The 283,298-nt window shown below is 49.8% G+C and overlaps 7 protein-coding genes and 1 long non-coding RNA gene across 19 annotated transcripts; 6 read left to right on the top strand and 2 right to left on the bottom strand.

Moving 5' to 3' along the window:
* The first annotated feature begins 111,988 nt into the window (after nt 1–111,988).
* On the top strand, nt 111,989–112,499 carry LOC136406179 (ubiquitin-ribosomal protein eS31 fusion protein-like). Its single transcript, XM_066386058.1, has one exon. It carries the CDS (start codon nt 112,007–112,009, stop codon nt 112,475–112,477), a length of 471 nt encoding a protein of 156 aa, XP_066242155.1. The 5' UTR covers nt 111,989–112,006; the 3' UTR covers nt 112,478–112,499.
* A 12,284-nt stretch (nt 112,500–124,783) lies between these two features.
* Nucleotides 124,784–128,620, top strand: SRSF6 (serine and arginine rich splicing factor 6). The gene is made up of 6 exons (XM_066387747.1): nt 124,784–125,045; nt 125,275–125,423; nt 126,722–126,846; nt 126,953–127,161; nt 127,389–127,472; nt 127,574–128,620. Exons 1-6 carry the CDS (start codon nt 124,939–124,941, stop codon nt 127,935–127,937), a joined length of 1,038 nt encoding a protein of 345 aa, XP_066243844.1. The 5' UTR covers nt 124,784–124,938; the 3' UTR covers nt 127,938–128,620.
* An 11,133-nt stretch (nt 128,621–139,753) lies between these two features.
* On the top strand, nt 139,754–166,954 carry L3MBTL1 (L3MBTL histone methyl-lysine binding protein 1). The gene is made up of 22 exons (XM_066387746.1): nt 139,754–139,939; nt 143,878–144,023; nt 144,195–144,421; nt 144,853–144,994; nt 145,291–145,441; nt 145,582–145,717; nt 146,390–146,474; nt 146,944–147,032; nt 147,861–147,965; nt 148,866–149,001; nt 149,335–149,426; nt 151,345–151,496; nt 151,916–151,992; nt 152,592–152,677; nt 152,862–152,972; nt 153,463–153,577; nt 154,463–154,562; nt 154,803–155,000; nt 155,091–155,140; nt 158,843–159,000; nt 159,359–159,421; nt 164,249–166,954. The coding sequence occupies exons 2-22, from the start codon at nt 143,888–143,890 to the stop codon at nt 164,381–164,383; spliced, it is 2,544 nt and encodes an 847-aa protein (XP_066243843.1). The 5' UTR covers nt 139,754–139,939; nt 143,878–143,887; the 3' UTR covers nt 164,384–166,954.
* A 4,962-nt stretch (nt 166,955–171,916) lies between these two features.
* SGK2 (serum/glucocorticoid regulated kinase 2) lies at nt 171,917–194,329 on the top strand. Of its 8 annotated transcripts, none has more exons than XM_066387755.1 (15): nt 171,917–172,091; nt 176,023–176,212; nt 177,359–177,401; nt 177,959–178,008; nt 178,530–178,587; nt 178,754–178,837; nt 179,719–179,850; nt 180,878–180,990; nt 181,283–181,319; nt 182,255–182,341; nt 184,964–185,059; nt 185,968–186,123; nt 189,467–189,556; nt 191,436–191,640; nt 194,024–194,329. In XM_066387755.1, exons 3-14 carry the CDS (start codon nt 177,360–177,362, stop codon nt 191,598–191,600), a joined length of 1,110 nt encoding a protein of 369 aa, XP_066243852.1. In that variant the 5' UTR covers nt 171,917–172,091; nt 176,023–176,212; nt 177,359; the 3' UTR covers nt 191,601–191,640; nt 194,024–194,329. The 8 variants fall into 8 exon arrangements, with proteins under 8 accessions (XP_066243852.1, XP_066243854.1, XP_066243856.1 ...); XM_066387757.1 differs by lacking the exon at nt 194,024–194,329 and adding an exon at nt 193,515–193,908 and having other exon boundaries at nt 176,052–176,212; XM_066387759.1 differs by lacking the exon at nt 194,024–194,329 and adding an exon at nt 193,515–193,908 and having other exon boundaries at nt 179,722–179,850.
* A 581-nt stretch (nt 194,330–194,910) lies between these two features.
* IFT52 (intraflagellar transport 52) lies at nt 194,911–224,339 on the top strand. Of its 3 annotated transcripts, none has more exons than XM_066387752.1 (14): nt 194,911–195,300; nt 198,770–198,894; nt 200,246–200,333; nt 201,650–201,779; nt 202,395–202,470; nt 203,842–203,910; nt 205,336–205,462; nt 209,909–209,995; nt 211,969–212,037; nt 215,082–215,236; nt 216,576–216,663; nt 217,657–217,765; nt 221,047–221,192; nt 223,895–224,338. In XM_066387752.1, the coding sequence occupies exons 2-14, from the start codon at nt 198,776–198,778 to the stop codon at nt 223,940–223,942; spliced, it is 1,311 nt and encodes a 436-aa protein (XP_066243849.1). In that variant the 5' UTR covers nt 194,911–195,300; nt 198,770–198,775; the 3' UTR covers nt 223,943–224,338. The 3 variants fall into 3 exon arrangements, with proteins under 3 accessions (XP_066243849.1, XP_066243848.1, XP_066243850.1); XM_066387751.1 differs by having other exon boundaries at nt 194,911–195,327; nt 223,895–224,337; XM_066387753.1 differs by lacking the exon at nt 203,842–203,910 and having other exon boundaries at nt 194,911–195,327; nt 223,895–224,339.
* On the bottom strand, nt 209,997–225,778 carry LOC136407131 (uncharacterized). 2 transcript variants are annotated; one of them, XR_010751774.1, is made up of 3 exons: nt 225,660–225,778; nt 224,364–224,554; nt 209,997–210,157 (listed from the first exon to the last, which is right to left on the bottom strand). It is a non-coding gene; the product is annotated as an uncharacterized lncRNA (long non-coding RNA). The 2 variants fall into 2 exon arrangements; XR_010751773.1 differs by having other exon boundaries at nt 224,364–224,444.
* A 3,906-nt stretch (nt 225,779–229,684) lies between these two features.
* Nucleotides 229,685–257,880, top strand: MYBL2 (MYB proto-oncogene like 2). Of its 2 annotated transcripts, none has more exons than XM_066386054.1 (14): nt 229,685–229,905; nt 233,525–233,618; nt 240,204–240,275; nt 241,076–241,168; nt 241,404–241,624; nt 242,811–242,973; nt 244,767–245,054; nt 246,912–247,325; nt 249,004–249,143; nt 252,668–252,767; nt 254,058–254,171; nt 255,438–255,542; nt 256,688–256,837; nt 257,390–257,880. In XM_066386054.1, exons 1-14 carry the CDS (start codon nt 229,886–229,888, stop codon nt 257,516–257,518), a joined length of 2,103 nt encoding a protein of 700 aa, XP_066242151.1. In that variant the 5' UTR covers nt 229,685–229,885; the 3' UTR covers nt 257,519–257,880. The 2 variants fall into 2 exon arrangements, with proteins under 2 accessions (XP_066242151.1, XP_066242150.1); XM_066386053.1 differs by having other exon boundaries at nt 244,764–245,054.
* A 5,394-nt stretch (nt 257,881–263,274) lies between these two features.
* GTSF1L (gametocyte specific factor 1 like) lies at nt 263,275–280,067 on the bottom strand. Its single transcript, XM_066386609.1, is given in 5 exon segments — nt 263,275–263,282; nt 263,720–264,043; nt 264,046–264,096; nt 275,645–275,780; nt 279,972–280,067. Coding segments are annotated over 5 exon segments (615 nt in total).
* Between the last annotated feature and the right edge of the window lie 3,231 nt (nt 280,068–283,298).

Here is a 283,298-nt window from a genome sequence, read left to right as displayed (position 1 = left end):
TTGCATTTCTCTAATAACTAATGAAGCTGAGCATCTTTTCATATATCTGTTGGCCATTTGTATTTCTTCCTGGGAGAAGTGTCTGTTCATGTCCTCTTCCCATTTTTTTATTGATTTGTTTGTTTGTTTGTTGTTGAGTTTTATGAGTTCTTTGTAAATTTTGGATATTATCCCTTATCTGAGCTGTTGTTTGAAAATATCAGTTCCCAATTAGTTGGCTGTCTGTTTATTTTGATATCAGTTTCTCTTGCTGAGCAAAAACTTTTTATTCTGATGTAGTCCCATTCATTTATCTTTGCCTTCACTTCTCTTGCCATTGGAGTCAAGTTCATAAAATTCAACCAACGTTTTTTAAAGCACGTACTAGGCACAAGGCAGCGTGGTAGACAACTGGAATATGTAGATGGGTCCTAGTGCCAGGACAAGGACAGACAGACAAACAAAAGTGTGTCCTGCAGGGTGGCAGGGTGTGAGGAGGGTGGGAGGTTGGGGGAGGGCGGAGCACTGGTGGGGGACAATACAAGCTAGATGGGTGCTAAATACTGGAAGAAATAGCGCTGGGTGTGAAGCTCAGAACTATCACAATAATTTTATTCCCTCTAAATCTATCCCAGGTCACAACTTACTGAGCTAGCGGGAAGTTCATACTTGGGGATCTCTTCTTGTCCCCCAGGATCTGTTAAGGTCTTAAAGGTCTTTTCAATATGATCCTTAATCATACTGGAAGCAGGGCAGAGTGGCTTCTACAAACCCTGTAGAGAAAATGCAAAGGCAGCACAAACTAGTTGGTCAGAGGAGATCATAAAAGAGCCAATTGTAGGGTGTCCACTGGTTGCAGGTCCCCACTTGGTTGCCTTTTATAAGCCCTGGGAATCCTCGTTGGCAGGTACCAATGCTGCCTCCACGCCATAATGGGCTCAGAAAACTTTGCCCTGACTGAGATCCCGAACACGGGGAACCAGCCTCCTTAGGACCCCCTCAGGACCCCCTCATAGTTATCCCCTCTGGACCCTGATACCTTCAGGAATTCCCTTCTTCCAGAACCCCAACAACATGTCCTTCCTGGTCTTTGGGAGTTCTCTCCCTCGCTTTCTTTCTCTCTCTCTGCCGTTCCCCACTCTCTTCCTCACATTGCATTTCTTCCCTCCACATCCAGTGAGTCTAGGTTCGCAAAAAAACAACAAACAGGCAAACAAACAAACAAAGTCAGAGAGGAGCTCTCTCTTCAGGAAGCTTCTCTTTTTCACCCTACAACACAAGCCTCCCCTTAGACAAACGCTCTCCCCTTAGACTAGGCAGTGCAAGAACACTACACAAATTAGTGTACTCAGTTATCCCATCTGTCAAAGGCAGACTCAGAAACAGAAGTATTTAGAAAGGAAAAGATGATTTCACTTGCAAAGGGTGCAAGGGAGTCAGGCTTCCGAAGGACTGGCTCACCAGATGCAAAGCACAGCAATTATTTAAAGGAAAACAATTGCAAAGTCACCCAGCTCGACGTGTTTACATTAATCTGCTCACGGAGTGAAAATAGCAACTTCCTTGCATGCTTATCACATTCACAAAGGTGTCTTCAGAGATCGTTACTACAAGGACCAAGGATACAATGAAATTGTCTTTGTCAGGTGGTCTAGGTTTAAGGGAAATTCTCCAGGATGTATTATTTTAGGGACCCTGCTAGTTTGGGTTTGTCTCAGGGTTTGTGAGCCTATAGCTTCGTCCGTTCCCTGTCTCTCTTTCCCTGATATGCCATGTGACGTCCTTGATCATATTGGAAGCAGGGCCAAGTGGCCATTTTGGCTTCTACAAACCCTAGTCTGTAGAGAAAATGCAAAGGGAACCCAAACTCGTTGGTCAGGGGAGATCATAAAAGAATCAGCATGGAAGCTTAAAAGCTAGGGCAGTTTGGGCACATGGGTGGGGGAGGTCACAGACAGAGGGTCACAGTCACCCAGAGGGGCGGCTGCATTGAAGCAGGGGGTATCGGAGGGGAAGTAGGAAGACCTTCCTGAAGGCCAGGCTGAGGGCCATGGGTGCGTTTCTCCGATAGGTCAGCTGTGCAGATAGATGTGCAAGGACGGCAGCTCTGTGCCAGTGGCCTTGGAACCCTAACCATTCGCCAGACCCTGAGGCCATTTAACCCAACCCCTTCCAACACAGATGGGGAAACAGAGGCCAGAGAGCTTGGATACGTCCCTGCAATACCTTCAGTGATAGCATTGTTGACCTTTGGGACAGAGGGTTGGCACAGGGGGATGGGAGGTGGGTTTCTGAAAATAGTAAAAAGACATTCACAGTTAGATATGATTAATCAGGCAATGACCAAGGTGGGCAATGCCACTTCCTGTTAACATTTTTGTAAGAGTTGGCCTTGGGTGCTGGGAATGGCTCCATGGCCTCACCTCAGGCGCTAAAAATAGCTTGGCTGCCGAGCAATGGAGCAGTGGCCCCAGATGGGCAGAGCACTGCCCCCTAGTGGACTTGCCAGGTGGATCCCAGTCCGGGCAAATGCAGGAGTCTGTCTCTCTGCCTCTCCTCCTCTCACTGAATGAAAAAATCAGAATGATGAGATAAAATTTCTTATGCTGTTAACTGCCACTAAAGGCCATACCCAGGGGAGCCCAAACACTATGAACGGCTTGATTGGAACAGGGACCTGACCACCCAAAGGGGTCAATACTCATGTTGGCGGTTACATTCTGGGGTATTTTCTCTCTTCTTATGTATTGCTCATTTTAATTAAAAATATATAATAATCCATGCTACCGTTGAACCTTTCAGTAATCAAGAAGGAAACAGTAACAACTGAGGGCACCCCTGAATAGCTGTCCTCAATCTCACTCTTCTCTCGGAAGATAGTCTTAGCAATTACAGTCTCAGCAATTTAGTGTCTACCTTCCCAGATGTTTACACTTACTCATCAATTTGTACGCATGTAAATGCACTTAATGAAGGGTTTTCCCACTTAAAGGGCATTATACAACAAATTCCGCAGTGTTGCTTGCTTTTACTGAGCTTTGCATCACAAACATCTTTTCATGTGGTATATAGCTTGACCTTTTTCGTTTGAACAGCTGCAAATTACATCATGTGGGTGCTCCATGATTGATGTCAGTGTTCCTGATTCATGCACATGTAGGTTATTTCCAAGTCCCTTCCTCATAAAATAATGGTTCCCTGAACATAACACGTTTTTGTTCTTTTTTTTTTTTTTTTTTTTTTTCATTTTTCTGAAGCTGGAAACAGGGAGAGACAGTCAGACAGACTCCCGCATGCGCCCGACCGGGATCCACCCGGCACACCCACCAGGGGTGGTGCTCTGCCCATCCTGGGCATCGCCATGTTGCGACCAGAGCCACTCTAGCGCCTGAGGCAGAGGCCACAGAGCCATCCCCAGCACCCGGGCCATGTTTGCTCCAATGGAGCCTTGGCTGCGGGAGGGGAAGAGAGAGATAGAGAGGAAAGCGCGGCGGAGGGGTGGAGAAGCAAATGGGCGCTTCTGTGTGCCCTGGCCGGGAATCGAACCCGGGTCCTCCACACGCTAGGCCGACGCTCTACCGCTGAGTCAACCGGCCAGGGCCATAACACGTTTTTGTACATATATGTGCATATTCTATAGAAGAGGCTCCTGGGAGTGAAATGCTGATTCAATAAATATGCATATTTTATACTCTCGACATCAGATGCACAATATGGAGAACAGATTCATTTCACACCCCGTCATGAACCAGATATCAACGACTGTTTAAAAACCTTTGTCAATTCAATGTGTGGAAAATAGTATTACATTTTAATCTGCACTCCCTTAATTATGAGTAAGGCTGAATAGCTTTTTATGTGCCACAGGACATTTCTGAGACAGCCTTGACCAGACCGGTGGGGAGTTTCCAAGGTGACCTGGTTCAAGGACCCCACCGTGCTCAGTCATTGACTGGGAACAGCCACGGGGAAGCATGGCCTGGCCTGACCACCACAGTGGATCCAAAGACGTTCAAGCTTTCGGCTGTCAATCAGCTCTTATCCCCATGGGAGGCTCTCTGGAAGGGAAGTCTAGCACTGCCTGGCCACAACCTTTGCCTACTTTTTTACTGTGTTCTTGTCTTTTTGTTACACATCTGCAGAAACTCTTCATATATTTGGTACTCTGGCTTTTTGTTGTACATGTGGCAACTATGTTGCATACGTGTATGTTGTATACACGAGAACTTTCTCCCAATTTATGCTTCCCTTTAACTTCGGCTCTGTGTTTCAAATGTATAAAAGTTTTTAAAGTTTTTAAAAATCTTTTCTATAGTAAAATATGTTAATTTTTCTTTAAGCCTTCTGTGTCTTATTGAAGAATGTTGTCTCCTTTTAATAGAAAGAAAAAATGGGAAGAGGGTTCGATTACTTTATCTCCTACCTTCCCTGGCTGCACAGTACATTAGGGACATAAATTCAGTATTATACACCAACGAGGGCTTGACTGGGTTTTCTCCTCATCATTTCCAGTTTTTCTGCCATCTAATTATTACAAAATATGTCACTTCTTGACATCGGTGGCCCTCTTCATTCACGACAAAGCCCATAATTTCTCCCACATTGCCACCAATCGCTTTGTGCAGCAAAGACAAAATCTTTGCAGCAGAAGACATGGGCAAGACTCAGCATTTGAGAGGTGAGTACGGTGTAGCTTTCGTGGTGGGCCAGGCCCGGAGGGGGAGACCCCAGAGGCAGCAAGGTGGGGAAGGGAGGAAGAGGACCACGTGATCTGAGCATCGCTCCGCCCCCAAGCGCCACCGCCGAGACAGTCCTGAGGACGGTGCTCCATCCGCACACGCCTGGAACATCGCCGCTGCCACCGAGACAGTCCTGAGGACGGTGCTCCATCCACACACGCCTGGAACATCATCGCCGCTACCGAGACTGTCCTGAGGACGGTGCTCCATCCCGCACACGCCTGGAACATCGCCACCGCCGAGACAGTCCTGAGGACGGTGCTCCATCCCGCACACACCTGGAACATCGCCGCCGAGACAGTCCTGAGGACGGTGCTCCATCCGCACACGCCTGGAACATCGCCGCCACCGCCGAGACAGTCCTGAGGACGGTGCTCCATCCCGCACACACCTGGAACATCGCCGCCGAGACAGTCCTGAGGATGGTGCTCCATCCGCACACGCCTGGAACATCATCGCCGCCGCCGAGACAGTCCTGAGGACGGTGCTCCATCCGCACACGCCTGGAACATCATCGCCGCGGCCGAGACAGTCCTGAGGACGGTGCTCCATCCGCACACGCCTGGAACATCGCCGCCGAGACAGTCCTGAGGACGGTGCTCCATCCTGCACACGCCTGGAACATCACCGCCCCCGACACAGTCCTGAGGACGGTGCTCCATCCGCACACGCCTGGAACATCGCAGAGACAGTCCTGAGGACGGTGCTCCATCCCTCCATCCGCACACGCCTGGAACATCATCGCCGCCGCCGAGACAGTCCTGAGGACGGTGCTCCATTCGCACACGCCTGGAACGTCGCAGCCGGGCGCAGCCTCCTTTCAGTACTCTCTCCATAGCAGCTGTCGCAGGCTCTAATTGTTACAGTGATGGCTTGGAAGCTGGAGTTCCCTGGCACCTTCAGGACTCACTATTATTAGGCAAGTGGCTGCGGGCACCTGCCGCTCACTACGTCCCCTTGGAGAAGGATTTGGGGGAGGTCCACCTTGCAGCGGATGGGCCAGCCACAGGAGGCAGGACTTTCTCCCCCTACTCAACACTTAACCTTGTTCTAGCTTGTCCTCCAATGTCACTACTGTCAGCTCCTTCCAGAGACTCCGCAGGGGACAGCCCGGCATGGCCCTGGATGCCATCTGCCACACGCCCCCTCCCGCGCCACTCCTGAACCCTCCCGAGACCACGGCAATTAGCCCAGGCAGTTACCAGTGATGCGGGAATGTCTTGAGCACACATTCCTCCGTCAGGATGAATTTGGATTCTGAAGCTGATCTCCTGGTTGTGAGGGCTTTAGGAGGGCAAGATTAAATCCTCCCTGCCTGTGTGCGTCATTAGGCCCCAAATCCTTGAAGAGTCGTTAGAGCACCTTCTCATTGAAATGCTCTCGATCTCAGCTTGACGGGTATCAGCAGGAATAATCCCTCCGTGATTCCGGAGCTGAACTATCTGGGAAACTCGGAGGTCCTTTGCGCCTGGCCCTCCTGCCGCTCCTGACTCTCAAAGCCCACGAGTTACACAACCAGCGGCTGATCCTGCTCTGTTTTTCTGAGGAAAACACATCCCGGGCCCTCCCCTAGGGGGACAGGTTTGCGCTTGGGTCAGGGACCACCAGCCCACAGCTGCAGGTCCAGTCTGTGACCTGGGCAGGGCTTAGTCCAGGGCCAGCGCACAGGCTGGGCCCAGTCTGTGACCTCGTTTATAGCTCAGTCTGTGCCCGAGGATTCACTGACGGATCCTGGCCTGACATCCCTACCTGAGCTCAGGGTGCCAGGATCTGACACCTGTCTGGGTGCTCCCAATCTCAAACGTGAGACATGAGACAGACCTGTTCCCGGCCAGGCTGTGCCAATGGCCACTGAGAGACTCGAGCTCTTTTAGGTGAGAGGGAGCGGACAGGAGTGCAGGGAGCGCTGTGGCAGAGGGGACAGGGGCTGTGGCAGAGGGGGCAGGGGCTGTGGCAGAGGGGCAGGGGCTGTGGCAGAGGGGGCAGGGGCTGTGGCAGAGGGGACAGGGGCTGTGGCAGAGGGGGCAGGGGCTGTAGCAGAGGGGCAGGGGCTGTGGCAGAGGGGCAGGGGCTGTGGCAGAGGGGCAGGGGCTGTGGCAGAGGGGACAGGGGCTGTGGCAGAGGGGGCAGGGGCTGTGGCAGAGGGGGCAGGGGCTGTGGCAGAGGGGACAGGGGCTGTGGGAGAGGGGGCAGGGGCTGTGGGAGAGGGGGCAGGGGCTGTGGCAGAGGGGACAGGGGCTGTGGCAGAGGGGGCAGGGGCTGTGGCAGAGGGGACAGGGGCCGTGGCAGAGGGGGCAGGGGCCGTGGCAGAGGGGGCAGGGGCTGTGGCAGAGGGGCAGGGGCCGTGGCAGAGGGGGCAGGGGCCGTGGCAGAGGGGGCAGGGGCCGTGGCAGAGGGGGCAGGGGCCGTGGCAGAGAGGCAGGGGCTGTGGCAGAGAGGCAGGGGCCGTGGCAGAGGGGCAGGGGCTGTGGCAGAAGGGGCAGGGGCTGTGGCAGAGGGACAGGGGCTGTGGCAGAGGGACAGGGGCCGTGGCAGAGGGGCAGGGGCCGTGGCAGAGGGGGCAGGGGCCGTGGCAGAGGGGGCAGGGGCCGTGGCAGAAGGGGCAGGGGCCGTGGCAGAGGGGCAGGGGCCGTGGCAGAGGGGGCAGGGGCCGTGGCAGAGGGGGCAGGGGCCGTGGCAGAGGGGCAGGGGCTGTGGCAGAGGGGGCAGGGGCTGTGGCAGAGGGGGCAGGGGCCGTGGCAGAAGGGGCAGGGGCCGTGGCAGAGGGGCAGGGGCCGTGGCAGAGGGGGCAGGGGCCGTGGCAGAAGGGGCAGGGGCCGTGGCAGAAGGGGCAGGGGCCGTGGCAGAGGGGGCAGGGGCCGTGGCAGAGGGGGCAGGGGCCGTGGCAGAGGGGCAGGGGCTGTGGCAGAGGGGGCAGGGGCTGTGGCAGAGGGGGCAGGGGCTGTGGCGGAGGGGAAGCTGAGGCAGAGGGGGCAGGGGCTGTGGCAGAGGGGGCAGGGGCCGTGGCAGAGGGGGCAGGGGCTGTGGCAGAGGGGGCAGGGGCTGTGGCAGAGGGGCAGGGGCTGTGGCAGAGGGGCAGGGGCCGTGGCAGAGGGACCGGGGGCCGTGGCAGAGGGGGCGGGGGCTGTGGCAGAGGGGCAGGGGCTGTGGCAGAGGGGGCGGGGGCTGTGGCAGAGGGGCAGGGGCTGTGGCAGAGGGGCAGGGGCTGTGGCGGAGGGGCAGGGCTGTGGCAGAGGGGGCAGGGGCTGTGGCAGAGGGGGCAGGGGCTGTGGCAGAGGGGGCGGGGCCGTGGCAGAGGGGGCGGGGCCGTGGCAGAGGGGGCAGGGGCTGTGGCAGAGGGGGCAGGGCTGTGGCGGAGGGGCAGGGGCCGTGGCAGAGGGGCAATGGCCGAGGCAGAGGGGGCGGGGCAGTGGCAGAGGGGGCAGGGGCTGTGGCAGAGAGGCAGGGGAAGCTGAGGCAGACCTGGAGGGGTCTGCAATGATGGCGGGAGAGGCCAGGGTGTCGCCAGGGCCTCAGCCTCAGAACTGCAAGGCAAAGACAAAGGGACACTCCGCATTCACTTCCAGCCCCTTCCCGGCAAAACTGACCATTAGCTCATTTTCTGATTTCAGCAGCAAAAAGAGCCTGAATCTCTGGGGAAGGGTCCAAGCCGATGCCAATTTTCTTCCCATGTTGGCTGAGGAGATGGCTTAGTATGGAGCACACTGGCTTGCTGGGGGACCTTCGGTAGGTCACCCTTTCTCTCTGGACTTCAGGGGATTCGTCTACAAGACCTGTGGGAGCAGCTGGCCTGCTGTGCCCCGGAAGGGCAGCCAGCGGGGAAGGGAATGAGGAGAGAGCACCCGTCGGGGGAAGGGCATTGGAAAGGCCCCAGGTGAGAGAGCTCGGCAGGTCCGAGGACCTGGACTGAGCCTCGTGTGACAGATGAGCCACGGAGGCAGGAAAACAGGTCAGGACCAAGCCCGTGGGGCCTGAGGCAGTGGAAAGGTCTGGTTTTCATCCTGCCGGCCAGGAAGAGCCTTGAAGGGTTTCAAACAGGAGCGTGAACACTGTCGATTTGCAATTTAGGATGATAAGTTGTCTGATTGCGGAGGGATGGAGACAAAGCTGGAGACAGGAAGGGGACTGTGCAATTGTCCAGGCACAGTGCTAGAGGCCTGGACGAGGGAGAGGGACAGAGGACCTGGAGAAAGAGAGACAAATCGAAGAGCAAGTAGTGTTGACAGGACTTGATGACCAGCAGATATGAGGGGGGGTGAGGAAGGGCCAAGGAGAACTGGTGAATTCCAAGGTCTGGTTTGTACAACAGGTGGACAGAAAGGAAACTGAGACGGCGAGAGTAGCTAGGCAGGACTGGTGGGGGAAGATGGTGGTGGGTGCCGGTCTGTAACTGCTGCGTTTAAGACGACCATGGGATTTTCAGGTGGAGGTGTCCAAGAAGGAACTGAGAACATGGGCCAGGAGTTCAGGTGAACAAACTGGGCTAGGGATCTAAATGATGGAGACTAGAGCCATTTTCCCAGGGAAAATGTATAGGGAGAAAAGAGAAGGGAGCCCAGGATGGAATGCTGGGACACTCAACATTGAGAACCAACAGAAGAGAAGTCAGCAAAGGAGACCAAGAAAGAGTAAGCAGACAGGTGGGGGGAAGAGGTAGTATAGTGGGAATTAGAGAGAGAACGATACTGAACGCGGCCAAGATACAGGATGTGAGAACTCAAAGGGTTCAGAGACCATGAAGGCCATGGGTGACGTCATAAAAAACAATTTCTGGGACTCTTCTCGGGGCAGAAACAAAAGTGAAATGAGTCGAGAAAGGAACTGGGGAAGCGGAAGTGGAGATAAGTGTAGACAAGTCTTCAGAAAAGTTTTCTTGGAGTGAGACAAGGCAGGATCACGGCCGGACGGAGGCATGAGGTGTGTCCCAAGCAGAGCGAGACCGGAACATGAATAAATGCTGGTGGGAAGGATCCACTAGAGGAAGAAACTCAAGATACAGGAAAGAGAGCTACTGGGGGAAAGAATGGGTCGTGGGCTGCCTGCCACTTATCATACAAGGTATGTCTCATACGTTTAATATTTCATTCTCCCCGCCTGCCTGAGGTTTCGCATGACCGTGCCTACTTCCTCCACATCACTTACCGCCACCAGGAAATCAATTACTTAGGTGTCTTCATTGATTCCCTTTGCCACTGATCTCTGAGCTCCAGGGAATCCCCAGTCTCTGTTTTCTCTTGCTTGGTTTTTCCATCATGGCACTTAGTACTCCCTGATATTATATTACTTGCTTGTTGCTTGCTTTTTATCTGTCTCCCTCAAATGGAAACCCAGGGGAGATGGGACTAAGCCTGACTTGTTCTCCACGAGCCCAGCCCCTAGCGCTACACTACACCCAGCGCGTGCCAGGCACACGATAAATGCGTGCAGTGAATGGATCAATCAAAATGTTCTAAGAAAAGGTTCTCAGAACTGCACAGTGCTGTTCAAAAGTGAAGGATAGGGAGAAGAGGCTGACATTTATCAAGTGTATACCATCGACCACACACACTGTTTCATCTAAACTGCATGGCAACTTTTGGAGATAAGAATTGTTACCTCCTGTTCAGAAATGAAGAAACTGGGCCCCAAAGAGATTTGGAATTCTGTTCTGACAGAAATCACACACAGCTAATACACGGTAGCGCCAAAACTGAAGGCCAGGATGTTCTGTTTTCTTTGGTTGTTTGTTTTTCTCAAAACCCTGGGCTCACTTCCCGCCCTGCTCCATCCCCCTGCCAGGCTCTGGGGAAGATCCCGGATTCTGGGATTCTGCCCCCCGCCTGCCCTCAGGATTGCAGGCCTGGGAGCAGAGCTGACACCGTCTGGCGTGTGACACAGAACTGCCCCCTGCTTGCAGCCACGTGGAGGGAGGGGGAGCCTTCCCCAGAGTGGCAGTGACAGGGCCTGAGTGCAGGACAGTCCGGAGGGAGACTTGAGAGAGGACACGGACAGGACCTGAGAATGTTGGGATGTGGAGTGGAAAAGAGCGAGACCCAGGATGGACCCCCAGGATTCAGGCTCTGGGAACAGGCTGAGAGCCTGGGAGTAGAAGGAGCAGGAGTGGGCAGTGGGTGCCACCTTGGACAGGCCGAGCAGGCAGGGCCTGCGGACATCCAGGTGGTGGTGTCAGCAGGTCAGTCGGTCACGGTGGATGCTCTCGCTGAGAGGAGCCTGGGCAGAGGGAGGGCCCAGGCCAGCCCCAGCATTCCGGGGTGGGGGGTGGGCAGATGGGGGTCCGCGAGCAATGCTCGGAGGAACAAGAAGTGGGTAAGACAGGAGGAGAGAGTCCCTTCTGAACTATGAGGTTGTGGAGACAAAAGACAAGACAAACGAGCTTTTCTGTGTGTTCGCGCGCGACAGAATATCTCACAGCCTCCCTGGGTAAACAAGCTGTCATCTCTCACCCAGCCCTTTGTCAGCCGAAGCGGCTTGGGGAAAAGATAGCACTGGGGATCTGGATACTCGCCGCTGCTGGTGCCCAATTACTACACAAGGAAATAGACCTGGAGCGCTGCAGACAGGGGGGGCTTGCCGGCTGCCTAGGAAGAGGAGCCCCTTCTCCATTCCCGGGGAGGGAGGCAAGACAAGCACTGACAAACACTGCGCTCCTACTATGCGCCAGACACTTGGTACACACTATCTTACTAACACGATGTAAGGAGTATCATCCCCATTTCGCAGATGGGGAAACAGAGGCTCAGAGGGGCCCGACAACCTGCCCAAGTTAAAGGAGAAGGTCCAGGTTTGGTGTCCACCTTCTTCTCCAGTCCTGCAGTCAAGTCCAAATGCCATGCTCATGATTTTGCTGCTCTGTTAACCGTTGTTTTCCTGAGATATCCATTTGTACTGTTGGGCTCTGAAGCAGGGCCATCGCTTTCAAGAAAACTGCCATTAGGAGCATGGATGAAATTAGTGTCCAAGTCCCCTGCTGAGATCTCAACTCAAATGTCACCTCCTCTGAGAGGCCTTCCCTGACTCCCTCAGGTAACTACACTGTCACTCCCCATAACAATGGCTCTCAAACTTGAGCATGTGTCAGATTTACATAGAGGGCTTAAAATACAGATTGCTGCCCCCCACCCCCCGAGTTTCTAATTCACTAGGCCTAGAAGAATCCTGAGAATTTAGATTTCTCCTAAGTTCCCAAGTTGTACTCATGCTACCAGCACAGGAATGCTGCGAGAGCCATGCTCTCTATGGCCTTATAGTATTTATCACAGTCTGAAATCACCTTGGCAATCTCTTCTGTTACTGTACTATGGTCTCCCTTTCACACTGACTGGATGTTTCTGACAGCAGGGTATCTGTCTGCATCGCTGATCGCAATATCCCCAGGACTCAGAACCTGACAAGTACATGATAGATGCTCAATGAATACTTGTTGAATAGATAAATTAGCAAGTGGGTGGATGAATGAATGGATGAATGGATAGATGATATACAGATGATGGATGATGGATGGAGGGAGGATGGATGCATGGATGGATGGATGGATGGATGCATGCATGCATGCATGCATAGATGGATGGATGCATGGATGCATGGATGGATGGATGGATGGATGCATGGATGGATGGATGGATGCATGCATGGATGGATGGATGGATGGATGGATGGATGGATGGATGGATGCATGGATGGATGGATGCATGGATGGATGGATGGATGGATGCATGGATGGATGGATGGATGGATGGATGCATGGATGGATGGATGCATGGATGCATGGATGGATGGATGCATGCATGCATGCATGCATGGATGCATGGATGCATGGATGGATGATGGATGGATGCATGGATGGATGGATGCATGGATGGATGGATGCATGCATGGATGGATGCATGGATGCATGGATGCATGGATGGATGGATGGATGGATGGATGCATGGATGCATGGATGGATGGATGGATGGATGGATGGATGGATGGATGCATGGATGGATGGATGCATGGATGGATGGATGGATGGATGGATGCATGGATGGATGGATGGATGGATGCATGGATGGATGGATGCATGGATGCATGGATGGATGGATGCATGGATGGATGGATGGATGGATGCATGGATGCATGGATGCATGGATGCATGGATGCTCGCTCACCTCAACCTCTGGATTCCTGCCACCATACAGTCCACCTTTGTTCCACATCAAGTTGATCCACAGCTAAAACCAATCCCATCTTTGATTTCCAAAAACTGATAAAAAGCAGATATATGGAACAAAAAAAATAATACAGAACGTTCTGCCAAAGATGTTAAAAGGACATGGCCAAGAGACACGTTACAAAATGACAAATGACTTTAAAATGCACATAGCCATCACTACTCTTAAGGTCATTCTAGCCATCCTATCACCCCAGTTGGTCCCCAGCCTCCTGCCATCTTGAAGGCTCCTCTCTCCTCCTCCTCTTCTGCCTTCTCCTCCTGCCTTCTCTTTTCTTCCTTAAAGATCTAAAAAATAATCTTTCTCGTTTTCCAATTTGGGCAGCCTAACCATCATTTTTCACTGTTTAAGGGTCCCAGGCAGACCAGTACACCTCCTCTGTCTTTCAAATCTCCTACATCTTCAAGACTCGATGAATCGCAGCTTCCCCTCCCCACGGTTCTACAATCTCCTGGGAACCAGGCCTCATTCAATGAGGTCTTCAGCCGCTGCTCACTGACTCCATCCTGAATAACTTCAGGAGGCAGGTCAACTGCAGATAGCCAGGTAGGAGGAAGAAGTAAGAGGTGCGATGAGAGAGGGGGAAGCTCTGAATAACTTCTATGAACGGTGGAGGTGTGAGCTAGGTAGAGAAACACAAGTCTTACTCTGGAAACTCCAGTTGGAGTTAGTTGGAGCAGAGTCGGTCAAGAAATAGAGAGCCCAAGATATGAAGAGTCATCAAAATGCTTCTTTCCCCATTTTCTTAGTCACTCTGTCAGTTTCCAAGACTACCGTGACAAATGTAGCGACTTAAAATGCCACAAATATGGTTTGTAGTTCTGGAGGTCCGAAGTCCAGAGGACTGTGTTCCTTCAGAATCGTTCCCACGCCTTTCCCAGCTTCTGGACGTTACCTGCATCCCATGGCTCGTGGCCCCTGCCTCCATCTTCAACCACGCCTTTCCCAGCTTCTGGAAGTCACCTGCATCCCATGGCTCGTGGCCCCTGCCTCCATCTTCAACCACGCCTTTCCCAGCTTCTGGAAGTCACCTGCATTCCATGGCTCGTGGCCCCTGCCTCCATCTTCAACCACGCCTTTCCCAGCTTCTGGAAGTCACCTGCATCCCATGGCTCGTGGCCCCTTCCTCCATCTTCAACCACGCCTTTCCCAGCTTCTGGACGTTACCTGCATCCCATGGCTCATGGCCCCTGCCTCCATCTTCAAGGCCAACAGTGAGTGTTCTCTCGTTCCCCGCCCTTCTCTCTATCAAGCTTGAAGAATTGGAATACGGACATCTTTGGGGGAGAGGTCATTATTCTACCAGCCACCCACTGGGAGGGTCACTCCCTGAACTTTTAGCAGCATCGGAAACTGCCTCTTTGAAAACCACTAATCAACACTCTTGCCCTGCAAGCTCCTCCCCATCCCTCCCGTGAGCCCAGGCATCCCATGGCAGCCGTTCTGCAGCATCAGGACCTCCAGCCCATCCACCTCTTCTCTGACTCCCATCCGGGAACCTCTCCTGCCCCCACCCCCCCACACACACACCTTTGTCACTTGGCTCCTATGATCTCATTACTAGATTGCCTCGCCCCTCCACCTTCCTGTCGCATCCACTGGCCATAGCCCAATCCTGAATAAATCAACCCTCTTCCTCCTCCATGCTGTCTTTGGGGAGACACCGCTGGACAAAACCACACAACCATAACAATGGAAATCTTCGGTGTCCAACACCACCTTCCCATGGAGGCAAAGCGAAGCCCGTGGAGGATTTTAAGCTTGAAAGTAATCCAATCGGACTTATACGGTAGGAGGATAATTGCTGCAACGGTGTGAAGGATTAGAGGAAGGAGGCAGAGAGATGGAAGCGTGTGCTCTCTTCACACCAACACCACACCTTATTCTCGAGGCTGTCTGGTTAGTTCACAGTCCGCACCCTCCCTCCTCTTCTTTAGTATTCCTAATAGCCCAACACATCACTTGCATATATTGATATATCTGTCTCCTTGGCTGGCTAGGCAAGAAGTTTAGAGACTCCAACTTCAAGGTTGGTCTCTTCACTGACAAGCTGTGTGAACTTGGACAAGTTACTTAACCTCTCTGAGCTTCCACTTCCTGGTGCACTCAAGACACTCAACAAAAACAGTACTGCATGAATAATACCCGTGATCAATAGCATTACAATATTCACAAAAGGCGCCTTGCACACTGTAAAGCGACCTATAAATATTACCTGTAGTCATTATCCCTAGTTTATTACTCCTGTGAGAATAGGGCTCGTGCCTTAATTGGTTTTGCGTCCCTCCCTCCCAGTGCCTCGCACATTGGAAATACTCTATAAATGCCTTAAGAGATGAATAAAGCCATTGGATATCACACTAATGAACATTTAAAGAGGGAATAAAGCATTACCAAGACTTCCCTTTTAAAACCTCCTCCTTCTCCCTCCCATGGCGATCTTTGCTGTGATTTGATTATCTCTTCTGAAAGATCCTTCTCCCCTTCCCTCCCACGGTGATCTTTGCTGTGATTTGATTTTCTCTTCTGATGGATCCATCCTTACCCACATGCAGAAATCAGTGTGTTTACAGAGAGGTGCCTGCCTCCTGATGCCACAGCCCAGGAGACCAGAGAGCGTTGTAGGCCCTGATTACGGTCTTGAGAATTTCTTTTTGATGCATTCAACGGGCTAATCTAGTGCCTCTCTGTCCAGGGAATGTGTTTTAAGCTGCTCTTCTGAAATTATTATCTCTACAGTATTCCCCTCTAATCTGCAGGGATACATTTCAAGACCCCCAGCAAATGCCTGGCACCACAGATAGTACTGAAAACCCTAGATAGACCACTGGGGAACAAAATTTTTGTTGCATCCACAAAAACACTGGTTCTTACCTAATTCGAGTGTGCTGATCTCAAATCTGACATTAGTTTTTCTCTATAAGCTACAGGTTTTTTTGCAATTCAAGATTTTAGGTTTTCATCTTATTGTAAAATTTTCAACATTTAGTTTAACATAATGAAGTAGAATGTCTTCTTGGGCATCATCTTTGTGAAAATATAATAACATATCAATAAAATGCAGTAAATACACTAATATACTAAAAGATATGATTGCATCAGAATTTGTCTACAATTTTGAAATAGAACATATTAAAACACTTATTTTAATCATAAAATTTGCGCCAAACTTATTTAAATTCTAGTCAGGCAAAAATTTGCGTTTGTGCCTGACCTGTGGTGGCGCAGTAGATCAAGCGTTGACCTGGAACGCTGAGGTCGCCGGTTCAAAAACCTGGGCTTGCCTGGTCAAAGCACATATGGGAGTTGATGCTTTCTGCTCCTCCCCCCCCCCCCATCTCTCTTCTCTAAAGTGAATAAATAAATAAAAATAATTTTTTAAAAAATTTGCATTTGTAGCTCTTGCGTTTGTGTACTTGTTGAGGACAATCTCGTTTGATGCTCCAGCAGTAGTCTGCTCATCACTAACAGCTCCAAGATTTTCGGGAAACTTATCAAGGTGACTTTTTAGGAAGTGAATCTTAATGCTCATGTTACAACCAATGTCGCGGAAAGCCAACAGCATCCTTTCAACCAAAAGTTCATAGTTTTCTGCTTTTTTGTTGCCAAGGAAGTTCTTTGTAACTGCCACAAAAGACTGCCATGCTGCTTTCTCCTCCTTATTCATCTTCCTGGCAAATTCTTTGTCACATATGAGGGTTCAAATTTGAGGTCCATCAAATACACCTGCTTTTATCTTCTTGAAAGACAAGGCAGGAAAAGCAGAAATAATATGTTGAAAGCATTCACTTTCTCTATTCAAAGCCTGAACAACCTGCTCCATTAAGCCAAGTTTGATGTGAAGTGGGGGGAAAATGATCCTGTCTTGATTAACTACAGGTTCATTCACAATATTTTGCATCCCTACTTCCAGAGCTTCACGTTTCGGCCACTCCTTCTGTGTCCAGTGTTTCTCCTGAGCTCGGCTGTCCAACAAACACAGAAAGCAAGGATACTCCGTGAAATCTCTCTGTTGTCCTAGCAGGAAATTTACCATTTTAAGATCCACACAAATAATCCAGTTATGCTCCTCATACTTCAGTAAGTCGAGGACAATTTTTATGTCATTATAATCTTCTCGCAGATAAATTGAATAACCAATCGGAACTGCTGCATAAACATTACTGTTGTGTAGGAGAACACATTTCAGACTCCATTTAGAGCTGTCAAGAAATAGCCACCATTCTGTTGGACTGTAAGTGGTAATACCTAGCTGGCTGAGAAGACTACTGATATCATGATAGTAAACAAAGTGTTTGTCTTCAGGAAAAAAAGTCCACAGAAATTTGTTCATGCTTCCTGAAATGGGATATTATAGCTGATTGGTGACATACATTCTTTTTCTTGAAGCCTGGAGGCTAATAACTCAGCTGCTTTCTTTGATAGGCCCAAATCTCTTACTAAGTCATTCAATTCAGGTTGGCTAAACTGCTGAGAGGTTAATGACTGCTTGGCATCAGAAGAAGACCCTTCAACTTCTACAACCATTTCCTCATGCATCTTATTAAAATACACTTGATTACCATGTTCACTTTTTTCGTCCTTAGAAGAAATAAAACCATTGAAAACTGGAACCAGGAGTGTCTCAGAGTGTGGGATAGGTCGTATTGCTGAAGGATTATTAGGATAGGCGATCATATGCCATTTTTTCTTGCTGATGCCCTTTGTATGGATCAGACAGAAATAACAGTCACTGCTGTGGTCCTTAGGTTCACGCCGAACAATGAGAATACCATTTTGTTTTCCTTTTGTCCAGTCACGAAGCATTTCCTCACAATTATGACACATAATATGAGGACCCCAATTCCTCTCTTGATCGCCAAGGGGAACTTGAAAATAGGCAATATATGCACGTGTCACAAATGATGAAATATTGCACCTTTGTCATTGAAGTGTGTAACAGCCACATATATAACAGAAGGTGTCAGGACTATTCTTACATTTAAGCCTACTTGAAGAAGCCATGATTCAATCTTAAAACAAAATAAGAGGGTGTTTTTATCAGATAATAATTTTTTACATTTAAAAACAACTATAATTATGTAAAAGTGATGTTTTTAAAACATTAATTGCCTTGTGGTTATTATGTTCAATCCAAGAGTCGTTGCCCTTTAATTCCAATTTAAAAACCAATGCATGCCATTAACTGTAACAAAAAGGAATTAAAATTGCATTAAAAACTAGAGCATGCACCAAAAAATGGATTTCAGACTTGGAATCAGTGATGCAGAACTATATAGAAACCGTTCTAAAACCTCATGCAACAGAAAATGAAAAAAAAATTGTTCCCCAGTGCTGTTTCTTCCTATGTGTATGTACATACCTTTCCACTTAAAAGCAGCACTTTAAGGGTTCTCTTGGGCATATCCACATTGCCAGCATCGCTCCTCCTGTGCTTTGGGGCCGTTATTAAGTAAAATAAGGGTGACTGGAACACAAGCCCTGTGACACCCTGACAGCTGATCTGATAACCAAGATGGCTGCTGAGTGACTAACGGGGAGGTAGAGTATGCAGCGTGCACACGCTGGACAAAGGGATGATTCATGTCCTGGATGGGACAGCACCAGATTTCATCATGCTGCTCAGAATGGCACACAATTTAAAACTCACAAATGTTTTATTTCTGAAATTTTCCACTTAATATTTTCAGGCCACAGTTGTCTGTGGGCACCTGAAACCACAGAAAGCAAAACCATGCATAAGGGGGAGGGTACTCTACTTGGAGATCCCAGAAATGGGGCTCCTTCTCAGAACCATCTGGTCACCCACGTCCCTGCAAACACCCCCTTCCCCAGTGTAAGCAGGAGCAACCATGGTCCGCACCACTCACACATCCAGGCTCAAACACTGCCTTGGGATTGATTACTTGTTAATTTTAAAAGACACTGAGGCGCCAGGCCAACGAGCTGTCACAGTCAGTAACAAAAAGGCACTGAAGTATGGACTATTAGGAAAAAATAGAAGCTGTTAGGACCCGTCAAACCTTACCCCAGAAACAGACTGCAGGCAGTTTTGACGCTTGGGCCCGCTGAGTGATGCTATTGTATATCTAGCAAATTTACCTCGAGTCTCCCGGGGCCACAGTCATTGCTCAGGGGGCAATACAGCTAGATTTTACTGCTTAGTTGCCGGAGTGTCCAGAACAGCTGGGGGAGAGCGGCACCCAGAGAGTAAGACAACCTTCACGAGAATGACAAAGGTGGCCTCTCTCACCCAGCAGTGGCATCAGCAAGAACTGAACACCCCCATGGGAAACTTTGGGGGTCCTCAAAGCCTGTACATCTCTTTGGGAATACCCTGCAATGTTTCATGCTTTGTAGAACCAGCTTCGCTCACTGAAAGATAAGTCTTGTTCAGAAGGACACAGAAACTACCAAAATAGGGGGGTCTATCCCATCACACACTGTCCCTCTTCCTATCCTCAGGACCTGCCTTGAATCTTTTTCTTTTCTGAAGTGAGAAGCGGGGAGGCAGAGAGACAGACTCCCACATGCACCCAAATAGGATCCACCGGGCATGCCCACCAGGGGGTGATGCTCTGCCCATCTGGGGCACTGCTCTGTTGCAACCGGAGCCATTCTAGTGCCTGAGACGAAGCCATGGAGCCATCCTCAGTGCCCGGGCCAACTTTGCTCCAGCGGAGACTTGGCTGTGGGAGGAGAAGAGAGAGATAGAGAGAAAGGAAAGGGGGAAGGGTGGAGAAGCAAATGGGCGCCTCTCCTGTGTGCTCTGGCTGGAAATTGAACCCAGGACATTCAAATGCCGGGCCAACGCTCTACCACTGAGCCAACCAGCCAGGGCTGGACCTGCCTTGATTTTTACACCCTGTTCTCCAGCCCTCCTCCATTTGAAGGGTTCCGACAGCCTCCACTTTATGAAAGTTAGCCATCGTTGGTTTCTGAACTTTGTAATCCAATCCTCGGGGAACACGTAGATGCTATAAACAGCCAGCAAAGAGGCTGACTCCTTAAATACATTTGACCCAAATGATGTAGGACCAAACGGCTTCCCCTTTTCTACTGTAGCAGATATGCACTGAGTGGAGAACACACACTCTATCCCAGGTCCCTGGGGGCAGGAGAGAAGTTTCTAGTGGAGCCTCAAGCTACAGTGACCTTTGGCTGCCTTGTGAAGTTCAGTCCTACTGTCAACTGCTCACAGAGCAAGCAAGAAAAGTGACTCTCAGAAGTAGACCCGTTTGCCAAGAGCAACTCTTGGTCTTTCACTCTCCCTGAGGAGTAGAGTCAACCCTACACCACTGAGATAGATCACACTGAGAATTCCTGCAGGATAAAAAAAGCAACTTCCTCCTACAATTTGGGACAATTATTCTTGCCTGAAGTTCTTTCTATCCACCTCGAGGGACACTGCAAAACCCATTTAACTGGGTTTAACTTGATACATGTAGAAGCGTACCGGCCCAAATCCCCAGCTCCCACTTCCCTCGCCATGGTAGAGAGAGCCTACAACTTCCTAACGAGCTCTGAGTCAAAGTCCAGGCCTTCCCCCCGCAGAGAGCCTTCCTCGGAGGAGGCCCGGTGTTGCCGAGGCGTTCTGCAGGACACTTCCCCTTAGGGCCCAGTGTCAGACAGAGTAGGCAAACTGGTGTAAAAAACAACCCCAACATCCCACTGGCATAGCACAATAGTGTTTGTTTTTTACATCACAGTACAACACAGCTCATTTGGAGATATGGAAATTTCTCCTCTGCGCAGTCATTCAGGGACCCAACCTCTTTCCATCTTCTGGTGACACCCTAATCTCAGTGTTTGGAGTTCTGTCCTTTTATCCGGTGCATGGTAAAAGAAGAGTGTTGAGAATTGTACAGATTTTTATGGGCCATGCTAGACATTGGTCTACATTGCTTCTGCCCACATTCTGTTGGTCAGAACTCAGTCATGTGATGTCACCTAACTGCAAGGGAATCTGGGAAATGTAGTCCTAGTTGCATGCCCAGAAAAAAAGAGGAATAGGGGTTGGTTAACAAAAGAAGGCCGCTGACCCTCTGTATTTGTGTTGTCATGGAGTAGGGTCTGCCTCTCCCAGGTGGTGAGTGCCCCAAAAGTAGAAAATGATTTTATATTTTCTTCTCAGACTCGTGAACTTCAAGCTGCAACCCCAGGCTGAGTGTTGCAGAAGGTGGCATGCCAGAAGTAGAAGTCACAGCTGAGCATACCACCCACCAAGCCACCAGGCAAACTATGACAAAGGCCACCAGATCACCTGACCACCACAGCAGATCCAGAGGGCTTCCGGTAGGGATGGGAAGAGAACCTAGAACAACCCTAAGCCAAGGAGACAACCTTCAGTTGGAGCTGAGAGTTCTGGGAAGGGTGCCAGCCCAGCTTGGACTTAGAGGTTATAAAGGATTGTTCCGTCGTATTAACCAAGTATTAACCCTGGCCACAAAAGAAGTCAGGCCTTCTGTACCTACCTCGTAGATATGGGAACAAAGGAATTCTCCCCCTAGTCAGCCAGCACTAGAACCCAAGTCTCCTGCCTAAGGAACTACATGAACCTACCAGACTGTACGTCACTAATCCATGAACATTCAAGAACACATCCCTGCGGGGATTTCGAGGGACCTAGGAAGCCCCTGCCTCCCTAGAAGCGGTCTGTGCTGTCCCCCGCTCCATGTAAGTAGATGACCGCATATGCCTGGCAATGAGTTACATCACCAGGATGCGTTTGAGGGGGCTGTCTCTCGTTTTCAAAAATACTTGAAGTCATTTGCCACATTTAAAAATCAACAGATTTCACATAAAAATCTAAAGTCTTGGCTTTCCTTTTTTTTTTTTTAAGTTCAAGAAGTCCAGCCATCATGGGTCCAATTCGTTCAAGGTGACAGCCATTAGGGATGGAACAGCTGTTCCCATAGTCGAGGCATGTGTCCTCCAAGTCCCCACCACGTCCACCTTCCTATCACCTTCTTCCTCCTGAACCACGTCACTCATTTAACCCTCCCCCTGGCTCCTGTAGGCATTTGAGTTTGCGATCTCTATCCTGTTCGCTGTCAAGCTTCGATGACTTGTTTTCTCAGTTGGCCAGTCGGTCCACCAGCAGGTGTTTCCCGAGTGATTGTTCTGGTCCTGGTTTGTGTGGGACAAGTGGGGCTAAAACAAGACACAGTTCTGCCCTCAGAGAGCTCAGAGTCCAGAGAGAAATTCATCAAATACAGAAATTCATCATTGCAAACATGGGATGTTCTGTAGATCCCAGATTTTTAAGTTGGTGCAGGTACCGCTGGTGCCCGCCCCAAATACCCTTGGCACTCACCATTCCTGTGCAAGGTGACGGCTTCCCACTGTTGGCACCTACCAGTCTCCTTTGAGTGTGCCTGTGTGCAGGTGGAAATGCAAAGGAATAAATGCCCCCAGGCTTCAGCCAACACCTGGCCAAAGCTGCTGGACAGGTTCCTCCCCCTACCTCTCCCTCAGGTGGGATAACCATGATGGGCGTTCTGTAAGGTCTACCAGAAGCTCCCCAGTGGCCAATAGCAGTGACCTGCTCAATAAGGTACCCTGTACTGTCCCTTCGCTGTCACCTTCCCTGTCCCCCACTCCCCTACCACCGCGCCCTCGGACTACCTTCCAGGGAAACCACTTGCACGCACACCTGTCTGCTCTGGGGGACCCAATCCGAGCCACGCACCAATAAATAAATGGGGTGCAAAGCCCGTCCAGTCCTTCAGAGTCTGTTTGGTTCAAATGGAATGTTACTGTCAATTATCCTGGAATGGGTCAGGGCATAAGCCCAAACAATTCATTAGCTTTCCTTAAAAAAAAAAAAAGGTCACCATAATAATCAGACTTAAATGAGATTATAGGATATCAAACGTATTAATATAAAATAAGGAATAAATGAAATGATAAACATGATCATGGAAATGCTTTCCGAGCGAGTGCAGCTTCCGCACTCGGGGCTGCTGCTCTTTGTGTCTCTCCTGCTGCACATGGCGTCGGCTCATTCAGTCCCTGTGCCGAGAGGCTGGGCCCACAGCTGCAGGACTTTCCTCTCAAGGAACCCCTTCCCTGGCTCTTTCTGAAACAGAAGTAAGGCCCACGCACGTGATGGGGCAGATCAGGACCCAGGAGTGACTGGTGTTGGGGAATTTCATTCCAGAAACCTCTTGCGTGTTACTTCATCGAGTCCTCCCAACTGGCTTGTGACAGAGACAGTATCATCTCCCCTCTCCCAGAGGGCAACAGGGACTCAGGAGAGTCAGGGGACCTGTCGTGACCACAGGTCCCCAACCCAGGGGATGTGAACCCCTCCCTGTTGCCCTCCCCTCACGCTGTATGTGTGTCAGCAGACTGGACTCAGGAAGGAGGAGTACGAGGCCGAACCCTGGGTCTTAGAGAAGGAGCCGCGGCAGGAATGGCCACTCAGCCTGCCGGCTGCGCTCCCCTTTGGTCTGGAAGGTGCCCGGGGAACATGAAAGGCTGAGTAGGCAGCAAGCTGACGCGACAGAAATTTGAAGCAGAAGAAACAAAGAGAAATCCTTTTTTTTTTTCCTTTTGAGATGATGAGCGAGGGTTCAAGAATACTCAGAAACGTCTGCAATAGTCTGGACAGAGATGCAAAATCTTTTCATTTGACCTCATTGTGTGCTCACAAGTAGGTGAGGCCCAAAACACAGGGGTCCCACCTTTTTTGGGTGATGTGTAAGAACTCAGTGGCAACGTATATGTATAAAGGGTCGGTCAGCACAGGGCCTGGCACTTCAGAACGGCTCAATGAACGTCTGCTCCCTCCTTCTCACCCCCTTTCCCAGTTCTGCCAAATGAGAGGCTCCTCCCAACCCTGCATTGATTTTTCATTGCTAAAGTCTGCCTGCCAGGATCCCACACCGCCTGCTCTCAAGAAGCTAAACCAATATTTCCAACCCATCAACACTTAAACACGAGGCCAATTTGCCCAATACACTGTCTATTTATTTTCTAGGCTGCAATCTTTATGATGCATATTCCTGAGGCAGTTAATTTGCTCTTGAATACGTCTCTTTGTGTATTGGTTACCCATTTCATTAGCTGTGAGATTGAGACTGGCTGGGACATGTAGGGGATTTTTCACCGAGTGAAAGAAGGTTTTTAATAAGCCCCATCATCACTGGCTTTATGGTGCTATTTGATGAGCAACAAATGTATTCATTTGGCAGCTGCATCTCTTAATCAGGTATTCACTGGGTAACAGCACATATAAATATGGAGAAACAGAATTTGGGGAGCTGAGTGCAGTCATTTTCCACAGGGATTAGAGCATTGTCTGTTTTCACCATCCATTTTCAGGCAAGAGCCTCTTCTTGCTGTCTGTGGGATTCTGTGTATAGGCATGCAATGCCCAGATATGTCATTAGCATCATCTGTCAGGAGCAGTCCACCTCCACTGAGGAGTCAGACCCTCCAGAGGACACTTGTCCCCTCCTCCGTATCAAACAAATCCCCGGCATTCCGGTTTCACCCTTTCCTGTGATCCTTACTCCATTTGCCTCCGTTTAGTAATAAATATTACTAAAATAGGTTCACTCTTTTTAACAGTTTTATTGCAGTATAAGTGACAATTTTACAATTGCGTATGTTTAAGGTGTACAATTTGATGTCTTGATATATGTGTATACTGTGAAGTGATCGCCATAATCAAGCTACTTAATGTGTCCATAACCTCACATCATCTTCTTTCTTCTTCTTCTTCTTCTCCTTCTTCTCCTTCTTCTCCTTCTTCTCCTTCTTCTTCTTCTTCTTCTTCTTCTTCTTCTTCTTCTTCTTCTTCTTCTTCCTCTTCCTCTTCCTCTTCCTCTTCCTCTTCTTCTTCTTCTTCTTCTCCTCCTCCTCCTCCTCCTCCTCCTCCTCCTCCTTCTTCTTCTTCTCCTCCTCCTCCTCCTCTTCCTCCTTCTTCTTCTTCTTCTTTGTGGGGTGTGTGTGTGTGTGTGTGTGTGTGTGTGTGTGTGTGTGGTGCAAACACTTAAGGTCTACCCTGTAGATGAATTTCAAGTACACAATGCAGTATTGCTAACTATCGTCATATTGTTTTTATAATATTACATCTCCAGAACTTAGTCATCTTGCATAACTGAAACTTTGTACCCTTTGGCCATCTCCTCATTTTTCCCTTTCCCCAGCCCTTGGCAACCACCACTCTATTCTCTGCTTCTGAGTCTGGCTATTTGAGATTCCACACATAAGTGAGATCATGCAGTTCTTGTCTTTCTCTGTTTGGCTTAGTTCACTTAGCATAATGTCCTCCAGGTTCATCCATGTTGTTATAAACGGCAGGATTTCCTGCTTTATCAAGGCTGTGTAATATTCCATTGTGTATATATATACCACATCTTCTTTACCCATTCATCCTCTGGCATGCACGCAGGTTGTTTCCACATCTTGGCTGTTGTAAATAATCACACCCGATGAACCCGGGAGGGCACATCCCTCTTCCATATCCTGATTTCTGAGCCTCCGGAGATGTAGCCAAAAGTAGAATTGCTGGATCATGTGGTAGTTCTATTTTTAGTTTTTTAAAATTTTGAGGAGCCTCCATACTACTTTCCATAGTGGCTCTACTAATTTACATTCCCACTGACAGTGTACATCCTTGTCAAGATTTGTTATTTCTTGTTTTTTGTTTTGTTTTCCTTTTTAACAGAGACAGAGAGAGAGTCAGAGAGAGGGATAGACAGGGACAGACAGACAGGAACGGAGAGAGATGAGAAGCATCAATCATTAGTTTTTCATTGCAACACCTTAGTCGTTCATTGATTGCTTTCTCATATGTGCCTTGACCGCGGGCCTTCAGCAGACTGAGTAACTCCTTGCTCGAGCCAGCGACCTTGGGTCCAAGCTGGTGAGCTTTGCTCACACCAGATGAGCCCGCGCTCAAGCTGGCGACCTCGGGGTCTCGAACCTGGATCCTCCGCATCCCAGTCCGACACTCTATCCACTCGCCACCGCCTGGTCAGGTGTTATTTCTTCTTTTTTGATTAAAGCCATTCTAACAGGTGTGAGGTATATGTTTCTAGGAACTGCTGATGTTTTCCTTAGGCGTGGGGCAGAGGCCATTCCCCTGAAGACAGTGAGATTGGGTCACTCAAGAGATTGAAGAACAGAGTGCCTGTGTGTGCATGTGCACGTGTGTGTGTGCATGTGCGTGTGTGTGTGTCTGTGTGTGTGTGTGCATGTGCGTGTGTGTGTGTGTGCGTGTGTGTGTGTGCATGTGTGTGTGTGTGTGTGTGTGTGTGTGTTATGAAAGAGTAATGCACCCAGCTGGACTGGGTAGGAAACTTGTTTGTTCACTGTCACATCCAGGAACCTAGAGCAGTGCCTGACACACCTGGATTCTCAGCATTGTTTAAAGAAAGGATCAATCAATCCATCAAGGGCCTCTTCCCTGTCCAGTTCCTTCTAAGCCATAAGTGCAAACCCCTAGATATGCCAATGTAGGACAGTTTAGCAATGCCCAGGAGACCTCCCTACACCAATCAGGTCCACAGTGGCTGTTCTGGGACAATGCCGCCACTCTGTGAACCCCGAGGGACGAGGAGGAACAAAGAAAGGAGAACAGCAGAGTAAGGAACAAGCAGATAAGAGGAGCCGCCCAGCCGCTGTAGCCATGAACAAGGAAAACCAGTCTCAGCTGGGAAAGGAGAACGTCTGTAAGGACTTGGCCAGTATTATAACTAAAGGAGAAAATACGCTAAGTGTTGTAGAAAGAACATCATTTTCCCCCCTCATATCTGGAACTACTTGAACCTCTCTTTACGGTCACTGTCGAAACAGGCCCTGGATCAGGGAGAGGTAAGCTGGCACCTCTAATACGTAGGGAGCTGGAAGGCCAAAGGGACATGGTGGGCTCAGGTGTACCTAGTTTTGTCCAGAAGGGAGGGCACCCAGACCAGAGTCCAGACAACAGGAGATGGCACAGCAACCCTGGGTTTCTAGATGGGTCCTCGTTTCAAGGAGCAGGAGACACCCACGCAGAGTGACAGACTGACAGCCCACCTCCTCCAAGGCGACTTCCCCGACTTCCTTTCCAAGAGCAAGGGCCCCTCACTAGCCTCCGACATCTCCTCCAGTCAGCTCCACTTACCACACACACTCTACAGCTGACAGCTTTCCTGGCCGCCCCGACCACTGAGCTCTCCTCGCTGGCGGGAACCGCATCTCGCTGGCTGTGAAGAACCAGAAAGGGAAGCGCCTGCCAGTCAGGTCGGCTGAGCGGGAGGGAAAGAAATCACTCTGGAACAAAAGACCGACTGGATCCGAGGAGCTCAGAGTTCTGCTGTTCCAAGGACCAGCAGCAGGGACAGCCACTTGGAGCTCAACTACAAAGGCGGCACACTGGGCCCCACCCAGACCTCCTGAATCAGAGCCTGCGTGTTAACAAGACCCCCAGGTGACATACAGGATCATTATAACTTGAGAAGCAACGAGCTAGAGAGTTGAACTTGGATCTTTGGGACTCTAGACTCACCGCTCTTTGAATTCGCACATTTCCACGGTCCTTTGAAAGTCATGCAGGGCTCTGATACCTTTTCCCTTTTTGCTTCCCCAGGCTGAACTGACTCGAGCAAGGGGGGAAGGAAATGCTGTAAAAAGAAACCAGAAGTCATTAACAGAGTGCCTGCTCTAAGCCAGTCACGGTGCTGGAAGCTGTCACATGCATTCTCTGATTAAGTCACCGAAGCGAGCCCCGAAGTTGAGAGAATAATGAGCTCCATTTTCCAGATGGAGTGAAACTGAGAGTAGTTGAGTAACTTTACTGAATTCAGACAACTCGGACTTATCGGGCTGCGAGAAACAGAAAAGACCTCATGTGAACGCAATCAAAGAGGGGCCATTGTCAAGGAAACAGATTACTAGGATTTCTCGGACAGGAAACACAAGATCAAATCTTGGGGAGCCTGAAAGTGAACTTCAGTTGCAAGTCGAGGTGTCTGTCTCTGTTTCCCAGACATCCACCTTGTCCTTGAGTTGGGGATTCTCGGGCAAGTGATTTATCAAGGGAAGCCCTCAACAAAAAAGGGGGAGAGGGCAACAGGGCAGGGGGGGGACAGTGAGGGAGAAGAAAGCTTACAAGGATGTTCTCTCAGGAGGAGAAGGAGAACATGTACAGGAAGGAACATAATGAGTCGTACAAACACTGGAGTCAGACTTCCTGGGTTCGCGCACCTGTGACCTTGGGAAAATTCTGTAATCTCTCAATACTCAGCTTCCTCATTTAAAAAATAAGGGTTCTAAAAGTGACCACCTCATGAAGATAAGAATTAAGTGAGCTGATATAAATAAAGTCTTTAGCACTTAACTTATAGGAAATGTTCACAAACGATTAGCTGTGACTTTTTATTCTTTCTAAGAATTATTTATGACATTTGCTTTGTATTCAAAAATAGAGTTAGATTTATGCTAGGTTTACACTATTTCTTACTGCCCACCACTGGTATCCTGAATTTTCCATCCTTAAATGGTTTGTTTCATACCTTGATATGTTAAAATGTATTTTCCTTTCTTTTCAGAAAAAAAGGTGTATGCGTAGTATCGTCACTGTCTTTGCATCCCTGAGAATGTTTTAAAGTTGTCTTCCAGTATTAATGACTTTTTGCTTGGGTACAGAATTTGGGGGTACTTTTGCTTCAAAGCTTTGACTCTTGATTCTTTTCTTCTGCATTTAACATTGTGGAGAAGTTTACTGTCAAGTCAGCCTGATTTTCCTCCCTTTCTTTTTCAAATGTTTACCTTCAAGTGTACTTACGGGATCGTTTCTTTATCCTTGAAATTCAGAATCTTCCCAGCAGTGACTACAGAGGGAGAGAGATGAGAAGCATCAGTTCTTTCTTGCAACTCCTTAGTTGTTTACTGATTGCTTTCTTGTATGTGCCTTGACAGAGGGAGGGGGCTACAGCAGAGCCAGTGACCCCTTGCTCAAGCCAGTGACCTTGGATTCAAGCCAGCAACATTGGGCTTCAAGCCAGTGACCATGGGGTCATTCTTATGATCCCATGCTCAAGCCAGTGACCCCACGCTCAAGCTGGTGATCCCAGACTCAAGCCAAGGACCTCAGGGTTTTGAACCTGGGTCCTCATCATCCTAGTCTGATGCTCTATCCACTGAGCCACCGCCTGGTCAGGCTCTTTATTATTCTTATAGGAAGACTTTCCATCTGCAGATTCAAGCCTTTCTCTAGCTCAGTCAAGTTTCCTATGATGCGCCTTTAGCTACTGCTGCTTCCACAGCTGGGATGCTGCTATTGTCACTTGCTGAAGGAGAACAATGTTTCAGGTTTCGATTCTCCATGTCCTTCATCCTCCCACCGCCATCACTTTCAGCTCTTTGTGCTCCTTGAGAACTTCCTGGTCATTGAGTCTCATTGATTTTCTCCCCTAAATATTCCTTAAATTTGTCTACCTGTCTCCATCCCAACTACCCTCATGCTAACAGGTCTTCTGTTTCTAGTTCCTGCACCTCTGCAATTCACCTCCACTGATGGGGGGGGGCACCTCTTTTAATATAAGTGGTAACATCCTTCAGTGGTTTCTGGTTGCACTAAGAATAAAATCTAGTCACTTCATGGCCTCCAACAAACTACATGGGTTGGTCCTGTGGGTCCTACGAGATGTCCACCAGCCTATCCCCCTAGGGCCTGTTGGGGTTGACAGCATTCTAGGATGGAGCTTGGAGTAGGAAATGCTAAGAAGGTGGAACTTCTCTTCTAGAATGTGCCCCAGGCACAGATATCAGGATCATGATAATAAGTCGAAGGAGGAAAAAGTGGTCACAGTCTTGAGGGGTCAGTAGGTTCCAGGTTCTAAAAATATTTGTAGATCAGATCAGGAAGAAAACAAGATCATATTTATTGAGCACCTACTATAGGCAAATATTCTTCTATACAGTGTGTCTGTAAAGTCATGGTGCACTTTTGACGGGTCACAGGAAAGCAACAAAAGACGATAGAAATGTGAAATCTGCACCAAATAAAAGGAAAACTCTCCCAGTTTCATACCTATTCAGTGCAGTTCGAAGTGGGCTCATGCATAGATTTTTTTAGGGCTCCTTAGGTAGCTGTCCCATATAGCCTCTACAGACTTGTCTCTGACTGATGGCCTACCAGAACAGGGTTTCTCCACCAAACTGCCAGTTTCCTTCAACTGCTTATCCCACTGAGTCATGTTATTCCTATGTGGTAGCACTTTGTTATAAACGCGCCAATATTCACGTTGCACTTTGGTCACGGATTTGAATTTAGCAAGCCACAGAACACACTGAACTTTCCTCTGTACCGTCCATATCTCAACTGGCACGGCCATGGGCTGCTCCACTGTATACATGATGTTACATCATCATCTGCGCATGCACACATGCTGCCACATCATCCTACAGAAACTGGGAGGGTTTTCCTTTTATTTGGTGCAGATTTCACATTTCTATCATCTTTTGTTGCTTCACGTGACCAGTCAAAAGTGCACCATGACTTTATGGACACGCTGTATATAGCTCATTTAATCTTTGCATCTTTACTAGTCATCCATCCCTATTTTTTTTTTTTAATAAAGAAACTCTGAGAAGATAAGTGACTTGCCCAAGATCTCAGGCTAACAAGACATGGGAACAAAGATAAAATTTGAGCTTGCCTAATTTCAAACTTTCTCATCTTTCCCTAAAAGATGAGTTCCAACACGGCAGCTGGAGACAGAGCCTGGTGGGAGAGGAAGGCTTTAATAGGTCCCCAACATGAGTGTCACTTCCTTTCTCTGCTCCAGAGACCTTCAACCTTTATATTCAAGTAGGCTAAGTTTAGCTAAAGTAATAAATAAATACAAAAATGTAGCAATCCACACCAATACTCCTGGCTGGAGGACAACTTTGTTCCATGTTCCCTCCTTGAGACAGACAGATCCATCATCCTTGTCATATGTGTGTCCATCTAGCAGAAGAAAGTCCTTTGTCATCTGTTCTTCAAGACCCTTTGATGGGCAGAGCCAGGAGATGAAAGGAGCCTGGGTTCCCAAGTCATCACATGGAAAGTCATCCACCCAGTGACCCATCATACTGTGTCATAAGCGAAAAACAAAACTTTCATTGGTGAAAAGCCACTGAGATTTTGGAGTTGTTTGTTACAGCAACTAACATTAATTATGTTGACTAATACAAGTCATAATCATGAGTTTAAAAACAGAGGCTTCAAGAGCCAAGGTTCATATTGCAGTGTCCTATGTCAAATTCAGGGCTCCGTCCCTCATGGTACGCTGAAGCTCATCTCAGTTCAGGCTCTCACTCTCTCTGGAACTCAGGGGAAGTCACTTCCCCTCTCTGGGCCTCAGTTTTCCCATCTGCAGAATGAGCACTTTGTCCTGGATGGTGGTGTAGGGCACTTTGTAGGCAAGTCTTCTGCTGCCTGCAGCCCAAATGTATCGTTCCTTAGTGACCTCATGCAGGGTCACCACCAACAGTCCTTGGGTCATTGGCTAGTAGTTCATTGCAAGAAGAGGGTCAAAACTTTTTTTTTTCTGCAAAAGACTCATTCCAGTTGATTATGTAATCATCTACATTTAGAATGCCTTTACAGTAACCATGGCAACCACAGCACATATATATGCAGCTCAAACTTTGTTCTAAATCTGCTGATGAGGATTTTTTAAATGGCTGCTTGTGTGGACCTTGAAGAGCCTGGCATGGTTCTGTTCAATCCTCTGGGGCTCAGCTTGGCCGATGGCCATGAGGAGGCAAGCCCAGAAAGGGAAGGGCTTTCCTGATAGAGGTGACCAATATCGGAGCTGAATTTTGCCTAATGAATTAGGGCTTCCCGGACATAGAGACGAAAAAGGAACTCTTGTGGGAGACGGAGTGTGTGCAATGGCCTAGAGGGCTGAAAGAGCTTGCTGTGTCCAGGAGACACGCAGATGGGCATTTCTAGGTACAAGTGTGGGAAGGGGGGCAATGGCAGATGAGGAGGCTGGGGAGGTGAGGGAGAGGTAACTGACGTGAGTGTAAAAGAGCAACTCTCCCTTGGTTGGGTAGCTCAGTTAGTTGGAGCATTGTCCTGATGCACCAAGGTTGTGGGTTCGATTCCCATTTGGAGCTCATGCAAGCCTCAACCAGTTAATGCATAAATAAGTGAACATCAAGTTGATGTTTCCTCTCTCTCTCTCTTTTTCTTTCTCTCCCTTCCCCTCTCTGTCTAGAATCAATACATTTTTTTAAATTGTTTAAAATGGGGACGATGTACAAAGATGTGCAGGGTGAAGGAAACACAAAGGGCTTCGGAACCAGAAACAGTGGGCCCATTAACTACGCCGTGGCCCAGGGGTCAGGAGCTGAACCAGAGCCGGAGAGCTGGGTGGAGGGCGTGGCCTTCAGTAAGGTCACAGGCAGCAACCAGTGACCGAGGGGAAGACAGACTCCAGCTGCACCTTCCCCCTCCCTCTGTCCTCCAGCCTGAGGGACAGAGCAGAAGAGCTATTCAGTGAGGTCTGTAGTGATCAGCCTCCCGGCCCGGGGAAGGATGGAGGAAGGGAGAGTGTGGATCTGCAGAGGTAAACAGCAGGTGTTCAGCACACCTGCAAAGCACTGGCTCCACCTTGTAATTAAGGGGATATGTAAGTCTGTGTGATTATTTAAAGCCTGCCTGTCCCATTTGACCTTGAACTCCATGAGGGTGGGGACGGGGTCAGCACTTTATTCCTAGCAACTAGCATAGCACCTGCACGTAGAAGGCACCCACTAAATACTTACTGTGGCATTTGGGGGAATAAAAAAATATATTGTGGCCTGACCTGTGGTGGCGCAGTGGGATAAAGCGTCAACCTGGAACACTTGAGGTTGCCGGTTTGAAACCCTGGGCTTGCCTGGTCAAGGCACATATGGGAGTTGATGCTTCCTGCTCCTCCCCTTTCTCTCTCTCTCTCTCTCTCTCTTCCCTCTCTCTAAAAATCAATAAATAAAATATTTAAAATATATATATTGTGAATAGTGAATGGCATGAATGGATGGATAAAAGATACCAGTGTTTGCATGAACGAAGGTACTCCTCAGTGTCAACAGCAGACACTCACAGAAGGAAGGCCTCGGAACCATTCAGGACTAGCCATTCCCCTGCAGACCCAGAAAGCTGAAGAAAGGTCATCACAGAGCTTCAGCCATGACCTTCAGCCCCCTGTCGCCCAGCGTGGGGCTCAGCCCTGTCCGGGCCAGGGCGTGGATAGATGCCCTGACATACCCTTATCTTCCCCACTGACCCAGAGCTGGACCTCACTGTGCATATCCCCGAGACTCAGTGTGGACCCCCGGGAACCCCAGCCCTGCGGCCCACTAGCTCCTCTGGTCAGTCCTGCCCAACCCTCACCACCTCTAATCTCTGCATAGGAACACCAGCCTGCCTGTCCTCAGAGCACCACGCCTCCTCCACTGACGTGGTCAGCATCATGCACTGCCCACCTCTCAGTCCTGCGGCCAGAGTGCACCCCACCTCACCTGGCCACGCCTAGCCCGGTCCCATTATCTTCCCTCTCAGCTACTGCCGGAGTCCCAGCGTTCCAGCTAGCAATTGCTGCATAACATCCTACCGCTCACGGGGACTTCGGTAGCAGGGCGACGCCCAGGATCTGTAGACTTTGAACCTGAGATGAGGTTCAGGCCAATCGAGCCTGGCCCTGCCTTCCTGTCACCTCCCTCTATGTGGGAAAGGGTACCGAGTCAGCATGATATGAAAACTGTTCGCTGCACAAAGGGTGCCCGGCTGGGTCGAACAGAGAGGGTTGAAATGTGGCCCGTGCTCCACTGGCCAAGCTCTGCACCTGGCATGTGCTGGGGCTGCCCCAAGGAGGGAGGGCCTTTCTCTAATTGGAACAAAGATGCTATGGGCTAGGAGGCTACCCTGAAAGAGATCCTCACAAAATCTGGGCAAAAGAGCTATAACCAACACAAGCGGGGCCTGGAACATTCTCTTTCTATCTCTGAATTCCAGGAAATCAGATGGCTTCGAGACCATTCCTTCCTGTGGAAATTCATTACACACACAAAAAAGACCTTCTGGAGTAACAAAAGATACCACTGCAATTACATTTATCAAAAAAGCGTGGCAATCAATGTCTCATGCATAGACCGCGTTTCAAATGCCCTTAATCAATGGCTGTGCTAATCACACATTTATTGCAATTAATTTCACTTCAATTATGCCTTAATTACTAACCTTGAGTGAGATTGGGCAGCTCAGAGAATCCATGTCACCGCACAGCGAGGACCCAGAGATAAGTTGCAGTCCTTCGATTGAAAGATGCGGCGGCTCCATTAAAAGTTGGTTTATTGGATCGGGGCCTCTTTTTGGAGAGGAGGGAGTTGGTTTCTCCAGGGAGGCAATTCATAATGTGAGTCTGAAATTGAATGCAGAAAAGCAGGCAGCTGTGCTTACTGATTAACTGGAGCGGGTATTTCATTTGCTTCTTATTGATGCCGACTCCTCGCTCGTTCATTAGCCATGGCCAGAGTCTAAATGCCTTCAGAGTTCATGCTTTTGTGATGTCCAGAGCCCTTGGCTCGGTCCCACTTGCTCCTTATCTTCCCTGCAAAGGAGGGCTACCTTAGCCCCTCCTCACGTCTGAAAGGTCCAGATCTGCAATCGTCCAGAAGGGCATGGGACCCTCGGCATCAATGGCCTGCCCATCGAGACTCCAGAGGGGCACGCCAGTAACAACCCCAGTGAAGCCATTAGGGCAGTGTGCCCTGTGGCAAAGCAAGGGCAGCGTGTACAATAGACAAACTGAGGCTCTGGAATCCCACAGTCCTGGGTTCAAGTCCCAGTTTGGATACTTCCTAGCTCTGCGGTCTTTGGGCAGGCCATTTAATCTCCCTGCGTCAAGTAAATGGAAAACAAAAGTGCCCAATCCTGGCAGGAGATCCAAAAAAAAGGACAAGCACTTTCTACAACAAACCATTCTCTGTGGTTTATAGCAAGCCTTCCTTTGGGAGGTGTCCTTATTTCTAGGAGAACAGATCTTAATACCAAGGATCTCTATAACCAGCTCAGGAGAAAGAACTATAGAAGGTCCAGGCCTTCATCTTAAAGACGGGGAAGCTGAGGCCAAGAAAGGGGAAGCCTGAAGTCACATTGCGCATTGGGGCCAGAATTAGACTAGAACCGAGTCCCCTGAGTCCCAACTCTAGAACTTTCCTGCCACATCACAAGGCAGCCCCTTCGGAAAGCCATTGGTCAATCTCTGAGAAAGATTAAAGATAGAGAAATAGCCCGTGTATGGGCTCAAGGAGAGATCTTTACTGCAGAACCACTTATCAGAAGAAAGGTGTTAACGACTCTCACTCGAGAAACACACAGGCCGACTGTGATGGACATTGAGGCTGGAATACTATACAGCAGTTAAAATGGATGCGCCTAATCAATAGTATCAGCATGGATAAATTTTTTTTATTTATTCATTTTAGAGAGGAGAGGGAGAGACAGAGAGAGAGAGAGAGAGAGAGAGAGAGAGAATGGGGAGGAGCTGGAAGCATCAACTCCCATATGTGCCTTGACCAGGCAAGCCCAGGGTTTCGAACCGGCAACCTCAGCATTTCCAGGTCGATGCTTTATCCACTGCGCCACCACAGGTCAGGCTCAGCATGGATAAATTTATGAAATACACTGTTGGAATTTTTAAGAGCAAGTTGCAGAGCCAGACCTGTGGTGGCACAGTTGATAAAGTGTCAACCTGGAATGCTGAGGTGGCCGGTTTGAAACCCCAGCCTTGCCTGGTCAAGGCACATAACAAGAAGCAACTACTGTGAATTGATGCTCCCCACTCCTCCCCTGCCTTCTCTATCTGTCTCTTCTCTCTCTAAAATCAATAAATAAAATCTTTTAAAAAATTAAAAATATATAAAAGCAACTTGCAGAATATTTACAGCATGATATCACTTATGTTAATGTTTTTAAATTCAGATAGGCAAAGAGAGAGATTATAAATACATCCACATGTAAATGAGGTATTAGAACATGAGCAGGAAGAATATATCAATGGAGTGACTACCTGGAGGAAGAGAGACTAGGATTGAGGAGAGGTATGGAGAAGCACTTCTAGTAGAAAGCATAGCATCTTATTTTTTTAAAAGAACTATTTAAAGCAAAGATGATTAAATATTTGCATGTTTGTTTTTGGTGGTAGATCCTTCGCGTTCTGATTTTCCAAATTTCTTGTCCTGTTTTAAAATATTTCATCATAACAATGAAAAAGTATGACAGTTACTCTTGATAATCATCATTTACTAAGAACAGAGACACTTAACTTAGAGATCATTCCAGGTTAACACTCAGTGCCACCAGAAACTATGCCACCCAGGTTACCAGACCTAAAGCAGAGCTTGCAAGACATTAGTAGATACTCAATAAATATTTACTAAATAAGTTGATTAATTAAACAATTAAAATATAGTGGATACCCAATAAATGCTTTGCTTCCCTTTGCTTATGCTCGCAGGAAAGTCAATGAAATGGAGCGGAGTGAGACACAGAGATCAGCCACAAGCTCATTGTAGTTGTCAAGGTCCTAGACCAGGGGTCGGGAACCTATGGCTCCTGAGCCAGATGTGGCTCTTTTGATGGCTGCATCTGGTTCACAGACAAATCTTTAATAAAAATAATAATAACGTTAAAAATATAAAACATTCTCATGTACTACAATCCATTCATTTCCTACTGCTCATGTTCATGGTTGCGGGTGGCTGGAGCCAATCACAGCTGTCCTCCGGGACAACACCAAATTTTTATTGGATAATGCATAATGTACATGGGTCATTGTATGGCTCTCAGGGAATTACATTTTAAAATATGCGGCGTTCATGGCTCTGTCAGCCAAAAAGTTTCCCGACCCCTGTCCTAGATGCTTGAAGAAGGATGGTGGTGGCTGAGACCAGAGAAATTGTAGTAGAAATGGAGAGAAGTGGACATTATCTCAAAGATAATTAGGAGATGAAATCAGTTGGATGTGCCAGTCTGGGAACTGAGGAAGAAGATCACATCTAAGATCCTGGCTTCACTACTCCCTGGAAGAAAACCAGGCTAGAGAAGAGATCTGGAGTTCCATCTTAGACACAAGGCATCTAAGGTACAACCCAACCTTCAAAGGGGAGCAAGCACCCCTCAGTGCCCCTCCAATGCCAATAATAGCTCTTCCTGGGGCTCTGTGTGATGGGCTCAACCCTACACCATGGCAGTGTGCCTCAGAGGGCTCCCCGCTTCCATTCCCTGGGTTTCAGGGAGGCTCCAGTGATTTCGCTGTTAGTTTGCGGGCTGTCGGGTGGGCTCGGAGCAGCAGTTCGGCCAGAGCCCAGCAAGGCAGCCTTTCCCTCTTACCTCTGCATTGTCAAACTTCTGACGATCAAAATGATCCAGGTAAGAGTGTCCCCAACCCCACCACTAGGCTTCCATACCAACTGGATGCCAAAGGTGACCCATGCCTAGAGCCTGTCCATCAACCTGGGGAACAGGAGCTGGGTAGTTACATAGAAATATGGAAAGGTTCCTGGCCCCCCGAGTTCCTGGGGAAATGTTTTGCTTTGATAAAGCGTGGGCATGCATCCAACAGTCAAACGTCTGCCTTCATATCCCTTAAAAGGAAACAGAGGAAAATCATTCTGTGAGTGGAAGATTTTACAGTGCCAGTGAAAATCATGCAAAAAAACAAAACAAGCCTGACCAGACGGTGGCGCAGTGGATAGAGCGTTGGACTGGGATGCAGAGGACCCAGGTTCGAGACCCTGAGGTCGCCAGCTTGAGCACGGGCTCCTCTGGTTTGAGCAAAAGCCCACCAGCTTGAAACCAAGGTCGCTGCCTCCAGCAAGGGGTTACTCAGTCTGCTGAAGGCCCACGGTCAAGGCACATATGAGAAAGCAATCAATGAACAACTAAGGTGTCGCAATGCAAAACTAATGATTGGCCCTGGCCGGTTGGCTCAGTGGTAAAGCGTCGGCCTGGCATGTGGAAATCCCAGGTTCGAATCCAGGCCAGGGCACACAGGAGAGGCACCCATCTGCTTCTCCACCACTCCCCCTCTCCTTCCGCTCTGTCTCTCTCTTCCCCTCCCGCAGCCGAGGCTCCATTGGAGCAAAAGATGGCCCAGGTGCTGGGGATGGCTCCTTGGCCTCTGCCCCAGGCACTAGAGTGGCTCTGGTCATGACAGAGCGACACCCTGGATGGGCAGAGCATCGCCCCCTGGTGGGTGTGTCGGGTGGATCCCGGTTGGGTGCATGCGGGAGTCTGTTTGACTGCCTCCCGGTTTCCAGCTTCAGAAAAATACAAAAAAAAACAACAAAAAACAAAACAAAAACTAATGATTGATGCTTCTCATCTCTCTCCGTTCTTGTCTGTCTGTCCCTGTATATCCCTCTCTCTGACTCACTCTCTGTCTCTGTAAAAACAAACAAACAAACAAACAAACAAAAAACCCATAAACCTAATCAAAATCTTTGTGGGTCATGCTGAAAATGCCTTTTCTTAAAACATTAGTCTAGGCCCTGGCCGTTTGGCTCAGCAGTAGAGCGTCGCCCTGGCATGCAGGGGACCCGGGTTCGATTCCTGGCCAGGGTACATAGGAGAAGCGCCCATTTGCTTCTCCACCCCCCCCCTTCCTCTCTGTCTCTCTCTTCCCCTCCCGCAGCCAAGGCTCCATTGGAGCAAAGATGGCCCGGGCGCTGGGGATGGCTCCTTGGCCTCTGCCCCAGGCGCTAGAGTGGCTCTGGTCGAGGCAGAGCGACGCCCCGGAGGGGCAGAGCGATGCCCCGGAGGGGCAGAGCATCGCCCCCTGGTGGGCAGAGCATCGCCCCTGGTGGGCGTGCCAGGTGGATCCCGGTCAGGCGCATGCGGGAGTCTGTCTGACTGTCTCTCCGTTTCCAGCTTCAGAAAAATAAAAAAATTTAAAAATTTAAAAAAAATAAAAAAACATTAGTCTTGCTCTCGGGTCTCGTTCAGTTTTTCTGCCCTGAATAATGTGGACACTTTGGCTTTTTCCAGATGGACTCACCGACTCTGGGTGGCTGAAAACGGATTTCCCAAAGGCTGTGCACAGTCGGTTTTCTTTCAGCTTTTCTTAATTTCCATTTGTTTTTCTTCCACCCTCACCGTGGCCTTGGGCCAGTGCTTTTGTGTTGAATAAATTTAAATGTCACACTGATCATGGGAAAAGCCAAGTTCACCTTTGAGCCGTCTCATACAATGTAACTTTTTCAAAGAAGGGGCGAGGGGGGAGGCGATGATTAAAGGCTATCAATTGCCCCACTCACTGGTATCCAACAATCCTTCAGGTGCCAGGGCATCAAGTCCCAGTTCAAGTTCAAGTTCTGTGCAACTCTAGGGTGCCTCCAATTATCTCAATGACTCTTGCAAACTTCTCAAAAATTTCTCAAAATGAATTGAATTTTCATTCAGTGTCCAATTAAAGATAAGTACATATCGTGCAAGTCTTTGAAGCAGGACTTCTTAACCTGGGTTCTGCAAGTCCATGGATAGACTTCAGTCATCTATTAACTGGAGCAGGAAAAAAAGTTACATCTTTTTTTTTTTTTTTTTTCACTGATCTCTGACGGAAATTTAGCATTTTCTTCCATTATGAATACAGGCAACAAATTATAGTAACATCAGCGGGACCTTAGCTTTTACCAATAAAATCTGTGGATATTTTCATTATCACCTAACAGGTGCTATATGTGTCAGATATTTTGAAATATTTATATTGAACACGACTGAAATCACATCATTGATAAAAGCCTCCACTAGGTTGATAAAGTGTTAACAAAGAAGTGTATTTATCACAGTATCATAAAATTGTATTCTTAACATTTGAATAACTGTATTTCAATATAATTTGATTTCCTTTGGAATCCTTTATATGTTATGCACTTAAAAATTTTATACTGAGCCCTGGCTGGTGGTACAGTGGACAGAGTATCACCCTGGGGCACTGAAGTCACTGGCTCATTTCCGAGGGCACCAGCTCAACCCCAAAGTGGCTAGTTCGAGCCCCGGTCAGGGCACATTGATGCTTCTCTCTCCCTCTCTCTCTCTCTTTCAAAGAATAAAATAAAAATTTTATACTGAGCAGAGGTCTATATAGGCCTCGCCAGACTGATGGGAGGGGGTCCATGCAGAAGAAAAACGCTAGGAACTCCGTTTTAGAGGGGGACTAAAAGAGGCAGGAGGGAAGAAATTAAACATCCATGGATGCACAGCCTCTTAGTGTGCCATTCTGTTCTGAGCTCATCAAGGGGAAGAGGTGTCTGAGAGTGAGAGCAACAAGATTCTACCTCTCCTGCGCCCTCTTCCTAAGTCAACACTTCGTAAGTTTTAATTTCGTGTAGTAAAGCATTTGGTTGTGCCCAAGATAGGTCTGGCCTTTATTTCCAGCTCCTGGAAGAAACTTCTAAAGAACTTCTGAATAGGAGTGAGAATTTCAAGGTGGTTTGTTATACAGCAATAGCTGACTGATCACCCCACTTGACTGAACTTCCTGTTTCACAATATTCTCTAAGTTCATTACCCCAGAACCCAGCCCATGTCAGGGGCAAACATTGTAACAGTTACCAACTCTCCCACCTCTATCTTCTCTGTTCCTATTTTTCTTCTCATTAGCCTTGTGGTCTTAAGGGGAAAATATTTAACTTCTCTGAGACTTACTTCTTTTTTGTTGTTGTTGTTGTTTTTGTATTTTTCTGAAGCTGGAAACGGGGAGAGACAGACTCCCGCATGCGCCCGACCGGGATCCACCTGGCACGCCCACCAGGGGCACGCTCTGCCCACCAGGGGGCGATGCTCTGCCCCTCCAGGGTGTCGCTCTGCCGTGACCAGAGCCACTCTAGCGCCTGGGGCAGAGGCCAAGGAGCCATCCCCAGCGCCCAGGCCATCTTTGCTCCAATGGAGCCTTGGCTGCGGGAGGGGAAGAGAGAGACAGAAAGGAAGGAGGGGGGGGTGGAGAAGCAAATGGGCGATTCTCCTATGTGCCCTGGCCGGGAATCAAACCCGGGTCCCCCGCACGCCAAGCCAACGCTCTACCGCTGAGCCAACCGGCCAGGGCTTGAGACTTACTTCTTTAGGGTTGATGATAATATTGGATTTTTGTATATGTTGCTGTTTATAAATTATTTAGGACAATTCTAGGCATATGAAAGATGTTCAATAAATGGTAATAAATCAGCCATTCCAGAATAATTCCTGAGAAATAATATGGACATTACTCCATTGAGGTGTAAGAAAAAGAACCAAAAGCTAAGATAGATGAATGGATGATGGATGGATGGATGGATGGATGGATGGATGGATGGATGGATGGATGGATGGATGGGTGGGTGAATGGGTAAGTGGATGGATGGGTGGATGGGTGGGTGGATGGATGGATGGACAGATGGATGGATGGACAGATGGATGGATGGGTGGATGGATGGATGGATGGGTGGATAAATGGATGGATGGATGGATGGATGGATGGATGGATGGGAGGATGGATGGGTGGATGGATGGGTGGATGGATAGATGATGTACAAGAATTTGTGTAAATGAATGGATGAGTAGATAAAGGGATGAATGCAGGTGTCTTTACCTTTGGGAGGATAGAAAAACAGATGGTTGAGTCATTTATAAATAGATAAATAAAGCCCCTCATCCCTGGGGAGTCCTAACTGCCTCATACTTGCTTCTTTTCCTCTATCTCTAGCACCCACTCATTCCTCTCCTTCATAATCAACTCCTGGGTTTATTTTAAGTGTCCTTTTAAACAAATTACAAAACTCAAATTGGCTGGTTTGAGAGTTTCTAGCATTCTAATTGTGAAGCCTGCTCTGAATGACTTAGGAGCTGATGGGATCTTGAAAAGAGCCCAAGATGCTGAGAGAAAATGAGAAACATGACATTTTGAAAAGGAAGCCTATTTTCTTTAAAACTATTGCCTCTGTAAACCGTATCATAAATCCAATAAATTCACATAATGCGACAGCAAGTCCCTCAAAAAGAAAGAGGGGAGGGGAGAGGAAGAAAAAGAAAAAACAGATGAGAAAAATCTTGCAGAGACTTCCAAAATCATTCCTCCAAAACAATTTCTCTGATCCTCCTGACAGTTATTAAAAGCATGACTACCTGGATTCATCACAGGCTCCACCACTTCCAAGTAGAGTAACCTTGGGCAAATCTTTTAACCTTTCCATGCCTCAATTCCTTCTCTTTAAAATGAAGGTGTTGGCCCTGGCCAGTTGGCTCAGCGGTAGAGCCTCGGCCTGGTGTGTGGAAGTCCCGGGTTCGATTCCTGACCAGGGCACACAGGAGAAGCAGCCATCTGCTTCTCCACCCTTCCTCCTCTCCTTTCTCTCTGTCTCTCTCTTCTCCTCCCACAGCCAAGGCGCCATTGGAGCAAAGTTGGCCCAGGCACTGAGGATGGCTCTATGGCCTCTGCCTCAGGCACTAGAATGGCTCTGGATGCAACAGAGCGATGCCCCAGAGGGGCAGAGCATCGCCCCCTGTGGGCATGCCGGGTGAATCCCAGTCAGGTGCATACGGGAGTCTGACTGCCTCCCCGCTTCTAACATTGGAAAAATACAGAAAAAAAAAAGAAAAAAAAAAAAGAAGGTGTTAATAATACCTACTTCATGGGGTAGTTGTAAGGATTACTAATATTGGTAAAGCTCTTAGAAATCTCCCAGGCACGTGGTAAGTGCATGGTAAACATGAGCAAACATTATTACCATCATCACTCACACACACTCACTCACCGCCAGGGCCAGGGTGACCTGAGGGAGCACAAACAGGCTTAGCACTGCTCGGAAGACTCTCCTCACCCTCTACAGCCTCACATACTGGTATTCTCTCCCCTGGTTACTATCAGTGATGCTGACACTGACAGCTCACAAATTCCACCCCAAACTTCACGTAACCCAAGTATGGAGGTAGACCGCATGGTCCAGTCTCAACCCAGTGCAATACAGTCCAGCAGCCAAAAAGTAATTTAAAGTACTCCAAATATTTACTCAGCTCTCAATTTCAAAGAGAAAAGTATGTTCTTAATACACAACAAACATCTTTAAAAATCTCCCTATCGCTTCTGCTTCTAATATCCTACACATAGTGTTAACCTAAAACTCTCTCTCTCCTTCACTCATTCTCAACCTCCAAGGCCATGAAGCTCTTCTTTTCTTTATTTTTTTAATGTTTATTTTATTGATTTTAGAGAGAGGAAAGGAAAGAGCAGGAGGGAGACAGAAACATCTGTTCCTGTATGTGCCCTGACCGGGGATTGAATTTGTAACCTCTGTGCTTCAGGACAATGCTCTAACCACCTGAGCTGTCCAGCCAGGGCCCATGAGGCTTTTCTATTCCTCACCCCCTCTGTATGTCTCCACCTTAGTTCTTCACTGGCCAGGTCAACTTAACCTTCTGCCAGTTTCTGTGCTTTCTCTCCGTTTCATATTTTACCTGGATTGCGTACAAGGAAGGTGAACTTAGGAGGTGACCAAGTAGGCGGGACTTCCTTTCTGTAGAATCAGGCAGAAAGTTAAAACTACTCGTTCACAACGGTTGTCCCTGCTGTACCAAGCCCTCTGACAGCGCCACGCCTTTGCACAAGCTATGTCCTCTGCCTAGGCACTTCCAGTGTTCTGAGCAGCTCTTGGCTGGCCTGGCATCCCTGTTCTGAGAGTTAGAGTGAAGCTGGGAGAGGAAAGAGGGTAGAGGGCTAGAAAAGGGAGGTCTAGTGCAGGCAGTTGGACTCACCTCCGGTCTGGTTTGGAGACGCAGAAATGTGTTCCCACATAGACTGCATTACCACTGGCCTAGTACGGGGCCTGGGGGCCATGATGGCTAGTAAATAGTTGGATTAGCTGACCCAAAAAACTCAGATTCTGAGGCATTTAGAACAAAAGAACCCCATGGGGGCAGGGGAACAGGCCAATGTTCACCTTGAATAGCCACAGCCACGAACTGCCACCCACTGGTCCCTATGAAGCAAAACCTCGGCCTTGGAAGGCAGTACAAGGTCGTCCAGAGAAGCAGGTCCATCGGGACCTTCTGCATCTTTCTTCCACCCTCCATTGTGAAGCCCAGAACCCCTAGACCAGACCTTTCGGGAAATACCTGAGAAATTTTATCTTTTACCAAACAGTTTACAGTTTTCAATGGACTTTCACCCATGTCCTCACAATCCCATGAGACCGACAAGAGGTGAATTCCAACTCTAACTATAATTTCGCGTGACTTTGAGCACGGCACTTACCCTCCCTGGGGCTCAGTTTCCTTACCTGCAAACTGGGAGTGTACTAGTCAGGATAAGCGAAGCTATGTTACGTAACAAACAAGCTCCCACTCAATGCCTTTAAGCCATAAAAATGCATTTCTTGCTCATAGTAAATACCCAATAGCCCCTGTGGGGCTACACAGTCACCCTCGCCTTGTAGCTGCACCACCTGGAAATAAAGCCTCCGCATCCACATGGCAAGGGAAGAACTAAACTCAGAAGTGGCACACATGACTCCCACTCACGTTTTATTGGCCAGAAACAGACACCTGGCCCCGCCTAACTCCAAGGGAGCCAATAAATATAAGAAAACAAATGGAGTGTTTGGTGAGTAATACTGCCTCTAACACAAGATGTGATCATAATCCCTCCCTTACTAGGTGACTATAAGGATTAGGTGAACAATTATATTTCAAGAAGACCTAACATTCAAACCTCAGTAAAACATAAATAAGACTTCTCCGAGGAGGTCACTCCTGAGTTAAAATCTGAAGGGTGAGCAGCCGTTAAGTAAATGAGCATTAGCGAGAAAGTGGTACAAAGACCATTGTTAGCAAAGGAAACAGTATAGACCTTTTTCTGGCCCAGGGGCAGAAAAACCCCAGTGTATTTGAGGAACTGAGAAAAAGTTCAAGAGGCTCAAATACTGAGACCGAAGGGCAGCTGGGAGTGAAAGGGGTCGTCGAGTTCAACAGGGGACAAATCTCACAGGCTGCAACAAGAATTTATCTGTCCTTTATCACCAGAATGAACCAATGTAACAGTTCTTGTGGCCACCACTCCCACTTTGTAGGAGTAGAAACTGAGGCTCAAGGCGGCCAGGAGACCCCTTAGAGTCCCGCAGCCATCAGAGGAGAAGCTGGGACCATGATTCAAGCCCTAACCACTGTGTGGTCACCCTCAAAAGCCACAGGGATATTCAGGACTGAAAAATAAAAGTCTTCCCCAACATGAGAAGAAGAACCATTTCCTTCCTGGGACACATTCCACCTCCCAGCCTGTGATGCGTGCAGACAGTACAGGCTTGCCCCGGCGGGGCCAGCCCCATGGGTTGGAGGTAGGCAGACTGAAGTCAAGAGCCAGGGAAAGAGATTCCAGAGACCCCACACACTTCCTCCCCATCTCAGCTGAGCCATTGTCTCAGCATGTAACACTGAGCTAGCAACGGCCTCTTCCAGCCCTCAGTGTCCCCATCCTTGGCATGCAAGCATTTGAACCAGTGATCTCTTCAAGTGTCGACCTGGAAATGCTGAGGTCGCCGGTTCAAAACCCTGGGCTTGCCTGGTCAAGGCACATATGGGAGTTGATGCTTCCAGCTCCTCCCCCCTTCTCTGTCTCTGTCTCTCTCTTTCCCTCTCTCTCTCTCCTCTCTAAAAATGAATAAATAAAATAAAAACGAACCAGTGATCTCTGAGGTCCCTTCAACAACAGGACTCTTAGGTGTGTTTTCCGGCTGAGTAACGAAGGGGGAGAGGACGGAGACGCCAAACCAGTCTTTATCTGGAGAACTGCAATTTGGCAAACAAGAAAATCAAAGGGAAATTGCAAAGATGATGAGGGATGGACCTTTTTTAGGAACAACAACCTAATCACAAGTCACTGCTGGGGAAGAAATGTCACAAAAACCTTGATTTGCAGCTTTAGGAAGAAACGTGCCAGGGAAGACAGGCAATTAACAACGCAAGAAGCTTTGCGGAGACACAGATGAATCATGGGTCGCAGCACCCATAGGCTGGGAAGGATGCCAGATAGCACATGATCAAAATTCAAGTCCGACTCACAAGGTCCTCGTGGAGCTGCCCCCCCCCGAGAACTCAGTCTGCCCTTTCCTGGACCCCTCTGGTGGTACGGGGCTTTGTACCTGTCCCCCTTTGGAGTGACCAGCAGGGCATGGCACATAGCAAGAGTTCGACACTTATTTTTGAATGAATGAATGAATGAAGGGCTCTGGTGCTGCTCCAAAACCTCTCCTGACATTTTCCCCATAGGTCCTCATGCTACCCTCTGGAGCACCCTTGCTCTGGATGGCCTGTCACAGGACGGGATCCCCGAGAGCAGACCCTGATCTGGGGGGTGCTTTTAGGAAGTCTTAGTTAGGGAACAAGGAATTGAGACGGGGGGGGGGGGGGCGGGGGTAGTGCATTGATGAGCACGTTACCATGGTGAGCAATTGTCGCTTAATCCCTCTGTGGAACCCCTGGGAGAGAACATAGAACTGTGCTGGCCAATACAGCAGCCACGAGCCACCTGGGGCTACCGAGTCCTCGATCTGTGGCTGGTACGAACTGAGATGTAACGTAACGGCCAAAGACACTCCAGATTTTGCAGACTTCATATTTTAAAAAAAGAAAAAGCAAACCACCTCATTAATGATAATGACTTTTATATAGATTATGTATGAAAATGACAATATTTTTTATATATTGGGTTAAAATACAGTATAAAAATTGATTTCACCTGTTTCTTTTTAACTTCCATTTTACAGTACGTAGGTGCAATCGTCTCTCGACCTTTCGGCTACGATCAGGTGCAGAAAAGTACACGTGTGGCTCACAGTCACGGCTCACATTCCACTTCTGTTGTTCGATGCTGATACAGGACATTCCTTAGGGTAGCCCACCAAGGGGGGAGGCTCTACCCACCATTCCCACAGATCGTTGGTTGAGCGTGAACCCCAGGGGTGTCAATGTCCCAGAATTTCCACCTGCCATGCACCAGTGAGCTTCTGCAGCGGCGTCGTGGGAACTGGCCAGAGGAAGCCTTCAGCGCGCTCGAGAGCCTCAAGTGTCAGGTACGTGGGCAGAGCGCCAGCAGCACCTGCCACCCTGCCCACGGCAGTCTGATAGCCATGTTTGTGGGCCACCACGTTACCCCAAGCTCTCCCCCCGAACCAAACAGCCCAACTTCCCTCTGCATGTGCTCCCTGTCCCCTCTGCTTCTGCATGGTCTTCTCCAAACATACACCAGGTGGTCACTGTCCTTTTTATAGGATGTTGCTTGAGATTGTCTGTCTTTCACAAGCCTCTTAGCCTTCCTTCATCAAAGACCTCTTTGAGATTCTGGTAACTTGACAGAATTTCTTCCCTGGAGGGTGTGTGCCACACTCACAAACTCTTGCATTGCACTTCCAAGACGTGCACAACCCCAGTGCCCAGACACAGGTCCTTCCAAAGGTCTGTGGACCCAAGGCTAAAAACCCCAGCTCGAACGCCTGCCTGACCAACCCTCTTTTCCTCACTATGTATATTCAAATCTAAGTCCTTTTCATTTTCTCACCAGACCAGGAGGGAAAATCCTAGAGCTGTGGGTGGAGGCAGGCCCCACCAGAGGGTCTGCTGCCTGCAGAGCGCTGAGCACTTACGTTACCCCCATCTCGGCCCCCAGGGATTCCTAGTGAACAGCTGATGATTTTGTGAAGAGGGGCATTGCGGCAACCGTGGCATCAAGGCAAGGCCCCCTGCCCTCAGGGCACAGAGTGGTAAGGACGAGGACATAGGCATGTTTTCTGCATGCCGGCAATTTAGGGTTTACATGCCATCTATACCGTCTCACTCTGATCCTCAGGACGACTCAGTGAGCTAGCCGGGGCTGTGGTCTTGATTCTGCAGATGGAGAAGAGGAAGCTCAGAGTGGAAAAGGGCCTGCCCAATAGCTAGTGGAGGGGGGTGGGGGGGAGTGGACTTGAACCAGTATCTTCGGACTCCCAGCCTTATGTCCCTTCATCTCGATCAGGTTGCTCCTTGTGGGGGAGACTGCTAGCTGTCCACCCAAGTCTATTCTCCCTTTGTCCCCTAGTTGTTGTGACTGGGACATGGCCATTGGCTGGGGACTGCATTTCCCAGCATCCCTGGAGGCTGGGGATAGCCGTGTGCCCATTCCAGTCAGAGCATGCAAGTGAGCATGACATGCTATTGCTGTCTCACTTGTTTACAAAGAATTCGTGGCCCTGTTGGTTCTGGATTTGCACATTTTTCCTTTCCTACTGGCTGGGTAGCAATAGCCAAAGTGACCTCGGAAGCCACAAGAAGATGGCAGAGGCATAATCTGTCTGGATTCCTGAATAACTGTATGGAGCAGAGTGACCTGCCCTGGAATGTCATCTCTGACTATTGTATGAGAGACAAACAACGTCTTTCTTCTGTATTATTTGGAGTCTGTTGTTGTAGCAGCTGTGTCTTTTATTTTAACTAATGCACAGCCCTAGGGAACATCAAGCCAAACTCCCTTATTATACAGAGTCAATTCTCTCTCTTGCTCATTAATTCATTCATTCATATAGGAAGAAAGCATCTGATCTCTGGGAATGTTGGCACACCGAGACAGTCACAGGGTCTTATTTTATCAATGCCTCCAAGGAGAAAGAGGAGGAGGACCTGTAGGTTACCAGCAATGCTCATAAGGGGCTGGGCCTCGTACCCTGGATGGCAAATATACAACACCCGACACTGGAAAGATAACATTGATGGCACTTTGCCACTCTCACACACACTCACAGCCTGGGTGCAAAGAACACTGCAGGTCACGTCAGGCCACATGGGCACTGTACCCCAGAACCGAGTAAGAACCCAGGGCTGTGGGAGACAGGCCTGGTAGTCAAGAGGGTGCCCATGAGAGGAAGTGACTGGCTTATCTGAATGATGCCACCATCTGGCCGGGATCTGAACCTATTCCTCAGTGATCAGGGGGAGCTGTGCCTGGTCCCCTTGATGAGCAGGCTGCTTGCGGGAGCACAGTGGAGAGGGGAACCTGCACTTGGGCCACTCAAGGCCTCGTAGTGTCACCCGACATCAAACTGTGCCTCCATGTTGAAACTTACACTGCAGAGTGCTCCCCGGGGAGGGACCACACCAGCGGCCACAGAACGTGTCCCGTCAGCAACACCAGCTCAGAGAGTCTCAACATGTGCAGCATCTCAGCCCAGAGATTCTAGAATCTCAGAACCCGACTCACTAGCACTCACTGCTGCCCAGAGTGGGCTCGGAGCGGAGCTTCAGCCTGAGAGGTGCACGGGGTAGCGACACTCCCTTCCTCCCTCCTGCCCGTTAAACCGCCCCGCCTCGGCGAGGTCAAAAATCCCTGCCACGGCTGTCTGGATCCTGGCTTTCCTTCACAGCTCCTACATTTGACACACGCAGACATTAATACATCTGCCCTTTGCTCCTGGAAGAGAACGGGCTCCGTAACCAAGACAACTAGTTTTGGCCTCTAGCACAGAAAACAGAAGGCAGCTAGCTGTCGGTGATAAGGGTCCACCCTGGGACCCTCGCTTCGAGACCCCCGCCTCCTGTCCTTCTGTCTTGTTTGTTCCTGATGACCTGGCTCAGCCAATGAGAGGGCTGTGTTTGCTTTCAGCTCTGGCCTCTCTCAACCTGTATAATCAATTCCTGGCTTGAGACACCATCCAGGCTGAACCCACAGAAAGGGATGAACTCTGTTCGGCTTTTAATGGAGCTCAGGGGTCCAGCTAATAATGAGCTGCAGAACCCTGCACCCTGCAGAAATGGTCCCCGGGAAGGCACGGGAGACTCTGTGGGGCCCCTCTGCTAGGGTGGGGGCTTCAAGAGAACACTGGGGGGTTAGGACTTCAACATAAAAACTGGGGACAGTCAGAGTTCGGCTGACAATAGATTCCCTCCCTTTCAAAGAGGAGCAGCGGCGTGCCTCTAGGGCGGAGCTTTCTTTCCCTAGGACACCCACAAAACACCCCCCCCAGGAGTCAGAAGGACTTCCGTGTGAGATGACCTAAGGAAGGAGGGGCAGCACCAGCACCCTGAGAAGACGGGTGGAGGGCAAGAGGGGGGCATGGGTACAGGGCAGGGGGGCGGAGAACACTGCTCACCAGGATGGAACAGGGATGTGAATAAATCCACTGTCCCCAGGGAGGGTGGAAGGCCTATGAAGAAGCTTACAAAATAATGGGAACATTTAGTTTTAAGAAGTGACAGTGGCCCTGGCCAGTTGGCTCAGTGGTGGAGCCTCGGCCTGGCATGTGGAAGTCCTGAGTTTGATTCCCGGCCAGGGCACACAGGAGAGGTGCCCATCTGCTTCTCCACCCTTTCCCCTCTCCTTTCTCTCTGTCTCTCTCTTCCCCTCCCACAGCCAAGGCTCCATTGGAGTAGAGTTGGCCCAGGCACTGAGGATGGCTCCATGGCCTCCTCCTCAGGTGCTAGAATGGCTCCAGTTGCAACGGAGCAATGCCCCAGATGGGCGAAGCATCACCCCATGCTGGGCGTGCCGGGTGGATCTATCTTATCTGTCTGCCTCCCTGCTTCTCACTTCAGAAAAATACAAAAAAAAAAAAAAAGAAGTGACCGTATCTCTGTTTTCACCTCCCTGCTGAAGGGTGACCAGTGTGCCCCGGAGGACAGAACCAAGACCTGAGTGTGCTTTAAAGCAAAGGCAGCCTGACCAGGCCGTGGCGCAGTGGATAGAGCATCGGACTGGGATGCAGAAGACCCAGGTTCAAGACCCCGAAGTCGCCAGCCTGAGCGTGGGCTCATCTGGTTTGAGCAAAAGCTCACCAGCTACCCAAGGTCGCTGGCTCGAGCAAGGGGTTACTCGGTCTGCTGAAGGCCCGTGGTCAAGGCACATATGAGAAAGCAGTCAATGAACAACTAAGGCAGGGGTCCCCAAACTTTTTACACAGGGGCCAGTTTACTTGTCCCTCAGACCATTGGAGGGCTGGACTATAAAAAAAACTATGAACAAATCCCTATGCACACTGCACATATCTTATTTTAAAGTAAAAAAACAAAACAGGAACAAAGACAATATTTAAAATAAAGAACAAGTAAATTTAAATCAACAAACTGACCAGTATTTCAATGGGAACTATGCTCTTCTCACTGACCACCAATGAAAGAGGTGCCCCTTCCGGAAGTGCGGCGGGGGCCGGATAAATGGCCTCAGGGGGCTGCATGCAGCCTGCGGACCGTAGTTTGGGGACCCCTGAACTAAGGTGCCACAACGAAAAACTGATGATTGATGCTTCTCATCTCTCTCCGTTCCTGTCTGTCTGTCTCTATCTATCCCTCTCTCTGACTCTCTGTCTCTGTTAAAAAAAAAAAAAAAAAAAAAAGCAAAGGCAGGCACTTTTTAACTGCAGGAAAATAAAAACACGCCAGGTGTTGGAATATTCAACCTTGGGGTCACCTGCTCTGACAAGTACAGTAGTGAGCTCCTCTCCTTTCACTGGAGGTAGTTGTCAGGATGGAAGATCATCAGGGTACTTAGAGGAGTTTCCCTGCAATTCTCAGATTTCTACGATGTACTAAGTAAGAGAGTTGGACTAAATAATTGAGCTTGAAGCCGGCCCCTGTGGTCCGTTGCGGTTCTATAACACTTGCGGCCTCTCTGCCCCCAGGCTGGATGGATCATAGAGAGAGTAGCCAATGACACAGAATTCTGACACGGAACCTGTGACATCCATCCAACCATCCAAGCTACTTCGTATTTATAGTAGCTGCTACTATAAATCCACAGTTCTTTCTAACCACACTCAATGGCAGGAAGATAGCTTACCTAAAAAGCATAAAAGGACTTCTGGAGACATAGGTACTCAACTCATGGACCTGGGTTTTAAAGAGCATTTTATGAATTTGACTCCAATGGCAAGAGAAGTGAAGGCAAAAATTAATGAATGGGACTACATCAGACTAAGAAGTTTTTGCTCAGCAAGAGAAACTGGAAACAAAATAAACAGACAGCCAACTAAATGGGAAATTATATTTTCAAACAACTGCTCAGATAAGGGCCTAATATCCAAAATATACAAAGAACTCATAAAACTCAACAATAAACAAACAATCCAATAAAAAAAATGGGAAGAGGACATGAACAGACACTTCTCCCAGGAAGAAATACAAATGGCCAACAGATATATGAAAAGATGCTCATCTTCTTTAGTTACTAGAGAAATGCAAATTAAAACTGCAATGAGATACCACCTCACACCTGTTAGATTAGCTATTATTAACAAGACAGGTAATAACAAATGTTGGAGAGGCTGTGGAGAAAAAGGAACCCTCATTCACTGTTGGTGGGAATGTAAAGTAGTACAACCATTATGGAAGAAAGTATGGTGGTTCCTCAAAAAACTGAAAATAGAACTACCTTATTACCCAGCAGTCCCTGTACTGGGTATATACCCCAAAAACTCAGAAACATTGATATGTAAAGACACATGCAGCCCCATGTTCATTGCAACATTGTTCACAGTGGCCAGGACATGGAAACAACCAAAAAGCCCATCAATAGATGACTGGATAAAGAAGATGTGGCACGTATACACTATGGAATACTACTCAGCCATAAGAAATGATGACATCAGATCATTTACAGCAAAATAGTGGGATCTTGATAACATTATACGGAGTGAAATAAGTAAATCAGAAAAAAACAGAAACTGCATTATTCCATACGTAGGTGGGACATAAAAGTGAGACTAAGAGACATTGATAAGAGTGTGGTGGTTAGGGGGGGGGGAGGGAGAGGGAGAAGGAAAGGGGGAGGGGCACAAAGAAAACTAGATAGAAGGTGACAGAGGACAATCTGACTTTGGGTGATGGGTATGCAACATAATTGAACGACAAGATAACCTGGACATGTTTTCTTTGAATATATGTATCCTGATTTATTGATGTCACCCCATTAAAAAAATAAAATTATAAAAAAAAAAAAAAAAGGACTTCTGGACCCTGTCAATAAACTAAGCCTTTTAAAAGAATTTGGCTGGCTCTGCATCTGTTGAGCTGGGAATTCAACATCATTCTAGAAGGCTACAGAAGGCAGAATAATGCTTTCCCTGGGAATGACGGTCCCATTCTATTCCCCAACACCTGTGTATATGTTTCTTTTTAATTGAGGTAAAATACAGATAACACAAAATTAACCATTTTAAAGTGTACCATTCAGTGGCACTTAGTGCACTCACGATCTTGTGTGACCACCACCTCCATCTAGTTCCAAAACCAAAGCCCACACCCACGAAGCAGCCGCTCCCCTTCCCTCCCTCCCTGTGCCCAGGCCACAGCAACCACCGGTCTACTTCCTGTCTTTATGCATTTACCTGTTCCGGATCGTTTATCTAATGGAATCATACAACATGTGATATTTTGGGTCTGGCTTCTTTCACTTGGCATGTTTTTGAGGCCATCCGTGTTGCTGCAAGGGGCAGTACCTCAATTCTTTATATAGCTGAAAACTAGTCCATTGTACTTAAATTCTGAATAAGATGCTCCTTGTTTTCATGCTGCTCTGGGCTCTGAAGTCAGGAAGCGGGTCTGAGCTGGCTCTGATGGGGTGTGGCAGCTGTGTCCACAGCCGGTTGCCTGCTTCTCCTCCCTCCCTGCGCCCTCTGCCACGCCCCGCAGCCAAATGACCTTCCTCGGGGGAAGCTGGACCACATCGGCCTGCATCAAGTCCTCCCCTGACTAGCACTCATCCGCCCCCCACACCCGTCCCAGCCAGGCCTTCGTCCCCAGGCTGCAGGCTCGGGCTCTCCGAAGGGGCCCAGCCCTGGTGACTCTCCATCGGTTCATCCCGGCTCCCTCTCTGCCAGAAAGGTCCCCTCTCTCCGCTGCTCTCTCAAATTGATTCAAATACTGTAACTCTGATTCTAAGGTCCTCATGTTTCAAGATGAGGTGAAAGTGGGGGGCGGGGAGTGACATCGGTGGCGACAAAGACGCAGTTTGCTTCAAGACTGACCTTCCAGAAAGATGGGCTGAGAAACTGGTGGGTCCGTTTAAGCTTTCATACGGACACTTCTGGAAATCGTAGAGCTTCCTTACCAGGGAACTTATGTAACCAGTGAGATATAAATAAGTACATTAAAGTATTCCTGCTCCAGTCCAGCTTGATGGCCAAGAAACTAATTGTCAGAAATTGGAAAGGATCTGAAGTAAATACGGCTGGAGCGGCGCTTGATACCGCGGAAGGAGCTTGGCCGAACGAGCCAGAACAGAGGCAGAGACACCGAGCAGAGGCTTCCAGGCTTGCCGGGCGCGGTTTTCCATCTTAGTCATTACATTTCCCCTTTCTCGCATCAACCATCATTCAGCAGTAACCAGCACCACCTTGATTCTACTTCATTCCAGCAACGAGGAGGGTGAGTTGACGGAGACGCACCAGAAATGCGGGGGTCCCGAGATTACCCACCTGGCTTGTCCTCTCGGTGGCCAGTGCCTTTGTGGTCAGGGACCTCTGACACCAGAACCTGCACAGCGAACAGGGATGTCACAGGTCGGCCTTGGTGACTGGGCTCGCACTGCAAGCTGGGACCCCTGCTGTCAAAGCCCACACACCTGCCACTTCCATCCTCCCTTTCTCCCTGACCTGGCCCTGGGTTACCATCTCCAATGGCTCCCTGCTTGGGACAACCTTGTCCTATCTCTGGTCTCCCCCATGCACACACACATTCCTTCTTGCCACCCTTTGGATGTACGCATCTCCCCATCTGGACAAAAGGCCCCTGCCTTGCCTGACCAGGCGGTGGCACAGTAGCTGGAACATTGGCCTGGGCTGCTGAGGACCCAGGTTTGAAACCCTGAGGTTGCCAGCTTGAGCACAGGCTTATCTGTCTTGAGTGTGGACTCACCAGCTTGAGCGCAGGGTCACCAGCATAAGCATGGGATCATAGCTATAACCTCATGGTTTTGGGCTTGAAGTCCAAGGTCACTGGCTTGGCTGCAGCCCTTGTGTCAAGGCACATATGAGAAGCAATCAATGAACAACTAAGCTGCCACAACTATGAGTTGATGCTTCTCATCTCTCTCCCTTCCTGTCTGTCCCTGTTTGTCTCTTGCTCGCTAAAAAAAATAAATAAAATAAAAAAGGCGGCCCCTGCCTTGGCTCTGACTCTCTCCCCTGCCTCCTCTCGCGCCTTCTACCCGCCACCAAACATCCACGTCTGCTGTCTGCCACTCCGCACCTCCCGGGTCTCCCCGCCTCCAGCAGAAAGACACCCCATGTCCCTCCTCCACAGAAAGATCTTTCTGAAGCATAATGGAAGCCAACCTTCACCCCTTCCAGTGGATTTTAACCCCAAGAGGCAGCCAAGTCTTAATCTGGGCATTCATTTCTCATCCATTGCATATCTACAGACCCTCCTCCTGTCCACCCCCCCCCCCTCCAGGCCCGCTCACCCTCCCCAGAACGCCTCTCTCTCTCTCTCTCTCTCGTTCCTGTGCCTCTCTCAGTCTCAGTTTCTCCATCTGTAAAGGGATATATTTTGACCAGCTAACCCCTGAGGCTCCTCCCTCCTGATGCTAAGAGGAAAATGCAGCATACGAACCCCTGCTTCTGGGCGTCTGAGTGCTTTCCTGCTTTCCGCGGGAAACTCGCGAACCACCGGCGAGGATCCCAGTGGAAGCAGCAGGTGTATTTTCTTGCGCGCGTTTTCTTCCCCCTCGCTGCTTTCGATGTATTTCAGTATCTCGTGAACAAAAATAGCCAGGTCTGACTCCCCAAGGAAAAATAGAAAGGAAGCTGAGAGTCAAATTAGTGTCCACTCTCAGAAAATCAAAGGCCAGAGTCAAGGCGGGTGGGAGAGAACATGAGAGGCATCAGATACAGATGGACCAGATAACTTACCTCCCCACAGCTGGTGACCCATAGGGACAGAGACTGGGGAAGTTGAGGCACCTCCCCACAGCTGGTGACCCATAGGGACAGAGAGACTGGGGAAGTTGAGGCACCTCCCCACAGCTGGTGACCCATAAGGGACAGAGAGACTGGGGAAGTTGAGGCAAGAAGAGAGGTTTGCCTGAGGGTCCCCTTTAGGCTCCTGTCCTCAGGTGTCAAGAACCAGGTACTTTTCAGAGCGACACTGACACGTGTCAGTTCAGACATGCCGCCATCCCCTTCTGCCTTGCTTCATCAGTTAAGAGCAAGAATTGACCCGCAGCAAGTGGGATGACCCTCAACATGGAAAGTGTATAATTCTGGATATCTGGGGAAATGATCAGTTTATCTTTGTTTCTTGCTCGGTCCTCATAGCGGGACTGACATCTGCCTGGCCTCCTTGGCAGGAAGAAGAGGGATGCAGACACATGTCCTGGGATCCCTGAGGACAGGGACTCCCGCTGTCACCTCTGGGTTGTGGTGAAGGCTGAGCAATGAGAAAAGGGACTTTCTCTTTTGTCCCATCCTAATTTTTTTTTATTTCTTTTTCAATCAACACCCACTGTAGTTGACTTGGGTGTTTGTTTTGGTCTGGTTGGTTTTTTTTTTTAATTCTTTTTTATTTTTTTATTTTTTAAAGAGACAGAGAGTGAGTCAGAGAGAGGGATAGACAGGGACAGACAGGCCCTGGCCAGTTGGCTCAGCGGTAGAGCGTCAGCCTGGCGTGCGGGGGATCCGAGTTCGATTCCCGACCAGGGCACACAGGAGAAGCGCCCATTTGCTTCTCCACCCCCCCCTCCTTCCTCTCTGTCTCTCTCTTCCCCTCCCGCAGCCAAGGCTACATTGGAGCAAAGATGGCCCGGGTGCTGGGGATGGCTCCTTGGCCTCTGCCCCAGGCGCTGGGGTAGCTCTGGTCGCAACAGAGCGATGCCCCGGAGGGGCAGAGCATTGCCCCCTGGTGGGCAGAGCGTCGCCCCCTGGTGGGCGTGCCGGGTGGATCCCGGTCGGGCGCATGCGGGAGTCTGTCTGACTGTCTCTCCCCGTTTCCAGCTTCAGAAAAATACAAAAAAAAAAAAGACAGGGACAGACAGACAGGAATGGAGAGATGAGAAGCATCAATTATCAGTTTTTCATTGCAACACCTTAGTTGTTCATTGATTGCTTTCTCATATGTGCCTTGACCGCGGGCCTTCAGCAGACCGAGTAACCCCTTGCTGGAGCCAGCGACCTTGGGTTCAAGCTGGTGGGCTTTTCCTCAAACCAGATGAGCCCGCACTCAAGCTGGCGACCTCGGGGTCTCGAACCCGGGTCTTCTGCATCCCAGTCCGACACTCTATCTACTGCGCCACTGCCTGGTCAGGCTGGTGTGGTTATTTTGACATGCACAGAAGCTTTATTCCCCGGGTTGTTCAGGAAAACAAATCAACCCTGGCTGGCCAAAGTCCCTTATTGGTCTTCTCCAGTTTGTTAAATAATCATCTATAACATGGTCTGCAAACTATAACACGCAAGCCAAAGAGAACCATTTATTTTTGTAAGGCCCACAGGTTTAGAGAGCTTTTTATATTTTGCAATGATTTTTTTAAAATCAGAAAAAGACTATTTAATAGCATGTGAAAATTATATAAAATTCAAATGTCAGTGTCCATAAAGTTTTATTGGAACACCGCCATGCACAGTCATTTACATATTGCCTATGGCTGCTCTCGCACCTAATGGCCCGCAAAGCGATAAACGTTCACTCCCTGGCCCTTTATAGAGTCTGTCAACCCTGCTCTGAACTACCATGTCCTATGGTTTTCAGTATCAAAGAGTTAAGAATATATTGAAAAGCTAAATTTTAATCAAACATCATGGAAACTTGAGTATATTCTTGAGGAACACTAACAATACTCAAGGACTTTGTTAGGTAATGTGGGGTTTTCTTTTTCCTTTTTCTCTTTAAATTTTTCACTATAGAAAATTATAAAACCTATTCAATAGTACACACGACGATATAATGAGCCCCCACGTACCCACCACCCAGCTCAACAACTATGTATTTATGGTCGATCTGATTTCAAACATGCCCACCCACTTCCTCCTCCTGTGTTCTTTTGAGGCAAATCCCAGAGCATATATTTTCATCTGTAAGTATTTCATACCATACACTGTTTTAAAATAAAATTTTACAACTGGGGGAGACTGACAAGCTGTGTGTGATGAAGAGATTGCTTCTGAAGAATCGTAAGCCTGTGGGGGTTGGGGAAACATTTTAAAACTGATTAAGGAACGCATGCCACCACTTCGTCTTCCAACTAGAACCGCAGGCTGGGTGACAGTCACCAGCCATTGGGATAAGGCAGCCCCTCCATCCCCCACCTACTGTGATCAAGGAAAAGAAATTGGACAGAGCAAGGGACAAGGAAAGGGGGCTTCACATAATTCAAGACTGGGAAGGGGACAGACATACTTTCAGCTTCATAAGTTTCCGAAAGCTGCGTGAGTACTGGCGTGAGGTTCACCGTGGCAGTGGGTGAGGGGTGAGTCTTCTTCCTCCAGAACAGCCAGGGTCAGTGGGAAGGAAGGAGAAGCAAGCTGCTTCCATGTGTCCGGCCCTTTCTCTGTCTTCCTCCCCTCTGCCACCCACAGAACCCAAAAGACTCCCCCATTCCCCTACCTACAGGAGAAGTAAGCAAGACAGAGAATAGCCACAGCAGAGGTCAGGAATGGAGGGGCAGGGTGACTTAAGAGGACAGACAGGCATGTGAGAAGACCAAGGAAGCTTCCCCGGAGGGCAGACCCAGCTGGACAGTGCAGCTCTGACGGCCGGCTTTCTATGCCAGCTTGGCCTGGCTGCAGGACCCAGTTTATTCAATAAGCACTAATCTGGGTGTTGCTGGGAGGTATTCCGTAGCTGTGCTAAACAGCTACAGTCAGTTGACTTTAACTAAAGGAGACTAGCCTCTGTGTTGTGACTGGGCCTCCTCCAATCAATGGAAAGGACACAAGAGCAACACTGAGGTGTCCCTGAGGAAGACGAAATCCTGCCTTAAGAACACAGCATCGGCCCGCCCGAGAGTCCCCGACTGCCGGCCCACTCCTCAGATCTCTGGCTTGCCAGCCGCCACAACTGCATGAGCCAATTCCTTGAGATATATTTACGTATATAAATAGAGATGGAGAGGGATAGAGAGATAAAGATAGAGAAAGACAGGATAGATATATAGATATACTGATATGGTTATGGATATAGATATAGATACAGATATCCACAGAGACAGATATTGAGACAGATATAGAAAATATATAGATTATATAAGTATCAATATAGATGTCAACACATAGATAGATGTAGCTAGAGATATAGATGATAAGAGATACAGATCAGAGACAGAGACAAAAATAGAGATCCCACCTGACCAGGCGGTGGCGCAGTGGATAGAGCCTCAGACTGGGATGCAGAGGACCCAGGTTCGAGACCCCGAGGTCGCCAGCTTGAGCATGGGCTCATCTGGTTTGAGCAAAGCTCACCAGCTTGGATCCAAGGTCGTTGGCTCGAGCAAGGGGTTACTTGGTCTGCTGAAGGCCCACGGTCAAGGCACATATGAGAAAGCAATCAATGAACAACTAAGGTGTTGCAATGAAAAACTGATAATTGATGCTTCTCATCTGTCTCCAATCCTGTCTGTCCTTATCTCTCTCTCTCTCTAAAAAAAAAAAAAAAAAAAGGCCCTGGCCGGTTGGCTCAGTGGTAGAGCGTCAGCCTGGCGTGCAGGAGTCCGGGGTTCGATTCCTGGCCAGGGCACACAGGAGAAGTGCCCATCTGCTTCTCCACCCCTCCCCCTCTCCTTCTTCTCTGTCTCTCTCTTCCCCTCCCACAGCCGAGGCTCCATTGGAGCAAAGATGGCCCGGGTGCTGAGGATGTCTCTGTGGCCTCTGCTTCAGGCGCTAGGATGGCTCTGGTTGCATCAGAGTGACGCCCCAGATGGGCAGAACATCGCCCCCTGGTGGGCGGGCCGGGTGGATCCCGGTCGGGCACATGCGGGAATCTATCTGACTGCCTCCCCGTTTCCAGCTTCGGAAAAATGAAAAAAAAAAAAAGAAAAGTAAAGGAGATCCTACTGGTTCTGTTTCTCCGGAGAAAATTCGCTGATACTTACACTGATTATTTCTTTCCCCCAACTCTATTATATACTAATAATTAATGATGATGATGCCTAGCATTTACTGAGTGCTTACGACATGTCAGGCACTGTTTTAAGTGCTTAACCTACAGTAACTCACTCACTCCTCACAACAGCTCCCTGAAGGCAGGTCTAACTGATGTCCCCATTTTACAGCTGAGGAAGCTGAGGCACAGAGAGACTGGGATGCTGTGAGCCTGAGGCAGGGAGCTGACGGAGCCCGGGTGGAATGCATCCGTCCTTTCATTGTAGGAGGAGCTCAGAAACAGAGTCCAGTTCGCTCTGTGGGAGGCAAGAAGGCCCCTCCTCCGAGAGATCGCGGAGAGAGCGTGGAGAGATCGCGGAGACAGCGCAGACAGGAAGACGGACACTGAAAGCCAAAGCGGGTGGTGCTCCGTCTTCCCGATTCCGCTGTCGCAGCGTCAACAGAGCACAGAGCAATCTCCCTAAATCAGCCGATTGCATTTCTGCGCCACCACGGTGAACATTTTAATAAAGTAAATCTCCCCATCTTCTCATTTGCACTTTCCCTCTGATTTTATCTCATTTATGCTGTGATAGAGGAGTTACTAATTCAATCAAGGACACCTGAGTCAAGCCCCGCCCCTGGGGACAAGGAGGAGGAAGAGGCGGAGGGCTTCGGCAGGAGCGGATGGGGCGGGCTCCCCGCAGTGCCAAGGGGCCCTGACTTGAGGGGCCCCTGTCCGGCAGGGCCCTGAGCACCGTGGCCTCTCAGCAGCGCAGTACCCGGACTGGTGCCCAGGTCCAGCTCCCGCCTGGATGGAGGCCGGGCCCGGGGTGCCTGTGGATGTCTCCCAGGAAGGCTCTGGAAGGGTAGGGGTGGGATTGCTTTCCCCTCTCCTCTCCCTTAAAAACCGTCTGTGACTGCTTGTGGTTTAAACTCAGTAGCCCCGCAAGGTGCTGGAGTGCCCTGGGGCGTGGGGAGATGAGTCCCGGAGAGATGCAGAGGCAGGCTCCTTCAGCGATGCCGGGCCACATTGGGGAGGCCACCGGCGTCTCTAACCCGGCCCGCTGCTGGAAACCTGCGGAGTAAATACTAGCTCTGCAGAAACTAGAAGAGCTGGACACCTTGAGAGAAAAAGAACCTGTTTCCCAAAGGGGAAGGCTCACGTGCTGCTGGTGGCCGGACAGAGAAAATGGCAGGGGACAGGGTGGGGGGTGGGGGGGTCAGGGGAACAGCAAGTTAGGAGCTCCCGCCGGAGTGCAGGGAGACGGCGGGGGCTTGGGCTGCAGTGAAGGCTCTTACATGGACAGAAAGGACGGACTGAGAGGAACGCGGAATGTAGGCCCTGCTGGAGACAAAACTAACTGTGGGTTTGCTACGTAATCAGACACCACAGTCTGGGTGGTTCAAACCACGGAAGTTCGTTGCCTCACGGTTCTCGAGACTGGAAGCCTGAAACCGAGGTGGTGGCGGGTTGGTTGCCTCTGAGGCCAGGCAGAAGGGACCTGCCCCAGGCTTTTCCTGAACATGGCCGTCTTCACAGTCACATGGCTTCCTCCCTGTACCTGTATGCATGTCTGTCTCTAAATGTCCCCTTTTTTGTAAGGACACCAGTCATACTGAATTAGGGCCCACCTTTTAAAGACCTCATTTTAACTTAATTACATCCATAAAAACTCTATCTTCTAATGAGGTCACATTCTGCCATGCTGAGGGTTAGGACTTCAACATGAATTGTAGGAAGACACAATTCAGCCCACAGCACTGACTAAGAAACATCTGATGTTTTTCAAGAGACTCAGCTTAAAGCAACTCTTCAGTATCTCTCTCAACTGACTAGACTTCGTCTGATTGTTTGTTTTGCTTAGCTGAGACCAGGCCTTACAGAGAGGGCCATGTTGGTCTGAGACCCCCATTTCCAGGATTAAAATCCCACCCTACAGACATTCCTGCCGGGCGCTTCAGCTGGGGGGGGGGGGGACCAAGGCCTGGGCAGCTGCAAAGCCGGATCTGGGACCTCTAAGTAGGGCCCTGGGGAAGGCCGAGAACGGAGCACGGGAGGTTGTCCGTTTTCCCATCGCTTTCCAAAAAAATGTCTGGAACTTTATGTACAGGGTGGCTGTCTCTTCTCAGAGGTCCCCAGATCTGACTCGCAGTCACCTGGGGTGTTGGTAAGCAACCCCACCCTTGGAGATTCTGCCGTGAGACCCCAGACCCGGGTCTTCATCCTGTGTCCCAGGTGATTCTGGGCTCCAGTGGCATTTGGAAGAGGCCACTCCAGGGGCCTTTCTTCCCGGAGCCTAAAGATAAACACGAGCTCAGGGGCTCAGGGCTCTCTGGAGCCCCAGCGGTTTTGATCTGTGGGGAACTGGCACAATTCCTAGCCCGTGATTATCCCCACGAAATTGTCTCCAGGCAGATTCTAATTTCCATTTCTATTCCTGCCTCTCAACTCTGATTACTTCAAGCAAGTGCATTTCAATTGCCCCATTCTTTTCTTTCTCAGAGAACAGCCTCAACTTTAATTTTTAAAAATATAGATATCAGCGATGTCCTAGGTTCTGGAAGCTTTGTACTTCCAACCTCAGGGAGAGGATCAGGAAAAGATCTTATTTCTCCTACTTTTAATTCCTTTAAGTCAACAGAGACAGCCTTACATGACCAAGCCTTTTAAAGGCAGCTGGAGATGGCCCCTGGTGGCTTACTCCGTTCTCAGTCTGGACTGGCCCCGTGGCTGCTGCTGGCACGCTGAGGCTGCTTAGGGCGAACCTCACAGCTCCCCGCCTGTGGCTCTGGGCACAGCAAGGCCACATGCAGGGCAAGCCCCCAGAAGCAGCCCTTAGGGCGAACCTCACAGCTCCCCGCCTGTGGCTCTGGGCACAGCAAGGCCACATGCGGGGCAAGCCCCCAGAAGCAGCCCTCAAACAGCTGACAGACCAGGAATGAGTGGATAAATGCTCCAGCCTCTCTCTCTCCACTGGGATGATTCCAAGGCCTGGCCTGCACTGGATCCCGGAATCCCCTCACTGAATTGAGCTCCCTTTGCCCACGCCCACAGTGGTGCACTGCTTGCTAACACACCCTCCTTGGCCTCCTTCCCTTCCCTGTCTCATTTCCTCCATCCTTTAACAGGTGTTTCCTGGGATCCCCTCCCACAGAGACGACTTGTCCTCAAATCCCTGTCTCGGTGTCTCATTAAAAGGAACTCCAAGCCTGACCAGGTGGTTGCATGGTGGATAGAGCATCGGACTGGGACGCGGAGGACCCAGGTTTGAAACCCCGAGGTTGCCAGCTTGAGTGCGGGCCCATCTGGTTTGAGCAAGGTGACAGCTTGAGCCCAAGATCATTGGCTTGAGCAAGGAGTCACTATCTCTGCTGGTGGCCCACGGTCAAGGCACAGATGAGAAAGCAATCAATGACCAACTAAGATACCGCAACGAAGAATTGATGCTTCTCATCTCTCTCCTTTCCCGTCTGTCTGTCCCTATCTCTCCCTCTCTCTGACTCTCTCTCTGTCACAAAAAAAAGAAAAAAAAAGGAACTCTAAGCAAGACAGGCACCATTCTAAAACTGTTCTTCATCCTACTCAAAAACTCAACTCCAAGACCGCAGTCTATATTTTACTACAGGACATTTAGGGTACAACATCATAGACTATGGAAGGTCTTTTCTGGACATGCTAAATCCAATCCTTCACTTCGAATGTCCCTCTGAGACCTTAAACCAAAATCAGGCTTGAAGCTCATATATATTGTCAGCATCTGCAAACCCATTTCAACCAACAGAAACCAGATAAGGGTTTCCAGAGGTGGGAGTGTAAAAGGTGCAGCCACTTTGGAAAACAGTCTCCCAGCTCCTCTGAATGTTAAACAGGGTCATCATAAGATCCAGCAGTCCCATTCCTAGATCAATACTGAAGAGAACTGAAAATATATGCCCATCCAAAATCTTCTACGTGAACGTTCGCAGCAGCAGTATTCATACCAGCTGAAAAGCAGAAACACGCACACGTCCACCATCTCGCCTGATGAATAGGTGGCATGTGGTGTAGCCATACAATGGGATATTATCTGACCGTGAAAGAAATGAAATACTGATCCACGTACAACATGGGTGAACTTTGAAAACATTATGCCAGGTGAAAGAAGCCAGGCACAAAAGGCTACATATTGTATGCTTCCATTTATACAAAACGTCCAGAATCGGCGAATCACAGAGACAGACAGTAAATTAGTGGTTGCCAGAGATGTCTGAGAAGTGACTGCTAACAGGTACGGGTTTTCTCTGGGAGGTGATGAAAATGTTCCCAAATTAGATAGTGCGATCACTTCCCGGCCCTCCGGCTTAAGATCAAGTATAAAATTAGACAGTGGTGATAGGTACACAACAACTCTGTGAATGAACTAAAAACCCCTGAATTGTATTCTTTTACAAGGTGAATTTTATTGCAGGTGAATTACATCACAATAAAGCTGTTTTTTGAGAGAGTGTGTATATGTCTCTGGAGTCCCCTGTGAGCACATACCTCTCGATTTTTTTTATAACTTTCTAATTCTCCTGAAATAACTTTCAATGCCATACTTCAACCTCAGAAGAAAGTGACACTAAAAGTCTGGCTGTGGGTCGTGGGGATGGCAGAGCTGAAATCCAAGCAGAGCGTGGGCCTGTGAGTGGGCACAGCAGGAAGGACGCAGGGGTACCTGGCCCCGGAGCCCAGCGCGGCCACCTGCAGGCTCCGGGGCTTCAGCACGTTGCACCTAGATGTGGGGTTTTTTAAACAGTAAGTGAGATATAGCTACATGAAAATCTGTCTCAACCAGGCAGAAGTCAGTCTTCTTAAAGCCAACATGTGAGGGAGGTTGTTCATCCACTTGCTTATTTGAAACACCCCCAAAGTAGTTGTTTCTGAACCAGCAACTTGTTTGTTTTTAGCTCGAAAGAGGAAATAAAACTGATGCCATTGAGCTGATTGACACAAAGCACCTAGGGGTAGCCTCAGTGTGGACTCCCTTCCCTCACCAAGGCGGCTGAGGGTCTGGGCCCACAGCCTGCTCCTCAGAGTTGAGGCAGGTGCACAGCAATAGAGCACATGAAAAGGCAGGTGCACAGCAATAGAGCACAGAATGACAAGATGGGGCAGGCAGGGCCTTGAGGAACATCTCGCCCTCCCCAGTAGATGACAGCTTGAGAAACTGAGGCGCAGAGAGAAGCAGCAACCTTCCCAGGGTCATCCACGCAGGTGGATGGGTCACTCAAAGAGAGCGCCATTCCCTACTCCCAGGTGTTTTCCCTCAACGCCGAGGAGCAAGAATGCCCCTCCGGTGGTCCTTGGTGACTCTTAATAAAGACACTTCCCTGGCATCAAGGCTGAAATTGCCTAAATATGGCTAACTCTTGGATAATGCGAGTTAATCCCTGCTAGTGTTTGATTCTCTACAGCACCTTCTCCCATCACTAAACTCTTTTTGTGTGAAGCGCTCATTTGCCTTGTGTTTCTTATGGAAATGTGATTTGTTCATACATCCTCCCTGCATAAATATTTAGCTCATCACGGTGGTGCACAAATTCCCTGCAAATTAGGTGGAAATCAAACTCCGTTGACACAAGCATCTATCCTCCTCCTCATCCGGGGGGAAATCATTATTATTTAGGACTTATTAAGCCCCGACCGTAAGTACTGGATAGGGCCTGGGAACCTCAATAAGCGCGGATGCAAATGTGAGCCAGACACTTGAGCTAAAATTGTCTCTTCCAATTTCTACCTGTCAGGCGGCAGCAAAAAGGTGGAAGAAAGAAAATGGACTGCAATTGGGCTCTGCCCTTTGCAAACTGGTGCGACAAGAGCAAACCAGCCAGAAAATGGGCCTAGCCATCCCTCATAGGGCTTTTTTGTTACAACGATTAAATGAGATAGTATGTGTAAGGTACCCAGTGTGGGGCCTGGCACATAACAGATGCTCAGTAAACGTTCATTGCTCTCAGAGTAATGAATATCAAGGGGTGAGACGTGGACTTGTTAGTTCACAGGTTGGTTATGGGTGTAGCCCCTGTGCTACAAATGTAATCTGCTCCTATCTCAACTGGGTTTAGTTGAAGATTGTGGTGAACTCTGCTTATATGACATAACACTGAACAGAGGATCAGTTTTATCTAGCTGGAAATACAGATCTACATATTTAGACAAATGGCCTTCTCTGACATGGGAGCCATCACTGTCTGTTGTCCCGCCCATACCCCCGTGGGCGGGCGTTTCACCGGGTGCTGGGGACTTCTGCCTGTCGGCATCTGTATCTCTGGGCCTGAGGGCTCTCGTTCCAGGAACTGGGGAAAGCTGCTCTGCCAGCACATGCCAGGCCAGGTGTGCCAGGGAACAAAGGCTCCCAGGAACTGCCCCTTGACCAGTGGCCAGAGGATCAGTGTATAAATACCCCGCTCCCTCGCCTCCCGGGGGCTGGTGTCATTCTGAGGCACGTGCTTCTCCACATCAACCGTCCCGGCTACTTGCTCGGTCCCACGCCTCGTTGGCTCCTCTCCTTCTGTTTCCCTTCCCCACTTGTGCGACCTCCACTTTCAAACTAAAGTCTCTTCACTTGGATCTGGTCTCAGAGTCTGGGAGGACTCTGAAGGAGTTCAGGAGGTGCCACCCCAAAATATGTCACTTTGTCATATTGATTCAAAATCATATTGATTCTTTTTGAGCTGAAGTCATGTGAGAAACTGCAGGTGCAGGAAGGGCTCTCTGACTTTCCCTTTGCCACCTAAAAACAGGCCATAAAATTTCCCATGAGAGAGGCACCCTCCCTGTGCCAGGATGGAAAGAACACCTTTGTCACTAGAGGTTTGGAATCCCTGCTGAACTGAGTCTGTACAAACAAACTTCTTAAAATAACCCTTTATCATCCACTGGTGCCCAGCCCCCGATATTACTCCCAGTCATTTCCCCACAATTTACTGCCCTTCGTCCAAACCCCTTGGTCTTATCATCCCTTCACAAATGTATCACTTCTCCGTCTAAAAGTTGTCCCAGCTCCTCCTTGGCTTCCCACTGTCCTCTCGCCATACCACAGCCAGAGGGACTGTTCTTTTGAACTGCAAATAATGACAGCAACGATCGACATGTAGGGGATGCTTACTCTGTGCGAGGCACAGCTCTGATCCCATGACTTCCGGCTTAAAATCTCCCACTTCCTGTGGCCCTTGGCGTAAAGGCTCCGACTCCTCACCTGGGCCGCAAGGTTCCGTGTGATCTAGCTCCCCCTCTTCCCCACGGCTCCTTTTCTCACTATTTCTGCTGCTGGATCGAATCCCAGTGGGTCTCCTTTTGAACAATGGTGTGAGTCAGTGTTCCCCTTTTGTTTTTCCACAGAGGACTGATAACACAGATAAACACAGACGGACATTCGTTAAAGCAGCGGAGACAGATTCTGTTCAGTGACCAGTGACAGCAGGGGAAAGCAATAAGCCCCGTTCTGACTTGTGCTGAGGTGATAGGGAGTCTTAAAGGGACAGGGCGGGAGGAGGGGAAGGGAATGGCGAGGGCTTGAACAGTGTCAGGGAGGTGAAAAATTACAACAGCGGGAAGGGGATGTTGGTCCGTGGAAAGCCCATCTGAGTTTGCTACTGACACCTACTGAAGTTAAGGTCCTACAGCTCCAGAGAGACTGGGAGACGGGCTCTGTCCTCAGAGGTCGGCTGGGACAGTTCATTTTTGGCAGCCTTGCATTTTTTCAGGCAGGTGCTTTAAAGGGGTCTAGGGTCATCTTATGGATGGGGCCTTGAGCCATTAGAGACTATGGTAGTGTTTGCTCAAGTCTTTATAGCCCAAGGTTGAGGCCTAGCCAAGAAGAGGAGGGCTCAGCGGGCCAGGCAGATTTTGGTCAAGGGGAGAATCTTTGCCACTGACTTTGAATGTCAGGGCCAATTCACCTCACCCCAGTCCCACTCATATCGTCCTATGTTGAAGCCTCCACCACCAGGAGGAAGCCTTTTCTCCTTGGGACTGTCCCTGGGGCACCAGGGATGAACATGAGGTTAAGGGATATTCTGTTTATCCCCTCTAACCATCCATAGGTTCTTCTTTTTTTTTTTTTTCATAGATTCTTTAGAGCAGGGGTCTGCAACCCCCGGGCCGCAGACCGGTACCGGTCCATGGGCCATTTGGTACACAGGTCCACAGAGGAGGAATAAATAACTTACATTATTTCCGTTTTATTTATATTTAAGTCTGAATGATGTTTTATTTTTAAAAAAATGAACAGATTCTCTCTGTTACATCTGTCTAAGACTCACTCTTGATGCTTGTCTCGGTCACGTGATACATTTATCCGTCCCACCCTAAAGGCCGGTCTGTGAAAATATTTTCTGACATTAAACCAGTCCGTGGCCCAAAAAAGGTTGGGGACCACTGCTTTAGAGCTAAACCTATCCCCCTTTCCTGCAAGGCCTGACACAGGACCCAACATACAGTAGGTGCTCAATGAATGTTTGTTGAGTCAATTAATGAAGCCATCTGGTCTCAGTCACAAATGTTTGGGATGCTTCCTCCACAATCGCCTTTCCTGGGACCCACGGGTTGATTAGACAATTACTCTAGCGCTGGAACAAATCACCCTCAGTCGCTCGATAAAACTATTCAATGAACGCTTCTGACAAAGGAGCTGATTGCAAAGCTTTGACCCTGAAAATAATTACATGCACCAGCATCCATCTGCCGGTGGGGTGGCCTGGAAGGGGGCCCTCCCCTCCACGCAGCTCTGTCTTCTAAAAAAACTCAAAAGAGCAAACGTGGTCGTCGCTTCCCCCCAGGGTTTACTGTCCCTTGTTAGAAATCAAACAGAGGGCAAGGTAAGAGGAGTAATCTGCACGTCCAAGCACCTCCCCAGGCTCCAGGCTTGCTCCCTTAATCATCTCCATCTCAGACACCAAGCACCGTCAGCCCCCTGCTCTACTAAGAAGTCAGCAAGGGCCCTGGCCGTTTGGCTCAGCGGTAGAGCGTCGGCCTGGCATGTGGGGGAACCGGGTTCAATTCCCGGCCAGGGCACACAGGAGAAGCGCCCATTTGCTTCTCCACCCCCACCCCCCTCCTTCCTCTCTGTCTCTCTCTTCCCCTCCCGCAGCCAAGGCTCCATTGGAGCAAAGATGGCCCGGGCGCTGGGGATGGCTCCTTGGCCTCTGCCCTAGGCGCTAGAGTAGCTCTGGTCACGGCAGAGCAATGCCCCCTGGTGGGCAGAGCATCGCCCCCTGGTGGGCGTGCCGGGTGGATCCCGGTCGGGCGCATGTGGGAGTCTGTCTGACTGTCTCTCCCCGTTTCCAGCTTCAGAAAAATACAAAAAAAAAAAAAAAAAAAAAAAAAGAAGTCAGCAGGACAGCCGCAAATCAAATGACTGTCTGCTCTGCCATCAGCCCATCACTGTCCCGTCCACCCAGCAGCCACCACTCACCCCCTCACCTCCTTTCTCCGCGCTGGAAAGCAGGAAGTCATCCCTGCGCTTCTGTCTCTCCATCCATCCATCCATCCTCTCATCCACTGGTCTCACAAGCACTTACTAAGCACCTATTAGAAGCAAGCAGACAGTGCTGGGTTTATATATACTAATGAATGCGATGGCGATGGCCGTGACCTCTGCCCTCATGGAGCTCATATAGTTAAGAGAGGAAAATGGAGATTAACCACGTGGTCATACAAATGTTAATTTTCAATTAAACACACCTATTGTTAGCTGGGGGTTTTTGCCAGGTTGCCTAGGGAGAAATACAGTACAGAGTAAGAGGTCATTGACTAACATGGTCTTAACATTCCCTTTACCTTGACTCAACTTTAGACAGTTTCTTCCTGACTATAGTCTCCTGAACTCTCTTTTCTTAGAGCATTTACTTGAGGGGGAAAAAAAAAAACTTATAATTTTTTCCCTGTCCCTTTCAGATTGTAAACCTTCTTCCAGCCTCTTGCCAGTTTTATAATCCAGGAATGTCCTTCTCAAGGACCTGGAAGCCATCCCCTGGAAATGTAATCCAAAGCAAAGAGAGCATCCCGGTCCCCCAGTCTCTGTGGGAGGGGAGGAGCCCAACTTGGATAAGCAGGGATGAGCAAACACAAATGGCCTCATCATGTGGACAGAGGTCCTCCACTAAGTTTTCCATCAGCCCGCCCCAGAGTATAGAAGCCCTTTGGCCTCCTGTGGAGTTCAGTTCAAGCTCTCTCCCCTATCCAACAGTCTTAAAGGAAGTCCTCCCTGCCTGTTTCACTGTCCAGTGCAATTTTATTTTATTTGACATCATACAGAAATGAATAGAACATGCATCCTGCCCTTAAAGAATTTAAAGTTGGAAAAATAAAAAAAGAATTTAAAGTCTGATTAGGAAGACAAATTAAAACTTCCAAAATCGTAACAAATGTATTGGTCAAGAGTTTGCTTAAAGGCTTTAATCACTGTAAAAAAAAAAAATAGAAGACTGGATAAAGAAGATGTGGCACATATACACCATGGTATACTATTCAGCCATAAGAAATGATGACATCGGATCACTTACAACAAAATGGTGGGATCTTGATAACATTATACAGAGTGAAATAAGTAAATCAGAAAAAAACAAGAACTGCAGGATTCCATACATTGGTGGGACATAAAAACGAGACTAAGAGACATGGACAAGAGTGTGGTGGTTATGGGGGGCGAGTGGGGAGGAGGAAGGGAGGGGGAGGGACACAAAGAAAACTAGATAGAAGGTGACGAAGGACAATCTGACTTTGGGTGATGGATATGCAACAGAATTGAATGACAAGATAACCTGGACATGTTTTCTTTGAATATATGTACCCTGATTTATTGATGTCACCCCATTAAAATTAATAAAAATTTATTTATTAAAAAAAATCGTAACAAACACTATGATAGAAAACGGGAGGAAGCCATGGAGGCCAATGAGAGAAACATATCTAGATAAGACTCAGACCAAGGAAGAGCTCTCTGAGAAGTGACCCTTACACTGGAATAAATGCTCTAGGCAGAGGGACCAGGACCCATTTAAGGCCTTTAGGTCAAACACTCAGTTTTGGATGTATTAAGTCCCCACACCAGGCCCTGTTATGTTTGCACATGTGTCTCTTACTTCCCAAGACAAAGCTCTGACTATGCGCTCCTTCAGCTCAATAACCTCCCACGAGTCCCAGGCACCCCCAGCATGAAGCCCGTAGTTCTTAACTTCCTCAACCTTAGGTCAGACTGTGTCCAATCTGGCCCCTTTTACGTCTCCGCCCACCCCCGCCCACACAGGTCCTGGGGGTGTGACAGAGGACAGAGCGTCTTGCAGAAGCAACTAGAAGACAACCCAGGGAGCATGAGTGCAAAGTGCTCACATGACTGAGTTCACATCATAGAAGTACTAGCAAGAGAAAAATAATAATAACTGTTCTTTCCACATGGACCAAAAGTCCAGTTATTTCGCTTTAGTCTGTGACACAAGGACCTGAAGCAACCAGGAAACACGAGACCAGTCTTTGGGTACTTTCCTTCCCAAATGAAAGACATGCCTGCTGCCTGGCCGTCCCTGGGAGCCCCTAGCCCTGGAGCCCGCACTGTCCCCAACAGACCCCTCCCCGCAGCTGCCACCGTTCCTTCCACTCTTCTCAGGGGGAAGCAGCATCCAGGCCACCCTCGGGCTGGGACAGAAGTGGGGTCTTGAGGCTATTACGCTTGGACATCCAAGAATGGCTGGATTCTGTCTCCCTGTAGGATTCCTCAGGGAGCCCTCACCGGAGAAGAGTCCCCACACGGGAGGCTCCGTGCTGCTGCAGTGAGCTGGGCACAGGCCTAGGCCCCAGGGCAGGAGCTCCGAGGGCCCAAGGCCGGAGCTCCCCTTCAGTCCCAGCGACACAGCTGGCAGCGAGGGCTTTCTGAGGCACCTTCCTCGGGTGGAAGGAGTGACTTCCATGCACTGCCCACTGCAGCCTCGCCCATAGCTCCCTGGTGTCCGGTCACTGCCCTGCCCTGTGATGTCAGACAGTGAGCTCCTCCTCCTCCCTGGGGGTGGGGGGGCGCACAGCGCCCCAGCACCTCTGATCAGTCCTCTCCCGCTGTCTGGGCCTGCTGGCCCCGAGCACAGGGTCGTCTTACTCAGACCTTCTTTCTGGGTCATGCTCCCCATCCTAGAGCTAAATCTTCCTCTTCTCATCCCCACACACCCTCTTTTCTTCACCCTGGGCCTGGGGCCTGCTGAGCCTCTGCACTCTGGCAGGGTTGCTCAAACACTTAGCTTCCTCCCTCTCAGGGTCCAGGGCTCCTGAGAGCGAAGCCTGCAGCCCAACAACCCCCTCGGCCTTGACTCTTGCCTCCGCCTGCCTCCGTGATGAGCTCCATCTGCATCCCGTCAAGGGCAGTGAGTGACTGCGGAGAGAGGAGCGGGACTTCTTCTCTTTAATTCAATTAAGCCACATGCTGACTGTGATACTTTCTCCACTATCTAAGGCAGCAGGTACCTTTGCAATTACTTCCCCTCTGCTGAGGCTGCACATGGGGGGGAGGGGGGGCTCCAGGAAATAAAGACGAGGTTGTGGAAGCCCAAGGGCAATGTGACGGGGAAGGGGACAGGCCAGGGAGACTGGGGGACTGGCCAGAGGGCTCCTGAGAAAAACATCAGCCAGGAAGGAGGCAGCACGAGGTGGCCCTGAGCAAACCTCATCTGGGAACCAGCTGAGATGTGACGTCAGCTATTTGCCAGAAGGGAGAGGGCATGTCTGAACCTGGTTCCCCCAGAGGCAGACCCAGAGATAAGGAAAGGATGTGGGCACAGGCAGTCTGTTTGGGAGGTGACCTCAGGAAGCACTGTGAAGGAATGGGGAGCGAGATGGGGGAGCGAAGATGGTCGGGAAGTGCTGCACTCACGAGCCGGCTGGTGACTGGGCAGGCGGCGCTCAGTCCCACTTGGAGACACTTAGAAGAGTCCCCGTGGAGAAAGAGGAACCCTCATCCACTGTTGGTGGGAATGCAAAGTATTAATAGTACAATCATTATGGAAGAAAGTATGGTAGTTCCTCAAAAAACTAAAAATAGAACTACCATATGACCCAGCAATCCCTCTACTGGGTATATACCCCCAAAACTCAGAAACATTGGTACGTAAGGACACATGCAGCCCCATGTTCATTGCAGCATTGTTCACACTGGCGAAGACATGGGAACAGCCAAAAAGCCCTTCAATAGAAGACTGGATAAAGAAGATGTGGCACATATACACTATGGAATACTACTCAGCCATAAGAAATGATGACATCGGATCATTTACAATAACATGGATGGACCTTGATAACATTATACTGAGTGAAATAAGTAAATCAGAAAAAACTAAGAACTATATGAATCCATACATAGGTAGGACATAAAAACGAAATTCAGGGACATGGACAAGAGTGTGGTGGTTACAAGGTGGGGGGGAGGAGAGGGAGGGAGAAGGTGAAGGGGAGGGGCACAAAGAAAACCAGATAGAAAGTGACAGAAGACAATTTGACTCTGGGTGATGGGTATGCAACATAAGTAAATGTCAAAATAACCTGGAGATGTTTTATCTGAACATATGTACCCTGATTTATTAATGTCACTCCATTAAAATTAATAAAAATAATAATAAATAAATAAAAATAAATTTAAAAAAAGAAGTATCCCCAAGAGGTGAGGAAGCCAGGTGTTCATTCACTGTGGTGAGTTGAATGGTGGCCCTCAAAAGCTTATAGGCACATCCTGCCTGGCCTGCGATGGCACAGTGGAGAAAGCATTGACCTGGAACACTGAGCTCACCAGTTCAAAACCCTGGGCTTGCCCTGGCTGGTTGGTTCAGTGGTAGAGCGTCGGCCTGGCATGCAGGAGTCCCAGTGTTCGATTCCCGGCACACAGGAGAAGCGCCCATCTGCTTCTCTACCCCTCCCCCTCTCCTTCCTCTCTGTCTCACTCTTCCCCTCCCACAGCCGAGGCTCCACTGGAGCAAAGTTGGCCCGGGCACTGGGGACGGGTCCGTGGCCTCTGCCTCAGGCGCTAGAATGGTTCTGGTTGCAACAGAGCGACGCCCCAGATGGGCAGAGCATTGCCCCCTGGTGGGCATGCCGGATGGATCCCGTCGGGCGCATGTGGGAGTCTGTCTGACTGCATCCTGGTTTCCAACTTCAGAAAAATACAAAAAAAAAACAACAAAAAAAAAACAACCCTGGGCTTGCCGGTTAAGACACATACGAGAAGCAACTACTATGAATTGATGCTTCCTGCTCCTCTACCCCCCTTTCTCTCTCTCTCCTCTCTTTAAAATCAATAAGTAAAATCTTTAAAAAAAAAAAAAAAAAAAAAAAGTATATCCACATCTAGAACCTGTAACTATGACCTTCATTGGAAGAAAGGTCTTTGCATATAATTAAGGATTTTGTGATGAGATCATTCTGGATTACCTAGGTGAGCCCTAAATCCAGTGACAAGTGTCCCCCTAAGAGGCTCACGGAGAGAAAATGAGAAGGCCGTGTGAAGCCAGAGGCCGAGATGGGAGTGGTGCAGCCACAGGCAAAGGAACACCAGGAGCCGCTGGGAGCCACCGGGAGCCGCCAGGAGCCGCCGGGAGCCGCCAGGAGCCGCTGGGAGCCACCGGAGCCGCAGAGTCAAGGGAGCACCCTCCCTGGGGCCTGCAGTGGGGCGAGGGCTGCCAACACTGGCCTCGAGAACTGAGAGAGCAGAAATGCCTGCTGTTTTCAGCCACCTGGTTTACGGTGATTTGATGCTGCAGCCGCAGGGCAACTCCTATCCCTTCCTGGTTAAGGATCACACCCGTGGCGGCCCCCGCATTTCCACCTGCGCCCCCAAAGGCTGAGCTCACTCCTGCAGCCAGAGAAAGACGTCAGGCGGGGAGATACCTGTGCGTGTGGTGGGAAGGCATTCGCTGGAGAGGAACTGCCCACAGAAACTGCAGGTGACCTCTGTGGGAGAGAGAGGGCTGGGGAGGACAGGGGGCGGGCACTGCAGCCCCCCCCCTACAGCGTGGCTGGAACTGGGGCACCTTCTGGTCCCCCTGACTGTGTTTCCCAAAGGGATGCCGTCAGGAAGCAGGCTCCTCCTCAGAATCAGGTAAGAAAAGAAACCCACGTTAGGGAGTGCCAGCTGTGTGCCCACATGCTCAGCCCCCCCACACACACACACAGCCTTCCAAGCCCCCTGTGCGATATGAAGAATGTAGCGGACAGAATAATGGTCCTCTCCAGAGATGCCCATGTCCTAGTCCCCAGAACCTGTGACTATGTGACCTTATCTGGCAAGGTGGGCTTTCCAGATGTGATTAAGTTCAGGACTGTGGGATGGGAGAAGTACCTTGGATTGCCCAGGTGGGTCCTTATAAGTAGAAGAAGGAGACAGCAGGGCTGGGGTCCCAATCAGAGAGCAGGAGAGGACAGGCTAGCCCTCGGCCTCTGCAGAGAGAGGAAGCGGCCCGGCGCCCAGGGATGCGGGCGCCTTCGACGTTGGAGCAGGTCGGAGAAGACACGCTCCTCCAGAACCCCCAGGAGGGACGCAGCCCAGCTGACTCCTTGGTTTTAGCCCAATGAGACCCGCGTCCCTTCAGACGTCCGGCTCCAGAACTGTAAGAGAATAACTCTGCATTGCTTTAATGCGGTGAGTTTGGGGCGATTTGTTAGAGCGGTCCTAGGACACTACTAAATTTTATAGACTTGGAACATTAGCTGAGACTGGCCCGGGGGCTGAGGAACGGGATGGAGGCTGTCAGGAGAAGCTTCTCCAACTCCGTAGGACAGCGGGTCTGAGATTTTAATGTCTGTGCCACTGATGCCGGAACTCCTTCCTTCCTTCCTTCGGGGGAGACCATGCCTACTTCAAAAAGTAAAACTTTACACGTATTAACTCGTTCAATTCTCAATACAAGTGATTATCGGTGGTTCCTGTCATTACCCCCACTTTACAGGGGAGGACGGTGACGCACCCCGAGGCTTAGATACAGCTTGTGGGAGCCCTCTGTACGTCGTAGGTGGGGCACGAATGTTACTCGGCTCGGCAGTCACGATAGAGGAGATTCCATGTGTTTGGGCAGGACCACGAACCAGAAATATGAGCGAGGAAAAGGAGGGTAGACGTTTATGAGACTGTTAACAACCTGGACAAAACAGCAGAGCCAAGTTCAACAGCGCCAGCATTCTGTTACTGAAATGGAGCCTGTGAAGACAGCTGAATGCTGTAACCGCTTTTTCTGACGCCAAGCAGCCCGCTGCCAGGGAAGTGTTTCTGCTCACAATCACAGATGTGTGGTCACAGGGAAGCGTGGAACCTCCGTGTTCTCCCGTCCCCTGGAAACCCGGCAGCCCCCACCCAGCGCAGAGCCAGCTTACACAAGGACTGCCGGCCCTGTGGCATATCCAGAGGAGAGAACTGTGAGGGGCCAGTGACCACACAGCTGCCCACGGAGATGCCCCCTGAGATCCCTGGGCTAACAGTGAAGTGATCCGGAAAACCCACAAACCCCTCAACGGAGGCAGATAAACAGGGAGACAAAAGCACAGTTAGTGAACATGTGGGTTTGGGGCTGGATGCTTCCACCTTTTCCCGGGCTGTCTTGAACTGACTGAATGCATGGCCCCTCAAGCCGCTCTTTCCTGCCCACTGGTGGGAAATGTGTGGCTGGACAGTTACTGCCTTGGAATGGGCTGCAGAGAGAGGCTGTCACAGAGGGAACCAAAGCTAGAGGCCCCAGGCCACCCACAGCTGACCCTCAGAGTAGCTTCACCCTACTAAAAGACACCCACCTTGGAAGGTCATGCAGGCCACACTTTCGTCCTGTGCGAGAATGGTCTTGTAGGCTCTACTTGTATGCTTCCAAGGATGGGGCACTCACTGCTGCTTATAACAATGTGTGGGCATCTCAGATGGTGCGAAAAGGCAGACACTGCCCAAGCACGCCATGCTGCCTCTGTCTCTAATGCAAGCCACACCTGTGCTGGGAAGGTCTTCAAAGACTCCCCAGTGAAGCACTGTGCCACCCACCATGACGCATCCTCCCCAGTCCACACGAACGCCCCCCGCCTGTGTAGTCTGGCCCTTAATCACAGCATGCACTGCTGTGTCTGTTTCAGCCTGTTTTATAACCATCTGCCTCCCTCCCCCATTTCACTGGGAGCAACTGGAAGACGTAAACTGAGTTTCCTCCTTGATACCTAACCCATGTAGATGCTTTAAAGTCCTTTTGTTAAAAATGTAATTCTTTAACAACATTCATCAAGCTTGCTCTCTCGCACATGCTCTCTCTCTCTCTCTCTCTCAATCTCTCTCAGCCATATGTGGAAACCAGAAAGAAAACACTCACGTCTGTGCTTGCATATGCCCACGGAGCATCCATCTCCTCTCCCTTCCCATACCCTGACCCCAGACACAACTCCCAGCTTCACTCCACCCCTAGAGGAGATCGGCTCAAAGCAGTGGTTCTGGGAGCTCAGGTCAGTTTTCTAATTCAATCCTTCGTTCCTGTGGTTCAAACTTGGGTCACGCGTCACAATCTCTGGAGGGCTTGTTAAGGCACACAGCTGCCACTCAGCGGGTCTGGGGTGGGACTGAGGGTTTGCGCTTCCAACAGGTTCCCAGAAGGGGTTGCTGCTGCTGCTGGTCCGGGAACCACACTTTGAAAACCAGGGAGGCTGAGTGCTTCACCGAGGACAGTCCTAGAAGGGCCATCCCAGCCAGGAAATGGCTTGCACACTGGGCATGGGAGACGTGGAGGGCTTGGGCACTATCCTGCCTTTTCTCACTGTCCAAAGCAGCCCTAAGCTGTTCCAAGCCGCACTGAGCACCTGGGAGGCATGCAAGCAGAGGGTACAAGACTATATCACACACACATAGCACATCCACTCATGTTTTACCTCACCTCTGCTTGTATACTTTAAGCAACAAGAAGCTCACTGCTTGTCAAGGTAGACTATCCTATCTTTAGCTATTTCTGACGTTGAGTGACTTGTCACCTCCTACCTAAGGTTGCCAAATAAAATAAAGGACACCCAGTTAAATTTAAATTTCTGATACACAGTGAATAGCTTTTTACTTTAAGCGTGTCCCGTGCGAACACAGTTATTTTTATTTGCTAAATCTGGCAACCCTGCACCCCTTCCCTCAGGGTCTCCAGGCGTCTGAGCCACATTCCCGCCAACCCTGAAGCAGGCAGGTGAACTCAATCTCAGGTGCAGCTACATCTGCTGCTTCACCAAAACCATGTACGCCAACGCCAAGGGCAATCAGTGTCGGCCTCGGGGAAGGCACTTGGAGCCCGGGTCTGACAGCGAGTCCAGGGTTTGGCTGCTGTCAGGAAAGTGACCTGCCACCTGGACTCCCTGTCAACAGGGAGACTGTCAACAGCAGACTGTCCACACCTGGTCATCCATCCACAACTACACAAGTAAATGTGAGAGCCCAGACTAAAACCTGCCTCCTCTGCCTCCCATGCCGTAGCCTTTACAACTAATACAAGAATCATTGACTAACAGGTGACCCCAGGATCTCACACAGGTGCTAAGTGGTAGAGGAACCTTCCCATGAAAGACTTATCATTGCAAAACTCCAAACCCCCAGAGTCGGGAGAGTCCTGCCCACGGTGTGCTGTCCCCCTTAGAGATCATCCAGCCCAACCACCTCATAGAAGACCAGAGAGGGAAGGGATCTGCCCAAGTTCAAGTTCAAGTTGACAGCAGAGCTGAATAAGAATCTAAATCTACTGACCTCAGCTTGGACCTCATCCCACCCTACCGGGGCCTCTTTCAACCCAAAGGGAACTACTGGCAAGATAAAACAGCAGAGGCGGCCCTGGCCGGTTGGCTCAGCGGTAGAGCGTCGGCCTGGCGTGCGGGGGACCCGGGTTCGATTCCCGGCCAGGGCACATAGGAGAAGCGCCCATTTGCTTCTCTACCCCCACCCTCTCCTTCCTCTCTGTCTCTCTCTTCCCCTCCCGCAGCGAGGCTCCATTGGAGCAAAGATGGCCCGGGTGCTGGGGATGGCTCCTCGGCCTCTGCCCCAGGCACTAGAGTGGCTCTGGTCGCAACAGAGCGATGCCCCGGAGGGGCAGAGCATCGCCCCCTGGTGGGCAGAGCTTCGCCCCCTGGTGGGCGTGCCGGGTGGATCCCGGTCGGGCACATGCGGGAGTCTGTCTGACTGTCTCTCCCCGTTTCCAGCTTCAGAAAAATACAAAAAAAAAAAAAAAAGAACAACAACAACAACAAAACAGCAGAGGCATTCATGGGTCTACCGTAGATAATTTGCAACGATAAAAAATCCTGACAATATCAAGCATTGACGAGGATGTGGATAAAACCGTCCTCTCCTACACTGCCGTTTAAAATGTAAAGTTAGAGCGACTTTGGAGAGCAGTCGGTAATTCCTAGTGAAATTAAAGCGCATGCACGTTTTGTACGATGGCGCCATGCCCCCACAAAAACGCCCGCCTGTGTCCAGTGAGATCCAGGGCTAGGATGCTTATTGCAGCATTGTTTGTTACGGTGAAAAATTGGAAGCAATCTCAATATGCAGCTAGACGGAAATGAGAAGCAAACATGGCTTATCGACATGACAGAATATCTTGCAGTAGTTAGAATGAATGGATTAGAGCTGAATTTATCAACCAGAACAGAGGTCAAACGTGGCCCTAGGTGAAAAAGCAAATTTATATAAATAATAAGATATTACATACATTTGTATAAATCTTGAAACATTTTCACAAAACAATACCATGTTAACTATCATTTATAATCTATTACATATGTATATAAAAAAACAAAGGTTTCAAAACATTTTTTTTTAAGTCTTGCCCAGAAAGAAACACAGCTATTCGTGAAAGTCATGATAGTGGTTGATTCTGGGGAAAGGGTAACATTTAAAATTTAAGGGTGTCGATTGAGGGTGCTTCAACTTTGTAATGTTTTATCTTTTATTAAAAATCTGCTTGAAGTAAATATAACAAGATGTTCACAGTTATCCCAGGGGCGGGCATGCCAATTCATTACTTTGTGTTTTTCTTTTGTTCTAACTTCTCAAAGCAGAATAAATAGGCTATTCAGAGGCGCTGCTCTCTGGGGCCCCATCCGAGGGCTACGTAACTGACCAAATACACGTTTCTCGGATTTCAATAATTCATCACCTGAGCGGGGGCATGAGTGCAGGAAAGGCTCCCTCCTTCAGGGAGTAAGAAAGAATGCATCAGTCCAGGCTAAAATCTCCCTCCCCCCACCCTGACTAGAGATGACCTTGGGTTCGAATGGAAAGGGAGAGCGCTTAATGCACTGGACGCTTCTCCCAATCTACTTTAGGGAGATGGAAGAGAACTCTCGCCTGGCTCAATAATTTATGAGAACCTACGCATGACTAGATGGAGAACCTTCCCACAGCATGGGCCCTGAGTCCAACCAACACCACCCCGTGGCCGTCTGGAGGGTGTGAGGTGAGGGGCTCATCCTAGTTCAAGGATGGTAAGGAGGGCTTGATAACCTTTAATGGGAGGGGTAGAACCCTAATGTGGACCCAGATCACATGGAGATCCTGACTGAGTAGATCCGGGCGGGAGTGCTGGGATGCTGCATTTCTATCAAGAGCCCAGCTGTTGGTGCAGCTGGTCCAATGACCGCCCTCTGAGTAGCAAGTCTCTACACTGTCTGCGGTCACCTGCCACCTGATGCTTCAGCCTCATCATCCTACTGGACAATAAAAGCTGACCTCAGCTTGGACCTGTCAATAAATCTGACCTCAGCTGGGAATGTCTGATGGTACTGGGCTCAGGAGAACCAAGAACACCTAACTCCTGCTTGTTGGTCCCCATGAGAGATGGCAGCACAGGGGACCTTGTTAGAGCCCACAGGTCCTGTGAAGCAGACAGGGACGGCGGGAAAAGCACACGTTTGTCTGGGGTGACACATGGTCCCGGTTGGCCTGGGACACATGATTTTCAGTGCTACGACCAGAAAAGTCCCAGGCAGACTGAAACATGTTGGTCACCCTAACAAAACCCAGCTGAAAAGACTAATTCATGGTGATAGAAATGAGAGAGTGGTTTTCTCCGAGAAGGGGAAGAGGCATTGACTGGAAAGGAAAGTGGGGGAACTTTCTGGATTGATGGAAACATCTTATATCGTGGTACACAATTGTCAAAACTTATATCGAAGTTGCCTGACCAGGCGGTGGCACAGTGGATAGAGCGTTGGACTGGGATGCAGAGGACCCAGGTTCGAGACCCCGAGGTCGCCAGCTTGAGCACGGGCTCATCTGGTTTGAGCAAAAGCTCCCCGGCTTGGACCCAAGGTCACTGGCTCGAGCAAGGGGTCACTCGGTCTGCTGAAGGCAGATATGAGAAGGCACATATGAGAAGTCAATCAATGAACAACTAAGGTGCCACAACAAAGAATTGATGCTTCGCATCTCTCTCCCTTCCTGTCTGTCTGTCCCTATCTGTCCCTCTCTCTGACTCTCTCTATCTCTCCCACAAGAAAAAAAAACAACTTATATCGAAGTTAAGAGCTGTTCATTTTGTTGTATGTAAATTATATCCCAATAAATATATCTAAAACAAAACAAAAGCAGCCTGCTCCACCAACAGCCCCTAAACCGTCATCTAAATCTTGGCATCTTGCTGCCCACCAGCTGGCCTGGGAGAGACAGCCCGCTGACCCAGCCGCCGTAGAGGAAGAGGCTGAACCTGAAACCAGGCCTAGGCGTGCACCCTTTCCCAGTCAGGGACCCCCTACTTACTAGTGAACATGGCCCCTGCACGGACACCGAATTTGTCCCAGTTAATGACCCTTCGTTGCAGGAGGAATCTAGAAATGAGGTCATCTTAAAAGGTCAGGGTAGCCACTGAGAGGCTGTGTGGCCCAGGGAAGTGTCACCGAAGTCTGTCCTTGTTAATGTCCCCTTCCTGCTTTTCCAGTGCCCCTGCCCGAGCTCAGCCTCAGCCTCTACCCGCTCGGGTCTTCACACAACTCAAATCCAAGGCAGCTGCACACGGGCTGCCTCTCCCCAGCTCCGCCTCCTCTCTGGGCTGCTTCCCCAGTCCTCCCCAAACAGTGGACCAGCTGCTTTCAAACGTCCCCGTGCAAGGCAGCCACCTGGAGGCCTCGTTAAGGCAGGAGGGCTGGGCCCCACCCCCGGGGGTTTCTCACTCTGAAGGTCTAGGGGGCCTGAGAATCTGCATTTCTAACAACTTCCCAGGTGCTGCTGATGCTGCGCCTGAGAACCATGGTGTCAGACTTTGGACATCTGCTAACCGGGTGAGCAACCGGCCCTGGGAGACTCGCCCGGGCCTCCCTCCCCGCTTCCGCCGCTCTCCCCGTGGGAGGGGCTCTGCAGGCAAATCTGTCTTCCTTCCTAAGACCCGGCTTACCCATTTGTGAAATAGGGATAATAAAGCCGCCTTCACAGAATCGTGGTGTGGAGCCAGCAAGATGACACAAGCTTTCCTGAGAACTCACTGGACTCTGCCTCTGCCTGGGGGTCCTCCTTGATCCCCCAAACCCATGCAGGTTTATTTAGTTCCTCTGGACTCCTCCAGCCATAACCACTCCCGGGACACTTACAGCATACTGCCTGTATGGGAAGATACACACATTATACCTTCTGTGTTCAGACCTTGGGCAACATTCTAGGGCTACAGAGATGGGGAGGCGGTAGCTCCAGGCTGGTGAGAGACAGATGTAGAAGGACGCATTTAACAAACTCATGGCTAATGCAGGGACAGAGCACAATGCAAAGCCTGGCCAAAGCTTGGAGTCCAGGGTCACCATCTCTGCTGGAGAAGAGCCCAGAAAGGCTTACTGCTGGAGATGACGCCTGAGCCAAGGACTGAAGGATGAGCAGAGGTCTGTCTGCCCGTTTCCTCAAGTGGCTCATAAGCAACTCGGCTGAGGGACTTGCCCTGACTCTCAGAGCACAGATCTGTGCACACAGCATGTGCTCAAAGCTGTACCATCTTTGGGTTGAGAGTCCCGGCTCTTGCCATGCCTCCCGGGAACAATGCCTTGTCTGGCCCACGGCCTGGGAAACCAAAGAGACCAACAGACTGCCTTGCTCTGATGAAACTAATGCAGGCAAACAGTGAGTCCTCCAGTTACAACAAATCTAAAGAGAAAAGGGCTCCCCTGTTCACACCCACGCTTTGCCGCTAGCGTGGCCACCAACTGGCTACCACCTGTCCCCACTTAGGTTACCCGTGGGCCTTTGGGCCACAATCATTGGCTCCTTGAGGCCTGGGTCCCAAACAGCTCTTCTGTTATTCCTAACTAAAAAACAAAACAAAAAACACCTCCTAGCCCCTTCTCAGCCCCCAGTTCCTGAAGGAAGCCGGGGAGATTTGAGAGAAAGAATCTTTCCTGGAATAGGGCAGACCGTGTGACCTGAGGCCAGTTAATTCACCCGCTGGGTATCAGCTTCTTCATCTGTGAAATGGGGATGAAAATGCCCACCCTCCAGAGAGTGGTGAAGACTAAAGGAGACCAGAGGAGTGAGAAGCCTGGCTCCTAAGTGGACAGCACAGAGTCACCGCATCCCAACGCCCCGCCCCACGGGACTCGGCTGGCACGGAGGGAGCCGTGTGTGAGCGAGAACAGAGCTCAGCGGGACTCTCCCTCCCGCTGCCACTGGGCAGAGTTTCTGGAAGTCTAAGCGTCAGGGCCCCAGGCCTCCCAGCTGTTCTCTTCGGGACTTTGTGACTCAGCCCCGGGAGGGAAGTGTGGAAATAGCACAGGCAGAGCCTGTTCTGGTGACATTTCAAAACCAGAGTGTCTTTCACATCCCCCTCCCCGGTTGTGTGGTCAGCGTCCACTGCTCAAAATCTTCATAGAGCATCTCTGTCTCCTTTTCAAGGGCCCTTGTTTACTCCACTTCACATGGAGACAGCACTTTACAATTTACGGACCACCGTCACACACCTAATTCTACTTCCGCCTCCCAGCAACACTGCCAAGGAGGAAACTAATGCCCCAAGAGGCCCACTCACCGGCCCAGGATCGCCCAGCTGGTTTGTGGCAGAGTCAGGAGTTGAACCAGGATCGCCTGGCTCACGAGCCTTGTCTTTTATACTAATGAGAACAGGAACAAGGTAACCGCTGTTTCTCTTGGTCTTCAGACCTGTCCACGGCACCAGATAAGAGCTGGACCAGACACCGGACAAGGACCTGGAACTCCACGGCACCCCCTCACCTGCGCACAGATATGCAGTCCAGCCAGTGAGTCCAGAAGCCTGAGGACAGCCCGCCTAGAGCCCCTCCCCGGGAAAGGCAGCTGGGACTTCCTTCCACAAGCTCCCCGCAGGGCCTGACATCAGGCCCCGGGCCGCCCACAGTACAGACGTGCTGGTCACTGTCCCCTCCGATACCTACCATCCCACCAGGCTCAGCCTCAGACAGACAGCCCGACTATTTTTTTTTTTTTTGTATTTTTCTGAAGCTGGAAATGGGGAGGCAGTCAGACAGATTCCCGCGTGCGCCCGACTGGGATCCACCCGGCACGCCCACCAGGGGGTGATGCTCTGCCCATCCGGGGCATCACTCTGTTGCAGCCAGAGCCATTCTAGCGCCCGAGGCAGAGGCCATGGAGCCATCCCCAGCACCCAGGCCATCTTTGCTCCAATGGAGCCTCGGCTGCGGGGAGGGGAAGAGAGAGACAGAGAGGAAGGAGAGGGGGAGGGATGGAGAAGCAGATGGGCGCCTCTCCTGTGTGCCCTGGCCAGGAATTGAACCCAGGACTTCCGCACGCCAGGCCGATGCTCTACCACTGAGCCAACCGGCCAGGGCCCTGACTTCTAACATAAGAGATCCTGCGAAAAGGGCCAAGAATTTAACTGACCACACCTGCCCCTGCCCCTGCCCCCATGGTCACCCCCATGATGCTCCTGGCTTTCTTTAGCCTGACGCACCTTCCGTTGCACCCCTCCCTACCAACCTTCTTCCTATGCCCTCAGGAACACCCCTTCCAAGTAAACAAACTCACCCCCACGCTTAACCACTTCACCAAATGCTCAGCAACTGCACCTTCTCTCTCCGCCGGAGCTCTGGCCCCCCTGGGCCCCTTCCCGGAAGCCCTCTCCAGCTGGAGGTGCTCCTTCCACCCTCCCGCGCGTACACACAACGTCAGGTCCAGTTTGCAGGAAGCATGCGCACTGCTCCTCACTGCCACGCCCTGGCCATGGCTTTCCCCTACAGCTGCCTCTTCAAGCTCTCTTCTCCCCTCCTCATGGTCATCCCTCCTCCTAAAGACCCTCCATGACCCCGGCTCAGCCTCCCCTCTCCACCCTACGAGCAGGGCTCCTCAACCTCAGCACTGTTGACATTCTGAGCCAGAGCATTCTCTGTGTGGGTCTGTCCCGGGCACTGTACGGGTTTAGCAGCATCCCTGGCTTCTACCCACTAGATGCCAGTAGCATATCCTCCCAAGTCATGAAAACCAAAAATGTCCCCAGACACTGTGCAATGATCGCCAGGGGGACAAAATCAGCCCTGAGTAAGAACCACTGGTCCAGAGCCACGTCAGCATCTGGACCCCAAGTCCAGTGCCCCTGGCCACTCCAAACCCAGTGCATGTCACTTCATTCTGCATCATCGCTCTCCCCTGGCAGCCACCTGCCTTCTGCACCACCCAGAACCCCTAGGAAGCAGGTGGGGGAGTGAGGACTGAATCCATCCAGACCAACTCCAGGGTCCAAGTTGCATCGATCGGTCAGGCTGCCTGCTTCAGAGCACTTCCCTTGGTCTTTTCTGCCTCCTCCACTCAGGACGTAAACTCCTTGACAGTAGGACCTTAGTGATGTTCTTCACTGTTCTGGCTCTTACACTAGCAGAGTGCCTGGCACAAAGGACAGTTATAGAAGGAGGGAGGAATAGGAGGGAAGAAGGGGAGAAAGGAGAGAAGGAAAAATTGATGGAAGGTGAGAACTCTGCAGAAGAGGGGAGGAACTGATCGGGTGGAGCAGCAAGACTCAAACATCCTGTTGCACTTTGAGATGATCTGCATCTAATAAAAGGAACAATGTATCTCCATATTCACTGACAGGCAAGTATCCCTAATAAAGCCAACTATTTCTGTGCCCACCTGTGCGTTCATGCCCAGAGAACTGGGGGAAAACATGCTCACCAAGAGATTGAAGATTTTTATCTCTGAGGGGTGAGATTTTAGGAGGAACGTTGCTTTCTCCTTAACTTCAATTTCCCATCATAGGGCTAGATTATCCTTCCAAGCAGAAAACTTTATAAATCATGTTTTCAAAGCATGTATTTTATTTTTTGTTTTGTTTTGTTTATATTTTTCTGAAGTTGGAAACGGGGAGGTAGTCAGACATACTCCCGCATGCGCCCGACCGGGATCCACCTGGCACGCCCACCAGGGGGCAATGCTCTGCCCATCTGGGGCATTGCTCTGTTGCAACCAGAGCCATTCTAGCACCTGAGGCAGAGGCCATGGAGCCTTCCTTCCTCAGTGCCCAGGCCAACTTTGCTCCAATGGAGCCTTGGCTGCAGGAGAGGAAGAGACAGAGAGGAAGGAGAGGGGGAGAAGTGGAGAAGCAGATGGGCACTTCTCCTGTGTGCCCTGGCCGGGAATCAAACCCGGGACTCCTACATGCCAGGCTGACGCTCTACCACTGAGCCAACCGGCCAGGGCTCAAAGCATGTATTTTAAAAATGGATAAAGTATTGTGATAAAAGGTTAGGTGGACAGTATGATATACAGAGAAGATGCTTCCTATACATAACCTATAGCCACATTAAAACAACTTTTTGGAAAGTGCTAGAAAAAAAGACCAGGAGAAAATCTACTACCTTTCCACAGCAGTGATTCTGATGGGTGGGAGGAAAGAATAAGACCCCTTTCTCATTCCTTCTTTGACAGAGGACCTGTAATTTTTTATTCGATTTTATTAATCGAAATTGAAATTGAAATAACTTCACATGCCTAGAGGCTACTACTGTATTTGAAAGCAGAGCTCTAGTGTGAATACATATTTTTTATACTTAGAAAAGGAACACTAGATGTGATTTTTAAATTAATAAATAAAAAACTCAAAAACAGCAAATCCTCAAATGCTGCCCCGGTGTCTGGCCCAGTTCCAGCCTCATGTGGTGCTCCACATCCCTTTATTATGGGACCTGAATGCCCCATCCAAACTTGCTTGGCAGATGTATCATTCTTTCTACTCTTATTTAAAGAGAAAAAAAAAAACCTAGAAGATGATTTCTTCATGCCTATTCAGCTTTTGAAAGTGAGGCAGAGTCAATGAACTCACACGTTATCCCAGAAACTGACTTCCTCAGACCTTAGCAGACGGCACTTAAGTGCACAGATGTTGGCTGGTTTCAAAAGGAGGCCTTGCTGTGTACGGAGAAAAAAAAAATTCCCCCTTAATTTTTTTTTGCTCAATTTGTTTTAAGTCGGTAATGAAATCTGTGAATCTGCGCTCCCTTTCTTTGGGAAAAAATGGAATTCTGATCTCTTTTAAAAATCGGAGCGCAATCGGGAAAAATGGAGAAATCAGCCTGAATAGCACATTTCCTGTCCGTTTCAGAGCCCCGCTGTAAACACGATGAGGCTCCGCCTTGGGGGTCCTTGAGATTCTTGCCACGAGCGCAGCAAGCAGCTCAGGTGCGTTGCTGCCTAACGGGTGTTTCTGTGGATGATTTTTTTTTTTTGTCAACAAATTGCGCGTCTGCTTGTTTGAAATGAAAGCATGAAGCTGTTAAGGTCTCTGCACAAAGACCGCTCCGTTCTGTCTGCCCTGAGGAAGAAGACTTTGTGCTAATCACCTCCCTTCTCTCCCAGAGCACAGCTTCAGCAGGAACGGAAACCCACACAGACTGCGCCCTTTCCACTTGCCAACTAGTCACACACGAAAGAGGTTTGAAGACGTCCGTAGTTCCTCATAGGGGCCAGAGGAGAGAACAGAAGGGGCGCTGCTTGGCCTCTGGTTTCACAAAAGGTAATAAGGTAACACACTGAAAATCTGTGTCTTATTCACCACCTGAATGCATGCACTTTGTAGATTCTGCATTCAAAAATGTAGAACAGACTAATGGGGGGGGGGTAGTTTCCCCCAAATCACGCCACCTAGAGACAAACATCATCCTCTGTTGGAGAGCATTTTCCAAGTCTCTCTATTCCAGTGGTTCTCACTTAGGGCAGTGTTGTCCCCCAGGGGACACTTAGCAATGCCTAGAGTTATAATTGATTGTCACAGTGGTGGTTTGATATCCGGCAAGACCACATGGATTGCTTGCAGTCAAGCACTGCCCATTTCCTAGAAAGGGCCTCATTTAATTTCTAACCAAACACTGTGAGAGGAGGAAATATTACAGGTTTTATAGCTAGAGAGATGGAGGCTCAGAGAGGCAAAGTGTCTTGCCCAAGGTTGCACAGCAGTTAATCATGGCGCCGAGTCTGAAGTCCGGGTCTGCAGGATCCCAAACCCCAACTTTCCCACCATCTGCCAATTTGCTCCTCTCATCCCAGGGCGCAGTTTATGAAAGACAATTATGGACCTGGGAGTAAAGACCCCTGACTCCAGAGAGCTCCCCCACCCCTTCCACCACATAAGGATACACAAGAAATTGGCAGTCTGTGACCCTGGAGGGTGCCTTTTCCGGAACCTGACCACGCTGGCACCCCGATCTTGGACTTTGGCCTCCCAAACCGTGGGACATAAACGTCTGCTCTTTATAAGCCGAGGAGTCGGTGGTATTTGTTATGCAGCACGAACAGACTAAGGCACGAACTCTCTTGTATTCCCTACCTTCTGCTAACTCGTTAAACAGAATGCTATCAAGTTCAGAAATTAAAAAGCAGCAGTTGACTCCCCTTATGACAGATAAAGGGGAGTCTTTATCTGTCTTCTCACCCTCTTCTTCTTCCTCACCCTCTACTCACCCCAGTTTCTGGTTGTTATTGGTATGCTCCGGGAATTTTTGTCTCAGTCTTTTATAGTAAAATCACAGGGATATGCAGATAGATAGGTAGATAGATAGATAGATAGATAGATACTTTAGAATAATAACCATGCCCTGGTCAGTGGTGCAGTGAATAGAGTATCGCCCCAGAGCCCAAGGCTGCCGGCCGGACCCCAAGGTTGCCAGTTCAAGCACATCTGAGAAGAAATTGATGGGTGCACAACTAAGTGGAACAAGTTGATGCTTCTCTTTCTCGCTCTTTCCCTCCCTCTCTCTCTCCCCTTTTCATTCTCAGGGAAAAAAAAGAAAGAGAAAAGAATTATAACACAACCTTCTGCTTTATCATTTTTCCATGGTTAATTATATTTAATTTTAGGCATGAATTGTTTCAAAGCACGCCACCATGCAGCAACTGCCCTTTCCAGGAAGGCTAGATACTACCCTCGTGAGTTCTTTGTGGACTGAAGCGCATTCTCCAGTGTCTCCGCCCCGCCCCCTTGCCCTCAGGAAGGGTATGTGAATGACACGCTTGCTAAATCCCGACCTATTTGAGTCACACGTAAATATATCAACTTTGGGCATGAAATTCTCTATCCCATCCTTTTTCCTTCCGTTTCCCTCATGGTTTCATTTGCTTCTGGAATCTACAGTCAGAGTTGAAAAGCCAAGGCTGTTTAAATTTTATTTTCTTTGAAAACAACAACCCCCTTCTCCTTCCTCTGTTGTCATCAGCCTTTCTTTATTTTTGCCCTGTAACAGTTTCATCAGAGTCTGTGTCCCACTGTTAGTTTAATTTTCTTTTTTTTTTTAATTCCCACTAAATTTACTCGGTAACCCTTTAGACCAGAGGTAGTCAACCTTTTCATACCTACCGCCCACTTTTGTATCTCTGTTAGTAGTAAAATTTTCTAACCACCCACCGGTTCCACAGTCATGGTGATTTATAAAGTAGGGAAGCAACTTTACTTTATAAAATTTATAAAGCAGAGTTACAGCAAGTTAAAGCATATAATAATAATTACTTACCAAAAGCACTTTATGTCGGATTTTCGCTAAGTTTGGCAGAATAAATCTTTATAAAACAACTTACTATAGTTAAATCTATCTTTTTATTTATACTTTGGTTGCTCTGCTACCACCCACCATGAAAGCTGGAACGCCCACTAGTGGGCGGTAGGGACCAGGTTGACTACTGCTGCTTTAGAGCCAGAAATGCCTAACCTACCTTCACGTTGGGAATGTCTTCCTCCATTTCCTCTTTGGATATTGTTCTGTTACATTTGCTCCATTTCTTACGTCCAAGGGCACAAACTCTCCGTACATCAGTTCCGGGTTTCCCTCTTCTGCGTATCTCAGTGTATCGGTCTGGATCTGGTCAGGAGACAAAAACCACACCAGTTATCTTAATAGAAATAATTTAAAGTAAATAACTGTTAACTGGAGATAAAAGTGTTACCTAGGTACTGAAAAGGCAAAAAGAGAACCCTAAGAGTATCAAAGTAGCAACTTCAAGGAATAGCTACCACCAGAGAGCAGAGACAACAAAGAAAAGAAGCTTTTAAGGAGGGTTAGAAGCTTGGGGAAAGGGTTCTGAGAAGCTGAAAATCAGACCTCGGGGTGTTCTGGTGTCACTGAGCTCAGAAGGGGGGGCTCCTGGAGGCTGGGACAAGCCTTTATAACTCCTGTGCTCTGAGCCAGGCATTTAACCTCCCCCTGCCAAAGCCTGGAACAGTGAGTGACAGGTCCCTTGGAAAGAGACTTCTAGGCCAGTGGTTCCCAACCTTGGCTATACACTGTAATCACCCTGAGCATATTAACAAGTACCGATGCCTGGATCTCATCCCTTGAGATTCTGAGCTAACTGGTCTGGGTTGCTGCCTGAGCATTGAGTTTTACTCCCCAGGTAAATCTAATGTGCAGTCAAGGTTGAGGACCACTGGCCTAGAATTACCTCCGCATGGGACCTGTTACCACTTCTGGGAAGAAGGAAAAGATTAGTGCTCACAGCCCTGGCTGTATAGGATCATGATAATCACCTAAGAAACCTCTTTTGAACTAGTGATGCTCCCCCCCACACACACACACCAGGTCCTGATTTAATTCATTTCAGTTGGGGTGGACATTGGGATTTTTAAATCCCAGGGAGTTCTAATATGCAAGCCAGGGTTTAGGTAGGGGAAAGGCCCATAGTGCATATTTCTCCTATCAGGGAGTTTTGATGACAATATTTCTAACATTATTTCAGCATGAAGATACTGGGTTGGTGGAAGAAGTCTGACAATCAGATAATCTGAATAGGGAGCCCCTTCACTGTGGGACGTCAAAAGCTAAGATGAGCCCTGGCCAGTTGGCTCAGTGGTAGAGCGTCGGCCTGGCGTGCAAGGGGTCCCAGGTTCAATTCCCGGCCAGGGCACACAGGAGAAGCGCCCATCTGCTTCTCCACCCCTCCCCCTCTCCTTCCTCTCTGTCTCTCTCTTCCCCTCCTGCAGCGAGGCTCCGTTGGAGCAAAGATGGCCGGGGCGCTGGGGATGGCTCCTTGGCCTCTGCCCCAGGCGCTAGAGTGGCTCTGGTCGCAACAGAGCGATGCCCCGGAGGGGCAGAGCATCGCCCCCTGGTGGGCGTGCCGGGTGGATCCCGGTCGGGCGCATGCAGGAGTCTGTCTGACTGTCTCTCCCTGTTTCCAGCTTCGGAAAAATACAAAAAAAAAAAAGAAAAAAGCTAAGATGAACTCAGAAGCCCACACACATGCTCATTCATTTGATCCACAGCGGAAAAAATCATGAACATGAGTGGGAGAGATACGGTTCCGTTTCCTTGACTCTAAGGGCAAGCCAGCCCTGGTTCTCCTTGCCCGGGGCAGTGGCTCCTGAACCGGCAGCAGCCGCATCGCCTGGTTGCATCTTGTTAGAAATGCACGTTCTCGGGCCCCGCCCAGACCTACTGAGTCAGAGACTCTGGAGGCAGGATGCAGCCACCAGGGTTGTAACAAGTCTTCCGGGTCTGATCCACGCTCGCATCTGAGATCCACTTCCCCAAGCAGTGACATCTGGAAAAGTCACTCCAGGAAAAAAAAAATCTAAAAGGCCTGTGTCCCTCTCTGTTCCAGGAACCCCGTCAGTAGACAACTGCAGAGAGTAGCACCCCCCACCCTGTTTTCCAACGGCATCACCATAGCAACGTGGATGCTCTTGGTGGGTCTCAGACATTCACCATGACATCTTTCCGTAATAAGCCGAAGCATTTGCGTGTCAAGTCAGACTCCCATGCCCTCTGTCTCTTGCCCTGCTTGTGACAACCAGTGCCATCTCTTTGCCTCTTCCTCTGGCATGCCGAGAGCTTATTTTCATCCCATCCTACTTTATCTTCTCAACTCAGTGTGAAGTCCTCCAGATTTTGACAGCAGATCCTCTGATGGTCCTGCATTTTGCCTGCTGTAGTGAGTCTTGTCCTTTAGCGAAGCTTTCATTGCTGCCTCCACTGCGTTTGCTTTCGGGAGGGTCACGCCGAACTCCGGCCACTACGGAGCTCAGAATAAACAAAAGTCCCAATCTCTTTTCCGTGAGCGATGCTAAGCCACATCTTCTCCATCCTGTGTGCCAGCTGTTGGTACACTGGACCCGGTACACAATCTCACCTTGTGAGATGGTAGCATGCCATTGTTTCTGGAGTCCGTTGTGCCCGGGTAGCAGGCTTCGTTCATGCCGGGGCGCCAACTGTTTGGGTTTGCTAAGGACTATGGGGTTTCCCAGGAAACAGAACTTTTGGGACTAAAACCAAGAAAGAAAGTCCCTTGGGAGCAGCTTTTAACCAGCAGAAATGGGATCTGGTGGATGAACCAGCAACCTTGTTCCGTGGTGGGCGTGACAGGCAGCCTCCCAGACAGCTTCCAGAGATCTCACCCCTGGATAAGCACACCATTATTCTCCTGTCCTTGAGGACGGGCTGGCCCTAGTGACTCAGTTGTAACACAGTAAAGGGATGAGATATCACTTCTGAGATCCGGTTCGAAGAAGACCGAGCCTTCCAGTTTGTAGGCTTCCTCTCTTTCTCCCTTGCTGGCTTGAAGCCAGCTGCCATGTTGAGAAGTCGTGGCAAGGAACTTATGTCTCCAGACAACTGTTATTGGTTGAATTGTGTCCCCCAAAAATATATGTTAAAGTCCTAGCCCCATAGGCTCTGGCCGGTTGGCTCAATGGATAGAGTCATCCCAGCATGCAGACGTCCCAGGTTCAATCCCCAGCCAGGGCACACGAGAAGCAACCATCTGTTTCTCTTCTCTTCCCTCTTCCCCTTCTCTCTCTCTTCCCCTCTTGATTGGTCCAAGAGTCAGCCTTAGGCTCTGAAGATAGCTTGGTTGATTCAATCATCGGTCCTAGACAGGGGTTGCCGGGAGGATCCTGGTCGGGGTACATGCAGAAATGTGTCTATCTCCCCTTCTCTCACTTAAAAAAAAAGGTCCTAACCCCCTATACCAACCTAGCTGCCCTCTTTTCTGGGACCTTCCCCACCATTCCCATGGTTACTACCAAAGCCATCATTTCATATACTATAACCTCACTCCCTGGCCACAGCTGGTGGGTTTGGAGTGGGCACCTAAGTTGAACCCTTCCTTGGGATTTGTATTGAGACAAACAGAGTTACGTAAACCTGCCCCTCCTTAGGGGTTGAAACTGCGATGTTTCAAATTCTGGAGCTGTTGGCCTCCATGCTGTTCTGTCTCTACTATCACCAATATGTAAGTTTCCTTCACTTATAACCAAAAAGACCTAACTCAAACAAACGAGTCCCAAATAAGAAAAAGTCCCTTTTACCACCATAACCAACCCGGAGGTGAAAGTAACATTTTCCATAACATTCAGGAGATGAGAGGGAATGTAAGACTACAACCCTCGCCTGTAACTCAGACAGGTTTGTTCTGAGAAGTTCCCTCCAATCTTCTCCACGGCCTGTGGCCTCTGAATGTAATTCTGATCTTCCCCAAAAACCAGAGCTATACCAGACCCCTGGCCTCAAAAGTTATCCCTGGATCTCCCTGTCACGCCCAGCAACAATGCCTCAGACAGGCGGCCAACTTCTACGTGGGAAAGAGAAGAAAAAAATATTTTATACAATAGTATGAAGCAAAGAGACTGCAAGTTACTGAAGGATGGAAATTGGTTCAATAAGTGAGAAAATGCAGGAGTTATGGAGAAATCAGAGGAGAAATATCTACTAGAACAGCTGTGACTCCAGACCCTCCCTGCTTACATGGGGGGCCCAAATTCACCCCTACAGTGTTCACCTTTGTACAGGCAACACGGAAAGGGCCTGAGGCAAATGTGCATCAATGCTTTTGGATGGATGGAGAGAAGGGGGAGGAAGGGAAGGAAGGAAGGAGGGAGGGGGAGGGAGGGAGGGGAGGGGAGGGGAGGGGAGGGGAGGGGAGGGGATGGAGGGAGGGAGGGAGGGAAGGAAGGAAGGAAAGATAGAAGGATGGATGGATAGGGGGTGGGGATGGGGGGATGGAAGGGTTGGATGAATAAATATCAAAGGAGAACACAGCGTTCTCTACAGGCAGAATTAGGGGCACCCAGCTAGGGTAATGGTGAGGGCTTGTGATTGATCCTGGCGACACCGTTTGGCCGGCAGACCTCTTAGGTGAGTGGGACAAGTGGCTGTGAGGGGTGTGGAGAGAACGCTGGCCAGGAGACACAGCCTGCCTTTCCACTGACCTGCCGTGTGACTCTGAGCCACTCCCTTCACTCTCTGAGTCTGCTTCCCCAGCTACACAAATACAGGGCTGTCCTAGCTCCCTCCCTCTCTCTGGTCTCTTCCATCTTCCAGACCCAAGGAAACTTCATGGGGTTGGGGTGTTCCCAAGCTGTTTGTTAAAGCAGAGCCATGTTCCAGGTCCTCCAGAGTGGGTCGCACTGCCCATCTGCCAGTTCTGTTTACAGAACGACACCGGGGCGGGTGGGCAGTCGGGAGGTCTCCAACTTCTCTGAGAGCATCTCTGCAGATGCTTCTGAAAAGGGTGAGACGTGGGCCTCGCGGCGAGTGAGAAGTCTGGGCAGCTGCCACTCGGTCACGCCTGGACCCCGCTCACCAGGCTGGCACCAGCCCCGGATGCAAGGCACTGACAACTCCCCATGGGGCTCTGTGTCCTTCCGTGAGATGACAGGGGCTCTATCAGAGATGGTGCCCTCCTCTGCCCTGCCCAGGCGTCAAAGGATAAACTCCCGGACCGCGGGGATGAGGGCAGTGATAGGAATGATGCCACGCTCCAGCCTACGAGAACACACAGAGCCACACTCGGGAGTCCCCCGATGTCCCAGTTTAGTCCGCTCTCTGCTCCTCGCCGCCCAGGGCACTGTCAAGTCTCTTGTACGGAGATGTTCCTCAGCCTCCAGGTAACTGGTCAGTGTCAACATACAAGGGGGCTCTCAATTCTCCAGACCCAAACTTCTCTTAAATCCAGCCAGGACATCTTGGTGCAAATCGCTAACACGGAATTTCCTTCTATGGGCACTCATCATGTCCCAGGGGCTGCGCTGGGCTTCTGTTATGTCATCCTCAATACGACTCTCTGCAAGAAGTAATCGACCCCCAATATAAGACTGATAAGTAAACGGAGGCTCAGAGAGACTGTTAACTTGCCCAAGGTCACACAGTGACCCCAGTCAGTGGCAGAACTGAGAAGAAAATGTGGGTCGGTCCACAGGCAGAGCTTGTGCCCAACCACTGGGTGGCACTGCTTCCCAGCACAGCCCGGAGCTTAAAACTAGAGCCTCTTCCAGCCTGGACCACCGGCCCCGCGCTCCCTCGCACCCGGCTGCCCCGCCCACACCGCTGCAGCTCCCAGTCCAGCCAGTCGTACCTCACCTCCGCTCCTGCTCCTCGCTCCCCCTGAAACGCCACAGGCGCTGCTCACGGGTCCCCTCCTCCAGAACGATTTTCTGACCTTTCCAAACCTCCAAGGGGAAGGAATCTCCTCTCCTCCAGGCCCTCACCGACTCTGTAGATATATCTGCCCCAGGAAACATTTACACCATTGTTTATACAGGATCTCCGGGCTTTTGGGAAATGCAGTTCTTGCCGTATCACTGACCTGCTTATCCAGACACCTATGCCCAAGGTCTAGCACGGTGCTAGGAACACCGGGGCTCTCAGGAAATACCTGATGAAGAACCGAGTGAACTGTATGTACCCTCATCAGAAATCCAATTCTGAGCCCCCAGGACAGCAAGCTCACGGGGCAGCTGCCTGGCAAACAGCACATGCTTGCTTGATAAAAACCTAGTTCATGAATGAATGATGAACACGCTAGGCATTTACACCCTTATTTCTATTCACTCTCCAGGTGACCTAGAGAGCTGGTTCCAGATGTAATCTTAGGTTATAGAAATGGAAACGTCAGGTTCTTTCTAGTACATTGACCATTGACTCTAAGCTTCCTGTTATGGACTGATTGTCCTCCTCTCTCCCCCCCCCCCCAAAAAAAATTCATATGTTGAAACCCTAGTCCCAATGTGATGCCATTTGGAAATGGAGCCTTTGGGAGGTAATCAGGTCATAAGAGTGGAGCCCTCATGAAAGGGATTAGTGTCATGTTAAGAAGAGGCCAGATTGCTAGCTAAGTTCTTTCTCCACCATGTGAGGATACAAGAAATTGGCAGTCTGCAGCCCAGAAGCGGGTCCTCGGCAGACCTGAGCCATGCTGGCACAGTGCCCTCAGAACTCCAGCCTCCAGACCAGAGGAAATAAGTCTCTGTTGTTTATCAGCTGCTCAGTCTATGGTACTTTGTTATAGCAGCCTGAACTGACTGAACAGTCTCAAAGCAACTTTCCAAGCCCAAAACCATCCTTCTGAGACAGCAGACCTTCAGATTTCTGTAAGAAAAGAAACCCTCAATTCAAAGCCATGACAGTCAAGGGATATTCGTCACCCTACATTGCAAACAGGCTTAGCCTAATTCTGAAGGGCTAACGAAATCCTCAAAATAAATGTATCAATATATAAAGCCTCTTTAGAATTGGGTTTTCACCGAAACAGACCCAAGGCAAGGGTCTGAGAGCAAGTCCTTTATTTGGGAGGGGACCCCAGGAAGCACCAGCAGGAACGAGGGGAGGAGGGACAGAGGAATAGAAACGAATCCAGCGCATGTCGTCAGTTCCATTAGCACTGTGGGCAGCTAGAGCTCCACCCCACCTGGGACTTGGGGGAGATGTCTCAGAAGTGACCACCCAAGGGGGAAGGGAGCTGGGAAGGGGCTCTCCAGGCTCCCAGGGCGGTGGGGCAGGGGGTGGGGTGGGGGGTGGGGGTGGGGGGGTGTTAATGGCCCAGGATTTCCCGCCTGCCCACACCCCGAGCAGGACACCCTCAGCACAATCAGGAACATCATCAGCAGTGCCTGCACCAAAGCCCAAGGGGAAAACCAAGTATGACATGAACATTTGTTGCCAACAAACTAACCGGTATCAAAACCTAATGTCAACTCAGCAAGGAAGTGGGGGGGTTCTGGGCAGAGGAGAAGCTAGAACTTCCATCTGCCTCTCCTCTCTTTCCTGCAGAGGGTGCGTCCGCCCTTTGCCCTCTCTCCCTCCCCGCCCCGGACTCTGTATTCCTCTCAGTCTGAGTCTTTCTCCCTCTCCCCCTCAGTCCTTCCAACCACCCCTCCTCCTGTCCTTATTCTCCCGTCTCTTAAGAGCCCATAACACAAAAGCGAAGGATCTTGCTTCATATTTGTTTACTTAGGAACAGTGAGTTTTATGTACACTGATCTTAATTAAAATCTCAGTGAGTTTCTATTTGTGGAGGGAGAGGCATTCTGCCCAAGAAGGGGGCCTCGAAAATCTTGGCGCCTTCTCATCGATGCGCCCCAGCACTTGGAAGGAACGCTGGGATTCGGTCTGCCATTTGGGGCCCAGGAAGCTATTCATGTTCTCAGCAGCACCGATTATTGGCAATTTCACTCTGAGGGAAGTGGATTTCCTTCCAGACGCGCTGGACTGGCGCCTCGGGAGTGCGGCCGGCTTATCAGTGTGGGCGGCCCGATGGTGTCAGGCAGGGTGTCTGCAGCGAGGCGCTTGGTGGCACCCAAATCACAGTCTACAGTAATTCCTCTCCCCTGCCACTTTGGGGGAAAGGGGATCCCTTCTAAATGACTGCAAAAAAAAAAAAAAAAAAGGCGGCTTCTCAATGCCTTCCAGGCCCTTCTTTCCTTTTCTCATTCTCAACATGGCTTTCCTCAAGACCATTCAAATGCCACCTCCTTTGAAAAGCCCTTCCCTGGCTGCCTCAAGCTGGCCGGCAGCCTCTCCTCTGTGCTCCCTGAACTTGGACTCAACTGCTTGTACAGTATGCCCCCCATTGTGTTGTTGGCTCACCTGTCTGTGGACCCGTAGATGACTGAGTCCCTAATGCTGATTAACTTGTCTCACTGGGGTTCAGCATAGAGCACAAGCTTGGTAAATGTTATATGAATGAATGAATGAATGAATGAATGAATGAATGAATGCCAGGACTCACTAGACTAGAGCTTCTGAACAACTTGTAAGAACTCCAGGACTGACAGCGAGAAATATAAAAAAAAAAAACCCAGAGGTGCCTGACCAGGCGGTGGCGCAGTAAATAGAGCGTCAAATTGGGATGCAGAGGACCCAGGTTCGAGACCCCAAGGTCGCCAGCTTGAGGGCGGGCTCATCTGGTTTGAGCAAAGCTCACCAGCTTGGACCCAAGGTCGCTGGCTCAAGCAAGGGGTTACTCGGTCTGCTGAAGGCCTGCGGTCAAGGCACATATGAGAAAGCAATCAATGAACAACTAAGGTGTCGCAACACGCAACGAAAAACTAATGATTGATGCTTCTCATCTCTCTCCGTTCCTGTCTCTCTGACTCTCTGTGTCTGTAAAAAAAAATTTTTTTAATTTTTTTTAAATTTAAAAAAAAACCAGAGGTCAGGAAGCCCTGTGTTTTTCACCCAGAAGAGGCCCAGGTGACGGAACCTCTCCCACATGGAACCTGGGTGCTCCACTCCTGATTTTACATGTTGGATTTCTGGAATGAAGTTCTACTTCTTTATAAAGTTAGGAACCAGTGCCCTGGCTGGTGGTGCAGTGGATAGAGTATCAACCCAGAGCACCAAGGCACTGGTTCCATCTGGGGTTGCCGGCTCAATCCCCAGGGCCCCAGCTCCACCCTCAGGTTGCTTGTTCGAGCCCTGGTCAGGGCATGTATGAGATCCCTTACTATCTCCCTCTCCCCTTCTCCCCCTCTCAAAATTAATGGGGGCAGGGGGGGGGCAGTTAGAAAACCAAAACCACTGTTAAAGCTGCTGCTATACATACATTTCCAACTAGGAAACACAGCTTACTCAATAGTGGCTTCACTGGGATCTAGATGCACTGACTCCTGGTCTGGTGCTCACTCGGCACAATACCACAGCCAAGCAGGCCCAGAGACGTGGTCTTCCCCCAGATGAGGGCCTTGAACCTGGAGACCCAAACTAAAAGGGAGTCGGGCGGGCAGAGAAATGGGGCGGCGAGGCTAACACCCCTGACCTGCAGCAGAAGCAGGAGCTTGACCTCCCTGTGTGGGGAGCAGCCAAAGGAGATGGGATGGACACCCCCAAAATGAAGATGGAGTTTAGGTGCCTAGACTGGTTCAGAGAGGCAGGGCTCAAGGCCAAGACAAGGCCCCTTCCGCAGCCTGGCAGATAGGAGGGGTGGGGGGGGCAGACGTGAAGGCTGAGGTCAGGAACAGCCTGGAACACGTACTGGAAAGGGCAAATCCCTGATGGCCCTAGGATTCCTCTCCACACAACCTACCTTGCAAAGCAGAAAGCCCTGAGCCTCTGGGAGGCTGGGGATGTGCCGGGCTTCTCAGGAGCTTGGCACCCTCTTGAGCAGCAGCTAGCAGAGAGGCGGCGGCGCCACCTCCTGGCACCTTTGGGGAGTGCAGCTCACGCCCAGCCAGCCTCAGGCTGCAGGTAATGGGGGAGCTGGGCTCAGAAGAGCCTTTTTCTACATGTTTTGGTGGAAAACTTTAAACGTATCAAAGCAGCAAGAACTGTAGTCATAAACTCCCGTATACCCATCCCTCTCCAGTCATTAGTCCATGGCTAATCTTGCTTCCTCTTCCCACCTTGCCCCCTCCCCACTCACCCCATCAAATTATTTCAATGCACATCCCAGACATCTTATCATTTTACTTCTAAATGTTTGCTTTGTGTCTCTAAAATTAATATTTTTACAATGTAACTGTAATATCATTATCTCAGCAAAAATAAATAATTCCTTAATATCATCAAATATCCATCTCATGAATTCGTAAATGCTTTTCTACTGTTTGTTCATGAGAACATGTGATTACTGAACACCTGAAGAGTAGCTCGTCTGAATTTGAGATGTGCTATAAATGTAGAATGCTTTTCCAATTTCAGACTTAATATGAAAAAGTAATGTTGCCTGACCAGGCGGTGGCACAGTGGGTGGAGTGTCAGACTGGGATGCAGAAGACCCAGGTTCGAGACCCCGAGGTCTCCGGCTTGAGCGCGGGCTCACCAGCTTCAGCATGGGGTTGCTGGCTTGAGTGTGGGATCATGGACATGACCCCATGGTCGCTGGCTTGAGCTCAAAGGTTGCTGGCTTGAAGCCCGAGGTTGCTGGCTTGAGCCCAAGGTTGCTGGCTTGAGCAACGGGGTCACTCTGTCTGTTGTAGCCCCCCAATCCCCCAGGCAAGGCACATATGAGAAAGCAATCAATGAACAACTAAGGTGCCACAACAAAGAATTGATGCTTCTCATCTCTCTCCCTTCCTGTCTGTCCCTATCTGTCCCTCTTTCTGTCTTTCTCACTTAAAAGAAAAAAAAAAGTAATGTTAACTATCTCGTTAATAATGTTTCCATCATTTGCATGTTGAAATATTTTGAATAGATTGAGTTAAAGGAAATACAATATTAAAATTTTAATTTTAATTTTTTTTTTTTTTTTTTGCTTTTTGAATGTGGCTACTAGAAAATTTTAAATTGTATGTATATATATATGCAGCTTACGTTTGTGGCTCACATTCTGTTTCTGTTGACAGTTCTGGTCTAGGACCTAGTTATCTCAACGGATTACCTTTTCCGTGAGCTCTACCAGTGCGTCAGGCACTGTTCAAAGAACGTGGCTTAAACAAAGTAGACAAAGCCCCTGCCCTCCTAGGGCCACATACAGACAAGTAGCAAATCGCGAGTGCACCCGGGGCTGATGAAGTGTGGGGAGGGGGCAGGGTGAGGGAAGACCCCTCTGCTTAGGAGGCCTTTCTGATCAGGAATTTGAAAGAGGGAACGAGTGAGTTCTGTGCGTATCCCGGTGAAGGATAAGGCTGTATGCAACAAAATCAACAAAGGTAACTGACAGATTCTCTTGTATCTGGAGACCAAGTAATATACTACTAACCTACAGATTATAAGAAACTACAGGAACTACACAATTGAGCCTGCATGTCAAAGCTCGGGAGCACGGCAAAGCAATACCTGGAGGAAAATGTATCGTTTAAACAGTATTTCTCATAAAACCAGGGAGAAAATGATTGATTGATTTTAAAGGGACAGAAGGGGGTGGGGAGAAGAGAGAGAGAGAGAGAGAGAGAGAGAGAGAGAAGCATTTATTTGTTGTTCCACTTAGTTGTGTGTCCATGGGTCATTTCCCGTATGGGCCCTGACTGGGGATCAAACCTGCAGTCTTGGTGTTCTGGCACGATGATCTAACCAACTGAGTTAGCCGGCCAAGGCTAAACCAGAAAAATTTAACAAGCTATATGTTCTATTAAGAAGTGGAAAAAGGGCCCTGGCCGGTTGGCTCAGCAGTAGAGCGTCGGCCTGGCATGCGGGAGACCCAGGTTCGATTCCCGGCCAGGGCACATAGGAGAAGCGCCCATTTGCTTCTCCACCCCCCCTCCTTCCTCTCTGTCTCTCTCTTCCCCTCCCGCAGCCAAGGCTCCATTGGAGCAAGGATGGCCCGGGTGCTGGGGATGGCTCCTTGGCCTCTGCCCCAGGCACTAGAGTGGCTCTGGTCGCAGCAGAGCGACGCCCCGGAGGGGCAGAGCATCACCCCCTGGTGGGCAGAGCGTAGCCCCTGGTGGGCGTGCCGGGTGGATCCCGGTCGGGCGCATGCGGGAGTCTGTCTGACTGTCTCTCCCCGTTTCCAGTTTCAGAAAAATACAAAAAAAGAAAAAAAAAAAAAAAAGAAGTGGAAAAAGAACAGGAGAGATGACAGCTTGAACTATAACAGAGGAGATGGAGAAAGAGATCTGGGGTATTTTTTTGAAGATTGAGTCAATAGGATAAATGATATGTCTAGAACTCAGTGGGAAGGTCAGAACTAGAGATATAAACCTTGAGGTCGTCAGCATGTAAGTAGTATTTCAAGCCACAGCCGGTTAGAAAGCAAGTGTAGATAGAGACGATTACAGGACCTAGGGGCGCTCACCAGAGCCTTAATTCTGAGCCTACACTGGTTGAATGTTGTTGGGGGTCCCAGGATAGGTTAGGTGCAGAGATGCTGCCTCAGACCAACAAAGCACACCACAGCCTGGTGTTTAAACCAGAACATGCAACAAGGAACATATCTGTCAGGTACACCAGATGTCATCCTCATCGTCACCAACATCTTCACCATCACCATCACCATCATTATCATCCATTCATTCAGTATCTCACACAGAGAGTGTTATTACCACTGCTATATGAAAGGGGAACTTGAGGGTCAGCAAGCTTTAGTAACTCTGTCCACACAGTGGTGGGATTCTGTCCCAGACCCAGAGCACTGACTGCATTGCTAGAACAGGGGTGCTCACTGCCACATGGTTTATGACAGCAAAAAGCTGGACACAACCCAAACTGCCATCATTAGGGGAGTGTTCAAACAATTGTAGGTATGAGTGATAAGACTGATACATTTAAGATCTAACCTGAAATTCAGTGATAGGTGCAGCAGCAGGAGCACCGTATATGGAATCCACCACTGATAGGTGTGTGACCTGTGACAAGTCACAACCCCCCTCCCCTGAGCCTCAGCTTCCCCATCTGTTCAGTGGGGGATAAGACCCCCTTTCCTAGAACCACACAGGTCTGCAGTAAGAGCCAGATAGAAACAAACATGAAAGATTTTTGTTTCCATAGATGGCTGTGCGGTGGGGGGTGGGCAGTGGGGGGTACTGCTTCCAGAAGTGCAAACGGGCCTGGCCCCACCCAGGTGACTGTGGAGACTTGGGGAGGCCCAGTCCTGCCAGCAGTGGGACAGGGTCAGACTCTGAGGCCCCATGCCTCTCTAGCTTTGCACACACACAGAGAAATCACCTTTAGACTCCAGCAACCAGGGCCTCCCTGCCTTGTGCCCCCAAGTTAGAGGGATCTCTCTACCCTCCCAGTGGGCAGTGCCCCTCCCCATAGGGCAAGGAGTCTGAAGGACCAAAAGGGTGTGCCCACCTTTGGCCCTTAGTTCCCCAAACCCCAGAATTCCCTGACTAAATGCCTGCTTCCAGGCCCTACATCAACCCTTCTTTGGGTCCTTCCTCCCACGGTGGGCTGTCCCCAGTGTATGCTGCCTCAAAGGGCTAAAAGCAGGTCATCTTCAGGGGGCTTAAGGAGGCGCAGAGGGCTGGAAACTTGTCAGGGAGTGACCACATGCACGGAGGGAGACCCTCGTGCTGCAGGACACAGCTGGGGACGGGAGGAGAAAAGGATGGGCGCCGGACCAGAGCCTCATTCGTATACTTGCTCCAGACCTCCCGAATGTTGGGGTGACACGCAAACACCCTAACACTGGCCACACCCCTCCCTTGCCCCGTGAGGCTGGTGATAAAACAGGGGGAGCCAGAACCATCGCCGCTGGAGGCCTAGTCACAGCGAGCTGCCTGGCAGCGCTGTCACAGACCCTGTTCTGGGGGAGATGTGCTGATTTATGCAGTTCCCAGCATTTCAAGGTAGAGACCAGACTGTGGCTGAGTCAGATGAGACCGTTCTCCGGGACAAACTGCAGTCCTGAGCTGCCGAACAAACTCTGTAAAGGAGTGCCTGTCCCTTTTCCCCTGACCCGCTCCTAGCTTCACCTTGGGTTCTCTGGCCATTCCTGTGATCCAAAGGCTCAAGTTGACCCCGTGGCCATTGGAGAAGAAGTAGTAATTACTGACAAGATGTCCACTGAAACCTTCAGTCTGCCTCTTCTCCAGCCTGAACATAATTCTGAAGTGATCTGACTGATGCAGAACGGGAAAGGTCGGCACTTAACTTCATTCCCCAAACCAAACGCGTATCGATGTAGCCGAAATACCTTTAGTGGCAACTCCATCAACGGGCTGGGACATCAGTCCCACCCCGATTACCTTGAGGATCCCTTCTCTGGGCGAGATGGTGTTTTGTACATCCTGCTGTTATAACTGAATTGCAATTTTTCCCCCCTATGTGAAAAATAAAGGCCTAGAGCGAATTCATCTTTGTCCCTTACCAACCCCAGCATAGGAAGGTCTGGCATAGTGTAGCGCCTCATTAAATATCTATTGAGGCCCTGGCCAGTTGGCTCAGTGGCAGAGCATTGGCCTAGCGTGTGGATGTCCCAGGTTCAATTCCTGGTCAGGGCACACAGGAGAAGGGACCATCTGCTTCTCCTTCCATCCCCCTCCCCCTTCTTTCTCTCATCTTCTGTTCTCCTGCAGCCATGGCTTGATTGGTTCGAGCACATTGGCTCTGGGCACTGAGGATGGCTCCACCTCATGTACTAAAAACAGCTCAGTTGCAAGCATGGCCCCAGATGGGTAGAGCATTGGCCCCAGACGAGCAGAGCATTGGCCCTAGATGGGAGTGTCTGGGTGGATCTTGGTCAGGATGCATGTGGGAGTCTGTCTCTCTATCTTCTCTCCTCTCACTTGGAAAAGAAGAAAAATAAATAAATTAATTTTTTTTAAAAAAAAGTCTGTTGAATGAATGAACCTCGTTCCTAAAAGAATAATGGTCATTGGATGGGACATACTAAGCAAAACAGCCTACTACCAAGTTATGGGCTCAGAAGCTAGAGTGCTTGGGTTCAAGCCCCTGTTCTCACTAACCCCTACCCTTAGGCCCACGGTCCCCAAACTGTGGGCCAAGACGCCACTAGGCACTGTAGTGAAAATACATGGGGTACCGCAGGCTACCACAGAATGCCCAAGAGAAACACGGCGATTTCTGTTGGGCACTAGAGCTCCTGGCAGACAGTTTCAACATTAATTTGTGCTACATTCCCTCTGATGACGTCTTATCTTTGCAAAGCTGGGTTTTCAGCAGTTACAGTGATAAAAAGCAAGAAATGTGTGAAAAATCACTGATTTAGAATGAGAACTCATGGCAGCATCCCAGCTGATTCTAAGTTTTGAGAAGTTGTGCAGTGCCCATCCGACGCATACATCCCATTACTACATAATTCGGGTTATTTAAGATGGAACAATTATTTTTCTTTTAATTTATGAGTTGTTTTTTTTTTAAATGACTACTGAGTTAGAACATAAAATCAAGTTTCTTGGACTAACTACATCATAAACAAAACTGCTAGGTCTTTCTTTTGGCCTTCGGGCATTGTGGGAAAGAAATCCTGAGAGAGTAAGAGGGCTGGGAACACAGAAACTGCGGGAGTCTCTGTTTTAGGTATTTTAGTTCACCTCCCTGGGATTCAGTTTCACTAAGGATAAATTGGCTATGACAATATAGGCTAAGGCTGTTGACAGGATTAATCAAATGAGGCTATATGCAGTATTTAGGATTGTACTCGGTAACTAGTAACTACCGTTTATATGCTATTATTACATAGAGGTCAAATCAAAAGTTGGCAGAATTATAGGGGAAATGTCTACGACACAGCAGAGAACAATTCTCTAACATTCCCTTCTTTCATTAGCTTGCCTGCCATTTACCAAGTGGTCTGACATACATTACAAAGAGCCTGGGAGGCATTAGGGGGTGTGTCCTCCTCACGGCTCAGCTTTGACACCCTGAGCAAGGCACCCACCACATACCCCATCTCCCCACCACACACCCCATCATACATGCTATTGTGACCGTGGAGTGGGGAGGGGAGGAGGGAGTTAAGACTTTTCAGATGTGCAGACACCAACAGGGACCCGACCACAGATGGGATAGTGCCTCCTACACCATGAACAGCGCAAACATCAGGAAGCAGAGATTAATATTGTGCAATTGAGGTGCTAATTACAAACCATCTTTACCGGCTTGTTGCTTCTGAGTTCCCCAAGCTCTGGAGGCCACAGGCTGAAAGAATGAGTTCCTCAGCTCAGTCTGAGCTGAAGGTAATTAAGTACGTCAGAGTGACACAGCCACACGCCTCAAACTGATTCAGACCCTTTCGCTAAATTAGAGCATCTCAGAATGTGTCAGAATAGCGAGGTTTTGCCAGCTGTATAATCACTTCCATAGTCAAGTCCTTAAATAGAGATTTGTTGATAAACCAACAGACTGTTTTAAAAACGTAGTTTGTCTTCGAAAGGAAAATAATAAAGCTCTCCTTTAAGAAGATCTCAGTTTTCATCAGACCGAATTTCCTTTGCCTTTTGCCTCTAGGGTTCCTAGGGACTCTGATTTTTTTTTAATGCTGAGTTATTCCTTTATTAGATAGTCATTGAAATCGACCTTATTCCCATAGAGGGGTGATTACGGGCACAGAAAATGCATTCATTCCTTTTACAAGGCCGATGGCTAACAGAAGTGATTCTGCCAGCAGCGTCAATGGAAATGTGGCGTTTTATAAAATGAACACTGAGGTTGTTATAAAGCTGATTTTGGCCTGTTTTCCTAAATGTAAAAATAAATACATAAATAAAGGAAAACGGAGAAATTGTATCTCTCAGATGAAGGGCTCCCCCACTCCGCCCCTCACCAACTAACGAGAGAAGACAGATGTCACTTCCTGCCCTCACCCTCCTGCTCCCCAGACACCAGGTCTGTCTGCGAGCCCGGAGCAGACACAGGCCTCGCCACGGTGCCCTGATCCTCCCTGTGGGCACAGGGCATATAGCCACTGTGACTTAAGAATGCTCTGACTGAACAAAATAATTATCTTTTTGGCTTTTAAGAATCATCATACCCCAGCCTGAGCTGTGGCGGCACAGTGGATAAAGCATTCATGGGCAGAGGACAACATTCAGGAAAACTGGCCAATGGGACAAAGAAATTACTGTGTTCCTTCAGTGTTGGGTGTTGCCAAGCACCCATGATCTGATTCCCTAGGAACTGTGCTGTCCGGTCCGGCGGCCGGCGGCCTCGCGTGGCTGCTGTGCCCTCGAAAGGTGGCTAGTCTGGACTGAGATGTGCTGTTAAGTGTAAAACACGTACTGGACGTCAAGGATGCAGTAAGGAAATAAGAATGTCAAATCACTCTTTAATAACGTTTACATTACACGTGACTGGTGGTGGCACAGTGGAGAGAGCGTCAACCTGGGAACCCCCAAGTTTGGCAGCTTGAACGTGGGCTCATCCGGCTTGAATGTGGGCTCATCCGGCTTGAGCGCAGGCTCTCCGGCTTGAGCACAGGGTCACTGGCTTGAGCGTGGGATCATCGGCGTAATCCCATGGTCGCTGGCTTCAACAAGGGGGTCACTGACTCAGCTTAAGCTCCCTCCCCTCCCTGTCAAGGAACGTATGAGAAGCAACTAATGAACAACTAAAGTGATACAACTACGAGTTGATGTTTCTCATCTCTCTCCCTCTTTCTCGCATGTGCAAAAATAAATAAACAATGTTTTACATGACATGGTGTATTGGGTTTCCTAGGGCTACCACAAATTGGGTGCCTTAAAACAATAGCAATTCATTGTCTCACAGTCCTAGAGCTTAGAAGTGCAAAAGCAAGCTGTCAGCAGAACTGTGCTCCTTCTGAAACCCACAGGAGAACCCATGACTATCCAGCTTAGGGAGGTGGCTGTCAACCCTTAACATTCCAGTCTGCCCTGTAGTGACACGGCATTCTCCTCTCTTATAAGGACACAAGCCATGTTTAATTAAGGGCCCACCTACATCATTATGACCTCATTTTAACTAATTACATCTGCAAGGAACCTATTTCCAAATAAGGTCACAGACTGAAGTCCTGGGGGGTTAGAACTTTAACTTGTCATTTGGGAGGGGAATACAATTCAACCCATAACACATGTTTAAATAATACTATTTTTAGTACATTGAGTTAAATGTAAATAAAATGAGTAATTACATATGTGGCTTACTTTGGGGGCTCACATTGTATTTCTATGACTCTAGGGGTATGCACTGTATTTACTTTTGTGTGTGTGTGTGACAGAGACAGAGAGAGGGACAGATAGGGACAGACAGACAGGAAGGAAGAAAGATGAGAAGCATTAATTCTTTGTTGAGGCATCTTAGTTGTTCATCAATTGCTTTCTCATATGTGCCTTGACTAGGGGGCTACAGCAGAGGGAGTAACCCCTTGCTCAAGCCAGCAACCTTAAGCTCAAGACAGTGACCAGGGGTCATGTTTATGATCCCACACTCAAGCCAGTGAGCCTGCACTCAAGCCAGTAACCCTGAGCTCAAGCTGGTGAGCCCGTGCTCAAGCAGGATGAGCCCACACTCAAGCTGGCGACCTTAGGGTTTTGAACCTGGGTCCTCTGCATCCCAGTCTGATGCTCTATCCACTGAGCCACTTCCTGGTCAGGCACACTGTATTTACTATTGATTAGGTAACTTTACAAGTCTGAAAGCATAGATATTAACTTTAGAAAACCAATAGTGATCAATGAATTTCATTATATAGAGATGTAAATAAAAAGATTATAATACAAAGCTTATAGATTTATTTTATATGTTCTTTAGCAATCCTGTTCCAAGATTATTCTTTTAAGTGTCCATAAATATTTCTGTCTCTCTAAAACTTTTTAAAACTCTCCTTACCATCTTGCTGGTTTCCTCATGAAGGAGTTAATAGAGTCTTGGACACATGCTCACTTTATGGAAAGTTAAGTTTTCAATATTCTGGAAATTATGCTTTGTCATGGGGACTCTGAAGACAATGGAGCCTGAACAGACTCCTTTTTCTTCCCATCCCCATTTCAGGCCATTGCCTTTTCTGAGCAAGAGCTGGTTCCCGAAGAAATCACCGCTGTGGGGTTCCCTCACTCCTGGACAATTAACTAGCAGGCAGTGCCAAGGTAAGAGCCAAAAGTGGCCATTCCAGAAACGCTGGGCTTTCAGGACCCATAGCCCTTGCATAAGCCGCTGAGCCTTCCTGGCCTTTAAAAGACCAGGAGATTGTCGACATGGGCTGTTACCCACCACAAGAATGGGAGAGTTCAGAGGGACCAGGGAGCAGAGAAGCCTCTTTTAGACGCCTTGGCAAGGGCCTGACAACCTCCCATGAACCAGACACTTCTGGTCAGGAACCCCATCCTCTGCCCATCATTATGGACACTTCTCTGCCACATCTAAACCCTGAGTAGTGCCCTGGCCGGTTGGCTCAGTGGTAGAGCATCGGCCTGGTGTGCAGAAGTCCCGGGTTCGATTCCCGGCCAGGGCACACAGGAGAAGCGCCCATCTGCTTCTCCACCCCTCCCCCTCTCCTTCCTCTCTGTCTCTCTTCCCCTCCTGCAGCCGAGGCTCCACTGGAGCAAAGATGGCCCGGGCTCTGGGGATGGCTCCTCAGCCTCTGCCCCAGGCGCTAGAGTGGCTCTCCTTGCAACAGAGCGACGCCCCGGAGGGGCAGAGCATCGCCCCCTGGTGGGCAGAGCGTCACTCCCTGGTGGGCGTGCCGGGTGGATCTCGGTTGGGCGCATGTGGGAGTCTGTCTGTCTCTCCCCGTTTCCGGCTTCAGAAAAATACAGGAAAAAAAAAAAAAAAAAAAAACCCTGAGTAGTAGACAGCAGAAGATAACAGCCCGACAGAGGGACATCAGAGGAGGATGAGGTGGAACAGTCAGACCACATGGTCACTGAATAGAACTGCCGCTGGAAGAGACCAATTAACACATGAATTTAAAAAATGACAGAGGGCTTTGAGACAAGCCAAACCCATCACAAAAAGAATCTCTGAAACTTAAAAACAAGAACTTTGAGCTTAAAAAAAAAAATACAGTAGATGAATTAAAAGAAAGGATGACATTGTTGAGCCCTGAATCAGAAACCTGGAAGATCAAGTATAAGAAATATCTTAAAGCTTGGAGAAGAAAGACAACGAGATAAAAGTCATGGGGAAAAGATAAAAGATTGAGAAGAAAGATCCAGGAATCCCAACATGCACAGAATAGAAGTTCCAGAAGGAGACAAGTAAGAGTAGGAAGAGAGGCAATAGTTAAACTCATACCAGAAGAAAATTTCCCTGAACTGAGGAAAGATCTGAATAGCCTATTCAAGTCCACAGAGACAAAAGGACTGCCGGGCTAAGAAATTATTCATGTGATAGGATGGAAGAAAGACACTCAAGGATATTCGAGAACTCAAAGGTAAGCCAGCAGGCAGACAACAATGTACCAGAGCTTCAAAATGGCTGCTTCTTCACTTCTGCACCCCCTCCCCCAATCTCCCAAAAGAATCTCTCTTTTGTGACTCACCTTAACAAGAGATACATAGGTAAGAGAATTTGTGGAATGCAGTTCAGCCTAGCCAAGACCATATACTGCAAAGCCACCAGATCCAGCCAAGGCTAGAAGAACTGAACAGATATAATGAGCCCCATCTTGTCTGGGTGGCTTCCAGTCGATGAATGAGTAGGCAAGGCAGTGGTAAAGGGCCTATCCATTTCTGCCCAGTGGGGGATTCCTGTAACAGGCGATTGTTGCTGCTGAGCTCCCGTCAAGCTGACAAAGACTGGACTGGGTATACATCCTGAAGTGATGGACCCACCTGGCCAGCCCTGCTCCCGCCCACAGGTGTTACTCCACAATGTATCTTTTGGACTGCTAACTGTGTCTCAGGATCTGCATCTTAAAAATTCCAACCCACATACAATAATCTTAAAGCAGGTATTATTGATATATGCTTCAAAAAAATGAACAAATCAAAATTTTCAACAGATTAAGTTAAAACAACAGAAAAGAACCAAATGAACATTCTAGAACTGAAAAATAAAAGTATCTGGAATTTTCCTTGAAAGTTCACTGAGTGGATTTAACAAGAGACTATTGACAGAAAAATCAATAAACTTAAGTTATCACATCTGAAGAACAGAAAGAAAAAGACTGAAACAAAATTTAACAATATCTCAGTGATCCAGGAAGCAATATGAAAAGGCTTAGCAGATGTAGAAGTGGCGCCCCAGAAAGCAAGGAGACAATGGGACCAAAAAAGTTTTTTGAAGAAACAGTGGCCTTTTCCCCATTTCGGTGAAAGTTAAATAAATTTACAATTTCAAGAAGCTTAACAAACCCCAAGCAGGAAAGAAAAAAATACAAAGAAAACCACCTATCGATACATCATACCAAACTCCTGAAAACCAAAGATAAAGAAAATATGTGAAAGCAGCCAAAGAAAAATTACACATTGCAAACCACAGAGCAATGATTTGAATGACTTCTGACATCGCATCAGAAATCATGGAGGGCAAAAGACAATAGAACAACATCTTTAGACTGGTGAAAGAATGTCAATGCAGAATTCTAAAGCCACTAAAATATACTTTAAAAATACATAAGAAGTTACCATAAACTTGATATCTTTAAAAACACACACACTGGATATACACCATGGTATACTAGTCAGCTAGAAGAAATGATGACATCAGATCACTTACAGCAGATTGGTGGAATCTTGATAACATTATGCGGAGCGAAATAAGCGAATCAGAAAAAAACAAGAACTGCAGGATTCCATACATTGGTGGGACATAAAAGTGAGACTAAGAGACATGGACAGGAGTGTGGTAGTTACAGGGGGTGGGGGAAGGGAAGGAGGGAGGGGGGAGGGGGAGGGGTACAAAGAAAACTGGATAGAGGGTGACGGAGGACTATCTCTCTTTGGGTGATGGGTATGCAACAGAACTAAATGACAAAATAACCTGGAAATGTTTTCTTTGAATATATGTACCCTGATTTATTGATGTCACCCCATTTAAATAAAAATTTATTTATAAAAAAAAAATAAATGTGGTCCACCATCTGCGGTGGAGTTGCTGCCAGGATGCAGATTTTTGTGAAAACCCTGACGGGGAAGACCATCACTCTTGAGGTCGAACCCTCAGATACAATAGAAAATGTAAAGGCCAAGATCCAGGATAAGGAAGGAATTCCTCCTGATCAGCAAAGACTGATCTTTGCTGGCAAGCAACTAGAAGATGGGCGTCCTTTATCTGACTACAACATTCAAAAGGAGTCCACTCTTCATCTTGTGCTGAGACTTCGTAGTGGTGCTAAGAAAAGGAAGAAGAAGTCTTATACCACTCCCAAGAAGAATAAGCATAAGAAAAATAAGGTTAAGCTGGCTGTCCTGAAATATTACAAAGTGGATGAGAATGGTAAAATCAGTCGCCTTCGCCGGGAGTGCCCTTCAGATGAATGTGGTGCTGGAGTTTTTATGGCCAGCCACTTTGACAGACATTACTGTGGCAAATGTTGTCTGACCTATTGTTTCAACAAACCAGAAGACAAGTAATTGTGTGGGCTAATAAAAGATATGTACTAACGTTTAAAAAAAAATTATAAAAATAAAAAAAATTAAAACACACACACACACACACCGGGCCCTGGCCGGTTGGCTCAGTGGTAGAGCGTCAGCCTGGCGTGCAGGAGTCCCGGGTTCGATTCCCAGCCAGGGCACACAGGAGAAGCGCCCATCTGCTTCTCCACCCCTCCCCCTCTCCTTCCTCTCTGTCTCTCTCTTCCCCTCCCACAGCCAAGGCTCCATTGGAGCAAAGTTGGCCCGGGCGCTGAGTTGGCATGGCTCCATGGCCTCTGCCTCAGGCGCTAGAATGGCTCTAGTCGCAAACAGAGCATCGCCCCCTGGTGGGCATGCCGGGTGGATCCCGGTCGGGCGCATGCGGGAGTCTGTCTGACTGCCTCCCTGTTTCCAACTTCAGAAAAATACAAAAAAAAAAAAACACACAAAAAACCCCACACACACCTATTACCCCACAGCACCTGTAGATCAGAAATCAGTGAGTGGCATAGCTGGGTCCTCTGCAAGGTGGCAATCAAAGTGCTGGTCAGGGCTCAGGGCTCCCAAGGAAGCTCAGCTCACAGCAATGAACCCTCTCACAAGTTTACTCAGGTTGGTGGAAGGATTACTTTCTTTGAGTCTGAGACTGAGGCCATCCTCAATAACTAGATACTGCCTGCAATTCTTGCCCTGTGGTGTCCAATAACTCCAGAACATCTTGCTTGCTTGCTCAGAACCAGTAAGTGAAAGATACATTTCCCCTTACCACTGAGCTCTCAAGCCAGAAGATGAGCCTGAATAGGCTGGAAAAAAAAAGTTAGTAAGAAGGGAGAGTGTCTATGGGCTAGTGTGAGGGCCACCTGCCCTAGAGGTGCCCCATAAAGTGGCCACCCTCTGCTCTTAGGGTCCACCTGTGGCTTCAAGTGACAGCCCTGAATGTCACTCACTGTCTCCTCACATACCCTGAGCCTGGCAGAGGGGCAGTGGGGATACTGGCCTGTGGACTCAGGGCTCTGGACACTGATACTTACCAGAAGGGTCCCAACCTGAATGCTTTGCTCCCGCCTCTCTATCTCTGGTAACTTCCACATTTGCATATAAATTGCTACCTAATGGCTCTGGCCTCCTTTATCTTAGCCCCAGGTTCTAATGAGCTGGAAAAATGGTCCTGTGTGACGAATAATGAAGCTTCCAGGCTGAGGAAGGGAGACAGCGCGATTCTTCCCTCTCTGTGCCCTGGAGAAGGAAAGGGGTGGGGGGGACACGGTGCCCCTCCCACTGGGACATGTGTCTCAAAGTCCCAAACGAAGGGGAAAACACCATTTTTCTAACAGTTTGAAATAGGTGGAAAATCAAGCATGAAAGTATGTGGAATCCACTACACAATTTGTGAAAAGTGAGTCATAATTCTACTTGTTCTGCCGGGCATACACACAGCAAATTTTTCATCCAGACAGAAACTGAAAATAAAGATGAACCAGGAGCGCCATCTGGGGTGAGAACCGTCACTACCTCTGCCGCTCGGATTCAGAGATCCCTGCAGACAGCTGGAGGGGTGGGGTCCCTGATACCGTCACACACACCCCCCCGGGTGCCAGGCCTCTCCTAAAGCACTTTTAACTACATCCTGCTATTTAACTTCCACAACCCGTGATGTTCAGATTCCCATGCAGAGGCTGAGAAAAGTAAGATTTGCCCAGCTAAGGAACTGGCAGGTTTGGGACTGAAACTCAAGTCTCATTCTAAGGCCCAGGAGAATTTACACATCCCCTGGATGTGTCCAGGGGAGCAAAAGTTCTTAACTGTGATCTGTGGCTAGAATTCAGGGTGTCTGTGAATTGAAAGAAAAAAAAAAAAAAAAACTACATCTTTATTTTCTCCTAACTTCTGAAATTTAGCATTTCCTTTAAATCTGAGCGTGAGCAACAAACTTGTGCCTGGGAATGTATCACTAATAGAAATCACAGATATTTTCATAGCCTATTCCAGTTGTTGCTGATATCTCAAGATGTCGTTTATGCTCACCGCTATTTCAACATGTCAGGAGGTATGAGACCCATGACAAGATCTTGTCATTTGATGTGTTAGTAAAGCAGCACTGCAGCAGCCAGTAGCTCCCCGAAAACAAAGCTCTGCTCTGCAGCAGGTGCCGATTCCCATGGTGTAAATACCACCATTGCCAATTTCAAGGATGGCTATGTTTAACAACTGGTTCAAATGTCCTGAAAATTTAACAACCAGTGCTTAGAAGTAGGAACAAGATGACTTTAGCACATCATTAGCACAAGAGTAGTTTCCTGGGTCTCTCTGGGTCTTTCTTTCCCCAAATTCTCTGTGGCCTTCAGTATAATGACGTTAATAACAATAGGTTTCAAATATATACATTAAATCCTTCATGTGCCAAGCATATTAATAAGTAGTCAACATGACCCATATCATTTACTCTACCACTGATGCTAATATAAGGCAGGTACTGGCCTGGTTCTCAACCAGGAAGGGGGGCAGAGGGGATGGGATTTTATCCCTGAGGATATCTGGCATTGTCTGCAGACATTCTTGACTGCATAACCGGTTGGCTACAGGCACCTAATGAGTAGGTACTGCTAACCATCCTACAATGCACAGGACACCCACACCACCCAACAAAGAATTGTCTATAGTGCTGAGGTTGAGAAATCCTGTGTTACCGTTAGACTGTTCTACAGACGGAAACACTGCAGCCCAGAGATTCACTTGCCTAGTTCACAGAGCTATGGTGTAGCACAGGGGTCCCCAAACTTTTTACACAGGGGGCCAGTGCACTGTCCCTCAGACCGTTGGAGGGCCGGACTATAAAAAAAAAACTATGAACAAATCCCTATGCACACTGCACATATCTTATTTTAAAGTAAAAAAACAAAACAGGAACAAATACAATATTTAAAATAAAGAACAAGTAAATTTAAATCAACAAACTGACCAGTATTTCAATGGGAACTATGGGCCTGCTTTTGGCTAATGAGATGGTCAATGTGCTCCTCTCACTGACCACCAATGAAAGAGGTGCCCCTTCCAGAAGTGCAGCGGGGGGGGGGGCAGATAAATGGCCTCAGGGGGCCGCATGCAGCCCACGGGCCATAGTTTGGGGACCCCTGGTGTAGTGTGTACCTACTCCCCGACTCCCTCACGTGACCCAGGAGCTTACTGGAAGGGATGCAGCTGGGCTGAGTTTGGCAGTGTCTGTCTCGTGGGGGCTCAAGCACCACCTGTGGGAGGATCCAACCCCAGCTGTTTCTAAAGAGAAGAAGACTTGGCCCCAGAAGTTGTTCTCAAGGTGGGTCGTCCAGATGGCCCATTGGGCTGCCTACAGAGCTCATGTGAGATAAATTGAAGAGGAGTGAGGATCACTCTCCCACAGAGGCTTACTCAGAATCTACCACGTGCCAGTACCACTCTAAGTGCAGGATAGTGCAGGGAACAAAATGAGGTACACAATCTGGTGGAGGGGACAAAAAAGCAAATTTAAAAATGGGTTAAAATAACTAAAATAGATTCTGTGAAGGAAGCAAGGGAAGTGCTGTGATCATTTTATAGGGGCTTTCTTTCCACACAGTGGTCAGGGGAGACTCCCCTGAAGAGGTGACAGGTGAGCCCGAAGGATGGGAAGCCGGCCGTCGGGAGAAGGAAGGCGCAGCAGCAGCACAGAGACGGGCAGGTGTCGGGCTCTGAGGGAAAGAGGATGCTGTGCTCCAGGCATCACAAGCAGGTCACTGTCACTGCAGCACAGAGGACACAGGGAAGGGGAAATTAAGGATTTAAGGTAAAGAGGTTATGTGTGGCCATTCTACACTGAGCTTTGTGGGACTGTCCCACAACTCGTGTGCACAATGCTCAGAACAGGTGTGACACAAAGGCAATGAGCTGGACAAACACACCTGTGGGGTTGGGGGGGGGGGGGGACTGGAGCTACCAAGATGGCTTTCTGGACTCTTTTGCTCCCCCACCCACCTCCCTTAACCCAGCACCTCTGCCAACCCAAGATTCCCAGATGCCACTTCCCAGGACCCAACACACATGAGAGAGAGAGAGAGAGAGAGAGAGGTATGTCTACAATAATGAGGATGATCAAATGACCAAATGGTACTGGGGAAATCTGCAGCTCCAGGGTCCATCACAGCACTGGGGAGCCTGGCTCTTCACTGAGAAAGCTGCACTAACAATTAGCCGCCGGGCGGCTGCAGCCCAGTCATGCCTAAGCACTGCACTGTTCCACAGCAGCGGGAAGGGCTGGTAGTCCAGAGCTGGATTCGCTTTGCTGAGCAGGTACCAAAGTCGGTACCAAGCTGTGTTTACGGAAGCCTGGCATGCTGAAACAGGGAGGCTCAGCTCCGAGGGCAGAGGATGGCAGGGGGTTGAGGAAGCAGGAAGGTGGAGACGGAGGGGAGGAGACAGACGCCTGGTGGGCACTCAGTGTGAGCCTGTGCTGTGTGATGCTGCACACATACCCATATCTTGTTTAATCCTGCTAACCAGCCATGTGAGGGGTGCTACTTTCCCTGTGCTCCACTCAGGACATTAGGCCCAGACAGGCCCAGGATCGGGATCAGATCTCCCCTTTCCTCCCCGGAACGCCCATCCAACGTTTGGATTTCACCACCAGTCATTCAGAGGGCTTCTTTGTCCACTCACAACTTAAATAAGCAGAGGAGCCATCCACGTGCCCCAGACGAATATGGGCCTGATGTGGGAAGGGTAATGCTCCACAGGAGAACTTGCTGGAACTCTCCAGAAATAATGGATACTCAGGAGGTGAGCAAGGGTACTGGGAACTTACAGAACCATCTGACTGCATGAAGGGGAGAATGTTTGTGAAACTATCACATGGATCCGTCTATTTTGCATCTCCGTGAGTCACAATGCTCTGTGTCCCTTCCCCTCACCACTCTCCTCTCTCCCCGCTAAATCAAGGGTATTTATTACCGTAAGAGGAGTGTGGACACCACCTGCAATAAAGATGCTGTAGTCCCTGAATCTATCTCGAGTCCATAGTCTTTTTCTTTTTCTTCTTTTTCAAACGAGAGGAGGGGAGATAGAGAGACAGACACCCGTATACACCCTGACTAGGATCCACTTGGCAACCACCATCTGGGGCCAATGCTCTGCCCATATGGGGCCACGCTCACAACTGAGCTATTTTTAGCACCTGAGGCAGAGGTTCCACGAAGCCACCCTCAGCACCCAGGGCTGATGCGCTCAAATCAGATGAGCCATGGCTGTGGGAGGGAAGAAAAAGAAAGAGAGAAGAGAGAAAAGAGAGAGAGAAAAGGGAGGAGGAGGGGTGGAGAAGCAAATAGTCACTTCTGCTGTGTGCCCTGACCAGGAATCAAACCTGGGACATCCACATGCTGGGCCAATGCTCCACCCCTGAGCCAACGGGCCAGGGCCTAGAGTCCATAGTTTTAAACCTGGCCTTGGGAGAGGAGAAAAAAAGGGAGTTTCTTGACTCCACAACCTGCCCTACCAGGTTCTGCCTTGCGTAGCAGAGTGGGCTGAGTACAGTCCACAGTGAGATGGGGGAGATGGGGGAGGATGGGGGATGGACAAGGAGGGCCAGGACTAGGGTGAGACACGCGAGGTGCAAATTATGTGTGTGCCAAAAACCTCAGGAATCATGATAAAGAATGTTTTAAGGCAATAGTATTTTTTAAATAAAAATGAATGCCCAAAGAAATCCACGATGAACAAGATCAGTATTACTGATTTTTCCTTTTGCCTCAGGCTTCAGTATGGCTGAGCTCCGCACTATTACTGATTCTGTCTTGATTTAAAATTCCACTATTTTGTGCATCATGGATTTTTTTTTTTTTTTGCATTTTCTTTTTTTCAAATATTCCATTAAAATATGATTTGACTGCTGTGGTGTTTAGTGCCCCATTAAATGCTGTGCCTGGCATGAGACCTCTCCCCAGTCCCAGCGCTGAGGAGGAGATGTGAGGAGAAGAGGTTAACTAAAATTGTGCTGGATATACACAGAGGTTATACGAGATCGCGGACATTAAATGCCTGAACCAGGATAGGCCTTCAACACACGTGTAGGTACTCTGCGGGTGCCCGGCTTGACTCCCCTGGGCCCCACTATTTCAGGGCGTGCCAACCTCCAGGACCTGCATTTCCTGCCTCTTGGTCACCAAGCGAGACAGGACAGGAGGGACCTCCTGGGTAATTGATACCCTGGAGCAGCCCTCTACCAGGGATCCACAGGAGCCAGGGTATAAACGCCCGAGCTCCCTCACCTCGGTGAGGTTCTTCTGAGATGTACATTACACCATGTCCCAGAGCCACAGGTGCAATCAGTCCACTGCCCGCGGGTAACTAGTTTGAGGATGCTCCTCTAAGCTCTGTCCCTTCCTCGTCTCACTTTCTTACCCTCTCTACTGGTGTGTCCCAGGATCACCTCCCAGACACACTCCATGTGCTTGAATTCGGGTCCCAGGGCCTGCTTTTAGGCAACCAAACCAAGAGACACGTGTGTCCTCCCTTCCCTCCTTCTCGCCTCTGTGGCTATATGGTACGTGCCACACGCACTTGGAAGTCTGAGCATGCTCTGGAAGGAGACCCCTGACTCCAGCACTCTCCTGGGAGGGAAGTCGATAGAGGGGTAATTGTCAGGCACCGCTGGGAGGCCTGGATCGGAAATGGGCTTGGCTGCGTTTCTGTAATGTCTGCACCTTGAGCTGAGAAATCACTGGCAGACACCTTTCCTAGCCATTAATTCTTTACAGCTGACACTGAGCCCTTGGGGCAAAAACTGATTGTCTGCCGTTACTGCCAGCCTGGCCCTGAATTCAGAACAGAAAGCATAACTCTCCCCTCGCCCTCCCTACAACCACTCTCTCCCCTGGTGCCACCCGCACCCACCCGCCCCAGAGCCCAAGAGGGGCCAGCGAAGGCCGCTTGTGCAGACTGGAGGAGACAAGAAATGGCCCACGATCCAGAGGGACTAGGGTTGAAGGTCATCGGGTTAAAAACCAGGGAAGGTGGAGACATTTTTCACACTTTCTTTTTAGAAAATATATTTTTCAGCATCCACACTTTTTCTCATGACCTCCAACAACAGCTGCAGGAACCTGAGGCATCAGGTATTATTCCGATGCCCATTTTACAGGTGAAGAGGCGCTGAGAAGGGAAGTGTCTTAGATTAGGTGACAAAGAGCCTCTCCTTGACCAAATGGTGGTCGGGCTCCTCCGAACTCTTCCCAGCGAGGCCCTGACTCTGGGGCTTGTGTTTGTCTCTGCCAATACGAACAGTTTCAGCAAGCCTCCTGCTAGGGCTGGTGCGGCTAGAAGAGAGCCCACCCTTGACATCTGATCACCCTCAATACCTGATTTGGTTTCTCGTCCTCCACCATCTCCCAGGTAAAGTCTAATTTTCCATCCAATGACATGCCCCACCCTACTTTTTGGCTATAAATGACTGCTTTTCCTTGTTGTATTCGAAGTTGAGCTCAATTTCTCTCTCTTCCTGCAAAACCCTGTTGCAGTGGTCCCTACACCCATCTCAACAAATCTGCCTGACCATTTTTTAGCAAGCGCCATATGAATAATTTTCAACACAGCTCACAGCCTGACCAGGCGGCGGCGCAGTGGATAGAGTGTGGGACTGGGATGCGAGGACCCAGGTTGCCAGCCTGAGCGTGGGCTCATCCGGTTTGAGCAAAGCTCACCAGGTTGGACCCAAGACCACTGGCTTGACCAAGAGGTCACCCTCTCTGCTTTAGCCCCAAGTCAAGGCACATATGAGAAAGTAATCAATGAACAACTGAAGTGCCACAACGAAAAACTGGATGCTTTTCATCTCTCTCCCTTCCTGTCTGTCTGTCCTTATCTATCCCTCTTTCTGACTCTCTCTCTCTGTCTTTGTCCCAAAAAACAAACAAACAAAACAAAAAAAAACCCCAGCTCACAAAGAGAAGAAGTCAATTTGGACCCAGGTCTGTTTGGCTTCAAAAGTCATTTTCTTCCCTGTGTCACATGTTCTCTTCCTTCAGGGACCTTTTCCTGAGCACCTAGGAGCCAGGCCCTGTGCTGAGGCCAAAGGAGGACACAGAGCTAAGTAAGAAACATTTCTTTCTTCTAAGAGGGAAAAATAAAATCCTTCCCATTCCAGCCCTTCTCTAGCCCAGGGGTCAGCGCCTACTGGAACACGTGTATACAGGCTCTGCGGGCTCAGCACCACAGGGCAGATCTAAGTAGGTGCAACAGAGACCATCGACCCATAAAGCCCAAGTGTATTGCCTGCCTGGCCCATTGCAGCACAAGTCTGCTGACACCGTGCCACACACCGAAGGTGCACCACCTGAGTTATTTCTCAACTCAACTCTGTGAGGCTCATCCTATTACTATGTCCATTTTACAGATGAGAAATGAGGCTCAGAGGCATGAGATGACTTGGCATACTGCTACATGTAAGTAAGACTCATTTGTGGGAAGGCCCTGGCCGGTTGGCTCTGGTAGAGCGTCGGCCTGGCGTGCAGGAGTCCTGGGTTCAATCCCCGGCCTGGGCACACAGGAGAAGTGCCCATCTGCTTCTCCACCCCTCCCCCTCTCCTTCCTCTCTGTCTCTCTCTTCCCCTCCCGCAACCAAGGCTCCACTGGAGCAGGGTTGGCCCGGGCGCTGAGGATGGCTCTGTGGCCTCTGCCTCAGGCGCTAGAATGGCTCTGATTGCGGCAGAGTGATGCCCCAAGATGGGCAGAGCATCGCCCCCTGGTGGGCGTGCCGGGTGGATCCCAGCCGGGCGCATGCGGGAGTCTGTCTGACTGCCTCCCCGTTTCCAACTTCGGAAAAGTACAAAAAAAAAAAAAAAAGACTCATTTGTGGGAAACGTAGTTATTTGAACAGCCTTAGGGGCACAGCCAGGGCCAGTGGGTAGACAATTCAAAGTTGTAATTTTTACTTTCTATAAAGAATTCACTCATAGTGAGAGATGTCCAAGAATGGACTAGGCAGGCTGCCTGGTTAGGCAGCAAACTCTCCATCAGGGGAGGTGTTCAGGTAAGGGCCAAATAACCTGTGGGTGAAGAAGGGCTTGGCAATTTGAAGATTTGGATTTGGAGACCTTCAAAGGTCACCTGTCTGAGCTTCACTGACAACATGGATGAGGAAGCCGATAGAATTGATCTACCACTGTAATCACACCAATAGCCACCAGGTGGCAACAGAGCCACATCTTAGCACCAATAAGCAATTTCTATCTTACAGAAATCCAACAGGGAAACAAACATTAACAACTAATTGATAAAGACAATGACTCAAGTCCTCAGTACAGCTTTAGTCCCCAGCACAACCTAGAGGGCTCAAGATCAAGTAAGTTATAAATTTCTGAGAGATTTATTATCCTTTGAAAATTTTTTTTCCACTGAAGTTCAACATACATACAGCAAAGTGGACAGGCGTTGTGGGGCGGATCCTGGTCAGGGCCCATACAGGAGTCTGTCTCATTATCTATCTACCCTCCTCTCACTTAAAAAATAGAAGAAAGAAAATGAGCTCCCATGCTGTCCATCCATCATACCTCCTTCTTTGAGTTGTTGTTCTAAAATATCAAGAGGTAAGCAAATCCTGGAGGGAAGTGGGGAAGGCATTGGGGGGAGGAGGCGGGGGGGGGGGGAGCCGAGGGGAACACGAGGGTGGGGGGAGATATCTTCAGTGGGTCACTTGAATCTATGTAAACACAATAAATTAAAATCATAAATTTAAATTAAAAAGAGGTAAGTTAGATCATCAGCAAGACTCCCCAGAACACTGATCGCCCAACACACTCTTCAGTGATAGCTGAGGTTGTTTCCTCTGATGTAGCCAGTACTGCTCTTGCTTTTTTTTAAATTGAATTTATTGGGGTAACACTGGTTGATAAGATTATATGTTTCAAGTATACAAACTCTATAACACATCATCTGTATATTGCATTGTGTGCTCACCACCTAAAATCTAGTCTCCTTCTGTCACCATATATTTGACCCGCCTGGGGTTTTTTGTTGTTAAGAGGAGCCACTGGGCTCTGGGGAAAGAGGTGAGAGGAAGCAGAGAATGATGTCAGCTGCATCTTTCCTTTGGATAAATGAACTGCAAAAAGGAAGGCCACACCCCACTCCATATATGTAGCCTTTAATAGGTCCCACTCCTTCACCTTCCCAAAAAGACTGTTCGATTCCACCAACACTGTGAGTCCCATTTTCTGGTTCACCTCTAGCCAATAATGAGTTTTAATAAATTCTGAAATACTGACAATTTGATGAGTGGGGAAAAAATGTTGCGACATTGTTGAATTCTCTTTTTCCTAACTACTATACTCCATGAATTTTTTTTAAGCTATACCTATGCATTTTATCTGCCGTATTTCCCCATATATAAGGTGCACTTTTTAAAAAAAGATTGGGGGTCTTAAAAACTGGGTGTGTCTTATACAGTGGTTATAGGTTTTTTTACTTGCATTTCCCACTTTTTTGCACCTGTTTTTGCGCTCATTGTTGAAGACAGTGAGTGATTCGTCCTCAGACACAGATAAGTGATAAGGAGTTGTATGAATTTTATGATGAATAAAACTTGAATTCAATAACTTTATGTAATACTTTTTTTTTTCAAATTTCAGGCCCCAAAATTAAGGTGTCTTATACATGGGAGCGTCTCATACATGGGGAAATACGGTAACTTCAAACACAGAAAGTATAGCCTCTACCACTAGATGCCAGTACTAACACTTGCCTTTGCTCAGCCTTGACAACTAAAGGTGCCTCCAGACAGTGTCAAATGTCCCCTGGGGATGAACTCCCCTCCTTTCAACCACAGCTGAAGAATATCAAGATTTCGCAGCTCCAGAAGAGCTGGCATACACAGAAATACCTAAACAGCCTGTATTAATCTAAGGTGACCAATCATCCTCCTTTAGGGAGGACAATCCTTCTTTTGTAAGTTCCATCCTCCCTGGAAAAGTGTCCTCCTACATGTCCTCCTTTCTGATATTGGAAGACTAATCTGTAAATGTCCATATTCAATCGATGCAGAGTCAATCCATTGCGTGTGATGTATTTGTATCTAAATGAGTACTTTTTTCTTACTATTATTAAAAATTAATAGGCAAGCATAATTACAATATAAAAATATTACAAATGTTTTTATTATGCATTTATCATATTATAGTGTATTATTGTTGCAATGAATAAAATATTTCTATTTACGATATTGTTTTCAATTTTTTTGTCCTCCTTTTCATTGTAAAAACGTTGGTCAACTTAATGTCAGTCAGTGGTGCCCTGTTCTGTCTTAGCCTCTGTGACGCCATGCTTTCCCGGGTTTTCCCGACCTCTCTAGTATCCTTCCCTGCACCTAAGTTTCAAAGTACTCTGGGTCTTCCCCTCTCCAGTTATACTTACTCCGTTGGGGTTTTCATCGAGTTCTCCAGCTCTAAATGTCCTCGCTAGAGATAAACTAAAAGAGGTGTATTTCTCCCATATGAGTAAGGAGCCTTCCAAATCAATGGGGGAAGGGGTGGCATTGGAGCAACAGACTCTTCATATGGGGGAGGAAAAGCGAGCAACTCGGTAGGAGGGCTGCCAGGTCTTGCTCCACTTTCTTGGGCCAGAGACCTTGGCTGTGTTCCCTTCGTGAATGAACACTTACGGCGCGTGTTGGGTTGCGTGTACACCGCAATCTACAGGTGACTCTAGCTGCCAGTCTTTCATAAAAGACCCACAGACTGATAAGGGGACGTGTAGCGAAAGGGTAAAGGCTGACGACGGCTGTGAACGAGACCACGAAAAATAGAAGCCTGTGGGTAACGTTAGCTCGCAAATCGACACCAGCGGAGTCACAACTCCTGAGCGCAAACCTCGGATTCCGTGAAATGAGCGCGTTCCCTACCGCGTGAGCCAATCCGTGAAAGAACGGGCAAGCCTCGTACTAAGGGACCAATCGAGACCACAAAGACCTAGTATGACAACCCCGAGGACCAATGAAAGACGGGGTTTCTCCTAGTCCGCCTCCCAAGCGCCAGTCCCAAAGAGATCACGCGGAGGAAAGCTTTTGGAAAGTACGAATTAGAAGACAAGTCCGCGTCAGGACGACGGGATACTGCCCTTACAGAGATAGTGGAGTAAATTCTGTGAGCAAGTAGAACAGCACTTTCTGGAAACCTCGCGGTCGGCGTTCCCCGCCGATCACCCTCGAGCAGAGGGCTCTACCGCAACAAGGCGCGGGAGGCTACGTGCTGCGCACTGACGTAACGCGCCGGCCCCGCCCCAGCCGCCCGCCCTTATAGCGTAACACTGGCGCGCGCGCACACCATTGTGTGGCTGGACTTGGCCGCCGCTGTCGTGGGAGGCGCGTGTTTGGGCTCTAGACGTCTCCACAGCCGCACCGCGGCTCCTGTCTTGCGGTCCTCCGTTCGACTGCCAGCCCTCGGGGGCCCTCGCCCGCCACGGACATGCCGCGCGTCTACATAGGACGCCTTAGCTACCACGTCCGGGAGAAGGACATCCAGCGCTTTTTCAGTGGCTATGGCCGCCTCCTCGAAATAGACCTTAAAAATGGGTGAGTTGGCACCTGGGCACCTGTGTCATTCCGCAGCGCCTCGCGCCTGGCATCGGCGGGGCACTCCAAAAGAAAATAGCCGATCAAGGCCGCGGCGCCGCGTCGCACGGCCTCCAAGATGGCGGCGGCGCGAGGCCGCGGGAGCGCGCGAGGGGGCGGGGCCGCGTGCGTGTCCCTGTCCTAATGCCCCTGTCCCCCCGCCCGTCCCGATCCTCGCACCGCCCCCTAGGTACGGCTTCGTGGAGTTCGAGGACTCCCGCGACGCCGACGACGCCGTTTACGAGCTGAACGGCAAGGATCTCTGCGGCGAGCGTGTGATCGTGGAGCACGCCCGGGGCCCGCGCCGCGATCGCGACGGCTACAGCTACGGAAGCCGCAGTGAGTTCCACCCCCCCAGCGCGCTCCGCGCCTTTGGGACCAGGGGGCGGGCGCAGGCGTAGAAGGGGCGGGGTGGGGCCTCCCAGCCCGGGCAGCCGCGATGGGCGGGGTCGTTTGACACAGGTGTCCCAGAGACCCGCAGCCTTCGCGACTGCCGGGAGGGGCAGCCCCTGGACGCCGGAGCGCGGAGGTTGGGTTATGGGGTTTGCTTAGTCAGAGTTTGGGTATTTGGGGTTTCTTTGCTAAGTTGGGAGGGGGTGGCTTGTTCTGGGCCCCTGTCAGCACTGTCGTGGCCTCTGCCCACGGAGGAAGTGAGGGATGACTGTATTTGTTGTATCTCCCTCGCTTACCTGTCAGTGCGTTAGTCAGAAATGTGACTGTCTTAGAGTAGAAGTTTGGGGGCAGGGTGGGATGGAGTTGGGGTGGGGACGGGCAATGGGGGGGGTTTAAGTGTAGATCTTAATATATTGAGTTATTAAAATTGACAGGGGCCGAAGAAAATTGTATATTGACTTAATGTGGTATTGACCACAAGTAGATCTAAGTAAGCTTCATGCTGTATTTGAACTAATGGGGGCATGTTACTGGGAGGAGTTGGGGGGAGGGTTATGTGAAATGTTTGATGTTGAAATTGTTGCATGTTGAATTCAAACTTTTTAACAAGTCCTTGATGTTTCAATTTGAAAGTGACCAATGGGGCTGAGGCTGTGTCCACTGAGGCTAAGATGACTGCCTTTCCTGATTGGCCTTGGCTTTTCCATACATTGTGTGACCCTTGCCCTATGACCCTTTGGCTGACCTTACCGGAAGCCATGACGACAGCAGCCTTTTGCCATTAGACGCAGGGTGATGGTGAGGATTCCAAGGGTTAGACAAAACTGGTTAATCTGAACTAGGTGACTGTTACCTTGCGTGTTTTGTGGCCAAACCACCACCAAAACCTCACACTGTGATGTAAGTACTTAGTGTAACTAGTAAACATTTTTGTAAAATGTAGAAATGCATGTAATCAGTTAAGTTTTATATTTTACAATGTTCTGTAAAATAAAACTTAGCGAGGTAAATTGAATAAAGGAGCAGTCACTCTCTAACAGATTGTAGGAGAAGTTTAGTTGGATTTAGTCTATTTGGCTTGCCCTTAATTTAATTTGTGGCAAATCACAACTGTATCAAAGGTTTAGCAGTATAATAGCAAAGTCCTACTCCAGTAAATAAAAGTTGATATGTTTGTACTAACTTTCAAAAACATGTGTCCCTGTCATTACAAAGCATCTAATTGTTTTCTTCATGTGATAAAGGTGGAGGAGGTGGATACAGCAGTCGGAGAACTTCTGGCAGAGACAAATATGGACCACCTGTTCGTACAGAATTCAGGCTTATTGTAGAAAATCTTTCTAGTCGCTGCAGTTGGCAAGATTTAAAAGTATGTGCTATGATTCAAAATAAAAGTGATACTAATGTTTAAAGGGTAGGTTTTTTTTCTTTGGGTTTTGCGTCTGACCTGTCTTGTGGCTGTTTTTTTTTTTTAGGATTTCATGAGACAGGCAGGTGAAGTTACTTATGCAGATGCTCACAAAGAACGCACAAACGAAGGAGTGATTGAGTTTCGCTCCTACTCTGACATGAAGCGTGCTTTAGATAAACTAGATGGAACAGAAATTAATGGCAGAAATATTAGGCTCATTGAAGATAAAGCACGAACAAGCCATAGGCGGTCTTATTCTGGAAGCAGATCAAGGTAACTTGTAGGGTAATGGAGAGGGGAGGAAACAATATTTGCCAAAAACAAAGAATTCAAATGGGAGTATTTTAATTGATGCTTAATTGAAGTTAGGTCAGTTTTTGGCTGCATCGTTGGGTTCTTTTCAGATGTTTTGATGGATTTAAATTGTAAGTAATTACATTTTGTTGGTTTGTAAGTGGCACAGACGTGTTGAGATGAAGATTTTGTCGTGGTTCATACAGGTCACGGTCTAGAAGGAGATCACGAAGTAGGAGTCGCAGGAGCAGCCGCAGTCGATCACGAAGTGTCTCAAAAAGTCGCTCCAGGTAAGTAATGGGTCTTTCTCTGAATGTTACTGTATTTGTTTGCGGAGTACTTTTGTGTTCTGGCAAGGTATTGAAAGAGAAATCTGGCTTTTCTTGTTCAGATCCAGGTCTCGAAGCAAAGGTCGATCACGATCTCGGTCAAAAGGCAGGAAATCTAGGTCAAAGAGCAAATCGAAGCCCAAGTCTGATCGCGGCTCCCGTTCACACTCTCGAAGCAGGTCAAAGGATGAGTATGAGAAATCTCAAAGCAGGTCTCGTTCTCGGTCTCGCTCCCCCAAAGAAAATGGAAAAGGTGATATAAAGTCAAAATCTAGATCGAGGAGCCAGTCTCGTTCTCATTCTCCCCTACCTGCTCCACCCTCAAAGGCCCATTCTGTGTCCCCTGCACCAAAAAGAGCTTCAAGATCCCGCTCTAGGTCCCATTCAAAGTCAAGGTCACGGTCCAGATCGAGTTCCAGAGATTAACCCAGAACTCGCCATTCTTGCACACTGTTATGGGACACTTTCCTACTTGCTTAGGCGTTCTTCTTCCATGTTTGTACTTGGCCTCTTCTGCAAGAGGAATCTTCTGAAAACAAGGGCACACAGAATATTGATTTGTGGCCAAATTTGATGAAAAAGATAAGGGTTCTAACAAAATGGTGGCATGAAGACCTCCTCCCTTCTTTTTAGAATTAAGATAACTTTGATTTTATAGCTTTTGAGCTAAAATAACTTTTGTAAAGATTAAGCTCATTTAGATTTTTTTTAAGTATTTCAGCAGGATCTGCTGCAAGGGTTTTGTTGTTTTATTTGCTTACTTTTAAATTTAAACTTTTTCAGGCTTTGGGTACTTAAGGCTTTAGAGGGAGAACCCATTTTCAATGATATTGGCTTTTTATAAAGCCTGAGTTATGTAAGATTTCAATAAAAATTTGCTACCAAGATGATTGCCTTATTGACTAGGTCACTATTAATTCCTTTAAATATTGATACTCTCCGTTTGTGAAAACAATGTAAAATTCTACTTAAATGTAAAACAAGGCAAGCCTCAGACCAGCAATAAATTATTCAATTTGGATAACATTGATTTGTTAATCAAATTTGCCAAAGTCATTGTAACTACCCGTTTAACAATTTAAGTTAAAAATAAAATATTTTGTAGTCAATCTGTTTTATAATTTTGCCTATATTAATGGATTTGAATAATGAAATCTTACTTTCTTTACTTTGGTACTTTTTAATTTAGATATTTATAAGAAATCGGGGTTTTTTTCCCATATAAACTGCAGAATTTCGAGTAGAAACTGGTGCCTATAATTATAGTTCATTGTTTTGCCAATTTGAAAGAACACAAGTTAATGACTTTGAAAGAGGCAAGCCTCCACTGCTCTTCAGATTTGAGTGTTTTAAGGACAAGTTAGTTTAAGACTTGGCTTTGACCAAAGTTCTCTTATTTTTTTAAGGGAAGAAGAAAAACTTAGAGAGGGTATGGGGATTTTATAAAGTGGAATTTGACCCTAAAAATAGGACACATCTCATGTTAATGTTACACCATGGTGTAATAAGCAGGTTTGTCCACAGGGTAAGCTGGCCCATAGTGGATATAGGTAAATTCCTACGCTTGTAAAAGCTTTCTAGTAATAGCAAAGACCAACTTCATAAAAAGCTAGTCTTATTCCGTATCTGCAGACCTACGGCATTAGATAGCTAAACCACTATAGCATTGGCCCACTTGAGAACATTGTTGACTGGTAAAATGTTTAGTTCCTTGCTAACTGGCAAGTTGAATTGACAGGTTCTACAGTATGCCACATACTGATCTGTGACTAGGCGGTGTATTAAGCTGATAGAGAGCAAAAGAGAAGTGAGTAACATCTTGATTCCCTTCCTTTTACCTGACTGTTTATGACACCATAGTGCCTTTATGGCCAGTTTAGGTCCTGCCTGCTCCTGTGTTGCTGTTTTTCATCTTTGGTATCTCCCCTACTTTGTTAACCTATTTTATTTATGCTATATCTCCTCAATAAAATGCTTACCGAGGGAAAGGCTCATTTTGAATTTATTGTGTATTCCCATTTAGTGCCAGATTCTTGTCAAGTGGTCCATTTGAATTATAGTTGCAGTCCCTGACTTGTTCTCAGCTCATCATAAATAATGAGTTTGGGACCAACCTAGTCCTTGGCCCTTTTTGTACTTTGGTGTCATCCATGAGTTATACGTGAAAATGACTCAGAACCGCACCAAAATAAATACCGCTGCCAGCTAGTAGTAGTAAGGCTTAAAAATAGTAAATCTTTTTAATATTAACTTTTACTGTCACAAAAAATTTACCCGTTTTATCTTGTAGCAATTTGAACAGTTTCCATGACAATTATTTCTCAGATAATCTAGAAAGCATTGACCGTCTTTTCTAAAGTCCTTAGTTTAGGCTTGGAGCACTCTAAATGTTGGCTATTTACCTTTATTTCTGAAAGCGTTATCTGACCTCTTCAATTTTATTCCTGTGGCAGTGTATGTTTCTTAAGTTCTGGTATAATTACAAAGGTAATACGGACTTGGACTGTGCAGTATCTCCTTTAGAGCCCCTCTTACTGAGGTAGCCACTGTTGGTAGTATCTGTATCTGCCCTGACTTCTCTGGTCACTGCCCATGGGCTACAATAAGTTGTTCATACCTTGAGTTGTGTTGTGCAACTTGTTTTTTACTTAGGGTATACACTAATGCATAGATCTACTGTTGTATTTTTTATTTATTGTATGGACTTTAGAGGGGGTGGGGGAGAGATGGGAACATAGTCATCTATATGTTCCCTGATGGAATCAGCCTGGCAACCTCTGCTTCAGGATGATGCTCTGACCTCTTGGTCAGCAAACTGCGGCTCGCGAACCACATGCAGCTCTTTGGCCCCTTGAGTGTTGCTCTTCTACAAAATACCATGTGCGGGCGCTGCCTCGATAAGGAATGTACCAACCTATATAGTTTAAGTTTTAAAAAATTTGGCTCTCAAAAGAAATTTCAGTTGTACTGTTGATACTTGGTTCTGTTGACTAGTGAGTTTGCCGACCACTGCTCGAACCAACCAAGCTATCCAGCCAGGGCCTAAGGTAGCTTTCTGAGGCAGCAGCCACATCCAGGATAGATGCACATTTGTATCCCAGCCACCATGTATGCTTCCATTTGTTAAAAAGATGAGTGCATACAGTTACGTAATTGGCCTTGGAGAGCTGAAATAGCTTACTTAGAATGATATACCTGGCTGTCCTGCAGCAACCCCACAAATGGGCCTCCAGTATAGTGCTCAGTAAGTGATGAGAATACACAGGAATGGAGGTTCGGCAATCCGAACAGCCCGACTTGTAGTGCTGTGGAGAACTACCTGGGACACCTTGTGCTGTTCATTGCTGCTGGTTTGGTCAGACCTTTCCAGAGGGCAGAGCCAGGGAACCATTGCTTATTCGTCAGGCCACAGAGCTCATGTTACTTTCTGCTCTTGTGAAGGTCCTCAGGCTAAACAGCCCCTTGACCCTGTCTCAGTGCAACAGTTTTGAAGTCCCTAACCGCATCAGTTCTTTTGTACTCTGTGAGTGTCCCTCTGAGTGAGGCTCCCTACTCGCCACACCACTCCCCAGTTCTAACCTGCTCAGTGTTAGTACGTGACCTCTCAGCCCTTAGTAGGTGTTTCCTCAGCTGAATTCTGGGCCAGTTCTGGCAAAAAGGTGAGGAAACAACCCTGCAGAATTTCTTCTGTACATTAAGAAGGTTTAAGGCAGATAATGGGTCATCTTCCTCTGTATAATAGGCAGAGGAAGAAGGAGATTCAGAACCTAAATTTCAATGTGATTGTTGAGTAGACAACGGCAGTATCATTGGACTGAACAAATATCTTAAATTACAGCTTTCATTCACCTTTGCTATATATAGATCAGTGCTTTTCAACTGTTTTGCAGTTGGGAACTGGTGAAAATTATTTCTGGGACCACAAGGCAGAAATTACCCTGAGCATATGCTAATTCAACTAAGATTATTAGGTCTGTAATCATCACAACAGCAGGGTGATTAACTCTTGTGGACCAGTCTATACTGACGGTTGGAAAACACTAATGATGACATTGCCTCTGCAGACCCAGCAGGAACTGAAGCCTCTCCAGCTGTGGCTGTGATTTTAGTAAGATGATTGATGCTCATAGGTGTTTTCAGGAAGCACTTTGAATCACCATAGTCCAAAGTCACATTCTCTAAACACTTTAATTAAAGGCCTCACTGAATGTATGGTAGATTAGATTACTGTCAACACCTTGATCTTGACCCAGCGAAACACATTTTGGACTTCTGATCTCCAGAACTGTTAGGTAAATTTATGTTGTTTTAAGCCACTGAATTTGTAGTAGTTTATTACTGCAGCTACAGGAAATAACAGGACAGAAGGCTTAAGAAGCACTTGCACAGCCAGTGGCACAGTAGGCAGAGCATCATCCCAGAGTGCCAAGGTCTCCAGCTCGATCCTGAGGACAATGGCTTGACCCCAAGTTCGCTGGCTCAAGTCCTTTTCAGGGCAGGTATGAGAAGCAATTAATAGTTGTACAACTAAGTAGAACCGTGAACTGATGCTTCTCTCTCTCTCTCAGATCAAGGTGGGGGAGCAGAGCACACAGTTGGGCTCATTTTTTTTGCATCTCTGCCATCGCTATGAGAATAATGTATGTTATACCATGATGCTATGAAGGTGACTGTGACCATCAGCACTTCATAAGAAGATCAGTTACTTGACCAACTTGACTTTTTTGTTTTTAAAATTTTATTCATTGAGCCTGACCAGGTTCGCAGTGGATAGAACATCAAACTGGGATGCAGACAACCCAGGTTCGAAACCCCAAGGTAGCCAGCTTGAGCATGGGGTCGCTGGCTTGAGTGTTGGATCATAGACATGAATGACCCCATGGTCACTGGCTTGAGCAAGGGGTCATTCGCTCTCCTGTAGTCCCCCAGTCAAGGTACATATGAGAAAGCAATCAATAAACAACTAAGGTACGGCAACAAAGAATTGATGCTTCTCATCTCTCTCCCTTCTTGTCTGTCCCTATCTGCCCCTCTCTCTGTCTCTATCACAAAAAATATATTCTATTCCTTCCCTGATTTGAGAGAGAGAGGGAGTGGGGGGAGCAGGAAGCACGAACTCATAGGAGTCACTTCCCATATTTTCCCTGACCAGGCAAGCCTGGGGTCTCAAACCAGCAACCTCAGCATTCCAGGTTAACACCCCATCCAGTGCACCACCACAGGTCAGGCTACGGTTAGTTTTTAATCAGAATGGTGGTCTCTAAAAGATGTCCATGTCCTAACTCAGGGGTCGGGAACCTATAGCTCATGAGCCAGATGTGGCTCTTTTGATGGCTGCATCTAGCTCACAGACAAATCTTTAATAAGAAAGATAATAACGTTAAAAATATGAAACATTCTCATGTATTACAATCCATTTCCTACCGCTCATGTTCATGGTTGCGGGTGGCTGGAGCCAATCACAGCTGTCCCCTGGGACACCACCAAATTTTTATTGGATAATGCGTAACATACACGGGTCACTGTATGGCTCTCATGGAATTACATTTTAAAATATGTGGCATTCAGGGCTCTCTCAGCCACAAAAACGTTCCTGACCCCTGTCCTAACTCCTGGAACCCATGAATATGTTATATGGCAAAGGGAGATTAAGGTTGCAGATAAAATTAAATTTGCTGATCAGCTGACCTTAAAATGAGGTAATCCTGAATTATTTGGGTGGCCCAACATAATCACAAGGGTCCCTAAAAGAGAAGGCAAGAGTCACAGTGACGTAAAGTGGCATTTACAGTCCATTTCTGGCTTTGATGATGGAGTCAAAGGCCATAAACCAAGGAAGGTGCAGATCCTCTGCTGACACCTTGAGACCCAGTGAGACCCACTTTGGACCTCTGACCTCGAGAACTACAAGATAGATTGGTGTTTTAAGCTAGTAACCTTGTGGTGATGTGTATTTAGCAGCAATAGTAAACTAATACAACTTGATCAACTGATTCTTTTTCGTTGGGTGCCTGAGCATCATCATAAAACATGAATCCTGACAGTATGTTGAGAACAAGTTTCAGATATTTAGCAGGGTGGGTCAAAGAAACAGCTGGGGCTCTGGCGCTCACTGAGATAAAATTTCCTAGTGATTATAAATATAAGCATCAATTCCCAAAGTCGGATAGAAATTTTGTCAGTCTGTGGTGTGCTGGATAAAATACAGCCATACCCAGGGAGAAAAGCGAATTGAAGCTACTCGTGTTTGGTGGAAACTTAGGCCTCCCCTGCCTTTCCCACCAGGGGGCCCACAAGTATATGTTCCAGGGGTTGGGGGTGTCCAGTCTTTATATACCGGGTTTAGTTCCAACTCCCAGTATCACATGGACCCAGTATCCCACCACCTGTCATCATGTGTGGGATGAAACCCAAGTCCCTAGCAGCTGGTTCCTGTCTCTACCCAGTAACTACCTCCAGGACAAGGGAGGCATCAGCACTCCTTGCTCTGTTTGCCGCTCTGTTTTTGGCTCCTGCTGATTTTCCTTTCTTGTAATATTTTATCCAGGGTTTTGGGGATGTTTGTGTTTGAAAGGGCTCCCTATTGCAAAGTCTGCCATGCCACTGGAACCAAAAGTGTTTTCACACTTACATAAAAAGGCACATCCTGCCTTACCAGGCGGTGGCGCAGTGGATAGAGCATCGGATTGGGATGTGGAAGACCCAGGTTTGAGACCCCGAGGTCGCCAGCTTGAGCGCGGGCTCACATGGTTTGAGCAAGGCTCACTGGCTTGAACCCAAGGCTGCTGGCTCAAGCAAGGGGTCACTCGGTCTGCTGTAGCCCCCCGGTCAAGGCACATATGAGAAAGCAATGAACAACTAAGGAGCTGCAACAATGAATTGATGTTTCTCATCTCTCTCCCTTCCTGTCTGTCTGTCCCTATCTGTCCCTCTCTCTGACTCTTTGTCTCTGCCACACACACACACACACAAAGGTTAAAAACAAGGCACATCCTGATGATTTTCCTGAAATACATGAACTGCCCCAATGGTGAATTAAAACCTGTAGAAACAGAAAGGTGTGGGCTGCTCACAAACAAGTTTTCTCGGTGTTTCTAGTCACCAATATTTTTGAAGAATTGGTTAGGGGGTTGACTTGGAGAAGATACTGGGGCTCTTAACTTGTAAAAGGGAGCTGTGACTTGAGAAAAGGATTGGACTTGTTCAGTTCCTCCCGAGGGCGCACTAAACCAGCTGAACAAACTGGCTGTATAAGAGGCAGAACCTTCTCCAGATCACATCAGCTGGGGCGGGGCTTTCCATCCCTGAAGGTGTTCGTGCAGGCCAGCTCACCCAAGGTGTGAAGAACAACATACTGTTAATGAGCAGAAAAATAGTATCTCAGCAACTCAAATTTATGTTGTTCATTTCAGGGTTCTCCAGCTCAGACTCTGCTGGTCTGTCTTAATCACTGTCTCCAGGATGCATGTTGCTGAGAAGCCATGTTTGTGTAGCTTCACCACATTCTTTTAATCATCTGAAATCCTAAAATAAACCCTTTGGAATCCAGAACAAGCACAGCCTAGGGGTAGAGATGAGGGGGAAAAAAATGAGTGGATGGTTGTGTGTGTACTGGTGTGTAAAAAGAAACCTATTGTTATGGCAACCAGCATCCTCAACTGATGCAATCCTGTTCCCAATATTATGAGATGTGATTAAAAACTGGCTTCACAGCAAGGAAGAACACATGTAACTCATTGGCGTAGCAACCAGAATAGTTAGGTGCTGCATACATTTAAACCTGGTGCTCACAACAATTTGAGGAATTTGCCTACAATTAATCAGGAACAGTTTTTCTCATTAGGACTTGAAATCAGGAGCCTGGAGGTCCCACCGGTGGCCACCACCTTAAAGGATTAGAATAGATTAAAAGCATTGGTGTGGGAGGGGGGACTGGGGCTATGGAATGTACCAAGAAGTGCTGTTTTTATCTGCATGCAGTACATCATTCAGTCAATCAATAGACATTTATTGAGCACCAATTCAGCATCTAGCTTTGTGTTGGGTGCTAGGAATACAAAAACTAATGTTTCCTTCCCTTCCCTTCCCTTCTCCTTCCTCCTTTCCTTCCTTCCTTCATTTTATTTATTGATTTTACAGAGAGAGGGGGAGGGCGGCAGTGGAGGGTGGAGCGAGAAGTCTCCTTTCTGCCTTGACCAGGCAAGCCCTCTTGAATTACACAAATCTGTGTTAAGTTATAGCTGTGACATGTAAGAAAGAGAAGTATTTTCTGCCACAGGAACCAATAAAGGGAGATTTGACTAGTTATATCTTGTGGAGGTTAAGAGATAGATCAGCTAAGGAACTTGAAGCATAGAGGAGCAGTGACTTGCTCAAGGCAACACCTCAACAGGAATGGTTACTAAAAACAACCATATGCCAGGAAGTAGGTAACTGTTCTTACAAATGAAGAAATGAAGGAAGGACCAGGAGCATCAAGTGATGTGACCCAGGTCACACTCTCAGCCAATGTAAGTGGAATCATCCAAATGCAGGAGCAGTTTTAATACTGCCTTTAACAGGGGCAGGGCCAAGGTCAGAACCCACGCCGCGCGTGGCCTGCTTAGGTCGCAGACCACTAACTCTCGGGACGTTTCAAGAAGCTCCCTGGCTCCCTTTCTGCAGGCGGAAGGCAGGAGCAGGGGGAAGGCTTTGGATAGTGCAGCTACCCGGCCGAGGGGCTTGCAGGAGTGTAGCCTCATCTTCTGCCACTGCCTTCTCAGCTTGGGGGACCACCGGGCTCATTCTTCCATCTGGGTGGTGTGTGCACCCGCCTGCGCGCTGCTGGTTGTGGCTGGCAGAAAAAGTCTCCATCTGCCTACCCCGCGCAACAGTCGGGCCCCAGGAGGGAAGGGACTTTAGGCCCACGCGGCCAGGCCTCGCAGGAAGGCAAGAAGAGGGCGCGGGTGCTGCCCAACCCGCAGGCCCGCTCCCCTCAAATCAGTGCCGCGCGCGGTCCGCGCCCGCGTTCTGCAGGGAAGCGGGCCCGCCCCCCAGTGCGCGCAGGCGCGTGCCGCGCTGGGCTCGGACCGTGGGTCCGCGCTGGGCTGCCACAGGCTGGCCTCGCAGGTAGGGAGACCGCAGGCCAGTGGGCTCTGACCCGGGGGGTGGGAGCGCCGCGCACCCCGGCCCCGCCTCGCCTCGCCTCCCACGGTGAGGGACCGGGTCTGCGGCCCCGGTGCGCCGCTCCTTCCCAGCACCTCCGGCGGGGGGCGCGGGCTGGGGCAGAGGCTCGGGAGAGCGGGAGCCGAAGGGAGTCTGGCGGAGTGCGGAGGGCCGGGCGGGTGCGGGGCTGGAGGGCGTCCGCCCTGCTGCTGCGGGCCGGGATCTGGAGGCTGGGAGAGAGGAGGCTTCGTTTTTAGAGAAATGCTATCAATTAAGAGTTGTTTTTTTATTAATGGCAGGGTGTATAGTAGAGGGCGGGGTTTTGGAAATAGGTCATTTGGCAAACTTTCTCTTTCCTTCCGTTCATTTCTGATTTTGATAACGGAAAATGGGATAATTATTATTTTTGCCATAAAGGAAAGAATAAAAAGAATTCCGCCATTTTGGCGTTTTAAAAAGTAATCGTTCTGCGGGACTGACGGATCACTGATCGCCTGCGTCCCCTCCCACCCCCGCCGCCGTCTATACTAGTCCTGGAGGACTCGGAAAGCAGGCAGACGGCGCGTCCGGACCCTGGAACCCTCTTCCATCCCCTCGGGCGTCCCGGCCGCACCGGGGGTATCTGGGGCGCTAGCTTCCAACCCCCGACATCTAGAGCGAGGGCATTTATTGAGCGTCTGTTGTACACGAGGAGGCCTTGAAGGGCAAAGTGTGGCGGGAACCTTGGCCGATAGACAGACCAAGAGAAAATAAACACAGCATATTCACTCAATAAATGTTTATTGAGCGTCTGCTATGTGCCAGACACAGCTCTGGGCTGGGGATCCGACGGTTGTTTGAGCTCGGGTTCCCTGGAAACAGATTCCTTGAGACGGAGGCTGGAGTACGGGTTTATTGGGGTACCCTTGGGAATATCACCCGTAGAGAAGGGAGGACAGCAGGGTGGTTGGGCAAAGAAGTTGAACTGCCCTTGTAGTCTCAACAGAAGCCTCGCCTGTCCCGAGGGAAGCTCTGGAGGCGAGATCGCCTTGCAGAAGTGTCCTACTGAGGCAAGGTGGCGGGGCCTTCCTACCCAGTATCAACTAATCAACTAGATGCTTCCAAGAGAGGGCACTTGGGCGGGGCAGCTCCCCTGGCTGAGGACAATTCCGAGAGAAGCTGACAGCTGAGGGCTACCTGTGACAGCCTTCAGAGTAGCTGGGACCTCCCACTTTACCGCCTCCTCCCCGAGCCTCTGAGCAGCACAGGAGGAAATGGTTTTCTAGTCCCTAAGGCAAGAAAGGCTAAGCCATTTATGGATTTCAGTACCACTTGTTTCTTATATTATTCACTCTTTGCTCCCAGATGTGTGATTCATTCATTCAGGGACTATTTGTGCAGTGCAATCTCTGGGTCAGGCTCTTTGCACACCAGTTGCTCTGTTCTGTCTCTGAGGGAGATGGAGAAGTTAACGCATAGTTCGATGGTGGTGCAATGGAGCACAGGAGAGGGAGTGATGAACTTTGTTTTGGGGGGTGGATTCTGGGAGTTACTCAAGCTGCATCTTGAAGGATGATTAGGAATTTTCCAGAAATATGGGATGTGGAAAGGTACCAAGCAAAAGGAGCAGCATGTGCAGAAGCCACAAAAGTGGGGTTCTGAAGGTGTGACCGGACTGCAAGTGGACCGATTCCTTGCACCTGGCTCAGGCCTTGGAGCCACATCAGACTAGTTGTGCTTCTGTGTGGACCTAGTGGGACATTGTGTATGAAAATGCTGTGTTAGCTGCGAATATAGAGGTGGTAGCGGCAAAGGAGGGGTGAATTCAAATCCTAGAGAAGGCGGTTCCAGGCCTCAGAAAAGTTAACGGTCTAGTTAGGGAGAAAGAGCATAGAAATAGCAAGTGCTGCTAGCCAGGAGCCCACAACCATGTGTGATGGGGACGTCCCAACATCACAGGTGCACTGGATGATCCTCCCCTCTCCTGCACAGTCAAGGACTTATCTCCCAGAATTATTCTTTTTTTTTTTTTTTTTTTTTTACAGAGACAGAGAAAGAGAGTCAGAGAGAGGGATAGATAGGGACAGACAGACAGGTACGGAGAGAGATGAGAAGCATCAATCATCAGTTTTTCGTGGCAACACCTTAGTTGTTCATTGATTGCTTTCTCATATGTGCCTTGACCGTGGGCCTTCAGCAGACCGAGTAACCCCTTGCTTGAGCCAGCAACCTTGGGTCCAAGCTGGTGAGTTTTGCTCAAACCAGATGAGCCCGCGCTCAAGCTGGCAATCTTGGGGTCTCGAACCTGGGTTTTCCGCATCCCAGTCCGATGCTCTATCCACTGCGCCACCACCTGGTCAGGCCAGAATTATTCTTTTTAACCTGCACTGTCAGGTTCTTCTTCTCCATAGGCTCATTTTCATCAGCTATAAACATGCTGTAACATTTCCTCCTTTTTTTTTTTTTTTTTTTTTTTTACATAGGCAGAGATAGACAGGGACAGACAGACAGGAACGGAGAGAGAGATGAGAAGCATCAATCATTAGTTTCTCGTTGTGCGTTGTGACTTCTTAGTTGTTCATTGATTGCTTTCTCATATGTGCCTTGACCGCAGGCCTTCAGCAGACCGAGTAACCCCTTGCTGGGGCCAGAGACCTTGGGTCCAAGCTGGTGAGCTTTTTTGCTCAAGCCAGATGAGCCCGAGCTCAAGCTGGCGACCTCGGGGTCTCGAACCTGGGTCCTTCCGCATCCCAGTCCGACTCTCTATCCACTGCACCACCACCTGGTCAGGCCATTTCCTATTTTTAAAAGCAAACCAAAAAGCCTCTTCCTCGAGACCATATCACTCTCCAAATACCAAGCCCTATTTCCCCGCGCTCCTTGAAAGGACTGTTAGACCCATTGTCTGTACTCTCCTACAGGACCAATCCTTATTGTCAATCTCCCCAGTAGAATGTAGACTCTGTGGCTGAGGTGTCTCTTTTGCTCACTAGCAAATCTGTGTTGCCTAGACCAATGCCGGCCCCGTGGTTAGGTTCTCAATAAATATTGAACTAACCAAAGGTTTCTCTTTAGAACCCACTCTGATCAGGATTTTGTTGTCCACAGCTCTTCTGAAATGGCTCTGGTCAAGGTTTCTCCTTATTGCTAAAATGGTCAGCCCTTAGCCCTCATCTGACTTGATCCCACCTTCCTGAAAAAAACATCCTCCAGCAGCCTGGACTCTTCTGCATCCCGTCTCACCTCCTTGCAGACTCCTTCTGAGTCTTCTGCTAGATCTTCCACTTCCCAACCTATAAATCTTGGTGAGTTCCAAGGCTCCCACCTTTTCCTTTAGTCTCAGTGCTAAGGTTTTCAAGACCATCCGTTCATGACGGTTTTCACATTTCTAGCTCCACCCTCAACTTCATATCTTATTTCTAGACTATAAGCTTCCTGAGAGCAGTTGGTCTTACTTGAGGCTGTGTTCCCAGAGCACCTAGCTGGCCCTACAATGTGTGCTGAAGGAGAAAGGCAGCAGAGGCCAGTCCTCTCAGTCACTGCATTGATAGACCTGAGCTGTGATAGGTGTGAAACAGAAGGCAGTTCTTTCAAGAATAAGCACAGTCACTCTTAATGACTGACAATGTTTTGCATAAACAGATCGACTTTCTTGAGAAGAACTTAAATGGTACAAGTAGTAGTAGTATGTCAGCTCTGCAAAGCAAAATAATTAGAATTAAATTCAGGGAATTCTGTTTTATAATTATAAAAGGGGAAAACAAACCTTGGTTTGAATGTTGCCTTAATTAGCAGGTTACAGATCTCGCCTTTGCCCACCTGATTATGCAGTCTAGAATTGGAGTATGGGCTCTGGATTTTAGGGAGGAAAAGCTGGAAAATAAGTGAATGCAGAACAACAGCAGGAGGGAGGGTGGGAGAGACAGCAGCCATTACAAGCTGATTTTGTAAGCAGGCAACTTACATGTTATTGGCCAGAAAATATCAAGCTCCCTGGAATTTCTGTTAAAAGGTAGTGGTTTGGCATTTGTTGAAGGCCTTCTGCTATCAAGATTTCACATATTTTTTCATTTAATCTTCACCAAAGCCAGTGGTAGTCAACCTGGTCCCTACCTCCCACTAGTGGGTGTTCCAGCTTTCATGGTGGGCGGTAGCAGAGCAACCAAAGTATAAATAAAAAGATAGATTTAACTATAGTAAGTTGTTTTATAAAGATTTATTCTGCCAAACAGTGAAAATTCAACATAAAGTACTTGGTAAGTAATTATTATTATATGCTTTAACTTGCTGTAACTCTGCTTTATAAATTTTACAAAGTAAAGTTACTTCCCTACTTTTTTTTTTAAAGAATTTTTTATTTATTTATTTATTTATTTACAGGGACAGAGAGAGAGTCAGATAGAGGGATAGATAGGTAGAGACAGACAGGAACGGAGAGAGATGAGAAGCATCAATCATCAGTTTTTCGTTGCGACACCGTAATTGTTCATTGATTGCTTTCTCACATGTGCCTTGACCGTGGGCCTTCAGCAGACTGAGCAACCCCCTGCTCGAGCCAGTGACCTTGGGTCCATGCTAGTGAGCTTTTTGCTCAAGCCAGATGAGCCTGCACTCAAGCTGGCAACCCCGGGGTCTCGAACCTGGGTCCTTCCGCATCCCAGTCCGATGCTCTATCCACTGCACCACCGCCTGGTAAGGCTACTTCCCTACTTTATAAATCACCATTACTGTGGAACTGGTGGGCAGTTAGAAAATTTTACTACTAACAAAGAGATACAAAAGTGGGCGGTATGTATAAAAAGGTTGACTACGCCTGACCAAAGCCCTTTAAGTAGACACCATTACTGGGTTCATTTTACGCATGAGGAAACTAAGCTTGGAGAGGGTAAGCTACTTACTCACTCTTAAGTAGTGAGCCTGAGATTCAAACTGTCTTAACTCTGTTTTAAGACTAGGCCCATATTCTTTCCTTTAACCTGTATGCTACAAGTCACTGTCCAGTACTGCTAACACCTAAAAGCAACCAACTATCAACACAGTGCTTTTTATTAACAACAGTTGAAATTACTGAAATCCAACACAAATACTTGTTGAGCACCTCCTATGTGTCAGGCGCCATTCTAAGGGCCAGGGATATGGAAGTGAACAGGACAGATAATGTCTTTGCCCTCATGGAACTTATATGTATGTGAGGAGGACTAATCAAACACAACTAAGTAAATGAAGATCATTATTGATTATAATAAAGGAAATAAACAGAGTAAGGAGATAAGTAGTAGTGAGAAGGGGTGAGGGTTGGGCTACTCCTTTGAGAGCTAAGGCCTGGAGGATGGGAAAAAGGCAGCCAAGGCCTGACCTGTGGTGGCGCAGTGGATAAAGCGTCGACCTGGAAATGCTGAGGTCGCCGGTTCGAAACCCTGGGCTTGCCTGGTCAAGGCACATATGGGAGTTGATGCTTCCTGCTCCTCCCCCTTCTCTCTCTCTCTCTGTTTCTCTCTCTCTCTGTCCTTTCTAAAATGAATAAATAAAATAAAATTAAAAAAAAAAAAAAGGCAGCCAAGCAGTGAGCTTGGGGAAAAGCATTGCAGGTAGAGGAACAGCAAGGGCAAAGACTCTAAGGTGGGAATGTATGTCAAGCAGTGAAAAGAAATCAGAGCCTATCAAGGGTAGAGAACAGGGGAAGAGGGTGGAGGATGAGATCGGAGAGGAAAATTGACTAGATTCTATAGGATAAAGCACTTCGATTTTGTCTAAGGGCACTGGAGAGCTGTGAAGAATTTTGGATAGGGATATTATGCGATCTGCATTTTGAAAGACTAAACTGTAGAGGGACGGGAGAGGAAGAAGGAGAAATGAGTTAGGAGGTAGTTTGTGAAGCCCAAGGAGAGTTGGTGGTGGTTGGGACTAGCGTGGCGGCAAGGGAGATGGAGAGAAATGGCCAGAGTTTGAAGTGTGTTTTGAAGCTAGAGCCAACAAACAATTAAAATACAAATAAAGTTGTCTTTCCAAGACAATAACTATATCCACTGTGGCTATTTAAATTTAATTCAAATTAAATATGGTTAAAAATTCTATTTCTAAAGTCTAGCCACTTTTCAAGTGCTCAGTAACCACATGTGACTAGTGGCCGCTGTGTTGGAGATTTCCATCATCACAGAAAATTCTGCTGGACATTGTTCATAATTAGGAGTTAAGTAATGATATAAACTAAGTATATTTGTTATGTCACTAGGTCCCCCCCCCCCCGTATTTACCTGTTCAACCACCTCTTTATTTTTTTTTATTTTTATTTTTTTTCATTTTTCTGAAGCTGGAAACAGGGAGAGACAGTCAGACAGACTCCCGCATGCGCCCGACCGGGATCCACCCGGCACACCCACCAGGGGCGGTGCTCTGCCCCCCAGGGGGCGATGCTCTGCCCATCCTGGGCGTCGCCATATTGCGACCAGAGCCACTCTAGCGCCTGAGGCAGAGGCCACAGAGCCATGCCCAGCGCCCGGGCCATCTTTGCTCCAATGGAGCCTTGGCTGCGGGAGGGGAAGAGAGAGACAGAGAGGAAAGCGCGGCGGAGGGGTGGAGAAGCAAATGGGCGCTTCTCCTATGTGCCCTGGCCGGGAATCCAACCCGGGTCCTCCGCACGCTAGGCCGATGCTCTACCGCAACCACCTCTTTATTAAATGCCAGTACTGTCCTTGTGAAACCGTGCACTGCCAGGGTTCTCATACTCCACCTCTTTGCTATTAAGATGCGTGCATTTGTCCAACAGATGTTTGAGTGCCCACTGTGTTTGGGGAGGGCGTAGTGGACGGGGTCATAAAAGAACATGATCAGGAAAGGTCACCTCCTGGGACCTGTGTGAGTGAAGAAGAACCCAGTGCTTGAGGGTTCTGATTCGAGTGGGGGGTTGAGATAGAGGGGAGTTTGGACTTGGCCTGAGACCTGTCGTGAAGACAGCTGGTCAGACAGAACCTTGCCTGGAGACATACTCCCCAGAGTCAGTTCTGTACGTCACAGTTTATAAAGCACCCTCACACAGGCCTATCTTACAAGACTGGGGGAAGTGCAGGACCTGGCCAGAGCCCTCACCTGGGTGACCTCTTTACAGCAAGGAGCCAGATTTGATGCTGGATTCCTAAGATACCTTACTTCCCTCGGGGCTCATGCTTTTCTCTAAGGTGAGCAGCTCATCTTCAAAGAAGCCCTCTCCCTCCCTGATCACCCTGGGGCTGTGTTCCTCATGTAGGCCTACCAGGATGGAGGGGCATGCTGAAATGGAGGTGTTGAGGACACTGAAGGGGCCCTCCACAGGGGAGGTCAGTGTGCACCTGGTGGCCAGAGACAGCCCAGGTTCCAGCCCTCACCTGCCCACTACTGCCTTCATTATTCCAGGTGGGTCAAGCCAGGGGTCTGGGGAGGAGGAGCATTCCCATACCTGCCCAAGCAAGTGTGGATCCTGGGCAGGAGATGATACTTTTCACCTGCCTACACACATGCATGGCAAGGTTGGGGCAGAGCCACCAGGTTCACCTGTGTGGTGTCTGTTCGTGTATCTGTTCACAGCCAGCTCTGCCACCCTCGGCCTGTCCAGCAGTTCCCTGGATGTGTCTTGCTTTCCGCGGGAGCCGATCCATGTGGGCGCTCCGCAGCGAGTGACCAGCAGCGTCCCTGTCACGGCCACCGTTTTGCCGCAGTTAAGCGCGGGGCCGGTGGCCAGCTCCAGCGCCAGCACCGTGCGGCTTCTGGAGTGGACAGAGGCCGAGGCCCCGCCTTCTGGGAGTGGCCTGCGGGTCAGTGTCTCTGGGGATTGGCAGGGCCCCCGCCAGTCGCAGCTGCGGGGTGGGGCCTGTGGGCCCGGAGGCGGGGCCTGCAGCGGAAAGTGGGGGAAGCTGGCCGAGACGTACGATTCAGTGGGTGGGGCTTTGAGTGAGGGACTCTGGGGACGTGGTTTATAGTGAGGGACTCTGAGCTTGAGGGACTCTGAGCTCGAGGCTCGTGAGGAATGGACTCTGGGGGCGTGGCTTGAAGAAGGGCGCCCTGGGACGGAGCCTGCAGGTGGTTGAGGGCGTGGCTTGGGGTGGCGTACCCGCACCCGAGAGCCGAGTTGGGTGGGCGGCGGAGAGTGTGGCTTGAGTAAAACAGTGGCAGAGGGACCCTGCCGACTGGAGGTGGTCAAGGGCCGATATTGGAGTTGCGATCCTGAGACCCTCCCGCGCTTCAGTTCCGAATAAGCGAATATGCGCCACTGAACATGGTGGGAGCCGAGCAGCCCCCGAGCCCCGAACTGCGGCGGGAAGGCGTGGCCGAGTACCAAGCTGGCGAGGCCCCGGCGGGAGGTGGCGATGCGGGCACTCAACAGCCGGGTAGGAGCCCCAGGCCCCGAGCTGGGCCCCTGCGCGGGTGGAGCGAGCGAGGCCTGAGCTCCCCGAGGAGCCACGGTCGGGGGCGAGGCCCAAGTTCCTGCAGGTGCGCCCAGAGGTTGGCCCTAAGGTAGAGAGAGAACGCTGTTTGGAGTGAGTGGGGGGGGGGGGGGGCTGAGGAGCCCGAGGAGCTGGAACCAAGGTGGAGACTGAACCTCCGGGACGTGGGCTCCAAGTGTGAGGAGCCTACGTATGGCTGGAAGGAGGTAGACAGCCTGAGGCCCCTTTGGTCCCCATAGCGGACCTCCCCCAGGACCCGCCAGAAGATCCCCCGCAGGACCCCCCAGAGGATGATGGCACCTGTCAGTGCCAGGCGTGTGAGCCTCAGCAAGGCTCTGGTCCAGATCCTGGTTCCTCCAGCGATGGCTGCCCCCAGCTGTTCCAGGAGCGGTAAGGGGCAGGGCTTACTTACCCCTCTACTTTCTCTGCTTTGGGGCCCCAAAGCCTCATTTCTGTCTATGGCTTAGGAGAGGAGCTGGGAGGTGCCTGGTGGGTCGGTGGTTCTTTCCTTCAGACTGCTCCTCCCTCAGGTCCGTCATCGTGGAGAATTCTTCAGGCCAGAACTCCTCCTGCACCGGGGCTTCTGAGCTCCTCAAACCCGTGAAGAAGAGGAAGCACAGGGAGTACCAGAGCCCATCAGAAGAGGAGTCGGAGCCAGAGCCCATGGTAGGAAGAGGACAGTGGGAGGGAGGGGGGGAGCTAGAAGCTGTCCCTCAATTCCCACTATCCTGTCCGTCAATCCAGGTCACGGGGCTGGGCCAGAGAAGACACTTTAATGACTCACTTGTCATCTTCTAGGGTTTCATCCTGAGTCAGGTCCTGCACCTGGCTGGAGAGCAGTGAATATATCTGCTTTTCAGGGGCTCCCGTCTCAGTCTAGGGTTGGGGCTAAAGCACATTCACAGGCACCAACACCCAAAATGACTGTGTGGAGAGATGGAAAGTTCCATCGCTGGAACCCAGTCACCAGGCCAGAGGCCAGGGAGCACGGGGCTCTGGTCACAGAGAAGCTGGAAGAAACAGAGCATGCCAGTTCCAGTGGGAAGAAAGTCAGCACAGGGCAGGTGTTTGTGCCCTGTGTCCCCACCTGGGAATGGGGGGCATTGTCAGGTTGAGTAGCAGGTGGGGGGGGGGGCTGTATGCTTATGTGACTCTGTGCCCAAGTTGTAGGGTGCTGTCTGCTCTAGCTATGTTCCTGCCAGTGGCCTCACAGAAATTCCACCTGGTTGGGGTAAAACACCACGTGGTCAGAGAGCCAGGCAGGTGCCAGGAATGGCAACTGGGGCTTCTCCCAACCCCATGAGGATAGGAAGCTGGGACTAGGCTTGCCTTCCACAGGAGAAGCAAGAAGAAGAGAAGGATCCAGAGGGACAGCCCACAGCAAGCACCCCAGAATGTGAGGAGTGGAGCAGCAGCCAGCCTGGTATGGTGGCCCGTGTATTTATAATCATGTGACGTGTGTGTACGCATTTGGAGGTATGAGGCTGGGAGTGTAGGTTACCGTTGTGATCATGTGTGGTACATATATGGATGAGTGTCTGTGAGAGAGAGTGACAGCAAAACATTGTTTATGGTTTGAGTATTAGTATATGAGTGTTCTTTGTTGGGGGTTATATCATGTGTTTGTTTATTCTCTATCCAGTCGTAGGCAGGCCTCACTGCCAGGCTCAGTCCCCAAAGACTTGACAGTCACGTGGTATCGCTTCCCTTGGGTGGTGTGAGCAACTCTGTACTCATCGTTGGTCTGACCTTGCTCTTCTAGCCCCCATTCTGACCCTTTGGTTCCTCAGGAAAAATGGAACGAAGTTTAGTCATAGTCCGCTCTGGCCCTCAGGCCTTCTCCATTACCGTCTCTACTCTTCCCTGTCAGTCTGTCTGTCTCCTGCCCACAGCGTCAGGGGAGAAGAAGGAAGGCTGGTCATGGGAGTCCTACCTTGAGGAACAGAGAGCCACCACAGCCCCGGTCAGCCTCTTCCAGGACGTGAGTGGGACAGTGTCTGCCTAGGAAGTGCTCTATTCCCCATCGAGGGACTCACTTCCCAACTCAGGCCTTCTGGTGTTTTCTGTGTTTGACATCCCTTAAAGCAGTGGTCCCCAACCCCCAGGCCGCGGACCGGTACCGGTCCGTGGGCCATTTGGTACACAGGTCCGCAGAGAAAGAATAAATAACTTACATTATTTCCGTTTTATTTATATTTAAGTCTGAATGATGTTTTATTTTTAAAAAATGACCAGATTCCCTCTGTTACATCTGTCTAAGACTCACTCTTGACACTTGTCTCGGTCACGTGATACGTTTATCCGTCCCACCCTAAAGGCCGGTCCGTGAAAATATTTTCTGACATTAAACCGGTCCGTGGCCCAAAAAAGATTGGGGACCACTGCCTTAAAGGACTGTCAGAGTGGAGAGGGGAGAGATTGGTTAGGGGCCCAGAGTAGAAAAGAGCCCACCATTAAGGATGTCCAGGGTGGGAAGAAATGAAGGGATGGAACCTAGGCTCCCCCATCACTGAGCCCACAGACTTTTGAATTCTGATACTGTCTACTCAATTCTGTGTGTTCATCTTTCAATGACTTGGGTGAGAGGGAGCCCTTATGTCCAGCTCTGATTCAGTGAATATATTTCAAGGAACCTGGAAGCTATTCTGTCTACCTCTGCATCCCTGCACCAAAAAAAAAACCCCAAATAAGTTATCCCTTTGGTAGTACCAGGTGGGTGAGGCCTAAAGGCAGCTCCTTCACCCCAAGCCCACTAGGCAAGGATAAGACTGGATGGAAGCCGGGTCCCCTCCAATCTGTGCGTTGACAGTACCAGGCAGCCACCCATAACAAGAATGGCTTCAGACTGGGCATGAAGTTGGAAGGCATCGACCCTCAGCACCCATCCACGTACTTCATCCTCACCGTGGCTGAGGTGAGCTGGGCTCGCACCGCCGTTCTGACGGTGTCACTGAGGGGAGACTGACAGAGCCTGCTGGGGACGCGGAGAGCTTGGACTCAGAGGAGGGAGACACTGCCCTGCCCCCGGAAAGCACCCAGTTGAGAGGGGGGTTCGGGTGGAACACACACAACGCAGATAAAGTGTGAGGGTGGTGGTGATACTGGACGGGTGTGTGCTCCGATGCTGGGGGAACTCGAGGAGACCCCGAGGGCAGGGGTGTTGGCATGAGGCCAACAAGGTCCTGGTCCTCTGGGAGCTCACACTTGTGTGGGAATCAGCCAGATAAACATATGAGCGACATACCACAGGTGTGGGACGGACGTGAGCAGAAAGGCACTGCAGGGACGGGAGAAGCTTCACAGAGGAAGGGCCCCCTTTGCTGAGCCCTGAGAGTTGAGTTTTGAATGACTAGGGTGCCTCAGACAGAAGCAGCAAAGTCAGCAAAGGTGCTGGGGCCTGGAACAGGCCGCGTGTTCACAGAGCTGCCTTCAACTCCACGAGCCCAGAGCAGGGTGTGCGAGTGTGGAGCAGGGAGAGAAGGCGGCAGAAGGAAAGGTCACCGGGGTGCCAAGCAAGCCCGAGCCCTGGTCGGTGCCCATGGGGGTCTGCCTAGGTCGTAAAGGGCAGGAGGGTGCCATAGAACGTGCCTGTCTTGAACCCAGAACTCAGGCTCACGAGTACATGAACTTTTCTCATTGTTGGATGGGAGAGTGTGAGACAAAGTTCAGGGTGGGGAAAATCTGGGAGGGAAGGGAGGTGGGGGGCCTGCCAGCATTAGAGCCCCGAGACCACCAGGCTGACCGGGAGAGGTGAGGGAAAGGGAGTGGGTGTCTGCTGGGGTCGGAGTCCCTGTGATTCCTCTCATGGGGCCAGGTGTGTGGCTACCGTCTACGTCTGCACTTTGATGGGTATTCCGAGTGCCATGACTTCTGGATCAATGCCAACTCCCCTGACATCCACCCCGCTGGCTGGGTCGAGAAGACTGGGCACAAGCTGCAACCCCCCAAAGGTAAGGCCTAGCTGGATGGCCACAGTGAAGCAATGGTCCTCCGACCCATCCCTTCTTTCCTGTGGCCCCCCTCCATTCCCCGTTACATTGCCAGCCTCTCTTCATCCCCTCCTGCTGTGACTTGCCCCCCCCCCCCAGGGGCTTCTGCTTTGCCCTCCCCCTTTGGGTGTCCACCCAGGTTGTGTCCTGCTTCAGCAAGGGGTCCCTGGGCAGGTTCTTGAGGGTTGTGGGTCCTCAGGCCTGCCCGATTCCGCTGCCTCAGTGTGGGGTGCCCTCCCCGTGGCCCAGCCTCTGTCTGCACGGCGCTCTGTTCATCCCCCCCGAGGGGCCTAGGTTACAAGGAGGAGGAGTTCAGCTGGAGTCAGTACCTGCGCAGCACGAGAGCTCAGGCTGCCCCCAAGCACCTGTTTGTGAGCCAGAGCCACGTGAGTGCCCCTGAGCCAGAGTGGACGCCTGCCCGGGGGACAGCCACTGCGCTGGCCCAGAGTGTCTGACGCGCCAGAGGGGAGCTGGTCTGCCCGGGGGCCAGTCACCGCGCTGGCCCAGAGTGTCTGACGCGCCAGAGGGGAGCTGGTCTGCCCGGGGGACAGTCACTGCGCTGGCCCAGAGTGTCTGACGCGCCAGAGGGGAGCTGGTCTGCCCGGGGGCCAGTCACTGCGCTGGCCCAGAGTGTCTGACGCGCCAGAGGGGAGCTGGTCTGCCCGGGGGCCAGTCACTGCGCTGGCCCAGAGTGTCTGACGCGCCAGAGGGGAGCTGGTCTGCCCGGGGGCCAGTCACTGCGCTGGCCCAGAGTGTCTGACGCGCCAGAGGGGAGCTGGTCTGCCCGGGCTCTCAGCTCTGTTCTGGTCTCCTACCAACTGGGAGGGGCACGCCCCAGGCTCTCCCCCAGGTTCTTCCACAGAACCTCTCGTGGGTGCGTCCCCTCGGGGGCCCTGGCACACCGTCTCAGCCTGGGCTCTGAGATGGCGCTGTTCTTGTCTCGCTTCTTGTTTTGATGTGCTCTGTAGTTCTTTTTGTTTGTTTTGTTTTGTTTGTTTTTATTGATTGATTTTAGAGAGAGGAAGGGAGAGAGAGAGAGAGAGAGAGAGAGAGAAAGAGAAGCATTCATTTGTTGTTCCACTTAGTTGTGCATTTACTGGTCGCTTCCCATTTGTGTCCTGACCCGCGATGGAACCCGCAGCCTTGGTGTTTTGGAACAACATTCTAGCCGGCTGAGCTAACTGGCCAGGACTTGCTCTGTAGGTCTTTTTATTTATTTATTTACTTATTTTTTACAGAGACAGAGAGAGAGTCAGAGAGAGGGATAGATAGGGACAGACAGACAGGAACGGAGAGAGATGAGAAGCATCAATCATCAGTTTTTTTTTCACTGTGGCACTTTAGTTGTTCATTGATCACTCTCTCATATGTGCTTTGACCGTGGGGCTACAGCAGACCGAGTAACCCCCTGCTCAAGCCAGCAACCCTGGGTCCAAGCTGTTGAACTTTTTGCTCAAACCACATGAGCCCGCGCTCACGCTGGCGACCTCGGGGTCTTGAACCTGGGTCCTCCGCATCCCAGTCCGACACTCTAGCCACTGCGCCACTGCCTGGTCAGGCTCTGTAGTTCTTGATGTGAGGTCTAAGCCTTTATCCTAGAAGCTGCTTTTCTCTTCCTTTGCCCTACATCAAGGTTCTCCCATTTAATCCTAGTAACTCACCCCTCATTTTTTCTCTGTTTGAGGTAGCTGCAGCTTTACCCAGCAGTGAAAATATCCCCTAATCCCAAGCAAAAAGTCTGAGAGATATAGGGAGCCCCCATTAAAAATACCACCATGTCAAAAGTTCCGGGGTCTCCTGGGCCAGGGACCCTGCCATGCTATTCAGGCAGTTACTCCCACCCCAGTCCACCCCAAAGACCATACTTGCAGGTTCCCAAGTGACTGATGGGGTTCTACCCACTATTGTGACAAGAGATGCAGACTTTTAAGTCAAACTGTTTAAATCCTGGTCCCACCATCGACTAGCATTGTTGTCCTGGGCAAGTTATTGAACTTATAAAGGAGGGATGACGATGGCTGTCGTGCAGGGGAAGGGAGGCTGTGCTCAGCCTGGCACACGCTTTGTGTGGGTGAACGCTTAGCCTCCTGCCAGTCACATTTTCTGCGTAGTGAGGCTTCCTCTGGGTGCACTTTGGAGGCCAGTCATTCCTGAGTGCTCCCAGCTGGGGATTAACATTCTGTTTACTCTCCCCCTTACCCCCAGCATGACTCCTAGGGAACCCTCTCTTTCCCTGGCCAGCGGGCTCCAGGCTAGCACTAGCCTGCCTGGCTTGGCCGTGGCAGCCCCTCTTCTTGCCCCCAGAGTCCCCCACCCCTGGGCTTCCAGGTGGGCATGAAGCTGGAGGCTGTGGACCGCATGAACCCCTCCCTCGTCTGTGTGGCCAGCGTGACCGACGTGGTGGATGGCCGCTTCCTGGTGCACTTCGACAACTGGGATGATACTTACGACTACTGGTAGTGGGAGGGCCCAGACTTGGCTGGGGGGTGGGGTGGGAGGGAATGGCGGGGGATGGGAGGCAAGACTTGGGCCATATGGCCCCCGCCCAGCCCTGGCATTCATATTTGTTCAGGGAGATAATTAACTGTCTAATGGATTTGATCTGTATTGTAAGAAACACAATGCAGTCAGTATTAAATGTGTCACCTAAAAATACCAAGGTCAAGGTGAGCAGACCTGTGATTCGTGATTTGCTCTTAGATATGATGGTGGTGTTAGAGCTTTTAGTTAGAGCCACGGTTTTCTGCCTGTCTCGTCAGCCGTCTAGCTCTCACTGAGTGGAACTGGGGTGAGCCCTGATGCCATGATGTTGCAGGACAGCAAGCTCGGGGCCTCCAGGTTTCACTTGGGACAGTGACGCCTTCTCGGGTTTCAGGTGTGATCCCAGCAGCCCCTACATCCACCCGGTGGGCTGGTGCCAGAAGCAAGGAAAGCCCCTCACACCTCCACAAGGTGACCCACAACCCGGGCCACGCCCTTCCCAGGCCTGGCCCCACACTGCTCTCCCTGGTCCCGTGCCAATACCTTATTAGCTGGGTCTCTAGGGCCAGGGTGAGGGGACAGAGGGTCCTGGAGCCTCAGCTTAGGTGCCTGGGCGTTGAGAGCCCGTTAATTCTAGGAGAGTCCTGCCAGACCCTGACTGAGGGTTTAAGGGAAGAAAGTTAGATGCAAGTACGGGTGCAGAAGCCCGGAGGGAAGAAGGTGTTCCCTTCCGGTTCTGCGTATTACACGGGGCCACGTCCAGCAGAGGTTCAGATGGGGCTGGGCTGGAGCTGGAGCAGCAGGGGAGTGAAGGGGGTGGGAGGCAGGGGTCCCAGACAGCCCTGTAAACTGTGAGGTGGCGAGGTGCTTGCCAGCACCCCGTGGCCTCGGGAGCCCCTTTCCAGGAGCTGGCGGTGGTGATGAGGGGGGAGATTGTCCTCCGTGGGCCTCCGTCTCTTCCATTGTCCTCCGTGGGCCTCCGTCTCTTCCATGTTCCCGGTCCTCCTTGGGGGCAGAGAGCTCTCGCAGCACGCCTGGGGCCTGGACATTGCTCTCATCCTTTCCTCCAGACTACCCAGACCCCGACAGCTTCTGCTGGGAGAAATATCTGGAAGAAACTGGGGCCTCTGCTGTGCCCACCTGGGCCTTCAAGGTGGTAAGTTGGCTCTCCCTGTCCCCAGAGCTGAGCTCAGGAAGGCGTCGAGTCCTTGGCCAACTAGGATGGGGCCCTGACCCTCCCTTGGCGGGCCCCAGTTTTCCAAGCCCAGCATTGGGACTCCCTTCTCGGAGCCTCCGCACTGCTGGACGGGGCTGGGCCTGAAAGCTGCTGTCCCCTGCAGCAGCCTCCGCACAGCTTTCTAGTCAACATGAAGCTGGAGGCCGTGGACCGCAGGAGCCCCTCCCTGATCCGTGTGGCCAGCGTGGAGGATGTGGAGGACCATCGGATAAAGGTGGCTCTGGGACCCTTGGGCTGGGGAAGTGAACAGGCCGATTGGGCAAGAATTCTGTAGATTAATTAGAGGTCAAGAGCATGCCATGAGCCAGACATCAGGGAGGCTGCGTGCTGTGGTGAAGAGAGCTCTAAACTGGAGGCTGAAGATCTTGAGTCTCATTCTGGCCTCATCGGTGACTTACCTCTGTGGGCTTGAGCGAGTCATTTCCCCTCTCTGAGCCTTAACATTCTGTCTATAAAATGAGCCTGATAGCCCTAGTCCTATGCAAGGATTGGTGGGAGATGCCCATAACTTAATGAGCGAAGCCCTTGGGAAACATGGCAGCCAAGACAGATTATTGTAGGATCGGCCCCTTGGTTCTTCCAATCCAGTATCTTGCTTCTGGCAGGCCCCGGGGATGGGGAGAGCCTCCTGGGGCCTGCAGGACCTCCCGGCTTAGCTGAGCTCCACGAGGAACACCTGACCTCCAAGGGCCTTTCCTCCCCAGCTCCACTTTGACGGCTGGAGTCACGCCTACGACTTCTGGATCGATGCTGACCACCCGGACATCCACCCTGCTGGCTGGTGCTCCAAGACAGGGCATCCCCTGCAGCCTCCTCTTCGTGGGTACCCCTAGGGCACTCTGATCCTCTCCTACTGATGTCCAGCCACACCCAACCCCAAGCTCTCCCACCCCCCCGCTCCGATAGCATGGCTGGTCTGACACAGGGCTCTGGTGGCCACAGCGAGCTCTGAGACCCTGTCCTCCCTGGCCCAGGGGCTTCTGCTATTCCAAGCAGTGTCTCTGGCTTCCCCGGTTGTAGGGTTTGGGGTACTGAGGTATGAAGGGGGGACTCAACTTGGGAGCATGCGCATAGGAGGTAGTTAATCATCAGGGAGCTCTCTCGGCATCTAGCAGAGTCCTGCAGGGTGTGCATGGCGTTTGCTAAGGAAACACTCACTCTGTTATGTAAAATCTTGGTCCCCACAGGCAGGGGTTACAGGTCAGATCATTGGACTGTTTAGCCCCAGTTCTCACCCTCAGGATTCCCCCACACACACCTTATTTCCCCGCTGCTGCCACATCTGTCTCCCCTGGGGTGTTGATCCTTCTCGGTTGCTCTCCAGACATGGGCAGAGCCTAAAAAAATGTCACCAGAGTCTGCGGGATGAAACAGGGAAACGAGAATAACATGAATGTGCCTCTGTGGCTCCTAAGGTACAGCTGTGCCCACAGCTGCTCTGCATTGATCTTCCCCGGAGGAGACAGAAGGCATGGCCTGCAGGTTTCACCCAAGCAGAGGAGAGCCAAGCCCCTCAGTCCCCACAGAGGGATAGGTACCCAGCAGCCGGAAGCGCCGTCACAGCCTAGCTTGGGGCTTCTGTACCCGGGAGCTAGTTCCCAGTGCTGACCTTCCCCATGGAAACTGCTTCTTCCCTGCTCTCCATTCACCCGACTCCCACCCTACCCTGGGACCCAGGGCTGACTCTTCTTCCTGCTCCTCCAGGACCCAGAGAGCCCAGCTCTGCCTCCCCTGGGGACTGTCCCCCTCTCAGCTATCGGAGCCCGCCGCACACTAGGACCTCCAAGTACAGCTTCCACCACCGGTGAGGGAAGGGCTCCTGCTAAGAGACATTGCTCAGAGAGGGCCTGTTTTATACCTCTCTGTGTGTGGCCAATCAGGGTCCACTAAAGACCCTCTTAGAATGGAGCCAGGACTCCATTCTAAGAAACGGAGGCGCAGAGGGAGGAGTCATTTGTCCGATGTCATTCACCTTGTAAGGAGTTTGGAAAGGACTCATGGAAACAAGCAGATTCAGCCCAACTTGTGCCTCCTTCTTCCTCAGGAAGTGCCCCACTCCTGGTTGTGACGGGTCTGGCCACGTCACCGGCAAGTTCACAGCCCACCATTGCCTCTCAGGCTGCCCGCTGGCCGAGAGGAACCAGAGCCGGCTCAAGGCGGAGCTGTCCGACACGGAGGCCTCGGCCCGTAAGAGGAACCTCTCGGGCTTCTCCCTAAGAAAGAAGCCTCGCCATCATGGCCGGTGCGGAGGGCAAGGGTGCAGGGCCGCGTGTCCTCTTGGGCCAGGCCAGGCACTGAGTCCCTGCCATGGACCTGGTCCCTCTCTCTCCAGGATTGGGCGCCCTCCAAAGTATCGGAAGATTCCACAGGAAGATTTCCAGAGTAAGTCCAGCGTGGTTTACTCCCTCGTCCTCCACGAAATGGTTGCAGTTGGCAGACTGGGGGCCCAGAGGAGGAGAAGCTGGTAGGAAGGTTGTAGCTCTTCCTTTGAGACACGTGGGGAGCATAGAGCAGTGGCCAGAGTGTAGGATAGGGCCTTGAATGACCACAAGTTCCAGTCCCATTTCACCCATGGCCTTGCTGGGAGTCTGTGGTCCTCCACTGTGAGGTCAGATGATGTCCCCGGCTCTGTTCTTAAGTCTAGGCTCCCTGGAAGGGAAGCCATGACTGCCACTGTCTAGCTGCGTTACGGCGAGCAAGTCACTTAACATCTCTGAGCCTCGGTTTCCTCATTTGAAAACACGAAGAGCTGCCTTTCAGGTGTCAACTGCTAGGGCTGACTGAGCACCTGCTGTAGGCCAAGCACTGTACCAGGTGCTTTCCGTACACTGGCGCTGACGCTCACAGCATCCTGTGTTGAGGATGTCGCTCTCTGCTTCTGAGAGAGGAGAAACGGAGGCACAGAGGGAGGAGTCATTTGTCCGACGTCATTCACCTTGTAAGGAACAGAGCTGGGATTCAAACTCGGGTCTGACTTCTTCTGCTGCGTGCCACTGATATAATAGACATAAGGCCCCTAACCTGAATGTCCGTTCACTTCCCAACCCTGAATGTCTTGGCTTGGCTGTCCTATAACCAAGTACCACAGTGGCTTAAACCAGTGATTTTCAACCTTTTTTGAGCCGCGGCACATTTTTTACATTTACAAAATCCTGGGGCACACCACCTACCAAAATGACACTCTAACACAGTACGTATTATACATATAGTTAATAATATAGTTTCTAAATGTATTGATACTCACACCTGACCATGTCTCACGGCACACTGGTTGAAAAACACTGGCTTAAACAACGGAATTTTATTTTCTCACACTTCTGGAAGCCGAAAGTCCAAGATCAAAGTATGGGGGGCTTGGTTCCTCCTGAGGACCCTCCCCGGGCTTTCAGGGGTCTGCCTGTCACTGTGCCCCCCAGCGTCCAGGGGTCTGCCTGTCACTGTGCCTCCCAGCGTCCAGGGGTCTGCCTGTCACTGTGCCTCCCAGCGTCCAGGGGTCTGCCTGTCACTGTGCCCCCCAGCGTCCAGGGGTCTGCCTGTCACTGTGCCTCCCTGGGCTTTCAGGGGTCTGCCTGTCACTGTGCCCCCCAGCGTCCAGGGGTCTGCCTGTCACTGTGCCTCCCAGCGTCCAGGGGTCTGCCTGTCACTGTGCCTCCCAGCGTCCAGGGGTCTGCCTGTCACTGTGCCTCCCAGCGTCCAGGGGTCTGCCTGTCACTGTGCCTCCCAGCGTCCAGGGGTCTGCCTTGTCACTGTGCCTCCCAGCGTCCAGGGGTCTGCCTGTCACTGTGCCTCCCAGCGTCCAGGGGTCTGCCTGTCACTGTGCCCCCCAGCGTCCAGGGGTCTGCTTGTCACTGTGCCTCCCAGCGTCCTGCATCTCCGCCCTTGTGTGCGCTGCCCTGGTCTCTGTGTCCAAACGTCTCTTATAAGAGTATCAGTCAGAGCGGATTAGACCCCACCCTAATGACTTACTTAACTGCATCACCTCTTTAAAGACCCTTTTCCCAATTATTGTCACATTCTGAGGTACTAGGGCCTAGGTTTTTTTGTTTGTTTTTTTTTTTTTTTTTTATAGAGACAGAGAGTGAGTCAGAGAGAGGGATAGACAGGGACAGACAGACAGGAATAGAGAGAGATGAGAAGCATCAATCATTAGTTTTTCATTGCGCGTTGCAACACCTTAGTTGTTCATTGATTGCTTTCTCATATGTGCCTTGACCGCGGGCCTTCAGCAGACCGAGTAACCCCTTGCTGGAGCCAGCGACCTTGGGCTCAAGCTGGTGGAATTTTTGCTCAAACCAGATGAGCCCGTGCTCAAGCTGGCGACCTTGGGGTCTCGAACCTGGGTCCTCTGCATCCCAGTCCGACGCTCTATCCACTGCGCCACCGCCTGGTCAGGCTAGGGCCTAGGGTTTGAACATGAACTTGAGGGGACACAGTGCTGCCCATTGCATGCTCCAAGGGGAGGGACAAGGTGACTGGCCCTCCACTGCGTGATAAATTTATCTCACATCTTTGGCCGGTAGCCCAGCAGGGTCTCTGGGGGTCTTGCCCCAGTTGAGCTGAGTGTACACCAGTTTAAGGCAAGAATAGACCATGAAGAATCGCCCGGTTCATAGCACAGTTCCTGGACCCACGCTATCCAAGTGCTTCAGGAATAGTCTCTGTAAACCAGGCAGTACCTGAGTGAAGTCGGACTGCCTTTTACCGGCTGAGACACCTTGATCAGGCGATGCCACCTCTCTGAACCTCAGCTTTTTCATCTGGAAAATGCTGATAATCATCATGCCCATCTTAAAAGGTGGTGGGCAGCTTACATGAGATGGTCGTGTAAAGTTCTTAGTAACTTGCTGGAATGATTGTTAGTCCTGATCTATTGCCTGACTCCCGCCTGGTGGTCTGTACTGTGCACTAAGCGATTCCTGCAGCCTCAGGCTGCGTGCGGAGGGGCCTGGCCTGCCTGCCTCCAGGCCCTCGGAGTGAGGGCTTTGAGGGATGGGGCTGCAGTGCGTACCTCTTCTACCTGCTTGTGGAATACCTGCTTGGCTTCCATTGCAAGGGCACTTTCTGACCAGCAGAGGGCATATGCCTACTGTGTTCATTCCAGAAATTTCCTGAGTGCTAGGGAAGTTAAGTCTTCCGAGAGACTGAGGCTATGGCCTAGAGACAACCTTCAGGGACAGAGCAGGGGACAGAGGTCTGCAGGGCTCCCTTGTTCTACCAGCTGGCTCTCTCACGGAGGGGACACTGGCTACTCTGGGTGTTAAAGATTTTATTTGTTGATTTAACAGAGTGGTGGGGAACGAGCAGTATCAACTCATAGTTGTGTCACTTTTGTTGTTCCTTGATTGCTTGTTATAAGTGCCTTGACCGGGCAAGCCCAGGGTTTCAAACCAGCGGCCTCAGCGTTCCAGGCCAGTGCTCTATCCACTGCTCCACCACAGGCCAGGCCACTCTGGGTTTTGTTCTGCTCACAGAGGGGTCACTGTGGAGACTTCTCACACATCTGTGGGTAGACTCCTCAGTGTGGGCTCCAGATTTTTCGGGCCATGCCTGCCCCCTGAGCATCAGCCTTTGGAAGAACAAGAGGAAACCACAGAGATGTCCTTGCCCAACCTGTTCATTTACAGGTTGGGAAACTGAGGCCCATGTTTGCGACTTGCCTAGGATTAAAGAGCAAGTTAGTAAGGGCCCAAAAGGGCTTAGGGACGGGAGGACACACAGAACGGACTCCCGGGTCGGGGCTGCACTTGCTTGGATGTTGGGACCAGTTAGATGCAAGGTATCTAGAAAACGGTGTCAGGATTCTGCAACAGCTTTAAGAAAACATCCCTGCAGGGCCCGGTGGTGCGGCCTCAGAGGGACAGGGTAGGGTCATTCCAAACAGCCGACCCGAGAGGCTGTGACGTGAGGGACCCACTTTACCGGAAGGAGCGAGCCCCGGATGAGGACTCAGATCTGGACCACCCTCCCGGCTCTGCAAGGCCATCACAAGGGGGCCGTGGTCCTTCCGAGGGGCAGGGGATGAGTGGGCTTTGGGGCCAGCTTAACCCTCGGCATCGGCCTGCCAGCCTCTGCTCTGCTTTCTAGCACTAACGACCGATGTCATCCACCAGTCCCTCTTCATGTCAGCCCTGTCGGCCCACCCTGACCGCTCACTCTCAGTGTGCTGGGAACAGCACTGCAAGCTCCTGCCAGGGGTGGCGGGCATCTCGGCCTCGACAGTTGCCAAGTGGACCACTGACGAGGTGAGGAGTGCAGCCCCCACCCCCCCGCCCCGCTCTTCCCTCTCACCGTGACGCACGCCCTGGTTCAGAAGAGACCCTGCTCATCTCCTGAGTCCACAGTCCCTCCTAGCTGTTCAGAGGCTGTCCTGGTGGACGGGAGGGGCAGGCTGCTGGTCCAGGGGCGTCCAGCAGGAGAGGCAGGCTGGGCCTCGGAGCAGGGGCCTCACCTCACACACCGGCAGCAGAGACACAAGGATCCTTTTAGGCCGATAAGAAAAAGCAAGTGTCACAGCCCTGCCGGTGCCAAGCCATATAAGCCCACCCCTCCTCTGTACTCCCGAGCCCCCGTCTCCCTGGCAACACATCTTTGATTTCCAAGGTCTTCGGCTTCGTTCAGACGCTGACAGGTTGTGAGGACCAAGCAAGACTCTTCAAAGATGAGGTAAGTAAAGTGCAAGTGCTGAGTGGGGACAGAGAAAGGAAGCAGGTGTCCTTACCAGTGCTGCCCTCAGACAGGGAAGGCCCTCTGTTGCCATGCCTGGGGGCGAGTAGTCATAGTGACCACATCTCTGGGAAAAGTCTGGTATGGCCCATGGCCCAGCTTGGGAACTCTGTATTCAGACATCTTCAAGAAGCATCCTGGAGACCAGGTTCCATTCACACCTCTGCTCTCTGCCCAGTCTTTCCAAACTCACCTTCACCAGCGGCAGTCTGTAAATTAAAGCGTATTTTGAATGGCACGGGTATTGCCCTTTACTGCCAGGATCCTAACATACGCTCAAAATCAAGACCTACAAGCTCCCCAGAGATATGAAGCGGTGAGTTGTAGACAAAAGAATGCTAGCTTTGCAGACAGTTGGGTTTGAATCCCAGCTCTGCCGATTTGAACTATTTACTGTCCCTGAGCCTGCATCTTCTTATGTATAAAATAAGTATCATTAAAATAAAATAATTATGAGATAAAATCATTATAGTGATGCCTACCTTTCAAGGCCATTGTGAGCATTGGAAATGATGAATGGGTCATTGTATCAGAATGTCTAGTATAATTATGCCACTAGTACATATACTACTTTATATTACATTACTATCGAGTAATATCTGTTATTCTATATTGAGTAATATATAAGGCATGTCACTATACCAGAATAACTGATACAGCAGGGGTTGGATCAATGGTTCTGACTTTTAATGTGTAGTTTTCCTCAAATGAAGGACTTTATCATGTCTCTCCCAATTTGTAGAGTTTGAAACTGTAAGGGACCTTTGAGTTTGTTTAGGTCTTCCTTCCAAAGAATACACACATCTCCCCTTCACCCAGGAAGGGGAGTCTCTGCTCCCCACAGGAGCCCCCTCCGGTGGATGCCCAGGAGAAAGGAATCTGGCTCTTTCCCTGGAAGACTCTGACTAGGTCGACCAGTCGGTTTCCTCATCAGATCCTTGTTTGGTGGGACTTCGTAGTTCCTCCCTTTTCAGGGTGCTTTCCTTCAGGTCTGCGATCTTACGGAACTGTGTGTTTCACAGAGCCGCACCTGTGTTTCGGACGCCCCCTGACCGACACAGCACTTGGGCTGCGGCTCCTAGAAATGGTGCTGGGTTTTGTTTTTAAAGAGACTTTCTTACTCTAGAGCAGTTTCGGTTTCACAGCAAAACTGAGAGGAAGGTGCCGAGCCCCTTGCCCCACACATGCGCGGCCTAACCCTCGATCGACGTCACTCAGTGGAGCGGGGCGTTTGTTGATGAACTGACACCCAGATGCTCTCAAACGGAGGTCAAATGTGCATGCGGAGACACGCACCCCTCTTAACAGCATAGTTCCACGAGCTTTGTGAAATGTATACGCTCTGAACCCAATACTTCAGTCAAGATAGGAAACATTTCCATTCCAGAAAGTTCTTTCTCGGCCCCTTTCAGCTGTCCCCAACCCCCTAGGCAACCGCTGTTCTAATTTCGAGCACCACAGTTTCGTTGTGCCTGACCTTGAACTCCATATAGATGGAACCATACAGCACAGACTCTTTTTCGTCTGTCTCTTTCCACGCAGTGTAATGTTTTTAAAGTTCATTGATGCTCTTGTGTAAATGAGTAGTTTGTTCATTTTCATTGCTGAGTCATGCTCAACTTTATGAATATCTCGTGGTTAATGGGAATTTTTTCCCCTCAATTTGAACCCTAAATTTTTATGAGCAAAACTTAAGGTTTACCCAAGTTTTACCATCGCCACATCACACTAGTTTGGGGTTTATGAAAGTCTCCAAGTGCCTTTTATATCAATTATTCATTTTAATCTAGCCAGATTTCCCAATGTGTTCCTTGTACCACTGGATTTTAAAGTTAATCTAATGTAAGACTTTCATTTCTCCCTATTACATGCTATCCTGTTGGTTTCATAGTCTTATTGTTTTAAGTCTCAACTCTGTCATCTCTGATATTAATACACCTTTCCAACTTCATACAAGTTGTGCATTTGATAACTCAGCTTTCTGCTGTTTAAGTCACATCTTCACCCCATGTGTTATTAAGACAGAGCAGAACCATGTGGCATCCATGAGAGACCTTCCCTTAGGTGACAACAGATTCAAAATGAATGCTCTTTTTATTTTATTTTTGGGACAGTGACAGAGAGAGAGGGACAGAGAGGGACAGACAGACAGGAACGGAGAGAGATGAGAAGCATCAATCATCAGTTTTTCGTTGCGACACCTTAGTTGTTCATTGACTGCTTTCTCGTGTGCCTTGATGGGGGAGGGTGATGGGGGATACTGCAGAGCGGGTGACCCCTTGCTCAAGCCAGTGACCTTTGGGCTCAAGCCAGCGACCATGGGGTCATGTCTATGATCCCACGCTTAAGTCATCAAGCCCGCGCTCAAGCCAGCAACCTCAGAGTTTTGAACCTGGGTCCTCTGGGTCCCAGTCTGACTATCCATTGCGCCACCACCTGGTCAGGCCAAAATGAACGCTCTTTGAGTAGCTGTTCAGCCAGCTGCTGGGCCACCCAGAAGTGTGATCCTCTAGTCTAGCCCATACTGGGCTTTGCATTGTCCTCTTGTTGGGAGAAGGGCTACCTCTCCCAGGAACATCTGCTGCGTGTCCCCGTTCAGCATGTCCTGTGATACAAAAAAAGCAATGGCCAGAGTATGCTGGCGGCCCGCAGCATCCAATGGCGTCTCAGTGTAGCCCTTTGTGTGGCTGAGGCATGCCTTCTCCAAGGTCTGGTCCACGTCATCCGTCTCCCCAGGGAGTGGGTTCTCTCTGGCCGTCAGGGCACTCGGGACGCTGGTCAGGATGCTCTCCAGCCGGAACACAGCTGAGTTAGAGGGATGTTTTGTGAGTGAGGAATTAGAGCAGAGGTCTTATGGGCAGTGTGTCCAGCCTGTTGGCACTCAGAGTCCTCAGGAAAGCTTGCCAGTGCTCTCACAGTCATCTTTTTTTTTTTTTTTTTCTTTTTTCTGAAGCTGGAAACAGGGAGAGACAGTCAGACAGACTCCCGCATGCGCCCGACCGGGATCCACCCGGCACGCCCACCAGGGGCGGTGCTCTGCCCCCCAGGGGGCGATGTTCTGCCCATCCTGGGCGTCGCCATATTGCAACCAGAGCCACTCTAGCGCCTGAGGCAGAGGCCACAGAGCCATGCCCAGCGCCCGGGCCATCTTTGCTCCAATGGAGCCTTGGCTGCGGGAGGGGAAGAGAGAGACAGAGAGGAAAGCGTGGCGGAGGGGTGGAGAAGCAAATGGGCGCTTCTCCTATGTGCCCTGGCCGGGAATCGAACCCGGGTCCTCCGCACGCTAGGCCGACGCTCTACCGCTGAGCCAACCAGCCAGGGCCTCACAGTCATCTTTATTGCAGGCCTGAATCTGTTAAAATGACTCAGCCAGTAATTATTGATGTCTGCTCCGTGCCTGGCCCTGTGTAAGATGAGAAGGATGCAGAGGGAAAGAGAAGAGGCCCCTGCTCTTAAGGCCCCCCACGTAGCAGGGAGATAGAGTTGTAAACTGCTGCTCTGGCAGCATGCGGTAAGGGCTTGGTGGGGGGGGGGGGGGTGCCAGGTGTAACGGGTGCTCAGAGGAGGGGACAGGGCAGAGGAGGCCGACAGACCCTGCTGACCATGCGCCGGATAAACTCTGGCAACTTCCTGTTCCCTGAATGGCCCTTTTTCTTGGGTTCCCATGGGCCATGCCTTTCTGTGGTGATAGCGTAGAAGTCTCATCATGCTTCGACAGTGCTGGTTAGATTTTAGCTTGGCCTCTGTTAAACATTCCACATGTGGCTCTTTAAGGATCTTTCCAGGCGACTTCAACTTGGGAAATTCCCTAGTCCTAGTCACAGCTCTCCGGCTAGGGTGGGCTATTGCACTTGGCTCATTTAATTTATTTTTCTGTTAAATTCCTCTACCTTCAAGGTCAAATATGACCTTTAATGGTGTTATGGCTCAAAGCTCCCCGTATATGTATATATACACACATTAGCACACAAACAACATCTTGTATGTTCTTGAATAATCCTGTTGTGTCCTGACATAGTCCCAAACTGCTGGGCTACAAACTCCAGTCTTTGCTTTGAAGAACCTAGAATCAGCCTCAGCAGTTGCAGTGGTGGGAAATCTCTGAGTGATGGGCAGGAGCCGTTGAGAAAACTCCAGCAGAATGTGCCCCTCTGGATTCGCCTCACTGCTTCCTTGTGGTGTCATTTAACTTATTCCAACATCCCCCTGTATTTCCTGTAAGTGGAAGTTAGATCCGAAGGCTTGGTTAGAGTCAGATTAAATCTCAGTGTGTCTCTCGTAGCTCACAGATCGTACTGTGATGCATTGACCAGAATGCCCTCGTGTCTGTTAGCAGCACTAAGGTTGGCCAGTGGGTTCGTGTGGGGAGAGCGACAGCAGGTGTTTTGAAGCCATTGTCAGTGAGGATTCAGAAAACATTATGCAGATACACACTGAAGTCCAGATCAGTCAGCAGGAAGAAAGTGTGTGTGTGTGAGCATGCGTGTGTGTGAGCGTGTGCATGAGTGTGTGTGTGAACATGAAACCAGTGGATATCTTTCCTTCTCTGTCCCGATTGCTGTCTTCCTTTTTTCCTTTCTCCTTCCCTTCTCCTTTTTCCTTTTCCTCCTTCTTTCCCTCTCCCTCCTCCTTTCCTTCCTCCCACTCATCCTTTGCTCCAATTTCCTCCTCCCCTCCCGCCTCCCCATGCATATGCCCACCTTCCTTCACTCCCCCCATGGCCCTCTCCACCTTCTCCGCTTTCCACCTCCCTCCCCCAACCCTCAGATGATTGACGGCGAGGCCTTCCTTTTGCTGACACAGGCAGACATTGTGAAGATCATGAGCGTCAAGCTGGGCCCAGCCTTGAAGATCTATAACGCCATTCTCATGTTCAAAAACGCCGATGACACCTTAAAGTGACGGGCTCGGGGCTGGGCCCCCCTCCAGCCCCAGCCGGGCCTCCTTCTGCACCTGACGCTTCCTGACTTGGGTTCCTCAGGTCCCACCTGTGCCCCACCACCCTCTGTATCTGACCAGGAGCGGTCCCTCTTCTCTCTGGGGCTGCTTCCTGCCAGGCCCGGGGGAGCAGAGGAGCCCTGGGGAAGATAGAGTCCTGGCCCCCGAGTCCTGGAGCTCGTCTGCCGCCAGGCACCAGGGAGGGTGTGGTGGGGCTAGGGGAGCATTACTGATGGAGTAGACTGGGGTGCCTTCCTGTGGCAGCCCTACATCTCTGGCCAACTTGTTCTTAGCGCCAGAGGATCTTCTTGTTAGCAGTAGAAACATTCTGGGGGAACGGGAGGCCTTCTGGCACCTCTATGCTTTGCTTTCCTTGTCTCCTTCCCTGCTACCAAGATGTGACCCTGCCACAAACATATTTACTCAAAAGGACACCTCCCCCCTCTGTCTCCTGGTTTTGCTGCCCTCACTCTGCTGCCTGCTTTCCTGGGCAGCGCCCCCTGCTGTGGCCCAGCCAGACCCTACTGGTTCTTCCCTTTAGGTGGTGAGCCTCAGACACGAGTCCCATAGGATGCAATGGGAGTCTCTGGCTGCCTTTCTCCCTTTACCCAGAAGTGAGGGAGGGATTCTGAGCCAAGATGCCTTCTTAAACATGCCCGCTTCTGGACCAGTTGGCATTTTTAGTGTCCCACGCCAAGTCCTGTTCCCTTCAGAGTGGGCGGTTAGGGCGTTTTACCTCTGCGGCAGAGGGTACGCTTCCCCGATGCGCCCCGTGCGCACTTACTGCGTCGGCGTCGGGGGCAGGCGAGCCCGGCTGGCTAGCTAGCCAAGGCCAGCCCAAGACTACGTCAGACAATCTCGGGTCTCTGGTCTGAGGGGCAGCCCCAGCAGGCACGGTGGCTGCCAAGGCTGGGCATAGCATCCCTCTCTGCAGCCATGGGTCTCAGCCAAGGTGCCCATGGTGGCCGTGGGGGGAGCACAGCTGCCAGGCCTCCTGTCCGGGGACGGTACCACTGTCTGGTGCGCACACACCTTACAGCATCACGTTGACCGGAGTTTTTCAGAGACGAGTTGAAGCTGGGAGCTGGGAAAGTGAACTCTGTTTGTGAACTCTCTGTGTCCCTTAAGCCTTTCCTGCCGCCCTCCCTCAGTGTGGCACTGCCAAGCGGGGTCCTGCTGGGACTCAGGGACTGTGACCTTTCTGTTCAGGCAGGGGCCCCGCCTCCCCTGAGCCACTGCCAAACCTGCCTGCAGCTGGGAGCGGGCCCCAGACGGAGGTGAGGACGGCTGGCAGCCCCTGCAGCCCTCGGTGCTGATACGGGTCTGCAGGGTGTGGAGCCAGGGGGGCCCTCCGGACCCCCTCTGCCAGTCACGTGATGCGGAATGTGCGTGTGCTTGTGTGGAGGACACTCAGAAGTGTTTGACGGCGCTGATGTGAGGCTCAGCGTTGGGAAAATGTCAAGGGCTATTCCTGTTGAACTAGGAAACTATCTTTCCCATAGAGGGAAACCCGAAGTTCAATTGATTTCCTGCCCCAGCCCAGTAGGGGGCCCTCTCTCACAAGGGACCAGACAGCGTTGCCAAGGCAACCATTCAGCCCCCCCCCCCTCCACCCCCAGCCGAACTCCCACTGGGCTTGAGCTGTTCTTTCCCTTTCACCCTTAGAGGCAGCTCTGAGCATGACCTGCCAGGGAGGAAAGTGGGCAGGCCCTGTCTCCGGCTGAGGGTTGGGTTTATAGAGGTGGCACTGGTGTTCTCACTGGCCAAGAGTAACACCGAGCAAGTCTGAGCCTCTCCATCTTGGTTGCTTGGGTGGTGGCTAAACTCACCAGTCCTGGGCTCCGTCTCCTCACTGAGACTGAGGAGAGATGCTCGATGGCCTTGTGGTGTGAGAAGGCAGTGAGGACACACAGCTGAGCGGGCCGGGACAGCTGTGCCATGTGGATTTACCAACCATGCTCTCAATGCCTGCCTACCGGCAAGGTAGGGCCCAGGGCCTCGGAGCAAAGGGCCCCCAGGCCTCCGAACTTTGAGGTCTCAGCACTCTCCACGGCGTCAAACTCTGGCAAGAAACCAAATCATAAAAAAGAGGCAAGAAATCTGCCTCTGTCCACCCGCTGCCCCTTCACCCCCATCCTGTCCCCAAATGAGATCATCACACCTTGACCTGGGAGGGAGTTGGCGCCGGTGCCCGGTGCCATGTGACCTGTGCCCGGCTCTGCAGCGGCAGCCACCGCTTACCCTTTGGCCCCGGCAGCCTCGCCCGCTCTGGCCCGGCCAGTGAGGACCTCTCTGAGATTTCTGAGGCAGAGCGAATGATCCCAGAGTCTGAAAGTGAAGCCTGTTTGCACTTTCCATTCATATGCACTTTGGTGCAGTTAGGCTTTTTGTACTTGGTGTGTGTGTGCACACACGCGTGTGTTCTTTCAGAGAATCTTCTGGTTTAAGATAAAGTGGCTCTTGACTCTCGAGGGAGAAAAGATACAAACAAAATGTGGTGTGCTTTGTCAGTGTATTGAGACAACATGAATAAACTTGAACAACTGAATGGTATGCAGTCAGAGTTCATTCTGTTTTCATGGTAAAATATCTGGAAAACCCAAAGTGAGTATCAGTAGTACTGTCACTGAAGAGAATAAAGCATTCTCTCTGCTGTGAGGGGCAGATGGAACCTGATTTTCACTCTATTTTAAAGGTAAGATACTAAGAATAGATAAATGGGTACACCGTCTACATGGAGAAATATAAACAATGGGAACCCTCAGAGAACATTGTGAGGCCTGGCCCTTGAGAGTCTGGGCCTTCCCTTTCAGGGAAGGTAGAAAACTCAATGAAGCCTCCCATTTTTAAAATAACATGAAACTTGCAGATAGGGGTATCAAGCTGAACAGTTAAGGTTTTCAGAGACCTTGTGAGCAAATGGGAAAGTAGCAGAAAAACCATGACCAATCACTTCAACCCCGCTCTTGTCAATATCCTTAATTCCTTTGCCCTGCTGTGCTTCCAGACCACTTGGCTAGAAGAACACTATCCATGGGGCTGTCCAAGAGCCCATTATCTCCACATCTTTACCAGGAACTTATCTGGCTAAGCAGATTGGTTGCCATGGTTGACGGATACTTTCTAGCTTCAGTGTGAACCCTCAGAGCTGCCCAGGAAGCACCTGGGTTTTGAGGGGGGTTAGTTTTGACTTCCCTTTTTATGCTCCTGAAACCTCCTACCTCGTTATCTTCCCTGTCATCTCAACAGATGCCCTCACTGTCTACGTCATAGAGAAAATGGAAGTCATCAGAAGGAACACCTCACCTCTCTACCACCTCATCCACCAGTCTCCTTCCACCTACATCCATCCTTCCTTCTTTCCTAACTATCACAGTGGAAGAGCTGACTTTTCCACTCACCAGAAGCTAAATCTTCAACCAGCCATGGCTGCTATAAGAGGAAAAGAAACATTGAGAGACAAGAAAGGACTTTTGGAAATTTAAAATGTGATTGCAGAGCTAAAATAATTGAACACAAGATTGAAAGATAAAGTTGAGACTATTACCCAGAAAACTGCCAAGTTTCAAGCTTTTCCCTCCTCTGCACCCTTCCTCAGAAGGCCATTGGAAGATGTACTCCATCAAAATGAGAGACTAAAGAAAGAGGAAGAGCCTGACCTGTGGTGGCGCAGTGGATAAAGCGTCGACCTGGAACACTGAGGTCGCCGGTTCAAATCCCTAGGCTTACCTGGTCAAGGCACATATGGGAGTTGATGTTTCCTGCTCCTCCCCCCTTCTCGTCTCTGTCTCTCTCTCTCTCTCTCTCTCTCTAAAAAGAATAAAGAAAGAGGAAGATCCAAGGAATATAGGATAGTTCACCATAAGATGGTGAATATATATCAATCTATATAATATACCACGTTGCTAGAATGACAGGAAAGAAAAAACCTCACAAAATCATCTCAATTGATGCAGAAAAGTCATTTAACCAAATCAACACTGTTTCACAATAAAAACACAGAAAACTAGAAACAAGGCATCTACAAAAAAAACCCAGAGCTAACATCATACTAAGTGGTAGAGGCTGAAAGCTTTCCACCCAAGATCAGGAACAAGACAAGGAAGCCTATTTACCTCGCTGCTCAGTGCTGGCCCGGAAGTTCTACCCAGAGCAGGTAGGTAAGAAAAATAAATAAAAGATGCCCACATTTGCTTTTTTTTTTTTTTTTTTGTATTTTTCTGAAGCTGGGAACAGGGAGGCAGTCAGACAGACTCCCGCATGCGCCCGACCGGGATCCACCCGGCATGCCCACCAGGGGGCGATGCTCTGCCCATCTGGGGCATCACTCTGCTGCAACCAGAGCCATTCTAGCACCTGAGGCAGAGGCCACAGAGCCATCCTCAGCACCCGGGCCAACTTTGCTCCAATGGAGCCTTGGCTGTGGGAGGGGAAGAGAAAGAGAGGAAGGAGAGGGGAGGGGTGGAGAAGCAGATGGGCACTTCTCCTGTGTGCCCTGGCCGGGAATCGAACCCGGGACTCCTGCATGCCAGGCCGACGCTCTACTACTGAGCCAACCGGCCAGGGCCTAGATGCCTACATTTGAAAGAAGTAAAAACTCTATTGATACATGACATGATCCTATATGTAAAGAATCTGCAAGAAAGCTAATAGAACTAGTAAATAAGCAGTTGTAGGATATTAGATCAACACAAAAATCACTTATATTTCTCTATACCTGCAAATCCAAAAATGGAATAAAGAAAAGAATTCCACTTACAATAGCATCTAAAAAAATAAAATACCTAGGAAGCCAATTAAACAAGGAGATGAAAGACATACACTAAAAGCTATAAAACATTGCTGAAAAGAAAGAAGAGCTAAGTAAATGGAGACACACGCATGCTCATGGGTAGGAAGACTTAATACTGTGAAGATGTCAATACCAAAGTGATCTACAGATTCGATGCAAACCCTACCAAAATTCCAATGGCCCTTTTCCTGTAGAAATAGAAAAGCTGATCCTCATATTCATATGGAATTACAAGGGAACCTTAAAACCAAAATAATCTTGAACAAAGTTGGGGGACTCAGCCTTCTTGATTTCAAAACATTCTGTAAAGATAATCAAAAGAGTGTGATACTAGCAAATGAACAGACCTAAAGACCAATTGAATAGAATTGAGAGTTCAGAAATAAACCCATATGTCTATGAACAGTTGATTTTAGAGAACAGTGTCAAGTCCATTCAATGGGGAAAGAAATTTTCTTCAAGAAATGGTGCTGGACCTGACCAGGAGGTGGCGCAGTGGGTAGAGCATTGGACTGGGTTGCGGACGACCCAGGTTTGAGACCCTGAGGTCGCCAGCTTGTGTGCGGGCTCATCTGGTTTGAGCAAAGCTCACCAGCTTGGACCCAAGGTCACTGGCTCGAACAGGTGGTTACTCGGTCTGCTGTAGCCCCCCCCCCCCCCGTCAAGGCACATATGAGAAAGCAATCATTGGACAACTAAGGTGTCGCAACAAAAAACTAATGATTGATGCTTCTCATCTCTCTCCGTTCCTGTCTGTCTGTCCCTATCTATTCCTCTCTCTGACTCTCTCTCTGTTCCTGTAAAAAAAAAAGAAAGAAAGAAAAAAGAAATGGTGCTGGGACAACTGGATGTCCACACACACACAGTTAAATGATGTTCAATGCCTACCTTACACCATATATAAAAATCAACCCCTAGCCCTGGCCGGTTGGCTCAGTGGTAGAGCGTCGGCCTGGTATGCAGGAGTCCCGGGTTTGATTCCCGGCCAGGGCACACAGGAGAGGCGCCCATCTGCTTCTCCACCCCTCCCCCTCTCCTTCCTCTCTGCCTCTCTCTTCCCCTCCGGCAGCCAAGGCTCCATTGGAGCAAAGTTGGCCCAGGCGCTGAGGATGGCTCCATGGCCTCTGACTCAGTCGCTAGAATGGCTCTGGTTGCAACAGAGCAACGCCCCAGATGGGCAGAGCATCGCCCCCTGCTGGGCATGCCAGGTGGATCCCTGTCGGGTGCATGCAGGAGTCTGACTGCCTTCCCATTTCCAACTTCAGAAAAATACAAAAACAAAAAAACCAACAAAAAAAACTGTCTTTGGGAATGCAGGGGAGGAGGGGCTTGGTGGAGCTGAAACAGGACAGCTCCAGAAAGGGGCAGGCCCCGGGGCTCGGCCCTGATTTGCTTGGTGCGCTTGGGCCAGCTGCCACCCCTCGGTGGATGGGGAACCATCACGTGCTGATGGGTGTGTGGAGGGGGGAGTGGAGCATACAGGGCCCCTTCAGGGCACATTTGAGCAGGCAGGTTTTAAAGCACTAGAATGACTGGGAAGTTGCCGTTTTAATGAAAAACCTAATCAGAGAAAGCAGCGAGGCGGTCAGATTGGGTTGCCTGCTGAGGAGGGGTCTCTGGCTGGGTGGAGGTTTTCTTACCTGTCCAGCAGGCCCGATCCTGTCCCTCCCCTGAGTTAGAACCCTCAGCCTGGGTACCTTCAGCTCAACCGGGGAAACTCTTCCCTTTGTGAGAGCTGGAGAGGCTGAGCCCTGGTTCCTGGGTCTCGGGTCTCTGAAAGGCCGAGTGTGGCATGGCCTCTGCCAGCTATGGTTCTCCCAGGAGGGTGCCCGGATGGTGCCAGCGCAGGAGAGTTCTGGACAACAGGCTTTGGCTCAACACGAGAGAGCGCGGGAGGTGTCCGGCACGAGCAGCCCCTCCCTGGAGGTGTCCACAAAAGGGCTAGTCACAGAGGCTGGTGGTCCTGTAAGGCAGTGGTCCCCAACCTTTTTTGGGCCACGGACCGGTTTAATGTCAGAAAATATTTTCACGGACCGACCTTTAGGGTGGGACAGATAAATGTATCACGTGACCGAGACAAGCGTCAAGAGTGAGTCTTAGACGGATGTAACAGAGGGAATCTGGTCATTTTTTAAAAAATAAAACATTGTTCAGACTTAAATATAAATAAAACGGAAATAATGTAAGTTATTTATTCTTTCTCTGCGGACCTGTGTACCAAATGCCCCACGGACCGGTACCGGTCCATGGCCCGGGGGTTGAGGACCACTGCTGTAAGGGACCAGCAGACAGGAGAGCTGTGTGTGACAAGCCCATTGGATGGTCAGTTCTCAGGCTCTAAGAGAAAGGGAAATGGATTCAGCTGATGGAGTCGGGGAAGGCTATGTGGGAGAGTGAGCATTTAAGCTGAACTTGGGAGGGCGAGGGTGAGAGTTCAGACAAAAGACATGTGACAGTCTTGAGAGGGACTTCAGAGACCCTCCCTGTGAGTCAGGACACAAAGCATATCACCAATGCCCCTGAGGCTCAGGGAGCTGAAGTCACTTGCCCAAGGTCACCTAATTTGTGCAGTAGCTTTTAAAAGTTCAGAGGGTCCCCAGAGCAGGGCCTTTGAGGAGCCACTGGGTGCAGCCAGCATCGTGATTCAGATCCGGTGGTTAATTAGTAACTGGAAGGCCCTGCAGTCAGCTGTCAGCTGGTAGGGCCAGGCGGTTGAACTTGAGCCGGTTTGGGAGTCTGAGTGAGTGAGTGACAGGTTGCTCCTGACTGGGAAGGTTGTTCCCGGCAGTTCAGGACTGAGGGGACCATGCAGAGAGCCAGGAGGTCAGAGCGGTGTTTGAGGCTGCTCCCCAGGACCTGAGCTGGGACCCAGAGTTTCAGGTGAGAGGCTCAGCTGTGAGCACAGCACCGGCCTGCCAGCCTGATGTCCGCCAGATTGACTAACTGGTTACCTAGCTAACTTCCTTCCTAACTACCTCCTTACTTCCTTTCTTTCCTAACACCCTTCTTCCTACTTCCCATTTTTTCTTCCTAACTCTTCTCTCTCTCCCTTTCTTGCTTCCTTCTTTCCTGATTTTCTTTTTTCCCAACTTCTTTCCCCCGATCCCTCCTTCCTTTGCCTCTCCCTTTCCAGCTACCCAACTGTCTTCCTTCCTAACTCACCAGTTTACATCCTCACTTCCTTCCCACTCACCTCACGCCTTCCTTTCCTAAATTCCTAACTCGTTCCTGACATTCCATGCTTTGGCGTCAGACTGCCTGGATTCCCATCTCAGTTATGTCATTTACGAGCTATGTGGCTTTGACCAAGTCACTTCACCTTTCCAAGCCTCAGCGCCCTCCTCCTTCAAACAGGGAAGATGATAGCTTCCTAACCCAAGGCATTGTTGGAACAAAATCATCAAGCTGGCACTTGGGTCGCACTGTCACTGATGGGTCGTTGGCGTGGCCTGGGCGGGCAGGGGTGTAAATGAGTCAGTCACAGTAGAGGGAACACAGCTGCAACAACAGAAGCAGGTGCAGAGAAGGGGGCAAGAAGCCTTAGGAGCAGAGAGCTGCTCAGGTGTGGGGGTCACAGTCAGGGTGACGGGAAGGTGATGGTGGGCAAGGGGCACGTCAGAGTTCCCAGCAGGACTTAGAAGCTTTACACAGAGGTACAAAGATTTAAAAGGGAAAATAACCTAAGCCACTGTCACCTTGGGTCATGGTTCCTCCAGACCTTTTCCTGTACACTGATGTCTGTGTGCATGCTTGTCTCGGTCTGGGACTCCTGGCATTTTGAGAGCTGTTTTTATTGTTGTTTTGTTTCACTTGACACTGTAGCACATACGTGTGCCTGCTTCAGCTTACATAGGCTCGTATATTGGTTTTGTTTGTTGCTGGGTAACTTTCCGATTTATGTGTGTGTCCTGTAATTTATCTTATCCATTTACTCCTTGATTCATTAGTCCAATATGTACAGCGCCCCGGCTGTCTTTCGGGCCCCGTTCTAGTTGTTGGGCAATCAAAGGTGGCCCTCGTGGAACTGGTGTTCTCCTTCCAGGCAGAAAGTAAAGTGTCGCATGAGAAGGTGACAAATAGTGATGCGTGTTACAGAGTAAAATGTAAAGCAGGACTGGCTTGGGAGAGAATGAATGGCCATCCTGGCCTGCTCAGGACTGTACTGGTTTTAGCGCCAAACGTCCCACATCCTGACAAACCTGGAAATCCCTGACAAACCAGGACAGCCAGTCACCAGCAATCAGAAAAGGCCTGTCTGAGAGGTCACCTGTGGGCAGAGACCTCTATGATGTCAGTGGGAGGCAGCCGTGTGTGCCGATGGCTGGGGGACGAGCATCGTAGGCGGAGGAAACGTCGGTGCAAGAGGCAGGAGGCCGGAGGCCACTGTGTGTTTGGGGGCGGGGCAGCCAGGAAGCCAGAGAGGCTGGAGCTCCGTGAGAGGAGAGCAGTGGAGATGAGGTGGAGGTGGAGGCAGGCGCCAGGCCAGGTGGAATCTCGTAGTAGACCTTAGTCAAGACTTCGGATTTTGATCCTCCAAATGATGGGAAGTCATGGGAGTTTGGGCAACAATTGCACATGATCTGATTTATGTGTTTAAAGAGTCACTCTGGCTTTTCGTGGGGAAAGATGATATTGGGTAATGATAGAAGCAGAACCCCTGGGGCAACCATCGCAGTAACCCATGCAAGCGATGCTAGCTGCTCAGGCAGGGCGGTCCAGCAGTGGGTCTCTGGATGCATCTGGCAGCTAGAGCCTAGTGGGATTTCTCGGAGGTGTGGAGGCGGGGTGAGGGTGCCAGCTTTCTAGGATGATCCAGGTTGCTGGCCTGAACTTCTGGGAAGGCGGCAGTGCTGTTACGGAGCAGGAAGAAGCGGCCAGGAAGAGTGGACGGAATGTAGTGGAGACTCAGTTTAGACGCATCAAGTCTGAGAAGCCCCCGGATATCTAACTGGTCAAGTGTCAAGGAAGCAGTTAGCATTGAGGAGGAATCCGAACCAGAGAGGTATGCTTGGGTTGGAGAGACCCAGAGGCTCCTGAAGTCATGTGGGAGACACGGGCATGTCCCATCCTTCCAAGATGCTAAGATGAGATGAAGAATTCATCTCTGGTTCTGGTACATGGAAGTCACTGTTTTGGTGCCGTTTGGGATGAAAGCCTGTGTGTAATGGGTTCAAAAGAGAAAAGAAAAGGCATGGAGACAGTCTAGACCACTCTTTCAGGGAGCTGAGCTTGGGGGACAGAGAAACGGACAGTATCTGGATAGGGATGTAAGGTCGAGAGAGAGAGCTACTACAGCCGGCGGGCGATGTTCCGAGGTGCCTCATGGTGGCACATTTAGGTTATGATAATCACTGCTATTGTTTTCCTGTTCTCAACAGTGCTGCTGAATGAAGGGCCAGTCAGGGTGTTGTTATTGAAAAGAAATGTCCTTGTTTTGGGTGTGTGTTTTGTCAACACACATCTCGCCCATCTGTGTATTGGTTCAACATTTCTGTTTGGTTGGAAGATGGTAGGCTCTGATATTGTTCGCTTGGGTTTCAATGGCTGACACACCAGAGCCCACAGAGAACCCCCAAGGCCACTAGGCTCAGGTCCCCCCCGACCAACCCCCTTGGCCCAAGCCCCATCGATCTCTCCACTGTGGTGAATTGCAGAGGTCTGGATGTGGCACGTGGTAGCCACTCAGAAAGTTCCAGAAGAACAGGCGCTGTGTCAGGCCCTGTAAACTGCATTTCTCAGAACACCCCTGCTGAGTTCCGGGGCAGAGGAGGGCCCCTGTGAATATCTAATTATTACACCAGGCGGCAAGCACTTCCTGAGCCAAGTGCCCACTGGGACCATGTTCCCTCCTCTTACATAGCCGGGGAGCTGTGGGCCAACCGGCCCTGTCCTGGGGTCAGCAGGCCAGAGCCCTGGATAGGCCAGCAGGGAAAGGCCCAAACAGCCAAGTGCTCGGCAGTCAAAGGCCAAGGCCAGCTGGACTGAGCCAGACACCTGGGCTCCAGGTTTCTCTCGAACATCTGCAGGTTCTCAGGAGGTGACGGGCTCGCAGCTGCCATGGTTGAGGTCCTGGGACCTCTTCTTCAGTCCCAGATGGTTTCCATCAGGCCTGGATAGGCCCCAGGGAGCGTGTCTTCTTATAGACAACCCCCCCAAAATGCTCCAATATGCACCAACATGAATATAAACACCCAGCGATGACATATATATATATATATATATATACATATACACACACACACCTGTGGTTACACTGTCCCACACACGTATCCATAGACATTCACACTCATCTGCACTCACACATGTAGACATCCACACGCAGACTCACATGTAGATACCTACATGCAGACTCACACATGTAGATACCTACATGCAGACTCACATGCATACACACAAGCACACTAACACACATAACCATACACCCGGACACATCAACACATTATGCAGAAACCCCCTGAAGCACACACACATACACACTGAGAACACATAGTCCCAGATGCACGGACACACAGGAATATTATACAGACACAGTCACCATGACACACACTACCAACAGAACACAGGCAGTCATCTACAGGGATTCACATGCAGACACAAATACCTTGACATATAGGGACACACAGGTATACCAGACAGACAGACAGACAGGCTGAAACACATCTGCACAGGAAACACCTGCTCTCACACCCAGACCCACTCGCACGCACTCTGACAAGCCCGCAGTCTCCAGGGCCCTCTTGCAGCTGTTGCCCACCCCCGGGGGAGGCGATGTCCCCCGAGGGAACAGAGGTGTCTCCCTTCCCATCTTAAGCTCTGCTGGGGCCGGCGTGACATCAACAGCCCCCTGGATGCTGCTGGGAGCTCCGAGCTGGGACCGGGCCGGCGCCAGGCACAGACACTCCAGCCCTTGTTGGGAGAACAGAAAGAGGCTCTCTGTCCACTGCCCATCCTCCAGCTCCCACTGCTGTATCTCCCACCACCCCCTCCTCGGGCTGGTGCAGGTACGTGGGGCTGGGGAGGCCAGGGCCTGGCAGGGAGCCACAGGGTCAGCACAGGGGAGCGTGTGGCAGCGCCGTGGGCCCAGGCCGCGCACACCAGGCTGCACTCCCTGTCGGGCAGTTCTGCAGCTTGCTGTCTCGGGACACCGTGGAGCTGGAGGACCCTCTCCCTTCCCCTGTGGTCGCTGTCTCGGCTCCCAAGGGGGACAAGGGGTGGTGCTTGCCAGTGTCCCCTTGTAATGATGTGCAGTGTCTACCCAGAGAGGCCGGGCTGCAGCCTGCCTCACAAAGGACCAAGGCTGTGGTCTTGGGATGCACAGTACCCAGCAGCTCCCGCAAGCAACCGGGATGTGAGGTGAGGTATCAGCCTTTGGCCTTGACCTTCCAAGCAGGGCTGGAGCCTGGGGCCCTGGACACCCTAAGCCAGGGCCTAGATATGCCAGACTCCTCTAGCCTGCAGGGTGGGGGCAGGAAAGACACGAATGGCTGCATAGACCAGCTGATCTGTTTAATCTCAGCTAGACACTGGCCAGTCTGGAGTCTCTTCATGGCATCAGCCCACGGCCCCCAGGGCAGGTGCCCTTCAGGGGCACTAGGCAGACGTCCTTGTGGCAGACAGACGGCACAGAGCCTGTGCGGGGCTGTCTGCAGGAACGCAGGGTAGCAACAGGCCTGTGTCAGAGCCTGGGGGGCCCCGCCTGCCCCTCACTCGCCACGTCGTCTTGGCAAGCCCCTTTCTAGGCCTCAGGCTCCTCACCTGTGAAATGGGGGGAAGGATGCAGGCTTTATGCTCTGCTAGGCTCCTTCCAGGCCTGGCCATCCTGGACTTCTGGAGTTGCCTGGCCTCACAAGGACCTTGCTACCCTGGCTGTCCCCAGCCCTTGAAGAAGACTCAGCCTGGGAGGGGCCACCCCTGACCATCCTCTCTCCTTCCCTCCTGAGGTGTCTGATTGGAAAAGCTGGGTCCAGTGGGTGTCATTTCTTGTCCCATGCAGGGGTGCTGGCTTCAGGGGGAGAAGCTTGGGCTGTGGCAGGTGCACGATGGGGCTGGGGAGGGTTGGGGAGGGCAGGGAGGGTGGGTTCCTGAAGCCCTAGCTCTCCTGCCTGCTCCTCCTGGTGCCCCCAGCACCCACTGTACCACCGTTACAGGATGGACTCGACTCCTAGCCCGACCGGGTCCCCCAGTCCACAGGTGAGTGGGTCTTGGTTCCCCTACCCACCACCAGGGGGCTCACTTCCTTACATGGCTCAGGAACCGTTTGGAAGCACCGGCCAGGCAGGTGGGCTATCCCAGACAGGACTGGGGGGCCAGCAGGGGTCACTCTGAGCTCACAGAAATGGGCCATTTCCGGGGCAAATAGAGAAGAGCCTTGTGCAAAGGCTTCAAGAAGTACATGGGGTGGGAAAATCATGGGATCAGCCCTGAGGACTCCTGGGTTCTAATAATGCCCTGGAGCTGCTGTAAGTCCTCAGCCCTCTCTGGGCCCCAGTTTCCTCACCCTCACAATCAGCACGAAAGCCAGCAGCCTCCCAAGGCTGTTGTGAGAAGCAGATGAGATGGTGGGTGGGGGTGGGTGGGTAGAGGGGTAGAAGGGAGGGAGGGGGAGAGGGGGCAGGGAGGGAAGGTAGGAGGCAGGCAGCCTAGTAGAGATGTTAGAGAATGGGTCAGGGCCTGGGCCAGGGAAAAGGGAAAGGGCCAGGAGGTAGGGTCCTTTCATCTTAATCACCTCTTTCTGTAAACGTCTCTAGGCCTCAAGGGCCAATGGAAATATCAACCTGGGGCCTTCAGCCAACCCAAAGTGAGTTCTGGTCTCTCCAGCAACTTCCATTCCCGGTTCCTCTCATACCTGGCTCCCCCAACCTTGGGAATAAAGTCCAAGTTCCCTGGTCGACCTTCAGGACCCTCTGCCATCTGGGCCAGAACCACCCCCCAGCTTTGGCTCCCACTAATTCCCTAGCCTCCGCCCATGCGGAGAAGAGCCCTGGGCCTGACGCCCCCGAGGTCTGCACTGTTCCCAGCTCCCCACCCTTCAGGCCCTTCTCGGGCTTTGCAGCCAGATTCCTCGCCTTCTACGCAGTTGCGTCTGGTTTTCTCCCCACCTTATCTGTTGTTTACTGGATCGTGGGATTCCCCAGGTGCAGGGCCGGTCTCGTCAGCCGCCTCTTGGCTGGAAGAGCGTGGCATTCTTCAGCGGGGAGGAACCTTGGCTATAGGCCTGTATCCCCTCACCTTCAGAGTGAAAAAGAAGACTGGGTTTGATCTCAGGACCAGGATTCGCAAGCTTGCAAACGCTGACCCGTGTTCTTCCTCTCCCCCCAGTGCCCGGCCCACCGACTTCGACTTCCTCAAAGTCATTGGCAAAGGGAACTACGGGAAGGTGAGTGGCATGGTGCGAGTGGGAGGCCTGGCTCGCTCCTCCTCCGGCCTCCTCCACCCCCGCCTGTCACTCGCATGTGCGAAGAGTGAGCTCACAGCCTGCAGAGTCAAGGGGGCCATCCGAGGAGTGGTCACCTGTGGGGCCCTGTGTTGCTGCTTCCGCTCAGGTCCTGCTGGCCAAGCGCAAGTCCGACGGGATGTTCTACGCCGTGAAAGTGCTACAGAAAAAATCTATCTTAAAGAAGAAAGAGGTACCAGAACTCAGGCATAAGAACTTCCTTTCTTCCTCCTCAACCCCCAGGCTAAGGTGGCTTCCCAAGATGGGTCCCAGCTGTGAGGGGTCCATGGGTGCAGAGGGGGTCACAGCAGGGGGCCAGGTGATGTCCAGCATGCTGACCCTTCTTCAGGAAGGCAGGCCAGAGCCGCTTCACGCACAGGCCTGGAGGAGGGGCCAGTCCCAGCTCTGTGCCTTCCTCTGGGAAACTGAGGCCCACTCGGTAGACAAGTCCTCTGCCCTGTCTAGATGCCCGCCTCCCCATCTGTAATCCGGGGTCACACTTCCTACTCTCCAAGGCCCTCCAAGCCACAGCCATCCTGAAGTTCCAGATGCTCTAACTGACTTGAGTCTTTAACTCCAACCCCTCTAGCGGGGAGAGCAGGCCCCGAGAGAGGGTTGAATATCCGATCAGAGGACTCAGGAGAGGAAATGAACACTAACAAGGGCATCATGGGGGTGGGTCAGGGAGGTCTTCCTGAGGGAGGTGGCCTGGCAGCAGACCTTGAAGGTAGGGCTCAACAGTCTGAAACGAGGGTGCTCACACAGGGGAAACAACATGTACAAAGGCGTGAATGTGGCCTCGTTAAGTCAGTAATCATATATGCTTTGCTTATCATCCCAGCTGGGGGGTGGGGCAGGGGTTTCTGATCTGGGGGCTGGAGCTGCACCCATGTGGCCTGGCTGGGGATGAGGCTGACCACACAGAATCCTGAGTTCTAGACAAGGAGCTGGGCCTGGCAATACGGAGCCAGAGCGGGTGTCTGAGGAGGGGCACTGGAAGGTCCTGGGCAGGGCGGCCCCTGCCCGGGGGGCCCGGTGGGCTGTGACATATCCCCCGTCTGTGTGACCCCACAGCAGAGCCACATCATGGCAGAGCGCAACGTGCTTCTGAAGAACGTGCGGCACCCCTTCCTGGTGGGACTGCACTACTCCTTCCAGACCCCCGAGAAGCTCTACTTCGTGCTCGACTACGTCAACGGAGGAGAGGTAGGTGGGGCCGCGGGAGCTGCCCATCCCGCGCGCCCGGTGTACCAGGTTCCGGAACGACCTCGCGGCACCCACGCAACACACCCACGTTGCAGCAGAGGAAGCCGAGGCTCAGGAGCTGACGCCCTGGCTCAGGGCCCCCAGCCCGTACCTGGCAGGGCCAGGACTGGAATGTGGGTCCGCAGAACTCCCTCCTGCAAAGCTACCCAGGCTGACCCAGACGGGCCTGGGACAGACAGGTCGATGTCAGAGGAGCCCTGTGGTCAAGATTTGCAATGCCCCCGTTCTACACAAGAGGCTGCGGGTGGGGGTGACCTGTCACTGTGGCCAATGGAGACCTGAGGCCCCCTGGTGACCCAGAAGCTGGAAGCTGAGCTCCTCCTGGACTTCACTCTGGCTTTCTGGGCAAAACTCAGTGGGGCCCCCTCAGTCGACCCAGATTTAAGCTCTGTGACCTCATGCCTTTTGGCTTGATGCCGAGAGGAGAGCTCTGTCCTGCATCCCTAAGTCCCCTGGTAGAGGGGAAAGGCCTTTCGAGCCAGCAAAACAGAAAGCAATTGGCCCATGGGCCGTTCTCACCTGGGCTGAGTTTGACTCAGCGGTTATAACCTTTTCACCTGGGTTGGAGGAAAACGTATCTTTGAACCAGCAGTTTCAAACCCCACCTCCGCCCGCTGCAAGCTGCCTGACCTTGGCAAGTCATTTGACAGCTCTGACCCCTCCCATTTCCTCTGAGAAGAGACCAGCATTATCTTTCATGCCTTGAAGGTGGTCCTGGGGGTTAAATGAGATAGGAGAGGTGAAAGCTTCCGGGTTAAAGCCTGGAACACAGTAGGTCCTCAAACCATGCTAATGACTCTCTCCTGCTGACGCTTTGGACACCCCCGACCTCTGTACAGGCTAGAGGCCAGTATGCCCTTGGTTGTCCGCGTACACTGCAGCTCAGAGAGGGGGTGCCTTGGCCAGCTCCCCCCCCCCGGGAGCTGGAACCCCAGGAAACCCTCTCACGGGCGACCTCCCCCTCCAGCTCTTCTTCCACCTGCAGCGGGAACGCAGGTTCCTGGAGCCCCGGGCCCGGTTCTACACCGCCGAGGTGGCCAGTGCCATTGGCTACCTGCACTCCCTCAACATCATCTACAGGTGAGGCCTGCCTGTGGCCCGGAGCCAGGCCCGGCCTCTGCCCCAACAGCCAGGCCTTGTGTGGGCCCCTAAGTCCTGATGGAATCCCGGGGAACCTGGTCCTTTGAGGAGAATGCCCCCAGTGGGCGGGGGGAGCCTCCTCCTTTCTAGGCTCGAGTGCCCATCCTTCCTGGGCTCCCCCGGACATCTCTGTGAGCCTCCATGAGCAGTCCTCCTCCAGGACCCTAGGTCCTCAACTGTCCCCACTAAGTGGCTGAGCCATCACAGCGTGCTCTTCTCCCGTGTCCTGCAGGGACCTGAAACCAGAGAACATTCTGCTGGACTCCCAGGTTTGTGTGTGTGTGTGTGTGTGTGTGCGCGTAGTGGCACGTGTGTGCTGTGTACCCACAGTGTGTGTGCATGGGTGTCCATGCATTGTGTAGGGATGCGTTCAAATGTGTGTGTGAACATGTGCCCACACCTGTGTACATGCACGTATGTGTGCATCACATGCACACCAGACCATGTGTATAGGAACATGTGTGTGTACAGGAGGTTTACAGAGGGCAGGGGTGGAGCCAGGTGGAGGCTCAGGGATCGTGTAATCCCTCCTTGTATTAGCCTGGGGTCCCCGGAAACAGACCCTGAGATGAAGCATTGGGTGCAGAAGGCAGGACTGGGCAGAGGAGGAGGCTCATCTGCATTGAGGTTGCAAGTGCGACCTCCGCTGACCTTATAGGCTGGAGGGCCTGAGCTGGAGTGGCTCTTTCAGAACTGTTCCAAATTGAGGCGGGTAGGCGGGGCATGTGTGCCCTGCATGTTAGTCATTGGGAGGGGATCGCCCTTTGGGAGGGGCAGAGCGGTGGGTGAGAGCAATGTCCCGGCATGGGGGGGGGGGGGCAGCACAGCTCCTAACGGGGAGATTCAGGCAGAGCCCAGCAGTCTCCCCTCACTCTAACCACCTGCCCACAAGGCGTGGCTGCTCTCAGGGTCCTCAGCCCTCTGTGAAAGGGGCTGCTGCCACCAGGCCCCTCCAGCGAGCCCATTCTGGAGCTGCCGATGTTGTAGGGCACGGACTGAGTCTGTGATGAGCAGGGAAGATGGGAGAAGGCCATCTCCCCAACTTGTTCCCCCGTGCTGCTCCCAGGCCAAAAGCCCCGGGCCCCTGAGTAAAGCCTCAGCCTGTGCAGGGACAGCAGACCCACAGCTGCTGCCCTCAGGTGTGGCCTCTGGGCTCTGGGGTCAGGCCTGCCATGCCTTTATCTTAGACCACCCGCCTCTGCAGGGACACGTGGTCCTGACTGATTTTGGCCTCTGCAAGGAAGGGATGGAGCCGGAGGAGACCACGTCCACATTCTGCGGCACCCCCGAGGTGAGCTAACCCTCCCAAGAGGAGGCAGGCCGTGAGAGGCTGAGGCCACAGCTCCTGATCAGAGGCGACAGGTTACGCCTCAGGGGGTTACCCCTTCCACCCAAGCACTTCCCTCGGGCTGCCTGGGCACTCAGCCATGGTTTCCTCACCTGTGTAGTGAGAGCATCAGCTCTGGGGGCTGCTGGGACCCGGCCAGCTGCTGGTGACTCCACCAAAGTGATGTCCAACAGAAATAGAGAAATGCAGACCACATAGGCAATTAAAGGTTTTCAGCAGCTGTGCTTAAAAAGTAAAAAGAAACTTGTGAAATTAATTTTAATAATATATTCTAATTAGGCCAATATGTACAAAATAGTGTCATTTTAACATACAATCAAAATAAAGTTGTTGAGCCATTCTTTTTTTTTTTTTTTTTGACAGACAGAGAGAGGGACAGCTAAGGACAGACAGACAGAAAGGGAGAGAGACGAGAAGCATAAATTCTTCATTGTGGCTCCTTAGTTGTTCATTGATTGTTTTCTCATATGTGTCTTTTTTTTTTTTAACTTTTTTTTGTTGTTGTTGTATTTTTCTGAAGCTGGAAACGGGGAGGCAGTCAGACAGACTCCCACATGCGCCCGACCGGGATCCACCTGGCACGCCCACCAGGGGGTGATGCTCTGCCCATCCGGGGCGAAGCTCTGTTGTGACCAGAGCCAGTCTAGCGCCTGAGGCAGAGGCCATGGAGCCATCCCCAGCGCCCGGGCCGTCTTTGCTCCAATGGAGCCTTGGCTGCGGGAGGGGAAGAGAGAGACAGAGAGGAAGGAGAGGGGGAGGGGTGGAGAAGCAGATGGGCGCTTCTCCTGTGTGCCCTGGCCGGGAATTGAACCCGGGACTTTCGCACACCAGGCCGACGCTCTACCACTGAGCCAACCGGCCAGGGCTCATATGTGTCTTTTTTTTTTTTTTTTTTTACAGGGACAGAGAGAGAGTCAGAGAAAGGGATAGACAGGGACAGACAGACAGGAACAGAGAGAGATGAGAAGCATCAATTATCAGTTTTTCCTTGTGACACCATAGTTGTTCATTGATTGCTTTCTCATATGTGCCATGATCGTGGGGCCTTCAGCAGACTGAGTAACCCCCGCTCGAGCCAGTGACTTTGGGTCCATGCCAGTGAGCTTTTTGCTAAAGCCAGATGAGCCTGCGCTTAAGCTGGCAACCCCGGGGTCTCAAACCTGGGTCCTTCCGCATCCCAGTCCAATGCTCAATCCACTGCGCCACCGACTGCTCAGGCTCATATGTGTCTTGATGGGGAGGCTACAGAAGAGCAAGTGACCCCTTGTTCAAGCCAGAGACCTTTGGGCTCAAGCCAGTGGCCTCGAGGTTTCTAACCTGGATCCTCTGTGTCCCATTTTGGCACTCTATCCACTGTGCCACTACCTGGTCAGGCTCTTTTTTTATTATTACTGTATTATAAATCTTTGAAATCAGGGTGCATTTTACACTGATGGGCCATCTCAGCTCAGACCAGCACATTTTAAGTGTTTGGGGGCCACATGGGGCCAGTGGCTGCTGTACTGGACCACACTGTCCTTCCTACAGGGTCAAGTCTGTGTGCAACAGAAGAGCTGAGCCTGACCATTAAGAGCAGGGCTGCCCTGGCTGGTTGGCTCAGTGGTAGAGCGTCGGCCTGGTGTGCAGAAGTCCCGGGTTCGATTCCCGGCCAGGGCACACAGGAGAAGCGCCCATCTGCTTCTCCACCCCTCCCCCTCTCCTTCCTCTCTGTCTCTCTCTTCCCCTCCCGCAGCCGAGGCTCCACTGGAGCAAAGATGGCCCAGGCGCTAGGGATGGCTCCTCGGCCTCTGCCCCAGGCGCTAGAGTGGCTCTGGTCGCAACAGAGCTATGCCCCGGAGGGGCAGAGCATCGCCCCCTGGTGGGCAGAGCGTCGCCCCCTGGTGGGTGTGCCGGGTGGATCCCGGTCGGGCGCCTGTGGGAGTCTGTCTGACTGTCTCTCCCCGTTTCCGGCTTCGGAAAAATACAGAAAAAAAAAAAGAGCAGGGCTTGCAAGAAACACTGTTCTGCCCTCTTCTAGCCACCACGAGCCTGGAGGCTTGACATTTGTGGGTCTCAGCAGTAACTCACACACCTGTCTGTCCTGCCAAGGCTTCCACGCACTGTCCTTCCACCAGTCATGACCCTTGGACCTGGGACGGAAGGGGTCACTAGTTGCTTAGACAGACATCTGGGTGGGGCTGTGGGCTGACGCTCCTCCCGACCTGGCCAGGGGCAGGACTTTAGCTGCTCTGTTTGTCTCCCTGTTCTAGATAATTGGGTTTCAGATCTCAGCTGGGCCTCCTCAGTTTGGTTTTAGGGTAGCCAACGGACAGATGACCTCTCTGGGCAGGAGCCATTGCGTCTGGCAGGGTGTCTGGCTGGCCTCCCAAAGCCTGACAGCCCAGCCATCTCTTCCCAGGACATCACCAGGAGCAGAGAGCAGGGGATATGGCTCCCTGACTCGTGTAGGAGACATGTGGCCCCAATATGTCATCTCTTCCATGATTTTTTTCTCCAAGTGCCTTGTTTTCAAATGGGGAGACTGAGGCTGAGGGTCTTTCAGATAAGTGTGTTTCCCTTCAACAGTACTTGGCTCCTGAAGTGCTTCGTACAGAGCCTTATGATCGGGCGGTGGACTGGTGGTGTTTGGGGGCCGTTCTCTACGAGATGCTGCACGGCCTGGTGAGTAGGGTGCAGCTCTCGGCAAGGGACACCTGGCTCTGGGAGAGAGGGGGCGGGGCTCTCCCTGGCATCACCCGCTCAGGCTCCTCCATCTCGTCACTCTGAGCTAGAAAAGATGATACCACAGTGAACGTAAGGATATATATATATTTACTCATGTCTGTTCAGTACTTTGTAATACGCTATCTCCCATGTTACTCCTTTGGTGCCTCGAAATAGCCTTTGGAGGGTGGCTGCAAGAAATGGAGTTGTTCCTAATTTACTGACAGGGAAACTGAGGTCCAGAAAGGTCTCAGTGCTGGCCGGCTGTGGACTCAGCCCTGGACCCGATTGTAGGCTGCCCGCTTAGGTGGAGGCCCGTGGAGGCTCTCCCCAGGCCAGGCTGCACCCTGGGGCGGCCTCACCCTCCGAGCTCGGTGGGTGCGAAGGAACAGGCTCTGAGAGTCTGGGGAAGGATGAGCTGGCAGAGGAGAGAGGAGCTGGGGCCAGAGCATCAGGAAAGACGGGCTCCGGATACGGTTTGGGGCCTGACTCTCCTTCTAGCCATGCCACAGGCTTTAATGTCGCTGAGCCTCGTCTTCTCGTCTGAAACATTGCTACCTGTCTCCAAGGATGGTTGTGAGGCTGGGGTGGAAAGATGAAGGGGAGGGTGGGGACTTGGCAAAGTACAAAGTTGGTACACAAGCCAGAGTTAGAGGTGGGAGAGAGGTTGCTCCTAGGAGGTCCACAGCTCTCCACTGTGCTGGGAGCCCAGAGTCCTTGTTCCTCTCCAGTCGGCCATGTGAGCCACTGTATGAGACACGGGTCTGGCTGAATCCCTCCAGTGACCCAGCTCCGCCCCAAGTCTCTCTGAGACCCGTGTCCACTTGAACATGGATGACCCTCCAGCTCTCTCCCTCTCTCCCCAGCCACCCTTCTACAGCCGAGACATATCCCAGATGTATGAAAAAATTCTGCATGAGCCACTGCAGATCCCAGGAGGCCGGACGGTGGCCGCCTGTGACATCCTGCAAGCCCTTCTCCACAAGGACAAGAGGCAGCGGCTGGGCTCCAAATCAGACTTTGTAGGTGACTTGCCAGAGGAGGACTGGCCCCTTCCTGTGGAGGCAGCTCAGAAGCACAGTGACACGCATCCAGCTGTCCTGTGAAACTGAGCACTGCTCATTCGTTCATTTGGAAATTCACAGCTGCTGCTGCCTGATTACTTCATTCAGTCTAGTTCTTATATTCAACCCATATTTACTGAGCACTTACTCTGTGCCAGATGTTGAGTTAGGTGCTAGGAATTCAATAGACTTGGTCTCTGTCCTTATTAAGTTTTATTGGGGGGAGGGCAGACAACTAACAAACATTATATATAATTTTTACAGAGTATGACAAGTATCAGGAAATAGGTGGACAATGAGCTGAGATAGACAGTATTGAGAGGTGGTAAATTCCCACTGGCATGGTCAGGGAGGTCTTCTCTGAGGAGGTGACAATTAAGCTGAGACTTGAAGTATGTGAAGGAACCACTCCTGCAGAGCTGGGAGGAGGCAACCCAGACACAGGGCAGCATGTGCAAAAGTCCTGTGGTAGGAATGAGGAAGAGAGTGATACGCTTTAGGGTATTTTGAGCAGGGGTGCAGTAAAACCCAATTTAAGAAATTCCTCTGCCTGACCAGGCAGTGGCGCAGTGGATAGAGCATCGGACTGGGATGCCGAGGACCCAGGTTCGAGACCCCAAGGTCACCAGCTTGAGCGCGGGCTCATCTGGTTTGAGCAAAAGCTCATCAGCTTGGACCCAAGGTCGCTGGCTCGAGCAAGGGGTTACTCGGTCTGCTGAAGGCCCATGGTCAAGGCACATATGAGAAAGCAATCAGCCCTGGCCGGTTGGCTTAGTGGTAGAGTGTCAGCCTGGCGTGCAGGAGTCCCAGGTTCGATTCCTGGCCAGGGCACACAGGAGAAGTGCCCATCTGCTTCTCCACCCCTCCCCCTCTCCTTCCTCTCTGTCTCTCTCTTCCCCTCCTGCAGCCAAGGCGCCATTGGAGCAAAGTTGGCCCAGGTGCTGAGGATGACTCTGTGGCCTCTGCCTCAGACGCTAGAATGGCTCTGGTTGCAACAGAGCAACACCCCAGATGGGCAGAGCATCGCCCCCTGGTAGACGTGTCAAATGGATCCCGGTCGGGCGCATGCGGGAGTCTGTCTGACTGTCTCCCCGTTTCCAACTTCGGAAAAATACAAAAAAAGAGAGAAAGCAATCAATAAACAACTAAGGTGTCGCAATGCACAACAAAAAACTAATGATTGGCCTGACCTGTGGTGGCGCAGTGGATAAAGCATCGACCTGGAAATGCTGAGGTCACCGGTTCAAAACCCTGGGCTTGCCTGGTCAAGGCACATATGGGAGTTGATGCTTCCAGCTCCTCCCCCCTGTCTCTCTCTCCTCTCTCTGTCTCTCTCTCTCCCTCTCTCTCTCCTCTCTAAAATGAATAAATAAAAAATTAAAAAATTAAACAAACAAACAACAACAAAAAACTAATGATTGATGCTTCTCATCTCTCCGTTCCTGTCTGTCTGTCCCTGTCTATCCCTCTCTCTGACTCTCTCTGTAAAAAAAAAAAGAAAGAAAGAAAGAAAGAAATTCCTCTGGCTTCTGTGCAGAGTGGACTGGACAGGCTTTTCACAAATCTCTGAGTACTTTCTCTTCGCCAGTTCCCTGGCTGGGCACTCAGGATATAGAGAGGAATAATTCACAGTCCTCTCCCTTAACAAGTTTATTATATATGTTTTTATTTAAGTAGCATTAAAAAGACAATCTTACATTCTCTACTCAACAAAAAATCACTTGGGTTAATGACAGGAAGCCCACAGTACTCTCTTCCCTAGAAGTCTATTTTCTCTATGAGCATCATGGTTGAGATGCCTGGACTAGGACACAGGCTGCCTGCATTCAGATCCCTCCTCCACCCCTTACACTTAATGTCTCTCTGTGAACTGCTTCCCCGTCTGTAATAACAGCTCTGAGCTCGAAGCTGCTACAAAGATCAAATGGATTAAGATATGCAAAGCACTGAGGCCAGTACCTGGCACATAGTGAGTGCTTTTTAAGTGTTTTACCAACAGCCCTACATGTCAGATACTGTGAAGTGTAACAATATTTAGGGCATTTGCCTACCTATCCCTGGCCCACTTAAGGAATGGGGCTTTCATGAAGGCTGGTCCATGCCTTCTTTTTTTTTTTTTTTCATTTTTCCAAAGCTGGAAACAGGGAGGCAGTCAGACAGACTCCCGCATGCGCCCGACTGGGATCCACCCGGCATGCCCACCAGGGGGTGATGCTTTGCCCCTCTGGGGCTCTCTCTGTTGCATCCAGAGCCATTCTAGCGCCTGAGGCAGAGGCCACAGAGCCATCCCCAGCGCCCGGGCCATCTTTGCTCCAATGGAGCCTCGCTGCGGGAGGGGAAGAGAGAGACAGAGAGGAAGGAGAGGGGGAGGGGTGGAGAAGCAAATGGGCGCCTCTCCTATGTGCCCTGGCCGGGAATCGAACCTGGGGCTCCTGCATGCCAGGCCGACGCTCTACCGCTCAGCCAACCGGCCAGGGCCTGGTCCATGCCTTCCAGGTGGAAATTTATATCTTAAAAAATTTGTAGGATTTCAATAATAAAATATACTTTCACATAGATCAAAATTCAAAGAATATTCAGAAAATGTCCCTCCAGCTACCTAGTTCCTTAATTTAAAGACAATCAGTGTTAGCAGTTGGGTATCTGCAATATTTTGGATCTGGCTTTTAACAAGCCCAGAAAGTGGTATTGTGATATAGAAGAATCATCCTTGGAGAAACACAGATGGACAGAGGTCCTGCTGGGCGGGACAGGAGGAAGTCGGTGCTGACCCTGGTCTGGAGTAGGAAAGCAGTGCTGAGACACGCCCAGGGCCGAGTCCTAGGGTCTGGGACTCTGAAGCTCTTCTTGGGGCTTTCCTTCCTAACCTTCCATCGTGAGCTCCTCTGTCTGTTTCTCTGGGTTGCATTCTGGAAGAGTCAAAATGCACTAGGCAGCATGAGACAGGATCCCCAAGACCGCCCAGGAACCCCAAAGGCAGGTTTCGCTGTCTTGTTCAGTGATACAGCTCCAAAGCCTACCGTGGTGCTGGCACAAAGTAGGTGTTCAGTCAATACATACGGAATAAACAGATGTCATCAGGGAAGAGGGTTTGGGTTCCTGACGATGGCAAAGAGGAGAAGACGGCTGCAGAATGCTCCGTCGTCCCAGGAAGCCAGCCGGAGGTGGAAGTTACTTTCTCACTAAGTGTTTAGGACTTGACAGCCGGTTGGCGGTAGAGTTGGAGCTCGGGGTCAGGTGGGGTTGGGGTGGGAGCACCGAATAGTGAAGGCTGCTTCTGATCAGCACGTTCTTCCCGCAGCTTGAGATAAAGAACCACGTATTCTTCAGTCCCATAAACTGGGATGACTTGTACCACAAGAGGCTGACTCCACCCTTCAACCCAAACGTGGTAAGAGGTCACCGCGTTGCGGATCCTGGGTTGGCAGGGCTGGTGGGTGTTGGGAGGGTATCCGGGCCAACTCTGTACAGACGGAGAAGCCAGGGGTCCAAGAGGCTCCATGATTTGTCCAAGGCCACGCGGTGAGTCAGAGGCAGACCTGGTCCAGAACCCAGCAGTCCAGACCGCCAGTGCAGCACTGTGTGATGAGCCATCGCCCGCTCCCTTCTTTTTAGCACCAATAACTCTCAATGCACAGCCCTTTACAGTTTTTAAAGTGCTCTGTGTCACATAGCACACCCAGACGGAGCCACGCCCGGTGAAGGCATTTTTTTCCCTACAGTTAGCTTTTTCCCTGATAATAAAAATGGCATGTATTCATTGTAGGAAGTATGTAAAACACAGAGGAGAAAAAACTTATTATCTCACTACCCAAAAGAAACCGTAACTGGCATGTTTCCTTCCAGTTGTTTTTCTATGTGTTTTTTATATGTCATATTTTATTTCTTTATTTTTAAAATTTTTATTGAATTTATTGGAGTGACACTGGTTAATAAAATTACATAGGTTTCAGGTATACCGTTCTATAATACATCATCTGTACATTGTATTGTGTTTACCACCCCAAACATAGGTCATATTTTATTTATTTATTTTTTAATTCTTTTTAAATTTATTCATTTTAGTGAGGAGAGGGAGAGACAGAGAGAGAGAGAGAGAGAGAGAGAGAGAGGAGAGACAGAGAGAGAGAAGGGGGGAGGAGCTGAAAGCATCAACTTCCATATGTGCCTTGACCAGGCAAGCCCAGGGTTTTGAACCGGCGACCTCAGTATTTCCAGGTCGACGCTTTATCCACTGCGCCACCACAGGTCAGGCCATATTTTATGTATATAGATCTCCCACCTCACCCCCATTTTTTTTCTAAAAAGTATGTTATTATTTTCCCAAGTCACATAAAATTTGATTAGGATCATTTTAAGTAGCTCATACTATTTCAACCCTATGTTGGTGACATAATTTATCCAACCATGCTCCTTATGGTGAACTTTACGGTATTACCATATTTTATTTATCATAATATACAAATGAACACCTTTAAGTGTCTTTGTTTGCCTAAAGCTCTGATTATTTCCTTGTACGGATTCCAGATGGGGAATGACCAGGTCAAAGAATGTGCATGTTTCTAGGTTCTTGACTCATCCTGCCCTCGCTGTGTGTTAGGGCGTACAATCTACTTCTGACCAGTAGAATCTGCTGGAGAATTCTCATCTTACCCTCTGTAGCACATGTGTTGTTTTTTACTTTGCACATTTGTTAAGCATTAACCCATATTAAACGGATGGAGAAAGAGACTCCACTTCTGGATGGGAATGGAGAATTTGTGACCATCTTTATAACACCTCCCTCATAGGTCTTCCTGCAGAATAGCTGAAGCAATCTCTACCATATGACCCTATTTGATGTTTTTTTATAAGATCTATCAACATCAACACCCAAAATTATCTATCTGTGTACATGCTTATTATCAGTCCTCCTACCCCCTGTATAATATAAGCTCCATGAAAACAGGGGCCCAGTCTGTTTTGTCCTCCTGTATTCCCAGGGCCATGGACAGTGCCTGGTAGGCATTCTATAAGTACACATTGACTAGACTAGTCTTAGGGCTATTGTGGAGCAGGCAGGGAGGGTGCAGGGGGTTAGAGGAACTGATATGTGGTTATTGGACCTTGTGGAATAAAATAACCGATGTAAATGCATGAGTAAGTGACAGTTAAGTAAGGGTATCCAGAAGGCACTCGGAGTGGGGAGCTAACGTCCCTCTCAGGGCTGGTGGGTTTCTTTGGCAGCCCTGACCCCAGTGCTCCCTTCTCATCATCGGCTTATATCACAGGCAGGACCTGCTGACTTGAAACACTTTGACCCAGAGTTCACCCAGGAAGCCGTGTCAAAGTCCATTGGCTGCACTCCCGACACCATGGCCAGCAGCTCTGGGACCTCGAGCGCGTTCCTGGGATTTTCCTATGTGCCCGAGGATGATGCGGTCCTGGATTCCTAGAAGGAAGTGTCCGTGAAACCTCTGAAGACGGCAGGTGTCTGTAAGGAATGGCCTTCAGCTGCTGGAACAGAGTCTCCAAGTGACGAGGGCTTAACTAAGATTAGTTTTTCCCAGCACATAAAGAATCGTGTTTGGTGGTCCAGGGCTGGTACAACGGGTCATCAGCTACTCAGGGGCTTTCTGTATGTTGCTCTGCCATCCTTGGCAAATGGCTTCAATTCAGTGGCTACATTACCATAAGGTGGTAACTGGAGCTCTAGCCACTGCTCTTGTGTTCTGGGCAGGGGGAAAAAAGGGAGGGAAGGAGGGAAAAGCAAAAGGACACTTGTACAGAGTTTCCCAGAAGCCCAACCCAATGACTTCTGCTCATTAACCACCCATGCCCACCTGGAATGGAGGCTGGGATGTGTGACTTACTAGCTGGCACAGCATTACCCCTAATAACACAGGCATTCTGACTCTAAGGGAGGAGGGGGAAAACATTGGGTAGGCAACCAGTGAGCTTCTTGGCCTTTAGATTTTGACCTCGAATTGTAAAACGACAGAGAGGCGATAAGCCTATATATATAGGGTATCACCCAGTATCCTCTTATTACTCTATGCTGATGGCATCTTTCGTTGTTGTGGGTAGTACTAGACATTTGTAATTAGGTTTGTCTGCCTGGCATTGGAACCCATTCCTATATTCAGGGAATTGCCTATGGAAGAGGGGCCATAAATTCCTCCACTTACAGTAGCTGAAAATCTAGTGACTTTTCCAGCCTCCCCTGCAGCCAGCCAGGGCCAGGCATGTGACCCAGGGATGCACCTGTGCCAGACTGTGACTCAAAGAAGGGCCTGGGAGCTCTCTTTCATGTGGTAGCTGTGGTGAGGGCACCCACAAAACCAAGTTCATGGTGTCGAAGTGGCAACAATATAAATGTAGTAGTTGAGACTCAGTGGCGGCGGCAGTGGCAGCAGCATCTTCATATCAGTGCTGTGCTGCCATTCCCATCATTCCTGGGCAGCCTTGAGTATCTTCCTCTAGCTCTTGAATGATTTTGAGAGCTTCTGATCCTGTTAATACCCTCCTTTTGGGCTTAATTGGCCAAAACCAGCTTCAGAACACCAGCCTATGCTGTACCAGTTTCTGTGCTAGACTCTTTCAAGTCTACTATCACTTTTTATCCAAACAGCCCTAAAGTAGGAACTATCACCGTCCCCTTTTTACCAGTGAGAAAACAGGGTCAGAGAAGTTGTTCCTTGCCTGAAGGTCACCTAGCTAATAAGGGTCAGAGCTGGGACTTAGAGCCACATAAACTAACTCCAGGGCTCTCACATGGAACCTTTGTGCTCATCTGCCTCTCACTCTATTAGGTCCAACAGAATGGCTGTCCAAATCTCTAATGAGAACCAAGTCAGGGATTGATCAGAATAAGCTAGGTGGTGGGAAATGGGGTGTTGAAGTGGAAACATTCAACTGGAGGCTCATGGTCTGAGCCTGGCTGCCAAGTTCACGCTGTGCTCCGTCTTACCTGCCCCTCTATGTTTGGCATGTCTAAGGCCATGGGGAACCCAGGCCTTGGACAGGGCTGGATGCTGTGCAGGCTTGGTGACCAGAGCTTCCCAGTGACCCATGGAACCCCATATACTATTCAAGATTAGTCATTTTTCAAGATAATTCTGGACAGAACATGAGCACGTCACCTCATGAATTCAGAACACCATGCACTTGTAGGATGGGTCATGCTGCTTTATGTCAGTGGAAAGTGGTTTTTTTGCACAAACCTGTGGTTCGTCACCTACTTTTGAGCGATCTTATCAGCTTTTTGGTTTGTGGATGAGAGAGGAACTTTCTTAACATCAGTGTGTGCTGTGGTTTTTGTTGCCTTTTCCTCTTAACTCAGTCCCACTCTCTCCCTTCCACTTTTCCAGGGCAGCTTCCTTGCCCCAGGGATTATAGGGGATAAAGCCGAAGACCATGGGAAACATACCAACGGCACTGACACTGACAATGGAAACCAAGCTGGGTCAGGAAGAGCTGTTCTTACCCTTTGATATGCACTGAGAACTCTAAAACACTCTGATTTGATTTCTAGCTTAATAGTGTCTGTTAACTGAGAAATATGGAACATTAAGGAGGGGCCAGAATTCCCCTGACTTCCTACAGCAAAAAGCAAGAGATATAATTATCTGAAACATGCTAGTACTGTCAAAAGTACACAGTCTGCTATGGATTGTGAAATGCACAATGGTTCTATCTGTTCTAAGACTGTAAGATCACACAATTTTCACAAGGTTAGAAAATAAAAATGAAGAAAAACTATGATATTGAATTGATCATGCTATGCTTATGTTTACTGAGCACATGCTGAGTGTTACATGTATTATCTACAATCCTCAAAGTAAGCCAGCACTTAGAAATAATTAACCTATCTTTATAGATAAGAAACGTTTGCCCAGAGAGATTAAGCAACTTGCCCAGGGTCACCCAGCTGGTATAAGGCACAGTCAAGAACTGAACTTGGTGGCAGCAGAAGGATCCAGAGACTGTCCCAGCACTCAAGTGGCACAGCCTACTCTCTCTATGGTGGAAATACATCGTTTCCATTTTTATCCCTCACTGAAGACTGTATTCACTCCATTTTGCACTAAAACATAGTATCCCCAGAAGAGAATTTTGAATCCTCCTCCTCCACTTTTTAACTTTGCAATGACAATACTTGTGTAACGGCAACAAGAGTTGTGTGTGTGTGTGTGTGTGTGTGTGTTTCAAGATCCCCAAACTCCTACCACTCTGTACAGAAATTCAAATCGAAACTGTCCGAAGTCTTTGCTCTCATCGGGTAGTGGCACTGCACAAACCCCGCACGCTCAGCGCACGGAGCGCTCGGCATCTGGTTTCATGCACAGGGCAATGGCTCTTTCGCATAAGCAGCTCCTCCAGCCAGGAACTCGCTTCCCAGCCCTTGCCTTAATGAATACAACTCTTCTTTCACATCTGTGCTCATCGGGGGCGCCTTTCTGCCCAGCTCCGGTCCCTAGCTATTCCCTTAAGACAGTTTATATATTTACTTTTATGTAGGATCTGGACAGGTCTAACTCATCAAAGACAACTATTTAATGCCACCTTTCTCACCGCTAAATGTGCCCTCCCTACTTCGGGAAGTCATCCCCGACCTCCCAGGGAGCCGAAACATTTCGCATCACGCTACAAATCTCTCACCTGGAGTTGTTAGCAGTCCGACCCCGCCTCGGGTCTCAGCGGCAAAGCTCCGCCCCTGCTCCCTCGCGCCTGCGCTGTTGAGATCGAGGCTGGGGGTGTTGCCTCACCCCCGGAACCCGTCAGTACTCTCCTCCGTGTCTTGGGGTCCAGCGAAGTTTACGCCGTTGGAACCTACCATTTTTATTAGTCTCTAAAAAGAGTTGGTACTGAAGACACAATTAAGCCGGTTTATCCTTAGTTAAGATTAATCCACGTCTTGTTTGGATTTATCCCTCACTCAAAATAATGGTACTGTACAGTTCCGTATTAGCCCCGCCCCCTACCTCCGCCACTTTCCCTGTGCCAGAGGCGAACGGGCGACTTCCGCTCTGTGGTCGTCACGTGGCATCGGAGGTGCAGCCACGCCCTCATCCACGCCTTCCCAGCGCGCCGCTGGGCCTCCGCCGTTGCTAAGCGGCCTTGGATACCTGGCCACCGGATGCTGGGCGGCATCAGGTAAAGATGGTGGTCACTGGGCCTCAGGTAAGAAGAGCCCCAACTGTGATGGGCCGGCCGGGGCGTTGGGCGGCCTGGCGCTGGTGAGGACCTTGCCGGGCTGCCCTCGGGACCTCTGGGCAAGTCTTATGGAAAATAGAGGTCCACTGGGGTCGAGTAAAGTGGGCACGGATCTAGGCCTGAGTTCCGGACCCTGGACCGGGTTCGAGTCTCCATAGCCTCCTGCTATGCCGATTTTCAGGGGCGTAGAGTATGAAGAGCATTGGACCAGGACCCTTTTCCTAGGAATCCTGTTCTTAGGATTCTGTCCTACGGCAGAAATAGTGGCAAAAGCAGAAATATGTAAATTCCAGTAATATCTATGATGACACAGAGTGGAAAAGATGCCCATGAAGGCTCACTATTCAGTTCACTATTACATAACCGTGCAACAGATCATGCAGCCACTAACCTGATCATGAAGCCTTTTCCTGTAAGAAACGGGAGAAAGCAGAACACAGTGTTGTGAATCACACTGAAAACAAGCATGCACAGGGATGGAGTGAAACAAAACATCGCTGTGGTGAGCTCATGGGGGCTTTTTTTTTTTTTTTTTTTTTAACCTGACAAAATGATTTTAAAATTAGAAAAAATAAATATGTGAGACTATCCAGGAAAATTTACACAGATTAAGAGTAATGCCCTGGCCGGGTAGCTCAGTTGGTTAGAGCATCGTCTGGATACACCAAGGTTGTGGGTTGGATCCTCAGTCAGGATACATAAAAAAATCAACCAATGAATGCATAAATCAGTGGAACAACAAATCGATGTTTCTCTCTTTCTCTCCCCCTTCCTCTCTCCCTAAAATTAATAAATAGCCTGACCAGGCGGTGGCGCAGTGGATAGAGAGTCGGACTGGGATGCGGAGGACCCAGGTTCGAGACCCCGAGGTTGCCAGCTTGAGCGCGGGCTTATCTGGTTTGAGCAAAAAAAGCTCACCAGCTTGTACCCAAGGTCACTGGCTCGAGCAAGGGGTTACTCGGTCTGCTGAAGACCCGCGGTCAAGGCACATATGAGAAGGCAATCAATGAGCAACTAGGGTGTTGCAAGGAAAAACTAATGATTGATGCTTCTCATCTCTCTCCATTCCTGTCTGTCTGTTCCTATCTATCCTTCTCTCTCTCTCTCTCTGTCTCTGAATAAAAAATAAATTAATAAGTAAATTATAAAAAAAGTAATAATGGGGATTAGCTCTTCAGTACCACCAGAAATTATAACATATTATAAAGTTATAATAATTAAAATTGTATGTAACTGAGCAGGAATTCACAGGCACATAGAACATATAGAATTCAGAATAAAAGGCAAATATTTATAGGAATTTGTTATATAGTCAAGGTGATTTTTTTTTTTTTTTTTTTTTTTGCATTTTTCCGAAGCTGGAAACGGGGAGGCAGTCAGACAGACTCCGGCATGTGCCCGACCGGGATCCACCCAGCATGCCCACCAGGGGGCGATGCTCTGCCCATCTGGGGCGTCGCTCTGTTGCATCCAGAGCCATTCCAGCACCTGAGACAAAGGCCACAGAGCCATCCTCAGTGCCCGGGCCACCTTTGCTCCAATGGAGCCTTGGCTGCTGGAGGGGAAGAGAGAGACAGAGAGGAAGGAGAGGGGGAGGGGTGGAGAAGTAGATGGGCGCTTCTCCTGTGTGCCCTGGCCGGGAATCGAACCCAGGACTCCTGCACGCCAGGCCGAAGCTCTACCACTGAGCCAACCAGCAAGGGCCAAGGTGATATTTTAAGTCAGCATTGAGAAGTTAAGTTGGAGTTGGGCAGCTTTCTAGTAAAAAAAATACTAGAAATAAATAAATTCATTTTGAGTGAAATAAATTCCAAATGGATGGACCACAATTTAAATTTTAAAAACTGATGTAAGACTGAGATGGAAAAAACAATAAAATAAATAAAATAAAAAGTGATATAAAGTACTAGAAGGAATCATTGTTGGGTGTATTCATAATCTTAGAATGGCAAAATTCTTCTAAATATGTCATGCAGTCCAGAAGTGAGAAAGGAAAAGGTTAATACTTTTGACCCTGTAAAACTTAAAACCTTCGGTATGGTCTGCAAAATTTCTTCAAACGAAACCAAAATAAGCTTCCATAAGTTATGTCTAAGGACAAATTAATTTGGGAAAGTATTTTTTCAATGGTCAGAAAAATATTAAACCCAATAGAAAAATAAGGAGAGTCTATGAACAAGAAAATCAGAAGAAATACAAGTGTCCAATACAAACAGTGAAAGATGGCCATCTCACAAATTTTAAAGTACTAATTAAAACCATAAAGGGGGGGGGTTGCCTATCTTATTAGAAAAGATGAAAAAGATTAGAAATAGGATTGTATTGCTATTAGTGGAAGTAAAAATCACAATATTTTGGAGGGCAGCTTGACCATAATTTACTCATTTAACAGGTAGGAATTTATTCTGCAAATATGGAAAGTGCACAGAAACATGTCAAGGATGATTGATATTTGTGGCGTTGTTTTACTAGCAAAAATTTTGAAAATAAAGTAGAGCAATCTGTATAAAACAAATTAGTTATGATACATCCATAAAATGGAATGCTGTGCAGCAGTTTTTAAAAAAATGATCCCTGTGTACCAACATGGAAAGATGTGAAAGACCTTCAGTGAAAAAAGTGTGTTGTAAAATGGTGAATATGATAAGATTCTATTTTTTACTTCTTTTTTTTTTTTTCGAAGTTGGAAATGGGGAGGCAGACAGATTCCTGCATGCACCGGACCGGGATCCACCCGGCATGCCCACCAGGGGGCGATGCTCTGCCCATCTGGGACGTGGCTGTGTTGCAACCAGAGCCATTTTAGCGCCTGAGGCAAAGGCCACAGAGCCATCCTCAGCACCTGGGCCAACTTTGCTCCAGTGGAGCCTTGGCTGCGGGAGGGGAAGAGAGAGACAGAGAGGAAGGAGAGGGGGAGGGGTGGAGAAGCAGATGGGCGCTTCTCCTGTGTGCCCTGGCCGGGAATCGAACCCGGGACTCCTACATGCCAGGCCCACGCACTGAGAGAACCGGCCAGGGCCTAGATTCTATTTTTAAAATAAAACTGTATGTTAATGTATGTATTAAAAATCTAGAAGACTGTACCTCACAGTTAGCAGTAGTGAGCACTGAGGAATCAGTGTCTCCCACAGGGGTAAGGTGTGGGTAGGGCCAGGGAGGGAGGCTGCTGGGAAGGCCAGGGCAAGAGACAGGAGGTCACCAGGATTGGCCTTAGGTTTTTGCAGCTATGATTATGCATTTACACTCAACCTTTGGGAATTGCAGAGCTTTCATAGCTAGGTTGCAGCTTTATACCCTTTCTCATTAAATTAGAAGAAGTAGATGCTGTGTTCCTTTTGGGGTCTTTCTTTTAGAATACTGTATTATTTATTTTTCTTTTTCTGATCCCTTCTTTTTCCCTTCATGGTAGGTGACCATGGAGAAAGAGCTTCGGAGCACCATTCTTTTCAATGCATACAAAAAAGAAATATTTACCAGCAACAATGGCTATAAGTCCATGCAGAAGAGACTTCGGAGCAGTTGGAAGATTCAGAGGTGACCTTGTGAATTCTTTTCCCTTCCAGATAATAATGGCCTGCCGGTAATATTGGAAGTATTTTCTTATGAAAGATATATTGTTTAGGTGAGAGGAGCTCAATTTAAAGATCATTCAGAAGTAAATAAATTATTTTTTGTGATGTTTGATTTAATATAAAGTTATTTTGAATAAATAAGTTATTAAAGCATCTCTTTTGAAAATTGTCAATTAACATATTAAGTTGTCCCCCAAATTAAATAAAAATTATTCTAATAATACATATACAACTTTTTCTTTTTTGTGTGTGTGTGACAGAGACAGAGAGAGGGACAGATAGGGACAGACAGACAGGAAGGGAGAGAGAGAAGCATCAATTCTTCGTTGTGGTACCTTAGTTGTTTATTGATTGCTTTCTCATATGTGCCTTGATGGCGGCGGGGGGAGGGGGCTACAACAGACCGAGCAACCCCTTGCTCAAGCCAGCAACCTTGGGCTCAAGCTGTTGAGCCTTGATCAAACCAGATGATCCCGCGCTCAAGCTGGCAACCTTAGGGGTTTTTTTTTTTTGGTTTTTTTTTTTTTAACATAGGCAGAGATAGACAGGGACAGACAGACAGGAACGGAGAGATGAGAAGCATCAATCATTAGTTTTTCGTTGCGCATTGCAACTTCTTAGTTGTTCATTGATTGCTTTTTCATATGTGCCTTGACCGTGGGCCTTCAGCAGACCGAGTAACCCCTTGCTGGAGCCAGCGACCTTGGGTCCAAGCTGGTGAGCTTTTTGCTCAAGCCAGATGAGTCTGCGCTCAAGCTGGCGACCTCGGGGTTTCGAACCTGGGTCCTTCTGCATCCCAGTCCGACGCTCTATCCACTGCGCCACCACCTGGTCAGGCAACCTTAGGGTTTTGAACCTTTGTCCTCTGCATCCCAGTCCAACACTCTATCCACCGCATCACTGCCTGGTCAGGCACATATACAACTTTTTAAGAAGTTACAGGCTTTTTCCATATTTTAACTTGGGTTAATACTTGAGTTTAGAGAAAGGGAAAGTGTAGTTTTTCTTAATGGATAAGGATGTATAATCATTCAAGCTAATGGTAGAGCTGATTGCACTAGTAATTGGGGGACTTCTTTCTGCTCTCACATAGTTTAATTTGACTCATAGGAAGTATTTGAGTGGAGGCCAGAGACTCTGGTGCATGCTGTAGAGGGGATCCTCACTTGGGGAGAGAGGCTGGACTGGGTACCTCTAAATTCCTTCCTCTCTGGGCCTCTGTGGCCTCCGGTTCCAGGCAGTCTAAGGCTAAAATGACTTGTAAATTGGTTGAATTATGGGTCTAACACTTGCCTTTAAAATCCTATTTGTAGCTTAAAAGATGAAATCACATCTGAGAAGTTAATTGGGGTGAAACTGTGGATTACAGCTGGGCCCAGGGAAAAATTTACTGCCGCTGAGGTAAGACCTCCCTATAAGGAAGAAACACAAAGGGATGGGGCGAGCGTGGGCTCCGTGTCCTGACGTAAAGAGCAGACTCTTACTGCAGGCTGATTAAATATTAGCCACACTTCTTTGCCATATTTTTGCTTTGAAAATAGGAAAATGCCATTTTAAGTAAAGCAGTTTTTTATTTTATTTCATGGAACAAAGAATGATAAATGTACAACCCAAAACACATATAACATAACAAGTGTTGAAAAGATGTAGAGAAATTGGAACCCTTTTGTACTGTTGGTGAAACATAAAATGGTGCAGCCTCAAACATTATGGAAAACCGTGTAATGGTTCCTCAGAATTAAAACTGGAATCATCTTCTGAGCCAGCAATCCCACTTCTGGATATACACAGATCCGAAAGAATTGAAAGCAGGCTCTCAGAGAGTTACTTGTACACCCATGTCTGTATTACTCACAATAGCCAAAAGGTGGATGCAACCCAGGTGGCTACCAAGAGATGACTGAGGCAGTCCAAGGCCCCTGCTCGTACTTTGGGTGGGACCACGAGAGGAGGTCCACAGGAGAGCATTTCTGTTGTCCTTCTTTTCTCAACCCTACTGCAAGCCCACCTCATCTGGGAAGGCACAGAGAGAGACGTAGCTGTAACTGATCGGGTGAATGGAGAGGAGTAGGAATTACCATCAGGGATGTGGAGGTGACCAGCTACCTTACCCAGTGAGACTCCGAGGGAAGTGTTTACACAGCTGGTAGTGGCCTGCAAAGGAATGCTTTATTACTTGTTCGGCTTTAGCCTATCTCCGATGTAGTTTCTCCCCTCTTCCACCTCCCTTCACCACCTACGGAAGACAGAGAAGTGACAGGTCTTTGTCAAGGACAGGAAGCTTCAGGAAAGGGAGAGCATCCAGAGAGGGTCAGAGACCAGTGCCTGGGGACACTTGGCAGTGTCTGGAGACGTTTTTGGTTGTCAGGAGAGGGTAGGTACAATTGGCATCCGCTAAGTAGAGACCAGGGCTGCTGCTGAATGCAGGAGATTGGTGAGCTTCCTTTAGTTAATGGTGTTCCACTTTCGGTTTGCTGTCTAGATAGTGAACTTGGAAAATATCAGTTTTGTTTGAGTATTTTGGAGCTTTAGATTTAAAGACAAGCTTAGAAACCCTACATAGAGAGTAAGTTGTATAGTATCTTATACATATTTATAGTGAAGTGCCTTATAGATTTGAAGTGTTTATTTTTCAGGTAGTTATGGTCTGATTCGTAGTTATTTTGGACAAAAGTGTTTCGAATCTATTCATAGATTGTTTTTTTTCCTTTGTGTAGTTTGAGGTCCTGAAGAGATACCTCGAAGGCGGTGGAGATATCCTTATGATGCTGGGAGAGGGTGGGGAGTCCAGATTTGACACCAATATTAACTTTCTCCTAGAAGAATATGGAATCATGGTTAATAATGGTAATTATTATTATTAATTTAATAGAGGCAGTTAATTTCCTATTTATTATTTGTATTATAGCCCTCTGGGCCTAAGAGTCCTATGGAAAAACTGGGCTGTAAGGGTACATGGTCCAGCATTCTGGCCTCACTGGAGTCTGAACCCCCTAGGCCAGGTGTCGGGAACCTATGGCTCGCAAGCTAGATGTGGCTCTTTTGATGGCTGCATCTGGCTCGCAGACAAATCTTTAATAAAAAAAATAATAACATTAAAAATATAAAACATTCTCATGTATTACAATCCATTCATTTCCTACCGCTCATGTTCATGGTTGCGGGTGGCTGGAGCCAATCACAGCTGTCCTCTGGGACAACACCAAATTTTTATTGGATAATGCGTAACGTACACAGGTCATTGTATGGCTCTCACGGAATTACATTTTAAAATATGTGGCATTCATGGCTCTCTCAGCCAAAGAGGTTCCCGACCCCTGCCCTAGGCCTAGGCTCCTGGTTATAAAGTGGGAAGGGTTGGAACAGAGCACCAGGGTTCCTTTCAGGTCAGAGTTGTCAGTGTCTCTAATACCAAACTCACTTCTAATCTAAAATATGCCTTCCTTTCTTTTCCCCTTAAAGATGCTGTGGTTAGAAATGTTTATTGCAAGTATTTTCATCCTAAAGAAGCTTTAGTTTCCAATGGAGTCTTGAATAGGTAAGCATGTTGAAAGTAGAAATGTCTTTATAAACGACTCTCATCTTTCCTACACGAATCTTCCCTCATCTCTTCCCATACTTTTATTTCACTGACGCTTCTTTTCAAATTTGATTTTATTGTATCATAACTTATAACTACTTTACTGTGCCTGACCTGTGGTGGTGCAATGGATAATGCTGAGGTCGCAGGTTTGAAACCCTGGGCTTGTCTGGTCAAGGTACATATTGGAGTTGATGCTTCCTGCTCTTCCGCTCTCTTCTGTCTTTCTCTCTTCTTTCTAAAATGAATAAATAAGGTAAAAAAAAAATTGAACAAACAAAAACTATTACTTTTCATCCATGAATTTATATTCCTCCCATCTTTTTTTTTTTTTTTTACAGAGACAGAGAGAGAGTCAGAGTGAGGGAAAGACAGGGACAGACAGACAGGAACGGAGAGATGAGAAGTGTCAATCATTAGTTTTTCATTGTGCATTGCAACACCTTAGTTGTTCATTGATTGCTTTCTCATATGTGCCTTGACCGTGGGCCTTCAGCAGACCGAGTAACCCCTTGCTTGAGCCAGTGACCTTGGGTCCAAGCTGGTGAATTTTTGTTCAAACCAGATGAGCCCACGCTCAAGCTGGTGACCTCGGGGTCTTGAACCTGGGTCTTCCACATCCCAGTCCGACGCTCTATCCACTGCACCACTGCCTGGTCAGGCTATTCCTACCATCTTTTGAAGCCTTGCTCCACATTCACCCTTGTGTCAGAATACATTCAGTTGCAAGCAACAGGAAACCCTAGTCAAATGGGATTAAACAATAAAGAGATTTTATTGATTCATATAATTGAAAAGCCCACAAATAGGGCAAGTTTCTTTTTTCTTTCTTTCTTTCTTTTTTTTTTTTTTTGTATTTTTCTAAAATGAGAAGCGGGGAAGCAAGAGACAGACTGACTCCCACATGTGCCCAACCGGGATCCACCCGGCATGCCCACTAGGGGGCAATGCTCTGCCCACCTGGGGCGTTGTTCCACTGCAATCTAAGCCGTTCTAGTGCCTGAGGCAGAGGCCATGGAGCCATCCTCAGCACCCAGGCCAACTTTGCTCCAATGGAACCTTGGCTGAGGGAGGGGAAGAGAGAGACAGAGAGGAAGGAGAGGGGGAGGGGTGGAGAAGCAGATGGGCGCTTCTCCTGTGTGCCCTGGTCGGGAATCAAACCCGGGACTCCCGCACGCCAGGCTGACGCTCTACCACTGAGCCAAACAGCCAGGGCCGGCAGGTTTCTTTTTTTTTTTTTTTTTAATTTATTGTTTGCTATTTAGAGAGAGAGGAAAGGAGAGAAACATGGAGTTGTTGCTTCACTGGATTTTACTGTTTGTCTTCGAGGGCAGTGAGCCAAGCCGCAGGGAAGGCCGTGCCGGGGGTCACTGAGGAGAGCAGCGGAAACGACGCCCAGTGAGTGTGTTCTGAGGCCACCCGGCGATGACGGCTTTGTCACTGTGAAGAGTTTTCTTTTTCAAAATGCAGAGCTTTTGATTACAAAAGTAGTTCTCACCAAAAAAGCAATTGAACAGTTCAAAATATATGATTGTGTAACTACGATGTTATACACCTGGAACTAACACAAGATAATATTAACTATAAAAAAAAAGAAAGCAGAAGCAGGTATAAAAATGTAGTTTTTCAACAAGCCAAACATTAAAGGAATTGGATGAAATATTAAAAAAAAATTCTTCTGAAGAAAATTTTAAAAAAGGAAAATAGATGTCTTTCACTGTAAATCTATGCCAAAGGTAATTGGTCTTAACAGTATGGCATTTAGATTTCTAGATTTCTTTTCATATATAAAAAATTTTAATGACTAAGTAATATTGGATTTATCCGAATTTATCTGACTAATCTCCTATTATAGAACATTTAGGTAATTTATAATATTTTGCTTTAATAATATCACCTGACATTTATCAAGCATTTGCTGTGTGACTGACATGTATTACCTCATTTAATCCTCAGAGAAATCCCTTGCGGTCAGAGACAGGTTAGCAGAGGCTAGTTACCCAAACTCACTTGACTAAGTGTCAGAACTTAGTTTCAGACCTAGCCGGTCTGCTCTTGGGCCTGCATTTATTTATTTATTTATTTAAAGCGAGAGAAGGGGAGGCAGAGAGACAGATTCCCGCATATGCCCCGACCAGGATCCACTCAGCAAGCCCACCAGGGGGCGATGCTCTGCCCATCTGGGGCCCTTGCTCTGTTGCCACTGGAGCCATTCTAGCTCCTAAAGCGGAGGTTATTTAGCCATCCTCAGCAGGTCATTTAGTCATCCTCTGCGCTGGGGGCCAACTCGCTCCAGTGGAGCCCTGAGGGGAGGAGAAGAGAGAGAGATGGAGAAGCAGATGGTTGCTTCTCCTGTGTGCCCTGGCCAGGAATCAGACCTGGGACTTCCTCACACAGGGTCGATGCTCTACTGCTGAGCCAACCGGCCGGGGCCATTGGCCTGTACTCTTTAACTTAACTTCTGGTGTCAACATTCCTGTTTTTCCTCATTGTGAGAGCACGTCCTTCAAACATCTACCTTTGCAGAGCTCCAGCTTTCTTTCAGTAAAACCCTAGTCCCTCCTACGTGGGTTGGCCTTACCCCATGGTCTGCACATTCATTTGCACATGATTGTAAATTGTTGATTTACATTCTTATCTCTTGAAGTGCTTTATTAAACTTTAGACTCAAGTTATCCCAAATAAATTTAGGCTCAGATTTCCTCTATTTTTAGAGGAAATTTTGTGTTTGATGATAAATTGCTGAAGGAATACTGAGATTATCTTCAAATAGTTTTTATTCATTATTTTTAAAAACCAGAGTGTTTCTTTAACGTCTTACAGGGCTCTCACCTTTGTGTACCCTTTCGGTGCCACCCTGAGTGTCATGAAACCCGCGGTGGCTGTTCTGTCCACAGGCTCCGTCTGTTTCCCGCTGAACAGGCCCATTCTGGCTTTCTTTCACTCCAAGGTACAGCCTTTATTACTCTGAGTGGATATGTTCTCTTTATTATTGAAATGTAAAAACTGCTTTACTCTTTGTCCAGGGATTTCATATATTTCCTCCTTGGCCTTCACAACAGTCCTGCCAATTAGATTTTCAATTATGTATATTTTACTTATCTTAAATCCAAACCTTTTCCACTATAGCAGGTGGATACTCATAACTCTTTATTTTATTTTAATTTATTGTGTTTACATAGATTCAAGTGTCCCATCAAATATATCTCCCTCTCCCCCCACCCCCATGTTCCCCTTGGTACCCCTTTGCCCCCTCCCCCCAACGCCCTCCCCGCCTCCCTCCAGGATTTACTGTCCTGCTCTCTTTGTCTCTGTGGTATGTATACATAATTTCACTAATCCCTTTCCCCTCTCTGATCCCATCCTCTCTTCCCCTTTCCCTCTGGTCCCTTTGACCCCGCCTCTGCCTCTATTCCGTTCCTTAGTTCACATTGTTCATTAGATTCCTCATTATATAACTCTTAAAATAACTTTTCATCCTGTCTGTGACAGACTACATCAAATTGCATAGAATTAAGGGGGCGGGGTGGGAGTGACTTCACTTATATGTAGAATCTAACGAATGAAATAAACTAACAAATGAAATAGAATCATAGATACAGAGATCAGACTGACAGCTGTCAGAGGGAGGGGGCTTGAGAGGCTGAGTGGAAAAGGTGGAGAAAATAAGCAAAGAAAAAAACTCACGGAGACACAGTATGGTGATTATCAAAGGGAAAGGGGGTGGGAGAGGTGAAGAGGGTCAAGGGGGATAAATGGCGATGGAAGGAGCCTTGACTTGGGTGCTGACCACATGATACAATACACAGATGATGTATTATATTATAGAACTGTACACCTGAAACCTATAGAATTTTATTAACCAGTGACACTTCATTAAATTCAATTAAAAAATAAATTTTAGCCTGACCAGGCGGTGGCACAGTGGATAGAACGTCAGACTGTGATGCAGAGGACCCAGGTTTGAAACCCCAAGGTCACCAGCTTGAGTGTGGGCTCATCTAGCTTGAGCGCAGGGTCGCTGGCTTGAGCATGGGATCATAGACATGACCCCATGGTTGCTGGCTTGAGCCCAGAGGTCGCTGGCTTGAGTAAGGGCTCACTCGGTCTGCTGTAGCCCCCAGGTCAAGGCACATAAGAGAAAGCAATCAATGAACAACTAAGGTACCACAACAAAGAATTGATGCTTTTCATCTCTCTTCCTTCCTGTCTGTCCCTATCTGTCCCTTTCTTTGTCTCTCTGTCTCTATCACAAAATAAATAAAAAAATAAAAATAAATTTTAAAGAATGCACAAAATTGTGCTGCTGTTATTTTAGTTTATCCCAGGAAAACATATCAGAAGACTGCTTGGCCAGCACTCATCCTGGGAACCCCCCCAAAATGTGGGAACTGGTAGTCCCAGAGGACACAGCTCTCCTCATTTTTTTTTTTTCCAGAGCCAGAGAGCCAGAGAGAGGGATAGATAGGGACAGACAGACAGGAATGGAGAGAGATGAGAAGCATCAATCCTTAGTTTTTCGTTGTGACACCTTAGTTGTTCATTGATTGCTTTCTCATATGTGCCTTGACTGTAGGGCTACAGCAGACCGAGTAACCCCTTGCTCAAGCCAGCGACCAAGCTGATGAGCTTTGCTCAAACCAGATGAGCCCGCGCTCAAGCTGGCAACCTCGGGGTCTTGAACTTGGGTCCTCCGTATCCCAGTCCGACGCTCTATCCACTGCGCCACTGCCTGGTCAGGCACCCTCCTCATTATGACTGAACTTTTCCACTGCCTTTTTTTTTCTTTTTCTGAAATGAGAAGCACGGAGGCATAGAGACAGACTCCCACATGCGCTTGACCGGGATTCACCTGGCAAGCCCACCAGGGAGTGATGCTCTGCCCATCTGGGTGGGGTATTGCTCCATTGCAACCGGAGCCATTCTAACACCTGAGGCAGAGGCCATGGAGCCATCTTCAGTGCCCAAGCCAGCTTTGCTCCAATGGAGCCTTGGCTGCAAGAGGGGAAGAGAGAGACAGAGAGGAAGGAGAGGGGAGGAGTGGAGAAGCAGATGGGCGCTTCTCCTGTGTTCCCTGGCCAGGAATCGAACCCGGGACTTTCATATGCTGGGCCGACACTTTACCGCTGAGCCAACCGGCCAGGGTCTCCACTGCCTTTTAATTCATATTTTGCTGAATTTATCTTCATCTGTTCACCAACACAGAATTCACCAGTTGACCTTTCAGTTTTTCTCCAGAGACGTTGATGTCTCTAGTTCCTCACAACCCCATTTTCCTTTGTGGGACCTAGGTATTACTGTGCCTTCTTGTATTTACTTATATACATAGATTCAGATCATAGCACAGTTCATTCAGTCACTTGCCCTTTCTGGAGAATTCCACCCAGTTCACTTCTCACTCTTGGTAGCATCTATTTTCAGTGGTTATGGTCTAGTAATAGTATTACTTTTCCTATGAAGCATTTGACTTTAATGTGGTATGAGTTTATTTTGCAAAATTTGTTTATGGAATTTATATATTTGTATCTGTTGACATCTCTCTGGCTTAGACCGTTACAACTATATCTTTTCCGTGTATGTGATATTGCTAGAAACACTGATTTTGTTTTGTATTTTTAATATTATAATGTTTTTCTTATTATAAAAGTAATATATGCTCATTGTGGAAAAATTGAAAAATACAACGATGAAAAACAGAACGCCTCCGTGCACTAGCCTGAGGCTGCAGTCTGATGTTGTGATCATTTTCTTCCGCTCCAGCTTGTGCCTCACTTTTAAATGTTTATTTACCCCCAGGCTTTAAACTAGGACAGCTGTACAATTTACGGTACACTTTTTTTTTTCAAACCTAATGTTATGACAGAAGCGTTTTCCCCTTTTACTGAAAACCCTTCGTAATGCATAATTCAACAGTTGGAGCAAGTTTCATTATTCTTAACCATTTTTTGAGGTTGAATATTTAGATTTATTTCTAATTTTTTGTGATTATTGACTATATAAAGCAGTGTGCATAGTTTTTGTATATTTCAGAATGCTTTGTTGCGTGTTGACAATTTCAGCAGGAATGTGTGAAAGAACATACCTCACTGAATCCTGACCAACACTGGTTTTAGTCATTTTGTAGTATTTATTAACCTGATGAGTAAAAATATTTTATTTTGACTTGCTTAAAATTACTAATATTGAGATTTTTTTTTTTGTATTTTTCTGAAGTTGGAAATGGGGAGGCAGTCAGACAGACTCCCACATGCGCCCGACCGGGATCCACCCAGCATGCCCACCAGGGTGTGATGCTCTGCCCATCTGGGGCGTCGCTCTGCCGCGATCAGAGCCATTCTAGCGTCTGAGGCAGAGGCCACAGAGCCATCCTCAGTGCCCGGGCCAACTTTGCTCCAATGGAGCCTTGGCTGCAGGAAGGGAAGAGAGAGACAGAGAGGAAGGAGAGGGGGAGGGGTGGAGAAGCAGATGGGCGCCTCTCCTGTGTGCTCTGGCTGGGAATCGAACCCGGGACTCCTGCACGCCAGGCCGACGCTCTACCACTGAGCCAACTGGCCAGGGCCTATTGAGATTTTTTTTTTATTAACCATTATTTCATCTGTGAATTTTTCATGCTCATGGCTTAGTTTTCTGTTTGGATCTTAGTTAACTAAATAATATTTTTGGTACTTGAAAATGTCTTCAACTGTCTTTGGATTTATCTTTTCCTTTAAGGTCACGAGATCTTAATTTATAAGGTAACAATGGGAAGATGCTGTAGAATCAATTCACAGTGTTTTTTTGTTTTTTTTCATTTTTCTGAAGCTGGAAACAGGGAGAGACAGTCAGACTCCCGCATGCGCCCGACCGGGATCCACCCGGCACGCCCACCAGGGGCTATGCTCTGCCCACCAGGGGGCGATGCTCTGCCCATCCTGGGTGTTGCCATGTTGGGACCAGAGCCACTCTAGTGCCTGAGGCAGAGGCCACAGAGCCATCCCCAGCACCCGGGCCATCTTTGCTCCAATGGAGCCTTGGCTGCGGGAGGGGAAGAGAGAGACAGAGAGGAAAGCGCGGCGGAGGGGTGGAGAAGCAAATGGGCGCTTCTCCTGTGTGCCCTGGCTGGGAATCGAACCCGGGTCCTCCGCATGCTAGGCCGACGCTCTACCGCTGAGCCAACTGGCCAGGGCAGTGTTTTTTGTTAAAATCAAATAACATAGAAGTGTCCAAAAGGAGAAGCAGATTGGGATGCAGTTGTCTGTCATAGTTGATATTTCCAGACTGTTAAAATTCTGATGAGAATTGGTGATTACTTGTATATAAAACAGTTGCTTACATAATTTTGGTCAGTGTTTGGAAACCAGGAAGCATGCCCTGTGTTTTGGGATTTGAGTATCTGACACTGCGTTGTCATCCCCAGAACCAAGGTGGGAAGCTGGCAGTGCTTGGCTCGTGTCACATGTTTAGTGACCAATATTTGGATAAAGAAGAAAACAGCAAAATCATGGTAAGCTTTTCTCTTTCATCACTTTAATGTGTAGTGTGTAAGTGCGATTTCCATGTCACTTAAAACAATGCTGCCCAAGTTCTTGGTTCATCAAAAACCAGCTGTTCAGAGCCCATCTGTGCCAGGTGGAGTGGAGTCCAGCGTCGTCTCTGCTCTGACACTCTGTAATACAACAAGGCGGCATGAGAGACCAAGAATAAACCCAGAGGGGCACAGAAAGCATTGGTAAGCCTGCCAGCTGGGAGTGAGAGGCGACCCTAGGAAGTGGTAAGGGACAGACCCCGGTCAGGGGCTTGTATAAAGTTCAGGGGCTTTAACTTTCTGCCAAAAGCTTTGGGGAGCCCTCATAGGGTGTTGAGCAGCCTTGGGTATTGTCAGACCCGGGTTTTAGAAAGACCTGTCTGCCAGGCGTATAGAAAATAGAAAGGAGGAGGCAGCCTGGAGCCAATTGGGAGGCTGGTGGAGTCAGCCAGCTAGCGGGATGAGGGCCTTAAGGAAGGCATTGAGGTGTGCATGAGGGGCGGGGCTTGTGGGCGAGCGGGCGGGGCTAGTGGACACCAGTGCTGTTTAGGAGGGGTTATGACAGGACGGTCACTGATTGACTTGGGGAGTGAAGTTACAGGCATGGCCACTGCTTGTCAGAATAGTGTGAAGGAAACCTGTGAAGGGTGACAGACCATGTGTGCCAAAGCTGCACATTGATGCGTCTCCCGTGACTCACTTGCCAGAGGAGGAAGCTCCCACTGAGCTTTTTTTTTTTACAGGGACAGAGAGAGAGTCAGAGAGAAGGATAGACAGGGACAGACAGACAGGAACGGAGAGAGATGAGAAGCATCAATCATCAGTTTTTCGTTGTGAGACCTTAGTTGCTCATTGATTGATTTCTCCTATGTGCCTTGACCGCGGGCCTTCAGCAGATTGAGTAACCCCTTGCTTGAGCCAGTGACCTTGGGTCCAAGCTGGTGAGCTTTTGCTCAAACCAGATGAGCCCACGCTCAAGCTGGTGACCTCGAGGTCTCGAACTTGGGTCCTCTGTATCCCAGTCCGACGCTCTATCCACTGTGCCACTGCCTGGTCAAGCCCACTGAGCTTTTTCATTAATGAATTGAAGTCCTTCATCTTGGAGACCTTGAGGCCTGCAGGACTGTGTTGGGAGATAAAGTGTTTATTTCTTTTTTTTTTTTTTCCTTTTTTTTTTTTTTTCTTCTGTATTTTTCTGAAGCCGGAAACGGGGAGAGACAGTCAGACAGACTCCCGCATGCGCCCGACCGGGATCCACCTGGCACGCCCACCAGGGGGCGATGCTCTGCCCACCAGGGGGCGTTGCTGTGTTGCGACCAGAGCCACTCTAGCGCCTGGGGCAGAGGCTGAGGAGCCATCCCCAGCGCCCGGGCCATCCTTGCTCCAGTGGAGCCTCGGCTGCGGGAGGGGAAGAGAGAGACAGAGAGGAAGGAGAGGGGGAGGGGTGGAGAAGCAGATGGGCGCTTCTCCTGTGTGCCCTGGCTGGGAATCAAACCCGGGACTTCTGCACGCCAGGCCGACGCTCTACCACTGAGCCAACCGGCCAGGGCCTAAGCGTTTATTTCTGTGGCATCCATGTGAGGTTTGAATGTCACCAGACACATTCTGGGGAGATCTGTATATATTCTGTTTTAAGTTCAGACTGTTATTAGCACATTATGTGGGGATTGCTCCAGGACTGGGAACATATTTTAATGACTCCTGGCTTGTGGTTAAAGGTCAGAGTGGCCTAAGATAAATTATACATTTCCAATCATAAAATGGCATTACAGTGAGGAAAACTTAAGTCTTTATGATTTCACAAAGAGGAGGGTGGCTACCCTCATGTGAATCACTGGTGCATTCTTTTTACCTTTATCAATTTTTCTGTATTGATTTAATTTTTTTTATTCCTGCCTTCGGCTTTCTCAAATAACCAAGTGTTTAATTCTGGTTTATGTTTTAAAATCCAGGATGTTGTTTTCCAGTGGCTTACAACAGAGGACATTCACCTAAACCAGATTGATGCTGAGGACCCAGAGGTAGGAGTTTGTGACTCATTGAAAAACTTTTAGCCCGACCAGGTGGTGGCGGAGTGGATAGAGCATCAGACTGGGATGCAGGGGACCCAGGTTCAAAACCCCGAGGTCGCCGGCTTGAGCATGGGTTCACCAGCTTGAGCACAGGGTCACTGGCTTAAGCAGGGGATCATAAACGTGACATCATGGTCGTTGGCTTGAGCCCAAAGGCTGCTGGCTTGAGCAAGGGGTCACTTGCTCTGCTGTAGCCCCCCAGGTCAAGACACATATGAGAAAGCAATCAATGAACAACTAAGGTGCCGCAACAAAGAATTGATGCTTCTCATCTCTCTCCCTTCCTGTCTGTCCCCCCCCCCTGTCAAAAAAACAAACAAAAAACAAAAAAAACTTTTAAATGAAAAATGAGTTCACCTTCTCAGCACTACGTTTAACAGTTCCAAGGGAATATATACCTCTAACTTCATCTGTAAGACAGATGGCAAGATGTGGTTTTTGGGGAGATGAAGGCTATGTTATAAAAAAATAATACATTATATAATTAATTACAGAATTTATTGGCATGGGAGCCCCTCCTGATATGTGTATAACAATTGGAATTTAAAATATGATCCCTAGCCCAAACTTTCAAAATCAGTATCTATAAATACTTCTTTCAGAGTATGAAGAATATGAAAATAATTTTTTCATGAAACAGAGATCATCCAAATTGAAGTTTTCAACTGTAATTGTGTTGCCTTTGGGAATAACAGTCCTTAAAGGAATTACGATAGTATTTATCAGATGAGAGTGGTAAAACCAGCTCTGGTCTGGGAACCATGACTTCACCACAAGTCCTTGGACCTTAAACAGGTTGAATTTGTCCTTTTTTCCATCCTAGTTTTCTAGGGGACACTAATACCTGTGCTGTCTGCCTCACAGGATGATTGTGAGGCCTATATTCATAGATGCAAATTTGCTTATTAAACTAAGTGTAAAAAGTGCTATATATATATTCTCTATAAGACTTTTTAAAACTTTTATAATTACTATGTAACAGACACTGTATATAGCAGTGGTCCCCAACCTTTTTTGGGCCACGGACTGGTTTAATGTCAGAAAATATTTTCATAGACTGGCCTTTAGAGTGGGACGTATAAATGTATCACATGACCGAGACATGCGTCAAGAGTGAGTCTTAGACGATGTAAAAAAAGGAATCTGGCCTGACCAGGCGGTGGCGCAGTGGATAGAGCATTGAACTGGGATGCGGAGGACCCAGGTTCGAGACCCTGAGGTCACCAGCTTGGGCGCGGGCTCATCTGGTGTGAGCAAAAAAAAAAAAGAAAAGCTCACCAGCTTGAGCCCAGGGTCGCTGGCTTGAGCAATGGGTTACTCGGTCAGTTGTAGTCCCACGGTCAAGGCACATATGAGAAAGCAATCAATGAACAACTAAGGTATCGCAACAAAAAACTGATGACTGATGCTTCTCATCTCTCCATTCCTGTCTGTCTGTTCCTCTCTATCCCTCTCTCTGACTCTCTCTCTGTCTTGTAAAAATATAAAATTAAATTAAATTAAAAAAAAAAGTTTAAAAAAAGGAATCTGGTCATTTTTAAAAAATAAAACATCATTCAGACTTAAATATAAATAAAACGGAAATAATGTTAGTTATTCTTTCTCTGCAGACCGGTACCAAATGGCCCACGGACTGGTACCGGTCTGTGGCCCAGGGGTTGGGGACCACTGGTATATAGTATACTTCCATATAAATTATCTTATCTGAGTCTCACAACAGCCCTTGGAGGTAGATGGTGTTACACTCATTTTATTGATGAAGAAACTAAAATTCTCTAAGATTGTAGTGTGCTCAAAGTTTAAACAGTGTAGAATCAGGACTCAAAGAGGTGAGGCTGCTTGTCTTATTTCTGTGGTGCTTGGCTGTGTCTCCTCAAGTGCTGGTGCTCAAGAGGGTGGGCAGGACGGACAGGTGACTTCAGGGGACTGATTTTCAAACTGGTACCAAGTTGGCCTTGTTAGAATCAAGGCTAAATGCAGCTCCAAGGGCAATTAGTTCTTGTTGCCAGCATGTATTTATTTAAATTTAAGTTTTGAATTGGTAATGGTTCACACAGTTTGGAATTCAATAGCATATACAATAGTCTTCCTTCCATGTTCCCCAGACACATCGCTCCCTCCCCAGTGCCGGTGATATTAGCAGTTTCTCATATGTTACTGACCAGGGCCTTACTTTTTAAATTTATCATTATGTCTTGGAGATGTTTCCATATTTATACATACACATAAAAGAGCTTTGGTTTTTTGTTTTGTTCTGTTTTTAAAGACTGTGTTTTCCATTGTTTGTACTGTAGTGTATCTAGCCGGTCTCCTATTGATGGACATTTAGGTTCTCCTGATCTTTTACTGTTACCAACACACAGCACATGTCATCACTAAGGGCTCTCAGCAATGCAGGAGGCATGTCTTTGGGCAGGTGAAAGGGCTGGGGTCTAGTGTCTAAGTGGAGGGCTGTCTGCTGGGGTCACCAAGGCTCGCACATGTGACAGGAAAGGAAGCAGTGTATGGCCCAGATGCTGGTGGGTGGGTCGATGTTGTAGTGGAAGCTTTTGGACTTTTATGATTGCATCTGTTTTCTCACTGAAATAGGAAATAACGTCATCAGCTAAAATTAAGAAAGGAAAAGTCGCCGTAGATGGTTGAAGTGACAAAAGGGAAGCAGGAGAATGGGAAAGGGAGTGGACTAGGGGATGGTGTCGGGTGCTGAGCACTCAAGGTCAGCGATCACGAAATTGGAAGCAGACCAGTCAGCCTGGCAGTGTTTCTTCAGCTGTGCTCAGTGCTGTGAACACCAGCGTGGGTAACTGGAGACTTGGCCGGCACTGGGCTTGAGCCAGGCAAATTTCATTCCTTTCCACAAAAGAGGTTTAGTTGTCAATGATCGTGAAGAGTGAAATCTCTTGACGAGAAGGTAAATATTGTAGATTTAGACTTGAGCCATTGGAGACTTGACAGATTAATTCTTGCTGAAAGGAACCCCTTGTGGCTTTCAGATTTCCGACTACATGATGCTGCCTGACACAGCCACCCTGTCAGAACGGCTCCGAGTGTGTCTCCAGGAGAGCGACGAGAACCCCCGGGACTTTACCACCCTCTTCGACCAGTCTGTTTACCAGCTGGATATCAGCTCCTTTGCCGAGGTCATCAAGTCAGTACCTGTGGCTCTGAGCTGCGCTGCATTGCATTCGGAGTGTCTGGTTTGGAAATACGAGCCTGGGCACGGGAGTTGGGTTCACGGCAAATGTGGGATGCAGAACACACTCTCAGATATATGGGGTCGACAGAGAGCTGGGATATTGGGGGGGGGGGGCGTTGATGCAGAGCCGTTGTTAGCCCTTACTGTGTCTTAGGTGCTGAATCAGGCACTTAAGGAGACCAGCTCATTCTGGTTTGCCCAGGATTCCCTGCGGTTAGCACAGAGCCCCACGCGGCAGGCATCCTCTCAGTACAGCCAGGAGCTTAGTCACCCTCTGAGCACTCCGCATTGTTACTTCCTTAATGCTTTCCGGAGGCCTCTGTGCTACCTGTCCTGTTTCCAGCTGAGGAAACAGGTTTAAAGAGGGTAGGACTCCTCCCAGGTGGGAGCCCAAACGATTGTCCGGCCAGGGCTCTACCCCGTTTCACCACTTGCTTTGCAGTTTTTCATCCCTAATGTCAGGGACAGGGACTCACACTTCTGAGTGTCTTTGGCCTGGCATGAGATCTACGTCTGGATACTCCAAAGGCTAAGGGTGCAGCTATAGAGATAATTGTCTAACTTCCTACCTCTATACTTATGTTCTCAAATTAAACAAAGACTTACAGAGCTCCTACTCTGCCAAGCACCATACCTAAAGTGTATGGTTTATGGAAGAGACAAAAACTAGGATACAAGGTTATTATAGTAATGCTAAATGTGAAACATAAAACTGGGGAAGGCCCTGGCCCAGGTAGCTCAGTTGGTTAGAGCATCATCCTGACACGCCAAGGTTACAAGAATCGACCAATGAATGCACAAATAAGTGGACTCGTAAGTTGAGGTTTCTCTCTTTCTCACTCTCTCTAAAATCAATCAATAAAAAGTTTTTTTTAAAAGAATCAGTGTTCAGCCCGAATGGTGGCACAGTGGAGTGCTGAGGTTGCAAGTTTTGTAACCCCGGGCTTGCCTAGTCAGGGCACATACTAAAAGCAACTACGAGTTGATGCTTCCTGCTCCTCCCCATTTCACTCTCCTCTCTCTATAATCAATAAATAAAATCTTTTAAAAAAAGAATCAACGTTCATTGGGTAAAAATGGAAAAGCTCTTTAGAAGTACGATTTGAAACCTGACAGAACTTGCCCTTTCGGGTCTCAGTCCAGTGGCCCTGGGACACAGTAGAGAAGACTCACGGGGTTTCCATACACAAGTGTGAGCGCCTGCTTTGATGGAGAAGAGCAGTGTGATCAGCTAGGGGGTCTTTCCAGTGTCTCATCTTGATCCCTGCTCTTCTGTCTTCTTATAACACAGGGCTTATGAACAGCTAAACGGGAAGCATGAGCCTCTCCAGCTCATCCAGCCTCAGTTTGAGACGCCGCTGCCTGCCCTGCAGCCGGCGGTGAGTGGGTGTGCTCGGGGTCCCACTGCAGAACCCCACTGTTTGCCCTGCCCTTGCCCATCGGGCCCTTCCTGAGGATGCCATTTGTGCCACTCCTCGTGGAGGCTCATTTCTCTGGCCTTCACCAGGCACAGAGACCAAACCTGCTAGTATCCTACAGGGACTTCCATTTGGTGTAGTTCTCAAATGGGATTTCAAGGGCATGGACCTTTTTTGGCTGCTCAACATTGCCCATCTGTGGGGTTGGAGGGCACATGTGGCAACTCCTGGGGAAGCAGGAGGAAGAGCGTTGTGCTGCAGCTTTCTGGGCAGCAGCCCCGAGTCAGCACATGCTGACAGTCCAGGGCATCGCCATGTGCAGAAAGTGACTCCTAATGTTCTAGCCCAGCGTTTATCAACTTGTCTTCAAAATGTTCTTATCACACCACACTCTGGACTTTATAAGCCATTTGGTTCCATCTTGGTAGCTTGAAGTGGGCCATGTGGAAGTATTTCCATCACAGGAGTCACAGATGCTACAAATCATGCCTTCTGTTCCGAGAGCTGAGTTAAACATTTGTCAGCACACCACTGGTTCATAACCTGCGAATTCTGGCTCCAAGTTCAGCACTTTCTACACTAATTTACATCTGCTTCCCCAATTTCTATCCCTAAAGAGCTCACGATTAAATGGGAAACAAGTTGTACAGTCAAGTGTTCACCACAGATAAGCCTAATGACCTGTAAACTGTGTCCTTGCATGAGTTAATGGGCACTGGTATGTCGGCGTGGTCAGTTTAGTGGTGTAGATATTGCTGACTCTGCTTCGCTGCTTACAGTGGCCTAGTTGTCCCGCTTAATACGGTCTGATGGGTTAGGACAGGAGGAAGTGACAGCGTTTGGGTGGCTCCTCCCAGGGAAGGGCAGGGTTGGTCTCTCATTTCCCTTACGTCTCATCACTGTCCGTTTGGCTTTGGACTCGCTCCTTCAGGACAGACCGTTTTTTCCTTTTAGGTTTTCCCTCCCAGTTTCAGGGAACTGCCACCGCCTCCACTGGAGCTGTTTGACCTGGACGAGACGTTCTCCTGTGAGAAGGCACGGCTTGCTCAGATTACCAATAAGTGTAAGTTCCGCCCAACTGTTGTGTTCTTTTGTGAGTTTTATTTAATTGTGAACTTCTGAGATTTGTCATGAGAGAAAGCTTAACATTTGTTTACGGAGAATAAAATATGAATGGCAGTATAAAGTTACACTTTGTTTACTTCATGTAAATGATGTTATTTCTCTGCAGGCCACTTAGCTCAGTGACTTAGAACAGTGGTCCCCAAACTTTTTACACACGGGGCCAGTTCACTGTCCCTCAGACCGTTGGAGGGCTAGACTATAAAAAAAACTATGAACAAATCCCTATGCACACTGCACATATTTTATTTTAAAGTAAAAAAACAAAATGGGAACAAATACAATATTTAAATTAAAGAACAAGTAAATTTAAATCAACAAACTGACCAGTATTTCTTTTTTTTTTTTGTATTTTTCTGAAGCTGGAAACGGGGAGAGACAGTCAGACAGACTCCCGCATGCGCCCGACCGGGATTCACCCGGCACGCCCACCAGGGGCGACGCTCTGCCCATCTGGGGGCGACGCTCTGTTGCAACCAGAGCCACTCTAGCGCCTGGGGCAGAGGCCAAGGAGCCATCCCCAGCGCCCGGGCCATCTTTGCTCCAATGGAGCCTTGGCTGCGGGAGGGGAAGAGACAGACAGAGAGGAAGGGGGGGGGGTGGAGAAGCAAATGGGCGCTTCTCCTATGTGCCCTGGCCGGGAATCGAACCCGGGTCCCCCGCACGCCAGGCCGACGCTCTACCACTGAGCCAACCGGCCAGGGCCCTGACCAGTATTTCAATGGGAACTATGCTCCTCTCACCACCGATGAAAGAGGTGTCCCTTCCAGAAGTGCAGTGGGGGCCCGATAAATGGCCTCGGGGCCACATGCGGCCCGCAGGCCGTAGTTTGGGGACCCCTGACTTAGAACATGGTGGTGAGCAGAAGCCAAAGTTTCAGCTGTCATCCCTGTCGGTCCCTAGTTCTGACCCACTGAGTGACAGTGGAATGAATTCTGAGATGGCTACCACAGAACAAATCTAGGTCACTAATCAGAGGAGCAGTTAAATAGGAAAATGCAGTCAGGGCCAAAAGAATTATAGAGACTTGAAATGAGATCCTTCAGAGGGATCCTAGAGAGGTGAGCATGCGTTCCTCGATCTGTGGATGAGAAATGAGGCCCCGGCCACACGGCCGCACAGGGAGTGGTACCCGACTCTCTGTCCAGGGCTCCCCCTCACAGGCACTGCCCACAGCACAGCAGAGAGGCATATAATTAACCTTTTTTTTTTTTTTTTGGTATTTTTCCGAAGCTGGAAATGGGGAGACACAGCCAGACAGACTCCCGAATGCGCCCTACTGGGATCCACATGGCACGCCCACCAGGGGGCGACGCTCCGCCCACCAGGGGGCGATGCTCTGCCCCTCCTGGGCGTCACTCTGTTGCGACCAGAGCCACTCTAGTGCCTGAGGCAGAGGCCAAGGAGCCATCCCCAGCGCCCGGGCCATCTTTGCTCCAATGGAGCCTCGGCTGCAGGAGGGGAAGAGAGAGACAGAGAGGAAGGAGAGGGGGAGGGGTGGAAAAGCAGATGGGCGCCTCTCCTGTGTGCCCTGGCCGGGAATCAAACCCGGGACTTCTGCACGCCAGGCCGATGCTCTACCACTGAGCCAACCAGCCTAATTAACCATTCTGAGGCAGAGACACCACTCTGAGACTAAGGAGATAAGCTAGGGTATACAGATGACTGCTACATTATTTACTTAAAAAAATACAACTGGGAATGTCTTAGTGTTCACCTGCAAGGGAATGGTAGTAAATTTTGCCCCATTTAATCGATGGGACAACATGCAATCATTATAAAAGAGGTTTACAAAGGCCAGGGAGTGACACTGGTAGAATTTAAGTGGGAATCCTAACTGAAGAGAACAGGAGAGAAACTGCATGTCCACTAGGATCCCAATTATGTGAACAGCATCTTATGTCCCCAGAGACCAGAAAGGAATACGCAGCTGTAAGGTTTGAATATTTTAGTTAAGAATGTACATTTCACCTGACCAGGCGGTGGCGCAGTGGATAGAGCATCAGACTGGGATGTGGAGGACCCAGGTTCGAGACCCCGAGGTCGCCAGCTTGAGCGCAGGCTCATCTGGTTTGAGCAAAGCTCACCAGCTTGGACCCAAGGTCGCTGGCTCGAGCAAGGGGTTACTCGGTCTGCTGAAGGCCCGCGGTCAAGGCACATATGAGAAAGCAATCAATGAACGACTAAGGTGTCGCAATGAAAAACTGATGATTGATGCTTCTCATCTCTCTATGTTCCTGTCTGTCCCTGTCTATCCCTCTCTCTGACTCACCCTCTGTCTCTGTAAAAAATAAATAAATAAAATTTTTTTTAAAAAAAGGCTAATTGGAGGGGAAATAAAGCAATTATAGGCAAGAAGGGCAGTGATGGCTGTCCATCCTTGAATATGGGGCAGCTGGGGATGGCTTCACAGAGATATGCTGTCGATGGAATTATGGGTGATCTTTCCTTCTTTCATTCCCTTTTCTACATTGCTATAATAAATTCCTATTTAAAATACCCATATGGCCTTCTCCTAAGGTCCTTGCTGCATTCAGAGAATGGTAATCTGATTTCCTACTGGATGCTGTTCTTTGTAATACAGGAATGCTGGATCTGGGAATAGGACAGTCAGGGTCAGTCAGCTTTATTCTAATTAGGAGTGTCATACTTTTGTCCTAATTTATAAAACACCACAGCAGGGGCCCTGGCCGGTTGGCTCAGCGGTAGAGCGTTGGCCTGGCGTGCGGGGGACCTGGGTTCGATTCCCGGCCAGGGCACACAGGAGAAGCGCCCATCTGCTTCTCCACCCTTCCCCCTCTCCTTCCTCTCTGTCTCTTTCTTCCCCTCCCGCAGCCGAGGCTCCATTGGAGCAAAGATGGCCCGGGCGCTGGGGATGGCTCCTTGGCCTCTGCCCCAGGCGCTAGAGTGGCTCTGGTCGTGGCAGAGCGACGCCCCGGAGGGGCAGAGCATCGCCCCCTGGTGGGCAGAGTGTAGCCCCTGGTGGGTGTGCCGGGTGGATCCTGGTCCGGCGCATGCGGGAGTCTGTCTGACTGTCTCTCCCCGTTTCCAGCTTCAGAAAAAAAAACAAAACACCACCGCAGGGATCTTACAGTGTGTCCTGGGTCACATGGAGTGATCTTGAGGGATGCAGGAACCTGACAGGGTACCTAGATCACAGTAAGTTTGTACTTAGGGAAGGACAGAAGGTAAGGGTTAACCTAACTGCCCAACTGTACTTAGGTACTGAAGAAGACCTGGAATTCTATGTCAGGAAGTGTGGTGACATTCTTGGAGTAACCAATAAACTACCAAAGGACCAGCAAGATGCCAAACATATCCTTGAGCACATCTTCTTCCAAGTGGTGGAGTTCAAGAAACTGAACCAGGTACAGAGCTAGAAGGGCCCACTTGATGTGGGAGCCCTTCAGGTGGGGTGTCATCATAAACTGAGTTTATACCGTTCATTCACCCTGCAAGGATTTAAGTAACTACTAAGTGAACGAAACAATCCCTGCACTTGCAGAACTTCTATTCTGGATGGAGACAGTAAACAATACATGTAACGTGAATGAATACAAAGTATGCTAGATGGTAAGTGCTGTGGTACCAGCAGCGCAGAGCCGGGGCCGCTCAGCCGGTTGAGCATCTTGCCGACATGCCGACACTGCGTTCAGTCCCGGTCAGGGCACGTGCAGGAATCAACCAGAGTACATAAATAAGTGGAACAACAACTGATGCTTCTCTTTCTCTCTCTCCCTCCCTCCCGCCTCTCTCTCCCTTGCTCTAAAAATTAAAAGAAAAAAAGAGCAGTGTGCTGAATGTGGCAGTATTAAAAAGGGGGTTTGGTAGGCCTCACTACAAAGCTGTTACTGGGGCAAAAGCTTGAAAGTGTTGAAAGATTTAGCCATGCAGATAGCTGGGGAACGAGTGTCCCAGGCAGAAGGAAGACCTCTGCAAAGTCCCTAAGGCTGGCTTTTGCCTGGAGTGTCTGAGGAACAGTGATGCCAGTGCGGTTAGAGAGAAATGAGCAAAGGAAAGAGCAGCAGGTGTGAGGTCAGCACTGTGGGTGAGAAACCATCTTCCACCGGACTAAGGACCAAGAACCTTGAAATTATACCTGGCCTCTTTTCTTTATGCCTTGACAGGATTTCTAACATTAAATGCCAACCACCTGTTAAAAGTGCATTCATACACTACTGATGCGAGAATCAATTGGTCCCACTTTTCTGGAGGTATTGGTTTATAACAGTGGTAGTCAACCTGGTCCCCACCACCCACTGGTGGGCCTTTCAGTTTTCGTGGTGGACAGTAGCAGAGCTACCAAAGTATAAATAAAAAGATAGATTTAACTATAGTAAGTTGTTTTATAAAGATTTATTCTGGCCTGACCTATGGTGGCTCAGTGCATAAAGCGTCAACCTGGAATGCTGAGGTTGCCGGTTCGAAACCCTGGGTGGGCCCGGTCAAGGCACATGTGGGAGTTGATACTTCCTGCTCCTCCCCCCTTCTCTCTCTCTCTCTCTCTCTCTCTCCCCCCCCCCTTTCTCTTCTCTCTCAAATAAATAAGTAAAATCTTAAAAAAAAAAAGATTTATTCTGCCAAACTTAGCAAAAATCCAACATAAAGTACTTGGTAAGTAATTATTATTATATGCTTTAACTTGCTGTAACTCTGCTTTAGAAATTTTATAAAGTAAAGTTACTTCCCTACTTTATAAATCACCATTACTGTGGAACCGGTGGACGGTCAGAAAATTTTACTACTAACAGAGATACAAAAGTGGGCGGCAGGTATAAAAAGGTTGACTACCTCTGGTTTATAATATTGTTCAAAATCCCTAAAAATGTGTATGCCTTTGATTTAGTGATTCTAATCCTCAGAATTTGTTTTAATGATATAATTCTGAATGTGAATAGATTCAGCCATCTGGATTCTCAGTGCAGCAGCACCACTCTAATAGAATAAAATCATCAGTAGGTCACCTAGGCTGCATCCATAAGATTAAAAATGTTTAGAGGAGTATTTAAGGAACTGGGAAGACATTCATGATACAGTAAATGGGCTGGCGGGTTAAAAAACAGCATAAGGATAGTGTCCATTTTTCTTCATTTAGGAATTTAGATGCTGAATTGGGAAGACTAGTCACTTTGAGCCTTGACTGGCAGGGCCTGGTGCTGCTCAGTGGTCATACTGTATACCTCGTATGTGCCAGGTATATGCTAGATGTTAGGGTTATGTCATTGAGCAAGATGAATACAGTCCTTGCTGTCTCTGAGTTACATGTAATGGGGCAGATGGGAATATATATGTGCATTTACAGGGCTCTGAGATAAATGCTATCAATAGAATCTAGAGGTGAGGTGTTGCTATATTGTAGCTGCTCAGCACTGAAATGTGGGACAGGGGCTCAGGTAGAGTTCCAATGGGACTTTCCCTGGTGGCAAGGCAGGGACAGGCCCCCAAGGCCCAGGGAAAAAGTCTAGTGGGTCTGCCTTACTGGTGGTGGCACAGTGGATAAAGTGTCAACCTGGGACAATGAAGTCCAGGTTCAAAACTCCAACGTTGCTGACTTGAGCACAGGCTCATCAGCTTGAGCGGGGTCGCCGGCTTGAGCATGGGATGATCCCATGGTCACTGGCTTGAAGCCCAAGATTGTTGGCTAGAGCCCAACGTCGCTGGCTTGAACAAGGGGGTCACTGGCTCAGCTTGAGCCCCCCAGTCAAGGCATGTATGAGAAGCAATCATTGAACAACTAAAGTGCCAGGACTATAAGTTGATGCTTCTCATCTCTCTTCCTTCCCCTCTCTCTTATGTGCAAAAAAGAAAGAAAGAAAAAAAAGTCTGATGGGTCTTTGCATCAGTGCCTTCAATGGTCATTTGCTCCCTATTAATCATGGGCAGTGGTCAAAAGCCCTGACCTGGTAGTGAAAGCTTCACCCTTGGGTTAGATTCAGTCTTAATGCCAGAGATTACCTGTGTCCCAATTTATGATGTTTCAGAATCTCTGATCAAAGTCCAAAACACTGAAGAGTTCACAGTTCAGACTCTGTACTGAAATACTAAAATTCTCCTTTATTCCCTCATCTAGGAACAGGACATTGATACAAGTGAAACTGCATTCCAGGACAATGTCTGAGGATCGTGCCTCTTGAAGCATTTTCTGCCTCCTGATTTATAAACTCTTTTTCAGTTGTTCCTCAACTCCTTTATCAAAATTGTCTATTCTTTTTTCTATGAGCTGTAGAAGGTTTGTGTATCCTCAATAGTGCCCAGATAGGTATAACATTTCTAAATTAGATCCTCATGTAAGATATTCAATTTTTAAATTAAATATGATTATATCTGTACTTTTATAATTTATGAAATAGTCTCTCACTGAAGTCTTTTCTTTCAACAGCAGGTCTGGATTTGAATCTATTTTATCAAAGGCATAAATAATTTTCAAGCTTGTGGATACTGTACAGCTTTTGGACTAGTTCAATGGACACAGTCTGTTTGCCCCATTGCACCTAATGAAAAAATAAAATAGTAGATACCTTCTTACATAGATCACTCACCCCTTCATCTCCCGGCTGCCCACAAGACACAACTTTTGGAGGCTCTTGTCTCTGCCCACAAATGTCTCCTCTTCTAAGTTCCTGAAGCATGCAATTCTTTCATCATTTGAGGTTATAATGCAGGACAAATGTGATTGTCCTGAGGACAATGGGAGAGACTATTCCTGCTTGAACTCCGGCCTAGTGCAAAGCTTTCAGAGTAGCTAAGTGAGAGCAGGAATGCTGGGGGAGGGGGAGGTCCCTTTGCTCACAGGGCACGATCTGGGGGCCAGCACAGACAAGCTACTTTAGAACAACAGGGTAATGCTGTGGCAATGTAGTATTTGCAATGCATTCCCAAAGAGTCCCAGCAATTCTCTCTCAATCTGTATCCTCTTCTCTTCCACTGTGGGTTTGATGCTCCTGCCATCCAGAGGTGAGGTCTTAAATTCCCTCCCTCTTAATCTGGTACTATGGTGGAAGTGACACACTGACTCTGAGACTAGGTCATAAAGGGCTATACAGCTTCCTCCTGGTTTTCTTGGGACACTCATCTTTAGAGCCACAAGCCTCCATACAAGAAGTATGAAGCCACTTAGACCACGTGGACAGGCCATGTATCGGTGTTCTGGCTGACAGCAGAGGTCCCAGTCTGTACCAGCCAGCATCACCTGCTAAACACGTGAGTGAAGATGTCTTCAAATTGATTCCTGCCCCAGCATCAAGTCTCCCGTAGCCTTTGAGTAGTCCTGAGGCCCCAGGTGTCACGAAGCAGAGACAAGCTGCTGTCCTTGCTGTGACCGTTCTGAATTCCTGACCCACAAGATCCAGACATAATAAAATGGCAGTTTTAAGCCATTAATTTAGAGTAATTTTAATGTAGCAGTAGGTAACTAGAACATGTACCAAAGAACTTTTTGGATCTATCTGATTATGACCCAATACTTCACTTTCCAAAGGAGACAGAGGCCTACGCAGTCCAGGAGAAAAGCCTGCCTAACCTAGAGCTGCTCCCACCACTCTCAACTAGAGTAGGCATCTCAGAAGGTCAGCAATACACTTTAAAGAGAAAGTTCTTGCTTACACTGAATTTTAACATGAAGCCTACTCATGTTTCATCCCAGGGCTGCGTTTCTGCAGCACACGATCTAATCGAGGAGAGATTAACTTCCTAAGAGTCTCAAACGGTTACAGCCCGAAGGAAACCTGTAGGGCTAGGAGCTTGTCCAGGCTGCGGACTCACACCGGGAGTCCCAAGGCCGCCACGTTGGCGGCGGCCGGTGGACCCGCCCTGCCCCTCTCATTCCCTGAGCTTGCCTTCCTCTGCACGACCTCACAGGGCAGCCGTCAGGGGACGCCTCCCAGCGACGATGAGCCCGTAGGTGCGGGGCTGTAGAGAGCAGTGTGGGTTGAGGATGCTGGAACCCAAAGGCTGCTGGAACCCAAAGGCTGCAAGCCGAACGGAGAGCAGGCGCGGTTCGGCGCCCTCTGATGACGTCAGACAGCGGAACTCCCGCGATGCCTCGCGCGGTTCCTGAGTCTTGGGCGCGCGGCAGAATTGAGTGCTTTGTACCCGGAAGCGTTGGAGCTACGGGAACCTCAGTCAGACTGTGGAGTTTTAGGCGTCAGCTTACCCTGGGGTCCCTCGAAACAGGTGCTGTCCCGGGTCACCGCGCGCAGCGAGAGACTGATAATGTGCATTGTGCAAGGCAGTTTACTGGACCTCAAAGGACAAACATGGGAGCAGCTGAATTGTCACAATAGTAAGCTGAGGAGTCGCAAAAACAACCTAAGACTATATTACTTATTATGTACCAGGGATTGTTTTCAGAGGTTTACACGTTTATTTAATCCTACAACCACCCTACTAGAAAGCCCAGCTCTGAACGCCTGCTTTGCTACTTACCAGCATTGTACCTGGGGAGGCCTTTGTCTCAGTTTCCTCATTGGCTAAAAGAGGATAACCCTAATGCTATCTCATAAGGTTGTGATGAGGGTTAAGTGAAATATAATTTGTAAAGCATACATAACAGTGGTTGGGACACCGTAAAAGCTACACAAGTTTTTGATAAATCTTATTTTTACAGATGAGAAAACATTTTTTAATTTTTTTTTTTCCTGAAGCTGGAAACGGGGAGAGACAGTCAGACAGACTCCCGCATGCGCCCGACTGGGATCCACCCGGCACGCCCACCAGGGGGCGACGCTCTGCCCACCAGGGGGCGTCGCTCTGTCGCGACCAGAGCCACTCTAGCGCCTGGGGCAGAGGCCAAGGAGCCATCCCAGCGCCCGGGCCATCTTTGCTCCAATGGAGCCTTGGTTGCGGGAGGGGAAGAGAGAGACAGAGAGGAAGGAGGGGGGTGGGGGTGGAGAAGCAGATGGGCGCTTCTCCTGTGTGCCCTGGCCGGGAATCGAACCCGGGTCCCCCGCACGCCAGGCCAACGCTCTACCGCTGAGCCAACCGGCCAGGGCCAGATGAGAAAACTTTGAGGCTCAGAGAAGTTAGGTACCGTATTTCCCCATGTATAAGACGCACCTTAATTTTGGGATCTGGAATTTGAAAAAAATGTACTACATAAAGTTATTGAACTCAAGTTTTATTCATCATAAAATTCATACAACTCCTCATCACTGTCAAAACTCTCATCCATTAGCTTGTCCTCATCTGTCTGATGACAATTCACTGTCTTCAACAACGAGGACAAAAACAAGTGCGAAAAAGCGGGAAATGCAAGTAAAAAAGACTACAACCACTGTATAAGACGCACCCAGTTTTTAGACCCCAAGTTTTTTCAAAAAAGGTGCGTCTTTTACATGAGGAAATAGAGTAATATGCCTAAGACCTCACAACTAGTATACGACGGTGCTAGGAATCAAACATCAAGAAGTGTGGCTTTAGAACCTGCACTCTTAAATATTGTGCCCTACCAATGAAGCCGGGATATCCATATGAATTACTTTAGCAGGGAGGTGGGTGGGGCAAGCCCTGAATGAATGGGGAAATTTCTAGCACTTAAGATGTCAGTGTTTCTTCTGCTGTGGGAAATGAAGTTTTCACCAGCTGGCTGGGCTGTCCCCAGGTGTCCAGAAGTTTCTGGAAGAGGAGTCTGAGGCATAAGCAGGGTCTAAGAAGGCTAGGTTGCAGCCAGGCCTCTCCAGGCTCCTGTTCCTTCACCTTCCTCTCAGTATGCCTCCCAGGGAGCTGCTGTGTGGGAGGTTATTGGTAAATGGCAACTAAAAATGGAAAATCCTTGCTAAGCCTCTAGGAGTTTGTTTAAATGGAATTCAACTCAACAGTTGATTTTGGGGCTTTGGGAATACTGCAGTGAATTCAGGGACTTCTTGGACCTCTGCACGCCCATAGTTTTGTCAACGTAAGAAATATTCAGGCCCTGGCCGGTTGGCTCAGCGGTAGAGTGTCGGCCTGGCGCGCGGGGGACCCGGGTTCGATTCCCGACCAGGGCACATAGGAGAACCGCCCATCTGCTTCTCCACCCGCCCCCTCCTTCCTCTCTGTCTCTCTCTTCCCCTCCCGCAGCCAAGGCTCCACTGGAGCAAAGATGGCCCGGGCGCTGGGGATGGCTCCTTGGCCTCTGCCCCAGGGGCTAGAGTGGTTCTGGTTGCAACAGAGGGATGCCCCGGAGGGGCAGAGCATCGCCCCTGGTAGGCATGCCGGGTGGATCCCGGTCGGGCGCATGCGGGAGTCTGTCTGTCTCTCCCTGTTTCCAGCTTCAAAAAAAAACCAAAAAAAAAAAAGAAATGTTCAAACCTGTAGTGAATTTTTATGTTTATTTGAGCCAAACTGACAATTGCAAAAGCAAAATCTAAATGGATTGAGAAAAAAAATACTACAGAAAATGGCAGTTCTTACCAGTTATTTTTATACATCAGAATCAGAGGAGAAGCTGTAAAGGGGATACTACTGGAAATCCATTGGTGACAGATTAGGAGACTGGAGAAAGTGGGGAGATCTGTGGGACTGGATAAAAAACACATTTCACATTTGTAGGTAGTCAACAATTAACATGATACCAGTAACAATGAGGGGATTTGTGGTCTCTGCTCTGGAGCAGAGTTTGTGCCCTGAGGGGCCTGGAAGAAAAAGAAAATTACCTTGAGGTATGTTGTTATAGATGCAAAAGAACAGGCTCAGTTAAGGTAAATAAAGACCGACCTTCCCATCGGCCTTGGAAGAGACAGCATAACTTTTTAGTTAGAACACCCTATATGGTTACCTTTGGATAGGAGTTGGGAATGCTGCTCTGAAAGCTTCCCTTGGGAGTGTCAGGTTTAGTATGTGACTCTTTCCCCCGCCCCGTTCAAAGAAAGAAATGCAGGAGTCAACAAGCAGATTATGGGTAGTGGACCCTAAGAATAAATAGAATAGGTGGGAGGGGCCCTGGCCAGGTAGCTCAGTTGGTTAGAATATGGCCTGATACACCAAGGTTCAGGTTTCAATCCCAGGTCAGGACACAAACAAGAATTAATCTGTGTGCCTGACCTGTGGTGGTGCAGTGGATAAAGCTGAGGTCACAGGTTGGGAACCCCAGGCCTGCCCACTCAAGGAACATAGAGAAGCAACTACTATGAGTTGATGCTTCCAGCTCCTCCCCTCCCCCACACACCCTTTCTCCTCTCTCTCCAAAATCAATAAATAAAAAAAATAAATAAAATAGGGAAAAGAAAATAGGGGAGGAGGGGCGTGCCCCAGACCCAAACACGCTAAATTTCTTTTGGCTCAGAGGGGTAGAGATGTGGCAGAATCCTATAAAGCTGATTTTGGAGTATTCTGCCCTGAGGGAGAGGACGGAGGTTTTAAGATCTGGAGAAGCTAATCAGGTTTACAATTTTGGGGGTTTCACTGGGGCTCACAGGCAGTAGAGCAGAGGAACCAGAGCCACTGTGAGGCTGAAGAGGAAGCAGGTTGGAGGACACAGCCCTGGTCTAGAGAGGGGAAAGGGGGCCGCCTTAGGGCCGGGGGCTGTAGGCCCAAGGAACGGCATGGACTAGCCCTGGGGTCTTTGCATCCGGCATAGGCAAGTTTCCCCGACCTGACTCTCCTTGTGGATCACTTCCGTGGCGCAGTCTGCTCTGCGGGCTACTCCGGGACTGCCCTATTCACACCTGGCTTGAGCCGGGTCTTAGTCTCGTGGCGACTGGTTTGGACCGGTACCTACCCGATCCTCCTAGCCCTGCAGCTTCTGGGCAGAGGCTGTGCACGTCCCCGGCGCGGCCCCGCCTCCGCCAGGCCCCGCCTCCGCCAGGCCCCGCCCAGAGCCCGCCCAGAGCCCGCCCGTGGGCCTGCGCGCCAGGCCCGGGCGGTGCCGAGGCGCTTGGCGGGAGATAGGAAAGTGCTTCTGCGCGCGCTAGCGGCTGCTGCAGTACCTGCGAGCGGCGGCGCGACCTGCGGACACGCTGACGTCTCCCAGCGCGGCCCCAAGGCCCGGAGCGACCCGAGCAGCCCGCTCCCTGACCCCGGCCCGGCTCCCGCTCCGGGCTCAGCCGGTGGGCAAGCGAGCGCGGCGCGGCCCGGGCCGGGGGGCATGTCTCGGCGGACGCGCGGGTGAGCAGAGAGGGGTGGCTGAGTCCCCTTCCCCCTCTCCAGGACTCACCTCCCTCTACCCTGACCTCTTTCCCCACCTTCTCCGTAGCCCCTCCGAGTGGGGCGGGGGTCAGGGGTTCCCGCGGGCAGTGCTGCTTCTTGGGCCGCCCTTTGCTGGGGGCCTCTCGCTCCGCTCTCGCGGCCTGTTGGGCCTCGGAGCCGGGGCAAGTGGGTCTATTGGGACCTGGGCCAAGCCCTGCGTGATGTCATTTTGTCTCCCGCCTAATTGCGGAGTGGGTGTGGGTCAGCGCTGGAAGAGCCATTATTGGTGAGGGAGGCGACCCCTGGGGAGGGCAAGTGCTTCTCCAAGTCAGAGTGGGTGGAGGCCAAAACCGGGAAGACACATTGTTGAAGCTTAATAGCGTTCAGATTTGCCGGTGGGCATTTCTTCTCAACATTCGGGGAAACACAGAGCACCCTGAGCCCTGTCCCCGGCCTGAGAAGTATGCGGGGGTGGGGTGGAGGATGGGGAGAGCCTCTTTGGTCTCCCAGCACCTGGGTTCCGGGACACAGCTGGCTTTAATTTCAGAGACCTGTCTTCCTGTTCCACTTGAGTAGTTCTAGGGCAGCTGGAGTTGAAGGTTAGGGAAACAGAAACTGATGTTTGTGAAGTTACTGTTTTGTTCCAGCAGCCCCTGGGTGCAAGGGAGAATGCGGTTACTTATTCCCCCAGAGAATAAGTGGCAGGGTTGAACCTGAAACGCGGTGTTTGCCGGTCCCTTTCTTTCTTTTTTTTTTTTGTGACAGAGACAGAGAGAGAGAGAGAGAGACAGATAGACAGGAAGGGAGAGAGATGAGAAGCATCAATTATTCGTTGCAGCACCTTAGTTGTTCATTGATTGCCTTCTTATATGTGCCTTGACCAGGGGGCTACAGCAGAGCATGTGACCCCTTGCTTGAGCCAGCGAGCTTGCCAAGCTGATGAGCATTGCTCAAACCAGATAAGCCCGTGCTCAAGCTGGTGACCTCGGGGTCTTGAACCTGGGTCCTCGGCATCCCAGTCCGATGCTCTAGCTCTATCCACTGCGTTCTGGTCCCTTTCTTTCTTTTTTTTTTCCATTTTTCTGAAGCTGGAAACGGGGAGAAACAGACAGACTCCCGCATGCGCCCGACCGGGATCCACCCGGCACGCCCACCAGGGGGCGACGCTCTGCCCACCAGGGGGCGATGCTCTGCCCATCCTGGGTGTCACCATGTTGCGACCAGAGCCACTCTAGAGCCTGAGGCAGAGGCCACAGAGCCATCCCCAGCGCCCGGGCCATCTTTGCTCCAATGGAGCCTTGGCTGCGGGAGGGGAAGAGAGAGACAGCGGCAGAGGGGTGGAGAAGCAAATGGGCGCTTCTCCTGTGTGCCCTGGCCGGGAATCGAACCCGGGTCCTCCGCACGCTAGGCCGACGCTCTACCGCTGAGCCAACCGGCCAGGGCTCTGGTCCCTTTCTTAACACCACTAGCTCTGGGGCCTGAGCTCTGAGCTTTTCCGCTAGTCTGGGAGGCAGGGTTGACAATGGGGCCCTCCCCTTTTTGCTCCCTGGATTTATGCAACCCAGCCCAGATAACCTTAAAGCCTCTGGAAAGTGTTTGCTTTCTGTGATGGGGGGATATAGACTTGAAAAGCTGTGGTTGCTGGCTTCCTTTGGAGTTGCTCTCAGTAGAGAAGCATCCATCTGATCCCTGGGCAGCTGTCAGGGTACTTGGCACAGGGTCTCTCGTTCTCACACCACAATTTCCCAGGTGAGCCCCAATTCCCAGGAGTTCTCTGGTCAGGCACTCATCACACTCTGTCCTGATTTTTGGTTCAGGAAGTATTACTCCAGGGAACCACAAAAGCCCTAGACTACCCCCAAGCCCTCAGCCACTTCTCCCCTGGGACTCGATGGAGGAACTCCCCTCCCACAGGAGGGATGGTTTCTGCACACCGGCACCCACCAGTTCTCAGCTCCGTTCTTGGCCACTCACTGGAACTTTCCCCTCACCAGTGCCCCACTTCCCGCTGCTTCTGAGTCACCCCCACCTGGAGCAGAGCCAGCACGTTGAAGGGCATAGAAAGGGTGTGTTGGACACACATGTGGTTGCCACCACTGACTTGGCCTCTGCTTCTTTAGCTGGGACGAGGTGAGGACTTGAAGGTGCAGGTTTTGAATCTGGCTCTGGACTTGGCAAATGGCATAACCCCTGCGAGCCTCAGTTTCCACAGCTATTATATTCGATGAGGATAATGAGAATACTTGGGAAGGGGACAGTCAGCGCCCTGTTGGTGATGGCATGGCTTATCAGGACAGCCCTTTAACCAACTGAGCGCCACCTGGCCAGGGCTGGGGAGTAGCAGACTTTAAAGCCGGCTTCCTTTTGTCATTAATATCTTATAGAATTGTTGTCTTCTACCTTGAGATGATGGGGGGATCCCACCATGAATTGGATCAGGAATTACCAGGCAAGGCTGATTTCTAGCTACTTATGTGACTGAGATTTTGCTAGGTTTAGACACTGTCTGGTCTTTTATCCTTCTAAAAAATTTATGTTAATTGGCATTTCTTATCTACTAATACACAACATTGTGTGTTTATGCATTCATTCCTGAATCTGGTCATTCTCTGAACAAACATTTAGGGCCTTTTGATCTCAACCAAAGGCCCTGCAGATAACGGGGGTGGAGCTGACCTCTGTCCTTGACGTCAAGGAAACAGGAAGCCTAAGGGCCTACATTCTGAGATGGGAGAATTTCCAAGGTGCCCCCTGGGGGGCATAAGAAGATGGTGACTTTAGGAAAGATGTTGAGTCCTGGAGGAGGGAGAAGGAAGATGGACACGATACTGGCCTTTCAGACTATGCCTGTACTTGCCTTGCTTGTTTGCTTGTTTGGAGATGTGTAGGCTCTTCCCACTGCTAGTGCCTGACTTAGGAATGTACTTGGTGGAGGGGACCTGTTGCAGGTCCCACCACGAGGAGTTGGGAGCACCTGACATCCCTGGAAATGGAAAGTGTGGTCTCCATTTTCCTAACTGATTTAATTCAGCCTGATTAAATATGGAGATTTGTGGAACAATTTGGAAACTTAACCTGTTAGAGAATAAAAACATCCAGATTTCAAAGCTGCTTGTGCTTTTGATTGTTCTTTCCATAAACTATGCCGGTGTGCAGGCAAGGATTGAGAAGACATGCAAAAATGTTTCCACCAAATAACATTCCGGTGCTTCACATTTACACATACCATCTGCTTTAATCTTTAAAATAGCCATGCACATTTAAAAAGTTATTGAAAATATTAAATGAGTATCTGGTATTGAATATCATAATCTTAGTGAAATCTCAACTTCTAATTTCTTGTAGCTTTTCCAATCTTTATGATGTTCCTGAAAATAAAAGAATATGGAAGAAAAATAAAATAGGTTATAACCCTGTTTTGTTAAAATTTTTAGAAAGAGAAGGGTAGGAGTACCTATGTTTTGGAAAGCAGAAAGTAAACACCTGGTTCCCCCGAACCTTGTCCTAGAGGTCACTGGCCCCTGTCCATACACTGTCCGTCTGTCATGTAGCAGGATGGGGAGACATGTCCTTGACCTTTAGCTTGCTCTGTCTGCAGTGAGGAGCTGGATGAGCTACACTACCAGGACACAGATTCAGACGTGCCGGAGCAAAGGGACAGCAAATGCAAGGTCAAATGGACCCACGAGGAGGTGAGTGACACTGCGAGGCAATTACGGTGGGGGTGATGACAGCTGGGGTGTGTGCCTGATGCCCCGCGGGGTGCTATGAAGAGGAGGAGCTGATGAAAGACGTGGACGGGTCCTCTGGTTCTCCCTGGTTCCTTTCCTCAGCGTTCCTGGGGACCCTCAATATTGAGGGCTCTTGCGGTGGGGGGCAGGTTGTGTCTTGGGACCAGCAATCCAGCAGTCACTATTGTATCTCAGAAGCTGGTGTGTTCCACATTGTGGACTGTAATTGTGCTTCTTGCCCTTTAATTGCTCTGGGCTTTAGCCAAGTCTGCAACTCCCTCTTTATTATTATTGTATCTTATGATATCAAGTTCTGAATTGACTTTCTTTTTATTCTTGAAGCAACTTTATGGAAGCATAATTCATATATAACCAAATCCACCTTTAAAAAGTGAATAGTTCCGCCTGACCAGGTGGTGGCGCAGTGGCTAGAGCGTCGGACTGGGATGTGGAGGACCCAGGTTCGAGACCCCAAGGTCTCCAGCTTGAGTGTGGGCTCATCTGGTTTGAGTAAAGCTCACCAGCTTGGACCCAAGGTCGCTGGCTCGAGCAAGGGGTTACTCGGTCTGCTGTAGCCCCCCCGCCCCCCGTCAAGGCACATATGAGAAAGCAATTATGAACAGCTAAGGTGTCGCAATGAAAAACTAATGATTGATGCTTCTCATCTCTCTCCCTTCCTGTCTGTCTGTCCCTATCTATCCCTCTCTTTCTCTCTGACTCTGTAGAAAAAAAAAAGTGAATAGTTCCAACAGTTTTAAGATTATACCCATGTGAGCACCACCCTATTTATCTCAAAGTGTTCCCTTTGAGCCCGATCCGGTGGTGGTGCAGTGGATAGAGCATTGGACTGGGATGCAGAGGACCCAGGTTCGAGACCCCGAGGTCGCCATCTTGAGTGCGGGCTCATCTGGTTTGAGCAGGGCTCACCAGCTTGGACCCAAGGTCGCTGGCTTGAGCAAAGGGTCACTCGGTCTGCTGTAGACCCCTGGTCAAGGCACATATGAGAAATTAATCAATGAACAACTAAGGTGCCACGACAAAGAATTGATGCTTCTCATCTTTCTATCTTCATGTCTGTGTGTCTCTGTCTCTATCAAAAAAAAGTGTTCCCTTTGTGGTTCGTCTTCCCTGTCTCCAGGCAGTCACTAATCTAATGATACTGTCTGTTAGCTTGATTCATTTGGTCAGTTTGATCAGTTTTTCTGAGGACTGTTTTCTCTGGGCAGGGTGCATAGGTGTAGTCATGGGGTAGGTGTATATTTGGTTTTGTAGAAACTGCCAGGCCTTTTTCTAAATTGATTGTATCATCTTAGGCTCTTGCGGGCCTTCTCTTTCTATTCTACCTCTGTTTGCCTGGATGTGTTTAGTGTTACGTCTTTGTTTACTTATTTATTTATTTACTTTTCTTACTGTAAGAGTTGTGTTAAGCCTAATCCGGAGGAACTTGAAACATTGAAGACACGAACAAAATCCGTCGATTCCACACCAAAGCTTTTTTCTTTTCTTTTTTTTTTTTTTTACACAGTTTTTAAAAATGGTTTTATTTAACAACCAGCTCACAAAATTCCTAAAAATCTTCACAATCAGTTCTGAAATGATATAAGCCAATGCCAGCACACTACTGATTGGAGGGAACCAGGAGAGAGTCACACTGACCTCTCCACATGTACAAAATATTTGGAGATGGGAGGTAGTGATGGCAGATATTTAGATCAGGTCGTTGAACTGCCCACAAAGATGTACATTCACACTTAATCCTGGATATTAGACGGGTATGGCTGTCCAGGTCTGAAGCTCTCCAGCTCCTCACTGACTGTGAATTTGACCTGTTGTTGAACATCCTCAACGATATACCTGGCTGGACAGCTTGGTTGGCTAGAGTGTCATCCTGAAGTGCAGAGGTTGTCAGTTCAGTCCCTGGTGAGGGCACACGCAGGAACAGATCGGTGTTCCTCTCTCTCTCTCTCTCTCTCTCTCTCTCTCTCTCTCTCTCCCCCCCCTCCCCCTCCCCCTCCCCCTCCCCCTCCCCCTCCCCCTCCCCCTCCCCCTCCCCCTCCCCCTCCCCCTCCCCCTCTCCCCCTCCCCCCCTCTCCCTTCCCCTCTCTCTCCTAGAGGCCTCTCTCGGGTTCTTGTTCATGGGCATTTAAGTCTCAGAACAGCAACAGGACAGCAAATCCTTCTCGGGCTCGGAGTCTCCCTGCCTACCTCGTCCTCTGCACCTCTCCAACTCCACACCAAAGCTTTATTATCTAGCTTGGCCAAGCGGCGGCAACTCTGACAGAAATCTGAGGGAGAGCGCGCCGGCCCTTTGTTCTACTTAGTTTTTATAGTTTTGCAAGTGGGAAGTATTGAAGCAAAAATTGCAATTAGGTGCCCTTTACCATTATTGGTTATAGTCATATGCCCTTAAACATGATAGGACCATGTTCAATTTGCAAGCCATACATTATTTTGGAGAAAATAAAATTTACAAGTCAACACAATGATAGAAAGATGTCTCTTTACATATTAAAAGACATTTCTATATTTTCTCATGTTTATCAGCCATCTCTTGTCCAGAGTCACACACATTAACTATATGCATTCACATGGGAGAGGTAGTTTCTGTGGGGACAAATGTCCGCAAATGGCTCATTATTATAAGAAAAGGTTCATTTTGGCTTTCTCTTCCTGCACCTGGCTAGCCATTCACCCCTTTCCCCACAGTTGTGTTAGAATGTCAGGGAATCCATGTTTTCCTCCCCATTGCATTTACAATACAATGCCAAGGGCCATTCTGGTTTTATGTCAATCACACAGTACAGAGACTATTCACAAAATTTCTCTGCACACCTTAACCCAAATTAATAAAATGTTTTTAAGCCTCTTAAAATATTAATATAGATTCTGTAGTTTTTACAACACCTGCGGGTGAGGTGGCGCAGTGGCTCCTCAGGGCTCCTCAAGTTGTATATCCCTCATCATAAAAGGAGCTTCTTTAGAGGAGTGCTGAGCCAGCCTTAGCTGTTCATCCCACGTGGTTCAGGGACTATCGAGCGCTTGTGGGGTTTGAAGAACAAACCAGATGTTTGTTCTGCCTGGGAGGGAGAGAAGACTGCACGGGCCTGTGGACCTGCCGTGCTGTGTCATCCACGGCCCCAGCAAGACCGGTGACCCTGTGTTGCACCAAGTCTCTTAGCACATAGGAGGCACTAGTAATTGTTGAAATACTTTTAGGAGGAGAGGTTACTGTTCTCTAAAGAGATTAGGGGAAGTTTCATGGATAAGGGTTTGGAAATTCAGCAACCCAGGAGGTAATTGTTGAAATACCTTTAGAAGGAGTAGACACTGGTCTTACAAGGTTAGGGGAGGTGTCATGGATAAGGATTTGGAAATCCAGCCGTCAGGGAAGTGTGCAAAAACGGTAGGCAAGCGAGAATAGGAAATGGGTTGGAGGTGGAGTGGAGAAAAGCCGGTAGAGAAGCCCGTTTGGCTGGAGTGAGGCGTCGTTTAGGGGAAGAGTGGTTGGAAAGGACCGATCACATCCTGAGGGCTCTGAATGTGTAGGGCTATTCAACCGGCCGTGAGGAGCCATTGAAACCTTTCAAAACGGAGGAGTGACATGTAGCCAGTGTTCAGAGGAGCTGACCTGTGTGTAGGGCAGTGTGGGGCCCAGAGAGTGCTGGGAGCGGGCGTGGGCACTGCCCGGGGCAGGCAAGAGAAGATGGCTGTGGAAAGACCGGGCAGTGCAGGGTGCCGTTAACAGGCCTAGGAGGACCGTGGGGCCCCGGGGGAGTTGGAGAGGGAGAAAGTGTCCATGCTAGTTGTTGGCAGGGTGGTGGTCCTGGAGATGGACATGGGAAGAAGGCAGATGTGGACCTGGCTTGGTGGGTGTCAGCTGGCTCAGCTGCAAGATTTATGGGGACTTGGTCCACCTGGTGCTGGACTGTGGCCAAGCTGCAGCTGAGGGTCTGGATTTCTGTGACGGCCTTTCTTTCTGTCTAGGGGCAAGAGGGAGTGGGGAGAAGGTGAGGGAGAGAGAAAGAACACATAACCTTACATTTATCATTGTACTGTCTTTTTTTTTTTAAGTTTTAGATTTTTATTTAATCTAATCAGCCAACAAATCTTTGGGCAGCAAACAGATGAAGGAAGATCAAAAGAATCTTCAGTATACTAATCTAGAACAAATCTAGACCAACCGGCTCCTCCTTTGAGCCACTTGATACTTCTGCCCCAGTTTCTCAGTGTCGCCCATTAGACAGTCAGTTATACAAAGGGATACACTTGGCATAGTGACAGCCCATCGTTGACTGCACGAAGTTCAGTTTGGCCTTAATGGAAAAGCTGGTAATGTTGATATCAGCCAGGATGTGCTAAGGTGGGCCACATTGGAAGAAGAAGCAGGAAGACTGTTGGGGAACGTCTCTTTCCTTAAGTGCACTGGAATCTTTCTTTTTAGGTTTTAATCTGTCCTTTTCTTTAAGCTTCTGGTCTCTGGGACCAAGCATTTAGTTCATGGTCACCTACTTCTTTGTTTTCTTTTGCTTTTCCATGTTCACTCCTGCCCTGCTCTTGTTTCTTCTGGAATCACCACCTTCATTGTAATGCCTTTTTTTTTTTTTTTTTAAGATTTTATTTATTGATTTTAGAGAGAAGAGGGTAGAGGAGGGAAAGAGGGAAGGGTGGTGGTGGGAGAACAGGAAGCATCAATTCATAGTACTTGGCTTCTTGTTTGTGCATTGACCGTGCAAGCTCAGGGTTTCAAACCGGCAACCTCAACACTCCAGATTGACAGTCTGTCCACTGTGCCACCACAGAGCGGGCTCACTGTACTGCCTTTGAGAATACAGATCAGGCCCTGGCCGGTTGGCTCAGCGGTAGAGCGTTGGCCTGGCGTGTGGGGGACCTGGATTCGATTCCCTGCCAGGGCATATAGGAGAAGCGTCCATTTGCTTCTCCACTCCCCCCCTCCTTCCTCTCTGTCTCTCTCTTCCCCTCCCCTCCCGCAGCCAAGGCTCCGGCGCTGGGGATGGCTCCTTGGCCTCTGCCCCAGGCGCTAGAGTGGCTCTGGTCGTGGCAGAGCGACGCCCCCTGGTGGGCAGAGCATCGCCCCTGGTGGGCGTGCTGGGTGGATCCCGGTCGGGCGCATGCGGGAGTCTGTCTGACTGTCTCTCCCCGTTTCCAGCTTCAGAAAAATACAAAAAAAAAAAAAAAGAATACAGATCAGTATTGTGAAGTGTGTTCCAATGTGCAACTGATATTTAGAACTTTCTCATCTTGCAAAACTGAATCTCTGTACTTTTTTTGTGTGTGTGACAGAGAGTGACAGGTACAGATAGGGACAGATAGACCGGAAAGGAGAGAGATGAGAAGCATTAATTCTTTGTTGCAGATCCTTAGTTGTTCATTGATTGCTTTTTCATATGTGCCTTGACTGGGGGGGGGGGGGGCGGTTCCAGCAGAGAACAAGTGATTTAGCTACTTTGTATGGGTGGAGTCATACAATATTTGTCCTTTGGAGACTGGCTTGTTTCGCTTAGTATAATGTCCTCAGTTCTTCTATATTATAAGCATGGGTCTGAATTCCTTCTGTTTTAAGGCTGAGTAATATCTGATTGTATGGCGATACCACATTTTCATTTTTCATACAAATTTTAGAAATCAATTTGATGGAGAAATACTTTGCATCCAATCAACTCCAGCCACTTAAAATATAATTCAGTGAGTTTCTACAGATGAGTTCCTGTGAAGCTTCCAGTACCTTCACCCTATAGGACTTTTCATTACCCAGACATCCCAGCTCCCCTTTGCTGTCTGCCCCTCCTCCCTCTACCGCTGACCTCAGACAACCACTGACCGACTGACTGCCTTTTTGTCCCTGTGGGTTAGTTTGCATTTTCTAGGATTTCATCTGCATGGAGCCACACAGTGCTTACACTGACGTCTGGCTTCTTGCACTTGTCATAATGATACTGAGATTCCATGCTGTTTGGTGAATCAGGAGTCCTTTTCAGGAGAACGTTTTTGCAGACACTGTTCTGCCTTCTTACTGCTCTGTATTCTGCCCATGTCTCCCCGTCTCCAGCCCCTTTTTTTGCAGCTGCCCAAGTGACCTTGACAATGGGCACGTTGGACCATGTCCACCCAGTGCTCAGATGTATGGGGCTTTGCACGATAGAGCATGCATGTGGTCTGACCCCTGCCAGCCCCTCCGGAGCCAGCTTGCGTCCTTCTCTCCCTTGCTTCCTGCCTTCTGGCTACACTAGACTTTGGGCTTATCTCCCCTGCCCCTGCCCCGAATAGGCAATCCATTCAGGGACTCTCCGTGCCCCCCTCCCAGCACAGAGGCTTTACTTTTGTTTGTGGGTGACTTGGATTAACATCCGTTCTCCCTCTGGACTGTAAGTCCCACAAGGTCAGTTGTTTCCTCATCTGTAGCACCTGGCGCTTGGGGAGGTCATGACTGAGTGGGGGAATGAGACCGTTCCTGGAGAGGGCTCCGTCCTAAACAGCTGCTTTCTGTGCCCGTGTGAGCTGAGCCCCCTTTCTCTCTGGTGTTGGCAGGACGAGCAGCTGAGGACCCTGGTGAGGCAGTTCGGACAGCAGGACTGGAAGTTCCTGGCCAGCCACTTTCCGGTGAGTGCAGCCCTTCTGTGACCTCCTCCCCCAGGGGTAGGGTTCGGAGTGACCAGGCAGCAGTCTGGGACAGAAGAAAAGGGAGTTCCTTACCAACCCCTGCCCCCGGCCCTTCCTTCTTAGCTGGAATTTGAGGCACCTTTAGGCTCTGACATTTGTAGCATGTGATCAGTGGCGTATTGGCCTGTTTTCTGCACGTCAGGAGTAGATTGGTGCTCAGTTTCTCAACACAGACTGGAACTGAGGGGAAATGGTACTTCCAGAAGGCTGCACGGTCAGCCCCCCTCTGGGGTTTCCCTCAGACCCCCACTCCCAGGACTGCGTGTGACTGCTTGGGAGGGCTGTGTAGCTGGAGCTGCTGTCTGGCTCTTGGGTCACTCGGGAGCTCAGGGACCAAGTCCCCAGGCCCCTTCTGTCCCGTTTTTCATCTCCCTCTCCCGCCCTGCGGGATCTGAAATAACACGGTCAGGGAGATCACGCTGTACCAGAAGCAAGCAAGGGTCCTTGACACACCCCACCAGCTTTGACAGGGGTTTTAAGGCTCCCAGGAGCTGCCCCCTTCCATTAGGATGGCGGAGACGCTTCCCACAGGGTTCTTAGTTCGCCCAGTTCTATTCACATCCTCTGTAGCAAAGAGGAACCACATGTGTTCGGGCATGTGGTCTGTGTGTCATGTGGTTGGTGCAGGAACAAGACAAAACCCATTCAAGGTCGGCCCGGCCCAGGCCACAGGCCTGAGCCCAGTGATCCAGCAGGATCCAGGGCCGCCTGCCCAGTCCTCACGGTCCCTGTCCTTCCAGAACCGCACTGACCAGCAATGCCAGTACCGGTGGCTGAGGGTCCTGAATCCTGACCTTGTCAAGGGGCCATGGACCAAAGAGGAAGACGAGAAGGTAACTATGGGGACAGTGCCTCAGACACGGCGGCTCTTCACTTCCCCAGTGAGTCAGGAAGGGGACTGCCAGGCTGCCCTTGCGTTTGGCGGGGGTCAGGCTGAAGGTTCAGTGTGTGTCCTCCGCTGGTCAGGGAGCTGAGCTCTCGGGCTGCCGTGAGGCTGGCTTGCGTGGAGAGCAGGTGCCGTGGTGCAGCATGGCCAGGTTCACTGGCTTCACGAGGCTTGTCCCCAAGGTCATCGAGCTGGTTAAGAAGTACGGCACAAAGCAGTGGACGCTGATTGCCAAGCACCTGAAGGGCCGGCTGGGGAAGCAGTGCCGTGAGCGCTGGCACAACCACCTCAACCCCGAGGTGAAAAAGTCCTGCTGGACCGAGGAGGAGGACCGCATCATCTGCGAGGCCCACAAGGTGCTGGGCAACCGCTGGGCCGAGATCGCCAAGATGCTTCCGGGGAGGTGAGCCGGCTTCCGGAGGCTGGGGGGGTGGGCACCGGCAGGGTGAGGTTCCTAGCTGAGGCAGAGCCCTGTGGGTCAGTATTCCTGGGGTCTCTGCTGGGGTTGTCCACTTCTTCCAGAGATGCATGTGGTGTCCTTCAGACTCTGGCCCTGGGCCAGGCAGGGAGAAGGGGCGCTGGGGACCTCCCATTCACAGTGCAGATTCTCATTTAGTCTCCATCTCATCTCTGTGTGCCATCCCTAGTTCCTTTTCTAGGGAACGAACCTCCCTCCTGCCTGTGAGGTCAAGGCCAGGGGCTGGACGTCCTAACCACTGCTCCGTGTTCACCCTGCTCCTCGCTGGGCCTGGACCCTCCAGGCCCTGAGCCTCTTGGGGTTTGCAAGGAGCATTGGGAAGACATAGCTCCATTCTTGCCAGAATTTTCCTCTGGGTCAACTCCCAGTCTTCTGAGTCACTGACTGCTCCACTGCTCTCCATCTTCTGGGAGCTTATAGAAATCTTTTGTTTGCTGTCGTCTTCCACCCTGTTCTCTTTGCCCTTGTGCCTGCCACATAATAGACATTTCATAAACGTAGTTGTGAGTAAAAGAATGAGGTACATTGCAGCTTGGAGCACCCCAGATACGAGCGTGGTGAGTGGGAGGACTGGGACGTTTTGGGTTAGGTTCCTTAGAAACGGAACCTGAGATGCAGAGATTCAGGTACAGGGAGTTTATGGAGGACGAACTCCCACCTGTGAGAGGTGGTGTGGAGAAGAATAGGGAAGGGTCCACACACTGGGGACGCAGTCTGGCCTTGACCTGGGGCATGCTCTGTGTTTCCTGATGGTCTGCGGTGGGAGTGACCAGAGTGCAGGACGTCCTCTTAACCCTCGGCCAAGCTGTCGTCCTCTGTTCACAATTCAAGGGGAAGAGCACTCGGCCTGGAGCCGCAGAGAGCAGTGCTACTATGCGTTGGCACTTTCGTACTAACTGCGTGCTAGCACTGTGCCGAGGTGACACTGTGCCGAGGTGAGCGACACGCTCTGTGAGTCGTTCGGGGTGAGAAACGTAGTCCTTCCTCTTGGAGCTAGAGAGACCTTTGGGCCCTTCAGGTTGAATCCTCATGGCAGAGTTTAGGGAGGTGAGTGACGTGCTTGGTGGCACATGGGCCGTAGGGTTCAAACGTTTCTCATTTGACCCCGCAGGACGGATAATGCTGTGAAGAATCACTGGAATTCCACCATCAAACGGAAGGTGGACACGGGAGGCTTCCTGAGCGAGTCCAAAGACTGCAAGCCCCCTGTATACTTGCTGCTGGAGGTTGAGGGCAAGGAGAGCCACCAGAGTGTCCCCCCCGCGGAAGCCCAGGTGAGATGGCGGCACGGGGGGGGGGGGTGTCGGATGGCAGTTACCCATCACTGTCTCATGAACACCTGCCCTTCCCGCTTCACCTTCCCCACTGCTGGTCATCAGTTCCTGCGGAGGGTCTCGGTGTGGCTCGTGTCTCTGACTAGGGCCTTTCCTCGTCACACACGTCACACGTACCTGTCGCTAGTCGGCCCCCAGGTGAAGCACGGCAGAGCAGCCGACGGATAAAATTGGGATCGTCCTCAGCCGTCTGGCCTTACCAGCAGCTCCCTTCCTGCCTGCTGCTCTTCCAGCCTTTTCACACTGAAAGCATGTTCGCAGTTTTTAATAATCAGGTTTATTGAGGTATAATTCACATACAGCAAAATTCATTGTGTTTAGGGGTATAGCTCTGAATCTGATAAAAACATAGCCATGCCCTGGCTGGATAGCTCAGTTGGTTAGAGCATCATCCAAAGCACAGAGGTGCGGGTTCGATCCCCGGTCAGGGTACATGCAGGAACAGATGTTCCTGTCTCTCCTTCTCTCTCCCTTCTTCTCTAAAATCAATACTCATTAAAAAAAAGTGAAGTGACTTTGTCCTCCAGACTGGACTCCTGTATGTCCCCTACCCAGAGGGGTCTTACTTATCTGAGTCCTATGTTGCAGTCCTTTCACTTCTGATTGAAGAAAAAGCATGCACGCCACAAAGAGAACCCGTGGGCATCTGCAAACACAGAGCAGCTGTCTCCTAGGATAGAGCAGAGTGGCCAGGCCTTCCTTCGTCTCTGAACATCCTACTTGGCTTTCAACCCCCAGCACTCTGTCTGGAGGCTGGCCGTGCGGGGCTGGGATGAGCCCAGCCTTGACCCTGAGCACAGGTCCTCGGGTCAATGAGTTTGTAACCTTCACCGGATTCTTTAGTGTTTTAACAGTTGCCAGATTTGCTTTATCTTTCTTACATATACGTGTGTGTGTGTGTATTTTTTTTTGTATTTTTCTGAAGCTAGAAACGGGGAGAGACAGTCAGACAGACTCCCGCATGCACCCGACCGGGATCCACCCGGCACGCCCACCAGGGGGCGATGCTCTGCCCCTCCGGGGCATAGCTCTGTTGCGACCAGAGCCATTCTAGCGCCTGGGGTAGAGGCCAAGGAGCCATCCCCAGCGCCCGGGCCATCTTTGCTCCACTGGAGCCTCGGCTGCGGGAGGGGAAGAGAGAGACAGGAAGGAGAGGGGGAGGGGTGGAGAAGCAGATGGGCGCTTCTCCTGTGTGCCCTGGCCGGGAATCGAGCCCGGGACTTCTGCACGCCAGGCCGACACTCTACCACTGAGCCAACTGGCCAGGGCCTATATATATATTTTTTATCTGAGCTATTTGAAGGTCTCGGTTACATACATTGTGCCTCTTTCTCTGTTAATATTTCAGTGTGTGTTTCCCAAGAACACAGGGATGCACTTTCCTAACCACAGTGCAGTTCTGTCTAATGCAGGGAGTTTAGTACTGACTCGATTTTCTTCTCTGCTTCTGTCTGATCTGTAGTCTGTGCTCCATTTTTCCTGCTTCCGATCCCATCTAGAACTAGACGTTGCATTTAGTTGTTGTATCTCTTTTGTCCACTTAGAACAGTAACCAGCCTTTCATCGTCTTCCACAGTATGGCTGTTTTTTGAAGTCTGTAGTGAGGGTAACCACAGTGTGGGTTCATCGGGGTTTTCTTACCCGATTCAGGTTGTGTGTTGTCTGGCTGGCATACGGCACAAGCTTTATGTCCTAGCAGAAACTCCAAACGGTCTTGCCCTTGTGTCCAGCAGGGAAGTCTTGTGGCTGGCTGGTCCCCGGTGCTCCCTGCCATGAAGGAAGAAGAGAGCAGTGAGGAGGAGGCCATGGCAGCCACCCCTGCAAAGGGGCAGGGGGCTGTCCCTGCAGAGCTGGATGGAGTGCGCGCACCAGAGCCCTTGGACGACACCCCGAAGCAGGAAGATGAGGAGGGTTCCTCGCCAGGAAGCAGCCTGCCCTATAAGTGGGTGGTGGAGGCGGCGAACCTCCTGATGCCAGCCGTGGGGTCCAGCTTCTCGGAAGCCCTGGACTTGATCGAGTCGGTAATGTTGGGCCTTCACAGTGGGCCCAGAGCACCCCCACCCCCACCCCAGCAGGGATCGTTCTGTCGTGTGTGGGCATCCTTCTGTTCACTCACTGTTCCAGCGACGTTCGCTGAGCTGATGTCAAGTGCCCAGCCTGCAGCCTGGGCCTGGGGATGCTGAGACAGTTGCTGTCTGGCCCCTGCAATCCGGGAGCTCCTGACTCCTGTGTAGCAGGGGTGAGCTGAGGGAGGACTCCCCGGAGGAGGTGGCGTTACACTGAGTCCTCCCGGATGATGGGGCGGTGGGGGGTTGTGTGAGGCAGTTGAGGGTGATGTTTGCGGCACCACAGTGGCTGGGTGTCCCTGGAGAAGGCCTGGGAACCAGTGGGGCTGGCGTGGTGAGTGGGTTCTGATGACTCGGGTTTTATAGTCCCTGAGGCCGAGCTGGCTGTGGATTGTGCCCCTTGGGAGAGGGCTCTGTGGCGGGGGCTGCCCCTCCTGATGTGATGTCCCCAGCTCTTAGCTGCATCAGCCTGGTGTGAAAAGTGTCTCAGGAGGTGATGGGCAAGAGGCCTGGCCACCAGAGGCAGCAGGGTTCAGGGGAGGCACCCCAGTTCACCTTCCACTTGGCCTTCCCCTTCTGTTGGTAAAAATAGTGACATTTACTGAACATCTATCAAATGCCAGCCTCTGAGCTTAATGTCCAGTCCGCCCAGTATTTATTTGGTGAGGAGTGTCCTTTCCCTGCTTTATAGATGAGACCGAGGCTCAGAGGTCAAGCCCTTCCTGGCTACCTACAGGCATGCTCTCTGTTAGTCCTCTAACTGCCCTGAGAAGTAGGTGGGAGGCTTCTCACCAGTTGGGGAGCCCCAGGCTCAGAGAGGTTAGGCTGGTCCAGCACCATACAGCTAGGGAGCCAGGGCCGGGAGTCAGGCCCAGCAGCCCATGAAGGAGCCGCAGTATTTATAGAAACAGCTGTTCTCGGCCGTTCCCCTGAAGCACCTGCAGGATGTGCCACTATGAGATGCCATCAACTCGGGGCCTCCCCCACGTTGTGGGGTTTGCTGCCAGAAGTGTGAGCCTGGGCCATAGAAAGGGAAAAACTAAACATGCGGGAGAAGATTATATCCAAGATGTTCATAAAGATGTTTTTTAAATGGGGGGGGGGCTAAATATTCAACAGAAAGGATAGTTAAATGGCTGATAGTCATACGGTGGAATATTTTCCAGTCATAAAAGTTATTATAAAAGTTGGAAAAATTTCATGATACTAATAACGCATAGTAGACATTTACTTCAGAGGCAGTAGAGTTGGGCACTGTTATCCTGCTTTGCAGGAATTTTAAATGAAACAAACAGTAGGATGTAGAAGTGATTTATCCTAAGGTTAAAAACATGCAAAATACCGAATGTTGTTTAGGGACACGTCTAAGTGGTAACATGATACAGGGATGCCTGAGCATGGTCAGTTCTAAATTCCCGTCGTCGTTCCTTACCCAAACGCAGTGGACGTGAGTGGCCGGTGGACGTGGGGCTTCAGTGATGAGGTTTTATTTTTTTTGGCTTATTGATAGGTATCTGGGTTTTTCTTATTAGTATTTTTGTTTGTGCTTTTTTGTGTATCCTAAAATATTGCATAGAACATTTGTTCAATAACAAGCTAGCATCCATATGCACAATATGTCTTCCGTTTTATTTACAAACATAGATATGCAGACCTAGGAGGAGGTGGGAGGAAGTGTTAACGCTCGTTGTTCCTGGGCTGTGGGATCACACTTGACACGCGTGTGTTTTCCTGTAATGCCGGAGTCCTCTTGCATCCGCTGGAGGAAGAGCAGAAACAGTGCGGTGATGACTAACCCGTCCTCTCCGGCAGGATCCAGACGGCTGGTGTGACTTGAGTAAGTTTGACCTCCCTGAGGAGCCGTCCACAGAGGGCAGCATCAGCAGCAGCCCAGAGCAGCCGCAGCCATTGCAGCAGCGGCAGGCCCCGCTGCCCCGCCAGCCCGCGGCCCCCGGGCCCAGCGTGACCGAGTACCGCCTGGACGGCCACACCATCTCAGACCTGAGCCGGGGCAGCCGGGGCGAGCTGATCCCCATTTCCCCCAGCACTGAAGTGGGGGGCTTGGGCATCGGCACCCCGCCCTCTGTGCTCAAGCGGCAGAAGAAGAGGCGTGTTGCCCTGTCCCCTGTCACGGAGAACAGTGCCAGTCTGTCCTTCCTGGACTCCTGCAACAGCCTCACCCCCAAGAGCACACCCGTCAAGACCTTGCCCTTCTCACCCTCCCAGGTGTGTGGACCCCACCCTGACTGCTCACGGGGTTTCGTTTACAAACTCCCGGTACCCAGTGCAGGGCCTGGTGTGCCAGGCACACATCATTCATTCCAAGTACTCATGGACTGTCTGCTGTGAGTGAGGTCTGGAGATGAGGGGATGATGAGCCGAAACAGGCCTGGCCATGCCCTCCGGAAGGAAGGCCATTCTGGCAGGAAGACCAGTTAATTGAAAAGACCCAAATAAACATGATAAATGGGAGTGATGGAGAAGGGTGATAATGCATCTAGTCTGGGGGGAGGGTGTCATCCAGGAAGGCTTCCATGAGGAGGAGGAGGACTTACTTGAGCTGAGGATAGTAGGTGATAACTGGGCAAAGGAGAGAAGGGACTCAGTATTAGTTAAAAGAATCAATTGATCGGGCATCTATTTCATGCTGGGTTTGCGATCACGGGAGCAAAGGTGAAGAGGACAGCAAGCGTTGGGGACAAGCGTGTAACGAGGTGACCCAGAGCGCAGTGTTTGAAGTGCTGTGATGATAGCAGCTGGGAGCTTACAGGGCTTAGGAGGGGCCCTGTCTTTCCTAGAGGTCAGGGAGGACCTCAGGCTTTCTCTAGGGTGTCTGAGCTGGGTTTTATCGGTCAGTTGACTTGAACAAAGGTGCAGAGACAGGAGGGCAGAGTGGTGTGAAGTCCAGAGCCAGGAAGGACTGGTAGGGGGCAGTATGGGGCCTTAGGTATAACTGAGGGGTGTGTACTACCCTGGGAGCTGTGTGTGGGGGGAGAGGCAGGTCCCTTGTCCCAGTCAGGAACAGGGTGGGTGGAGGCTCCCTGAGAGAGAGAGGCCCAGAGGTAGCACGTTCCAGTAGGCGACTCCATCATTGGCAGTAGACGGAATGAAGTCAGCCCAGGTGTTGGGTGTGGTTTTCCCAGAGGGATGTCCCGTGTTAATTTGCTGGGGCTGCCGAAAGGAAGTGCCACAGGCTGCAGTGCTGAGTGGAAATTGGTTCCTTGTGAGGCGTCTCACTTTGGCTTGCTGGTGGCTGACTTCTCCCTGCATCGCATGCGTTCTACCCTCTGTGTCTGTGTCCTAATGTCTTCTCATTATCTCTTATCTTTTATACGGGCCCAGACTTACTGGATTAGGACCCACCTCATTTGACCTTAATTATCTCTTTAAAGGTTTTATCTCCAAATATAGCCATGGGATTTCGCACATAAATTTTGGGAGACCACAGTTTAGCCCTTAAGGGACCCCTAGTGAGGTCTATGGGTGAGAGAAGGAAGACTGGAGATTTGAGCTGCCCACACAGCAGCCCGGGGTGATGGCCACTCTGTTCCCAGGATCCTGCATTGGGCAGTGGACCTGAGGGCCTCAGATGGCCCTGAGCCCCCAAGAGCAGCTGCAGGGCAGAGACAGGAAGAAGGGAATGCTTCAGCCTTGGCTCAGACCTGGATTTGAGTCCCGCCTCTAGGCCCAGTGATCCGCATGAACCTGCTTGGTGGGTTCCGGCTGATCTGTCTCGACCTTTGTGCTCTGGTGCCTGCCTGGTGGGAGTCTCCTGGACGAAGAGGGGACCTCTGTCAGAAGAGGGGACCTCTGTCAGAGCGGCCGTGCTGCGGGGAGTAAGGGCGGGTCCCGCCGCACCCCACAGGTCACCGCTTTGTCTTGCTTCCTTTCTCTTCCCTGGCAGTTTTTGAACTTCTGGAACAAACAGGACACACTGGAGCTGGAGAGCCCCTCGCTGACCTCCACCCCGGTGTGCAGCCAGAAGGTGGTGGTCACCACGCCCCTGCACCGGGATAAGACGCCCCTGCACCAGAAGCACACTGCGTGAGTGCTGTGCTTCCCCAGCCACCCACCGGCTGTGGGCCCTGGGGTGGAGCCAGCTCCTCCCCCAGCAGGGGCCAGCCTGGCAGGGTTGGGGCCGTAGGGTTACTGCCAGGGGAAGAGGCAGGCTTGGAGAAACACCTGACACTTACGAGAGAGCGGCCTCCTTGCTCCCACCCCTCTTCCTTTGTGTCGGTGTGGTCTGGTCGTTTGGGATTTCTATTTTAATATGGGGGCTCTCTAATCTCAGGGATGGAAAGTCCAATATGCCGTGAAAAACTGAAATCTCAGCACAGATGCCCTGTGTGTGTATAGCCTTCCGTGAAGGACGGAGGTGCCCCCGTTCTGTCTGGGGCTCAGGTGGGAGTGAGGGCTGCGTCCTGCCTGCCCAGCTTCTGAAGCCTGTGCAGGCTGTGGGCTTCCTTGCATAGTTGTGGGGTTTGTTTTTAATTTTTTATTTATTTACTTTTTTAGATTTTATTTATTCATTTTTATTAGAGAGAGAGGGGAGAGAGAGAGAGAGAACGGGGAGGAGCAAGAAGCATCAACTCCCATATGTGCCTTGACCAGGCAAGCCCAGGGTTTTGAACTGGCGACGTCAGCATTTCAGGTCAACGCTTTATCCACTGCGCCACCACAGGTCAGGCCTAGTTGTGTTTTTTTAAGTGTTAGAAATGTTATTGCCTGACCAGGCGGTGGCGCAGTGGATAGAGCATCGGACAAGGACGCAGAGGACCCAGGTTCGAGACCCCGAGGTCACCAGCTTGAGCCCAAGGTCGCTGGCTTGAGCAAAGGGTTACTGGGTCTGCTGTAGCCCCACAGTCAAGGCACATATGAGAAATCAATCAATGAACAACTAAGGAGTTGCAACAAAGAATTGATGTTTCTCATCTCTCTCCCTTCCTGTCGGTCTGTCTCTGTCTGTCCCTCTCTCTGACTCTGTCTCTGTCACACACACACAAAAAAGAAAGATCCCACAAGGTCGCGTTCATACAAATCAAACTGAAGAAAATTCCAGGCGTACAAACTACCACCTCTATTAACATGCCATCTTCCATCTCCAGATGTTAAAAATGGACTTATTTATTTATTTATTTTTTTTTTAACTAGCAAGCCCGGCGGTCATACGAAATGACCGCTGTTCTAGATATTATAAATTGTAATTAAAATGATTTGTGCAAAGGTGTCTGCTAATTCAAACTGAATTACCCAGGGCAGGTGGTGAGGATGCCCCTTTGCTTAGTGTCCCACGGGGTTTCCCCCTTTTACTTTCTTAATTACTTAAAGTGTAGAGTGCAATGAAGGAAACCACTGGTGGTACATTTCTTTTTTTTTTTTTTTTTTTGTATTTTTCTGAAGCTGGAAACGGGGAGAGACAGACAGACAGACTCCCGCATGCGCCCGACCGGGATCCACCCGGCACGCCCACCAGGGGCGGCGCTCTGCCCACCAGGGGGCGATGCTCTGCCCCTCTGGGGCGTCGCTCTGTCTCTACCAGAGCCACTCTAGCGCCTGGGGCAGAGGCCAAGGAGCCATCCCCAGCGCCTGGGCCATCTTTGCTCCAATGGAGCCTTGGCTGCGGGAGGGGAAGAGAGAGACAGAGAGGAAGGAGAGGGGGAGGGGTGGAGAAGCAGATGGGCGCTTCTCCTATGTGCCCTGGCCGGGAATCGAACCCGGGACTTCTGCACGCCAGGCCGACGCTCTACCACTGAGCCAACTGGCCAGGGCTGGTGGTACATTTCTTAAGAGCCACCACTAGCTCAATAAATAAAGGTGATTTAAATAATAAAATATTAATTCACATGTCAAAGATCTCTTTGTACACAACATTTCTTGTGTAGATCTTTCCTTCATTTTTAAGCTCGCCTTGCAGAGGACCATCAATTATTTTTAATTTTACATTCATGTCACCAGAGGAATGCTCAGAAATTAAAGTTTCTCCGTTTGAAACTATTTGAATCCTTTTTGCGTTTCGGTCAGCATTACTCTGTCGTTTTTTTACATTTCTCTCCTGCCTTTGTTTAAGGGACTCATTTTGTCGAGACAGCCTTTTTTGTCTTGCATCTAAGGCAAGCCTTGTTTCTCTATGCTCATCAGTCTCATTTTGCCGAGAAAGACGCATTTGCTCTGCGACTGAAGCAAGCCTTGTCTTTCTCTGCTCAGTGGTTTTTTTTTGTCGAGACAGCCTTTTTTGTGCAGCTTTAGCTCCTTTTCTCTCCTCTTCAGTGCTGTATTTTCTAGGAGGCATTCTTAAAAGAAATTACGTTAAGATGTAGTTTTTATGTAAAACAGATGATTGCCAATGCAAACAAATGTTCACCTTCCCCCTGACCCGCTCAATTTGCGTTCAGCCGTGGCAACTTCACCCCATTGGCTAGTACAGTTACGCAAGCAACCAATAAACAATCGGCGACAAACAGACACTTAAGCCACATATAATAAAGAAGATAGAGAGAGAGTCAGAGAGGGATAGACAGGGACAGACAGGAACGGAAAGATGAGAAGCATCAATCATTAGTTTTTCATTGCGAGACCTTAGTTGTTCATTGATTGCTTTCTCATACGTGCCTTGACTGCGGGCCTTCAGCAGATGGAGTAACCTCTTGCTCGAGCCAGTGACCTTGGGTCCAAGCTGGTGAGTTTTTTGCTCAAACCAGATGAGCCTGTGCTCAAGCTGGCGTCCTCAGGGTCTTGAACCTGGGTCCTCCACATCCCAGTCCGACGCTCCATCCACTGCGCCACCGCCTGCTCAGGCTGGACTTGTTTTAATGATACAAAAAGGCTTTAGAAAATTGGCCCTGGCCAGGTGGCTCAATAAATAACGCACTGACCCAGCATGCCAGAGGTTGTGGATTCAACACATCACCCCTCCCTTTCTGTCAGGGCATATAGGAGAAGCAGTCAGTAAGTACACAACTAAGGGAAACAGAGTTGATGCCTCCCTCCCTTCCCCTGTCTTCTCTTGAGTCAGAATGGAGAAAAAAATTTTAAGAGGCCTATACAAAGTCCAATGTCCCTTTGAGTTGGGTAAAAAAACCTATTGTCTTAGTCATTTCATGAAACCCATGTTGAAAGAACCCTGTGTTGGTTGTGTAGTATGAACACTTATGACTCCATTTGTCTCTGTTCCCCGTAGAAAACTTACTGTCTTCCTTTCGCATTAAACCTATGCCTCACTGCCTCAAACCTACTGTCTGCCCCGCCTTTCCCCAATGACGCGGCTTGCTGTGTGGGAGGTCCTCATTTCTGATGACCCAGCAGCATTCTCAGCTGATCTTTCTTTAACCTGGGTCACTAGGACCTGCTTAGACTCTATCCTGTTTCCGAAGATGGATGGCCCCTTCCTCTCGGTCCCTGATTAGGACCCTAGGGTGGGGAGGTGGGTGGGCGAGCGCTAGGGGACGAGAGCCCGTGTGGGGTTTCCTCCCTGCTGCCGAGGCCAGAGGTCCAGGCTGGGGGCTGGGAGAACAGCTGGTGTCTGTCCTGTCCCCAACCCTGTCACTATGTGTCCTCTCTGGCCCTGGCAGGTTTGTAACCCCAGATCAGAAGTACTCCATGGACAACACCCCCCACACGCCGACTCCGTTCAAGAACGCCCTGGAGAAGTACGGACCACTAAAGCCCCTGGTATGTGGTGTGGACGGGCAGCTCTGTGCCGGGGCGTCTCCTGGGTTCGTCTGTCCATTGCAGTTCACAGAGCCCTCTGAGGTCTGATGGGGCTCTTCCAGCATCCCTGAGAAGTTGCAGATGATATACCCTCATGTTATAAATGGGGAACTGAGCCTGAGTTCTTCGTCAACCCATCCGACTTTTCCCGAGCGCCTACTGTGTGCCAGGCAGGCGCTGGCTGGGGTTGGAGGTACAGGTTTCCAGCATCGTGGTGGAGCTCTGAGTGTAGGGTGGTGCAGACGGACACAAAACACACGAATGCATAAATTACGAAACCCGTCCAGCGCATCAGGAGTGCTGGAGGGAACGGGCAGGTGCCGGGTGGCAGACCTGCGCAGAGCTGGGGCTGACCCGGGAGGAGGTGGCTCCATCCTCAAACAGAAGCCCATGCCTGCTGCTGGTTCCTTACGAGAAGCGGGAAAGCCTCTCCCAGGCGAGCTGGTGATGGGCGGGGAGGACTTGTGCAAATCACCCACTCTCTGCCGTTCCCAGCTTGTGACCTGGTCATGCTTTCCCAGTGACAAAAGAGGCCTGGCACCCGAGGCAGAGGCAGCTATTTTAGATACCAGTGGAAGGAGAGAGAAAGGCTGACCTTCCTCTCCCCTCACTGCGCAGGGTCCTCATGATAGCCTGGCTGCTGTGCTGGGTGTCCCCTCCCGGTCGGGCAGCTGACTGAGTTAAACAGGCCCAGGCCAGGTTTCGTTGAGCACTGCCCTTCCCTGTCCACGGGGCAGGAGGTGCCGATACCTGCGTGCTCTTCAGACAGGTGGCAGAGGGCAGATCTCATGCCAGTCTGTAAGACAGCACGCAGGGGCTCTCAGTGACTTCCGAGGTGTCGGTGTACCCTCCGCCCGGAGCCCCCAGGCAGTGAGAAGGGGGAGTGGAACCAAGTGTCCCCATTAGTGTCCAAGGGTATGCTTTGAGCGTGTCCAGGTTCCGATTCCACAGCGGTGTGACCTTGGGCCAGGCTCTTGCTCTCTGAGCTTCTGTTGCTACCCTGTGGAAGACGACAGCTGTTGCACGAGGTTGTAGGGAGGGTTGCTCTGGTGACTTGGGGACACTGCTGGGCCATGGTGGCCCTCAGCATGGTGAAGCCAGTGTCTGCTTGTCCAAGGCGGGTCAGTTAACTGTGTATGTGTGAGGCCAGCATCCTGCACTGCATCTCCTACGTGCATTTTCCGGGGAGGCCAGGGTGCGGCTGGGCCCTGGGGCCGACCACCCGGGAGCCTCACGTGCCCCTGCCCGCAGCCCCAGACCCCGCACCTGGAGGAGGACTTGAAGGAGGTGCTGCGCTCTGAGGCCGGCATCGAGCTTCTCATTGAGGATGAAGTGAGGCCCGAGAAGCAGAAGAGGAAGCCGGGGGTGAGTGGGGGAGGCCAGCGGGTGGCGGCAGGCGTGGGGGGTGGTGAGAAGGGGCAGGGCTGGGGAGTGGGTATGGGCATAGCTGGTGAACATGAGATGCCAGGGGAAGTGCAGCTGCCCCAGGCCCGTGTTCCCTCACAGTGGTCGTTCATGGAACTAGCCAAGGTGAGGCCCTGGTGTCTAAGACCCTCCCCTCTTTGAATTGTCCCTTAACTATTCAGTGTTGTGTCCCTTGTGAAGTGGGCTGTGGGCTGGGCGGGGCGGGTAGAGCAGAGAAGACCCTGATGTGGTCGCTCCCTCCCGGAGTTCAGTGGCAGGGACACACTGGTGACTTAGTAAGTACACTGGCAGGAGGGGCACAGGGTACCCCGAGGGAAACCCTTCGGATGGCGCGGCCAGGCGTTGGGGCCCCGAGAGCCAGGCAGCGGGGAGTCGGGTGAGGCGGAGAGCTGGCAGGGACACCTGGGCGCAGAGGGCAGGGCAGGGGCTGTCCCAGGCAGCCGCCCTCGTGCTGCCCTTCCTGTGCTTTCCCAGTAGCAGGAGGACTTGGTGTCTCTTTTTCTCTGTGCCTCCTTTTCCCCGGACTCTCTCTGGGGAGAGGCGGGAAGATGGGAATGGGCCAGGGTGGCAGGTGCCGGTTTTGGGGGCGAGTGAGGGAAGGTGGGCAGTCAGGCTGGGAGGGACCAGCTCCACTGGCAGGGCCCCTGGGGGTGGTGGGCAGAGAGCTTGACCCCAGGTCTTCCCGGGCCTCTCCTCCATGTCGGATGGTGGTTTTGAGCCATGACCACGCCTGTGGAGCACACGGCTGGGTTGGGGGTGCTGTTCGTCCCAGAGCCCCTCACTGGTATTGGAGCTGACCCCAGACCTGTGGGTGGGAGGTGTTGGGGGAGGCCTGTTTGTGGGGTTTATATCTCCGTGTTACTGCTCATTGGTGAGAGTCTGAGGTCTAATTTCGGTGATTTGGGCCTGTTTGGGGCTGTTAGTGACATGGCTATGCTGGTCCGTTCAGGGCAGAGGAGCGGGTCTCTGGGTGGAGGTTGGTGCCTGTGGCCCGCGCTCCCTGTGGTGGCACCTGGCAGGAAAGGCCACCCTGGGCACAGTCTCATCTGGGGCCACTATTGCCGGGTCCTTCTGACCCCCTAGCCCAGCCTCCCCAGCCAGGCCAGGCTTGAGGGCTCTGCTGCAGTGCCAGGTCTGTGAGGGCTGCCGGGCCCCGCAGGAGTCCCCATCCCTGCCCTGACCTCTCCTTCCTCCCGCCGTCCCCAGCTGCGGCGCAGCCCCATCAAGAAAGTCCGCAAGTCCCTGGCTCTTGACATCGTGGATGAGGACGGGAAGCTGATGGTGTCCATGCTGCCCAAGGCTCTGTCTTTGGTAAGGGGTCTGGGAGAAGCTGTCCCCACCCAGGATCGGGGGGGGGGGCACTCTCCCTGGAAGCCTCTGCCTTTGGGCCCCTGTAGCCGTTGGGGGGGACCCTGGAGGTGGGACAGTCTGGTGGTTCTTGGAAGTGGCTTCTGTGAGCCAGGCTCCGGGCTCAGCATGGAGGGGTTGATGGGAGGTGGGGGCTGGGCACCCGCCCAGCTTCAACCAGAGCAGCTCTGCTCCTGTCCTTCCTGAAAGTTTCACTTGGCAGGAGTTGAGTTTGCTAGAATACTTTGGAAAACCAGGGTTCTGGGTCCCCAGCACCTTCGTTGGGGCCAGCTCAGAGGGGCGACTCCAGAGAGGGTTGATGACATGTCTCAAGTACAGCCAGGTGGTTGGGGCACATCAGCCCTGGTGCTGATTGCCTGTCTGATCTGGTGCTGTCCAGTTCCCGGCTGACCTCGGGAAGGGGGCAGTTACCTACACAGAGACTAGGTCCCCAGAAACCATGCCACAGTGTTGGTCCCTTGGCGACGGGGCGAGGCATCCTCCACCTGCTTGTGGTATTTCTGGTCCCAGGATGAGCCAGTGCACCCTCCTCTCCCCCTGAGGCTGTGGGGGAGGAGCCAGTGCACCCTCCTCTCCCCCTGAGGCTGTGGGGGAGGAGCCAGTGCACCCTCCTCTCCCCCTGAGGCTGTGGGGGAGGAGCCAGCTCCACATTAACAAAAGACCCACCATTATTGAGCATTTACTAAGGGCTGGGCTCTGAAACAGGCCCTTATAAATACTTTCTTAACTTTTAGAGATTTTTATTTTTAGAGGGGGGGGCAAGGAATGAGAAGTAGGTGCTTCACTCATGCTATTTATTGGTTGCTTGTCGTATGTGCCTTGACTGGGCAAACCCAGGGTTTCGAACCAGCGACCTCAGTGTTCCAGGTCGGTGTTTTCCCACTGCACCACCACAGGCCAGGCAGTATTTTCTTAATCTTTAAATGGTCTCCCCATCTGGAGGAGAAAACAGGCTTAGAGGAGTTAATGTCTTGCCCAGGGTCGCACCAGCTGGAGGTGGGGGTGCTGGGACGTGACTGCTGGGTTTTTAATTTTATTTCTTAGCGTGTGGCACAATGGTGAGTTTTTAACTTGGTTTTTGATTTCAGCCGACACATGTCCCATCAAGCTCCTCCAGCCTCACCCCGCCAGGCGTCAAAGGTGACAACAGCCTGCTCAACAAGGGCTTCCTGCAGGCCAAGCCTGAGAGGCCTCTGTCATCCCAGAAACCCCGAAGCCACTTTCCAACGCCTGCGCCCGTGAGTGCTAGCCAGGAATGTGGCAGCACCCTTGGGGACTTGCTCTGTCACCCTTTACACCTCAGGGCCTTTGCACAGGTTGTTGCCTCTGCATGGAGTCCTAATCAGTTTAGGTTTCGGATCTGTCCCGATGCCACTCCCTCAGGGAGCCCACATACTGGAGACGCCCACTCCATACACCTCTCTCTGTGGCAGGGGCCTCATTTGTGATTGAGTCGTCTCTAGTTGCTTGGCAAATGTCTGTCCTCCTGCTGTGGTGGGGGTTGCCCTGGCTGTTTGGGTGTGAACTCTTCCCCACCAGCCTCCCTAGCTGTAGCTTTTTCTCACCTGGTGGCTGGTGACAGAGGGGTTTGGCCACGTCTTCTAGCCCAGCCTCCATGCTGGGAAGGGAAGGGACTTCCCCAGGGCCACCAGGAAGGTGGAGGAAGCACAGGGAGACTGTCTTCCAGAGGGAGGGTCATAGAAATGTGCCCCACACCTCCTGCCAGGCTCACTAGGCCTCACAGGGAGCATGCTGCCCGTCTGGATGGTAACCCTCTTGCCTCCTCCCAGATGACCAGTGCCTGGAAGACAGTGGCCTGCGGCGGGACCAGAGACCAACTTTTCATGCAGGAGAAAGCCCGGCAGCTCCTGGGCCGCTTGAAGCCCAGCCACACATCTCGGACTCTCATCCTGTCCTGAGAGGCTTGGCAGTCCGAGCCTGTTCTCATGTTTACAGGGGGCTGTTTACAGACCGAGGTGGTCTGTGCATTGGAAATTCACTCAGGTGACCGCCTGCGGGAAGCCTTCTGCCTGCCCCCTCCATATCTCTCAGGTGGAGACGTCAGGGTCACCACTGTCCTGTCTCTGCAGCTGTGCCTGTGGCAGTTTCTGGTGCTAACAGAACAAAGTCCCACTCCAGGGCCTAACCGGGTCGCAGGGAGCCCCGAGCTCTGGTCGGGCCGCTCGGGCTGGGCCTCACCTCAGACCCCTGCTTAGGACTGGGCACGGTGGGCATGCTTTCTCCTCACCCTGTTGGTGTTTTCTTAAAAGAATAAAATTGTTTTTCCTTGTGCTGTTTGGTTCCATCTTCCTACTGGGCCTTACTCAGTGACTGTCCTTGGTCCCCAAGGGATGTGGGGACCTGGGCCCTCATCTCAGCTATAGCCGTGTCTGCACAGCCTGGGCCTGGGGCTGTGGACACCCTCCCCCAGAGGGTCCCTTTCATCTGGGAACCCAGTGGGTGTCTCCGATCTCTGAGGACTTTGGCTGTTGGGTGGGGATGGATGGATGGATGGATGGATGGAACCTAAGGGCATTGCTTGACTCTTGCCATGGATGATTGCCCTGGCCTGTGAGACTGATAAAGGTAATTGGTGGCAGCTGGGCTGTAGCCTGTCCTGGCTGTGGCTCAGTGGGCAGACTGGTTCTTGGCTTATCCCTGGGAGGATTATCTGGGGGTTGAAGAGGGGCAGGTGCCAGGTCCAAGGCCTAAAGGGGTGATGTTTCCAGCGGTGGGATTCAAGGGGCCGGCCCTGCGGACTGAGGTCTCAGTTTGCTGCAGGACGGGCGCCTGCCTGGCACAGGCCCAGGCCCTGCTTTGGTACCACTGGCTCTACAGGCAGACTTGGCTGGTCCTTTTACCTGGGGATGGTGGCTCAGCATGTGGCAGGTAACGGCCCAGAGGAGAAGGTGAGAAGGTTAGAGGCATAGAGGCTGACAGGGAGTATTCCGGGAGTGGCTCTACCCTCTGCAGCCGTGCCCTCAAGTAAGTCACATGACTTGCTTTGTGCGACGTGAAGGACAATTTCCCGTGGGAGGGCCTGATGGAGGCGAGACTTCCCAGGGGTTCCAGCTGATTCCAAACAAGAGGCTGTCCCAAGCCATCCAGCCCGTTCAGAACTGTCCAGCTGAGCACACACTTGTGGAAATACTGTTTCAAGCCACTAAGAGTGGCATTTTTAAAGAGGGAGCTGTAGGGGCATGGGGTTGGGAGTAGGCCGGCCACCTTGGTGAGGAGTGGGGGAGGTAGACATTCAGTGGGTCTGTGGGGACACATTTGGGTACAGGACATTTCTTTGCAACAGTAGAGATATGTAGTGAACATTTGAGTTTTTAAAGGGAATTGTTTTTGCCTGGCCAGGCAGTGGTGCCGTGGATAGAGCGTCAGACTGGGATGTGGAGGACCCAGGTTCGAGACCTCCAAGGTCACCAGCTTGAGCGTGGGCTCAACTGGTTTGAGCAAAGCTCACCAGCTTGGACCAAAGGTCACTGGCTCAAGCAAGGGGTTACTCAGTCCACTGAAGGCCCACAATCAAGGCACATATGAGAAAGCAATCAATGAACAACTAAGGTGTCGCAACGAAAAACTAATGATTGATGCTTCTCATCTCTCTTTTCCTGTCTGTCTGTCCCTGTCTATCCCTCTCTCTGACTCTGTTTAAAAATAAATAAATAAATGAAATTGTTTTCTAAGATGCTTTTATTAATATTTGTCTTTTGATTAGAAAAGATCCTGTTTTCAACCCTTTTGGATATATACCCAGAAGTGGAATTGATGCATCATATGGTAATCCTATGTTTTTCTCTTTTTTACTTTGTGGGCTTTTTTTATTTTTAATTATTTTTAATTTTTTTTTATATTTTATTTATTCCTTTTTTTTTTTTTTAGAGAGAGAGAGAGAGAGAACAGGGGGAGGAGCTGGAAGCTTCAACTCCCATATGTGCCTTGACCAGGCAAGCCCAGGGTTTTGAACCAGCGACCTCAGTATTCCAGGTCGGCGCTTTATCCACTGCGCCACCACAGGTCAGGCGGTAATCCTATTTTTAATTTTAGTTTTGTTTCAAATTAGGTTCTTGGTGTTTACAGGAAAATGGGTCTTCTGCGATACTAAAAAGCCTTTGCAATGATGATGCAGCTCTGTCACCACCTGGTGGTCATTGGTATGTTTGCAGCAGCAGGTAAAGCAGTGCTCAGTAAATGTCTCATCCTGCCCTGACATCATGTGGGGGAAAGAAAACGCTAGGGCAGCGAGGACCAGCGGGGTGAGGAGGGCTTTGTCATAGGCTGCTGATTTCTAGCTTAATCCTCCTGTGTTTGGGGACTTGGGTCTGTGTGGTTTCAAATCTTTGAAATGAATTGAGACTCACTTTATGATGGAGCATCTGATCAATTTTGTAAATGTTCCCCTACAGCTGAAAAAAGTGTCGTCTTCAGACATTGCTAATCCTATTGTCTAAATAGCCAATATCCTGGGTTTTTCTTTTTTTTTTTTGTCTGCCTTCCATGGACCTAAAGTAACTAACCCCTAAATGACACGGCATAAGACTGTTGTTTCAAAACAGCCACTGAGTGTTGGGGTGTTTGTGACTCAGCATTATTGTGGCAATGACCAGCTGGTAGAGAGGTGAACATGTGTCCACTAAAATACCCTGAGGAAAATGAGCATTTTGCACCGTGGGCTCACCAGGGGGAAGGAAGAACTTACAGGGTTCAGAACTTTGCTGGACATGAGTGGATGAAAGATTCTGGAATCAAGAGCCATTGTGATGATGCCTGTGCCTAGTCTGTTCCCCAGGACACCTGCAAGCTGTCCCTGGCTCTCCTGCCAGCAGTGGATAAAGCTCTGATTTTGGATCAGACAGATGTGAACCCGGCTTGGCTGTTACTAGTTGTATCTCTCCTGCTGGGAGTGTTGGAGCCCTTGGCTGTGAAATGGGGAGAATCCTTCACCTTTTGGAGTTGTTGAAGGGACTGGAGAGGATGTATTTAGGACTCAGAAAATAAGGGCTCTTATGACAGTTCCAGAAAAGCTCTTTCATTCCTATGCATAGAACACCCTGCAAAGATGTCGTGTCCATGCTTCGGTCGAGTGCTGTGACTGGAAGTTACTAGGTGGTGGTCCGGTCAGGACTTCCAAGGCTGCACTGGAAGCATCTGTTTCATAGTTAGCCAGGGAAGCTGTGTGGTGCAGGAGGAAAAGCATAAGCATTAGATGTAGGTCCAGTTTTTAAAGACTTTCCATGAAAGTTCAACACAAATCCCAACTGAACAGCGGGAGGAATTTCTACAAAGTGAGCACACCCATGTGACCAGCACCCAGATCAAGAAATAGAACATGACCAGCATGCTAGAGACTCCCCTCTTATCCACGGTGACCATCCTCCTGACTTCAACTTCAGACACCACTGGTTTTTTTAAATGTGCAAACTGCATTTCACGTCATGCGAGATCGACCGTATTGGTTTGGATAGTTAAGGTGTGTTGGTTCCCCTGACCGCATGGCATTCCACTAGGGGAGTCTCCCCCAGTCTCCCCATTCTCCTGCAGGGCATGTGGAGTGCTTCCAGACTGGCTGTGACAAATCGTGCTGTTAGGAACCGCTTGTCCTCACCTTTTAGCATGCGACGAGTTGAGTCTATTCCGGGGTCTCGAGCGGGAAAAGGAATGCAATTGAATAAATGATAGAGATGTAAAGATATATATAATACATACAGATGGGTTCGGGAGGATGGCATGGTGAACAGTCTCTACTGTTCCTCAGCTGTAACATGGCTGCTCCCACAAGCGCATCCGTCTTTATTCAGGGGAAAAAAATGGTCCATTAGCAATTCAATTGTTTCCAAGACAACTCAAAGACAACCCCCACCATACCATTCAAATCTAACTTAACACCAATAAGAAGCTAGCTTCTAGTGTCCTCCGGAGAACATGGGTGGGACAAGCGAGAATCAGGTGTAGCTCTTTGTTAACTAGGCGGGTGAGGTGGAAGTTAGGCCCAGCACCTCTGTCCCCATGATATCCGGATTGCAAAAATACCCTGTTTATAGTTCGGTCCCCAACAACATGTACCTTGACCAGGCAAGCCTGGGGTTTTGAACCAGTGACCTCAGCATTCCAGGTCAATGCTTTATCCACTGCTCCACCAGTGTCAGGTCCCTGGCTTATTTTTGTCTAGAAGTTTTATCATTTTAAATGCAAAATTGATGATTTTCTCAGTTGATTGAATTTGTTGACATATTTTATAAATTCATGGTTTCTCTTACTCCGTTCCATTTCCATTTCACTGAGCACCACTACCACCATTACTGCTCGCTGAAGAGAACTTCCTACGTATTAGACACCCTCTGAAGTCCTAATAATCCTACACATGTTAAGTCCCTTAACCCTCCACACAATCATAATAAAACGTTTTTTAAATTATTGCGTTGACATGGTTTCAAGTGTCCCTTTCAGCATAACACCCTTTACACTCTGCATGGGGCCCCCCACCCCACGTTATTTTAATTTTTTGACCAGATGGTGCATTCACATGTGTTCACATGTAAATGGTACTAATGGAGTAGAAACCCATACCTGTTTTGAGTAAAAAGATGAGCATACTTTCTGTAAGGGGTCGGACAGTGGCCATGGTAGGCTTTGTGGGCAGACCCGTTCCCATAAACGGCCAAAGTTTGAGTGTGTCCGCAAAGAGAAATTTTATGCAAATACAAGCACATGCCTATATGTGTCCTCTCCCACCACTTGACAGAAATGGTGGCATGCCTGACCTGTGGTGGCGCAGTGGATAAAGCGTTGACCTGGAAATGCTGAGGTTGCCAGTTCGAAACCCTGGGCTTGCCTGGTCAAGGCACATATGGGAGTTGATGCTTCCTGCTCCTCCCCCCTTCTCTCTCTGTCTCTTCTTTCTAAAATGAATTAAAAAAAAAAAAAAAACACACAAAAAAACCCAGAAATGGTGGCATAATACGTAGCGTGTTCTGGATTTGGCTACATCCAGCTCATTTATTGGATCCTACGTTCATGTCCATATGTTGTGGCTGCTACCAAGGCAGAGCCAGGTAGTTGTAAGGGAGACTGTATGGCTCACAAAGCCTGAAATACTTCCTCTCTGGCCCCTTGGAGAAAAATTTTGCTGGTCTCTGAGTTAATAAAATACGCCTTTTCCTTTTCGTCTCAGTACAGAGAGGGCTTCCCCACTCTTTTTCAGGGCAGCATGCTATTCCCCGGCATGACCACACCATCGCTGACTTAATCTAACCCTCCTGGTGGATGTTCAGATCATTTCTGACCTTTGCTGCCACAAATAATGCTGCAGTGAAGAACCTTATACTTACCTCACTTTCCCCAAGTGTGACTGTATTTACAGGATGAATTCCTAGATGGGGAAGTGCTTGGAGAAAGCGGAGTGCCTCGGTCACTTTGATAGCTGTTGTCAGATTGCCCTCCAGGGAGGTTTGTTGACTATCCTCTCACCAATGTTATCCAAGTGTTCGTTTTGCCAGCAGAATGTTTATAAGCCTTTTGATCCTTACCAGTCTGCTTAGGTGAAAAAACAAAAACACCAAAAAGCATCATTTGCTCTGCCTGCCTTTTATTCTGGTGACCTGTACCTGCTCTCATGCATTTAAGAGCCCCACCCCCACCCCCGCCCCAGCTCCCTTCAGCTGCTGCTGGCTTACTCTCCTGGGGGGGGGGGGAGCTTCTGGGGCGTGGTCAGAGATGCGTAGGGGCGGTCCTATCTCTGTGTCGAAGCATTTGGGGAATGAAAGTCTTTTTTTTTGTATTTTTCCGAAGCTGGAAACGGGAAGGCAGTTAGACTCCTGCATGGGCCCTACCGGGATCCACCCGGCACGCCCACCAGGGGGCGATGCTCTGCCCATCTGGGGCGTCACTGCTGCAACCAGAGCCATTCTAGCGCCTGAGGCAGAGGCCACGGAGCCATCCTCAGTGCCCGGGCCAACTTTGCTCCAATGGAGCCTTGGCTGTGGGAGGGGAAGAGAGAGAGAGGAAGGAGAGGGGGAGGGGTGGAGAAGCAGATGGGCGCTTCTCCTGTGTGCCCTGGCTGGGAATCGAACCCGGGACTCCTGCATGCCAGGCCGACGCTCTACCACTGAGCCAACCGGCCAGGGCCTGGGGAATGAAAGTCTTAAGGACAAACACGGGGTGGCTGTTGTCGTCATTGACATTCCAGACGTCAGGGTTGGGGTCTCAGGGGGACACGGGAGGGGCGCTTCCACGCTGCTCCGGACTTGGAACGCTCACTTTCAGCGGATCCCCGCTGTCCTCTGGGCTTCTGTTGACACAGGTTGTCTCGTGCTCCACCAGCTTCTGAATGGGAGTCACGTGGCAGGCATTGTATCTGCAGCTGGCCAACTTCCTGGCTTTCTGGGGGTTCTTCCTGCACGAGGCCAGGTGCTCTTGGAACCTGCTGAGACGGATGCGGGGTGAGGATTGTGACGGCACATTTCTAAGGCTCCTGCCTCCGTGATGGGTTGTCCTGGAAGCGGAGCAGCTCACCGCCCCTCCTGGAAAAGTCCTTCAGTTCGAGGGTGGAGCGGTTCTCTGCCCGTCGTTGGCACTCGGACTTCTGTGGCCGAACGTCTTAACTCACATCCCCTGTTCTCTGGGACCACGTGCGGTGGGTTAGAAAAGGGACGTGGCACTGTCACGAGCTGCTGGACAGAGGGCAACGCTACCATATGGTGCCTGAGCCGGAAGAACTGTATAAAGCAGACACGAGCCGAAAGCCACAGCGGCCTGGCACAGAGGTGAGGAAGGAATGTGCCCGCCTTGCTCGGTTCTGAGAGTCACACTGCGATGTCAAGCGGCCGGTTCGCACGGTCACAATGGGCAGCGCAGTCACCAGGAAACGGCTACTCGTCCTTCACTTTCGAGGGTGGGGTGGCTTTGAGAAGGCTGCTATTTAAAATCCATTGCCATTTATCTGTCTTTCAACTTAAATATTTAATATAATTTTCAATATATTTAGGTTTAAATTTACTGTCTTATTTTGTGCTTTCTAACATATCCTTTGGCTTATTTTTCTCCTCTTATTTTTTTATTATTATTATTATTTTTTTTTTTGAGAGAGAGAGGAAGTGACAGATAGGAAGGGACAGAGATGAGAAGCATCAACTCATAGTTGCAGCACCTTAGTTGTTCATTGATTGCTTTCTTATACGTGCCTTGACTGGGGGGCTCCAGCCAAGCCAGTGACCTTGGGCTTCAAGCCAGTAACCTTAGGCTTCAAGCCATTAACCTTGGGGTCATGTCTACGATCCCACACTCAAGCCGGATGAGCCTGTGCTCAAGCCGGTGACCTTGGGGTTTCGAACCTGGGTCCTCAACATCCCAGGTAGATGCTCTGTCCACTGTGCCACCACCTGGTCAGGCTCTTATTTTAAATAGTTAGGAAAAAAAAACCTTTACATTTCCCCTGTATTTTGTAAGTTATACAGTCATCATTTAGCAGTTACAAAGTAAAGCATTCATAGATAACTTACGAAGATTTCAAGTTAATTAATTGAAAGTTTTACCTTCTTCCTAAATTACACAGGGCTTTTTCTTCAGTTACTCTCCTCCTGACTGATGTTGTTATTCCCTGTACAGGGTGGGGTAAAAAGAGGTTTACAGTTGTTCATATGGTAATACAACGATTAACATATAGAAGAATAAATTGTGTTTCCCCATACTCACAACTGTAAGCCTACTTTTGCCCACCCCTGTATTTTTAAGCCTAAGGTTTAAAAACTTGACAAGGTCTATGGCTGTTGTCATTTTACATCGTCAGCATTTGTTAATACTGGTTCTCCTGTTGACTGCCCTCTGCTTGTATCCTGGATCAACCACATGGGATCAGGTGGTTTCTGCTAGAACAGGGGTCCTCAAACTTTTTACACAGGGGGCCAGTTTACTGTCCCTCAGACCGTTGGAGGGCCGGACTATAAAAAAAAAACTATGAACAAATCCCCATGCACACTGCACATATCTTATTTTAAAGTAAAAAAACAAAACGGGAACAAATACAATATTTAAAATAAATAACAAGTAAATTTAAATCAACAAACTGACCAGTATTTCAATGGGAACTATGATCCTGCTTTTGGCTAATGAGATGGTCAATGTCCAGATCCATATTTGTCACTGCTAGCCCTAACAAGTGATAGGACGCACTTCCGGAGCCGTGACGCATACGCCCCACGTCACCGGAAGTAGTACTGTATGTGGGCGACACCGTACTTGACTCCTCTCACTGACCACCAATGAAAGAGGTGCCCCTTCCGGAAGTGGGCTGGATAAATGGTCTCAGGGGGCTGCATGTGGCCCGCGGGCCGTAGTTTGGGGACCCCTGTGCTAGAAGCTTACCTTTTAGACTTTCCTTTGGACAACTCTTTTTGGTTTTGTTTGTCTGGGAATGTCTTCATTCCACCCTCATTCTTTTTTTTTTTTTTTTTCATTTTTCTGAAGCTGGAAACAGGGAGAGACAGTCAGACAGACTCCCGCATGCGCCCGACTGGGATCCACCCGGCACGCCCACCATGGGGCTACGCTCTGCCCACCAGGGGGCGATGCTCTGCCCATCCTGGCGTCGCCATGTTGCGACCAGAGCCACTCTAGCGCCTGAGGCAGAGGCCACAGAGCCATCCCCAGCGCCCGGGCCATGTTTGCTCCAATGGAGCCTTGGCTGCAGGAGGGGAAGAGAGAGACAGAGAGGAAAGCGCGGCGGAGGGGTGGAGAAGCAAATGGGCGCTTCTCCTGTGTGCCCTGGCCGGGAATCGAACCCGGGTCCTCCGCACGCTAGGCCGACGCTCTACCGCTGAGCCAACCGGCCAGGGCTCCACCCTCATTCTTAAAAGATACTTTTGCTGAGTACAGTGGAGTTCTCTCCTTTCTTCACATGGTCGCCGAGTTCAGCTTCCTCTCACTTCCACTCTGGCCAAGAATTCAGAATTCCACTGACGCCTAACTTCTTTGGAAGGTAATCTCTTTTCATACATCTGTCTTACAGGCTTTCTCTTTGGTTTTCCTACAGGGTTGCACTGGTGTTGAACGGTGCGTTAAAAAAAAAACACTTGTGCTTTCTTTTTCTTTTTTTTAATTTATTTATTTTTATTTTTTCAGAGACATAGAGAGAGTCAGAGAGAGGGATAGACAGGGACGGAGAGATGAGAAGCATCAATCATTAGTTTTTCGTTGCGCATTGTGACACCTTAGTTGTTAATTGATTGCTTTCTCATATATGCCTTGACTGTGGGGCCTTCAGCAGACCGAGGAACCCCTTGCTCGAGCCAGCGACCTTGGGTCCAAGCTGGTGAGCTTTTTGCTCAAACCAGATGAGCCCGCGCTCAAGCTGGCGACCTCGGGGTCTCGAACCTGGGTCCTAGGCATCCCAATCCAACGCTTTATCCACTGCGCCACCGCCTGGTCAGGCTCTTTTTATTTTTTTATTAGTCCTCTTGAGTCTGTGGATTAGTGCCTTCCACTGGTTTTGGAAAATACTCAGCCATAGTATCTGCAAATACTGCTTCTTGTCTTTTTTTCTAATTCCCCCTGAAATAACAGATATCACTTCTGCTGACATGGCAGGGTCCGAAGCGGGTCTCCTGGCCACGTCTAATGTCAAGGGTCCAGAGAAGTCAAGTCTTTTCCCATGTGCAGAAGGAGGAGGATAGGGACTTTGTCAAGAGTGCTAAGAACCTCCCCAGCCTGTCCCTTTCGTCACTAGCATTCATTTCTCTGCTCTCCACAAGTACAACGTGCTTCCTCCTCCTTGTGGGAGAATACCCAAAGTCTTAGCTCAGAGTGGGGCATCCGTGGCTTGGTCAGTGCTCGTTGGGGTTTCTTAGGTTCAGACAGGACCTCCCTGTGGACTGGTGGGAATCCTAGTGTCTCCAACCAAGGTGTCTCCTGTGAGGAATGAGAGGCCCACGCAGTCATGTTCACTGTACCTCCCCCTTACACACACCTCCCCAGCCACCCACTCCAGGGATATTTCCTGCCATACTTTGCCAAGGGGTTGTATCCTTGGTAAATTGTAACTTCCACCCCATTTATGTGACAGAGAGCCTGTTTTCTCCAAAGCTGCGATTAAGATTAAAGGCAGTGTGCCATTGGTCTTCCCGGGAGTGAACAGGTGGTTTGGCATCTGCTCTTACATACCCCAAAGCCCAGCACCGTGTTTGTTGCTAACAATTCTAGCCCCATACCTTTCTTCCTGCTCACAGCCAGGGCTGGCCCAGGCTAGTATTTAGGCATTTGTAAGTCTGTGAATGGAGGTGATAATGAAAACACTGCATCTGTCATTGAAATCCACACAGTAAAGAGGAGGGCATTAGCTGTTGTCAGTTTCTTTGCGGCCAAGCACGCATTAGTGTGGCAGGCCAACACTCAGTCCATTATGGAGAGAGGGAAGGCCGGGCTTGTTAATGCTTCTAATGGACATCTTGAATGGTCCTCAAGCCTGCAGCCTTCTCTTAGTATCTGCTCTGAGCCTGAGACCTGACAGGTCGCTCACCATGGCAACCAGAGGGGAGAGGCGGATACAGACAAACCTGTCTGCTCATACATGACCGATAATGCAAGTGAGGTCAGGTCTGCTCTCCGCTCACTCCCCACTCACACCAAACATCTTGAGGGATTGCTGCCGGAAGACAGTAATGCGGGCGTGGAGGGGAGAAGGCCACGCAGTGTGCGGAAACTGTTTTCTGGAAATGGAAGATTGTGGGTCCTGGCCGGCCAAGTCCGCAGTTGCCATTATGGGTTAGGATGGAGCGCTGGAGGATTAGAGTCTCTGTGAGTCTGAATCCTTCAAGCTTAGAGAGACTTATAACAAGCTTCTCTTCCGGTGCTGGTGACCCCCGCCAGAGCATCCCTAGAGGATGGTCCCACAGTGACAGGGACCGCCTCCACCTCCCCCCCAGGAGGCCCATTGTTAGGTTTCTCACACTGAACTGAGCTGAGCTGCCTCCTGGTAGCCTGTAGCAGTTAGAATCGACTCTGCCCTCAGCCCCGGGGAACATCTAGGATATACGGCTATCCCAAGCCTGCCAAACTCATGCAGTGTGTACGTGGCACTGGGGTGGCGGGTGTCCACTCCATTTCCGACTCCTTGTGTCTCCTTGCATGTGCAGCAGATAGGGGTGGACAGCCTTGGGGTTCTCGCCCAGGGTTTCCCCACGCTTTCCTCTACGGGCCACTTGTTCAAGGCTGCCCTGGTCTCAGCCTCTTTGGGCTCCTGCTGGCTCCATCGATTAGGGCAGGGGTCGGGAATCTTTTGGGGTGAGAGAGCCATGAATGCTACATATTTTAAAATGTAATTCCGTGAGAGGCATACAACGACCTGTGTACGTTACACTTTATCCAATAAAAATTTGGTGTTGTCCTGGAGGACAGCTGTGATTGGCACCAGCCACCCGCAACCATGAACATGAGCGGCAGGAAATGAATGGATTGTAATACATGAGAATGTTTTATATTTTTAATGTTGTTATTTTTTTTTAAATTTTATTTATTCATTTTTAGAGAGGAGAGAGAGAGGGAGAGAGAGAGACAGAGAGGGAGAGAGAGACAGAGAGAGAGAAGGGGGGAGGAGCTGGAAGCATCAACTCCCATATGTGCCTTGACCAGGCAAGCCCAGGGTTTTGAACCAGCGACCTCAGCATTTCTAGGTCGATGCTTTATCCATATTTTTTTTGTTTTGTTTTGTTTTTTGTTTTTGTTTTTGTATTTTTCTGAAGCTGGAAACGGGGAGAGACAGACAGACTCCCGCATGCGCCCGACCGGGATCCACCCGGCATGCCCACCAGGGGCGACACTCTGCCCACCAGGGGGCGATGCTCTGCCCCTCTGGGGCATCGCTCTGCCGCGACCAGAGCCACTCTAGCGCCTGGGGCAGAGGCCAAGGAGCCATCCCCAGCGCCCGGGCCATCTTTGCTCCAATGGAGCCTTGGCTGCGGGAGGGGAAGAGAGAGACAGAGAGGAAGGGGGGGGGTGGAGAAGCAAATGGGCGCTTCTCCTATGTGCCCTGGCCGGGAATCGAACCCGGGTCCCCCGCACGCCAGGCCGACGCTCTACCGCTGAGCCAACCGGCCAGGGCCATATTTTTTTTATTAAAGATTTGTCTGCGAGCCAGATGCAGCCATCAAAAGAGCCACATCTGGCTCATGAGCCATAGGTTCCTGACCCCTGGATTAGGGCTTCATTTTGATCACCTCCCGTGTTGTGTTGTGTAGTGCTTCTCAAAATGTACTGTGGGATCTCATTAAGGTGCCAGACTGAGTGGCGTTCAGGTTCGTGTGTGAATCAGAACGCAGTCTATCTTTTTTTGTTTTCTGGACGGTTTAAAGAGTCTAGACACATTCTTTGACAGTTGGAAAGAACTTTTAACTGAACTCTCTCTGACCCCCCACCCCCTTTTAGGAAGTAGTTCTATGTCTGTTTCAAGTTGGCTCATGGTTTTCTACTTGTCTTGGCAATTCCTGTTTTTCTAGAAAAGCATGCTGTTATGGAATGAATTGTGTCCCCCTGCCAAGTTCATATTTCGAAGTCCTAACACCAGTGTGACTCTATATGGAGAGGCATTTAAGGAAGTAACTGAGGTTATAGGAGGTCATAAGGCTGGGGCCCTCATCCAATAGGACTGGTGTCCTTATACGAAGAGGAAGGGACAGAAAAATTTCTCCCTCCATGGACAAGTGATGTGTGGACACAGTGAGAAGGTGGCCACCAGCAAGACGGAGCGATAGGTCCCACCAGAAACCAACCCTGATAGCACCTGGATGTGGGACTTCAGCCTTCAGAGCCGTGAGATAACGAGCCTCTGTTGGTTAAAGCACCTTGTTCATCTGTGGTATTTCGTGATGGCAGCCAGAGCTGACTAGTACACAGGCGTTCTCCACTGCACACGCACAAATCCACTAGCATACCATGTGTATTTGGTATTCTCTTAATCTGAGAACTCTCTTCTGCATCATTGGTTACATTTTCCTTTACTTCTCTACTATTGTGTTTTTTAAATTTAAATTTTATTTGTTTATTTATTTTTTACAGAGATAGAGAGAGAGTCAGAGAGAGGGATAGACAGGGACAGACAGACAGGAACAGAGGGAGATGAGAAGCATCAATCATCAGTTTTTCACTGCGACACCTTAGTTGTTCATTGATTGCTTTCTCATTTGTGCCTTGACCGTGAGGCTACAGCAGACCGAGTAACCCTTTGCTTGAGTCAGCGATCTTGGGTCCAAGCTGGTGAGCCTTGCTCAAACCAGATGAGCCTGCACTTAAGCTGGCGACCTCGGGGTCTCGAAACTGGGTCCTCTGCATCCCAGTCCGACGCTCTATCCACTGCGCCACTGCCTGGTCAGACTCTACTATTGTGTTCTTTTGTTGTTGTTGTTGTTTTTTTTACAGCGGCAGAGATAGACAGGGACAGACAGATAGGAACGGAGAGAGATGAGAAGTATCAATCATCAGTTTCTCGTTGCGCGTTGCGACTTCTTAGTTGTTCATTGATTGCTTTCTCACATGTGCCTTGACCGTGGGCCTTCAGCAGACCGAGTAACCCCCTGCTGGAGCCAGCGACCTTGGGTCCAAGCTGGTGAGCTCTTTGCTGAAGCCAGATGAGCCTGCGCTCAAGCTGGCGACCTCGGGTTCTCGAACCTGGGTCCTTCCGCATCCCAGTCCGACGCTCTACCCACTGCGCCACCACCTGGTCAGGCTACTATTGTGTTTTTATATTCTCTCTCTCTATCTCACTTGCTTCCTTCCCTCTCCTTTTCTTGGGCTTTTATAAGTCTAATATCTTACAAATAGCCAATTCTTAGATTTATTCTTTCTACTGATTTTTCTGTTTTCTATTTCATTAATTTTTACTTTTAGTTTCAATTCTCTCTAATTTTTTTTTAATTTTTAGAGAGAAAGAGGAAGAGCGAAAGAAAGAGAGACATCAATTTGTTGTTCCACTTATTTATGCTTTACATTGATTCTTTTTTTTAAGTCCTATCTCAATACTTTATGTTTTTATTTATTTATTTATTTATTTTAGAGAGGAGAGAGAGAGAGTCAGAAAAAGAGAGAGAAAGGGGGGAGGAGCATGAAACATCAACTCCCATATGTGCCTTGTCCAGACAGGTACAGGGTTTTGAACCAGCGACCTCAGCGTTCCAGGTCGACACTTTATCCACTGCGCCACCACAGACCAGGCCTACATTGATTCTTGTACGTGCTCTGACCGGGAATCAAACCTGCAACCTTGGCTTGTCAGGATGACACTAACCGAGCTACCGGGCCAGGACTCTCCATAGGTTTAGCTCATGGCCTGTTGTCTAGCTTCTGGAGTGGGATGCTCAGTTCACTGGCAGTCTCCCTTGCTAATGACAAAAACATCCAGAACCACGGGGAGTGCTCCGGTTCCATTCTGTGAATTTTGCAATGTGCAGTTTCAGTTGTCACTATGTTCTAAATGGCCGATAATTGCAGTTTTCGCCTCTTTCTTTGACTCGAGTTGTTGAGGGATTACATTTCACAACGATTTAATTTTTTGTTTATTCCTTGGTTTTTAATTCCTGCTCTGATTGCTTTGTGGTCAGCTCATGGCGGCCTGAGAAGAAGCGCTTGCCAGTCCCGCTGAGGTTTTCTTTGTGGCCAAGAATCCGTTTCAGTCATTTCCTTACAGAGGTTTGAATTAAACATCTTTTCTGTTTCTGTGTTCTTTAAAACGGAGCTTGTTTTTCCAAGCTGACATTCCTTGGAACAGAAGTCCTACAAAGTCACTTGGGGAAATGGTCGCTCTGGTGGCTTCCGCAGCAGTTGTGGAAGCTGGAGGCCTCCACCTCCCTCTGGGGGGTCACGGCGCCCATCAGCGTGACCTAAGGAGACCTAAGGTGAAACGACCCGTGTTCCTTTGTTTCACTCAGTGTCTCCTGAGTGTGGGCTGGTTGTCCACGGAACATGGTCCCCCTCGGCCTGTTGTGGGCTCTGTGCTCTCTGTCCCCATCGGGCCTTGGCCCCTCCGGGTTTGCTCGTCCTCTTTGCCCAGTGAAGCTCCAGCTGTGCTGGGGAGCTCAGCCCCCTCTGGGCTCGAGGTTAGGTTACACTCCTCTACGTTCTTTACCCTCTGTCTTTGGTGGTGAGTGTCGGGGCCCCCTGGTGGACCCCGAGCTCGCCAACGGTGTGGGTCCTGTCTGCTTCAGCTTCCTGCCGAGTCCTCTGTGCCCAGCACAGCGCCCGGTCTGTAGGGGGCGCTCAAAGAGGGATCTGCTGGCCCTGGCCGGTTGGCTCAGTGGTAGAGCGTCGGCCTGGCGTGCGGAAGTCCCGGGTTCGATTCCCGGCCAGGGCACACAGGAGAGGCGCCCATCTGCTTCTCCACCCCTCCCCCTCTCCTTCCTCTCTGTCTCTCTCTTCCCCTCCCGCAGCCCCGGGCGCTGGGGATGGCTCCTTGGCCTCTGCCTCAGGTGCTGGAATGGCTCTGATTGCGGCAGAGCAATGCCCCAGAGGGGCAGAGCATCGCCCCCTGGTGGGCGTGCCGGGTGGATCCCAGTCGGGCGCATGCGGGAGTCTGACTGCCTCCCGTTTCCAGCTTCAGAAAAATACAAAAAAAAAAAAGAGGGATCTGCTGACTGGGTGAGGAAGCGAGTGACTCAGAGCTGGTCTCAGCTAGTAGTGCCAGTGAAGATGATCGGTACTGTGAATGACAGGCCTCCAGGCTGAGACCCCAGGGAAGGGAGGACCCCTGAGAAGCCTGGAGGGCAAGAGGCAAATGTCAGAATTTTGAGTTCCAAGGTGCTCTGTTTAAAAAAAAAATTTTTTTTTTATTGAATTTATTGGGGTGATATTGGTTAAAATTATGTAAGTTTCAAGTGCAGTCCACAGGGCCAAGCTTCCAGGGCACAGAGCAGGGCAGGGACATGGGCGGGGCAGGGTTTGAGACAAAGAAGTGCTGGCACACCCTTTTGCTTGACTAGATGGGGAGACTGAGGCCCGGGCAGGGGAAGGACTTGCCGAGGGCCCCGGAGCAATTGGGGGGCAGAGTGAAGACTTGAGACCTCATTCTCCATAATGGAGCTTGTTGTCCCAAACCGGGCTGCTTTATTTCCTTAACACGCAGCTGGATTTTCTCATTTTCAAACCTTATTATAAAAAGAAATCAGAAAACGCAAACGTGTATGAAGAAGACAAGAACACGTCGATGTCTCTTCTTCCAGATTGCCTCTCTATGCATGGACACACACACCCCTCATAAAACCGGGGGTGGGAGCAGCGAGCTTGGGGGGCCTGTACCAGCGAGCGAGCAGCAGGGCTCCTTGGAGGAAAGGCACACCCCAGGGGGCGGGGGATGCAAAAATGAACAAACAGAAACGGCGGAGGGAGGGAGAGAATGGTTAGTGCTTGGGTCAGCCTCAGTTTCCCCAGGTGCTCCTTGGGAGGGTGGTTATGAGGACTAAACCGGAAACACGCGAGCAGCAGAGCTCTGGGAGTCCGCATGGGGAGTCCTTTTAGCCTCTCGGCCTCGGCATTGTCATCTGTGCCGGGACCGACGCGGCTCGTTCTGGACGAGGAAGCACCAGTATTAACCATGTTTCTTCGTAGGGGCTCAGCGCTGGTGACAGCCCTGCTGTGAGGTTTGGGTCCTCAGAGTCGCCCTGTAGGGACCAGGTCATGCCTATCAGGTCCTGAAGCTCACTATGTGCCTGGCCAGAGGCGTGTGTATTGAACTCGGTGGTGTTTTAGTAGACAGTTTTTTTTTTTTTTTATATAATTTTTTAAAATTTATTTATTCATTTTAGAGAGGAGAGGGAGAGACAGAGAGAGAGGGGGGGGGGAAGACAGAGAGAGAGGAGGGGGGGAGGAGCTGGAAGCATCAACTCCCATATGTGCCTTGACCAGGCAAGCCCAGGGTTTCGAACCGGTGACCTCAGCATTTCCAGGTCGACTCTTTATCCACTGCGCCACCACAGGTCAGGCAGTAGACAGTTTTTATGCTAATAGTTACATACACGCAGGGCTGATCATAATAAACATGTTGGATGACAGGTATGGTACAGAGGTCAGACAGTCAGAATAGGTGCTGTCAACAACACGTGAATGTCTCCAGTTGCCCCAAACGGAACCTGAGCCGCGCGACTTTCCCCATCTGCCTGCTGACTGGGGGGCTAATGGCCCCCTGAGAATAGGTTCATGCCGTTTTCACCACACTGGCCCAGGACACTCGGGCGTGGCCTGACCACCACAGACCCACCCCAAGTTGAGTCCAAGGAAGGAGGGTTGGGGTGTGTTGGGGGGCTGCCTGGAGCCGGACTGCCTGGTAGGACCCTTGCTGTCAGCATGTTTCTGGGCATTAATCCCGTTGGGCTCCTGGCCCCGCCCAGCTGTCTTGTCAGAAAGCCAAGCGTCCTTCCCAGCATCCTAGAACTCAGTGGCCCCTCCCTTATTTTTAGTTGTGCATTTGTATATTATTTGTATGTCACTGACTGCTTTTTATTTCCATAGCAGTTTTGATGATTATAAGATAGAAAATACAGGAATAAAATGCGAAAAGCTCCTATGTACAGGTTAACACTATTGTAACTACTTCTCAGATGAAGGACAACTGGGGTCCCAGGGACCCCCGCCATCCCTTCCCCCAGAGATAACCCCTATCCTGACTTTAATAAGAATTTCTGTGGTGTTCTTTGTAGTTCCACCGTCTGGGAAAGCCATTGTTTTAAAAATGATAATCTTTTTATTATTGTTTTTATTTTGATCATTCTTTTTTATTTTTCATATCATGTCTCCCCCGCCCCTCCCCACTCCCTATTTATGGTAAGTGAAACTGGGTTTTGCCCCATCTACTGCGGGGATTCAAATTTTCTCTTTTAAAACAATTTTGCATATATACATTTGAGAAAAAAGTAAGTAAATAATAATGGTTCAGGTGGCATATGAAATGGGCAAAATGTTGAAGTTGTTCCCCAAAGAACTGGAGTTTGGGAAACATTATGTTACATTTACGATGAGAAAGAAAAGCCCTGGAGAGGTGGTTGGAGAGTCAGGGACCAAAACGCAGGTACTGTGCCCCAGGGCAGACATGGACCTGGAGATGTCACTGGCCGTGGGAGGCACCGACAGCGAGTGTCCTTCGGGCAGCCCAGCAGCTGCAGCGTCAGCGTGGCCACCAGGGGGCAGCACGGACCTAGCTTCTGCCAGCTTCCGCGCGCAGCCAAATAGGAGTGGAGGGCTGAGTGCCCCCAACCACTCCCCGGGATTCAGTTTTGTATGTGGATCCACCCCAGTCTAGGGTTCCTCACATGGAGGTCTGGGACATGCTCCCTTCAAAATTCCCGGAGTGCTTGTTAACAATGTAATATATGTGGCGGCGGCGGTGGGGGGGGGGGTCTTCCTGGACCCACTGAATCTGCACCTTACAAGCTCCAGGAGTGCAGTTTGTACAGCCGGGTTACCGCCTGGGGGATTTTGAGAAGTACTGTTCTAGGGAGGTGGGCACTGCCTTGGGTCAGAGTGGGTGGTGGTGGTGGTGGTGGTGTGTGTGTGTGTGTGTGTGTGTGTGTGTGTGAGAGAGAGAGAGAGAGAGAGAGAGAGAGAGAGAGAGAGAGAGAGAGAGAGAGAGATTGAGATTGAAGGGGAACAGGAGATTATTTCATACAGAACAAGTGGGATTGACATATTTGGCCCCATCTCTTACTTGGATGGGTGGCAAGCTTTTTCATTTTTGTTTTTAGCATTTCTCAACCATCCATTTTTCCCTCCCTCCCTTCTCTCCTTTCCTCCTTTTCTCCCTTCCTCCCTCCCTCCCTCCCTCCCTCCCTCCCTTCCTCCCTTCCTTCCTTCCTTCCTTCCTTCCTTCCTTCCTTCCTTCCTTCCTTTCTTCCTTCTTTTCTTCCTTCTTTCCTTCCTTCCTTCCTTCCTTCCTTCCTTCCTTCCTTCCTTCCTTCCTTCTTTCCTTCCTTCCCTCTTTCCCTCCTTCCCTATCCATCCATTATTCATCACCATCTATCCACCACCCATCTACCATCCATCCACCTTTCACCCGACAGACAGAAACCACACTCGTACTTTGTGTCCTTTCTGGGTTTGGGGATACAGTGGTGGACCAGAAAAACACCACCCCTATCTTCCTGGAGTTCATGCTTTCATGGGGAGCCAGACAAAAGCAAATAATCTCGTAAAAATGAAATGACAAATTATAATTGTTGCTTTGAAGGAGGATGCTACGTGAGTGAAGAAGTCCTATAGGAAGATGTGGGAAGGTGTGAGGAATCCTTCCCTTGGGAAATTATGTTTGAATTGAGGTCTGAAGGGTGAGTAGGAGTTAACCAGGCAAAGAGTCAGGGGGAAGAATATTTCAGGTGGAGGAATCCACATGTGCAAAGGCCCTGAGGTGGGAACTCAAAGAAGGCAAGCCTGCCTGGAGAAAAGGGGAGTAGGATTTGGGCTAGGACCCTCAAGTTCTCAAAATTTTCATCTTCAAAATGGGGCAGTGAAGTCTTGTCTTGCGAAGATGACTGAGTGTAATGGTGAGTCCAAAACATTTAGTCTGATGCCCAGTACACGGCTGGTGTCAAGAGATGTGAATGAGTCTCGGGGGAGGGGTCCTGAGAGGGCTCAGCCTGGATGCGCCGGCCCGGGCAGGTGCAAGGACCAGCTGACAAGCATATTTTAACCATGGTGAAAATTACCGTTGGCATCACTCTCCTGTTGAAAACAAAGTGAAATTGGAGAACATACTGTTGTCTTTAACTAGGCCAAGATGACTAATTATTAAACTCATTTTCTAAAGGTTACCATATACAGACATGCGAATAGACGGAGAGAGGAGTGCGTGGAAAGGCTGATTCATTCTGAAACCCCAATAGATGAGGCTTCTGCGCGTAATGACTGTGAGCGCTCGGTTTAACTCAGCTGTCACCACAGGTGTGATACAAAACGAAAGGTTTTGCGTCAGCTCCATAGAGCATCTTGGGGCAGCTCATGGCAGTGCTGAGGGAGGGGACGGAGGTGGATCTCTGCCGAACTGTAGATGGTGTGAAGGTGGGAGCTTGGGTTGGGAAGGGGAGGGAGCACCAGACCCCGGGTCCTAGCTGTGGCTGTGACACTTAGCGACCATGTGGCCTTGGCCTTTGGGCCTGTGTGTCCTATCCAGAAACAAAAGAGCCAGACCAGGTGACCTTAACGGGCCTTACCAGTTTTATTATATACCAGGGGTCGGGAACCTCTTTGGCTGAGAGAGCCATGAATGCCACATATTTTAAAATGTAATTCCATGGAGCCATACAACAACCCGTGTACATTACACATTATCCAATAAAAATTTGGTGTTGTCCCAGAGGACAGCTGAGATTGGCTCCAGCCACCCGCAACCATGAACATGAGCGGTAGGAAATGAATGGATTGTAATACATGAGAATGTTTTATATTTTTAACATTATTTTTTTTAATTAAAGATCTGTCTGCAAGCCAGATGCAGCCATCAAAAGAGCCACATCTGGCTCGCGAGCCATAGGTTCCCAACCCCTGTTCTATACCATTTACTGATGTGTGATCTTGGAGGTCACCTTCACCTCCTTGGGCTTCAATAGTGTTAGTTTCCTTTGATCATTTCAGTTAGCCTAAGGAGTGTGTTTCCCGTTACTCCCCCGTGGATGTATCCCTCCCTCCTTCGAGGTCCAGCGACTCTCAGATCCCCGTTCCAGACTCCTTTGAGAACAAGGGACCCTTGTTCCTTCCCTGTGGGTCAATGGTTTAATTTGGAGATGTGGAGTCCACTAGGGTCCAGTCTGGGAGTCCGGCCTGGGGATGCGCTGGCCCCCTGGGGTCCGGCCTGGGGATGCGGTCCGCCTGGGGATGTGCCAGCCCCCTGGGGTCCAGCCTGGGGATGATGCGCCGGCCCGCTGGGGTCCGGCCTGGGGAACCGCCGGCCCGCTGGGGTCCAGCCTGGGGATGCGCCAGCCCCCTGGGGTTCAATATTCACAAACTCAAGGGGACCCTGAAGCCCCTTGAACCCCTTCAGAAATCACTTCCTTGGGACTTGCAAGGGAATATCCATGAAGCCAGTATCAGGACCAAACATGGGTCAAGGCTTTCTAAATGCCAAGTTCAGTGCTAGGCACTGGGACATATGTGATTTCATGTCCTTTCATGTGGCTCATGTGAGGTAGGTATCATTATTCCCACACTGAGGGCCAGAGGGACTAAGTCATTTTCCCAAGGCACACAGTGAATGTGGGGCAAAGGTGGTGTATTTACTCGAGAGATTTGATTCCAGCCCCTTCCTGATTTTGGAAACGGAATCTACATCTCATTTAATCTTTACGACAAGCAGTGCCATAGACAGATACCGAATGTTAGAGGCTTCGTATCAGAACAGAGCGGAGGAGACCTTGTGGGTAAGCAGAGGACCCCAGTGATTTCTGCACCTGCCTGGCAGCTCCTGGCGTGGGACTTAGAGACAGATTTGTTGCCCGTAGGTGTGGATGCTACCGTCCACTTGGCCTCTTCCTGCAGTCAGACTCAGGGCCGGGGCACCATGGAAGAAGGCTGTAGCCACGATCAATCCACTGTACTGGGTAAGGCATCTTCAAGGGTAGTTTTGAAAGCAATTTTTGCTGTGGACATTGACCTTATTACTAAGCCATACTAGGTCAGGTGTGTCCTCCTGGGGACCCTGTGTGTACATACTGATTGATGGGTCTTTAGGTGCCTGATACCAAGTAAGTAGCTGGTTGTGTCTGGCCTTGGACTTTGCCTCCAAACAATGGGATTGCCTACGGGCCACAGCATACTCGCTGGTCCTTCTTAACAAAGGGCGCTACACTTGAACATAAGCCACTATTATCAGCAATGTATTTAAGAATATAATGCTTTACAAAGCATTCCTCCTATCTATGCTGTACACCTGAAACTAATACAAAATAATATTGAATGTAAGCTGTAACTGAAAAAATTTTTTTAAGAAGAATAGAATGCATAATTTAAGCAATATTTAAATATAAACAGCTCGGCGCAAGGAAAAGACGCTTGCTCCGAGTAGTGTCTTGGTGCACTCCAGGGATGGACCAGAGTCCTCAGCCATGTGGATGTGGTTTTTCAAACTGCTCACCAAATCCGACCACTTCTCGTCACTCCCACTTTGCCTCCTTTGTCCACCTGGCTTGGGTGATTGCAGAAGCCTCCTTGGTCCTCCTCGTCCGAATTTGCTCTCTCTGCGTCATTTTCCCTATACAGCAGCGGAAGGATCTTGTTAGACACTTGAGTCAAATCCCACCAGTCTCTGCCCACGGCCCCCAAATGGTTTCCCTTTTACTCGGAGTCAAAGCCAAGCTCCTTACAGGTCTTCCTCCTCCCTCCCTGAGCTTTTCTCATGCTACTCCTTTTGCTCACCTGGTTCCGGTTTCTCTTGTCTTCTTGCCATTCCTCCAAATGCATTTCCACCTCAGGGCCTTTGCACTTGCTGTTCTCTCTGCCCAGAATATCCATGCCTGTTCCCCCGGATATCCATGCAGCTCTCTCCCCTCTTTCAAGTTTCTGCTCAGTTGCCAGCTTCTCAGAGAGGCTCTGCTTGACCCCTCTATCTAAAACACCAGCTTTCTTCACTCTTTATACCTCTGCTCACTGACTTTTTCTTCATAGTTTGTTTTCACCTGACATAGGATATATTAATTATTGTCTTCCCCCACTAAACAATAAGCTCCATAAGAACAAGGACTTTGCTCACTGTCACATCTTTAAGCCCAAGACCAGTGTCTGGGCCATAGGAGCACATCAGTAATGCTGGCTGAATTGCGTGAACACATGGGAAGATACACCGAGCTTCCATTCCATGTGTTTTTGCCCGTGACAGAAGCACTTGCTAAAAGTTTCATGAGTCACATCTTTGGATTTCCCTGTGGAGTGTGTGCTGAAGGTATTCACCTGGGAGATCGGGGCTACTCTGCAAGTTGATGTTCTCTTTCAGTACGTAGCTCTGCATTATCACTTGTGCAAACGCCTTGCCTTTTCTTTTCATCACTCCCACTACCAACAGAAGCAGCAGCTGGATTTATTTGGGGGGCTCTGTCTCACAAAAGCACAGCTTTATGACTTCTTGGGAGTAAAAGGGGACATGTAAGGACTAGGAGAGGATAACCAGACCCTGTTGAGAGGTGTTGGGGGGTGGACTTGGCTCACTCGCTGGCTAAGGGACTCATTGAATTAGCTCATCAATAGCAATATATCAAACAGCGGCTGATCTCGTGTTATGGGTCTGAGGACAGCTCACTCACGGCTCATGTTGACTTCGTCAATGCCGGAGGGTCTACTGGGCTTATCTACTGAAATCTCTGCTTGCTTAACCTTGGCATCTTGCAGGTTTCCACGGCTTCCTTACATTCTGAAGTTCTCTCTGCTTAGTCATGGTTCTAGAATCCCACCCACCAGGTTTCCGTCAAAGGCTCATTCCCTCAGCAGGAGCGGAGACATTAGACTTTAGGCAGTGAGCTGGCTTGGTCTGCCGGTGCTCTTGGGAGCTGAGCTTCCAGCCAGGTCGCTTCCTCCCCCGAGTTCTCTCTCACAGTGGTGGGCCACGGGAAGCTAAAAAAACTGAGATTTTTTTTTTTTCAAACTCATGAAGAGTGTCTCCTCTGGCCTCCTGGAGACATGGTCTCCTCTATCCCAGCTGTTTTTATTGAGGACCTGTGGTGTGGACAAGGCAGAGTTCTTACCCTTCAAGGATTTGCAGCCCAGAGGGGGTGGGACAGGTGTGGCAGTACCCCCGGGGTAAGGAGTGTGACATGCGTGGCCAGGAGAAAGAGGGGGCGCTGTGACTGTCGCTGGGGTGGGGTCAGGGAACGACGTTTTTCAGAAAAAATAGTGCATCTGTATTAATATGCAAAAAATACAGAAAAGTACAATAAATAACAAAAAGAACCCCCACGCTCTAAAAAACCACTCAGACTATGTTTCAGTGTGGAGTTTCTAGATGGAGAGGAAGATTGGAATATTTTTCTAAAGTGGGAAACTTTTGAAAGTAAAAGTCATTAAATGTAATTTTGCTTGACATTAATAGAGGAAAAGAAAACCAGTAAAACCAAAGAATTTCTGAACCTCAAGCAAATATTACATGATCATCAATGGCATTGTTTCATAAAAGATCCCTTCGAGTTTAACAAGTGATTAGGAAAAACGCTGTGGTTGGAATCATATGATATTTAAAATCCAGTTATTTATTTATTATTATTATTTTTTTTTGTATTTTTTTGAAGCTGGAAACGGGGAGAGAAAGTCAGACAGACTCCTGCATGTGCCCAACCAGGATCCACCCGGCACGCCCACCAGGGGCGACGCTCTGCCCACCAGCGGGTGATGCTCTGCCCCTCCGGGGCGTCGCTCTGTTGTGACCAGAGCCACTCTAGCGCCTGGGGCAAAGGCCAAGGAGCCATCCTCAGCACCCGGGCCAACTTTTGCTCCAGTGGAGCCTCGGCTGCGGGAGGGGAAGAGAGAGACAGAGAGGAAGGAGAGGGGGAGGGGTGGAGAAGCAGATGGGCGCTTCTCCTGTGTGCCCTGGCCGGGAATCGAACCCGGGACTTCTGCACGCCAGGCCGATGCTCTACCACTGAGCCAACCAGCCAGGGCCAAATCTAGCTATTTTATTATAAGCACAATTAACAGTTATTCTCGGACAGCATAAATTAATCCGACAGTGGATTTTTTTTGAGAGAGCAACATAAAATTGCCCATTAAGTCAAAAGACACGGGCCGATTCTGTGAAACGTCTGTGGCTAACTTTTCCACACCTGTCCTGACCCATTTCTCACGGAGCAGGGTACACTCAGTTCTGAGTTTTGACGAACCCATAACCACAAAGTCACCCACAATCAGTCAAGATGTGGAGTGGTTCCATGGCGCTGCCCGATTCTTTGGGACCCTTCGTGGCCCACCCCTCCTTTCATACCTGGACCTTGGCAATCACTGATGCGTTTTCTGTACGCATAGTTCTGCCTTTTCCAGAAAAAAACAAAAACAAATCACACAACTCTTAGAGAAGATAGCCTTGCCTGACCTGTGGTGGCGCAGTGGATAAAGCGTCAACCTGGAAATACTTAGGTTGCCGGTTCAAAACCCTGGGCTTGCCTGGTCAAGGCACATATGGGAGTTGATGCTTCCTGCTCCTCCCCCCCTTCTCTATAATAAATAAATAAAATCTTAAAAAAAATATCAGTTAAAAAAAAAAAAGCCTGATCTGTGGTGGCGCAGTGGATAAAGCGTTGACCTGGAAATGCTGAGGTCGCCGGTTTGAAACCCTGGGCTTGCCTGGTCAAGGCACATATGGGGGAGTTGATGCTTCCAGCTCCTCCCCCACTTCTCTCTCTCTGTCTCTCCTCTCCCTCTCCCTCTAAAATGAATAAATTAAAAAAAAAAAAAAAGATAGCCTTAAAAGTTTGGCTTTTATCACTTAGAACACTGCACTTGAGATGAACCATGTGGAGCGAGAGGTTCAGTAGTTTGATCTCTGTTGCAAACGCCATTGTACAGACGTACCACAGTTGGTTGGTTACCAATTAAAGAACATCTGATTCCAGTTTTCAACACTTATGGATAAAGTTGCTCTAAATAATTGTGTGCAGGTTCTCCACCCTGCAGATACACGTAGGTGTCAGTTTCTCCTTTTCTGGTCACTTTATCTTTAAAATTTTCATGCCCTCTCTTACCACTTCTGTTATATTTGTTCTT

This window comes from Saccopteryx leptura, chromosome 5 (assembly GCF_036850995.1).
Source record: "Saccopteryx leptura isolate mSacLep1 chromosome 5, mSacLep1_pri_phased_curated, whole genome shotgun sequence".
Taxonomy (NCBI): domain Eukaryota; kingdom Metazoa; phylum Chordata; class Mammalia; order Chiroptera; family Emballonuridae; genus Saccopteryx; species Saccopteryx leptura.
Note: the sequence above shows the minus strand (reverse complement) of the source record. Positions and strands in the feature narration are given on the sequence as shown.

What these genes read in the sequence shown, in the direction of transcription:
- SGK2 (XM_066387755.1), top strand. Translation starts at nt 177,360, where the DNA reads ATGGACTCGACTCCTAGCCCGACCGGGTCCCCCAGTCCACAG. An exon ending in GCAAAGGGAACTACGGGAAG is followed by an intron (nt 178,588 to 178,753) that starts GTGAGTGGCATG and finishes GCTTCCGCTCAG; the next exon opens with GTCCTGCTGGCCAAGCGCAA. An exon ending in TCCCTCAACATCATCTACAG is followed by an intron (nt 180,991 to 181,282) that starts GTGAGGCCTGCC and finishes CGTGTCCTGCAG; the next exon opens with GGACCTGAAACCAGAGAACA.
- SRSF6 (XM_066387747.1), top strand. Translation starts at nt 124,939, where the DNA reads ATGCCGCGCGTCTACATAGGACGCCTTAGCTACCACGTCCGGGAGAAG. An exon ending in GAAATAGACCTTAAAAATGG is followed by an intron (nt 125,046 to 125,274) that starts GTGAGTTGGCAC and finishes ACCGCCCCCTAG; the next exon opens with GTACGGCTTCGTGGAGTTCG. An exon ending in GCAGTTGGCAAGATTTAAAA is followed by an intron (nt 126,847 to 126,952) that starts GTATGTGCTATG and finishes TTTTTTTTTTAG; the next exon opens with GATTTCATGAGACAGGCAGG.
- IFT52 (XM_066387751.1), top strand. Translation starts at nt 195,307, where the DNA reads ATGGTGGTCACTGGGCCTCAG. An exon ending in TGGAATCATGGTTAATAATG is followed by an intron (nt 201,780 to 202,394) that starts GTAATTATTATT and finishes TTCCCCTTAAAG; the next exon opens with ATGCTGTGGTTAGAAATGTT. An exon ending in AGTTCAAGAAACTGAACCAG is followed by an intron (nt 221,193 to 223,894) that starts GTACAGAGCTAG and finishes TCCCTCATCTAG; the next exon opens with GAACAGGACATTGATACAAG.
- MYBL2 (XM_066386053.1), top strand. Translation starts at nt 229,886, where the DNA reads ATGTCTCGGCGGACGCGCGG. An exon ending in CCCTGGACTTGATCGAGTCG is followed by an intron (nt 245,055 to 246,911) that starts GTAATGTTGGGC and finishes CCTCTCCGGCAG; the next exon opens with GATCCAGACGGCTGGTGTGA. An exon ending in ACGGACCACTAAAGCCCCTG is followed by an intron (nt 252,768 to 254,057) that starts GTATGTGGTGTG and finishes CCCTGCCCGCAG; the next exon opens with CCCCAGACCCCGCACCTGGA.
- LOC136406179 (XM_066386058.1), top strand. Translation starts at nt 112,007, where the DNA reads ATGCAGATTTTTGTGAAAACCCTGACGGGGAAGACCATCACTCTTGAG.
- L3MBTL1 (XM_066387746.1), top strand. Translation starts at nt 143,888, where the DNA reads ATGGAGGGGCATGCTGAAATGGAGGTGTTGAGGACACTGAAGGGGCCC. An exon ending in CCCCAGCTGTTCCAGGAGCG is followed by an intron (nt 145,442 to 145,581) that starts GTAAGGGGCAGG and finishes CTCCTCCCTCAG; the next exon opens with GTCCGTCATCGTGGAGAATT. An exon ending in CCACCTGGGCCTTCAAGGTG is followed by an intron (nt 152,678 to 152,861) that starts GTAAGTTGGCTC and finishes TGTCCCCTGCAG; the next exon opens with CAGCCTCCGCACAGCTTTCT.